The sequence below is a fragment of the Atractosteus spatula genome, chromosome 14, assembly GCF_055471065.1.
Source record: "Atractosteus spatula isolate fAtrSpa1 chromosome 14, fAtrSpa1.hap1, whole genome shotgun sequence".
Lineage (NCBI taxonomy): Eukaryota > Metazoa > Chordata > Actinopteri > Semionotiformes > Lepisosteidae > Atractosteus > Atractosteus spatula.
In genome coordinates, this window is record NC_142719.1 from 18,208,039 (window position 1) to 18,496,396 (window position 288,358).

The 288,358-nt window shown below is 44.6% G+C and overlaps 8 protein-coding genes across 15 annotated transcripts; 5 read left to right on the plus strand and 3 right to left on the minus strand.

The window, feature by feature from the left end:
- Positions 1-1,078: 1,078 nt before the first annotated feature.
- On the minus strand, positions 1,079-51,080 carry plppr2a (phospholipid phosphatase related 2a). Of its 2 annotated transcripts, XM_088932490.1 has the most exons (8): positions 50,993-51,080; positions 44,197-44,359; positions 28,344-28,532; positions 8,720-8,840; positions 6,451-6,701; positions 4,355-4,531; positions 3,168-3,295; positions 1,079-1,230 (listed from the first exon to the last, which is right to left on the minus strand). In XM_088932490.1, exons 2-8 carry the CDS (start codon positions 44,263-44,265, stop codon positions 1,125-1,127), a joined length of 1,041 nt encoding a protein of 346 aa, XP_088788616.1. In that variant the 5' UTR covers positions 44,266-44,359; positions 50,993-51,080; the 3' UTR covers positions 1,079-1,124. The 2 variants fall into 2 exon arrangements, with proteins under 2 accessions (XP_088788616.1, XP_088788617.1); XM_088932491.1 differs by lacking the exons at positions 44,197-44,359; positions 50,993-51,080 and having other exon boundaries at positions 1,079-1,220; positions 3,152-3,295; positions 28,344-28,547.
- Positions 51,081-58,240: 7,160 nt separating this feature from the next.
- Positions 58,241-102,513, plus strand: palm3 (paralemmin 3). 3 transcript variants are annotated; one of them, XM_088932678.1, is made up of 8 exons: positions 58,241-58,814; positions 88,879-88,930; positions 91,810-91,890; positions 93,974-94,092; positions 94,417-94,513; positions 96,309-96,333; positions 98,192-98,311; positions 100,037-102,513. In XM_088932678.1, the coding sequence occupies exons 2-8, from the start codon at positions 88,886-88,888 to the stop codon at positions 101,521-101,523; spliced, it is 1,974 nt and encodes a 657-aa protein (XP_088788804.1). In that variant the 5' UTR covers positions 58,241-58,814; positions 88,879-88,885; the 3' UTR covers positions 101,524-102,513. The 3 variants fall into 3 exon arrangements, with proteins under 3 accessions (XP_088788804.1, XP_088788805.1, XP_088788803.1); XM_088932679.1 differs by lacking the exon at positions 58,241-58,814 and adding an exon at positions 61,779-61,899; XM_088932677.1 differs by lacking the exon at positions 58,241-58,814 and adding an exon at positions 71,985-71,995.
- Positions 102,514-106,501: 3,988 nt separating this feature from the next.
- misp3 (MISP family member 3) lies at positions 106,502-126,235 on the plus strand. Its single transcript, XM_088933171.1, has 4 exons — positions 106,502-106,651; positions 114,365-116,503; positions 123,935-124,014; positions 125,245-126,235. Exons 2-4 carry the CDS (start codon positions 114,439-114,441, stop codon positions 125,335-125,337), a joined length of 2,238 nt encoding a protein of 745 aa, XP_088789297.1. The 5' UTR covers positions 106,502-106,651; positions 114,365-114,438; the 3' UTR covers positions 125,338-126,235.
- Positions 126,236-136,008: 9,773 nt separating this feature from the next.
- Positions 136,009-147,467, minus strand: LOC148820830 (alpha-1B-glycoprotein). 2 transcript variants are annotated; one of them, XM_088932406.1, is made up of 10 exons: positions 147,294-147,467; positions 146,320-146,631; positions 143,736-144,044; positions 143,183-143,470; positions 141,739-141,783; positions 140,932-141,018; positions 139,637-139,667; positions 139,321-139,370; positions 139,030-139,064; positions 136,009-137,163 (listed from the first exon to the last, which is right to left on the minus strand). In XM_088932406.1, the coding sequence occupies exons 1-10, from the start codon at positions 147,382-147,384 to the stop codon at positions 137,026-137,028; spliced, it is 1,386 nt and encodes a 461-aa protein (XP_088788532.1). In that variant the 5' UTR covers positions 147,385-147,467; the 3' UTR covers positions 136,009-137,025. The 2 variants fall into 2 exon arrangements, with proteins under 2 accessions (XP_088788532.1, XP_088788533.1); XM_088932407.1 differs by lacking the exon at positions 139,030-139,064.
- A 1,068-nt stretch (positions 147,468-148,535) lies between these two features.
- Positions 148,536-190,438, minus strand: LOC148820831 (uncharacterized). Of its 3 annotated transcripts, none has more exons than XM_088932403.1 (24): positions 190,377-190,438; positions 173,383-174,381; positions 169,794-169,883; positions 168,542-168,770; positions 166,952-167,040; positions 166,201-166,340; positions 165,850-166,043; positions 164,269-164,317; positions 163,418-163,599; positions 162,528-162,655; positions 162,052-162,236; positions 160,963-161,070; positions 160,363-160,560; positions 159,486-159,617; positions 159,114-159,248; positions 158,540-158,664; positions 157,522-157,741; positions 156,993-157,140; positions 156,305-156,471; positions 154,361-154,541; positions 150,814-150,922; positions 150,470-150,590; positions 149,599-149,674; positions 148,536-148,939 (listed from the first exon to the last, which is right to left on the minus strand). In XM_088932403.1, exons 4-24 carry the CDS (start codon positions 168,745-168,747, stop codon positions 148,557-148,559), a joined length of 3,276 nt encoding a protein of 1,091 aa, XP_088788529.1. In that variant the 5' UTR covers positions 168,748-168,770; positions 169,794-169,883; positions 173,383-174,381; positions 190,377-190,438; the 3' UTR covers positions 148,536-148,556. The 3 variants fall into 3 exon arrangements, with proteins under 3 accessions (XP_088788529.1, XP_088788530.1, XP_088788531.1); XM_088932404.1 differs by lacking the exon at positions 190,377-190,438 and adding an exon at positions 184,121-184,174; XM_088932405.1 differs by lacking the exon at positions 169,794-169,883.
- On the plus strand, positions 178,187-185,877 carry klf1 (Kruppel like factor 1 (erythroid)). Of its 2 annotated transcripts, none has more exons than XM_088932408.1 (3): positions 178,187-178,493; positions 180,994-181,972; positions 184,546-185,877. In XM_088932408.1, exons 1-3 carry the CDS (start codon positions 178,404-178,406, stop codon positions 184,719-184,721), a joined length of 1,245 nt encoding a protein of 414 aa, XP_088788534.1. In that variant the 5' UTR covers positions 178,187-178,403; the 3' UTR covers positions 184,722-185,877. The 2 variants fall into 2 exon arrangements, with proteins under 2 accessions (XP_088788534.1, XP_088788535.1); XM_088932409.1 differs by having other exon boundaries at positions 178,418-178,507.
- A 37,489-nt stretch (positions 190,439-227,927) lies between the features above and the next one.
- Positions 227,928-233,257, plus strand: LOC148820833 (uncharacterized). Its single transcript, XM_088932910.1, has 2 exons — positions 227,928-228,243; positions 230,262-233,257. The coding sequence occupies exon 2, from the start codon at positions 230,345-230,347 to the stop codon at positions 231,677-231,679; it is 1,335 nt and encodes a 444-aa protein (XP_088789036.1). The 5' UTR covers positions 227,928-228,243; positions 230,262-230,344; the 3' UTR covers positions 231,680-233,257.
- An 8,437-nt stretch (positions 233,258-241,694) lies between these two features.
- On the plus strand, positions 241,695-259,550 carry LOC148820834 (uncharacterized). Its single transcript, XM_088933194.1, has 2 exons — positions 241,695-242,006; positions 256,721-259,550. The coding sequence occupies exon 2, from the start codon at positions 257,294-257,296 to the stop codon at positions 258,926-258,928; it is 1,635 nt and encodes a 544-aa protein (XP_088789320.1). The 5' UTR covers positions 241,695-242,006; positions 256,721-257,293; the 3' UTR covers positions 258,929-259,550.
- The last annotated feature ends 28,808 nt before the right edge of the window (positions 259,551-288,358 follow it).

Consider the following 288,358-nt stretch of genomic DNA (forward strand, 5'->3'; position numbering starts at 1 on the left):
TTTCTCATCAGAGTGAGCTGGAATGGAGTGAGCGATTACATTCTGTTCCCTGATTTGCAGGATCAGCTGAAGGACAGGCAATTGGGATGGTCACGTCAAGTTTCAAGAGCTTTCAGTGTGAATCCTAGAGGACTGATACTACTGAAGAGACAGGGGAAGAGGAGGCATGAATAATTGAGCAGGAATCTGCAGGCTGCGAAAAAGTCAGTCGTTGAAGAGCAGTGGGCACTAAGCTGCCAGTAGTGAGCAGGCTTAGACTTTCCCCTGGCTTTGTGAAACAGCACTGACTGTGGTACTGGACTTCATTGCCTCTGGACCGTCCTGAAAATGGTTTGTGTTTAGCATCTGGGGGAAGTGTTTTGCAGAAAGGAGAAAACCTAGGTTTGTAATCCAGAGCAGGGAGTGTGTGACAGTCTTTGCAGGGTGACCCCAGTCGTTTTAGTTTGTCATCACTCTTTATGTCAAGGAGAACAAGCCATCCTGGGCTCAGTTCGGGTCATCCTGGGTCAAAAAAGCAAGGTTGACGTGACTTCTGGGATGAAAGATGGGAAGTAGCCACACTCAGTGAGTCTTGGTCAGGAGGCAGGAACAAGTCTTGATGTTGCATCCCAGCAGGATTTTAGACCTTGGCAGTTGCAGGAGGGTGCGATTTTTAGACTGGGATGTGTCGGAAGAGGAGGAACTTTCACTGACAGAGCGTCAAGTGTTCAGTGACGTTGAGTCTGCGTTTTTTTAAAAGACTTGCACACAAAGAGCCACAGCGGGCTCAGAACTACAGCTGTCAAAGCCTGCAGGTGCCACATGAGCCTCGACTGGAGACCCAGCATTCAGAGTGCTTGACAGTGAGATTAAACAAATTGTTTTTGCATCACAGTTACCACACTGGACAGGTGAACTGGGTGCTTGGTTGGGGACACACGGCGAGTCTTTGTTGTTTCAGGTGCACAGCAGCCCCTTGAAGCTAATGGTTAGGCTGTGGTCTGTGTTTGCAGGACAGGGGCTCACCTTCAAGGGCAGGGGTGCAGGGGCACTGCAGGGCGTGGTCTAGACCTGCGTGGAGTAGGACCGGTACAGGGGCGGGCGGCCAGAGGGGTGGGCGGCGCAGCGGGGAAGGGTCGGGTGGTCTAGACTTCGCTGGAAATGGAGCGTGATGGGATGAGGACATCGGGCGTGGCGGGGAACAGGTATGGCTGATGGTCATGTGATCTCTGAGAATGGAGCTCGCTGAGTCTACAAGGAGAGAGACAAACAGAGAGAGAGGAGGGAGCAACGTTAATGATGCTTCTTGATTCTAACACAAAATGCACTCTAATCTCCAAAGCCCCACCACATCAGCACAAGCAGCAAGACACAGAGATGAGATCACGCTGAGCAGACAGAAGCACAGCAGTAGCTGCTAGCTGGGCCTTGTGCATCATGCAGAGCTGGGTACTTATTACTGGGTACAGACTCAGGGACAGACTTTATTACAAGGCAACAGAAGTGCTGTGAGAAGAGGGGACAATTATCCTTCAGTTTCTGGGCACTCGTTTTAATATTGGGCACTATGAGCACTCCAGCCTACAGCATCCTTGACAACCAGACGATGCGATTTTCAAGGAAGGCTGAGAGCTATCCTGCAGCCTTTACAGATGCAAGAATCCCATTTCTTCTTTTATGTGCCAATGATAAGGACTAATCCAATCCCTGCTCAGTCCCAGGAACTTTTTCTGCACTCAAATGCATAAAACAAAACAATGGAATCCTGAATCAACACCCCCAGGTAAGATAATGGGGTTTCAAGGACAGAGAGCTCAGAAACACCGCATTAACACATACTGTACATGGGCTTGCTTGTCTATATAGTCTATGACAGTCTATGGACACAGATATTGTACAGAGAAAGATCACGTTAAGCCTGAAACAAAGGACCCCGGCTACACCAGCAGTAACACTCAAACATTTATTTCTCCAAACACACATTAGTGCCCTCCAGCTTTCAACAGGGCTAAATGGATAAATGATGGAGCTCTTTGTTCTAACATTCATGTTGGACCATGCAAGTCCGAATATTAAAAACAAACATTTTGGAATTCTAGTTATGTTCTAATTTATGCCCAGCAAGTTAGGGATTTCAACCAGGATCTCCACTCGATGTACCACTTGATCTCTGTGCCAGTCAATTGGGACAGTCGGGACCTGTGAGAGCACATCTGTGCCACGCCTGTCTCGTGAGAGCCATTTGTCATTTGGCAATGCTGTGAGGACAGAAGAGCTAGCGCTGACTGGACAAGTGCAGTGTTACTTGCTGACATCAGCATTGGTGACACCCTGGCTGACTCAAGAGAATCCTAGTGAGATCTGGCTAATAACACAGCCGAGGCTCTCAAACCAGATGGATCTGCACATTGAATGAGCTAGCTGAGCCCTCTGACAACTTGACCCGAGTGCCTGATTGAATGATCTGCGGCACCTCATTCGGTAACCTGTAAAGACGTTAGCTCAAAGTACAAGCTGTCTGGCCCATGGGTTGCTGTTTCAAGACTTGCTCATGTCATTCACCAGCTGTGACTGGGAATTCCCAGGAGGCAGTGCAAGACTGGCCAAGCACTGCCAGGTTATGGCAGACCAAGGACCTCAGCTGCTGTGCACTGTGGCCTGTGAGACACACTGGATATCTGCAGGCTTGCGCTGAGGCACGCGAGAGACATGTTGCAGTATGTCAAGATGAAGAGGGACTCTGACAGGAGGGTGGCAGAGGAGCACATCTCCTTGTCCTCACTTTCTCTGTTTGGGTACAGAGATAGGCTGCCAGAAAGCCAGGTGGCAAAATAATGGGGATTCCAAATTCCAAATTCGGCAGGGATACTACTTAAACAAATGGCCATTATGTATTTTTATTAAAATAAGTAACGAGCTGATCATCTTAGGGAACAGCGGGCTAACCAGAATCCCAGCCTGGTTGCGTCAGGTTAGCCCTGCTCTTGTGCGTCTGGGGCTTGTGCTGCTCGGGGTCAGTGGGGTCGAGAATCAGGTAGCAGGAGGAGGTGAGGGTTGGCTGAGAAGACAGCAGGCGTGCTGGGGGGGTGTGGGGGTTTCCGGGGAGGGGGGGACAGTAGGGAGGGGTTGGTAATTGTGGAGATCCCTGCCTCACTCCCCCCCAGCCCCTTACCTGAGGGCCACTTAACTTTTCGAGTGGACTCTCCACGCAGGGCAGCGACATCATGGGCATGCCAACCACAGGCTCCTGGCGCGGCGGGCGGGGCGGCGGCATGCCCGGCCGGGTCTGCTGGAAGTTGTTGATCACACATGTCACCTGACCCCCCAGGGAGGCAAGAGGAAGGAGGTTAATCCAGTCAATTGATCAACTGCAGTGCCACTTATCCGTCTTAACAGGCGATCACGAACAAGCACAACAAAGCCACAGCCCCCTGAATCACAGCAGATAGCCCGATCTCATTCACACTCAATCTCCTGTTTATTTATATATTTCAAGGCAACAGCTTTAGATAAAAAGCATCGCACATTCTTCTGAATAACTAAAATTCACCAGGGCCATTTTTTAAATTTGAAATCAGTGATAATATTTTATTCTCCACTCGATTTAGCATTGCCACGTTAAGACTCAGCGTTTGCTTAACGAGTCCTGCGCTTATTCGAGGAGGGCAGAGATGGGCACGTGCCTGTGGGAGCCCAGTGTACTGGGAGGGCGCTGTGTAACTATCTTCAACCTGGCCGGGCGGAGCTCTGAGTGGGGTGCACCAGTTCCATGTGACTAATGGCGTGACACAGGCCCAGACCAGCTACGTTGGACCACATGGCTCAACCTGTTTGAGCAAGCTCTGTGACTGCCTGAGCCACTCAAGAGCCTATTAACTCTGGCGACCTTGCAGTGTCTCAGCATTCACCCCAGTTTTTCAAGATTTTCACTGTGCACTTCTTTTGAATTGCCACAGTATCCTGCACTGTGATTTACCTTGATTTCTTTAGAGTTTACTACACTTCCAGCCGCTTTTACCTTGGTATATACCAGGCTAAAGGTTTCTTATGGTGACTTCACTGACACATCCTCACGCACGCACTTTCCCACCCCGTGATCAGAGTGACTGTAAAAAGCCAGAAGCACCTAGCCCTTGCAAGAAGCACTCTGCCAGAGTGTGAAGAATGAGGGAAATGTTTCCTGGGGTTGGGAAGAGCTTGTCAGAATTACAGCCGGGAAAGGATCTGAAGTGAAGTAACAATGAGCAGTCTTTGGAAGTGGGTTTGCTGCACTGACTGGAAGAAGCGATTAGGTCTTTAAAAACTAATTCTAAGAGGAGGGATGATCACCCACTTCCCACCCATATTCTATCCCCCACCACCACCCCAGGCCTACCAAGAACGCTGCGATGGCTCCCCCGGTAAGATACCCAGCCAGGACGTCCGACCAGTGGTTGCGGTACTCAGCCACCCGCACCACACCCACCAGCACGGCCAGGGACAGCAGGGTCAGGCACACCGTGGGCTTCGCCAGCCGGGTGCCCTTGGCTGTGAACACCAGTGTCACGTACATCTGGAACGGCAGGAGAGACAGATCAGGAAGCTTTCCCTGGTGTGCCCGGGGGGCTATAGCAGGCACTCCGGTCAGCTGGTGTGGTTGTGGGGCATCCGTGTACATAAATCTGTAGTCCCTCTCGTATGCAGGAAGTAGTGACAGCTTCTGCAGTGTCTATTTAATGGTTTTTATTCTTCCTACCCAGGTTTGGTCCTCAGCTTTTGTTGTTCCACTTCCCTGTTCAGATCTTTAAATATATTGTTAAAAGACTGGCCGATCCTGTTTGGCCCAAGGCCCTACAGTATGACAACAGTCTGTAAGAACAGACTTGAGCAGACTTTTAAAGTAGCCTTTGTGGGGTCTCACCTGAGACTGTACCATTCTACCTCCCTGGGCGTAGATGCTCTCCGTTCTCTTTTATAGCGAGAGAAATTAGCTCACTACAGGTGCCGCTGATCTCACTAACTGCTGCGGAAACTGAGAGTTTTCTTTGTTTCTGGAGGGTTTACATGCTGTATGAGCTGATCTCCGCGCTGCAGGTTCATCTGCTGCATCACAGGGATCCCCCTTTGCAAGACAAAAGAAAGGCTGCAGGAGTCCCGTTGGCCTGACTTTCTTGTTTGGTAGCTAATTGACTACTGATCCGAGGCTGTAGCCCAGCTGTTTCTTAAAGAATGCCAGGGAATCAGATTCAACAACATGGCCAGACAGCTTGTATCCCACAACCCTCAGTGTTGTCAGGATAAAATGTTCTTTCCATGGACTCAGTACTGAGATAGCACTAAGCAGATTTATCACAAGAGCACATGGCAGAGACATAAAGCAATTCAAAATCATATTTGTACACATTGAACAGACAGTATCTTCGCTATATTCACTTCACTATATCTCTTAAACAAATCTAAATGGAGAAGAGACAAGACATTTTCCTTGTGAATTGTATTTTTGGGGTAGTAGATCTTGAAGTCTGCTCAATTGAGAGATAAATTCCAGTATGCAGAGTACATTTCATTATAGAAAAAAAGAATAGATTTGTGGTACAGCCTACTGGTGTAAAGACACCTTTTAAATGCAGATCACTGGGTCCATCTAGTTCTTAAGTAGACAATTTCGACAGGAAGAAATCAATTTTGAAAGGTCTTAAAAGCACATGAAATATGTGGATGTCTCTCCAAACACGAAGCTCTTCAAGCTTGACTATCCACTGTTTATACACCCAAATTTAATCTTTAAATGAGCCATTTTAAAATTAGTGTCCCTTGCAGACTTGGTTCTTTCATTCCATGCATCACAGATGCTTTATGTCAGAAATATCTTCAAAAAGCCCTGAAAAAAGCAGTCAGTCATATTAACAGGATCTGATTCTGGATTCCCAAGCACTTTCAGTTCTGCTCAAAATGGACCAACTCAATTTTGCCACAAACCCTTACCTCACCTCTCAGGCAGGCTGTAAGAGCCAAATAAATACAAAATAACCAACACCACCAACATCAACAGAGTAGCTGTGTGGTCAATTGCTTTGCACTGCTGACTACAGGAAAACCAGATCACATACAGTGATTAAAAGCTAATTACAAGCCAATTACAAGGAAGAAAATATGAGAAGCAGTACAGCAGGCTGGCAGAGCAGAGGGGAGGCACTGTGGCTAAGGATCTGTACGTGTGGCTGGAAGGTTGCCGGTTCAAATCCCGTGGCCAGCAGAGGAATCCTACTCCATTGGGCCCCTGAGCAAGGCCCTTAACCCCAACTGCTCCAGGGGTGCTGTACAAATAGCTGACTCTGCGCTTTAACCCCAAGCTTCTCTCCCTGTCTGTGTGTCTCATGGAGAGCAAGTTGGGGTATGCGAAAAGACAAATTCCTAATGCAAGAAATTGTATATGGCCAATAAAGTGATCTGATCTTATCTCTTATCAGTGCAAGCGGGACAGACACCTACCACAGTGTAGACAGCCGAGTACACGCTCAGGGCAGCGTCCTTGGAGGGGAAGGATTTTCGGGCGGAGGCGATGACGAGGGGGTTGCCAGTGCACGCCCGCCGCTCGGTGATGTACTGCAGGGCGGACTGGCACCCCAGGGCCGTGTAGTTGGGGCGGCAGGCAGACAGGAAGTGGGGCGTCTGGTTGCCCGTGACCACCTGCCCGGCGTTGGCAAAAATGGTAGTCGTGAAGAGGCCGAAAGAGTAAACCCCTGCCAGAAAAGAGAGGAGGGAGGAGGAAGGAAGAGTCGCGGAGAGGTTAGGATACATGATTTGGGTTGAACCCCATCAGGAAAGATCACGTAAACCCGCGCGGTATATTTGCTGTTTCTCCACTTGTACCGCTTGCCTTGCCTGCCCTCGTCTCCCTGAATGACCTCTGCTTTATCACTGTTTCACTGAACTTGACTGCAATTGACCTCTTATCACAGCGTACCGCAGTACACATTGAGAAAAATCATCCCAGCAGCTGTCAGGCAGCTGAATCCAGACTGGCATGAGAAGAAATCAAGGCCCTTAGTGCAAGGGACAAGAGGGAGGAGAGAATACAACCCCGTGTAGCACCAGGCTCTGACGCCCACTGGAGGAAGGGCGAACCTGGAAACACACACTGTGCATTCATCTGGGGGCAAATAACAGGTGGATGAGAAGAAAACACCTTTAAAAGAGTCAACAAAACCAAACCAAACTTCACAGCATTCTGCTTTCTCATCAGAGCTGCCGTCCAAGTCAGTTCCTTCTGTTTTCTAGAAGCAGATCCTACGAGAAAGGGCAGGCTTTGCGCTGCACATGTGCTATTTATGTGACAAATGTCCTGACACTTCGGTTCTCTGTGTTCTGGGAGCGCTGACACAGAAACCTTCCCCAGCCTCGCTCCACTTGCTGACGCACAGAAGCAGAGTGAGAGAAGTTCTCAGTACATGTCAGGCCGCATTATGATCAGTGGCTGCTAATCTGCAAGGAAGGGGCGTTTTTCTTTTTTCCGTTTCTTAAAGATGCCCTGAGATCAGTTGTCCCCACTGGAGCAGTGTGGCCAGATTCCTTCCTTCGATTCCCATTTCCCCTCCTGGAATGACCTTTAACCTTTTAACCTTTACCCTCGCAGGTTTAAAGTCCCTCAAGTTTCCTCCAATCCCAAACCAATTTACAACCCCCGCCCCCCCAAAAAACAACAACCTGACAGCACTGTAGCGCTCCAGTTCCAGGGTTCAAGATCTCAGCCGTTAATTAACACCAGACAGATCCTGATTCAGAAAGACTCTATTTTCTTGGCATTGGGATTTCATCCCAGGGGTTCCGATATGCACGCACAAAGAACCGAGTGTTCTGGAAAGCTGTCGTCATTTCCCACTTTTGAGCCAATGTTACAGTGCTCCCCCCTAACATCTTCTGTGTGTGTGTGGCGAAACCTCTCCCTGCCAGTCTGCGTTAGGTGAGGGCTGAGGTGGCTCTCCAGGATGAGGTCAACCTTGTGGTCAGTCCTCATGCACTGCCTTTGGGCGATGCACCAGAGTGCTCAGCGGCAGGAGAATTCACAGGCACATTTTTTTGTTCAGACTCTTCCTATGGGTAACCAAGGACCTAAGCTAAAAGTGGCAGATTTTTCATATCAGAACATAAGAACGGTTTCAAGAATACCAAGAGGAGCTCAATCGACACATCTGGCCCATTTGGTTAACTGATCAGAGGATAGAGGATCTCATCCAGCTGTTTCTTGAAGGAAGCCACAGTACAGGCATCAGCTGCGTGGCTAGGTACTGTACATCCCTTGTGTCGTCAAAGATGAACTTTTCTTTCATCGAAATGAGCACTTGGATAGCAGAGTCATCACATGTAGAAATGGAAAAGTCATGCAGTGATTCAACATTCTTCAGACAGGATTCATTTTGTTTTACACAATGGGCAAATAAAGTAAAGACGTAAAGAAGAGCCCCCTGTTCTCAGTCACTGCCCAGAAGAACTGGAACAGGACGCTCTTCCTGGAGGAACTGGACTTCCCCGTTGCCTTTAGTATTAAACACTGATGTTTTTTCAAGAAGCAAAGGTAACATCTGCTCTATGCAATGCCCTCAAACTCAAGAAATGCTGAAGGGGAAAAATGATTTCACTTTTCCAGGCAGGCTGTCACAGGATTGGAGACTATATGTGAGCAGTACGGGAAACCGTCAGGCTCCCGGCAAGCTGATGGCCTGCTCTTGCGCCCTGGCTGTGAGAAAACTGTCCAGCGTACCAAGAAAGCGCACAATTCTGCGCAGAAGGGGGTTGAAGTAGCAGCAGTCTCCCGTCACAATGGTCTTCTCTCGAGCACTCTCCGACTTCATGAAGAACAAAGACAGCTCTCCTGCCAAAATCTGAAAGAAAAGAATGCACAGGCATGAGACTCACTCCTGGAGAGTTCGCCCAGTCATTACCCTGTGGAGCCTGGATCACAAGGACGTCAGCCAAAACCATCCTCGCAGGTTAACTGGCTTATGAGCTGCCTGTGGTGGGGGGTCTGGGTCTCTTAAAGACCTGGGAGAAGTGGTAAATTAAGCTACAGTATTTAAGGTTTAACATAACATCACGTTATTAGCCCTATACAATTTCTTGCATTAGGAATTATCTTTTCGCATACCCCAACTTGCTCTCCATGAGACACACAGACAGGGAGAGAAGCTTGGGGTCAGAGCGCAGGGTCAGCCATTGTACAGTGCCCCTGGAGCAATTAGGGTTAAGGGCCTTGCTCAGGGGCCCAATGGAGTAGGATTCCTCTGCCCCTGCAGGATTTGAACTGGCAACCTTCCAGCCACAGGCACAGGTCCTTAGCCACAGCGCCACCGCTCCGCCCTTAACTGGATCAGTTTATCCCTTTTCCATGCTGCAGATAATTTGAAGAGAAAAAACCAGCTGGATGGCAGTGCCCAAGGAGCAGAGCTGGCAACCCCAGCTCTAGTGCTCAGCCGAATTATTTTATTTGGATTCCTGGACCCCGGCCATACTGGCACTCTGAACACTCCTGAGGTGTTGGCCAAAACACTGAAGTGTAACATCATCTCCAGGTGAAGTGAAAAAAAATCTATTTTGCGCTTTGTGATTATTATTCAGATGCAATACTGACCGACCCAAAAAAACGTTAAATGCCCCTGGGATGCAGTGAGAGGTGGCGCTGAGAGAAAAGCAATTATTCATGAGAAAAAACCCTCGATAATGAATCACACTTGGCCTGACTGAGTAATTAGCACTCAGAGGGAAAGGAGCAGTCTGGAGAGGCTCTGCGTGGAGTTAGCCACTCCTCTGGGCTCATTAAGAGGCTTGCAATTACAGCCAGGAAGACACGGGTTTCAGGCTGAGAAAGGAGAGACCAAGAGAATTTCTATTAGAAAAAGGTGTGCTATGTCCAAAGATATGTTTTCCTTTCTTAAAATATCTAGAAAGATACGATTCCACCTTTTATAAAAGAAAACCTTGATGTAGCTCCCGAGAGTGACGATGTGATTGAGAAAAGTACGTTGCAGGTACATATGGAGGAGTACTCCCAAGAGCAGCAGGATAGTGGCTCTCAGGGGCCAGAGCAGCCCTGCTATAGCCTTTGACACAGTATTTGTCAAGACCTCCCACTGGTCTGTCAGAACAGGCTAAATAAAAGGATCTGTCCTTAATTAAAATGGGTACATGTGCAAAAACAAAGGAAAATGAGCTATTCTCCACTCTACCTCTGCTGTAAATATGTGTATGCATCATGTTGGCACCTATATACAGTCATACTTCACATGGTCTTTCTCCGGCGAAGTCTGCGTGCCTGTGTGTAAACATTCGGAGAGCAGCTTGGATGACCGCAACCATCTACAGCAGGAGAAAGGGAATGAAGTGCAATACGTGTTCATGAAATATACATTCAGAGTTTGCAGGCCTTAATGGAAGTGCAGTTGAGCAACAGAACACGACTGCTTTTAAGAGCCCTAAATGCGTTTTAAGAGCACCTAAAGGCTTCCACAGCAGCTGGAGATGCACAATGGCGTGGAAGACCGTTAGTAATAAAATGCAAAGATTAGAGAATCCAGGGCAGCTGTTTAAAAGCTAAACACTAAAGGCTGTAAACACAGGCACTGCAGCATTAACAGAATGACATCAGTACAGAAAAAACAGCTTTTATGTGACTGATAAGATGTCCATGCCATTAAAAAAACTCTATACAGCAGTGGTTCCGAGTGCTTTCTTTTGATATACCGCAATCGTGCTGAGTATCTAGGACTCTTGGTTTTGTATATCTGAAAAATCATGTCAATATTTTCTCTTGGGGTTATTAATAATCCTCCTGCTCCTGTCTTTCAGCCGTCCCCTGACACAAAGCTTTAATGGAACAAGTAATAGGTTTATTCCATGCTGAAAAAAAGAAGAAAGAAAACACAACGTTTCGGCCGTGGAGCCTTCTTCAGGTGTGAGGGCGCCCTGGCTCACACCTGAAGAAGGCTCCATGGCGGAAACGTGTTCTCTTTCTTCTTTTTTTCAGCATGGAATAAACCTGTGACTTGTACCTTTGCAGCCTACGCATGCTGACGCAGCTCCCCACCTGAACTACAAAGCTTTAATGCTTTGGACAAATGTAAAGATATCAAGCCAGGTGTGCTTGCCAGAGCAACATGGTAAGAATGGGAACACAAGGTATGTAAAAACAATAAGACAGAATGGAAAGGAGGGTTAACAGATACTGTAATTCACAGCTGGTTGTAAGCTATTGATCCGTCTCACTTCAAGCAGATCCACTCTCCTGCTTCCCAGGACGAGCGCACAGCGGTAGCAATCAAAACAGAAACAACCGGCTCCGTCCTGGAAGCCAGCACACGCCGAGTGTCACCCACCACTTCCGAAAGCAAATCCATGCGGGAAAAGGCACTCCCGAATCCCGAGAAGAAGAACAACAGCAAAAATCCATGATCCACCCATTGTACCCAAACACAGCAGACAATACGTGGTCACATTTCAACACAGGTCTCCCATCTTATCCCTGGGTGCAGCACTGAGGAAAGAGGGAACCCAGGAACACGCACTGGATAAAGGCAGACTTCCTAATAAGTGACTTGAACTCTTTAGAAAAGTTCAGATTCATCCTAAAAGGTGCCTTTGAGAGCATTAGGTTTAAAAGAGGAGCTCAGTATATACTCCTAAGCCATTAAATTACACTATAAACTGTGACTGTACCTGTTTTTGTTTTTGTTTGTGTTTTTGTACTTGTTTTTTTGTTTTGTTTCTTTCTCTTTTTTTTTCCTTAGTTTCATTTTTCATTTCTTTTTCTTATGTTCATTGTTATTCTCTTCGAAAGTGTAAAAAATAATGTCTCTGCTGTGACTACTCTGTAATAATCTGTATCGGAGCCATCACCACAGCTAGCAGCTGTGTGCTAGGAAGCAATTCAGTGAACCCTTCCCCCCAAATCAGGGATTGGAATAAGAGCTATTCCATTGATTTCCAAGTGCTAAGTAAAGTGTTGCACGCTTAACGTATTTTGAGACATCTGCATTGAGAAGCATGAGCACATTGAGGGCATATGCTAAAAACATTCTTTATCTGCCTTGTTGGTATAATGTGTAATTAAACCCGCAGCTTGGAAAACCTGAAATGGATTTAACTGTTGCAGTGCATTCCCATCCTAATCCTCTCGCCTGAATCCAGGTTTTGATTTTTGGTTGGATTTGTTGGTGTTTTTTTTTTCAACCCATTCCAGAACACCTTTTTTTTTAATAACGTGGCTCCCAAAGATCTGGAGAACCTACTCATGTCTTTGAGTCACTGTTCACACGTCTGCTCTGCGGAGAGTGGAAGTTAGGATAGGCATATAAGGATCCAAAGAGTGGTGTCAGAGCTTTTTATACACATTTTTTTCGAAATACGCATTGAATATTTCTGGCTATAAGGCAAACTTTTCTAGAGCCACTTTTAAGTCGAAACATAAGACTCTCCTTCTAATAGAGCTTCTCCCAATATTCGGTGTTTTACTCACTGCCTTGTATTTGCTACTAACCAGCAAATTCTTCAAAACCAATTTTTTCTGCACTTTCAGCGATGAAAAATAAGAACCGCTGCAGACTTGATGCTGGAAGTGACTTGTGCTGTGCTAGTGAGAATTTCAAAACTTGTAGAAATCAAGCAGCGTCAGAGCTTACACTGATAATGTTTGAGGTAAACTCTTCAATAAAAATAAACTTCAAATGTGAATGTGAATCATACTACCTTCAATCTCATAAAAGTATTAGCCCATATACTGGGCAGAGGGGGGGGGGGAGCTGTGGTTTTGTTTAAAATGAAAGGGTTGCATTGTGTTTCAAAAGTTGAGAGCCACTGGCTTAAAGCACATTAAACTTACCACCAGTGTTCCACCTTTTTATGAAGAAGATCCTGCCAGAACCAAAACAGCAAAGTTAGTTAAGCTAAAGAACTCCACCTCTTTCCAAGTCCCACATTAACCCCGATAAATGATGCATTCAGGTTTGCCTGAATAATTAATGGCAATGTTCATTCAATAAAAAAATGTTCTGATGATGACATTTTCTTTTTAACCGCACAAAGAAAAAAATGCCATAATGAATAATTTTAGCTGTGTGGCAGAAGCTGAAGAGACAGACTTGTCAGAAAACACAATGAAGCTGAAATATTTGCTTGGATTAGGCTGTGCATAGTCTTTGAGTTATCTGTATGTCTCAGAACAAGTGTTGTTCCTGTCACAGGCTCTTATTCCAATCAGTGCTGGATTTCCCACTGTTCCTACAGTGCCTAGGACCTAGGAAATTTTAGGGCCTACGAAGGAGGGAAACACTAGTGACTAATGAAAAGCAAGCTGAAACAACATGCTTGCCATCAACTCTAGGTGCTCCAAATCAAGAATCACACGCTATCTAGCGGCTGTTCTAGAAACTAGAAGTATAGAAGTGATGGTCTCTTGACTCGCTCCATCAATCACGCGGTTTAGTATTAGAATAGTTTAAAGTGCATCATATCAATCGACGTGATTCAACTGGCGTTTACCCCTCTTTTTGCACATTTTGGAGTGAAAGTGCCCAGGGCCTACGAGCACCAAAATCCAGCCCTGATTCCAATGTCCGGAAAAATGTCTGTACATCTTGCTAAAGACGTTTGGATGCATCTTTCTATCATGGTTTTTATCTGTGCTTTATCATACTCTTTTATTATGCTGTAATTGACAGTGTGGTTTGGTAATCTATCAGTTCATTTAAAATCACAAATTACCTGCCTCATCCAGACAGCTTTGAAGGTCATGGGAGTGAGACAGCATCCCTCCCTGCAGACAATCTTTGAAAAATCCATAATCAAACAGGCAAGAAAATTTATATCAGATCCTTCCTACATCCTCAATTCTGAATATCGACTGTTTTAGGGTTCCCAAATGTAAGTCAAACAGATACAAACATTCCTTTGCTCCACTATCCATGAAAGCTGTCACCACAAATGTCAAGGATAAGCACAGTTTTGACTCTTACAACCCACTTGAGTGCAATATGTTTTGCGATGTGTTATAAATGTTATGTGTTGTTATGTGTTATATATGTGCAATAGAGTGATGTGCAATGTTTTTCTTTTCTTCTTTTTTGGGGTTTGCATTCTATTTAAATCTACAGGAGTGCTGTGTGTCTATAAAAAATGTCCCTCAATGGGCAATAAAAATCTTTTCTTATCTAACACCACACAAGGATATAAAAGGGGTTGGTGCAGTAAATGTTCAGACTGTGCAGCACCACACTTGTGCATCTCTAGATGATGTCATGGCTGCGCTACTTTGATCATACCAAACCAGAAAATAAGGCAAAGCAGACAAAACCCGGTATTTCCAAGGAAACTGCCGGAACAGCAGTGTCGGAGCTGAAGGCCGGACTGAGGGGGTTGCAGGTGGCCTGTGTGGAGCTGTATTTAGAGTGAGTGGGTTGTCTCAGTCCCCCCGGACCTTAAAAACAGGCCTGTTCTTCTGCAGCTCAGGACTGCTGGGCCTGTTCCCACAGACCGTTAACAGCCACGTGGGTGTGAGATCTGCTTCCTGTAAACCACACAGCTTGCCAGGCGTTGCTAGAGGTGCAGGGATCCCAGGTAGGGACTGGGAGAGGAAAGGCAGGAAGTGGGCTCTTTGTGGCTCCTGAGCGCCTCATTCAGCAGAGATACTGTCTGTGAGGAGGAGTCCACGTTGAAGCATGTGGTCCTGATGTTGCCGGTTCGAGCCCGGGTCTCGCCACTAGCCACCTGTTAGCCCAGGGGTTTTCTCAGCTGTCTGGGTAGAGGTGACCACTGGTTCCTCCCCAGCTCCTGCAGGCTTGCAGTGACGTAAGTGAGGACGTGAAGAAATCCTCTCACACCTCCTGGTCTCAGTCCCCTGACTCATGTTTCACTCTCAGTAATGTCTGAGGACCTCAAGTACCCAAATCCAGTTGCTTCTTAGTCTTCCTTGCTCAAGCCAAGAATTTTTCAATCCTTTTATCAGGGCAGTGTAGAATGTTCCTCGAAGTCTCAAAATGTACCTCGTTGTTGTTTTGTTCAACCGATCTTTTTTTGATTATAACATGGCTGCCAAAGCCTCGCTAGGTTTATCTGAAGAACATATTCATGTCTTTGAGTCACTATTCCCACGTCTGCTCTGCAGAGAGTGGAAGTTGGACCTCCCAGCATGCTGAGGAACTCCTTACCTCTACTTACTAAGCCTTTCACAGCCCATTCACATTTTTCACTCACAGCTCTTTCTCCCAGGCTGTTTCTTCTGCTCTTCCTGAGAGCTTGTTTTGCTGTATTGCCGTCTGTTGTGTCTGGATGCAAACAAGACACAAGCACGGCGCAGTCGATGATTACTGTAAGGGGCTGCGCACAGTTGTGGAGTGAACAATGATGAACCCATGATGTTCAGAAGTAGCCATTTTTCCACTGTCATTCCATTAAAATAAGGTATAAGAAAAAACTGGCAGCTGTTTCTTCAGGTGTTGCCACGATGGAGGACGCGAATGTTGAACTGAGCTGGAAAAATCAGGAGCTTGGATTAAAACCGCACGTGTGTTCAGAAACGAGCTGTGGTCACTCAGCTCTTGTGGTGCGCAAGGGATTGATTTGTCCGCAGAGAGAATTGTCTGAGGACCGTGGACGTGTTCCAGCTGAACGGTGTACCCTGGGCGAGGGCTATGCTTGAGGAAATCAAAAGCATTCACGCGAAGGATGCTGTGGAATAAAGATATTTCTTGTGAAGAAGATGTCTACAAGAGGAGTCTGAAAGTTGCCTTGAAAGGAATGTCACTTTCTGTGGTTGCCTTGGAGATGGTGAGCTCCAAGTTTCCTGCCTCTTCTCTAAAGAAGCCCAGGAGTACAGAAATGTGCAGAACTCCTATTGCTGTGTCATTCCTTCCCATGTCAGGTTTTTAACAAGATAACATATGTTATTTAATGCAAATATACCCCCTGGTTCTGGAAAACTAAAGCCTGCAACTTTCCTGAGAGGGGATGCGCACAGACAGATGATATACATTTCAAAATATCAACTATACTGCTCTCCTGTTTCACTACTGCTATAAAATGGGAAACCATCTCGGTCTTCTTCCTGTGCTCAATGAATTTGTGCTTGGAGTCACTCAGGGTTTCAGTTATTGTAATCCACCAAACAAAACATTGCATACAATTTTCCCCCTATGTTTTGTTGTCCAACAATGTGGTTGTGACACCACATGGTATCTATTACACTTCAATTAACATAGAATGAAAAGGGAGCAAGTCAATTCTGATGTTTTGTACCACATTTTGGCTCCCTGTACTGCATCTCAATGCTATTCACCAGAATATACCATCTGTCTCTCGCTAAGAGAAAGTAAAACCTAGGGGATTGAACACTAACAAATATGAAGCCTTTAGAAAATTAATTTACTCTCAACATTTATGTTGATAATAAAAAAATAACTTTGATTCAGATATAGTGTGATGAGACCCATGTTTGCAAAAGCAAATATACACATTTTCTCCCTAGAGGTATTGTGGCTTACGAGACAGAGCAATTCATTAAAAAAATAAATCATGCTATAAAAAGACTGCTGAGAATTCTAGTTGAACAGCATTAAAAATCAAGTCAAGTTCCAGGGGTGCTGGCAGACAGCACCGTCTCAATTTGTGTGTCATGCTAAGAGAAGTAGGAATTAAATCATTATCATACTGTACATCTGGCGCTGAACGACGGAGAGATCGGACAGATCAGACCGCTCTCAGGGACTGATATGTACTGAGCCGGGCTGCTGTCTGCGCCCTGAGACTGACAGGCCGAGAGCTGTTCAGCCCTCAGGGTAAAAAGGGAAGGGGTTGAAGCCAAGCACCGATTTAGCCTCTTAAAGAATAAAAAGAGGCAAAGTTTTGTTTTTTTTCCTGAACAGGATGAGAGCACCACGATGGTGATGGCCGTGGTAATGAATATTTACGGTTTTGCTGTGCTGAAAAACGGGAATCACCTCACTGGGTGGCAAATCATTTGGAAACAGGAGTAAATCCCTGCATATAAACAACAAGCGGAGTGCTGTCTTCAGCAACACGTCGAGCCTCAGAGAGAGAGACTAGGTGGGGATACTAGAAGCAGTACCCATGCAAATGAGCCCTGAGTCCGACACACTTATAGTCTTTGCCACTCTTATTCCTCCCCCCTCCTTTATAGGTCCAAATTCTAGGAATCATGCCCCCCCCATATGATGCAGGTGTGTCCTGTTCCCCCGCCCCAATTTGACAGCCCCCCTGGAGAAATCACTGGCCTCTCTTCAACCCCCTCTGCCTTTTTCCCTGTCTGCACCTTGGGCAGCTCTCCAGCTCTCCAGTCCAGACAGAAACTGGGTTAGCATCTTTCTCTACTGTGCGCTACCAAAGCCTGTTTCATGCTCTTCTCCTCACATACTGTATATATAGAATAGCACCCAAATCTTATGATCCCCTTTCGTCTCGCTCCTGCTGGATGAAAACCAGGTACAAACCGCTTAAGTTTCTTTCTCGGCATTTATAACATATACATAGAATATTGGAATCTGATCCTTCTAGGCATATTTTAGACAGATCCTTTATGAGTGACCTACACAGAGTGCCAAATTGAAGCAAAATGTGCAGAAAATACATCTTGTCTTCTGCGAGATCCTGAGACCCAAAGAGAAAGACACAGGAGCAGAGAGATAGAGCTTTGCTGTTCCATGAGTAAGACGCACAGCTTTCTTCCCTACTGCTGCATGTACAGTGCTTTCAGCATCTACTGCTGCTCAAAGTATTCTGCATTAGAAGACCGGAGCTCAGGGATCAGTTCACTGTTAAGTTCAATGACCCTGACCCTAATCACATCTTGATTTAGCAAGCAGTGACACTTGTACTTAGAGTACTAGTAGCTAATATATTCCAAAATGTTGCAATTTCAAAGAATTTTCCAAAGTGTTTTGTAGAACAAAACCATTTATTGCCCAAATGTTATTGCAGGGATGCTACTTAAAACTGGCTGTAAAAATACCCAGACGTACCACCTATTATATCACTACAGTGATCACATTTTTAGCACAATCCCAAGCACAAAATGGATCAGGACCACACACACCTTCAGCTGCAACCTTCAGTATTATGGAACACATAATATGTATTATTTAATTACATAGAGACTGTGGAATCTACAGCAGCTGGGTGATCAGGGCTGTCAGCACTCGTGCAGATCAGAGTCCTCTCTGGACATGTTTATTAATTTCCTGAATCTTGTTTACACTGTCCAGATATCATTTTAGCAATAAAACAAATCAAGCATTTTAGCACGTATGGATTTACACCAGCACTAGGAGCCGGATATGTCTGCTTCCTTATTTTGTGTAAACAGATGGGATTCAAACAAACATATCTAAGATCACTTTATTGGGCATATACAATTTCTTGTACTAGGAATTTGTCGTATAACATGCACTGTTCCCAATGTACAGTACATGAATACTGTGTTGAATTAGGACAAGACCTCACAGGTCAGGCCCTTGAAGACAAAACCCACTGGACGGTTCTTCAAACCATCAACAGCAAAGGACACCAGGAAGACAGGAAGAAGATTATACTAACTCAGTGTAGTACCCATGTTAGTGTCTGTCACTGTATTAATGTGTCTGCATCACCATTTGTACAAGAAATAGACAATTAGCACCTCATTTAATTATATCAAATCATATGCTCAGGTGTCTGAATGATCATGTCACGATCGCTACCTCTCCTCTCCTCGTTCTGCCTCATTCCCCACACCTGTTCCTTATTCCAGCCCCTCTTCAGTTCCCCCTTAAAAGCCAGATGCAGACGATATTGGGGCTCTACATTGACCCCCGGTTCATGTGAGCCCGGGTCTTGATGTGTCTGGCTCCGTTATGTTTTTAACCTTCTGTTCCGTTTCCCCCCTGCCGGTCCCGACCCGGTTCCCATTTTTAATCTCCTGGATGGATCGCCTGGTCATGGACATATGCTTGTTTTTTGGATTCCCCGTTTGGATTTCTTCCTGGATTGCTTGCCCCGGACTCACTCCCCCTGGACACCTGCGCACCAAGGACACGCCCCCTGTCTCCATTCCCGTCTGCTGCATGACTTTTCCCCCAGTGTTTCCTCACTACTCCGGATTGTGTCGTCTGCACAGGGCCCGGAAAGAACTGTTCGTGACAGATCAAATGGCTGTTTGATTGTGTGTTTTGAATTCCCCCTTCCTCTGTTGCTCTGCAGTGGACTAGCGGCCCAGTCAGGGTGAGTGTTTGCTCTCAGACCCTGTGCTTCATGGACATGGACTTTGGGCTGCTAGAAACGTCCCTGACACAAAGAGCCTTCAGAAAGAAGCTGACTTCCCTGGGATGTTTTAAAACTGACCCCGCTGCTGCGACGGCGTGTTCTCGTGAAATGAATAACTGGATTCTTTAACGTGCCATTAGGAGACGGGCATGCTGTGTTTCAGGCAGGAACCCGAAGGGCAGTACTGTTAGGGAAGAAGAGACATTTTTTATTTGTGGGTGGGCAAAATGTTATTTTACATTTTTGGATTTTGTTTTGGAAAAACAAGGAAATAAATGAAACCAATGTCAGAAACGCGTCTCTCTCTCAACCACAGTGTAAAACTATATCGCTCTCATTTCTACCTCATGGCTTCTGCAACACAAATCCCCTTCATTTCTCTTTAAAGGGGAAACATGTTCCTATTGATAGGCAGCGCATCTTTTTGCGACAGCTGGCATGGCAATAACACTAAAACTAGAACTTCAGCCAGCTTAAAATCCCAGAAGTCTTTTGAAGTCAGGAACATTATTTTTGTTTTCCACACCTACAGTATGTGCTCACCAGCTTGGTTGGCTTCTCCATACTGTATCTCTGAAACTGCTCCATAAAACTTTCTTACAGCCCTCTGCAAAGCGAGGAACCTGCCACACCCCACACCCCTTCTTTCCTGCTTAAACGTCCGCAGTCTTGCTGAAATACAGTTCAAACAGACTACAGGGAGAGAAGAACTGGGTCTCCAAGCTGTGTCTGTACAGATATAAGGGAGACTGGGGTCCTTTAAAAAGGGCTCATTTTTGTAGTTTCCATTAATATACCTCCACCCCAACAGGGACTCCAGCTGCAAAATATGTTTTAACACCTTTTTTTTTTTTACTCCTCACGTTAATTACTGAAGCATTGTGACGTCCCAATTTTCACATCCTGCTTGACACTTTTCATTTCAATTCAACCCGCGAAGCAACGGGAGGGAATAACATTCCCGGAAGCACGCGGAGGAGGGAGAAAGAGAAACGGGGCAGGACTCATCTCTCCGTGTCAACAAAGGTGACATCAACACCCGACGCCAGTGTGGTGCACAGAACCAGCCAGGGAAACTGGATGAGCAAACACCCCAAATACAGACACCTCCCGCTATTTATACCAGGTGTTATAAATTAACATGAGCGCAGTGGATTTCAGGATGAACACAGTAGAGCAGGATGAAGGTAAGATGGCAATGATCTTGATCATCTTACAGTTTGATCTAAGCAAGGCTGGGCCTGGTCACTACTGAGATGAGAGTCCTCTAAGGAAATCCAGTTTGCTTCTGCAAATGGGGTCATTAGACCAGTAGGTGGTGCTCTACCTTTTGTACCTGCATTTGTCAGCAAAGGCCCCCTGTCATCCTTGGGATGTTAAAACGAGGTTACTTGGTGCCCTGAGTGGGTTTGTACAACCCGGCCTCCCTAAATTCCTCCCATAATACAACTAGTGAAGCAGTTTCTGCCTTCGCCACCTGATCTGCTGTGCAGTGGGCCTGCTGCAGCTCACCCGGCTGCACTTCAGTGGTGGACGACTGAAGTCCCCCTCTGTCTGAAAGGTGCTATATACTGTAAATGCAGATCTTACAACAGGGTAAAAATATGGTTAATCACAGTAAGAAATATGGGAGACCAAGGCAAAGAGTAGCGAATGCATTACTCTGGCATCTTTGGAGTGAAAAAATACCATTGCCACCAACTGCGATAACAAAAGATGCTGTCATATTGTCTGCTTTACCCCCCTGTGCACAATGTTTCACTGGTGTGCAGGGACTGCTCAGTTATTGCAGCTTACATATGCAAGACTACTATTCATCGACTTCAGCTCAGCTTTTCACACTATCATTCCAGAGAAACTAGTCAAGAAACTCAGTGCACTGGGTCTCAACACCACCCTCTGCAACTGGATTCGGGACTTTCTGACAGGCAGACCTCAGGCTGTCAGGCTTGGAAACCACACCTCCGGCACACTAACTCTGAACACTGGGGTCCCCCAGGGGTGTGTGCTTAGTCCATTACTCTACTCCCTCTACAACCACGACTGTAAGGCCAAACACAACACCAACTCCATCATCAAGTTTGCCAATGACACCACAGTTGTAGGTCTGATCACAGACAATGATGAGAGGGCCTACTGGGAGGAGGTCAATCTCCTTACAACGTGGTGTGAAGACAACAACCTCACCCTCAACGTCAGCAAAACCAAGGAGCTGATCGTTGATTTCAGGAAACTGCAAAACGGACATACCCCTATCCACATCAACGGGACTGAAGTGGAAAGGGTCAGTAACTTCAAAGTCCATATCACCGAGGACCTCACATGGTCTCTCAACGCCACCTGTCTGATCAAGAAAGCGCAACAGCGCCTGTACTTCCTAAGACGGTTGAAGAAGGCTAAGATATGTCCCCAGATCCTCACTAACTTTTACAGATGCACTACAGAAAGCACACTGACAGGTTGCATCACAGTGTGGTATGGCAACTGCAGTATTGCTGACCGCAAAGCCCTACAGCGGGTGGTGAAAACTGCCCAGTCCATCACTGGGGTTGCCCTCCCATCTATACAGGACATTTATGACAGACGGTGCTTGAGGAAAGCTCTAAGCATCATCAAAGACCCCACACATCCCAGCTACAGACTGTATGACCCTCTACCATCTGGAAAACGGTACCGGAGCATTCGGGCCCGGACTACCAGACTCAGAGACAGTTTTTACCCCTGCGCTATCAAACTATTAAACTCCCAGCCTCTCTCACCTATGATCTGAACCTCACAGTGCCTTCTTTCTTACCAAAAACTCAAACACACATTGAAATCTACCTCTACCTTACATGTCAAAAAGCTCACTCCCCATAATTTTCTATCCGTTTATTTCATTCTGTTGATGCATGTTTTTGCACATCTGATGTTGTTTTGCACATTACCTGTTACCTTATGTTGTTTTGCACATTGCCTGTTGTTGTTTTTGCACACTGCCTGTTGTCTCTGTCTTTCTTTTATTATACAATTGTACAATTATACAATTGTATTGTTGTTTTTCTGTACTACTTATCACACTATCTGAGAGTCTGAGAGCTAGCTAAATAGCATTTCGTTATACCATATACCTGTATGTGAGTATAATGACAATAAACTTAAACTTGAACTTGAACTTTTCCATCTGCACAAAGGCCTCTTTTCCAGGATTATCCCATCTAGACCAGCACCCCCACCTAGAAACCCACACTGCCGGGGGGGGGACGGGGTGGGGGGCCCTGCACAAGTCCGAGCGGCTGTGCGCCGAGTCCCGCCACACGGACGTGTCCGTCGGGAACACCTGCTCTTCCTTTGAGAATTCCATTTGGATGGACATTGATATTCCACTAGAATCTCCATTTGCTTCCATCTGGACGTGTAATGAATCTCTGTGCTCCGTGGCGAAGCTGAGCATGCAGAGCTCCATTTACCACGGATTCATACTCAAGAATCCAGAGCCACCAGCAGCATCGGCACAACAGAGGACAAAAAAATAAAAACGTCAAAATGCATGTCTCTTCCTGTTCTGTGAGAGCGAGGAACCCAGGGCCTTAGGAGGTAAGAGTCTTGAGCGCTAACCCCGACTGACAGGTTCTGCTTCCTTTCCAGTTCCTCTCCTGTCTTGCCCCCTGTTCAAGCCTGCAGCAGACTGGAAAGGTAGGATGTGAAACTTGGCAGTGCATGCCAGTTCCACGAGTGCCCGGGCAACGATCAGATGTCTTATTAACAAGGTGTTTCAAACCTGCAGGTCAGAAGAGCCAAGTCTGCTGGCCCACAATGCACCTGAAACTTCCCTAAGGTTCCCTGAGCAGAGTAGTTTGTCCTCTACGGTTCTTTCACTTTCTTGAAAAACATTCAAGACCAGACGACTGCCCAACATAATTTTTACCCCAGAAATCAATGCGTCCAAACATCTGGTGATAAAACAGCATGGAGAAAGCAATATGGGTCTTTTTTGCAAAAACAGGTTTGTGTTTGAACAAGCTCAATTCCAAACTTGCTTTGACAGAATCCCAGGGCCTGCAGTGTGCCTTGCCGAGAGAACAGCACACAAACGATTCCACTTCATTGCGAGGCAGGATCTCAAAGAGTCTCGCCCATTACCCAGTCTTCAGAGTTCAGCACAGCTGCCTTGGGGTTGAAGTGCAGCAGTCGTCCTTCTGTTCAGGTTCAGAGCCTGATTAATTCAAAATGAGCAGTTACACACAGTCGAATCATCCAGGTCACGTGCCCTGTGGTAAAAAATCCGTTTTCATGAGCATCTGCATCTGCTCTTTGCCACATCCGCTTTACCTGGTAATGCTGTGTTTGAGTCTGCTCCTATTTGTGCTCAGTGCTGTGTTGCCTATGTATTACCTCTGAGTGAAGGCTGTTTTCAACATTGCTGGGCTGTCTACAATCTAGCAAGCCTTCCATCAGGAAAGGATTAACATTTTAATCCTTAAAACAGAGGGTAGCCCAGTATTTTTTGTGAAATTCTGTTGCGCCTCTAACAAATATGTAAAAACCTAATGGATTTGCACTGTTAATAGCCAGCGACTTACTGAGGACATTCCTGAGAAACAATTTTAGTGCAGAACAATGCATGTGATGTTTACATTTCAGGGAAATGACTAAAAAAACACTGATGCACATAATCTCCTGCACCAAAGCCTTAATCACAAAAGCTGCTGCCTATCTCCTGGAGTTCATTAACATTTACTGGTAATTACAATTGTTTAAAACCAGAGAGTAAACAGAAAGGACTGGAATCTCTTTAGGTGTTTCCAGCTCTAGGACTGTGGAGGTATACTAGGCAGTGTGGCAAGAGGTAGTTACAATACTACAAAAGTGAGTGCAGGAGAAACAATTGAGTGACCAGCGATAAACTCATAATTAGAATGGCTCAATTGTTCTTTATAATGAGAACTCTTATTGTATTTCTGCATGACATCAGAATAGTAGGTTTCTGTCAGGGAACTGTGCCTCCTGCTGTCACTTTTCGAGTAATTAACTGTGCCCGACAGAAGCTCCCCACACTCTGATAGACCATCATCGACCTGCTGCAAGATGCAACGGGCACACTGCTGAAAAGTAATTAACTTGCTTTCAGTCCTATACAGAAATGACCATAGAAGACTTCCTGCAGGACTGGGAAACACAGGGGTCCCAGATCCACGCCGGCACCAATAGGACAGAAACTGAAACGGCTTGTGTGCTCACTACGCCCAGCTGACATTTTACTGGCTAGGGCTATTATTACAAAGCTAAAGAGCTTTAAAGCTTTATTTTTCAGTCACGTCACACTCCGTTTTTCATGGATTCGTGGGTTCCTTTCTTTTCCTTGCTTTCCTTCTGTGTAGATGGCAACCGGTGCCCAGGGGCTGAATGGCCTGGTCTTGCCACATATGAAGGCTGCAGATCACGAACGCTCTTTAGGATGTGGATTGGCCTAGCCGGGGGGGGGGGGGGGGGAATTAAAGGGAGCGAATGGGGAAATACCGCAGTAAGTCCGCATGGTGGAGTTTGCATGTTCTCCCCAGACCCACAATGGTTTTACTCCAGGTGCTCTGGTTTCCTCCCACCTTCTTAAGGCATGCTGGCTAAGTTAACCGGTGCCTCTAAATTGCCAGGTTGTTGCCCAGCCTTGAGTACCTGTGCTCTGGGTTGTGGGTTCAATAACCTTCGGCAGGAATAAGAGACATACTGGTGATAGATCAGCAGAAATCTGCTAGTAGCTCACTGATCCAAAGGATCTCATTCAGCTCTTTCTCGAAAGCAGCCAACGGATCAGCTTCTGTGTTCCAGACCCCCACAACGTTTTCCCATTCTTTCCCCCGCGGTTTGTGTCAGGCTTTGCCAGACTTTGAATTGGCTGTCTTTGCCAAACAACAAATTTGTTTTCTTCATACAGCAGACTCTTCCAGGGGAGGTGGAGCTCCAGCAGGCTCAGCGGTTCAGAAAGTGAGTGACAGTCAATTGCAGGGGATGTAGCGCTGCCTTCAACAGTATTCCACAGCAGGTTACTGCTGATCTCTGTGCCCTACTTAGCCGTGATGAGTGGGAGAAGAAGGTGGGAGCCAGCCTGTGAATCAGACGAGAGAGAATCTAGTGTCTGCCTGCTTTGAGTGGGTTGTCCTTTCTGTAAGGGGGGTAAAAAACATCTTGAACGTGGTACTTGCCAGTAAGCTAAGGACAGAAAGAAAGCCGTTACCATTAATTAGTGCACACAAGACTGCCTCTATGAAAACCACGCAGAATCACAATGGTCCAGTTTGTCCAGTCTGAAAAATAGCCCATTTTGGGCATCTCTGAGCACATTGCTGATGTTTACGCTCAGAGACTCTGTTGCTGCAAGCGTGCACAAATAAACCAAGAACCATCCTTAGACAGCCAAACACCTTTGCTTACTGTGGCGGGAACCCCCAAGCCTTGTTGCAGGATCATCTGCATCAGGCCCTGCAGGACCACCCCCATAAGTTTGTGCCTGCCCTGGTTTGAGTTTGGGGTCCTGGTTATACAGTTTGTATAGGCAGCTGTAATGTTAATAATAATAATAATAATAATAATAATAATAATAATAATAATAATTCCTTATACTTATATAGCGCTTTTCTGGACACTCCACTCAAAGCGCTTTACAGGTAATGGGGACTCCCCTCCACCACCACCACTGCACAGCCCCACCTGGATAATGCGACAGCAGCCATAGTGCACCAGAACGCTCACCACACACCAGCTATCAGTGGGGAGGAAAGCAGGGTAATGAAGGCAATTCATAGATAGGGATTATTAGGAGGCCATGATTGGTAAGGGCCAATGGGAAATTTGGCCAGAACGCCGGGGTTACACCCCTACTCTTTTCGAGAAACGCCCTGGGATTTTTAATGACCACAGAGAGTCAGGACCTCCGTTTTACGTCTCATCCGAAGGCCGGAGTTGTTTTTGTGGGTAAATTGTAGAAAACTGCTTTATCGGTTCTTGAAGCTGACAACATCTTAGACTATTACCAATGAGGAGACCTTACTTCCAGGGATTCTGTGGCTGTAGAGTCAGGCTTAAGGTTAGGATGAAGAGGTAAGCCTAAGCATCAGTGTCAAGTCCTGGAGTCAGGCCCAAGAAACCTTTTAGCATCTCGTGTACAGAAGTAGGCAGAAAGTCCAGATGAAAACATTGTCAACTGTAATTATTCAAGTACTGAGCACAGCAGGAATGTGAAAGAGGACTTTTGAACTGTGGTTGTTTGGCGCATTTATTATTAAAACAACTGCAAAGCATAGTGGCTCCTGTTAAATAAAGTCTTACTTCGCCTTAGGAAACTGACTCGACTGTCTGGGTTACAGGCATTAAGATCTGAAAGTCCCCTGTTAGTAAACTAAGCTATAATGTGTAGAGAGTTGATATTACAGAACCTATAATAACAATGGTAAGAGGAACTACAATAAAGACATCAGTAAATTACATTACCTGTAAGTACAATTACTTCATTTCACATAACTTTACAGTTTGTATACATATGCTTTTTAAAAAATGCCTTATATTCTCTGTAAAGCACAAATAACATCTCAATTCTGTAGAATTTTTATCTCAATCAGGTAAATTGTTCCCTGCAATGGGTGAAGGATGAAGGTGATGGTTGTCTCATGTTCTCTGCTCCTATTAAGAATATAATAACCTGGATAAGCCACCTTGGCTCTGGTAAGGACCTTTTATTTTAGTTGAGGCTGTAGGGGTATGCAGACTATCAGAATGTCGAAATCTTCCTTTACAATTGCATTAGTCGCCTCATAGTGACAATGCTCCATTTTCTGTAACACATGCTGCAATACAGTAGCAAAATGACAACAACAGAAGTAACTCAGTCCCATCCCTAACCATAAACTCAGCACCCTCACCAAACCCTTTTTCTAAACCTCACAGTATCTTGCACTAATCCCGTTAACCTTAACTCTCGATCCAGATTTTAATAGTAATTCAGAAGTTGAGTTTACAGCAAATTCAACTTTTGAATGACTATTTCCTAGCAACACCTCCATCCCACACCTAATTCTAACACACACACTAGCTCGAAGTCTACATGTAGCTCCAAACCAGTGAGAAGCAAAATAAATACTGAACTATACGTCCAACCCTAACCATCACCTTGAGTACAGCCATAACCCTATACCTAACTCCAAATGTAACTCTAACCCTCATGTCAATCCTAAAACTAACCCAAACACTAAACCTAAACCCAACCCTAACACTGATTTTAACCTTAATTTCAACTCTAGGACACCAATTGCATCTTAGCTCCAGCACATATTCTAACGGCAACTCTAGACCTAACCCTGACCACAACAGTAGCCCTCTGTCTGCTTCTAAGCATAACTTTAACATTATAGTGCAGTCAGTCTGACCAGGTTTAAAAACTGCTGTTACAGTTGACACTGTCAAATGTGATCTTATATTTATGAACAATGCTGTCTGATAATCATATCATATTGTATCATATCTACTAAATATCTCATAGAACTATAGCTTGAGAAAAGATGTTACAGATGTTCATCTGAACTGCATTGCAAAGCCCATTAACATTAATGAAACATCTTGTCAAAAGGAGCTTTGAAGTCAAAGAAATTCCACAGTGGTCTCTAGTCAAACAGCCCCTTCCAGCATCTTAAACTGTCTTAAACACATTGCTCATGTCTTCTACCAAGGATTGGAGATAGCATGAAGCAGGCAAGTGTGCTAAATTCAGAACACTGAGTGACACACAAACAGGTATAAGACTAAGGGAAACCGAACACACACAGGCACAGCGATGATCTGCGCACATCACTCAAGAAGAGCAGGCTGTACCGTCCGCGCCGCCCCGACAGAGGCTGCAGACAGAGAGAGCAAGGTGGTGGAGAGATGGCAGCCCGCAGAGTTCGCCGAGCGACTGAAGCCAGCTGTCATCCTGTTGCTGGAAAAAATTCAAATCCCACGGATGCACGCACACACTCACACACACACGCGCACACACACACACAGAACAGAGCTGGCATCGCTGTCCGCCCAGGATGGGCAGGTGAAGAGCTCCGGTCGATCGGCGCACGCCGGCTTACCGTCACGGTGGGGATGGCAGTGACCAGAGAGTACACCAGGACCGGTGGAGCTTTGCTGGTGTCTTCGGGTCCGGGGTAAGGCTTGGAGAAGGCTTTGTCGAAGCAGAAGAAGCCCTGGACGTGGACGGGGAAAGTGTCGGTGTATTCGAAGTAGTACGCCAAGAGCACGGTGCCTGCCATGATCACCAGCTGGAAATAGAACATGGTCCGAGGTCAGAGCTGGAGGTGTCTGGGGGCTGGGGGCGCGCTCGCTGACCGGCTGGGCAGAAAGACGGGATGAAGGCAGGAAGGAGTTCCAGAGAGTTCAATAAAAAGAGGGGGGTGGGAGGGGGGGGGCAGGAGGAGAGAAATCCCAAAAAACAGAAGCAGCAGGACAGGGGAGGGGGGGGCAAAAAAAAAGGTGGAGGATGTGTTTTTTGTTGGGTTTTTTTTTTAAAAAAGAGGATAGATGCAGCCTTACAGAACGAAGCAAAGGAAGAAAACAAAGAAACGAGAAGGGAGAGCGACACACAGAGAGAGAGAGGGGAGAGAGAGGAGGAGAGAGCGCGAGTTGAGGGGATTCGGCGAGGGCGAATGTGATTCGCTAGACGCCAGCCAGCGCTCTGGCAGCTCGGCGCGCGTGTCTCTGTGTGTGTGTGTTTGCCCGCGCGCGTGTGTGTGTGAGCGTGAGCTTCTCTCCTTCGTGTCAGCTGTGACGGAGGGGACCGCTGGGGAAGCGGACCGCTCTTGATTCAGGACGAGGGGCTCCCCCCCCCCCCCAAAATGATTTTCGGGTTGTCCAGAGCTGAGTGGCTTCACAATGGGCTACAGATAATCCCCTCAAGTCTCATTATATGCTCAGCCATCCCACAAAGGATGAAAGACAGGCCCCCGGCAAACTCTTGGTCTTTTGTTTTTCAATTTTCTCTACCCTGCGGGGCAATTCTCTTATCAGAATCATCCCCATTCCATTCTTGGGAACTCTTTAGATCTCGTAAATGCCTTCTATAAATGTTTTAGCCACTGAATGCGTTGTGAAAGTTGTAACAGAGTGATATTAATGTGAGGATAACCAGGCTCTGCTGTTGATCAACTGCGAGTTAGGCGTTCAACACAAATCCTGCCCCCACAGCCCTGCTCCTTACCAGTTTATAACATCAATACACACACTTAGTGATAAACGTGAGGTAAAGTGTAACCCCATTCTCCATCTCTGCTACACACACAGAAACTCTCCATTCTTCACGTCCTAGAAGCTTGGATTTAACTCTTGATACGGTCATTTCCGCATGATTAAACTTCCCTATGGTGTTTATCACTTAAAATGTGTGGTAACTTACTCCAGATGTATTTTTTTTGTTGTTTTCTCATTTAACACGGTTAAATACCAGCCTAAAAAGGGGGGAAAAGCTATATTTTTCAGTGCATTATTTAGTCACTTCACAGTTTTCAAAAAAGACAAACCAGCTTAGGACTTGACGTTTTTTCTTGTTCTTCTCCAGAGCTACTGTACACTTGGCCCTTTTTTGACAAAGGCTGTGCTGGTATAACTCGGCCCACTTTACTTTTTGCTGTCCTAATTTGGAAATGTCCACTATTAATAATAACCCACCCCCTCTCCCACTCACATGTATGAATTTCTTGTGAGATCCCCCCCCCCCACCACCACACCACACCTGCATGACTTCAGGAGGTGGGAGAAAACCCAAGTGCCTGGCCAAAACCGAAGCAAACACAGAGAACATGCAGGCTCCCCACAGAAGGTCACAAGCAATTCAACCTGGAGGCAGCAGTGCTAACCACCTGGCACCCATCCGACCTTGCCTTTAGCACAACAAAGTCACCAGGGGAAAGGAGAGGAGGCACAGCCCTTATATGAGTAATGCTACATATTCACAGGTGATTGCTACACCACAGGGGGGCGCTGTTGCATGACATGTACAGGACAACGTGGCTGACTATGAGCTACCCAGAACACAGCAGCTTTCTGGTAGGTGCATGCTGCCGCAGGTAAGCAGGTAACAGCCAGGCAGTGGCACAGCTGAGACTGTCACCTGCAAGCCCTGGCGCTGAAAGGCAGAACCTATCTCCAGCAGCTAGGGGGCACAGGGCTCATCAAACTACAGATTAAAACCCAGGTAATGAGGCATGCAAACAGAAAAATTACACGTTGTCTGGTCACCAAATTAATAAAGTAGGAAGCTTCAATTTAATATTATGCATTTAAACACCAGAGACACATGAAAATGCAAGATCTCATCCACCACTGCCTGTAAAGAACCCTGCTGATACAATATAGAAACACCACGCGTGCTTTAAATGTATTAGCCAGATCCAGGGGTCAGGAAGGAAAAAAAAACATCCATTAAAAATACACCGTAATCACAATCGTCAATGAGGTACAGCCACCTATCTATCGATCCTTGCAAATGGAGAGTGTATTTGGATCCGCTGCAAAATCATCGTGAACATGACAGAAACTACAGTTAACCCTCACACTTCCACAGCGTCTGGAGCCAGCTGGGCGGTGCTTGTGAAGGCTCTCTCGAGGCGACCAAACCGTACGAGCCCTCCCACACAGCCGGACTCACTGCAGTGTTTCGTTAAGAGCTCCCACAGGCCCAGTGAACACCTGGAAGGCTTTGGAAGCCTGTGTCCACTTAACTCACAGAAGACCTTGATGTGGATCTGAACTTGATTTTCACAGCAGTCCTACTAAACCATAACGTTAGACAGGTTTACTAACTGCTTCTAGTTCAGGCTGGGGCTGAACATAGTGAAGTGGCCCTTTCACAGTGCTGCCTGCTCTGATTTGTGGTGCAAAACAGACCATGTAGCTGGATGAGATTAATTTCTGATGATTCAGAGATAGGATGAAAACACTTCCAAATGTAGCAAAAGTGGGTTTTCCCCACAATATTTTTTTTTCCCAGTCTAGGTACTATATTTATACAGTACATTGTTGCAAGGCCAAGCATCAGCCCCTGCTGTGTTTGTGTTTGCTCCTCTTTATTCTTGGTGTTTTATGCCATGGACATGACGGTTTCTAATTTTAATGTTTCATGTGGCAGGGGTCTGCACAACGCTAAGGATCACAGGGTGTCAATGCCTGGATTCTTCCTGGGGCTCCATGCCAAGACTGAGTCATGTCACTTGCCCGACTGACCAGCAGATTCACAAGCAGGAGAGCAAGGGTCAGGGGTCAAAGGTCAAGACTAAACGCTCCAGCACACATTCGGGAACGATGTGCTCCCTCTCCCACCCATCGCTGTGGAGCCCAGAGCTTGTCCACTGACTGAGGGCTCTGGAGGTGGGCATGTCTCATTCTCTCCAGGCGGAGAGAAGTCACTGCCGAGGAGCCACGTTTTGAAACAAACAGCGATTCCAAATTGGACGAGTAAACAATAAAACATAATTGCCGTTTCTGGATTAAAAATAATTCCTGATCTGGTTATTCCCTATGAATTTTGACAAGTAGCCAGGGCCAGTGTTAGATGAAATGTTTTCCAAGGTGATCAATTCTTTTGTCAGTAGAAAGGTAAGGTTAGTGGTGGAAGGACCAACTTACTTTCTACCTCAGAGTCACTGCTGAAAGGCCTCAAGTGTCAAGCTTCTCAATTAAACCAAAACCTGCCAGAGACACCAAGATCAACCTTTACTTTGTCCCCATAAAAGTCAGAGTGGGGAAAAAAAGGCGAGAGGACAGTGAGGCTGGCAGGGAGAAAACAAGATGACCCTTTCTTCTTTTCTCTCCCTCTCTTCTGCTGTCCTGAGCCTTTTGCTGTAGAGTTTCTTCTGCTGGCTCCATTTTTGGGAAAAACGGGAAAGTGCTTCTTGCAGCCTGGCCAAGCATGCTCAAACTGTGCTCCATTCGGAAGAAGATCCAGAGTGTCCCACTCTCTGTCCTTGCCTTCCGCAAGGCACAGCTTGCTGCTCTTCAGCACGTCTTCAGCCATCTCTGCTGGTTGCATGGATCAGGGGCTTACGTTTGCACAAGTATTGTCCAGCGTTACTTTTGTGATGTTAGGCTGTCCTGATATTTTATTATGGGGTGGGGGGCTCTTTATGTCAATTCAAATACATGGCCAGCTAAATAAGCTCAAGCAAGACACCCCAGTGTTTCTGGCATCAATCTGAATCGACCAGAATCAATCAATCAATGAATCAGAAACAAGGCATGATACACTCTGGACAGGATGCCAGTCCATCAAAGGGCAGACACAGATACACTCACACCAGAGCCAATTTTCCCAGACCAAATGATCATACCAGAATGTCTTTTGGCTGCGAGAAGACACCAGAGCACCCAGAGGAAACCCACAAGAACATACAAACTCCCCACAGACAGCACCCCAGGAATTAAAATCAGAAGTAACATGTGTTGCATGGATCACAGGGCCTCAGCGCTGCAAGGATGTAATGCTAACCACTGAGCCACTGTGCCACCCACTAACTTTCTATTTTCTTCAAAAACACTGTTGACGTTAGACCGCTGTGAATTAGGGGCTTTGAGGAATTAGGAAAACCACCTTGTCCTTTGAGTCTGAAAACACTGGGGCATTTTGGGGACTGAGGACGTTGATATAAAAATGTAATTTATGAGTGTTGAGGGGTAAGCTGTACTGCATATGCAGTTAATGTTACAACCACAAAGTTTGTGCAAGTTTGCACTTTTTTTGGAGTGCCTCTTGCATCACTCCTCGCTCCTGCAAAACCCTAGCTGTCTGTCCCTGAGGAGGGATCAGCACCAATCTAGAGCTGGGCAGGGCGAAGTTTCTGCAGAAGCCCCTTTGGACCCCACTGGAAGACCCCCAGTGAGACCAAACCCCTGCAGCCGCCCCTTCGGAAGTGAAGAGAGGCACTTGAGCTCCCTCTTCCCTTCATCAAAGAGAAAGGGAAATACAGCAGCCAGGGATCTGAGGAGATGCTGCAGTTTCAGTGCTTGAACAATTGGGCCACTGAGGACATCAAAAAAGCATGTTGTGTAACAGCAATGCAGCCCCCAGGGAGCAAACCTGCTCCCTTGTGCGGTTTTCCTTGCAGCTGCACAGCAGCCTGAGCTCTCTGTGTTCACAGAAACAGCAAGCTGACAGCTCCCGGTGCTGATTCTGAAGGAAAGATTACCAGAGTCATTTGCACCTTTACTCTGGTATTTTCTTCTTTTATACCTTTCTGTGGTTTTCCAATTATTTACTAACCCCAACCACAATGCCTAGCTGTCATGAGGGACGTGTCCAGTCATTACTTGAAGGATTCCAAGGGATCAGTTTCATCAAGGTTTTAAAGCCTGTTCCCAGCACCCACCACTCTTTGTGTAAAGCACTTGCATTCTTCAAGCCAAAATGCACACGTTTTTAATTTCCACAACAGAACACACTTTCCTCTGGGTCTCCACATTCCCATCTTGTTCTTTTTCTGTTTTTTCTTTTCACTGCCGTTTCCCCCTTTAATGAATATTACTGAACGCTGTGATGCAAAACAAAGCATCAGCAGTACTCGGGCCGTTAGCGATGGATTGAGCAATGGCGTGACAGGTGGGCGCAGATCCCACTGCAAACCCCTTCAGCAGCATTTCCAGGAGAGCAGGGGACCGGATTTTAAGGGAGGGGAGAGTGGGACGCTGTCAGAGCGACACGCTGATGTAAAGTGCTTTTGTGTTTCATCGCGCTGCCAACTTGTCGGCTCGGCGCGGGCCCCCTGGGCAGCACAGGCAGGCAGGCAGGGGAATGTGGGTAGAAGGAGGATCAAAGCTGAGCTCTGATAATGCACAGCCCCCATGTGCGCGCTCTCTCTCTCTCCCCAACTCTATTCAGACAAGCAGCTGCTTGTGAAACACCCCTGAGCTTTCTGGCTGCGCTTTAACGAGCTCTGTCCCCGCACGAGCTCAGCCCAGGAAGACAGGAAAGCGCTCGTCTCTGTGAGGAGCGAAACACTGTTGCGACAGCTGCTCCAAACACGGAACGAAGATTTTTTTTAAAACCCCTTCTTTGCCTTTTGAATTTTGTCGAAACCCTTTAAAAAAATCGCCAGTTATTTCTTTCTGTCTTGGCTCGTGGGGAGGGGTCGTTTACGTCACAGGGGGGGAACACCGAGGACGTGGAGACCTGCACCTCTTCCATCAGTATCGCCCCTCAGTTTGCAATTGTCTCCCAGCTTACTGTCAGCGTCAAATCCTTTTTTTCCCCATCAGTACTACCACTTTCTCCCTCTCCCCCCCCCCATACTGATGCACCATCTGATACAGGGCACGCCTCACAGTGACTGACAGGAGAGTCAGCTTTAGTCTTTCTTGCTTGGTGCACTACTTCCAAACCTACCCCAGCAGGGCTATGCCAATGCGATCCAGTCCCAGCCAGCCAGTGACGTCACCCAGGCTCGGATCCCTGACATCTGGGCCGTAGAGCCAGAGAGTTTGTCTAGAAGGTCAACTTGCCATTGGCAGAAGCAGTGGTTCCCAGCCCTGGTCCTGGTTTTCATTGCAGCCAAGCTCCACATCTCCAGAGACTTCACTGCTCCGATTGCTTCTTTAGATTGTTGTTAGATTTTTTTTTTATTCATTAAGAACACCTTCGGCATACAGAACTGTACACCGCATCTCAGCTGGCTTGCTGTTATTTCTGACGACGCAGCCCTTACTGGTTGATCCATTGACGATGAACAGACACAGGTGGGCCTGACAAAGCATCGGACACGCCCACGAGGAGCGATTAACCCTCCTTCCGCTTCCCGAGGCCGGGATGTGGGAATCGCCCGTGTGCATCACTGATGGAAGGGAGAAAGGTTACCTCACCGTAAAGGCCCAGTGAAGCAAAGCTTCTTGTTTTGTTTGATGGGAAGTGAGGGAGAAAGCGAAGGGGAAGTGAAGGTCAGGGATAAGAAAAATGGCGCTCCTCGGTCTGGACCGGGTCGGTTCTGAAGCCCTTGTCACAGCTTAAACTCTCCAATCCCAGACTGACAGTTCAACCACTACTTTCTACAGCTCCACTAAAACAGTAACCAACCACTCACTGGGAAGAGCCCCAAGGGAGTGGAAATAATAATTGCTTACACTTATATAGCGCTTTTCTGGGCACTCCACTCAAAGCGCTTTACAGGTAATGGGGATCCCCTCCACCACCACCAGTGTGCAGCCCCACCTGGATGATTCAACAGCAGCCATAGTGCGCCAGTACACTCCCACACACCAGCTATCAGTGGGGAGGAGAACAGAATTGTTCCAATTGAAGCCAATTCAGAGATGGGGATTATTAGGAGGCCATGATTGGTAAGGGCCAATGGGAAATTTGGTCAGGACACCAGGGTGAGCCTGGTGAACCTGGGATTTTTAATGACTTTTAATGATGATGGTTTATCTGAAGGAGAGCGGCTTTTTACAGTATAGTGTCCCCGTCCCTATACTGGGGCATTAGGACCCACAGGGTGAGCGCCCCCTACTGGCCTCACTAATACCTCTTCCAGCAGCAACCTTAGTTTTTCCCAGGAGTCTCCCAGCCAGGTACTAACCAGGCTCCCACCTGCTGAGCTTCAGTGGGCTGCCAGCTGTGCGTTGCAGGGTGATATGGCACAACCCCTTCATGGAAAGTTCTGGTTTCTCCCACTTTAGTCTAAACCCTGCACAAGTTAAAACTCAAGGAAATGTGAGCAGGAAAACCAAACTCGGGCTTCCTCGGCCTTGTTAGGCTTACTGCACACTGACACTTTAGAAGCTGGACGTTGGACTTGCAGGTCATTTCCTCCTTCACTCTGGTCTCTCGCTGCTCCTCTTGACTTGGGCATTTTGACAGGCGTGCTTTACCATGCGGGACATTTCCTCTTCGCATCTCCACAGGACCAAGAGATTGAGCGCCTGGTTAACTGCATCTGGCCATCTCCCACGTTAAAAAGGCTTCTCTGATCACTGAATCGGATCTGGTCATCACATGTGCTCAATCTCAGGGTTGCATGAGCCTCGCATCTACAGTTGGTTTGTCACCCCTCTCTCTCTCCACTCCTCCTCAGTAATTGACAGTAATGCACAGTTATTTTTGAACCTCAGCTGGACTTTTACATGGCTCTGTCTATGACCTTCTACAGCGGATCAGTGACAACGGGGATCGAAGAGCTTCCCAGTGGCACGATGCATGACATCCCTAGTGAAGTGAAATTTAAAAAACAAAATCAAGACCAGATTACGTTTAAATGGGTATATTCTTCTTTGTTTTGCATTTGCCTGCAGGTGTTCATGTTTTTGTTTACAGGCTCTTTATTTCCAGCTGGGTTTGAACTTTCTAATGAGCAATGCACTGTATCTCTGCAGGCCAGCAGTCTTTCCCTGAAAGAGAGCTGGAGAACAAGGACAGAGAGGTTTTCCCCTCAAGGGACGACGGGAGTAGTCAACCAGAACTCCTGTGAAATAAACTCCCATCTTCCTTTGTTTCCAGGATTCCCAGTTTTTGATATGTCGGCAAAACCTTCTTAATGGGGAGTAAATGTTCTGCCACATTTGGCATTTCCAAGCCTCACTTTTAAAAACGTTCTTACAGACAGCTTGAAAAAGCTTCATTTTAGCATCCTTGAGCAATCTGATATTGTCCACGTCTTTAATTCTGTGTGTCACAGGTCTCCAAGTGTCTGGCTGTGTGGAGTCTGCATGTTCTCTCCCGTGTTCATGTGGCTATTTCTTTCATTGTGGCCAGTTTCTATTGGCTGGCTCTTGTTTCCTTCCAGGTCAGGGCTTTTGGCTTTCAAGAGGATTTCGGACTAGGGGCAGTTTGTTCCTCGTTTGATGGGCTGGATGGCCTCTTCCCATCTGCTGCCTTTCTGATGTTCTGATGGCTCCAGTCTTTTACCCGTAGAGGTGACTAAAGGAACAGGAGGAGGTGACTGCCCATAGCAGGAAAACAAAACCCCCACCGGAGTTGGAAGAATGAGCACAGGGGGCAGGGACATGAACGGTCCTCATGCCTGTGACTTACAGACCGTGCCACATCTTGGGCATCGTGAAAGTCCACAACCGTGAACACAGCCACAAAACCCAGTTCCTCCTGGAAAGAACGAAGCCCAGGAGGTGGAGCGACTGGAACTCAAAGGTCACGATGGGGAAAATCCCCCTTCTAGAGGCACATGCCACAGATCATTAGCAGAGATTGGCATAGAGAAGCAGGAAGACAGGAGCTCCTGGTTACAATACCGCCTATCACCGCATCACCAAACATTCGCTCCACTCCAGGACCTGGCAGCTCAAGGCAGCAGTCACCACCATTATAAAAACTGAAGCTCAGCATCGTTACAACTCCTCTCTTAACGGCCTACTTTAACTCATGAATGGCTTAATTGGGCCGATTCACTAACCTCGCCAATGCACTTCAGGTCTGATCTTCAGAGCACGGTAAGCATTAATCCAAGTTATGACGCGCCTGTGATTCATGCTTCTATTAACTGATCGCAGTGTATAATCAACCCATAAATGTCTCCCACACCGGGCACATCGGCCGCGAAGCACGGAAAAGTAGAACAATGAGCTAGTCTGCATTCTCCAGGAGGTGAGCTCTCTCTTCACAGCCAGATTGGTCTGGAATCTGTGTGAGTCTGCTTCTCTGGAGCGTTACGGGGGAAGGAATGTTTTATCTATGGGATTTACAACAAAACTGATATACAAGACAAGAGATGAGTGCATGCATGGCTTTGTGACACTGTATACTTAATTAGGAATTATCCACAGTTTTTATGAACCAGCACCAGCCTTGTTCGGGCAAGCCTTTTAACCTTTGCATTAGATGCGGTCTTAAAGCTATTAATACCAATGGCCGCAGGGTGTGTGATTCTTTGTGCAAAGCTCATACAAGCATGCCAGGTGTCTATAACAATGCTAGGCACAAAACAGAGCATGCACAAACACCCCCCAAAGTCTGGAATCATCCGGCTGCATGCATCACACACAGGGCCTGATGCAGACGCTCATGGAGAAGGCTGACATTTACACCAAGTGGAATGTAAATATCACGTTTTCACATGACATTTCCACTGTGTGTGTGTGTTTTTTGTAGCGAAAAGGGGTGGGGAATCTAACGCAAGAAAAAATGGAAGTGCAGATGGCCAAGGCTCTTGATTTAATCCTCGGCTTTTCAGACGCGGAGGAGAGGGAGAAGGAAAGAAAGCAGGCAGAGCTTCTCCAGAGAGGCCGTGCCGCGGCAGACTGCACGCAAAGCTGCGGGGCGTGAGAGGAGATTTGGAGCACCTCCTGGCAGCAGATGTCTGGGGCGATCCGAGTCCCGTGTCGCTGTTGAAGATCTGCGCTTGCTGCACCTGTCCGAAAATTCCTCCCGGGCTCTCGACCGGTCCCGCAGCCCATGTCAGATGGCACCTGGGCGGGGGGGCTGGCCGCTGTGGGCTCTGGCACCCTGCCCCTCCTGCAGGTGGCCTGCTCTGTCTCCTGCCTTGCCTGTTGGCCACGCACACCTGCTGCGCTTTTCAGTGAGAACGGGCTTTTTTGTTCTTGCTTTCCGGTCCTCCATCGCTAGAAAGCCCGCACTGCTGAGAAGAGGGCCGCTGTCACAGCCAAAGGTCACAACCTGTTTCAACCGCCCTTTGACCTTTAAGTGTCCTATGGGAAGCCTAGTTGTCCCCTTCCCCTCCAGTAACAAAGATGAAATATGCAAGATGGAAAAACAGCCAGAAAATCTGCATAATGCGATGGGCACCGAGATCTGTCTTCAGGATGCACCTGGTATTTCGAATCTTGTGAAACAGAGCAAGCTGCGCTATAAAGTAGAGCTTTTTCTTTGCCTGTGAATGTCATACATTCATTTGCTGACTGGTGGATGAAGAAGAGAGGTCAGAAAAGCGAGGCAGGAGGGATAGAAAATCTAGACTGACACACGGCAGCCTAAATTTGTCCCTCCTCAAGCATTTACAGGTCTGGGAAGTTTTAAAATCCTAAACTCCCCCTGCTAACATCGTACCTCTGAAGCTGTACCTATGGCATGAGTCCTATAGGAGACGCAGCTTTCAAGAGCCGTTCAAAATTCTGCCAACAGGAGATCAACCAGTCACGTGTCTGAGACTGGTATCTTGACAGGAATTGCAAATTCAATTTCCCAATCTTGAGGGATTGGTAATTAGCGGTCGTGTGCATGATGTGTACAAATAACTTAATGAGAATGATGGTTACTGTTATTATTAGCAACAACACAAACAATAATGAATTAGTGTCAAGGTTGCTGAAAATTTTTAATTATACACTGTAAAAAGCTTACCTGTAAAACATTTCTTATAATTGCTTTTATTTTCAGTCCAATTCACGCTAATGAACATGGGAAAAGTTGCCATGGGAACACCTTTTTATAACCCGCCCCCTCCAAAAACAGACGGGAACAGCGTCATCTGTTGTCCATCTAGAATAACTGTAATTCAGAGACATCTTCTCCAACACCACCCTCTACTGGCGGTATGAAGAACCACACACTATTTCACAAGATGCAACAAAAGCTGATTAATCAATCAAGAGGTCTTTTTGATTGACTCATCAGTTCCGTGAGTCGAAAAAAACTCTTAATTTTCATGTTTCTTTCGTTGAGGAAATTTACTTTAATTTCTAATGCTACCTTAACAGTTTTCTTTCCTTCTCTGTCACAGCCACAAGTCTTTTAAGGTACATATAAAAAGAAAACAGAACTAGTGATTTACTCTGCCTGAATTGTCTACTGGAATGAAAATACCAGTCTGCTTGAGTTATACTTAGTAATACAATTGTGAATCAAACTGTGGGGGAAGTCTTGTAAAACCGTAATTTACAGTATATAGGAATGCATTCTGCAGGAGTGCGGTGTTAGACGCTGCTCTTACAGAGGACGTATGCTTGCACTGTGCTGGAAGAGAAGAAATGAAAGACAATCATCTAAATTCCACTACAATTACAGCATGCACAACATTCAGGCAAGGGACATCTGAGAAGGTGACAGTACTGACAGTACACACCTACGTTCTCTCTGCCCTGAACTGGCTTAAAAAGCCTCCAAGATACAGGAACAAGAGAACTGTACACAAGGCACTGAAAGCTGATATGATCAAGACTTATATAATATCTTTTGTCCTGTTAACAGTGTCTCTAAAGACAGAACCAATCAAGTTTATTATTCGTATATGCACTGTATGTACAGTATATTCATATTCAGTATCTCTCCCTGTTTGTAAGACTTCTGAGGTCTGCAGTGCCTATAGAATGGAAGAACCTCTGTTTTCACCACTCGCTGAAATAAGCTGGGGCCTATCACCCCCCATTCTCTCTCTCTACCCTCTAAAATCGAACCGCACACCCCCGAGACAGAGCACCCACCCTCTCACGCACCGGGAACTTGGAAAAGCATCAACATCCGCCCAGAACCAGACTTCGGGAGGCGACAGATAAAGTAGAGGATCCAGAGAAACTCCCAGTCCACTGCTGCTCTACTGAGCCACCCAACACTGTGGAAAGGCCCCCCCCCAGGATACAAATGGACAGAACAACTGCACAGTGTTAACTGTGCATCGCAGAGACGCAGTGTAGGAGATTATTATTTACTGAGATGATCCTTTTATCCAGACTTAATGTGCATTTGCACCCATTTATATATCTGGGTATATTTTACTGGATTGATTTAAGTGTCATACTTTCCTCCAGACTACAACCTCGCAACCTTCGTTTGTCTCATTTGGGTCTCCCGTTTGTCCCCCAAAACCGCATACACTCTACCTACATGTATGTATGCCCAAAGCTCTGGATATCAGAGTCGTCTACCTGAGCGCTTTCAAATCCACACTCCACACACCTTCTTCTTCAGAAAGCCTTTTATTTAATTAGTTTCTGTGTCTGCTTCTTGCATTTTTAATCCCTTGTGTCTATTGTGCTCATTTTGCTTTTACGGTTCCCATCAAGTGCTTTGACAAGCTTCTTTTCAAAATTGCTATATAAAATGAAATTAGTAGTAGTAGTATTCTTATCTCACCTAGGATTCGACCCCACAACCTTCCATTTAGAAGTCCAGGAATTAATACTGGTGTAGCTTGTACCTTAGAAATGTACTGCTCACATTCTGATGTACACTGGTCATCTCAGTGCCCGCAGGCGTGTTCCCTGCGGGTTCCCCACAGCAACGCATTCTGAAGGTGTGCCACATTCCGCTGCAGTGCTCATCATACAGGTGTGAGAATTTTACAAACACTTTTTTAACTCGTCAGTAACTCTTTCTCTTCCGAACTCTTGGTTCTTATTTTATGTTCTTCTGGAATATATTCTAACCATACCGATTCACATTTGTCTTTGCAGTATGCCTTATAGTGCAATAGTTTCTTTGAAGATAACCGCAAAAGAACACAGAACTATTGATTTACTCAACCTTAATTGCCTACTGGAATGAAAAGTCTGCTTGGGGTGCTTCGAAAGGTTATATTACACTGTCTATTGCAAGATAAAAGACAGCTGCAATGCTGAATTAGTGAAACTATCTATCAGAATATCTCTGCAAGAATCAGCAGTGCTTTCCATGATGGAGTTCAGGTTCTTTGTGACTGTGTGGCCAATGACACCGTTCTCCGTTTGCCTTCTCTGTCTGTAAGTAATTTCATTGAAACAAAGCACATTGCCACCCGAGCAGCTCCAAACCATCAGTCAGGCTGCACAGACAAATCAACTGAACCTTATTCAAAAATACTATAAGAAAAACCATACAAAAAAAAAGATGAGCTGGTGGCTGCACCTGTCCTTTATGTCTTACATACACTGGACACCCGCTGTCTCTCATCCTGGTTTCTCACTTTTCTCTCTCCTGCCCTCTGGTAAGCATTATAGGAGCACTGAAGCCCATACCTCCAGATTCAGAGACAGAGACAGCTTCCCACGAGCTGTCGGATTATTGAATTCTACCTCTACCACTGACTCCCCCTGATGTGTTTTGTTTGCACCTTGCTTGTGCTGAGTTTTATTTAGGTTTGTTGTTGTTGCTGCTGTTTTCCTGTGTTTAAGATGGGAGTTTCCTTAATGTCTTTGTATTGGAGCATAAATGCGTACAGTATACACATGTAAATAAGCATTTCATTGCACTTGTGCACACGACAAATAAACCAAATCCTGAACTCTGTTTCCATCACCTGCAATGTTGTGTAAACGTTGAGAATGGAAAAGAGAAGCAGATAACAGTCAGCAACTTTATGCCCAATGTTGTCAGATGTTAGAAGTTGTACCAGGCTGGAATGGAAGACCTCTAAAGAAAATCAGACTCTTGCTGGAAGTGGTGTTGTAGACCAGTTGGTGGTGCTCTGGGCCTGATATTCCATACCAAGTGGTGTGGGAAGTGCCATCCTTCAGACAGGACATTAAGCTGGCATCTTGGTTAGAGTAGGGGGTGTTAAATACAGTGCCCTACATCCATCTCATTGTACAATCTGAGTTTCTTCAAGTTTCCCCTTCATTTACCTGATGAAGCGGTCTCTCAGCCTTATCAGCGGTGCAGATAGAAAAAGCTCAAATTTGCATTCACCCATTATTCTTTCTTCAAGTGCGCTCCCCTCTCCCCTGCTCCAGTTTGGGCTTAATTATAATAGTGACAGCTGCACAGCAAAATACAATTTCCCCAGCTACAGTGCTCATCCAGCCATGCACCTCTGCACAGGGAAAATCTCTATATATAGGGCCCATCCTGTACTTCTGACTGCTCCTTTATCCCTAGTGCATTACACAACGTACCAGACGGCCTTAGCTGATGGACTGTAGCTCTACTATGGGCGGTGCAGAACTTTGCAGTAGCCCTGGTTATCAAACACGCTGTCGCCAACATGAACACAAAGAGGAAATGACCTTCATATCTCGCAGAGTCAAGTTACCCCATTATGGGACAAACTGGCACATTGCAAAGGATTTTCAAACTGGCCAAACTGAACTTTTATCTGACCTGACATGGATCAGATCAGGGTGGTGAAATCCTAGTATAGGCTTGTAAGGTTCTGTTCTTGATTGTAATATTACAAAGCGACTTCAACTTGAGGTTTGTGGTTTGGAGAGAGCAGCTCAGGTGCCACAATTTCTGTTGACGTTAAGCAAGCCAGGTTCTGTGCACTTTAAATTGCATAAAGCCCCTGACTTGTTGTCCACACAGTTTATTAAAACTAGGATCTGAATTTTGCAAAAAAAATAAGACCAACAGCAGAGCGCTATTTTTGCATTCCGTTAAAGCTGAACAGGGCCAACCAGAGGGCACAGCACTCACTGCGCGAGACACAGCAAAGCTTTTATCAATGGTACATTTTCCCCTGTCCTGTGTGACATACAGTAGGGTCCCAACATCTGCAGGGGTTCAGGGCAGAGATCCTTTGAGAATAGCCACATTTGCATATAACCAAGTCCGCTCCTACACCACTGCATAATATACAGTAGTACAGTAAATAGTGGTTACAAGACATAAATAACCTTCCCTTATATGATAATATGTGATAATTAATGTACTGATGCATTGGCTTTAAGTTAATTTGATTAACATTGATCAATGAAAAAAATGAATGGTAATTAAACTTACACAAACTTTCAGTAATCAGCTAAAATAACAAAATTACCTCCTCTGTGTTCCTGCGGCTGCCTGCACCCTCTCTCTGCCTTACCAGCTATTCCCTGCTCTGTGATTAACACGCCCCACTATAATGAAAGGGGCAATAAAGCCATCAGTGAGCTTGTAAAGTCGTCTCCAGCATGTTACTCCCCACACTGCTGACACAGAACCTGGAGCGTCTGTTACAATGGTGGGTACCTGGGCAGGTGGTGGGGAGAAGCTCACTCACTAGCTAGATTCGTCTCGTGCTCCTGCTCTGTTGCGCTTAATGACCTGCAGCTCCGCTCCTCTTCCATGCAAGGCCGGACTAAACCGCTTACCTCCACGAACACGAAGCAGGGCACGATGGAGCTGCTGCTCTTCACGTCCTGCCTCTCCTTGCCTGCCATCTTCCGCCCGTCCCACCTGCTGATCTCGTTACGGTCCTGGAACGAACGGCAGAGAGATTTGAACCCCCTGCAGCAGGAAGGCAGCCCCAGTCTCCTGCAAGCCGAAAGACGTTTGGATTAAGTCAGGCTTTTTAAAGTTTTGTTGTTTTTTTATGTGCTGCAGAGGAAGGTCTGTTTTATTGCCCGCAGTTTACAACCAAAAGAAGGGGTGAAAAAGAATCAAGGTCCTTCTACTGATCTGGTCACTCTTCAATAGAGGGATCCCCAGTCCCGGTCCTTACTGACTTCATTGGACCAGTTTACACAGCTCCTCCCAACTCCTCAGATGATTGTGCTCTCAGGAGACCTGGAACACCTGCTGTCACAGCTGGTCCTCTAGGAACAGGATTGGGGATCTGTACGAAGGGGTCATGCTGCCTACACAGGGGCTACCTGCAACACTGTACTAACAACTGCAATCCTTTCTGACAGTTTTATCAAAAGACCTCACCTAAAGTGCTCATAATATTGTCAAAGCACACATTGCAGAATGCCTTAGAATTAAGGACTAGAGCTATAGTTAGGGCTCAGGGGTAGGGCTTGAGTTCAGAAAACATATGCAGCCCGTTACACATTTTGGGAAAAACAAAAACAATTGGAATTCATATGTACTGTAGCCTCGGTGAAAGGATTGCACAGGCTTAATAAAGCTGTATTCCCTTGAAAAAATGATAGGTGTTTAACAGAGCATCTGAACACAAAGTCCATACACTGAAAAGCACACACACATTAGGGTTTTTGCAGATGGCGAAGTGTGTCCCCACCCACAAACATTTCCATCCCAAAACTGGTTAGTGTGCATCATTTTGTATACAGTGCTCACTATTGCTTCATAGGAGGCGGACTACTTTCAGACAGCGTTTTTACCATAATTGCATACACCCATCAATCTGCTTTTCAGTTTACAGCAAATCAGCACTGGCTCTTGAGCGTGGCTGCAGGAAAAGAGGCTGCCTGACATGGGAGATGGAGAATTCGTGACCTAGAGAAATAAAAAAGATCAGTTTATGTGTTTTAGATCAGTCGCATACTTATGTTTCAGACATGATGAAATGTGTACAATCAAGGCATATAAATGTTACCTGTATTTATCACATTGGATGCTTTTGGGGTCACCGGTTAATGAAGTCAGGGGAGTCACTGTATGCCAGAAACATGCAGTATGAAGGAGAGGGAGCCCCCTGGGCGACTAACCCATATCCACCTGAGTGAACACTACCATTTGGAGAATCTCTGCTATGGCAGTTGACATGACCCAGTCTGACATTTTAGGAAGGATCCTAGCCACTGTGAGATGTAGTCTGTCCAGTCAAATCCACAACAGGACTCTTCTATATACACGGTTCCCCCTGGGCTTTCCCAAGAACAGCAAGATTTAGGTCTTTAAAGTTATGTAACAAGGTAACTGGCCATGTTCAAGCTGACAGCCTTCTAGACATGGCTGGATGAGACCCTCACATTGATTAATGCGTTGTCCTAGCAACCAAAAAAGCAAGATGGACATTATTTGTAAATGTTCCCGGCAGCTTATGCCCTTACGCCACTGGCAGGTGGTGGAAAATCCAGTCGGCAGTAACGAGAAATGGAGCCGGCCCTGTTACGTGGCCCTGAAGCAAGATAAGGCAGGACTGAGCAAAATCTCGATATGAATTATCAAGGGGAATGAGTGTGCGTAGCTGCCACTCCTCGAGGAAAGACGTGCGTTCGGATGAGCTCGGTAAAAGCCTGTTTAGGGGCTGCGCTTTCAGAACACTCAAAGCAGTCAGAAAGCTTTCCGCTACAAGGAACTTTGATGCTTCTCCCCCCGAAAATAGAGAGCAGAGGATGAACTGAATAAGACATGAGTTTGAGCTTTTAGCAAGACGGGAAAGAGATGTATTTATAACCCTCCCTGTGAGTGTCTGAAGACGACCCGTCCTAATGCTAGCCATTAATCCCTCTAACCCAGGTTCAATATTTAAAGCTTTTTGAATTAAAAGAAATTTGAGAAATACTTTCCACTTTTTTTTGGCATTTACACATAACCAGTTCACCAACCTTCCTAACTCTGCAGAGGCCCTGGCCACTCTCGTTTCCCAGATACCCACCCGCCCCCCCACACTTCCGAAAATATCACGTTGCTCTCCTCTCTTCATCCCTGGAGCTGGAAGTCACAACCCGAGGATGTTAACACATGAGGAAATGGGAAGAAATCGAAGGGAGATATTTCCGGAGCTTGCGGATAACCCTGGAGATGTTCTTTCACCAGCCTCTTGCTCACTTGCACGCACTCAGAAGGCTAAACCCAACATGCCACAGCCACCCACCTCCGGGGCTCAGCTGTAAGGGGAAGGACTTAAATGTCAAACATTTCCCAGAATCTTCCAAGGCCACTTCTAACGGATACGTAGGTCGAGTCCAGATTCTATGTTTGGAAACTCGATGACATCTCAGAGGCTGGTTTCAGACGGATCTACATGCAATATAGGTCACTGAAGCAGCAGAGAGACTGTCTGCAAGATGCAGCTTGACTGCTTCACGGACCCCTGACATTGTTCCAAGCCAGCAAAGATGGTGGCGGGGAGGTTATAATAGATAAGGAGGGTTGCCTGTGAGAAGCAGAGGCCTGACGTGTTAGTAATGACATTTCGGCGTTTCTTGGAAATAAAGTCTGGAAGACCTATGACTCATATTCTGCAACTCCGTGTCCGTCATTTTGGCGTTCAGTGGACCGGGGGCAAATAAGTAAACAAGATCAGCGCCGCGGATCTCTGACACACTGCTGCCCCAAGTTGATCCAGGAAGTTCTGTGCTATATGTTGCCAGTCCTTGGACTTGGACCACCAACAACAAGAGTCAGTGTCCGAACACAAGAATCCCACAGCTCTCAGACCCCAACAGGCCTGACAACGGCTGGAGAAGGTGAGCCTGGCAGGAAAGGGACCCCTGTCCTTTCTTACCACAGCAGTAGCACTATTTCATGTAGGAGTGGGGGTCTGATTCCTACCGCTCTCCGCCTGATGCCCGGAAAACGCGACCACACATCCTCTCTCTCTCTCTCTCTCTGGCCTTGCGGCAAAGGAATGCTATGTGCGAATCCCACTGAACCAGCCGATCCACGTGTGTTTTCACCAGCTGCAGGCTCCTACGTGAGCCAATGTCAGGTTCTGAATTCTTCGATTCATTTAATACCCCCTTTGGAAAAAAAAACATTTTCATGGGCCTGTAAAGTGAAAAAGAAGGCTACACAATCCCTGCTTCATCAGTACAAGTGGCACAGAAAGGCAGGAGGCTCTAAAAAGATTATCTGAAGCACACAGTGGGAGCTGGGGTTTCCTTGGGGTGAAAGCCACAGCAGGTCACAGGATATCAATCCCTTAACACCTGGATTACTCAAGATCTGCACCCCTAAAATCAAATCTCTAATTCTCTTCAACATTCCAGAAAAATAGTCAAAGAAGAAAAAAAAAAGAACCTAACTTTCCAATTTTCATTGTGCACATTTCCAACAATCACGGGCCATTGCAATTGTAATAACTGAAAGTCCCGGCACAGTATGCCAGGTTTTAAGTCTGAATTTTAATTGTGTGGGCTAATGTGCAGTTCACACACTTGTTCTGGGGCTCAGACCTGTTAGACAGCCATGGTCCAGGGGGCCAGTGGGTTTGCTGAACCTCCAGAGCTAATTGATGCCTCTAAATTGAGCTGCTTGCTTGTTTAGACGTTTGGTTCACTTGTTTCTTCACTCAGTCTTGGATTTTAAATATACCCAGAATAACAGATGATCAGTGCATGAAGAACATACAAGTGGGAATGACACTCCCACACTGAGCAGAGGTCCAGCTGGTTCCATTTCAGGCAACAGACCTGAATCAGGGCAGTTCTGTAAACCCCAAAACAGGGTTGAGCGTTACAAATCGCACCCGACGATTTAAGAACCGAAAGCAAAATTTGTAAATGTCCCAGTTAGAAAACTGAAATCAATTAGCCTGAGATTAAGAAGTCAGCTGGAGAAAAGTAGCAGAGCTGGGAAGCACTGCTTTAAAAGAAGCGCAAGGGTCTGTTATAACTAATTCTTTGGGTTTGGCACCATGAATCAGATTAGGAAATTAATTAGCCCAGTTAAGTAACCTAGGGCCCAGATGGTACAAAACCATTTCCTGACTCACAAAGAGAAATCAAGAGTTCTCGGTGGATTGAGGTCGGTTAGACTGTGAAGTATCTTGAGACCTTTCTGTTGCTATATGGGTCACTGTAGAAAGGCAAGAAGAGTATCTTATTATGCTCATGTGTGCTTTAAAACGAAGAACCTCTCAACCATGGGGTTATTTCCTTATTTCATGTTCCATTTGCATTTCAAATCCTGAGCCAGCTGGGGCGCAGAAATAGCATAATAATTGGACAACTGTCACAGTGGGAAGAATGGATTTTGACCCAGCTTGCTCCATTTAGTATGGTTTAATCTTTATAGTACTGCAGTCTTACAGCTAGAGAGAGAGTATTTTCCCCAAGGGGCAACGAAGAGATGTCCCCCATTATGTGAAGATCCTGCCTCCTTCAATGGTTTCCTTCTTCTTATATCATCCAACTGTTAGCAACAGCTTAGAACCTTTAGAAAAGAGTTTAGCTGTTTCAATTAAACCTTAATTGGCCAATTAAGGTATTCGTTAACTCAAAGAGACCAAGAAAACACAATGGCCTACTACCCTTCTAGACTGAAGTTGGGGAACCCAGTATTAACATGTATATAAAAGGATGGGCAGATGAGCTACAATACAGGAGTTTTGTAGGTCACCTTTAAATCATCAGTTACTAAAGTAAAGTCTCTTAGACAAGCAATCAACTTAAGTTTTTTTTTTTAAATTCGTTTGCTAATTTGAGCAAAACCTTAAATTTCTTGCAAAGAACCTACAAGCACTGCTGGATTGTGGTTCTCTGGTATCAGGATCGGATGCTCCTGGAATATAGAACCTGCCACAGAGGAGAGGGGAGACAGTGCTGTCCATCCATTTTGGTGCAGTTGACCCAAATCCCCCATCAACCTGCTTCTTCAAGGATGTACTTCTTCAAGAAACGTGCTCGAGTTTGCTCCAAGCATCCACCACTCTTTGTGCAAGCGAGGGGCTTGTGTAAAGAAGACACACACTTTCAATTAACCTGTATTCGCGCACCACAGTCCCTGTATCCTTGTCAAGCCTGAAGCGGGAGCATCTGTAACCAGCAGTACCCATGAGGCCCAGTGATCACAACAGTTCCCAGCGCTCTCCCAACATACTGACTTCCCAGACTCTATTTCATCTGGAAAGGGAAAACGCTTTCAATCGACCTCGGACGAGCACACCCCTGCTGTCGTTTACGGGAAAAATCAAGAAACACGAAGAAGTTTTTGACACTCGATAACTGGGAGACCAGTCTGATCGACTGACCGATCGGGCTGAGAATGCGAAGGAGGTGCCTGTATGTAGTTCAGATCAGTCCACAGCACGAGACGCTTTCAGAAAGGAGCGAACTAGGGCAGGAGAATAAATATAGCTCTGCTGCACGACCCAAACCAGCTCCTGCTTGTTTCCATCGAGCTTGGCGCATCAGACCAAAATAAATGAACTCAAACCTTCACATACAGATGCACACTGTGTCAGTTCCTTACATTCTGCTCTGGGGGGGGGGGGGGGGGTTGAGCACTCAGATGACAAGGGTTGTTTTTCTTTCGTAAAAAGGAAAAATCAGATTTCATTGTGCATTGAATCTGCTCCCGAACCTCGCGCTGTATGGACCTAGGACCGGTGCAGCTCTGTGCCCCACTCACAGCGTCCGGCTGACCCCCAGTCCTGGAGACGCAGACAGAGGGGTTGGGGCCTGCGATCATCCCTGCCCCCTCAGAACTCAATTACCATCTGAAGCCATATGTGCACTTGTCACTCCACTTTACTTCGGCTACAGCCCCCCAACGGGAAAGAAACGCTAATTAGTCTCTGCAATCTGTTTCCACAAACGTTACAGTGCATAGCTATTTCCCCTACCCACACGCATCCTCTCAAGTCATTTTCCAGCCTATATCTGTCCCAGTCAGGCAAACGAGCCGGCACTTTCTTTGAGTCTCCTACCAACTGCTACTGTACATGTGGGCTACGTTGCCATGCAATCTCCAAGACAACGGAACGAAAGCTTTCAGTTTCTGGGAAAATAATTATGGTTCAACAATTAGTTGTTTTTTTCTACTGCTGGGCAGAGAAAGGATCGCAGAACGGATTCTCGTTGCCATCATTCAGGATCTCGTTGCCATCATTCGGGATCTCTCCCTGCCTTTCTTTGTGCTGCCTTACCCAAAGGAGACCACAAGCCTCTCAGTCTCAAAGAGAACAACCTGCAGCATTGCACCGTACAAAGACAGCCCCACAAACAATTGCCCCCCCGGCAACAGGACACTTCTAACTCTCATTCGGGGTAAAAACAGAGACAGCGTTTAAAATGGGATTTCCTCGCAGAGTAATTAGATTTGCAGGCCAGGGGAATTGTCCCAGCTGCACGACAGGGGCTGGAGAAGCATGGTGTCAAGCTCCTGCAGGTCTCCAGATCAATAAGGCAACCCTGCCCTCCGTACAAAAGCAAAACACACAAAATCACAGCAGCATCCCGCTTGACAACTGTCATGCAAGCATAAGAAGCCCTGCCTGCCTATTGCTGTGAGCAAAGATCCTTTGCAACCTACCTTAGCCTTCAGCCTTGCAGCTTTGTGTGCTGAATTCCTATGGAGAAGCCATGTCAGATGAGAAGAATAAAGAAAAATAGCCTTTTACACCGCTCTTCTGCACCGCCTTTCTCAAAGCAAGAAAAAAACAAACAAACCAATTAGCTTCTTTGATTTATCTCTACTGCTCTCTTGCCAGGGCTCCGGCAAACCCAGACGACACAGACAAAAGAGTACAGTTCGAGCCTTGCCTTGTGCAAGGAGTCTCGTTCTTTTCTTCTCTCTCTCTCTTTTTAAACAGCAGCTAGGCTAATTAATTAAGTGGCTGAAATTACCAGCTTCAGTGCTTTCCAATACAGCTGCTGAGAGAAAGAAGGGGAGAGAGGCAGTGAGAGAGAGGGAGCGACTGTATGTGTGTCAGGGATGAGGGAAGGGAGAGAGAGTGAGAGAGAGGGAGACTGGCTCAGCCTCATTGTTATTCTAAGCAGGTCCTGCCAGCAAAGGCTTGTAAAAAAAACGACACACAGCTAAACGGGCTGGCTGTGCTCAGGTGCGTATCAGTCACCCAGGGGTGCAAAGCCCCGCCTCAGGCACGGACCTAACGCACGCTCTGTTACATTTTATATACGTTGCATTTATTTCCTTTTTTTTAACAAAGGTTAAGCTATTCAGGTCACACCTGCTTACTGTAATGATCACTTGGTAGGATAGCACAAAGCTGGAGGCTGGCAGGCCTGATAATAATCGTGAAGTTTATTAATATGGGCCACAAGTGTGAAGATTCGGAATAAGAAAGAGCCTGAAATTTTGTGCAATAAGCACATGGAAAGATCAGCACCTCCGATTAGTCAGAAAGGACACTGACTTCTGCAAACGGAAAAACACAGTAAAAGACCGATAACAGGCGGTGGTGTTTTCTTAATCCTTCTCGTCCAATCCCATCTGCGGGCAAAAGTGTTTGTAAAAGTGCACAGAAAAGTTGCACAGAAGAACTGAATCCAGTTCAGGGGGAGGATGGCCTTACAACTGGGTTTAGGATCCATGTAGCAGAAGAGAAAAAGACTTTTGTCATACACCTCTACTTGCAAGATCTTCCTTCCCGTCTCTCCAGTCTCTCTCTTTTGATTTTGGAGAGTTTTTTCGCCTTTCACTGGAAAAAAAAAATTGTTTGGCTCAGGCCTCAAACTCCGAGACGGCAGATCATGAGGAGGACTGAAGATCTCCCCGCTGTGACGATCGGAATCCCTCCTCTTAAGGGCGCTCCGGCTCTTTCGCGTTTTGCTGATTCCGTGCACCTGCCCCTCCTTATTTTAGCCAGGCGCTCTCGCTACTCCCGGCTCTGCATTGGAAGACGGACGCCAGGAGGCCCCCCTACCATCAAGTCGCCCTACGTCTGCGGCTTGAGGGCATAGGCCTCCTATCCTGACCCTGCTGAGCCAGGGCTCAGAGCGCCTGGCCTCGTCATCCTGTTTTTATTTCCCTGTCCCTGTACCGGATCCCATTCCGGTTTTTAACTGTGTCTTGTTTTCGTCGCAGATGGATCACTCGGATTAGGACCTTGGACTTCGCCCTGGATTACCCCCCTGGACTCCCTTGGACTTGTCTGCCACGTCTACGCCCCCCGAGCACCAGTTCACTGTCGTCACGCCCCCCTGTTTGTCCACCTGCCCTGTTCCTCGTCGTCTCCTCCCTGTTGTCCTACTCCACCCACTTCCGGATTTTACCGTCTGCATAGGGTCCTGAGCTACACTTCGTTACACCTGCACAGTCAAGTAACCCCCCTCCCCCCCATGCCCCACGAGAGACCCCAGACTGGCACACATTGGTGCCGAGCCGCTGAGTCTAAGTGGATGTACCCAGCCTTGGCATATTAAGACGAGCACATCTTCCGAAGCACAGCAGAACCAGTTGCGAGACTGTGTGCCAGAGAAACCAGATGTGTCAGTTCTGCTTTGTGCTTGATGAGGTGCTACACACAAGCTATTTGTAATTCAAGTCTGCCTGTGTACAACTTTAACAGTCGGTTACATGATTGTGCAAAACTGGAGGGGTACAGCCGAGAATTCTGATTTAAGCCCGCAGAATAAGCCAGCTCTTTGGTCTCTGCTGTCCTTGATTCGAGCTAGAGGCCAGGTGAGTAAAAGCACAGGAAGTGTCCAGCTGTGGCTCTGGTCTAGGGGGCCTCGTGGTGGAGGAGAGGTGGGGATTGAAAGGTGTGGTGTGGCCTCGGTGAGATTCGGTCTCATCCAAGCAGGTGCACTGGGGACAGGCAGGACTACAGAGACGAGGTGTGGTCAGACGGTCCCCAGTCAGGTGGCGGCCTCAGGCCAGTGTGGTGCCCCAGTGTCAGCTCTGCACAGACCCCCAGCCTGTGACTGAAACTGAGCAGCCCCCCCTCACTCCCTGAGGGACCAGGCAGCCCCGCTCCCCCACCTCGAGCCGGAGCATTCAGGGACGGTATCCGGGCCCAGGTGAGATCCCCGGATTCCACGCGGAGCAGAGCCGACAGCCGGGAGCGCCGAGTTGTCTTGACAACAGACGGGTAGATGACGAGGGCGGAGAAGGAGAGCCAAAAAAAAAGAGCGAAGAACAAAATGGAGAGAAGCCAAAATGAAACCAAAGGAAGAGGGAAAAGGTTGGGGGAGGCGGAGAGGGGAGGTCACCCCTGAGGACCTGCAGGCAGTCTGCTGTGCTGTGCCTGGGAAGAGCCAGACGGGAATCTGTTCTCTTTGACGGTGGTGGCCTGGACTGTATGTGGCAGAGGAGGAGAGGGGGTGGGGGGCTGCATTTCTGGTTACCGTAGTAACCCCTAGGATGCAGCGACGGCAATTCAGAGCTGCACCCCGCGGTACCCAGCTGTGCTGAGCCCCCAGGACACCCGGCACCGCGAGGCCCACAGCAGCACGGCCACGGAGCGCCCCGGAGCAGGAGGGAAAAATAGGGAATCCGATGGGGATTCCTTACGGAAAAGAAAACAAAAGTTCAGTGGGGGTAATCTCTGGCAATGTTCCATTTGGTTGCGGCAAAAATCGGGACGTGACAGCTGTCTTCCAGGCTGGGCCCAGGGCATGGGGAGGTGGGAATCCGCACGGGGAGTGAAAACCTATGCAAACTGGCACAGGAAACTGCACAATGGCAAAGCTGCTTAAAGCAGCCATATCACCCTGCAACTCACAGGTGGCAGCCCACTGGAGCTCAGCAGGTGTGAGCCTGGTCATTACCTGGATGGGAGACCACCTCAGAAAAACTAAGGTTGCTACTGGAAGAGGTGTTAGTGGGGCCAGCAGGGGGTGCTCACCCTGTGGTCTATCTGGGTCCTAATACCCCAGTATAGTGATGGGGACACTATACTGTAAAACGGCGCTGTCCTTCAGATGAGATGTAAAACTGAGATCATGACTCTCTGTGGTCATTAAAAATCCCAGGGTGTTTCTCGAAAAGAGTAGGAGTGTTACCCTGGTGTCCTGGCCAAATTTCCCATTGGCCCTTACCAATCATGGCCTCCTAATAATCCCCATCTCTGAATTGGCTTCATTACTCTGCTCTCCTTCCCACTGATAGCTGGTGTGTGGTGAGTGTACTGGTGCACTATGGCTGCTGTCACATCATCCAGGTGGGGCTGTGCAGTGGTGGTGGTGGAGGGGAGTCCCCATTACCTGTGAAGAGCGTTGAGTGGATTGTCCAGAAAAACGCTATATATATGTAGGCAATTATTATTATTAAAGGGAGTAAGAGCGTCTCTTGGACAGAATTACAACCACCACAATTATCATCACTGCCAGGTGGTAACAGGAAGACGTTCGAATGAAAAACTGCGTCACAGTGTGAGCTGCAAAGGCGAGAACTGACTGTGAAGCAGAGACTCTAAGACAGCTGTCTACATTAAAAATGATTTTGCTAAATGTTTAATACCATTGTTAAAAGCTGTTAAGGGAAGGTATTCACAAATGCCATTTTAGGCTCCCCCTGCACTTAAAACACAGTCCCAAATGGTGTGAGGAGCACTGAGATATAAATTCCTTCTAATTTTGGGAGCTCTACAGCAACAGAGTTGAAAAAGTCACTTCAATCTAAAAATGAAAATCAGATTTATACCTCCCTTCCTCATTTCATTTCAAGAGTGTGGCACAGGGATTACACAGACCCCTGTGTCCACAGTGGCATAATCTCCAGGCACTCTCCCCAGATTCAGATGAGACTCCCTCTTATATTTCCGGCCCCTGCAAATCCAATCGAACAAAACGGTGTGTGCATATATGTAGATATCATGAACTTGATAAGTATATTTACACATGTGCTGTTAAACATCAGTTGAAGCTTCTTGGTTTTCAGTTACATTATTTAGGCTGGGGGTGCCTGGACTGCATCCGGGAGGGCTGCTGTATCAGCAGAATTCCACTCCAGCTCAGCGCTTAATGGTCCAGTTGAACTAATTATGGGATTATTTGGAGCTGCCAAACAGCTGTGACACTCAGAATCAGGTCTTCTAGCAACCTGTCTGCCTCCAGATCTCTCTGGATGGTATTGCTGACTGTACACTGATGCTTGATGCACTGTGACAGACAGATGCTGTGATGACACCCTCTGGGTTGGCTTATTCGCCATCCCAGCATCCAACAGCACCCGACAGCGCATATCAAACAGACTGGCTGCAGGCGGCCAGAAAGGGCCTCACCTGCCTTGAGTCTCTATGTGCACTGCTGCAGCTGTGCAGGGAAATACTGCCCACGCTGCCAGGAGAGCATCTCTGACCCCTCTGACCTACTCAGCTAAAGCCTGCCAACTTGATTCAGTGTGTTGTGCAGCAACATGATGAGCAGACCAGAAATCTTGCTGCCCGGAGACACAATGTTTAGAAAAGAGCTTGCAACTGTTGTAGGAAGATGACCGCAGTGGAAGTCAGCCCACAATTACAAGCTTCGCCATATTTATTGGCTTTGCCATCTCGTTGTGAAATAACACTGTAGGGTGAATAACACTTGTAGGGTGGCATCTGTCTGTAACCCTGGGATGACGTTAAAACAGCCACTGTCGGGCCTGTAGCCTGTAGTGTAAGAATAATTAACACAGGGTATGACTAATTACAACCATTAAGAAAACATCAGACTCTTCTTCTAATCTTGGCAGGTTCACACGTACTGTACAATTTCTTTCTGCTGCAGGAAAATAATTGCACGTGATCATACAGATGTTTGCGGTGGTGTAACACAGCAGATGCAGAGTAAAAGTAAAGAAATCAAGTCAAAGTAGGAAGAGAACTAATTAACCACAGGACAAACTGCAACAGCCCACACCAAAGCAAATGATCTACGACAATCTTACAGCCTCTGGCGAGTTTAAAGTACCATTTCAGCTTGGTGTAGTTTCCTTTAAAGAGCTTTCTGTATACAGGCCAGACCGGAGTGGTGGCTCTGTGGCTAAGGATCTGCAGCTGTAGCTAGAAGGTTGCCGGTTCAAATCCCACTGCCAGCAGAGGAATACTGAGCAAGGCCCTTCACCCCAGCTGCTCCAGGGGTGCTGTATAAATGGCTGACCCTGTGCTCTGACCCCAAGCTTCTCTCCCTGTCTGTGTGTCTCATAGAGAGCAAGCTGGGGTATGCAAAAAGGCAATTTCTTAATGCAAGAAATTGCCTTTTTGCATACTTTTTGCTTTTACAAGCTCTAGTACAACATATAGGATAGGTCCAAGGATCTGGCAATTCACAAGCCTAATCTTAAGTACATTTGCACAGACTAGTGAAATGAACATGATAGAGAAAAATACTGTACATTGTATGTAGATGATTCCAGGATACATAAGTAAATGTACATTACATACATTCATCTTTTCTGGTTGGTTAGTACAATTTGTACAAAGGCCCTAAAATTCGCACAAAGACCAAACCAGGAAACCAGGAGCACACCTCAAACCAGGAGGCTAAAAGTCTCCCTGGAACCAGGTGTCTAGGAGTACTAGACACTATATTATTCATGATCACAATAGGTTAGCAGCTTTATACTAGAGTACCACCACTGCAGCAGGAGAAGGGTAGGCAGAGGCTTCTCATGATGAAGCAGCTTGGCAAAAGACTGACAGAGACAACGCAACGCCAATCGACTGTCTTCAGTCACGCCCTGGGGACAGCAGGCATTAATAGAGAATGCAAAGGACAAACACGAAGATTTACATATCTTGTTCCTGTTTCCAGCGAGAAACTAGGCAATAATTTATCTTAAAGAGAATATTTGACTCAAAATGTATAGGGTTAAAGTATTTTTTTATCACAGCCAACCTTTTGAAGCTAAAATTTCTGTAAACATTGATTCTACTTAAACGCAATTTGTGTAATTAGACAATTAGATTTTGCGAACTGCGATTGTTGTACAGTGTTTACAAGATGGGCTTTGCTTTTCGAAGAGCTGAGGGTTTAAACAGCCCGGAACAATACCCTTCCCTGTCGGCTCGTCTGTGTCAAGACTGGCCGCAAACCAAATTAAACAGAGATGACAAAGACAACCCACGTCCCACCTTTCTGCTGTCACTAACCTTCACCCCGCTAATTTTCCGTAGGAGTCGCAACCGAGGGCGACTTCACAACTCGCTTACTTGCTTACTGAGCGCCTGGATTCGATAAAAGAGAAAAATTAATTCCATATCGGTAAGATGATTTAGAGAAAAGGACAGGATATGGAGGTTTCAAGTGCCGCTATTATCAGCTTGATTTTGTGCCTGTCCCGCAGATGAATAATTATTAGAGTCCGTTTGTGTGAGACAAATTGCAGCCTCGCTGAATTTTGGAAACCCCCATTTTCTTTTTTAGTAGACATGAATTTTGCATATTGTCGCGGTGTATATAACGAACCTGTACATTTATAATTAGTTTTAATGTTTTTGTATTGGACAATTTACAAAAAGAGAACATTTGTGGAACTCCTTCCTGCTTTAATATATATTACCATATACCTGCACTGTTACTGCGTGACAAGCATCCTTTAAAAAAAAGTCACTCAATCGGACTCTTGTTTTATTAAGGAAGGAGTAAAAACGGTGCCCACGTATTGTAATGTTAGGGCAGGGGAACTGAAGCGCTCTTGTCCTGAAACACAAAACTCCTGCACAGACGGTTAATATTTTATCATCTTCAACTCGGATTCAAATATCACCGGTGAGGTGAGTCCGCTTTTCTTTCTGGTGCAAAGTTGGTTTTTCTTTTTCATAACCATCCGTCGCCGTCATCAAGTTTTGAATAAAAAAAAAACGAGTCAAACGACAAACCAGCCTAACCTGTTACTAACTGAGCGGTTAGGTTTCCGTGCGACTGCGACGACAGCGTGCAGATTTCACTAGCTGTCGGAGTTAAAAGAGGAGGACTTCACCTCCTGCAGTTAAGAGACGAAAATAACAGGAAACCAAACAGCTTTTTCAGAAAGAAAAAAAAAGTTACAAGGGGGGCTGGGTCGAGGATCATAACACAGGAACTCCCTCAGGTAGCCTGGGCAGCCTTGCAGCAGCTACCAGGCGAGATCAGTCCATCTGTAGCGCCGAAGTGCTAACATAGGGCTTTTTTTAATCTGGCAGAGCGGGAGAAATTTCCCCCCTTTCTGCAAACAGACCTAACTCCGACCCGTTAAGCGCAAGAACTGTTCATTTCAGTCGGATACTCCACGCCTCGATTCAGGTGGGATTTACTTAAAGGGGATTTTATTTACTGAGGAACGTCGGCACTCTTCTTGGATATTGCATCCTGATTCCTGTCGCGAAGCTGGATAAACGCGGGATTCGTCTCTCTTGACTGAAAGTTCCTGAAGAAACAGCCCGATTGAAACACGACAGGCGCCTCTCCGACACCCACGGACTGGCAAGGTAAGTGCGCCAGCTGGGTCTGAGAACTTGCTAACTCCGCTGAGCTGGTGCTCGCCTCCTGTCGGGTTTCCTCTAAGCGGAAATAAGCTTTTTTAGTAAGTTAGTTTGTAAATATGCACACATAGGAAGGTTAACGATGAGAAGAAGCCTTGAGCTCATCCAGTTTCCGTGCTGACGACGCTGGGTCAGACACATCTGGAGTCGTCGAATTTGCAAGCGCTGAGCTAGATTGCAAATTATTTAGCTGTATTAGCGTATACACCTCAGACGCTATTAAATTCACGCGGCAGTCAGAAAAGCTGCGTTTTCCTGGCGCAGTAATGACAGAAGCAACACTCTGGGCGACTCAACAGGGGTAATTTAATTTAGATCTTCCACGTTTCGCAGCATTTACTGTACGACGCGCCTGCTAGCGGGAACACTAAGCAAACCCCTATTTTAATATCTGCCCTAGCAGAACCAGCAACAACATAATATGCTAATATTAATGACGCCGCGGTGCTTCGCTCTATATACGTCTGCAAAGCTATTCTTTAAACCTGCTATATTTACTCTTCACTACAAGCAAGAAGCTCGACAACATAGCCCGCACATCTGGTTTCCACTAGGAGGTCTTGTCAGAGGAATACGAAAGGGATTTAAAAAGTTCTCCTGGCTACTTCAGCGCTCAGCTCGCTAGGAGCGGAGCAGTGGAGGTAGGCGGCACCCTGGACAGGCTCAAGTCGGTAAGAGGTTTTCCGTTCCACCAAAATTCCAGCTTTGACTTTAAAAGTGTGGGAGGTCTTTACTCAAGGGCACTCCCTTGCTCTGAAAGAGCATGAAAATAAATCGGCAGTCAAGCTGGAGCGGGCCGCTGTAACTTGTTAAAAAACCCCTTCTTTGATACAGATCTCGGTTTGACACGTGTCCACGCCACCACCACCGCACGTCCTTAATTATGACCACAGACAGACCTTGTTTTAGAGGCAAGAAACCCAAGATTAAAAAAAAATGGAATAAAAGTGTAAATAACCTAAATAAAACAAGGTAGGGCGGCACGATGGCGCAGTGGTTAGCATTGCTGCCTCAAGGCACTGGGTCCAGTTCCTGACCTGGGGTGCTATCTGGGCGGAGTTTGTATGTTCTCCCTAAGTTTGCATGGGTTTCCTCTGGTTTGCTCCCACAGTTCAAAAGCATACTGGTAGGTTAATTAGCTACTAAGCTACAAGCGAGAAGTCTTGTTAGACATGCCACTTTTCACCTGGAAGAAGTTGAAAGGAGGTCACTAAAGTTCAGCAGGACTGGAGAATTTGAAACCTTTATCCAGGAGTATAGAGCCCTGCTGTCTGCCTGTCTGAACTCTTATCTGATCTGACTCGACAATTGAGTAAAAAAAGGTTGCTCTTCAGATAGAGGTCTGATTCTGGCCCTTTGGTAACAAAAACATCTGAAACAGGGGTACACACACACACAGGAACCCCTTGTTTAAAAGCCATTATTGTCAACAAAATAGGGAGCCCTGTTATTGAAGCTGTTAGACATTGACTGTGATGCAAGTAATATTAAAAGTTATTCCATGTGATCTTCAGGAAGTGCAAGAGAAATCGCAGTGTGGAGTGAGAGCTGGTCGGATTTGGCTGTGTTGAAGGTGTGACCTTCTCGTTAGGCGTCTTGGATTTGGAGGTCCACACTGCTAATGACACTACCTCTAGCCTCAAGCAAAACATTAAAAACAATTATGGTTAAAATATTTAAAACAACGCACTCAAAACAGAATTATCCTGCCAAGAAGCTTGTAGATAATTCTCCCCGAAACAGGATTTTTCCAGTTTAGAAATATTATCAAAAACCAAGAAAAGCTCATTCGAGCAGCTGTCCGTTTTTGGAAAAGATTTCTTGTCACTCACAAGAACGTGAAGATGTGAAAAGTGTGCAGTCTTAACACCTGGAGGGTTTCTCTGATGATCATGTGAGAAAGACACTGGTCTTGGTGCCAAGAGGGCTTTTAATGTAAACACCCAAAACCTCATGTAGAAAGGACGATTAACCCCTCCTCTCCTGCTGTGTGTGTAGTTAGGAATGAAGCTACCCCTGTATTCACAAAACATACAATCCAGGATTATACTGTGTCAAATATGGTCATGTCTTAAGGTCTGAAAGTTACAGCTCAAACAGTTTTATAAACAAGACACCAAGCCTACTTCATACAGTATCTGTCACCTGAGCTGGATTTGAGCCCAGGGCTATAGGACAGAAGTGGTTTATTAATTCTAAATTTACATGGTATCTTCCGCAACGAGCAGCATCTCCCAAGTGCTTTGCAAGAGTTGTGTGCAATACAGCCTAGGCAATTTCCAGAGGGAAATGTTGAAGTAGCTCGAGACTTTCAACAGGTGAGCCAGCTGTAGCCCTGCGGAGCTCTTTCATGTCCAGGTGCTTGCGCTGGAACACGTGCCACAGCCTGCACGATATCCCCCTGCACTTAAAGAGTGTTTACTCACCAGGGCTTGCGGTTTGGAATCCCCCCCCCCCTCGCCATTCAGACAGGTGATTGCAGCTGAAGTCTGTCCCAGCCCTCCTGCCTCTCCTTTCTCACTGTAAAAAGGTCTGTTTGTTCTAGCCTTGCTGAGAAACACTAGGTACGTCTAAAAGTGTTTCATGATTGCCCACACAATACAGTACATTTCCGACAGAACCTCCATAAATTAGCACTACGCATTGTTTAATCCACTGACAGATTACACAGTAGAACAAACATTGCTGCCTGCCTTGGATAAGACTGTAGTGTACGCTGTACTCATGATTAGCGGGGAAATGTTTTTCTTCTAATGCAGACAAAAGGCACTCTCTTTCGGTTCAGTTTTTCTTGATAGCCATTATTAAAGAAGTAGACAGCTCTTGGTGAAATCCATTTAATCCTATGTCCGATCGATGGGGTTATCTGAAAGCTGAATGAAATACGACCGTATTCTCCCTATTCTCTTTAAGGTCCTCGTTCCCTCCTGCCATTAAGCTTGAAGTATCACAGCCGATGTTTTCCACTGATTTTGAATTGATTGGTGAATGATTGCCTGGGTCTTCGGTAACACTGCCAGGAAGTAGCCGGGTAAGATAGAGTAATCTGTCTCACACCACTCAGAATGGCAATCAGAAAACCCCACAAAACACCTCTACCACCAAGATGCTCTGTATACTTCTGGCCTGGTACAGTCTGTTCAGCTGGCTGCGCAGTGAGAACTAATACAGTGTATGTGTTAGCATATCTAGCTGCTAGTAACTAATTAACTTACTGTATCTAGCCCTTTTTTTAAGTGTCCAAGGGCATTAGCTTCAGGAAAGTAGCTGGGAAGGCTGTTCCACTCTCCTACAGCCCTTTGTGTAAATAAAATAGTAATTTCATTTTAGGACAGCTTGGTATAGTTTTACCAATTCTGGTACTTTAGAAGAAAAACATCACCTCACATTTTAGGTCACATCACATTTTAGGGGGCACTATCTGTAAAGCAATAGTAAATTAAATCAGTGCACATTGCCAGTGAGATCAGAAGCACCAATTTAGTCCCAGGGATCTTTGAAGCATCATTAATACCACTCCCACTTCCCTCTAGAAGCTGAGCAAGCTTGCATTTTACAGATGAGCTGACAGTCCTTGACAGGCTTCTGTAGTTAAAGGCTCCTTTTCTACTTTGTTAAAGACGCAGAGACTGTAAGATGACATGCAGCAATTGCACAGAGTGGAATCCCCTTTGCATTCACAAATCAAATACGCTGTGCCTCATGTCTTCAGCAACGGAGCCAATAAAAACAGAAAGCCCATGCACACCGCAACTGGATTCAGACTTGCTGTGACTCAAACATTCACAGACGCTGTGCTCCAGAGATGATCTGGGAATATACAGTATATATCCTATCTCCTGTTAAAAAGGCTGCAACAAGAAAAATGGCTTTATTCTCCCCTTGCAGTACAGGAGTTGTTGCTCCTGGAATAACTACAGTGTGTATAAAGAAAGAAATGCAGAGGAAGTAAAAAATGATACTGTTAGGACGCTGCCCGGTTGTCTTTGACAGCTCGTCTTCACTATACTGTAGCATTCTAACCTTTACTACAGTACATGCAGTTGCTACCTGGAAATGGCATTCTGGGGTTGAGGCAACTGCAGACAGATTGCAGAGGTTGACTATTAACTTTAAATTCCTGGGTGGGTGAAAGACACTGTGAACTCCCCCCAGGACCTCTGAACTCTGACCACAAGATAATAACAATTTTAAAAGGAAGGATCGGGGGGGCGAGGCTGCCCTGGGGGCGCACTGCTTGTCCTGGATTCAAAGGCCTGGATGTGAGATGGGGGGGCTTCATCCAGATTGATGGGGGGTTTCTCCAGATTGATGGATTTTGGAAATCTTTTTATTAGCTGTTGGAATGTGTGTGTTCAAGTGTAGAAGGACCCTGCCAGGAAGATTTCCAGTTATACTGCAGAGATAAAAGATTAAAAAGTAAACATGGCTTGGGGACTGCAGTTTTTCTTACGCAAGACACTCATCTGACTGTAGTACTTAATAAACCAAATCTAGATCACAAATTTAAAATGTATGCAGGAACTATTATGAATTCCTCCAGCTGAATAACCTATTTTATTATAGCAGCGTATTTTGTTTTGCTTTTCGACTCATGACAAAATTGGTGCAGTTTTTTGAAAATGTTGGTAAAACAAGAGCAAGGTTAGATCTCCAAAAATCTTTTCTGTCATTTTCCTGGAGTTAAAAAAGTCAGGGGTTACAAACAGGGACAGCACGGAGGCACAGTGGTTAACAATGCTGCCTCGTAGCACTGGGGCCCTGGGTTCACATTCTGGATCTGTAGTGCTGTCTGTGTGGAGTTTGTATGTTCTCCTCAGGTTTGTGTGGGTTTCCTCCAGGTGCTCCAGTTTCCCACCACAGCCCAAAGACATAGTAGCAGGTTAACTGGCTTTTGGGAAAGCTGCGTGTCCGTTCGAAAATGGAAAATGGAAAATCATCTACAAAAGGCCTGTATCCATACAGTCTGTTTAGAAGACTAACAAACAGCTGATCAAAGCAGCAGATCTGAAGTTCATGTTTAGTAAACAGGTGCTGATTGACGTATCGGTTCTATACGCTTTATAATGTGTGTCTTCAGACTTAGCTCATTTGTATTTCCTACAAACGTTTGCTGTCTAGTTGACTACTGCTAAATCAGATACCCGGCAGAAAAGCAATCCAGGTACACCACCCCCGGAGCAAGCAGGCCGCCCCAGAAGTACGTAGTAAACCAGCGTGTGTTACACTCTACGCCGTCACCAACAGCGAGAAACAGATCACACCCTCTGCAGCACATCTCTGCGGGCAAACGTTTCTTGTTAAAACTCCTCGAGTAATTCCGAAACGCATCCAGAAACAGGGACAAGGCAGTAACAGCACGACATTGATACTAACCTATCAACGCTGGCTACTGCAGAGTCAGAATGGAATCGCGGGCTGGGGCAGGCCCGTGCCAGCAGCTTCAAGCGAGATGGTGCCAGGCCCGTTTGTTTGTCTGCCAAGTTAGAAAAAAAGAGGCATAGGCAGAGTGCAAGGCTGCTGTTTTTCATCACCTCTTTAATGAGGGAAGAGGTGTGTGCGGTCCTTCCTGGCCTGCTGCTGGCTCTTGCCAGTCCGCCCTCCCTGCCTGCACTGGCTTTCAATTCCTGTCAGGTCAGGGCTCCAGAACACATCAGAAGCGACATGCCTGGGCTTGTGGGAAGACATGATGGATGACAGGGTCTTCGCAGGGTTGCTGACGTCTCTTTCCGGCACATCCAGGTCACCTTACAGAGCCCGAGGCACCTAGCGAGCTGTCCAGACCGAGCCAGCCCGACCACTTCCAGCTCTTTCCTGTAAAGCGTCCCTGGAGGCGCCACAGCTGTGCCATCACTCCTCACAGCCTTTTACCAGTTTCCTTCACTCGCGGCACATTTGAGGGCATCCACTGTGGGGCCTCGCCAGCCGTCTGCCAGCCTGCTGCTCTGTCATCACCGATTCGGCCCTTTTTCCAGGATGTGTACTGTAGTTTCGCTCCGTGTCCACGGCTTCTCACACACACCATTTGTCCTTGTTGAGGGGGCTCCGAGTTTTCAGAGTGAGCCCTTAATTGTTTCTTAAGCTGGGAGGCCCTGAAGACTGTGGCGGTCCCTTTCTCCGTAAATTCCTGAAGGTATTTACTGTGGAAAAGACACTGGCCTGATGACCTTCCGGGTCTCCCTTTGATCCCATCGGTCCGGTTTGCCTCCAGCAGCAGGAGAGCAACACCACACCGTTTTCTTTGAGGGGATTATCCAGACTTTTCTGTCTGAATGGCATTTGGTGGGAAAGGGAACATTACATAAAGGATGTCTGTACCCTCTTTATTACCAGCACACCCGGTACTGGCTTCCTTTCCGACAGTCTGCTGGTCTTTAAGCAGCAATTCCAGATTATTCCAGTCTCGCTTTCACACCGACACAGGTTCTGTTAGGCGATAGTGGTGTGAATGAGGAAAGAATGCTGCCCTGCAAGTTTTTTTTTCAAGCAAGGACACTGATACTAAAAAATCGGCGCATGACACTGTGCACCTAAGTCTTTCAAAGAATGAGATGATGAGCCTTAAAACAAAACAGGTAACAAAAACTAGTTTGAACTGCCTTTGAAGATGCGCTTCTCTTTTGGTTGCCTAAAATATTATTACTTTGGCTTTCTTTCATGCGTATTTTCCACTCTCTGGGCTCGGATCTTCGGGATGACATCCGGAGATTGTTGCATTTAGCACAGTGCACAACGGTATGAATCACGATGTGCGAATCCTGCAATTCTGTGATCACCATCCTAAGAAATTCCCACCCGCGTTTGCCGTCTTTAAATAGTGACTCACTTTGCCCCTATAACACAAGATCAACTGAAAAGCTTCAAGGAAGAGGAAAGTGGCTTGTCCAAGACCCCATCTCTCTGGGTTTGCCGTGACAGCATGGTGCTTTGTAACTTTTTCCATGAAAAACAGGACAAAGGCATACCGCTTGCTTGCTGTCCGAAACACTGCATGCCTTTCAGACCCAGCCACCCTTATTGTCCCAAAGTGCATTTGGGAATGTATCACTCACTGCTGTGCAAAGCTATATGACAAAAGCTGAAAACGTCTGGGAAGTATGGGGGGGAAATACATTTAATTGCATAATTGCATACTTGGAGTCCACTTATTGCTGCCTGTCTGTTCCTGGGAAACTGCAGACGGGTAAACAAAAGGCTTTCATAATTAGTGGCTTCGCAGCTGGGTTGCAGTGTCAGGGAAGCAGTTGGAGCTGGAGAGGGATTCTGAGGAAGTCTCTAGGATTCCAGGTTCCTGTGGCACAGCACATGAACGGTGGTCTTTCTGAGAAACAGGACCCCTGTCTTTGAAGTCTCTTCCTGTTCCCGATGGCCAAGTCTGTGCCGTTCCATCTCTAGAGGGAGAGGGAGAAGGAATAGATACCTGAGATCTCCTCAAGGCTTCAGCTGCTTGACCTGTGCTTGTTCCCAGCGCCTCTTTAATGAGGGGGTGCCTCAGGATGGCAGATGACCTTAAACTCCGCTGGATGAAACGCCAGCATTGGATGACGAAAAACAGCTGCCCGTGTGGACCTGCTTCTCAGTGAAGATCTGCACAGAAAGTAAAAAAATTCCATCCCTGCCTTCAGCTTTTCACACGCAAGGCCTTCTCGGTTTGCTCCATGAGAGAGAGGTTTCCTGATGCTGCTTGGCAACTACCTGCTGACTGAAATGTCTTTGAACTCAAGCTTCCTCGCTCGTTTCCCTTCAGCTGAAATGAGCGCCCTACAGCTGATGAGCATCCGTTTACCACGCACCCATGGCAACCCACTGCTAATACGTGGACGTGGTTTTCAGCAGTAACCATCCACTCATTACGAAGTTCCTGTCAGATGCACGTGCTGGTATCAGAACATTAGTGGACTTATATTGAATACCCTCGGACTTGACCAGAGTTGTGTCCATCCAATTTGGAACTGCCAATTGCCTCATTACATAATAATAATAATAATAATTGCTTATACTTATATGGCGCTTTTCTGGGCATTCCACTCAAAGCGCTTTACAGGTAATGGGGATCCCCTCCACCACCAGCAGTGTGCAGCCCCACCTGGATGATGCGACGGCAGCCATAGTGCGCCAGAACGCTCACCACACACCAGCTATCAGTGGGGAGGAGGACAGAGTAATGAAGCCAGTTCATAGATGGGGATTATTAGGAGGCCATGATTGGTAAGGGCCAATGGGAAATTTGGCCAGGACGCCGGGGCTACACCCCTACTCTTCGAGAAACGCCCTGGGATTTTTAATGACCACAGAGAGTCAGGACCTCAGTTTTACATATCATCCGAAGGACAGCGCCTGTTTACAGTATAGTGTCCCCGTCACTATAGTGGGGCATTAGAACCCACGTGGACCACAGGGTGAGCACCCCCTGCTGGCCCCACTAACACCTCTTCCAGCAGCAACCTTAGTTTTTTTTCCCAGGAGGTCTCCCATCCAGGTACTGACCAGGCTCACACCTGCTGAGCCTCAGTGGGCTGCCAGCTGTGTGTTGTGGGGTGATATGGCTGCTGGTGATCTTGGACATCGTGGACCACAGCAACAGCTCCTGTACTGCACATGCACACACAGTCACTCTGGCCCGCCCGGGAAAGGTGTGGTACAGAGTCCAAGAACAACTAACAAAAACTCTAGGCAGAAGCGTTGTCAAAAAAGAGACAAGGGACAAACCCAGAGAGCACGGAGGCTGAAGCAAGCTTCGAAACGGAGTGACAGCTGAGGAGAGAAGCTGGTTTCAACAGCTGTTTTGAAGAATGATAGAAAGTGGAGGATAAACACTGAAGTGGCGCGGCACAGCGCAGGAACCTTGTGCAGCAACAGGCACACCGTAGCTTGGAGAGCAGAGCACCAGCATCAGACAATCCATGACCAGGGTTCGGGTCCTGCCACCACACAACGAGCTGAACCTGCATTGTAAAACAGTGACTTTGTACTGTGCCTCACACCCACACGACAGAGCCATTCACCCTTTTAGCTCTGCAAGCTCCATAGCGCCTGACGAGAGGGCTACACTGGCTGGAAGAGCAGATTGTCTCGCTGACATCACTGGGCACTTGCATGTACTCAGCAGGAGAGCCGAGAGAGCCCTTCTGACCACTCCCATGTCCACACTCTGCACTCGGGGTGCAATGTTCAGTCCAGCATTTCTTTAGAGACGAATGCACTGGAAAATAAAGACTCGTCACCCACTAAGCTCATCAAACTTGCTGCTCACACTAAATCTTTTGCTTTTGCATACCAGATGTGTAGGCCAAGATAAGCGAAATGTGAAGCAGCGTTACTCTTCTCTTTCAGAAAATTCTGTTTCGTGTCCAAGCCGTTTTCGCAATTACTAGCAACCGCAATCTTGCGCAACTACGGGCTGCGATCCCAGATTTTGCTGGAAAAAAAAAGACCATTTTAGTCACAAAAGTTGCCTCTCAATCCCTCCTGCCAGGCAGCGTTGATTCCAGATCCAGGGAAAGAAGAATTTAGGGCTGGCGACGTGCGCAGTGGAGACGCTGCATTGTTGGAATAGCAGCCATGACTCCTGGACGGCTTTAACCAAAACAGTTTCGGCCACAATTGCACAGGCTTGCCTTCGTTCCAGCAAAACAACCTGTCAAACAGAGAGCAAATTTCAGTCCAGCTGCTCCAGCACACCACTGTCTGCCAGATGGAAACCCGCTAATTACAGCTGTCGCGAAACAAGGTGACCTAAATCACAGGTGTAAAACGATAACCCCTCCGATAACGCACGACAACAGGAAGAGGAAATTATCGTGCACTTCTAAATAAGGGACGTACACTAGAGACACAGCGGCTCCAATAAGATGGGACTTCAGCACAGGTATTGGCTCATGTCCTTCCTCTCCCTGCCAAGTTCTCCCATCATGAAATAACCAAACAGATTCTTGTTTTACATCCAATTTCATTTCCTCGACTCCGGCCTGGAGTCGTGGGGCGCTCTACCCCACCCCTTTTGGGATTGTTCTGGGAGGAAATCAGCAGGGCCAGGGCACGCTTTCCCACTCCTGCCAGCCTTTGTTATTGGCCTGTTTGTTTTATCCAGCCCGTGTCTCTGGGGTGGGGTGGGGGGGGGGGGATTGTATTGAAAGCCCAGGCACGGTTATCAACGCTGGCTGTGAGAGTTAGGAGCTTCAGTCACTTGGTCACAGTCCCCTAGTGCTCGTGCTCCGTAATGGGAAATGAATCTGGAAACACTCGTTTTACTCCCCTCCTCTGCTGGAGTTTGGGCTTAAAAAGCAAATCGGTTCCTCAAGTAGGAAAAGTCTCTTCTTTATTAATACGTAATTTGATCTGTGAAGGCCATTGAGCTGTGCTTTAGCCACAAATGCTGCAGATTCACTTAGAGTAGGAACGTGGCTTTTATGTCTGATCAGTAGGAATGGCGAGGTTCAGTCGATAGCTCAGAGGGACGCAAAGCAAGGGTTGAAGGAGAAACTTCATGCCAACATGTAGCCATGTTTACCGTGTAGCATCCCAGTGCGGTGGCTCTGTGGCTAAGGATCTGCGCCTGTGGCTGGAAGGCTGCCGGCTCGTATCCCGAGGCTGGCAAAGGAATCCAACTCCGTTGGGCTCCCGAGCAAGGCCCTTAACCCCAACTGACCCCAAGCTTCTCCCCCTGTCTGTGTGTCTCATGGAGAGCAAGCTGGGGTATGCGAAAAGACAAATTCCTAATACAAGAAATTGTACAGTATATGGCCAATAAAGTGATCTTATCTTAATACTGTCTCCCAGCATGAAGGCTGGACTGGTCTTAGTTCTTCCAGAGCTTTAGGGTAGCTCATCCCGACTCACATACTGTGCAGAAACAAGGAATCTGGGGTGTCTGCCGCTGAAATACAGACTTGTCGTTCAGCAACACATACAGTATGCTTGCGCGTCCTCTACTAGATCAGGGTTGAAACATACTGTAGCCCTGTTAGTCACAGACAAGATGTAGCTGGATAAAAAAAGCTTTGCTTCTCAAAAAGGATGTTCATTTTTATTTAAGAATATTCTTAAATACTGTCTCTCCTCTCCTAACTATTCTTAAGCAGGGCGTACAAGGAAACTGTAAAACTACAGGTAGCATGTGAAAACAGGCTAATGAGCTTAAAGGATTAACATGCCTCATAAGCCTTTCAAATGAAGTTTTAAAGTGGTTCATTCATTCTTCAGTGATTTGAAAAACCAGGGGAAAATGCAGTCATTAGTCAGTCTCCCTGATGTCACTTCGCTTTGTCTCTGATCATCCCTGGATTTTTACAGTGCATTTGCTGAGATACTAAATGAGAAGGCAGTTCCAAAAAGCTTCTCAATACATCACTGCTTCCCTGCGCTACTCTGGAATGACTGCAGTAAACCAGCCAGCTTGACAGGAGTGCTCCTGCGCTAAACCCGATCAGTGTGCTCCAGTTTAAGACCCTTCCTGAAAACGAAGCACAATGCTGCATCCAGATACACAAAGGCAGTAAAGCTCCTGGTGAAGCATGTAGCCACAGCCTTGACGGTCTTTGCCCTGGGAAAGAAAAGAAAGGTTTAACACAACGGAAGCTTCACGTTCATACCTGTCCTGAGTCTTTTAAAGCCACGAGGAAGGCTTTTCAACCCAAGGGTTTCTGAGACGCTTCAGGCCTGTGTCTTACTGCAGAGCATGCAGTGTGCCCACAGCAACTGAACTAAACTGTCTTCCTGCCACCCACAGAGAAAACTGTGGAAGATCAGAATATCAGAAACAGGATTAGAAGAGAAAACACCAGTCTCCCTTCCACCCCAAGTGTAAATACAGGCACTAGACTCTTCCTTCCCAGTATGTGTACAGATGTGAGCCAGGAATGTCTGTAAACATTTTCACATACCTACCGCGAAACCACTGGAGTGCATTAGCAGCTTTCCATTTCTTTATATTCTGGGTATTCCAAAGCAAATTGTGAATTCCAAAGCAACTTTTTTGCTAAAAAATGCAAAGAATCTAGACTCAAAATGCCACTCCTTCGGTGTCAGGGGGTCACCGAGATAAAAGTTCAATTGCTGCAGCTTTGAGCTTTCAAAGGCATGGATGTGAGCATTCCATACTGCTGTAAAGTCCGTCTGTCATCACCCCTGTCTAGTCTGTGCAGCACGGCTCCTACAATTAACCTTCAAATCAAAGGTGTGTACAAAGTTCCCTGACGTTTGCCACAGTTACTGCTAACAGGACCCGTCCTGTGGATGTGTTGGCAGTGCTGCTGATGCATGCAGGAACGTGGGGTCAGTCCCCCAGGAATGTCTGAGCCAGATGAATCTGTGCTGTTTCTGCTCTCCAGATGTTGTGAAAGTGGTGTACACCACCTACAGCCCGACAGCACACACGCATGGGGGAGGTAACTGTCACCAACCCAGCCAATGTTAGGTTGTAAGAAGCAGACCGTGAACTTACAACAGGGAGAGGAATGTGTGCTGGGGGGCCTGGAGGCTGGGACCAGAGAAAAAGCTCATCTTTTTTTTCCGCTAATGGTAGGCGGGCATCCTTTTTTTAAAGAGCACGACTTGGGATTGGGTTTTGTTTGCTCCACCACAGAAATGTTCAATGTCCCAAGGCAGGATTCTGAGCTGCATCCCTCACCCTACCACAAGGTTTACTGGGGCGTAAAATTATAAGGCATCCCTTTCAAATATTGCTTTTGCTATCGCTACACATTTTGGGAATTTCAGTGACGTCCTGCAAGATCGGACGCACAGAGAGAGCCATAAAGGATCTCAGTATTAGCGACTCTAAGCGTGGCTTGCTATGATATTTAAATATTCAAAAGTGCTCGTTTTAATAACAGCGCTATTTTGTGGCACCTCAGAGTTGGGAATATCCTGCCGGAGCCTCAGTTGACTTGTCCTGCTCCTCCTGTGTGAGTGGGTCGAATTACAGTACTGCCGAACCCTGGTATCCTGGTACTGCACAGCTGCTCCTATAGTTGGGATTACAATGTGATACAATTTCTCTCCCACAAGTTTGAAAACCAAAAAACATTTTTGTTTATCTTTTAAAATAATGGAATATGAGGGTTGTACACCACCTGAAAGCAGCAGACTGGCCTGTTTCCAGAGTTCTTACTTGCTCACATTATCATGTAGGTACTGTATGGAATCAAACTTCCTTTTCAACTCGAATTCTGCTATTGTCTTTATGACACTAACAGTAGCTGCCTATATTTGTATGCTGCTACTGTTGAAAACATATGATGAACTGCGCTGATTAATAACTATGAAAAATTCATTTTTCCTGGAAAAAAGCTTACCTACTGTACCTGTCAAACCTTGTGCGCTGCAATACAGCGTGATTTTCTGGGTGAAGACACGGTTGTTATACTGTATTGGTTTGGCACCCTTCGTGCCATACTTGTATACCCAAACATTAAGCAACCAAACACAATCTTGTACTTTCAGTGTCAGAAAAGCATAGCAAATTTCCACTGGAAAAACGCCACGAGGAAGATGGGAGTATCAATACTTAATAGTTCCAAAGGACTCTAATTAGAAATATGGTTCTGATTCCAACTGCTCCTGCCTTAGAATGTGTTTGAAGGGCTGCAGGGTTGTTAGCCCCTTAAAATAAGCAACACAGGATCCAAATCACCTGGCACTGAAGCAGAACCCATTTCCCTCACTAATTACTACGTTATCTGTGTCTGTGCAGACACATACCCTCTGGCTTGAGTAAGTATTCATTCTTGTGTTCTCACAGTGATAAACCCAGAGTGTGTGAGTGTTACTGATTGGGAATAAAAGCACAGAAGTTCTTCGGGTTTTTATTCGGCCTTTAGAGGTCTAATCAGCTGTTGTTAAGATGTCATCATTTCATTAATGAGGCAGAAGAAACATGTTAAATGTTTGCCATGTGTTATTTGATGACGGAGTTCTGTTAACGTAATTGTACTAGTACTCGCTTGTAATCTTATCTAATGTTTCCTTTGTACTTCCACTTACAGTAAGTCCAACTTTGTAAAGGCCAAGTCGCCCCTGAATAAGATTATTTGCTAAGGAAATAACACAGAAACAAGTCAGGAGACTGGTTTTAAACCACAGAATAAATTCAGTTGGACCTGGCTGCCCAATATGAGGAGGAATAAACCAATGATCTCATAAGTGACTATCTCTTTCTTTTTCTGATCTCCCACAATTTGGCACAGCCCATTTGTAATCAACGTGGCTCCAGACAGAACAAGATCTTATGCCTCTTAACCATGAACTGGGTCCTTCTTTGTTTTAAAAAAATGGTATGAACACACGCCGCTTCAATTTGGGAGGCGAAGGAATGGCTTTCATTTGGAAGGCAATTCAGGAACAAGCAACTGAGTAGCACATGAGTAGAGGCAGCATTATGGAGGAGTAAGGGGGCTCTGGACTTGGAACTGGAAGATTGGGTGTCAAATGCTGGGAGATCGTTCCCTTAAGCAAGGTACATCTCTCCAATCGCTTCAGCTTAATGAATTTAATAATAATAATAATAACACATAAATCCACTACACTGCTGTATGTAACATCCCAAAGGTGGTTTTCGCTTGCCTGAATTATATAAATACCATACCTTGTGGATCTCTGTTCAGATGTGTGGGTGTCTGTGACTTGAGGAGTGTCTGCACTGCCTGGGGAGGTGTATGAATGTGGTTTATGTACAAGGCCACATTTAGAATACTGCATTCAGTTTTGGTCACTGTGATATAAAAGAAAGATACCTGTATTGTCACTCTGGAATCAGTTCAGAGACGAGCCCATTCCTGTGCTCAATGGTCTGTCCTACAGGGAGGAGCTAAAAGAAAGCTTTTTAGCCGTGGTATAGAGGAGACTGCTTAAGAACCTGAACTTGTTATTCGAAATCCTCACAGCATCGACAAAGCTAACCCCATAGACTTGCGTGCATGTAGAATGGACATCTGGAGGAACTACATATAGGAACAACAATAGGTAAAGGCTGGAACAAGTTACCCAGCCATGTAACAAGATGTTACCTTGGAAAAAGCTGAATAAGGTACTTGGATCAATTACTGACTAAAAACCAAATAAGCTAGATAGAATGAATGGGCTTTTATGGGTTTCGTTATAAATGAAAAAACAATCTGCATTTTTTTTGACAACGTCGAATCACATTTTATGACAGCAGCCTCACGCTCAATGACTGGAATGCTGTGGTGTTTGGATTTGGGTTTCCTGTTGTTGCCTAAGGTTTTGACATTTTGCTTTGGTGATACCACAGTGGTTGTGGGGAGCTGAAATATTTCCAATTCTACGTATCATCTCTCAGCTCCTACATAGTAATGTAGTAACAGGCACTAAGACTCACCTCCACGTTATCAGTCATTTTGAATTTTTTTTAATTTTAACATTTTTTTTAAATGCATTTTGTAAGTGAAGAAAAAGGCGCTCCAATAAATAAAAAAGTTTTGATGATTAGGGTACATTCCTGCAAGGTTGAGACTGGCAGAGAAAATACATTTGAAAAAAAAGATGCAGAATACCTACACCATGAATGGCTTTTATTATAGAAAGTGTCTTTTGCTCTAAAGGCAGATTTTGTGCCATGGAACCCCAATTCATTGAAATCTACTGTTGATTCTGCATGACTGCACCCCACCCTGAATGCAGACATCTTACAGACATTTGGACAGGCATTTACCTCACTGTTAGATTAGCTTCAAGATTTGTTTCGGCACAACAGCAACCCCAAAAACGGAGGAAAAAAAACTCAATGGCATGATATAATATTTGCACTGGTGAAATATGAGTTTCTATTTATGAACAGTTACAGCAGGGAGGCCAGGGGGCCCATCCAGCCTGTATGCTAATAGCCGATTGACCTGAGGAGTTTCTTGAAAGAAGCCAGGATAACAGCCAACGTGGCTGGGTAGTTACGGAGCCTGACTTGTCTCAACCCTTATCATAAACATTCATTTTCAGGAGAGCTGCATGAAAAAAATGACTTGATCATTAGACATACAGGGAGGAAGTAAAAATGACTGCTGGCCGTATATATAGTACATTTGAGGCTACGTTCAATATTGAACACAGCTCAGTGTCACTTCATGAGAACGCTGTCTTCAATTGGGTTGTAATGCTAAAGCTGGATTTTGCTGAGCGCAGGGAGTCTTTCAGGACTTCATGCCTGTAAGTGAGAAGCAGCAGGTAACAAAGTCGAAAAACCAGGTCGGCATTCCAGTCAGGTTCCAGTTCATTCGCATGCCCTTGAGCAAAGCAAGATCTAGCACTCCACCGGTTTAACACTTCAAAAGCTTTCCCTGTTGTGCTATCCGTGCGGCCCCAGCCTCCTTCACTGCAAAACTGCTGAGGTTACTGCGCAGGAGACGATAAGAAGAAAAAATGACGCCTTTTCTTCAGCCCTAAGGACAGTGGGACAGACACCCTGTTATTAATGCATTTGCAGCTGACTGCATTCAGCCGATTGCAGCTGATTGCAGTTTTCCGAAAGGAGCGCCTTATCTCTGCCTCTCATTCCGCTGCGCTCTGCGTGACACATTCCTGGGGCGTGTCGGTTCATGTCTCGGAGTCAACAGGGCATGTATTATTGAGAGCCACAGAGGAGAGAGAGAGGGGTGATGAATTCACAAGGTGCTGGGCTGGCGGATTTTTAAATGACTCTGTCATAGTTATTGAGCACAGCAAAGAAGCAAGCCTTAGTTTCAAGGGACCTGTGATACAATGCTGTGCACCTGTAATGTTAAAGGAATGTTTTCCAGAGCTCTGATTAGATGCATCAAGGGTCTGAATATTGTGGGCCTGTTGCTTACCTGTCTTCTTCAAGAGCATTCCTTCTCATCTACTGGAGGAGACTTTTGCCATTTTCTATAATTTCTTTCTAGCTGGGACCTTGATGGCAAGCTGTGTGGTTTTCAGTTCGTTTTTTGGCTGAGTGCTCAGGGCTTTATGTTCATGCTGCACAGGTAGAAGAGAGAAATGCTTCTCTATGCTTTTGGTGAAAGCAGCAGGTTTCATAAACACTGACTTCCTGCCACTTTACCTTTGATGAGCCACTTCGGTAACTACGGTGGGGGCTGGAAATGAGACTCCGTACAGCTACAAAGCTCTAAAGAGCTGCTCGCTATCAAACGTGTCATCACCAAGTGCTGGATATTTCAGGCTTGTTAACTCGATTCATGTACAGTAAATCTGTGTGGATACAGATATGTAAATCCCACACTGCCAGATTACACAAGTTTATCCTGCTGATAAAACTGAATCAAACTGCTGTGCAACAAGAAGATGAGTTTTGATTCTAGTAGCAAGGAAAATATTTAGCATGAAAAGCTCCTGGCCACATTTCATAAAAAAAAATAGGAGCACAAAAACGGCTACTTAAAACCCAGACCACATTGTTACCACTTATGTGAGGGGATTATATTTTCTTCTTTTATAGGCACTACAAATCTGTCTTAAAATTCAATATAAACTATCTCAGTTTGTCAAAAGGTCCTTTATCCTGTTTTTTTTTTTAAGTCGGTTACTTGACCTTGAGTTTTACTCTTGGGGATTCAGCTTGGCTTCACCTGTGCAAAACTACAAAGAAGCCATCATTCAGGAAGGCCCAAGAGCATAAACAGGACGCCCCAGGTACACTGGAAGAGTACCAAGCTCAGACAGGGAACAGAGAGGCTTGTTCATACAGGGAGAGTGGAGTGGCACTGATCTGTGTCTTGATGAAACAGTACTACAAATGCTAAATGCCTCTCTCTCGGCCTACAGGACTTTGCTGACAGCCACCCTATTTGCCATACACTCAAGCTCATATGCTAACGACCGTCACGGGAACTAGTATTTCTGTACAGGTATCAGAACCTCCGCGTCCCCCCCTCTGTGTTTAACCTTGTCTGTACCGTATCTGGAAGGCAGACAGCAGCACACTGTCTCTCAGAGGCACCAGAGAGTTATTTGTGGTGTCTGGGGAGCTGTCGTCCAACAAAGAGATTCTGTCTTTTCTTTCCCTAATTGCCTTTATTTAGGGAGGATCAGCTTAGAGATACCGTGGAGCCCCTGAAAAGCTACTTTCACACACTGCCGACGTTAAACTGTGAAGGGGAGCTCACCCGCTATATCAATGTTACAGGTGCAGACTCAGCTGCTAGAGAGAGACCAGTGCCTGGTCCGCATCACGTGAATGAAAACTGCATCCGATTCCCACTTGTTTTGGAATTTAGGATTCTGTCCTAATTCTTGTTAGAAGGACTGAGCCTTTCTGAACCTGAGTGAAGACGATCCACCCAGGTATTATCCAGAGAAGCTCTTTTTCAACAATGTTACAATCATCTCTTTGTTATTACACACCCATCAATTAGGGACATTTGGCGAAGACGAAAACCTGCACACTCGCAGGTGTGTGTCACAGCACCAATCGCAGGCTGCACTTTTCACCTATAAAGCCACCACGAACTGGGCTGCCTGCACTGTGGTGGTGCAATGGTGCGACTCCTCCCAGTGCACAGCTGGTCAAGGCTAGCTGGTGTAATTACACAGGTTCAAAACAGTGACAGTCGGTTCATAGGGCCCAGGCTGGGCACAAGGAAAGTGTTTTTACTGGTGAGACTAGACAAGCTACAGTATATCAAGGTTACAGGTGTGGACTCAGCTGCTAGAGAGAGACAAAAGAGACAGAACCCATTAAAAACTGTACATCACACATATCCTAGCTACTCGGTACTGGCTTCCAGTTAAAGTACATACAGAAACCAAAAAACTGTTACCAGAGGTGATGTCTTGGTCAGTCTACATGTGGTCAGCACTAACTTAATTTATCTGTATCCTTTGCTATATGTTAGGGCTCTGCTGAGCTGGAACTTTCTACCTTGCTGTATATGAATCTCAAGAGCTTCTCAGACCAGTTCTGTGCTTATTTAAGGCTCACACTTACCAATTAGCTTTTGATTTTTGACCGATTCAGTAGTTACGTAACTGTGGGGCTTAATGGCCTGTAGCCAAATCCATTGTCCTTCAGTTGTACCTTAAGTGCTCCACCAGCCCAGGCATGTTGCATACAGAGGTCTCGTTATTCTCGGTCCACCTGAATGTACTTGTTTCCTTTTCTCAAGGTTGGAGAAAGGTGACGACTGAAAGGCTTTGCAGGCACATGGGCCTCAAGGCCCAGCCACACTCCCGTTTGGGCTGACAGGAAGCAAGCATGTCCATAATCAACATCTCCAGTGGTGTGGCTATTTCTACACACCTAAACAGAGAAGCCCCCCGAAAGAAGCACACAATACAAGTTGCTGCCTGACTCGATCGTGGCTAAGATAACCAGTGAAACGTATTTTGACTAACACACCTTGGCGTTGAGCACCAGGTGCCTGCCAACACCAACTAAAAGTAATGCTTAAAAGTTTCCCTCACCCATGACTTAAAACACTCCCTTCTTTTTATGTTCTCTGTGAAGTGCTTTCCCTGCGCTGGCAGAGTGATTGTTTTTTCCCCTCGGGACAGTGAATTAGGCCTGTGGCATTCCCTGCCCTTTCTGCAATCACTTCCCCAGCCACATCTGGCAATGTGGCTGGGGAAATGGCTGAGGCCTGAAACAACTTCTTGTTTTTGCACCTCACACTCTTAACTGACGGAAGGCAAGCGCTTACTGTGCCCTCCCTTAAAAGAGCAAGACCACACAGGTCACACCAGACTTACCAGAGTGCACTGACGGCACTGTAAACCAAGGGTAAACTTGGTTTTAATCATCTTCTAAACATCAGATGTGCAGTGAGACCATTCCTACCAGTTATTTTAAATCCTCTGTGTTAATATGTACGTACTGTAGCTTGAGGCATGTACTATGGAGTAATTTTGCCCAGATTCTGAGATTACACAGATTGCTCCCGTATTACGCAGGGAGACTGTATACCTGCAGACAAGCACCCCCACCCTCAGAGAGAGCTCCACGGTGCTGTGGAGGAGAGTTCACATTGCTGCAGGGGAGGACCCTGGCCAATGAAAGGTGCTCAAGAAAGGCTTTTGACACGGGAAGCCACTGACCCCCTGTCCAAAAACTCTGGGAGTCAAATTCAGTTGCCAGGTACTAAAGGCATCATTTTGAGAGGGGTCAAAAACAGCATTTTTTAAAACTTTTTCCAGTGTTTAGACTCTGCTCAATTTTCATGGTTGAGCATTTGAGTGCTCACAATTTTTTTAAAGGCAAAGTACCTGTTGTTTTGCCATTCTTGAATAAAAATAACATTGTCTGTTTGGTCATACAGTACACATGGGGTCTGGAACCTCGTAAAGCGTACTGTACCCCAGATAGTGTCTGTGGAGACCAGTCAGTGACCCAGGGTCAAACACAAAACATCTCTACCCTGGAGCTCCACCTGGGCCACTCTGAAGTCTGCAAAGAAACTTATCAAGCATGAAGATCTCGAAAAGCAGAGGGAGCATTACAGGGCTTCCTAGAAGACACTAAAGCCTGAAATGTTTAGGAATGCTTACCACAGATAACCCACAGGGTATTTCATTTCAACTTTGCTTAAGCTTTCCCTGGTCTGTATCATGCTTTAGCACTCGGTTAGTGTATTTCACCAATGTTGTGCCATGATTCCTCTGCGCTGTACTTCAGTTTTAACCTTGACATACTGTACTATACAATAACCTATCGGCTTGTTGATGACCTCCCTGAGCTTCAGAACCACAGATCTGGTCTTGCTAATGCTTTCCTGTGCTAACAGCAGATGGTAGGTGGGTGTGTAGCTCCAGAGCGAAATTAAATTAAAATGTGCATCTTAGAAAAAGAGCCATTTAAAGGCTTTGCATTGTAAGTTAAAAGCAGCTTATTTTCCTATCAGTTGTGTATCCATTGCTATAGTAACAGTGGGGTAGGTAACTGAACACTAAACTGAACCAACGAGCCAGGAAGAGTGTCTGATAAGGCTCCCTTTGTACTGCTGTGCATTGTAAGTTTTTTTTTAAGTCAGCAAAGGACTTATTCTGTGACCTTAATTATACTGTAGCAAATGACTTAGCTGGAAGCTCCTAAAAGTTTCCTTTGATCCATCAAGAAATGAGACTCAAGGGAAAGTTGTTTCTACTTTAAACATACCAAGCAGGTTAGCCATATTGTTGCCGTCGTTTTGTTTTTGCTGCTATTTAAGAAAAGTATAACTCGAGGAACATTTTCCACTCTTCTGGGAAAGGCATGCAGTTACTCGTGACTGGACAAGCTCTGTCAACACCACAGGCCACAGATACTGACTAGGGCTGGCTGGGGTTCCAGTACACCTTTCTGAACTGGGATTCTACAGGAAGTCTGCTGCCTGCACCTGGAAACCGCTTCTGTCAGGGCCTTCCCAGACGCACAAAGCTTTTCAAATATACTGTGCAGGATGAAGTCTAAAGACATTGGTTTTTAGACATTTTTAAAGTAAGCAATTTTTAAAGCTCTGTTCTCTGTAGGAATAACTGCCAATAACTGTTGATTCCAAAACTGGGTGGGTATAAAAGAGGAAAGGTCTGCCATTCCAAATTTCTGAGGAAAAAGAAAGAAAAATATGCATTAATGGCGGTCGACCCTCCACAGCCAAATATTTTCGACCACCTTTGCCATCTCTTCAGGAAGGGAATTTCCCCTGACGGATTCCAGGGAATGCAGGCTGCTGACCTCTTTACTCCCCCCTGGAGCCGGGTCGCTGTGTGCGCCAAGCTCCCGGATTCCCCACAAGGAACTCTTGGCAGGTCTGGAGCAGGGAAGAGGGAGGGGAGAGGCACCGCCTACTGGAATGCAGTTCTGGCTCTGCATCCTCTTGCAACATCTCATTGCTCATCGCTGCACAACTGCAGATATCCGAGGTCCTCTAGATAAGAGCAACACACAGAGAATGCTTTAGCCTGCTGGTCCCCACTCCTGGTCCTGGAATTGGCACCGTAGAGCTGATTCAGGGTGTAAAGAGCCCATCTGGACTGAAAACCTGCAGAAAAGCCACTCACCCAGGAGCGACTGGGGACCACAGACCCTCCCGTAACTGCTTCAGTTGTGTCTCCCTGCAACATAGTCCTGATCAAAACTCAAGCCACGTCAACGTAAGATGCTTTCGCAAAACAGCAAGGCCCCTGCCGAGCCTGGGCACCTATTCACTCTTCTGCTTTTATCTTATGGTTTTTCTTGCTGGGGTCAGGATTCAGATCAAGGAGCCCAAGGAAGAAGACATCCTGCGTGCTTTTCCTTTTAAAATATCACAGCTGTACTCCTGAAGTGTCTGCAAACATCAAACGCAGAGGACCCTGTTCTCAATCCCATAGCACGAGAAATCTTTAATTTAAAGTGGCTCTTGTATATGTGGACTGTGGGTTCCTTTTCTTAAATACACAAAGCTGAAGTTCAGAATAAATATAGAAAAAAAATCAATGCAATTGGTTTAATTAACACCCGCCTGGACAATGTCACAGGTTAGTTAGCCCCCAGCCTGCCTTACACCTTTTGAACCCAGCGGTTCAGTGCAGCTGAAGGCAGCAACAGCACTGTGGGCCTCGTTAATTGCCACAGCCCAGCCAGTAGTTTGTTTCTGTCTTGTCAGTTTAAGATCAGTGCACTTGATGCTTAATCAAGCTCTGATTCTAGTGTGCTGGCAGCATTTCAAACCAGAAGAATAATATACTCCTCCAGCGTATATTTCTCACAGAAAAAAAACAACAAAAGTGTACAAAATCACTCGGTTCCTGGGCTCCTGCTGAAGTCAGTGCTTCCCCGTCCAGGGCCTGGTGATCTCTGACCCAAGCCCATACTTGTCTGTGAAAATGAAAATCATGTTCTTCAGGTTACAGAGATTCTCTGCATTTTCTGAGAAATTCCTCGGAATAAGTGAAATCAGTTTCCGTATAAATCGGCGTGCATTGTATCATTACTGTAAACAATGGAGCTATGTACTATGAAATCTGAAAGTCTGCCCTTTAAAGTGAAATCCTACTGCTAGCCAAGTGAGTAGTTTAGATTTGCACAATGTTGTAGTGTTTCATAGCCGTTCAGGGACGCCAAATATGTAATCATAGTGGCTCTCTGAAGGCACCAGTTCTGTAGGGTTTGGGCATTTACTGAGACAATTATTAATTGTAGCAGTAAATCACAAAATTGATTCTTTTGATGGCTTTAGAATCCAACCATGCGACATAACTCAAACAACGCACACACACAGGTACTAATACACGAGGATACATTTATTAATACATAGAATATGCATGTAAACCTAACAGATCTTATCGAGAGGGTTATCAGAATACAAAAGGTATATATTCAATCAGTTACGAAGTGTTACACATCAAGAGGACATACGTTCAGTATATCATTCATTAAGACCGTTTCGTAAATGAACTTGGTTATAACTTCTACATTAGATACTCAAAACAAGTACATAACTCTTAGGAATTAAATTGATATCAACTGGTTGGGATAACAATTGAATTCTCGAGCTGTAATGCATTGAAGTTGAATACTCATCCAATTTCTGGGGATTCAGATCTCCTGCAGGCACAAACAATCAGCTGCAGGCTTGTTGCTGTCCAATCCGCGCTCTCTGGCTCCGTGCCAGGCTGTGCTGTGCGGCTTGCGACGGTGCGCTGCTGATGCTCACTGACCGGCTAGTTAGTGTTGGCTTTAACTAGCAAAGTTTGTGCACAGGAGAAAAGATGACTGTGGATCCCAGCAAGTCAGGAAGAGGACCGGTTCGTTCCTGATGAAGAGCTAGTTCTGAATAGTGATTCAGCTGTCCACAGTTCTGACCTGTCCACGAGGCCTGCTGCTGGTTACTCTCTGGCAACCTCCACTCTAGACTCTTAGAACAAAGGAAAGTTCTGGCACTCGGACACACTGGCCGTTCCGTGGTTGTCCGGGCTGAGTCTCGGGATGGTCAGGAGGCGCGCTGCGAGAATGTCCTGCCCTTGGGAGCCTTCTGCTCCTGGGCCGTCCTGCCCTGGAATTCTCCTTTGAATTCCCTTTAGAACAGTCCACAGAATCCTCTCCAGAATCTTACTGAATCTCCCGAATCTGAATCTTGTTGAATCTGAATCTCCAGGCCTGTGTTGCCTGTTTTTACCTGGAGGAACTTCAGCTCGTTGATTGGCTGAAAGTTCCATGGGCATCAGAGTCCCACGTGGGTTACTCAGCCCTACCAGTCCCTGATTGGTTGATCAAGGTGAGATATGAGTCACTTAGTCCTGACACTTAGTAATGCAGTCCAGATGTCCATCCGGCACTCCCTAGACTGATAGGCGCCAGTGGATGACCATTGATCATGATAGCCAGACTTAGCTAAGTGCATCCCCCTTTGGGAGCTGTCCTAGGAAACCTTAAATCACCCTGCACTAATGGTCTCTCTGTGGCTGCACCACAGAGATGAACAGAGAAATGGGGCCTCATTTGGGAAGCTCAGAAACACTTAATTCTGCCTTATTATTAAGCCTCGCCGCTACATATCCCCCCTTTTTGAAGGTCACGAGGTCCTGAGGCGTTGTTGCCTTCAAAACAAAACAGAGTTAAGTGATGTCCCTTGCCATTAGAACATTAACCTTAAATGTCCACATTACTCCTCGAGAATTCATACCGGAACCAGCATTGGATACAAACAGGATGAATAACATCTGGAGTATGTATAAACACGGTAGGAGACATTATCTAAGTCTAGGAATTACACATCAGGAAGCTCACTGTCAATATCTGATACCTCTGTAGTAGATATTTGGGGAGAAGTCACTTCCTTTCTTTTGACATGCTACCTTTGACTCATTCATGCTACCCGGAGTACATCTTGATGTGAGAGTACATCATTCAGAGTACACTGTCAGTTAAATGTGGTGTGTTGACCAGCCATTTACGTCCCACCTGCTCTTCATGGGGTTCATTAACCTCCCTCTGCCCATTAGTAGCTTTACACCCTTCATTGGTGAATCGTTTAGACACAGCCAATGGATAGCTTTGGTAGCCATACCCATCTCAAGATTTGGAACCGAATTCAATCTTGGATTGCCTTCTGGGTGAACTATGAGCGATGGGGTTAATGTCACACACTCCTCTACTGAGAAGAGTGGAATCAAGTGGGTTGGGATTTGTGCCGTGATTAGACTGGCTACAGTGGCACTAAACTCCCTTAACAGGTCTTGTGTCAACATTCTGGCCTGTTGCACACAAGCATAAACCCACTGTATAACACCAACAATCATGTCCACTGGTTGGGGAATAAGGTTTAACCCTGTTGCATAGGAAGTTGCCTGTAGGATTTTCCCTAAGCTTTCCAACTTTTGCTGCTGTTGATACAGTCTGTCACTACCTTCTGGCCTCTCTGACACCTGCCTTCTTGGGGCAGTCAGGGTGAGAGTGCCAGTAGCACACAAACCTACCAAAAAGAGCAAATGCACAACAGTGGTGGCAGCAATCAGTCCTCCCAAAAGTCTTTTAGGGTGGCTGATCCCAGTCATCTCCTTCTGAGTGACTGTTGCCTTTCTAAGCTGGTGCAGCGTGTACATGGTGTCTTTCTCAGTATGCCATGTGGCATCTTGGGCACCAACATCCTGGAAATCTGGGGAGATCTGACGCAGCTGCTGATGCTGCTCCTCCATTTCCAGGGCATCTGCTTTTTCGATTTGTTCATGCCTGTGCTCTAGGAACCCTGCAGGGGGTGGTGCAGCGGTGGAGCATGCCTGACCCTCGGCTGAGTGGTCATCTGGAGCACCTGAGTGATCTGGGATTGTTATCCCATTCTCACTGTTCCGGTCCACCGTGCACACTTCCTGATTGAGGAATCCCTCTATCGGCATGTTTACAATCGTTCGCTGGGCGTGGGTGTAGGACACCTGCTCGCTCCCCCCTTCCCTCGCTAGGGGTTCAGGGAGCTGCCCCAGCACTGGGATAGCTAGTTCACTGTCTTCGAACTCACTATCACCCACCAGGCCCATGTCAGTACAGGCGGGGATTCTGACACCCCTCTTTGCGATGTCCTGCACTGGCAGGCGGGTGACTTGACCATCCAGCTCCAGTCTGGGTGAACCACTGTTGGTCAGACTCAGACTGACAGACTGAGCTGGTGGCTGTAAGAAAACTGGCTCGGCTTTCATTCCCTGTCCCTTCTGGGGGACTGGGTGTGTTGGAAACCCTGCCGTTGAGGCAGGAACAATCAGGTCAGTCTCACTCACTACCTGGTAGTTGTGAGAAATAATGTTACCTGACTGCAGGTTCCCTGGGTCACAGCAGAGGGAATCGGCATCTGGGATCAGGTGTGTCCACAGCGCAGTAGTCTCAGCGTCCAGCTGGACCTCCTGTCTAACCTGTGAATGTTGCACCAGGGGCACCTGGCGGTGGCCCCATGACAGCTGCTCAAGCAGATCCTCACTGATAGAGGACCTCTCAGGGCTAAGGGTGAGGGCTACATCACCAACCTGCTCTCCTGTCATCTGGATCCCTTCCACCACTGCAGGGTGGTGGTCCTGACCCCTCTTGGGTGCCAGGGTGCACAGGGAAAGCTCCTTTTCATCGCCAGGTGGGGAGATCTGCTCCTCTTTAGGGATGTAAAAGGGGTGTGCTTTACCTGGTGGATCAGGCGGCTGCTTGGAGCACCGCTCCTGTGGCATGGAGGCTGTTGTGACCTTGGCCAGGGCACGACTTCCCTGTATATCTGGGAAACAAGATAATATTTTTATTTCTTGTCCAGAGGGAACAGAAGGAATCTCCGCATAGGCTTCTGTGTTCGGTGGGCACTGTGTGAGCACAGTCTGCCTCTTGGCCCCCCTTTCCTTCTGTACAGAAGGCTTAGGAGCCTTGACCTGTTTCCACACTTTGCCTTTCTGGTGATCCACCAAAGGTTCCTCTCTGAGTCGCATGCCCTTTTCTTTTTCTACCCGTTTGAGCTTGCCGTGTGACATCAAACACCTTTCAACCTCAGTGTCAATCAGTGTCTCACTGGGTAAGACATCTCCCATGGCAGCCTTGAGGTAAAAGCTTCCTGCTTTTCCTCTGTGTTTTACTGCCTGCTCTGTGACTTCAGGGGTGGAGTCAGCACTCGCTTGGGAGTGGCCGACCTCATCCAGGCAGGAACCCTTCCGCTCAATCAGATAGACTGAGGGAGTGGGAGGGGGCGGGTCTCCGCCTCCTCCAGTGGAGAGTATCAGCTCATTCACGCTTCCGGCAGCCTTGGGGAGCGGTTGTTCCTGTCCTAATAAAGCTTGTTCAAGCCTGGCCAGGCGGGTGGCTACTGAATCCTTTTGTTCAGCCTTTTCTAGCCCTTTCCCTCCCCCGGTGTTCTCATGGCACTTAGGACGCTGGGTGCGGTCCTGTGTGCCTGCTTTGGAACGGGGCTTAGCCAGCTCAGGAGCCTGTGCTCCTTCGAGCAGGAGGGAATTAACCCTGCTGGCTCTGACGGCGAACACGGTCGCTTTAGCAGCTTTTTGCTCAGAGCGACTTTGGACATCATACTCCCAGGCTTTCTGCACTAATCTCTTAATATCAGTCACTTTCATTGTCTGTGCATCTGTATGCATTAAGATCATCTTTCTGACTGATGGGTGGAGATTCGCAATGAATAAACCCTTGAAATGTGTGTTCTCTTCGCAACCCTCATCATTTCGCCCTGCAAAATAAGTTCGTCTAAGTCTCTCGTAATATTCGCGAGGGGACTCTGCTCTCTCGTGCTTAATGTTAAGGGCGGCGGCTATCGCGGCAGTCGGGTCAATAAACGCACTGTATTCTTCGATAAGTGCTTGACATAGCTGCTCAAAGTCATTACAGACTTCTTTCATCTGCCTAGCCATCCACTCATGTACAGCTCCGCTGGTAGTTTTCCTGACCAGAAACACTTTCTCCTGTTCTGTGGCGTTTGGCAGGAACTGCAGGTTATACCTGAGGTCTTGAATATAACTCTCGATATTATTCTCTGACACTGCGGGGTCAAATCTCTCTATGTCCTTCGCTAGCTCTCTCAGAGAATGGAGATTTATTCTTCTAGCTTCTCCGCTGACGGAGATATGGAAGAGATCGTGGTCAGACTTGTCGCTGCTAGAGAGAGTGCTTAATAGCGACTCGAATTCAGACCTTTTAGCAACCATCGTTAAACTTAAAGAGTATTACTTTTAAGCACGAAATCACAGTTTTACCACAGAAAACCACAAGATCAAGTATGCAATCAACCCTGTAGATCGCAAAAGATCACAAAACACTCAAGCACTGCTTAAAGAGCAAGGGGAACTTTTTCTTTCGGCTTTCAGCACACTGTATTATCGTGTATGAAACCCGCGGCGTTTTATATGAATTATTCCGCTTGGTTGATTCATTTCAGTCTTGCCACGCCCACCCAGGGACGCCATAAATGTAGTGTTTCATAGCCGTTCAGGGACGCCAAATATGTAATCATAGTGGCTCTCTGAAGGCACCAGTTCTGTAGGGTTTGGGCATTTACTGAGACAATTATTAATTGTAGCAGTAAATCACAAAATTGATTCTTTTGATGGCTTTAGAATCCAACCATGCGACATAACTCAAACAACGCACACACACAGGTACTAATACACGAGGATACATTTATTAATACATAGAATATGCATGTAAACCTAACAGATCTTATCGAGAGGGTTATCAGAATACAAAAGGTATATATTCAATCAGTTACGAAGTGTTACACATCAAGAGGACATACGTTCAGTATATCATTCATTAAGACCGTTTCGTAAATGAACTTGGTTATAACTTCTACATTAGATACTCAAAACAAGTACATAACTCTTAGGAATTAAATTGATATCAACTGGTTGGGATAACAATTGAATTCTCGAGCTGTAATGCATTGAAGTTGAATACTCATCCAATTTCTGGGGATTCAGATCTCCTGCAGGCACAAACAATCAGCTGCAGGCTTGTTGCTGTCCAATCCGCGCTCTCTGGCTCCGTGCCAGGCTGTGCTGTGCGGCTTGCGACGGTGCGCTGCTGATGCTCACTGACCGGCTAGTTAGTGTTGGCTTTAACTAGCAAAGTTTGTGCACAGGAGAAAAGATGACTGTGGATCCCAGCAAGTCAGGAAGAGGACCGGTTCGTTCCTGATGAAGAGCTAGTTCTGAATAGTGATTCAGCTGTCCACAGTTCTGACCTGTCCACGAGGCCTGCTGCTGGTTACTCTCTGGCAACCTCCACTCTAGACTCTTAGAACAAAGGAAAGTTCTGGCACTCGGACACACTGGCCGTTCCGTGGTTGTCCGGGCTGAGTCTCGGGATGGTCAGGAGGCGCGCTGCGAGAATGTCCTGCCCTTGGGAGCCTTCTGCTCCTGGGCCGTCCTGCCCTGGAATTCTCCTTTGAATTCCCTTTAGAACAGTCCACAGAATCCTCTCCAGAATCTTACTGAATCTCCCGAATCTGAATCTTGTTGAATCTGAATCTCCAGGCCTGTGTTGCCTGTTTTTACCTGGAGGAACTTCAGCTCGTTGATTGGCTGAAAGTTCCATGGGCATCAGAGTCCCACGTGGGTTACTCAGCCCTACCAGTCCCTGATTGGTTGATCAAGGTGAGATATGAGTCACTTAGTCCTGACACTTAGTAATGCAGTCCAGATGTCCATCCGGCACTCCCTAGACTGATAGGCGCCAGTGGATGACCATTGATCATGATAGCCAGACTTAGCTAAGTGCATCCCCCTTTGGGAGCTGTCCTAGGAAACCTTAAATCACCCTGCACTAATGGTCTCTCTGTGGCTGCACCACAGAGATGAACAGAGAAATGGGGCCTCATTTGGGAAGCTCAGAAACACTTAATTCTGCCTTATTATTAAGCCTCGCCGCTACAATGTAATACAGTAGAATCCTTGCACCTAAAATATAGTACATTTTGGGCTTTTGTAAAAGCATCAGACATCACATGCAAAGCTCACAAACTAAGTGTTTAAAGACCCCACACTCCCAGGAAAGAGGGGGGGGGGGCACCTGCCTGGGTCCCCCTCCTATGACAGAGCTGGGTGTGGGATCTTTCTGGGGTCACCCCAACTGTGCTGACCGGCTCGCTCTTCTGCCTTACAGGACCACCATGGACGAGGCGGAGAAGTACCAGCAGAGGCTGCAGGCCATCGCGGTGAGTCGGGGGGACGCTGGCCGCAGCGATCCTGGCTTTGTGTTAGTCTGGGGGTCCTGAATGGAGCTGACAAGGGAGCAAAAGCTCACTTCCAAGCAAAAACAAGCTGTGTATTAATTAAATAAGCTCCCACTGAAATATGCAAGACTTTCCAGTGTAGATATTACAGTGACGCCCTTCAAAGAGGGCATAACTGGATTGCAGTTACTAGAAACATGATATAATGATAAACTACAACTGCTATTTGTTTTTTTGAAAGCATTACTCAATGGAGTAGCCCAGTGGTTAACATTGCTGCCTTGCAGTACTGGGGCCCTGGGTTCAATTCCAGACCTGGGGTGCTATCTGTGTGGAGTTTGCATGTCCCCCTCATGTTCGCTTGGATTTCCTCCAACTGTTCAAAGATAGGCTGGCAGGTTAATGGGCCCTGGTGTGAGTGTGTCTGTATTTTTTTGTCCTGTGATGGACTGGCATCGGGTCCAGGGTGTATCCTGCCTATGGCACTGAGAAATTGTAACATACATATAAAACATTTACTGGTTCCTTCAGACGAGTGTTTTTGCCAAACCTACAACAGAGGCAAGCAATTTCAAATCCTTGAAACAGCCAGGTCACCATTTCCTGTGTCCAAATAGACCTTCTGATCTGTATTCACCACCAGACTTCATTGATAATGTCACCTAAAGCAGGGTTCTCTGCCCTGTTCCTGGATGGATATTGTAGTTTCTGGTCTTCATTCCAGCTGAGCTCTTAATCACTGAGGGCAATTGATCACTTTAATTAAATGGATGCCTTTTTCTCAAACGACATTCAAATGAGCAGCGGTGATTTTTGCCAACTCTGCACTGTCTCCTGGTTTTCCAAGCCTCTGTGGAGCTATACTTCTTGTTGTGAGATTTGCTTGCAGGTGCAGGGAGGTTCACATACAATACGTGTAAAATGTTTTTAGTGAAGAAATAGTTTAAAAAGGTCTAATCAAAGAAGCCCAGTGGTTTAATTAAAGGAACTAATTAGTCTTGGTGATTATGCTCAGTGAGAATGAAAATCAGAAGCTTCAGGAGTCCTCCAGAGCCGGGGTTGAGATCAACATACTGAAGTGGGGTTAACCTAGACCAAGTCCGTTAACGTCACCATGACAGCAGATCCCAGTGTCCACTAAGGGAAACCCCATTTACTACAGCGCTTGCAGTTTGCCAGGCAGGGAAGTCTGGTTTCAAACGGAGCAGAGGCAGACGAACAGGGCAGCCCTCCCCACGGTGTGCAGTCTCTCAAGCGCAAACTGATCCCCCTCCACTCCCTCCTGCTGCCTCTGGTAACTAAATTATTCAGGACCCCCGCGTGCTTCCTGCGCATCAGCGGCCTGTTCGCCGCAGTAAACCAACACTGCTGCGGACCCCTGGCACGCTCACTCTCCCCGTCACGGCTCCCAAAAACATCCACTCCGACCGGCCTTCAAGGCGCCGAGAAACCCGAAACGTCCTCCCTGCACGTCAGCTGGCTCGTGCGACCAAACCAGCTCGAGAGCGCGGTCATCCTGACTCTTACTGTCGGGAATAGGGAAGAGGGAATAGGTCAGACTCACACGCCACACGACACACGACCAGCACATCACCGCTGGCGACCACTCGCCTGCTGACAGGTTGGCCTACGCCACACCACTCCGTCACCTAAAACTGAAGAGAGTCCCAAGAACAAAGACTCCCGCAGTGTTCAGAATCATTTTCCGACACTGAGAAGTCTAAAAGGAGAACAGGTCACTAGGTTGACGCTTAATAATAATAAACTTTATTTTATATAGCGCTTTTAAAGGTGGCTTCTCAAAGCGCTTTACAGAATGACAACAGCAACAATTAAAAATAAACAATAAAAAATACACAAGATAAACACGGTGAGAATATGCAGAAGAGACAGTAGATGGTGGTACTAAATACAGTAGGAGCAGAGGGGTGAAGAATGGAACCAGTTAAGGAAAGGCTCTTCTAAGGAAGAAGGTTTTGAGTCTGGATTTGAAGGAGTTTACAGAAGGTAAATGATATCCGATATCCTTGGGGAGAGAGTTCCAGAGCTTAAGGATATAACAGGAGAAGACCCTGTCACCCATAGAGTGTAGATGGGCTTGGGGGACACATAGGGGACCAGAATTAGAAGAGCGAAGGTTGTGAGGTGGGGAGTAGGGCCATAATAGCTCAGACAGGAACTGAGGTGCCAAGCCATGCAGAGTCTTATGGGTGAGCATGAGGGTTTTGAAGTAAACATGAAACTTGACAGGAAGCCAGTGCAAGGACTCCAGGATAGGGGTAATGTGATCACTTGCACTAGACCTGGTCAGGATTCTGGCTGCCAAATTTTGAACATACTGGAGTTTGTTCAACATGGATTTACATACGGAGCAGAGCATTACAGTAGTCAATTCGAGAGAACACAAATGTGTTGAACAGCTTTTCAGCCACAGTGAGTGGTAACATAGGGCGTAGTCTAACGATATTTCTGAGGTGAAAGAAAGATGTTTTAACAATATGCTGCACATGTGGGTCGAATGTTAAGCCTGAATCGAATATCACCCCAAGGTTTTTCAATTTAGAGTGAAGCTCAAGTACAGTATCATCCATAGACAGGGTTACAGGATTGGCTTTCCAACATTGAAGGGGGGAGCCAATCAGCATGACTTCAGTCTTGTCAGTTAAGATGAGGGAAATTTTGAGTCATCCAAGTTTTTATGTCAGAGATGCAATTCGACAGAATAGAGACAGAGTCAGGTTTAATGCCGCAGCGCCGTGGATGGGCAAATGGAGATGCGGGGTCTGTCCTGGGGATGGAAAGCAGTTGCGTGGTGGAATCTGAGCCTTTCATGATGGTTATTCCTCCCCCCCCCATTTCAGGAGAAGAGGCGCATCCAGGAAGAGCAGGAGCGAGCGCGGCGGGAGATGGAGGAGGAGAAACTGCGGCTGCAGCAGATGAAGGTACCGAGCGTGCCCTCGGCGAGGCGGTCTTCCGTGAAGGGTCCGCAGACAGCCCGCCCCTCTTCCTGCAGAGCAGCGGTCTTCGCTCCTGCTCCTGGAGGGCCACTGTTTCTCCTGCTTGTTTCTGGACTCTCACTTGATCTGTATAATAGGCTCCTTATAAAACCCGGTGCACTGACTGAGACTCTCCAGGACCGGGAATGAATAGCGTCGGCAAACACGATGCAGGGAAGAGGCTGGCACAGGAGGGCTGCCTGGCCCGGCCTTTCGGCCTAACACAGACACGCTTGTGGTAGACGTACTGTACTTTGTGAAAAGTGGTTGATTTCCACAATATGAGCAAGCGCTCATTTTAACAAGACGGGGCACTCGATAAATGCAAGCAGCATATGACAGCAGCAGCAAGATGTAAACGATGGTCTCTGCATTGGTCCTCAAGACTTCCCGGGTTTTACAAAACAATGCCTGGACCACCTCCTCTTTGTCACCAACCTCCGCTATCAGTACTTCACAAGAATTCAAGGCCAAACCTTCAATCTGATGCAAAAAACACAAATTCAGTTGATTAAAAAAGTATCTGTATTGGGAACAGCCTTAGCACACCATGGACTTCATTTATCAGGCATTTATCATCAGGGTTTTATGTTCAACTACGTCAAAGGTTTATAAGCTGTTCTGGAGGCGATCACACTCTATGGTGCATCTGTGGTGAGAAACCAAGCTGGTCTTTTTAACAGCAAGACTGTTTCTTTTGCTTTACTACTGCATCATGCCCCTGACCAGAAGAGTCCCATCCTCTGCCCGGTTCTCACAATTCTTTTTTCTACCCACAGTTCATTTTACGGACCGGTTTGTTTACCCGAACACTTCAGTCTTCTGCTCTCCCATTGTTCCAAGACTGGCGTTCCCTTTTCCTGAATGAAGTGAACCAAGCGAGCCAAGAAGTGAATTCATTTTTTCGTTGCTGTATGGGACTAGTGCCCTCCGAAATTCTCCTGTGAAAGGCACCCCCCTAACCCTCTGTTTCTCTCTTCAGCATCGCTGTTGTATCTCCCCCACGGTCACGGTGCACTGAAAACCTCTCATCCGCAGTGCACCTTCATGCGTTAGAAACAGAAAACTAGACTTGCTGTCGTGTGTGATCTGGGCGTAGTACATGGAAAAGTTTCAAAAAGCAGCACGAAGGAAGAAGCCTAGTTAGTACCTGCTAAACGCTCTGCATCAGCACCAGCGCAGAGGAGATTATCGGCCGGTGAGGGAGCTGGACTGAGGTCTGTGTTGGGAAGTCAGGCATTTTAAGCCAGGAAATTCCAGTGACTAATCGCGCTGAGGATAGAGCACCCATCAAAACCTGCACAGGCTGATGGGCGGACTTTGGCCCGTTTTGCAGTACTACTGCAAGAGAAGCCAGCTCCAGATTGTTGTGTAGATGCTGACCGTGGAAAGCAGTTGGAATCGTTCTGTGCGCATTTGCTAAAAAAACAAAAAAAAAAAAACAGGTCAGCCCCCCTACACACCATCTATAAGAAAATAAGAATTCCGCAAACAGCTTTCCTGCACCAAGTCTTCCTTCTAATTCCAAGTACCTTCTGCCACTACAGTGCTAAGGTCCAAGTATAGAAGTACAAACATTAATCAATCAAAGCAGAATAACAGAGAACCACCTGCTTTTTCTTGTGGAAACTGTGGCATCACGATTGTACCAGATGAGCACAGTCGTGGTAAATGATTGTCTTGCTACTGCAGGTTAAGGGCAAAGTATCACACAGAAGGGTGATTCTCAGCTGCAGTCCTCAAGTGTCTGATCCAGCCAGCACTTCATGTACTGTAACTGCGTTTTAAAATTTAAACGCCTCCGAAAACTGTACTTGTAAAATAGCTGGGAGGAGTCTGGCTTGATCAAAAGCCCAGCCCCTTGGAGATGTAATTCCCAGAGAATCAAAACTGAGAAAGGGATGAAACTCGATCTTAAGGAGCTTCTTGCTTGTCTGTAATTTGAGCACAAATAACGTACTGTATTTCACCCTCGTTTTTGTCAAACCTGTTAAGACGTTGCGCCCTCATCTCTGTCTCCACCCTGCAGCGGAAATCCTTGCGGGACCAGTGGCTGATGGAAGGCCCCCCGTTGAGCCCTGAGGTCCCCAGCCCCCGCTCCCCGCTCTGGGGCCTGCAGGCGCAGCAGATCGAAGAGCGCATCGACAAGTAAGACCCCTAGCCTCCTTCGCCCCAGTGGGGCCGGGGCAGAGCTGCTTCCGAAACGCGCCACACAGTGTGCGCCCCTGACCCAGCTCATCGTCTGCGAGAAGAGAAGTCTGCAGGCAGGCTGGCACTGCCCACTGTGCTCCCTTGAAGAGCATGACTGTGAGCCGGCCTGGCACCCAGGGGTGAGCCCCCAGGGTTACGTGTGCAGGGTTTCTGAGCACAGGGGTGAGATAAAGGAAGCTGTGTCCGCCCTGCAGCCCTGTTTGAGAAGATGAGCAAGGCTGATGCGAACGTGTCTGAGGCATCTCTCTGTGCTCTCCGCAGGCTGCAGACGGAGAGCAAGAGACTGGCAGAGGAGGCAGCGGATCTGGACAGAGCCAAGGGCACACCGCCGCAGAATGACGCAGGGGAGGCCGAGAGGGTAAGGGGCACAGAGCTGTGCTGCTGGACATCGGCATGACCGATGGCGCGTGCATCATATGTTAAGGGTCCTGGGTTCTGCAGCCCCAGATGGGTTTCTTTTATTGGGGTCGGCCGGCCTGAAGTGGTGGTGTGGGCACCGGACCCAGTGCTCGAGGATCAAGCCCCAGAACAGATCCCAGAACAGATCCAGCTGTGGCATACTGAGGAACGCGCTTCAGTCACAGCTGTACAGATGGGAGGCAAATTTGCTGGGTCTTTATCCCATCCAGGAAGGATGACGTCAGTCTCAGTTTTACTTACAATCATCCAGATCGTTAGATCAAAGGATATTAATAATAATAATAATTTAAAAAATATATTTTATATTTGGTGGCTTCTCAAAGCGCTTTACAGAATGACAACAACAATAAACAAAAAGAATACACAAGATAAAACACACAATATACAGAGGAGACCGTGGATGGTGGTACAAAGAAAAGCAGAGGGGTGAAGAATGAAACCAGTTAAGTAAAGGCTTTTCTGAAGAAGAGGGTTTTGAGTCTGGATTTGAAGGAGTTTAGAGAAGGTGACTCTCTGATATCCTTGGGGAGAGAGTTCCAGAGCTTGGGGGCATAACAGGAGAAGGCCCTGTCACCCATACAATGTAGACGGGCTTGGGGGACCGTAAGGAGAGCAGAATTAGAAGAGCGAGGGTTGCGAGGTGGGGAGTAGGGCGATAATAGTTCAGACAGGTACTGAGGTGCCAAGCCATGCAGAGCCTTGTAGGTGAGCATGAGGATTTTAAAGTCCACACGGAATTTGACAGGAAGCCAGTGCAAGGACTCCAGGATAGGAGTAATGTGATCATTTGCACTAGACCTGCTCAGGATTTTGGCTGCTGAATTTTGGACATACTGCGGTTTGTTCAAAGTAGATTTAGATACCCCAGCGAGTAGAGCATTACAGTAGTCAGGGAATGGCCTGCCACACATAAAAGAAAAAAAACTGCCACACACCGAAAATACCAACGGAATCAAATCTGGAACCGAATTCGGCAGGATACAGCTTGAGAACAGGGAAACAAACCTGCACCGTTTAACAATTATAGTTTTGGCAGTGGACAAGCTGGGTTACTGTCCGATTAGGTGCAGGCAATTCTGACAGAGGTTTCTGCATCTCTGCAATTCAAGTGAAACTATTACACAATAGCGCCTTTGAGTGGGTTTTGAAAAAGACCCAAATGAAAAGTCCAGCCTTTCTCATCGCTGAAATATGCCGTGACCATTCTCACCCAAAGGCACAGAAAGCCTCCGTCACGTCTCCCAGTGGGTGGCTCACTGGCGACCTCTTGTGTTCAAGTTGTGGGAATGCAGAGTCATTTTTACGTCTTCCCCCACATCTTACATAAAGCTTTCATTTCCTTTCAGCAACCATTTCACTGTATTATTTGGTGCCAAGGAACAATGCAACCCACGCCTATCTGCCAGAAGCACAGTTTTATAGAAGCACAGCGTGTGTTTGGGCTCCAGGTGATTTTAAATCTGTAAACTGTAAACTGGATCCAAAAGCAACAGTAAACAAAACATTTTGGAATGAAACTTAATAAATCCACTTCAGCTGAGCATATTGGGGGCCAGTAAAAGAGATGATATTTGGGTCTCTGTTCTCTTATCTAATCATGATAAAACATGAATTGTTATGTTAAAACTCGAGACTTTTTTTGCCCAATTCATGTGTTCAGCCTGATTAATGCATCTGCAGTAAAGGCTCACGGGATAATATCTAATGCGAATATCTTTCTTTCTTCTCCACAGACCAGCACAGAGAAGCTCAAAGAGGGTAAGCATGGGGATGAGTGCATCTCTTGAGTTGTGTGTGGGCTAATCACTTCTACAGTGATCACAACAGCCTCTTGTACTGGAAATGTACAGAAAAATGTAAGCCAGCAGATTTACCCAGACTTCACAGCAAAGCTTCGCTTTGGCACTCTGCTCTTTAAGACTATGAATAATTGCATTAGCATTTAAAGAAACATCAGCACAGGGATTTCAAAAAGATTTTGCAGCACCGCTATGCCAAGCTAAAATCACATTTGCAGCCGTTACATCATCGGACCTCTGTTTCTGTGTCTACATGGTACCACTTTTTACAAGAGAAGCCACCAGATAACACGGGTAGAGGGGGCTCTAATCTGTGCTTGGGTTCTGCTCAGGCCGATTCTTCTGTTCTTTATAATACAACAGTGATGTGGTCCGTTGCCAACTCATCTAACTGATGGATCCCTTTCAGATCTTGTGATGAAGGGCACAAGGACTGCAACATGACCGGAAATCCTACTCTCTAGTTAAGCCGATAACTACCCAGTCCAAAAAAGGACTTGCGTGTTGCTTTCCCCACATTGAAAATCTAATATAATACAGTAGGGCCCGGTCATCTGCGAATTTAACATTTGCAAATTTGCTCGTACGAGATTTTGGTCTTGGCTGACGGGGTCTTGAATGGAAGAAGGGGAGAGGGCGATGAAACCGAGCCGAAGGTTGTTAAGCGCAACTTTCAAACTAGCGGCGCAACAGAGCAGGATCACGAGACGAATCTACAGTAGCTAGTGAGTGAGCTTCTCCCCGCCACCCGCCCAGGTACCCAGCATCCACATCTCAGCGTGGTCCTGTTTTTGTATTGTAACACACGCTCCAGGTTCTGTGTCAGCGGTGTGGGGGGTGGCAGGCTGGAGACGACTTTATAGGCTCTCTGACTGTCTTGTCGCCCTGCTCATTACAGCAGGGTGTGCTGGACACAGAGCAGGGAATAGCTGGTAAGGCAGAGGGAGAAAGTGCGGGCAGCCGCAGGAACACCGAGGATACATTCACAGATAGATTGTAGTTTATTTTAGTTTGTGATTGCACTAATTTGTTTCAGTTGATCATATATTTCATTAACCAATACATTAGCCAATACATTAGTATTTTAATGATCATATAAGGGATGGTTATTATATGTGATGGTATAAGGGGTAGACTTGGTTATATTGTGAATTTGGCTATTTGTGATGCTTCTCTGCACCGAACCCTCATATATTGAGACCTTACTCTACTGTAAATAAACATCAAAGTCACTCTTTTTGGAGCACTCTAAGATCAACTTTTTATTCCCTCCCATGACGGAGTTGCTCACAAGGTGAATTCTACCACGCAGGCCGCCGGTCGTTGTCTTGGCAACGCTGCTTTCTGCTGCTGAACGGCCGAGCCCGCTTGGCTGCAAACGCAGGCATGCCTGAGCTCCTTCTCCCCCAGCCTGTACTTTCAGGCTGACGAGGCGGGGGTGAAGGTCTTTTTGCTGGACTTTACAGTCGAGCCGGGGGGATGGTAGGACAAAATATCCCAAAATATAAACCTAATGAGAATATGATCCTCAAGTTTCTAGTAACCTAACAAGTCAGATAGCCTCTGCATCAAAGGACGCGTGTTAGTCTCTCAACAGCTCGGTTGACTGGCACATCTGATGCCATAGTAGGCAGGCAAGACCCACTTCTTGAAAGAGGTATTCTTTCCGCTCTGAAGTCCTGAAACTCAAGTGTGGAAAACCTTTGTGAGTCCTGCGACTTGTGGATCTTCGGCTCCGTGACGGAAGACGCAGAGGTCCTGACGTTCTTGCTTGAGAGACGTGACCGCCGTTCTCCTCTTGTGTCTCGGGTGTCCAGGCAGCAGCACGACCCCCCATGGAAGCGTGAGCCCGGGACCCCCAAAGCCGGCCCCCCGTGTTCGGAAGCCGAATCCTGACAAGGAAGCCCTCGTGGAGAACGGCCAGGCAACGCGGACAGGTAACAGCCCAAGCCACGACGACCCCAGGCACTGACCTTTCACGGTCCGATACCAAGAAGAAGCAGCACTGCTCTGACATTGAAAAATACTCAAATGTAATAAATCTATTTTTTTTTTAATCTGCAAAAAAATGAAGAATTGCATTACAAGAGGAGATTATTGGGAGCCCCACTCCAGGCACAAACTCCCTGGAACACAGGCCTCCTCCATCACCACACAGTCCCTCACTATTGAAGATAATTAAACACTATTACAAGCACTTCTTTATACAACGGGGATTAAAGTTCAGATTCAGTTTCCAGCATTTATTAGACAGGTGTATGCAGCCTGTCTTATAATTACATACAAGTGTATATGTACGAACTCGGAGATGATCACAGCAACAGGCTTCGCTGGTGCCCGGCATAGGATTATGCACAGGGAGCTTTTCTGATCTCTAGCTGTTGCACCTTGGGGGCATGACTTAATGAGGCGCAGGAGCGTGGCGAGGCAGAGAATTTGTTTGCAGCGATTCATTCATTAACTTTTAATTCCTCATGGGAAGGGGGGGGGGGCAAGCTTCATGCCCTCACACGATTCCACCATTTAACTACGACGCGGGATCAGGCAACTCTACTGGGCTGGGCAGGTAGCAGCATAAAGACAATCACTTCTGATTGTAATGACTAGGAATCATTCTTCCCCCGGGGTGTCATGTCACAGACTGGCAGGGAGGGATACGACGGCCCCTTTCCTTGGGGTGCAGAGGATGAGATGTTAGTGGGTCTCTTCAGTAACAAGTGCGATCAAGTTCTTTTTGCCATGCTTTTGGTTACCAGGAGGGGAGGAAAGGTATTTTGGGGCCCCCTCTTACATTAAGGTCAAGGAAGAGGTGAGCTGATTCACAGGGAGCTGAAACAGTATGAAACATTGCCAGCTGTATTCTTTACCCCGGGCCAGAAGGAAATCTGCACTGGTCACAGGAGCTGAGTGCAAACATGGCAACCGTCTTGTGATTTAAAGTTCCTTTATGTGCTGCCGATGACATGTACCAACAATTCCATAACATGGAACGTGCCCATCACACTTTCTCCTCTTGAAAGGACCAAAAGGGCTACAGGATGCTATGGGCACTGGTGCGGACAAAACCATTTTAATGGTTAGCACACAGATCTCGGTAAAGACAACATAGACCTGATCCATTCACAGAGCTAGATGGACAATAATAAGGATTTTTCTCTGATGTTTGGCCAACTTCTGAACAGTCTCATCCTGTAGCACTTTTGGTCCAGGAAAAGCGAGTGTCTGTGTGCTCAGAAATGAAAGGTGCATGTTCAGATTTAAAAATCCTTTACAATTGTCCTACAGACTTTACTTTTTTGGATCATATAAATCATTTGGGGCTCCTGACAAGTATTGAATATTATAGTAAAAGCCTTTAAAAGTGCTTGGCAGTGCACAGGCAGAAAAAGTGACAGCATTACAAAGACATCTGGAAACTGCAGTACTGATGAAGCCCTCTGCTCTCCTTTACTTGCTCAGCTCATGTGGAACCTTTCATGAATTGATTTTTGCACTGTAGGTCTAACCAGACCAAAGTCCACAATGTGCATCAAGTAATGGCTGAAACAGTAGGCTTTCACAGAGTACTTCAATACACTGTACTTTCTTTAACTACTTTCTAGCAAAACCGTCATGAAAACCTACTCCTCAGGGCCTAGCTCATCCCTTCATTCTCGTTTCAGTTCTGAGCACCGTTAAGGTCACAGTGGAGAAAGACGTGAGGACGGGGGTCTCGACGGTGCAGTCGGTGGTCCCGCTGGCCGCTGGGGACATTCAGGTCAGAGGGCAGACGCTGTTTGATGACGGCAGGAAGACTGTTCACGCGGTGGGGGAGGCGATCAGTGCGCAGCCCGACCCCGAAGAGGTGGGCCTGGTCTTAAGCGCAGTAGCGGGGAAAGCAGGGTTGCCAGATGAACTGGAGGCTTCCCGAACAGAATCAACTGTGATCCACAACGGAGGGAAGGACATCCAAGGAAAGCAAGAGGTTCCGTTTCTGGAAGAAGGTTCGAAAGAGGGGTCCCAGTCACTCCACTCATCGCAGAGTCCCCAAAAGGTAGACGTGGAGGGGGAGCCCAAGACAAATGGTTCTGTTAGCGCAACAGAAATAACAGGAGATGAAAATCCCGAGCCAAGCCCGGCAACCAGAGCCCAGGAAAATGCACAAGCTGAGAGGCCAGGAGGAGAAGTTCGTCAAGGAGCAGCAGAGAGCACGGACCAGACTGGGCAAGGAGCTGTCACCCTGACATTCCTGGGCTTCACGGAGGCGAGCCCAGAGGAGGACTTTGAAGAGGCTGCAGGTACGGTCATACGAGCAGAACGTGTGATCATCAATGATGAAGGGGATGAACTTTCCATGGCTTCTGAAGAAGAACACTTGAAAGTCTCCAAGTCTGATGAACTTCCCAAGGATGCTAAACAAGAATCCCTGGAGGGTCCTAGTTCCTTGGTAGAACTTTGCAAAGACAAGCTACTGGAGGATACCAAAGATGATCTAGAACCTTCCACCAGTTCTAAGGAGCAACCCCAGGAAAGACCTCCCACTGAGGAAAAGCTTCAGACAGATTCCCAAGTAGAGAAAATGCAGGTACCAAGTTCTGAGGTTGACCTTCCTGTGGAATCTAAAGAGCTTCCTGTAGAGATCCAGACCGCTGCGTCACAACACCTGCCCATCACAACACCATCTTCTGAAGCAGAACCCCCACACCCACCCAAGTCGGACATGGAGCCAGAAAAAGAGGGTCTTGACGAGGGAAAGACAACAGATGAAAAGCCGGCACCGGAAAATCACACCGACACAGTAGCACAAGCAGCAGAGCCGGCAGAAGCCCAGCAAGCCGAGCAGTTTCAGGACATCCCCTTGGGCGGGGAAGGGGAAACGGCTCTGTCACCTGAAGCAGTCAAAGTGGAGTTCCCAGAGTCCTCGACTGCTGAGAAACCCGAACTCCGGCCCTTGATAAAGAAAGGAGGAGACGCTCCCGCCGGAACCAGTGCCAAAAGACAGGCACCTGCCACGCCTGCCGAGATCGAGCCCTTGGTGGCGGCCTCCACCGCTGCCCACAATTCGGCCGCTCCCTCCGCCGCCGTGGCCAGGGCCGAAGATGGCAAAGCCGAGGGGCCAGAGGCTCCCCGGCCCAAACACAAGTCCTGCCAGTGCTGCACAGTCATGTGAGCGCCGTCCCCCTGGGAGCTGACACACCTGAGTAACAGACACATTTCACAAGGGTGCGAGGTGACTTGGTCTCTGCCATTAGAGCCAGACAGGTCTACCCAGGAGGCCTTACCAGTTCTAGAGGAGGACTTTCCAATGAGGCTCTCTGCTCCTTGAAAATGGACTTTAAATATGTTTTTCCTCTTTCATGTGCTCATGGATCGCAACTACTGCCAGCTGAATCCTAGAAGGCAACCTTTTATCTGCAATTGCTGTTTTCCCTAGAGCCTTGTTTTTATGCAATACGTGATCTTCGGACCAACCTGTCCTACATAGTGTTTTTAGACCTCTGGACAACTCAAAACTTTCTGCAGCAATTCTATTATCACTACTTTTCCTCCTCCTGCTGGCCAGATGTTAGTATTGTAGCTAGTGACTTTTGGAGCTTCAAAAACTACAGGTTGCCCTCTCAAGCTTTATGGGTTTTTAACAAGAATATACAAGTAAATAGAATGAACTCTTAGGTCATCACAAACTTTGCACAAAGCATAATTATTTACATAATGCAAAATTTATAGCGCTCAAAACTGTCACAATCAGACTGGATCAATACTGTGTAAGGTTCAAGTAACAGATCTTTTGGAGATTACTTGGGAACTGTTTTTTCCTTGCAAACACAAGCAGGGAAAGTCCGAACAAGTCATCAGTAAGGAGAGAGATGCTCAAAGTTTTCTCCGAGCTAGAACTCCAATGAGAGGAATACTCTAAAGACACTGCCTCTGGCAGTTTCTCATTACCTACACTGCTCAAATACAGTATTTGGAATTTACAGCTTTATTTAGATTTTTAAACTGGAAGAAAATGAGCAGTTGGTATTTCTGTGATAAATTCTGTATGTGAATGTATATACTGGGAGAGGGCTGGGGTGACTATAGAATGTACCGTATTTTGAAAGGGGAGTTAGAAATGAGCAACAGACTTTGATTTTATCATTAAAATGAACTATCTGAATTCATGTTTGTTTTTACTGTATGTTCTGATGGGGATTTTTCCCATTTAAATTTAGTGCGCAAGCCTTACAGGTTGGACAGGTTATACTTGAATAGCATTTTCATTATTGTCTGTGTTTGAGTCCTAAAGTGACTCCATGTTCTACCATCACAGAAATGTTTTACAATACCATACTCAATCTTAACCATAGTGCATTAATGGATCAATTCTTAAAGAGAAGAGTTTAATACAATTTCCACAGCACTCCACTAGACCCCTGACAAATGAAGGGAGGTGTGGTCTTTTAAAAAAAAAGGCCTTTTCTTATGCAAAGTTAACTATCAAATTATTCAAAAGGCATTTCATCATAAAGTTTTTCATATGCTTCAGCAAATATTATACTGTATATTTACAACACAAGTAAAGACCTTATATATTTATGATGGAAGGCACAGGAACAAAGTTAATTGACTGTGTTAATTGCATTTGTTCAATATGCACATACAGTATATGTTAATTTTCTCATAATAACATGTTTTGTATGTCTCATACAATAGCCCAAAAATATCATTTGTGATTTAACGGACGTTCAGCAATAATGGACACCCCTTCCCCCCATTAAACCGTTAAACCGAGGGTTTACTGTATGAGCAAAACAGGTCAAATTAAATTTTTAGGATTGAATAATGATTGAAAATATTAAAAGAGATTTGTCATGGGTCTTGTCCTCACAGCAAAAAGCCCCGTTGTGGCATCTGTTGGGACTACTGGTAAAAACATTTCCTCACACCACCTGTGACAGACTTCACAGCTCCGGCCCTCTGAGCATCCAAGACCCAAAGGGCACTTGGGTGCAAGCTGTTTGGAAAGGGAACCGTCTCTGGATGCAGGTGAGAGAGAGTGGTTTCTGTCTATACTCAGACAGACAAGGAGCATGTTTCCTCCCTCGCTCCCACCCCTTTACAGCAGAGATCGCCGCATCGATACACAAGCTCAGTCACAAACAAATCACTCCTCCACTTTCCTCAAAGGCGTCTTCTTGGAAACTCTTAAAAAAAAAGGCCTTCTGCTCGTCTGCGTCCTTGAGATCTGGTCTGATCAAGTGAGGGCTGCTGGACCGCCAGTTTACTGCTCTGTTTATTACAGCGCCAGAGCTGCTGTGTGGAGACCCGCCCCTCTGTACAGCAAAACCAGCTTCACAAAAGCTACTTGCACAGCACTGCTGCAGGAGGATGAAGCGAAGGAACTTAAAACAGGCAATTCTAAACCAATCCCCAGCAGGCCATGCAGCCGTGCAATCTAAACCGCTCCGTCTCCAGTATGAAAACCCATGAATAACCCTCAACAGCTGCCACTTTTCCATTTCTGTCAGAACTTTTTTGGGGGGGGCCTTTGCTACGTTTCTCGAGGTGTCCCTCCGGAGAGAAGATGTTTATAGTGATCACTTCTCTTTCTGTGCCAGACAGGCGTGTTTCAGACGTGGGCCACCCTTTGCTCACTGAGCTCTGGGGAGTAATTAGCAAGTGCAAAGAGACCAAAACCAAGGCGGCCCCACCTGGGCAGGGCCTGGCCCTGAAGCAGGCACTGGCACACCGGCTCGTCCAGCTCACTGAGGGGTCTTCCACAATCCTGCTTTCACTTTCCACAGCATTCCCAAACAGGCAGCCGTTTTCCCTGATTGATACTGCGAAACAAGCACGCAGATTTCCTTTAACACACACTGTAAAACAGCCCTGTGGTCAACAAGACCGAACGCTGCCCTACGTTCACCTACCCCCACCTACTTTTGAGCGGCAGTGTGAATCTCAGATGAAGATTGTTTTTGCACACCAACCAAACACTCCCCCCTCCTCATTTACTTTTTTAATTTTGCACTTCAAGGTTTTTCACATATGCACACAGCCTTTTACCTCCTTTGGATTTGGGTTAGAGAACACACATACCGTCTCTCCTCAGGTTTGTGAGCTAAAGGCCTCTAAGGGGTCACTGTTGGCGAGAGACACGCCTCCACGCCTCTCATTCGCTCCCCGGCAGGACGGGATCTGCTGCCAGGAAGCTGCGTTTTAAAGCTACTGACGATTTCAAATCTTAAAAAGAAACGAAGCGTTCCATCTCCGGTCTATTTTAGGAGATCGCCCTGGAAAAAAGCAGCACTCCAATGAGCCTGCCAATGATTTGTGGATAAATAGATCAGCAGGGGTTGGTGCAGCGGTGCAGCAGTTACAGTAGCACTGGATTTAATTCCAGACTTGAGGTGCTGGCTGTGTGGAGTTTGTATGTTCTACCTGTGTTCATGTGGGTTTTGCTCCAGGTACTGCGGTTTCCTCCCACAGTCCAAAGACATACTGATAAGTTATTTGGCTTCTAGGAAAAATTAGCGCTGATGTGTGCTAGTGTGTGTATCTGCCGTGCAATGAAGTGGCTTCCCCTCCGGTGTGTACCTCACCTCGCGCCTGTTGCTTGCTGGGATAGGCTCCGGCTCCCCCACAACCATGAATGGGAAGAAGTGATTAGAAAATGGACAGATGACCAGCAGGGAGGAGAGTAAAGTAAAGTTCACTAACCTTCCCAGCCTTGCGCCTCTGGGGGCCTGGGTTCGAGTCATCCCAGGCCACATGCGCATGGGCTGTGGCGGATCACAGCTTTTCTCTGGGAATCCTGGGCAATGTTGTAGCTGCCCCGCAGCACACAAACGGCTGGAAATCCTGCAAAAAGAGGAAAGAGAATGCTGAGATGTTAATTCAGTCTGTCTTTACTCAGACCAGAGGGCAACTCGAACATCTCATAGTCAAAACATCCGATAGCTACAAAAATGGAGGAATGTGCGGTGGGAGACTATAACACAGGAGGGACCGCTTGTCACACAGGAAGAGGATCTCCTCTTCCCCCCAAAGGAGAAACAGATTTCAGAAAACAATCCCAGAAGGCCCCACTGACTGACAATGTTCCTCAGAGCGGATAATCACATTTTAATTAATAGACCACATGATTACAAGTACCAGGAAAAACAATCATTGTCTCAAACTTCAGACTTGCTCCACAATATCTAAGGCAACAAGTTGTTAATGGATCACACTGTGCTCGCAGTATACATGCTGAGCACGGCTATGGAATATAATTCACATTTACCGACTGCATGGCAAACATACAATAGTTTGTGCTCGGGAAATGCAGTTTTGATCAGAACTAGGAAGATTAGAATTTCTGTGCTTATTAAGTTTATACTTAATATGTTCCTTCAAGTAAAAACCACTTATCACAACATTAATCTTCCTACAGGTCGGATTACCAGATTTCAAGACTGCTGTATACAGAACATTTGGTACGCTACGTTAGGGTTGCTAACCTAACACACCAGGCTAGGAGGGCCTCCCTCAAGAACGAATGAAAATAATATAAAAGGACAATAATTACATACAACTACCAATAAATAAGGACAGTTAACGGGTTTATTCCATGCTGAAAAGAAAAGAAAGGAAACAACGTTTCGGCTGTGGAGCCTTCTTCATAAACACGTTACTGTACCTGTTCCTGTGCAGCCTGCGCATGCTGGCGCAGCTACTGTACCTACTTGAACTACTGTACCAATAAATAACTTCCTTTCCACAATTTCAAATTGATTCCACATCACAAAACCGGGTCAATTTCAAACGTATCTTTTTCTGCGTGTGAAAAACAGCCTCCGTGAATCTGGGAACTCTGCTGAGCCCTACTGTAGCTACAGGGACATTATCAACTTGGTCAACCAGTTTGGGAAAAGCTGAAGAATTAAATCAGTTGATTCCAGTTGCATTGGAGAGTTCTGTTCGAGGTGGGAGGGTTAGGTTTGCTATAACCACAGGAGCTTTTAGTAAAAGGCACCGGAGGTGAAAGCAGCACGATTTGCTTGTCAAGAGCCTGTGATGTGACAGAAGGGGCGGCGTTGGAGCGCTGCTGTGCTCGATTCTGCTGGTACGGGGTGGCGATTGGCCGTGGGTTGTCCGTGGGGATACTGTCTCAGGCAGATATTACAGGACTCAGCAGAGGATTAGGCTGCACATGGGCTGGGCGCTCGCAGAGGTCAAATCTTAAGAGTGCCTGGTCTGAAGAAATGTGAATTCAAATTGCGCAAACACCTGGTATCTAACTCAGAATACAGCAGACTGTACAACCAAAACAGGTAGGATTTGTATTCACATTTTTAATATCGTAATCTTTTGGGATGCTTTTTCACGATATACAGTATGCATTTCCTTTCACTATTATTAACATCTTCACACATTATAAGGTTGGTAATTTCTTAATGTTTTTAGGATATTTCATCCATTTTTTGCCTGTCGTTAAACCTCGAGGTGCACTTGAAACCGCGCTATTTCTCGTGCACACAAACGAATTAGTTTATAAAAGTACGTTTTTGCAAACGATGCTACATTCTAATTATTTGCAAGCCCAATCCTGCTAAAACCTTTATTAACAGGTTTAAATACCGATTGTACTTTGTACTTCTTTTTGACGTTTTCCGATCACTGTCAAAATTAACGGTTAACTTGTATCACCTTGAAACTCATTAATATATTGTATCGCGCAGAAAGTCACGGTTTTATTTAAAGTTTAGATAAAATGCTGTAAAAAAACTATTAGTAGTGTTAAGATCAAATACTTCATATTCTAATAACAGAAACGTAACTTTTTAAAAAGTTTTAAGCTTAAGGTATTTTGTTTTCGTACTTCATCGAAAAGCATTCGTTATGAAAGCTTATAATACAGCTGAACAAATAGGTGTTGTAAGACGAGACGGGCTTGTATTTAAGTAAAACAAGACGCGTTTATTGCCCTGATGAAATTAACTATTTTAACATACACCATGTATAATCTCCTTAGTTTAAAAAAATACCCGTCAGTCAAGTCAAGCAAACTGCGTTACTCAGACTGGTTTCGTTCTGTATAAAAAACAAAGCATTGTTTAGTATAATGTTCAGTACTTTCTCCGTTTATCGCAAACGTTTTATTCTTACTTTTTTATAATTACCTTAAGACCTTTTGTGACTCCTCACACAAAAGCCTAAGAAGACATCGCAGACTCGGACAACGCCAGAAATTCACTAGCTACAGGACGCAGGGCGCTTGTTATCTAAATATTATACAGTTGTAATTAATCACTCCCAATAACGTATACCCTCGTACATTATCTACAGCAGTGCAACTCAACCCTGGTCCTGAAGAAATGCTGTCTGCTGATTTTAATTCCAGCCGGACTCTAAATATCCAGTGCTAACATTAACACAATTGGTCTGCTTGCTAGCTTGTTTCGACCTTTTTTTAAACTTATTTCTTCTGTCAGTCCCGAGTTTCAAATGTACCAGAATTCAAAGGTACTGTTTCCAGTACATTCAGCATTCAGAAATATACGCAGCCTGCCACCTTGTGTTATTTCGTACGAAACAGCTTAGTGCTTGATTAATTCACAATGAGCTGACACGGGTGGGAAAAGACACGGTGTCAGACACGCCCACGAGAAGCGGTTTTTTTATTCCTGTAGAGGTCGAGTTCGTACAGTGCTGAAACTCAGAAATCGGTACAAGGCTTATACCAATTACAAGCCCCGTCTGACCTCTGGAGCTGAAAACCAACATGCAAACCTGCCCCAAACAGACAGATGAAATAAATTAGCCTGTGATGAAGAACTTGGCTAGAGTAAAACACTGTTCTACTGTATTCCAAGCATACAGTACAACTCTAGTTACTGACATAACTTAATCTTTTTCAAATGAATTACTGAAACATACTGTAGTAGAACAGCTCGGTTACTGGTCCAGATGTACAGCCAGATGTACTAACTAACTTGTTAATTGAGTTTCAAGATGTCATCTGGACATCTTAAAGTTAGTTTAGCTGGCCAGCCATGCAGTTGAAGCTGATACCCTGGCTTCTTTCAGAAACAGCTGGATGAGAGTCTTCTGTCGGGCCAGGAAGGCACCTCTTTACACTCAGGGTTGTGGGAGTCTGGAACATGCCACCCCACCATGTGTTTGATGCCGATACCAAGGCTTCTTTCACATATCATCAGCTGGAAGAGATCCTTGGATCAGTTAACTGTTGTGTCATACAAAAGACAAAGTTCAGGTGTCTGTGAAGCTGAAGTCTCTTTATTTCATATGGAAGTCCAGCTTGCAACCACCGGACTTAAAAATAAGTAGCTGAAGTTGGTCCTTTATACCTTAAAACAAACCAGTTACTATGACACATTCTAAACAAATGATAAGACAGCAACACATGCCAATGAATTATATCTAAGTTGCAGACTAGACAACAGTTAGTTCTTTTCACATTCTGGGCGTACAGCCAGCTTACCAAATACATGCCCTTTATCTGACTGACCAAGGACAGGCAGCATCTTTATACAGTATATTTGGGGGCAAAGCTAACTTCAAGACACTAGACTGCACAGTTTGCAAAAATACAAAAACAAGAAATTATATTATTATCTCACTTCCCAGGTGTCTCTCTTATCTCCTCATAACTAATAGCTACCAAAGGGGCTAGAATGGCCCCTCCTTTCATTCGTAACCCTTCTAAAGTTCTTAACTCCACAGCAGAGTTTGAAATCACAGAGTTGTGTCTGCGGCAGATACAAGGCCCTGTAGGCCACTGCTCATGCTCAGCTGTAGCCAGTAGCTATCTGCACCGTCTGGCCACACTACCCTGATGAATAGTTGGCTGGCAGTTTTTCCATCATCATTTAGAATCCAAGGACAAAATGGCACCTTGGGCAGAAAAGTGAAGGTGACCATATTATCTCCCCGAGATGAACAATTAGCAAGGATAATCTGTGCTTGAGTATTAATCTGCCTCTCCTAAATCTGTCATTGCTGTACAGCAGTATAGTTTGCACAGACACCCCTTGTGAACTCTCAGCATTTCAAAATGCACTCTCGCTGTGAATACTGTATAAGAATGAATACTAGGAGAAATAAAAATATCCCCCACCCGCCTTTCTTAAATTAATATTAAATTGTCTGAACCTCTCACTTTTAGGAAGAATGAGTTTTCAGTCAATTTTAACTGTTTCACTGACAGCAAAGATAGTTATTAAACAAGTCAGTAAAGACACTTAATGGTGCAGTAGTCATTACTACTCCAGGCTCCTAGCCAATAAGTTGTGGGTTTGAGGGATTTCAACCAGCTGGTACTGATGGAGTAATCGCATCATTAACTGGCGTCCCATCCTGGTATAAATGGTGAGCTCTGAGCTTGCCTCATGTTACAGATACTGTACCATAATAAACTCTAACCTGATCTTGAACATGGTCTTTGTATACATTTCATTCCAATGAACAGACGTGCATTTATTTATATAGGCCAAATATGTTTTAATTCTGCCTAGTGCTTCACGCAAGGCAGTAGCTAGGTTATACGGTACATTACTGGATCGCAAATAATAATGATAGTTAATGGAGAATAAATTCTCATTTTCAGCCTGGGCAGTACCCATTTATACAGTACAGTGCAGTGAGGTTGCCCAAATGCAATACGTTCTCGTACATAAAGGGACAACAGTGGTGTCTCACCCAAGATTTGAACTACAACCCTCCAGTGAAGAGTCAAGAGCTCATTATTGTTGCTCCAGACTGTTGCGTCAGGTCCTAGGCACAGAATCGTGTTGCAAGAGACTCCAATGAACTGAGTAATCGGGAATTCTTTTGGAGAGTCGGGATCGGTTAGAGAAAGCCCACTCATGCTTAGATCGGACAGGAGATGCTGAAGCTTTTCTTTAAGATAGAGAACTGACTCTGTGAAGATGCTAAGGGGCCTTAGGACAGTCATCCAGCTGTGTGTCAGTGCTGATCTGTCTGAACACTCTCTGAAATTTGTCACAGTGGACTCAGACTGCGTGCTAAATTTAATGACATTTCTTTAAAGAGTGGCCAGTAAACTAGAACTGTATAAATGCCAGCTTACAATTCTATATAGCGAATACAGCAACACCCTGCCATTTGCCTCCTGGCAGGCTTAGTGGTTCCAGTTTATTCCCAGTCTCACCCCTCAGGAACCACAGGGCATCTAAAGGCTGTACTCTGTCTTGTTCTGTAGTCAAAAGAAAACTTCTTAAAGAAAAGCAACTGGCTGCTTTCTTAGTAAGAGTCCATGTCTTCTTAACTTAACCTTTGACCTCAATTGTGAAATGGCACTGAATACTCAAACTCAAGCTAACAGGACAGACGAGGTCATTTTACAGGTATGGCACTGCTGGTGGTATAGAGTTGGGGACAAGTGTCTGGTCTCGTGACTGGCAGTCTGTGGCTTTGAGTCCCTGCTGTTGGACCTTGAATGAGGTACAGTACCCCAGTTGCTCCACTGCACCCTGTTGTATTATTGCTGGGGGAGGATACTCCCTGTGATGGACCGGTGTCCTGTCCAGGGGGGAGCCATGTGCTGTACTGTAGAGCTCACCTACAGCTACTGCAGCCTGACTGGGCTGACCGAATAACCTCCATCATGAATCACTACCATCAGTGCTTACAGGTATACAGATAACGTTGAGGGACGGAGCACTTGCGCTCAGGATCCTGGTGACAATATTTACTAAGGTGAGGTGGCCTGTAACTCTAAATAGTGGAACAGGCATTTTGCCACCAGCAGCGATGTTCTTCACAGCGGGCAAGGGAAAGGAGAGCATTCTCATTGCCGTGATGTCAGGGCAGGGTTTCTCAAGGCGAGCATCCCGTCTGCCTGACGGGAGGAGAAGCTCAGCTGGCCCAGATTCCAAGATTGGAAAAAAAGACAACTTTAGCTTGCTTGTCTATCATTTTGTGATGGGAGGGAAATGGCAGGAATGAAGTGTTCTAATGGTCTGTGCTGAAGGACCCAGACTTAGGATGGATTAGGAGAGAGTCCAGACACACTGGACAACACGTACAGATGTTGCTGAAAAAGGCAGTGGTTTGGTTATGTTAGATTAAATGTTTTCACCAACACAAATCACTAACCGTAAATTTGTGGATTTTCTCTTTGTGAATTGACACAATGGACAGTGAGCACCATAAGCACATTCAAACTGGATTGGAAATCTACTCTTATACATTTTACCGTTTGTTAAGGTAATTCTTTCACCTGTTTTTATTCTTTTGCAAGAGGTTTGGTTAAACTGAAATATGCTAAATAAAAATTATAATTCATTATTTTACTAGTAAACTGACAGTTAGGAATTCCAGAAACCGAGAAAAAAGAAGGTTCCCAAAAATATTTTTAAAGCTTAAACGGGCCACCAAAGGGCAGAATTCGGATGTTCCCAGTCATCAGTAATAGTGTGAAATGAAGACACGTAGAAATCAATTGAATTTGAAACAGAAATTATTAGTCCTGAACAGAGTTGTGTTAATTAAGCACATCAGTCAGTACCTCACCAATGTTGCTGATGTGGAGACTGGTCACACTGGTGGTTCAGGGTGAGCTATAAGGGGGCTCAGAGTGACACACGAGGCTCTGAACGGAGGCAGTGTGGCTCAGAGTGACACACGAGGCTCTGAACAGAGGCAGTGTGGCTCAGAGTGACACACGAGGCTCTGAACGGAGGCAGTGTGGTCTCAGAGTGACACACGAGGCTCTGAACGGAGGCAGTGTGGTCTCAGAGTGAGACACGAGGCTCTGAACGGAGGCAGTGTGGTCTCAGAGTGACACACGAGGCTCTGAATGGAGGCAGTGTGGTCTCAGAGTGAGACACGAGGCTCTGAACAGAGGCAGTGTGGCCTCAGAGTGACACACGAGGTTCTGAACGGAGGCAGTGTGGTCTCAGAGTGAGACACGAGGCTCTGAACGGAGGCAGTGTGGTCTCAGAGTGACACACGAGGCTCTGAACGGAGGCAGTGTGGTCTCAGAGTGAGACACGAGGCTCTGAACGGAGGCAGTGTGGTCTCAGAGTGACACACGAGGCTCTGAACGGAGGCAGGGTGGGCTCTGAGTAAGATGCGAGGAGCTGAGAGGAAAGGAGGTGGTGCGGATTAGTGGACAGAGGTGAGGAAAGTGAGGGGGGGCAGATGCAGTGTGAGCCCAGCACCTCCAGCTCCAGCCATTGGCCTTCACCAGGGCAGATACAGATCGTGTGAGTTCGGCTGAGCTGCTGAGAGCAGATAATCAGATTAAGGTCTGTTTTGAATCAGCAGAAAACTTTGCAAGTTATGTGATTCTGCAGGAGGCTGCAGCCCCCCTCATGATCAGATGACAGGCTTGGATCTAAGTGCAGCACAAGGTGCTTGGCCTGCTGCAGTTGTAGCGCTAATTGTGCAGAAGTGATTTCCCTGGAGCTGTGCAGCCACGTTTCTGGGAAAGGTGACTAATTAGTGAACTCTGATTCTTTTGTAACCTACCCTTCTTAATGTGGCATGTGCAATTAAAAGCTTGCAAAGATTTCTTTCAGTAACTACTGGTAAACAAGTCCCATCAGACAGCAGTTTGATCTGTTCCGAGTTTTTGAGTTGCAAGCTTTTGCATGTACAGTAAAGAGGCCTGTATCATGTGCTTACAACTCAGAGTAAATTCATGCAGAAAGAAGAATGAAGTTAAAATGCCTCATCAGTACAAATCATGCCATAAATGACCTTAAGTACGTATAACTGCTATTGCATGTTTCTCTGAACTGATTTTATAATGCAGCAAATACTAGAACTGTGCGCAAGAATACCGAAAAACTTTAGAGTTCAGTCACCCAAAGTTATTCAGGTGCCCGAATGTCTCCCCAGCACTGCTGTGCAAAGGCTGAACCTGCAACATGATACACACTCTCTCTGCGTTCTGCTGAAGGGACAGCAGGTTGATCTGGGGGTAACAGTGCCTAGAACTCCAACCCACTGGCAGAGTCCACTGCTGAGCAAAAAGTAGTTAAAGCTCTTGTTCATTGCAGTGGGGTCTTAGAGTCATGAACTGTAACCTAATGAGAGCTTTCTTGCTTAATAGCTGGGAATTGTAGCCCAACTGATTTTTAAAGAATATAATGAGTATTTTCAGAAAATCTCTACAGCATGAAAACTCAACACTGTATTGTTATAAGATTAAATATGTTGAAATGGCACACTGAGCCTCTCAGAGTGAATTTCCAGTTTCGAAAGTTTCAATTTACATTTTTAAAAAGTTTTTTCGAACATCTAGAAATGAACTTTTATTTTCTACTCTGGGCAATGCACTGGCACTTTTCATAAGCCACAGGGGGAAATCTCAGACATGCTCAGAAACAAGCTCGGTCTAATAAGCATGAGTTGTCCTGCCAGGCAGGTTGCGTCAAGTCTTCATTGGCCTGTGGGAGAAGTCAGCACACACTCAGTTCTGAGTGGGCTGGGGTTTTTATTTTGGATCAGCCACACAATTGAGTGATTAAAGCAAACTGGCTTAAAGATATTAAAGCGTCCTCATGCGTTTCTTGTTAAAGAAGAGAAATCTTGGCACTTGTACTTGTGTGCTGCCTCTTGACAACATTGTGGGAAACGTGCTTCTTTGCAAATGGCCCGGGATGTGCTAGTCTCTTGCAGAATGTGTTCATTTTGTTTGCTTTGGAATAAAAGTTCTAGGATGGTTTCAATATTACAATAATAATGAAATCAGGGCATGGTATATGTATAGTAGGAGTGCTATTTTGTCAGAAATTATGAACGGTGAACTCATTGCAGGATGTAGAGGGTCACTGAAAGGTTGATATTTAAACCAGGTTAAGTCAACTGAGAATAAATGACTCTTTGGTCTGGAGTGCTAATCACTCCTCTGTGCTGTTGCCTAAAAACATAAAAATTGGACTTGAGGAGTCGGTGAACTAGTGAACATTTCTAACGCAGAAGGCAGCTGTGTGCATGTCTGTGGGCGGAGGGTAATTCTTGCCTGCTATGACCTTGCTGCCTCTGCCTTCCAGATTCCTTGAGGAAGGGGGCGGGGAACGACGAGCTCGCCAGGTAACTACGACAACAGCCGAGGGTCGGGGAGTGCATGCGAGTCGAGACGGGCGCCATGGCAACAGACCCCAGAAGCCCCCTGAGTTCTCCCTCAGAGGACTGGGAGAACTGCAGCCTCCTGACAGAGGGGGATACAGACTCCACCGAAGACAGGGAGGCAACGGGAGAACACATTCCGCCCACGAATTGGGAAGCGCCCAAGGCCCAGCAAGAGGAATCTTGGCCTGATTTACCAGAGCCACAGTGGCCAGTGGAAGAAAATGCATTGGAGTGGCCACCTACCCCGCTGGAGTTGGGCATGGAGACAGGGGAAGGGTTGCTCATGGAAACAGTGGATGGACTTAATCTGCGTAAGGCTACAAACCCCCAGGGGCCATCTGAAGAAACGACTTCTCATTCTGGCTCATCTGATGATGGCCTTGACCGTGGGGAGCCCTTGGGAGCAGCCAGCAAGTTGTGCTGCGAGATGCCAGAAGACCCCACTACAAAGGGAGACACTAAAAGTGTGGTGGACCACCAGTCTTTAGATTTCAGCACAGCCAGGGAGCAGTGGATGAAGCTGGAGAACAGCGGCAGCAGCAGACCCCCCCAGCCTTCCTTCTCCAGGAGCTCCTCCAGAAACCAGCTCATGGAAACAGCATCATCGTCTCCAGCAAATTCCTCCCATAAAGTCCAGCCAGAGGGTGCAGTTCTGCCTCTGAGCCACCAGGAGGAGCTCCTACACTGCCTGAAGACTCTGCAACAGGCACAGGAGCAGCAGGTGCAGAAGTCGCTGCCCCTAGCAACAGTTGCCCAGGAATCAGCCAATGAGGGAGCCCGCTCTGGGAGTTTTGTTGTAGTTAGGGAGCTTAAAGGGACAGAGAGAGGGGAGGGGCCACCAGTAGGTAGACTAACAGGTGCAGCCAAGCAGGGAACAGCTTGGACAGGCAAGGCAGGGAGAGAGAGCACAGAAGAAGGCAGCATTCCGGCTCACGGAGAGGAGAAAGCAGTTACCCGGCGAGTGAGAATGGAGCTGGAGAACGGGGATGACAACCTCAGCGACAGCGGGGTGTCTGCCGACTTTTCCCCTGGCAGCACCCTAGAGATGAACTCTTCCTTCAGTGGGGCGCTCCCAGCCAACGAGACCCCCATTGAGAGGGAGATCCGGCTGGCTCTGGAGAGAGAGGAGAACCTGCGGAGGTCCAGAGGCATCTCCAAGCCCAGCGTGTCCGAGGAGTACGTGGAAATCCCCCTGAGGAAGCCTATCCTCTCCCAGTCGCTTCCTTCCAAGGCGGGCAAAGGCAAGGACAGGCACTTTGCTGGCAAGAAGATGCAAATGGAGATAAGCATGGAGACCCAGAGGGAGGAGGACCTGGTTCAGCTGGGCAAGGTGCCTGGGGTTTACGACAAGGGCACCGTCCGGCAGCTGCGGGAAAGGAAGATGCTGTTCGAGGTGTTCCAGGAGAGCAAGGACCCTGCCACAACTCCCAGGGCAACCGCGGATGACGCCTCTCTCGGGGGATCTCCCCGTTCTTCGATCCTGGAGAGGAGAAGGAGCTTAGACCTGGTGTCGCAAAGTCCGGGTCCGAGCCCGGCCCAGGGTCCTCTCAGCGGGACCGGATCCAGTGTGAACCTGGAGCCGAAGGGCCCATCTCTTACGGAAGGAGCCGTGGGCAAAGTCATCATCCTGGAGAACACCATCAGGATCCCCGCCACGCTGCTCCGCGCGGCACCCGTCACCAACGACCCCGCGAGGAGCCACGAGGGGGAGAGGGCGCCGGTCCTGGATTCGAGGGGCGTGCCGTCCGCCCCGCAGGGGGAGGAGGAGCCGGACGGGGAGGTGCTGCTGGAGGACGAGCCCCCCCGGGAGAACCCCTTCTTCAAGCTGCGCTCCTCCATGTCGCTGAAGCCCGAGGTGGAGCAGGACATCCGCGAGGCGCAGCAGAGGGAGAGGGAGCTGCGCCGCCAGAGATACAGCCTTTACGGGACAGCAGGAGGCCCCCGGGACAGCGAGGAGCCCCGGCCCGCCACCCCCAATGGGCTGGCCATCCCATCAACTCCCCCCCCCAACCGGCCGGTCTCCCCATCGCCCTCGCCCTCGCCCTCACCAGCTCCCTCAGGTTAGTGTCTATCACACAGGAGATGTGCGTGTTGTATTCATTCAGCCTCGTCGTGTTCTTCACTGATTTCCTCTCCATGTAGCCATCCCTCTGAGACTGACTGTATTTCCAGCTACACACCTCTGTGCAAAAATCCAGATATCCATTTTCTAGCCTCTTTATCCAATACAGGGTTGCTGGGGGGGGGGGGCAGTGTCTATTCCAGTAAGCAAGGGGCTCAAGGCAGGGTACAGCCTGTACAGGATTCCAGCCCATCACAAGGCACGCACAGACTCAGACTCGCACACACTCACACCAGAGCCAGTTTGCCCAGAAGCCAGTTAACATACCTGTTTGACTTTGGACTGCATTAGGAAACCCATGTGAACATGGGGAGAATATTCAAACTCCACACAGATAGCACCCCAGGAATTGAACCCAGGACTAAAGAGCTGTGAGGCAGTAATGGTATTAATGCATATGTAATCTACTGTATATTTAATTAGTGATGAATTTATAAAGGTTTAATTCTGTCCCTCCTCATGTATACAGTTGGATAGAGATACACATCTAAGGGTCATTTCATCCTAGGTCACCTTCACCAGACTAATATTTCAATCGAACATTGATATTTCTCTTTCACAATATTAATGTCTATCTTTGAAATGCGAGACTGCCTCCCTTTCACCTCCAACTCCTTCATTGCTCAGATTTTTTGTTTCAGCCAAGGCTGACTTGCGTGTTTTAAACACTGTCCCCTATGAAATCTGCAAAGACCTTGTCCTTCCTCGCCCTTGCTGAGCTCTCTCACTCACGCACAGGTGTTTTCTAACAGGGGTGTGCAGGTATGCACGCAGAAGCAGGTCACAGTCTAATTTTAGTCCAACTGAATTGTTTTGCATATTAAGTAAACCAACACAGGTTTTGAGGTCACTTTTTCGGGGGTACCAACAATATATTCCAGAGACAGTTCTGCGGTGGGTTTTTCTGTGAATAGCTGCGGTCTAGGTCCTGTCAGCTGTACTGTTGTAAGCAGCCTCTTGGCAACAGTTGCTATCAAGGGTCCTGCTGGGTGAAAGTCCTAGATGAACAAGAACGAAAGAAATTCTTGGAACTGTTAAAGAGTAATTTCCTTCTTAGCTCTTTAACAGTATCAGCTTAGCAGTGAATCCTTCTCAGTTTGCCATTATGATATCCTAGAGTATGAGTTAGCTGTATTTTAATTTGATCTTCCCACATTTTAGCTTGTTTTGTTTTGTGCGGGCTCTTATTATAAAATGATTCCTACTGTCAGTGTCTTCATGAGCATTTCACAAGGTGGGGCTCGTATTTCGTCAGGGAAATGTCTTTAGGAAGGGGAAACTGTTTACTGGCAGCTGTATAGGTCATGAATGATGCTAATCCAAAACAAACACAGGTGAGATTTTCCAGTAACTCACCTGGTCACAGACCTGAGACACACATCTGTGTTCAGCAGCAGTAGCAGTTAAGGGCACAGAGGCGACAGCTTAAATCGCTGCACAGGGGGACCAAGGTGAAGGAATATTTAAATAGGAGGGGGCCTCCTGAATGGCTCCATCACAGAATGAGCTCTGTGATCGTGAGTTTGCGCCTGGGTCAGGTCACTACCTGACTGGGACTGGGATTCTCCAGGCTGCAGCAGGTGATTGGCTGAGTGCAGGGTCCAAAGGCATACTGAAAGTCAGCGACACCAAGACCCCTGTAACATCCCAGGTGCCTGCAGGTACGCAGTGCTGTCATTGAGGGACACGCCTCTCCTCTAATCAGTGCTGATCCTCCAGTCTGGGGGGGAGGCATTGTCTGTGATGTGTTAAGATCCAATTGGCTAGAAGGTGGGCAAGGCAGCAGAGTCTTCCTCATCCCCCCCTCCACAATGTGCAGTTGTGGGGTTCGCAGCTGCCAAGACATGAAAAAACACACGACTGGCAATTCCAGATCGGTGGGAGGGATACCAAAAGATAATTGACGATTCTTATTAGAAGCAAAGAAAACGTCTATAGCCTGTTAAAAGGAGGAATGATCAAATGTTGGGGGTGGGGTAGTTTGACACATCTGCATCCTATCCCGTGTATGTGATGTTTATATTCAGTGGGCGAATAACACCCACAGGATCATACCCCAGCAAAGAGAGGGGGCGTCTCACCCAGAAGCACGCCAGCTGTGCGAGATTGCACTGTGACGCTGTCTAGTTCTCCATACAGTTCCCCACATCTCCACTGGGCTCTCAAGGTCCAGTAACCTAAACAGAGTTTTGTTTGTAGGAACACCTATAACAATCCGTTTCAGGATTATCATTCCTCAGCCCTGTGTGGAGTCTAAACATTTAACACAAGGCGATCTGACTGCGTGTGTTTGGAGTTCACACGCAGAGAGCAGTCTATCGAGTCTGCACTGTAAGAAGAAGATGCTTTGTACCCAAGTAGAAATACACGTTTCTACATTCCCTTTTACAATAATAATTCTACATAGCCTCTTTCTCAGCATCTTCTCAAGGCACTTTATGTGAAAGATCAAAAAAGAAACAAACAGTTAAAACAATGAAAACAGCAACAAAGACAGGAGATGACAAAATTAGCACAAACAACATTATGAGAAATGCAGCAGAAGGACACAAGGAGCAGACGCAAAGACTCCAAATAAATAAAAGCCTGTCTGAAGAGGAAGGTTTGCAGTCTGGATTTCAAAGAGCTCAGGGAAGGTGACTCTGATCGTAGGGATAGAATTCCAGAGCACTGGGGTGCAGAGAAGGCCCTGTAACCCATAAAGGGTAAGCAAGCTTTTGTAGGCACCCATAAAGTTTGCCTCCCTTGGACAGGGAACCTGTCAGGAGACCAGAATCAGGCCAATGAAGGGTGCGGAGATGGGGAGTAAGATGAAAGTAAGTCAGACAGGTACTGAGGTGTCAAGCCATGCGGAAGCTTCTAGGTGAGTGTGAGGATTTTGAACCCTCAATGTTTTTAATCAATATTTCCTTTTTTTTTGCCATTTCTATTCACCACAAGTACGTTGCTCGAAAGCAGAGTCCAGAGCCCAAAATCCTATCTGCCTGTTTCTTGAACTTCAGGAAACCCAAGAAAAAAACAACAACAAAGAAATCAAATCGACAGAGCTAATGTTGGAAGACCTCTGGCAAGACAGGGGAGGAAGAGATGCAACATTTTCAGAGTCCCTTGCTTAGCAGTTGGATCCAGTCCGGGTTTTACTAAGCTGCAAGATCTTTAAAAGGTGGCGCTGGATACTTCATGCTCATGACCTTGTTTTTTGAGACACGTGGCGTTCAAGGTTATGGTCATGCAGATCTCCCTTTTCTGGTCCATCAGTACAGCTTGTACAAAAGTCCTGTACTGTCAGCAGTAAAACCCGGCATGGAGCCTGTCTGCACAGCAGGACTCTTTTCTCCATGCCTGTTCTAGGCAATGGGGATGGATGGTGTTCTCGGTGTGGGTGGGGATGGTGGTGTGTTTTCATGCCGATTTCGAAGAGAGCTCTCACCAGGCAGCTGGCAGTGCAGATGAGACTGACCTGCGCGCAGTGTTAAAGGGCACAATCGCTGTAGCGTTGCTGGCCTTTTGTCTGCGCTCGACTGAAAAGCATGTTCAGAAAGATGATCCCCAATAGCCGGGCTGTTTTCCGCCTGGTTTCACCTTGTGATTGCCTGTAACGTCCCTATTGAGCGACCCGACTCCTCTCTCTCTCTCTCTTTCTCTGCTCCAGGTAGCTGAGTCAGAAAAGCTGTGAGAGAGACAAACAGGAGTGGCTTTTTTTAGTAATAAGGGCTCAAATAACACCACGATCAAAGCCTCTCTGGGATCCGCACTCGGATCTCTACAGCTTGGATCAAGGGGGCTTATGCTGAAACATCTCAGGAAAGGAGCAAGAAGGGCAGCAGTTTTGTGGAAGGGTGTGGGTTTTTCCACAGGGTGTGCTGGTACAGAGATGAACTGCATTTCCTTCTGATTGTTGTAGATCTTATGATCAAGTTTATTTTGACATGACTGAATGTCAGATCTGCTAGCCCCACAAGGATAACAGGGCGTGACTGGCAGTGAACACAAAGAGAAAATGCCACAAACTCAGAGAACACATGCAAACCCCACACATAAAGTGCCCTATCCAAAGACAGTACCCAGAACCCTGGAGCTGTGAGGCAGCAGCACAGACCACCATGCCCCCATTTTCACAAACTACAAACCGTGCTGGTTTCACAGGTGTTTTATTTTTCCCCTGGGAAGAACTCTGCGGAAGTAAGGCTACAATGTCTTATTCTCAACAAGACCTTCGGGAGTTCATTGGTTTTTAACTTCACTCTCTGACTACCTACTTCCCAGGAGCTCAATATAATAATAATTAAAAAAGCAGTGATTGAAATTAATCATCCAATGAATCATAATTTCAGAACAATGCAAAATGTCTGTGAGTGAGCAAATATTGCAGCAAATCACTTAAGAAACCGAGGCCTTAGATTGGAACAAAAAGTAGGCTATGCTCTGGACTTCCAAGGACCAGGTTAAAGAGCTGTGAGCTTGTCAGGAAATGAAGGCAACAGTAGGCAGTGAAGGCTTTATGCTTTCCAGACACTGGGGCTGGCATTATTGAACAGAATTTTAAGCTTGTGATTCAGACTCAGGAGAGTAATTCCTCCTTTCTTGTGTGCACGTGCTGTTAAAAATGTTGTGGTCTTCAGAAGGAAAAAGCTATTTCTCATGCAGGCAGATTAATTCATTTTTGTGGAAGGCTGATGCCTAATTCATTAATCCCTTTACAGGCTTTGCCTAAAATCACACTGAACTACAAATCCTAGCTGTCTCAAAGATTCCTACCTAGTCTGGTCAGTATACTGTATGAACATCACAGCCCCAGAACTGGAGAAAAGGGAATTCTTCATATGAATATGATTTATTTATGATGTGATTATGATTTTTCATAAGTTTTACATCTCCATGCATGATACAGTAATATAAAAGGGTGACTATCTTATATCTGTTTCTGTTGCTTTGATCTACAAAAACAGTACTGTAAGTGAAATGCATGACCTGTCATATTGTTTGTGTTACTGTACAAACGCAGATCCCAGACTTATTAAAACCATTATTCTCAAAACTGAAAAAGTCGGTATTCAACACCAAGCACAGAATGGAGCGCACACCAACACGTGCAGAAGGTCCTGAAACAGAGAAGTGCTGCGTGCAATTGAATGTGTTGCACAGAAGTGTTTTGGGGAACTCTTTGGCTATTACAGGGAAATGTGCTTTATATTGGTGGAACAGATTTTACAAGATATTACAAAATTTAAAAAACATGCCCTGCTTACACAGCAAAGTAAAACCAGATCAAGACCCTAAGCAAGGAAGAGACAGTGGAATCCCAGCCAGGGTGTCTGTCACTGATTCTTGGAAACAGTCAATTGTTTTGTGTGAAGCAGTTGGTCGCAGCTGAAGCATTTCCTCTTGTGAGTTTCTAGAGTGATCAGGTCAAAAGCTATCCTGGTGAACAAGCTGCCGCAATAAGAGATTGTTGACTGAAAGCAGTACTGACGGCTGTCCTGGGGCAAAGGACACAGGCAGCAGTAAGCAGTGTCCTCACAATTTGTCACAGGAATGGCCAGACATGACATCAGTGTCTCAGGTGGCTGACTGGACAAAACTGGTGATTTCAGTATCTCAAACAGTGGAAGGTGCTAATGGAAGCTTTGTGGCCAACCTGAGGCCAGACCTGCTTTTACCACAGTCCATGACTGCGAGCTGAGCCGCGAGTACAGGCAGCCAGGCTGAAACCAAACCCAACACAGCTCTGAGCCCTTTTGTACAGGTCTGCCTCCTCCAGATGAGGAACCTTTTTAAATGTGGATGCGTGTAGTAAGGATCATCGTCTTTTGAAATTACCTCTAATATTTAGAACTTTTTAAACACCCACGGTTAATGGCAGATGTCATGCCTTCCGGAGAAATTCTAGCATTGTGTTGTTATTTTACGGTGCTGGCACCGACTGCAGTTGTGATGTGATGTTGGAGTGGATGAGCCTTGGACCGTGGTTTGCGTCATAAAATGTGGTGTTGGTTCTGATAAACATTTCTAAGTGAAACCATCAGAGATCACTTGAGATCAAAATTAAAGTGCTCACCAAAGACCAGAGATCTCTTAAATGACAGATCTCTTGATTAATTCATCAGTCTCCAGTCTTTAGATCCAGACTGTCTGGAGTCAGTCTTCCCCTGAAAACTCCTCCACATTCTGACGTATGCACAAGTCTTTAGAGCTCACAGGCCTGCTCCTTATGCTGGAGCTGTTCAGCTGGTACTCCTGTCCTGTTCCCAGCAGGAGTTGTTCAAAGCCGAGCTGCACTACAGTTGACCTTTATGCAAATCACTCTTAAGAGTGCAGCATCCAAATCATGTGCTGCTGCTGGGGTAGAGATCTGTCACACTGTACATTGCTTGAAACACTGCATGCTGTTTTGCTAAGAGCGACTGAAGCTTAGGATCTCTTCTGAATCAGTCATATGAGCCTTTCTCCACAACTGAGTCAAATGCCATCGCTAAACTACACTACAAGTGCCTAATTGCAGTAAATCTGCTAATTTTGCCAGTCAGTTTTGCACTACTTCTGTTTGACAGTGGGCTCTTTGCAGTGTGTAATTGGCACTGATCAGCTAATCTGGTCCAGGATAAGAAAAGAGGATTAATGGAGTGACTACAGTATACAGTAGCTCTGATGCTGGAGTGGGATCAGGTTCAGATTTAATCATCTAATGCAGTCCTGCAAAGCTCCAACCCTGGGACTTCATTAGCATTCCTGAGCGTATCGTTGGACCAGTGTCTCATCATTCAACACTTTCAGTCGCCAGCATCTTAGACTCCACTTTAAAAGTAACCCCGAAGCAATGTGCCAATTCAATAATTTACCATATTGTCTGATCGCTGTCAATAGTCGAAACATTAAGTGCTGTGCCTACATGTCTTTTCAGCACTCAGAGTTTTAGATGCCTGCAGGATGTCTTATAATACCTGCTAGATTGTGAATCTCCAAGATCAGGCTTGATTACCCTGCTGTTGAGCGAGTTGTGAACATCTACAGTATCTTTCCATCGACCCCCCCCCCCCCATCGACGGGGAATTCTCACTCCTTCCAGATGTCAGGCTGTGTGAGAGTGGGCATTCTGGGGTTAACAAGCTAGGGCAACGTGGCTGTGTGTCGCAGTTAAAGGACAGTGCTGCACAAAGGCTCAGACAAACACAGTAATTGTGAAGTCTAGCATGCAATTAGAGATGAGCGCTTTGGTCGCAACAGCGTGGCCTAATTGCACAGCTTGGAGCCTTAACTATAGGAGTATGCAGCGTTCCAGGACACTGCTGAGTAAGAGCTGAACAGGCTCTATACTTGCTGCTGTTTGTGGGCAGGGTGAGTAACTGCCTGCTGTCCTCTCCTCTCGTAGCACGGCAGTCCCTGGGGAAACTGGACGTGACCTGGCCCCCACCCTGCCAGCCTGCTGCAGAACTCTCCGGCCAGACAGAGGTACAGTACAGTAAGGACAGGCAGCGGGCACAAGAGATCAGGCTCTGATCCACAATGGAGAAATAGGATGTTGATTTTACCAATTCTTGTACGGATGAATAGGAACCCTTCCTAAAAAGGGTCAGAGATTCCAGCACTGGATGTAGTTGGTGTGACCATACTAATGCATTATTGCTTATTATTAATTCAGTTAAATTCAAAATACTTGATTCATTCCCGGGGGGGGGCAGTGTAATGCAAACTGCCCTGATGCAACAGAAATGAGTGTGAATATTTTATACATTTTCACTGGATGCTTGTCAAAGCAGACATATACAAAATGAAGTGACAAGTGAGAAATGTAGTGCCTGGGCCCTGTGGCTGAGAGAACATGAAACTCCTAATAAATACATTACAGTATATAGCAAGAATCTTGAATCCCACTCACTCCTGTTCATTCATCTCAACGCAGATGTACACATCTACAGTGAGATTAAAGCCACAGTAGGCTGATCCTCTGTGTTAACAGTAGTGCAGTGATAATTATACACTTAGCACATGCTTTTATCACTTTATCACTTACAGAGTGAGCTGAACTTGGACTAGAATCTCTGCCAAGTGTGGACCTTTCACTTAGTTCTTCCTCTGCAGGTGAAATAACTGATCCGATCTGGGAAGAGAGGTCAGGAAAGCTTTATAAAAACTGACCAATTTCCAGTGGGGAGCGCTTCTTTTAAACAAGTGAAAGGGTATATCGCTCCTCCCTCTACCCCCCTCAGTTTGAGCACTGGGGTAACCCACAGGAAGCTGGGGCAGATGAACTTCCTTGTCCCTTCACCAGAACCAAACAGGATCAGTTACTTCCAGCTCCGCGGAGCTCAGCCTGGTTCAGCTCCGCTCGGCATTTGCCTGAGTTATTGCAGTAACTTCCCTGCTGTGGTTAACTCACTGCTGGGGGGATCAAAGTCCAGTCTGACCCTCTGTAGGAATTTCCTGATGAGAATTGTCTTTCAGCAGGATGCCCAGCCCTGGGCAAACACCACATTTATACTCCCTTTAGAAATAAACCATCACAACGTTTAAAACCCCACGCAAACACAAAACCATCGGAAGATAAGAAGGAACAGAGAGAAAAGAAAAGGGGACAGGGGACAGAAACATTTTGCTTTCCTGTTCCAACATTACCGTGTGAGTATTTGTATAATTCACAATTTTGTGGGATGTTATCACTAATCTTTTTTTTTTCTCTAGGTGAAAGGGAGCCCCAAGACCCCCCGCCAGAAGATCCCGCTATTGCAACGCTGGGAGACGGGGCTGGTCAACGGCCATCAGGAGGAGGACTGACAGCGCCACCCGGTGGTCACCAGTGGTATCCGCACCCATTTCCACCCAAAACCACCCTATCTGGGGGGACTTTAGAGTCGCTTGACATTCTGGTGTGAAACAGCGAATGAAGACTCTTGACTGAAGTCTCTGCGTCATCCGAACACCCTTACCCAGCCTGCTCTAGCTGCGCGCCAGAGAGGCCGCCCTGCTTCCTCTCCGACTCTGGCTCACACGACTGACCTGCATCCGTGTACTGTAGGTCTTTATTCTCGGCAGGAGTCTGCCTCCAGGATGGCACAGCTCTGACGGCCGTCCCCCCTCCCCATACATCGATCTGCCGATTGGACCGTCCGCCGAACATTTTCTTCTGACACGACTTTTTCTCCGCTCCGATGTTTGAGGCTCGCGGGATCTGGTCGACAGGCTTTCATCTCTGCACGTCTCCGAACCACACCGCTCTAAAATGGACGCTCCTCCGCTTTGTTTCTGTAGTAAAATAACTATTAAAAGTGCATCATGTAAGTGTTCTGCCAGACTGCTGGTTAAAATGTTAAAAATCATTCCTAGACATTTTGAATCTGGTGTTACTGTACTTTTAGTTTTGTAAAAAGTGAACTTAGCAGATACTACACTAACCCTTTTCATCTTCTGCTCCTTATTATTTATGTACTGTTTTTGTTTTTTAAAAACTGCTATGTCTTGCTTTAGCTCTCTTCTATGTAACCTGCTATTTATTTACTGAAAGATGAATGCAAGTTCTTCTGAGCACTTTTTGAGATTTAATTTTCTAAACAACCGTTTCTTTATAAATGAAGTCGATTTTTATGAAGAGAGCAATACTAACCCCTGGGAAAATCTCCTGTTTTGATATGCATACTTTTTGACAAAACAAATAAAAATTCACTTGATTGTTACAGCCATGTTTCACTGTGATTTACTCCTTCTGAAGCAGCATGTAGAAGTTAGTGCAAACAGTACTGTGCACCCCTGTAGAAGCTAGTGCAAACACTACTGTGCACCACTGTGGATAATGGGACTCTGAATGATGAACTCTGAGCCAGGCCCCAACCAGAAGCATCTGGGTCTTATCCACTTTGCCTCATCAAGCCCTGCCAACAATGTCTGGGACACAATCAAAAACACCTGTGGGGTGTTTTCCACATACTTCTTAAAGCTCTGAAAATGATAACATTGGGCAGTGCTATCCTGGTGTTCTGTCCTAACTTCCCCCCTGGCCTTTACCAATCATGGCCTCCTAATAATCCCCATCTCTGAACTGGCTTCATCACTCTGCTCTCCTCCCCACTCAGAGCTGGTGTGTGGTGAGCGTACTGGTGCTCTATGGCTGCTGTCACATCATCAAGGTGGGGCTGCACACTGGTGGTGGTGGAGGAGTGGAGGAGTAATGTGCTTTGAGTGGAGTGTCCAGAAAAGCACTATAGAAGTGTAAGATATTAATTTAATCCATTAACTTTCTAAAGTTAATGAGCATGAAGAATAAACCAAGCCACAATTAGCCATTGAATCCAACAGCTTCTCCTTCCTTCTTTGAAAGAGTTTGCCTGACCTGTATTCCAGGAGGCCAGGCTGGATGGGCCAACACAGGAGAACCTATTTTGGGCCACTTATCTCCTTCCAACTCAAATACCTTCTAAATTGGAGGGTGACTTCAAGAAGGGCAATTCTGGATCTAGCACACCCAGGTGTGGCATCCGGACAGGAAATGCCAACCTTCTTGTTCTGCGGAGGTGTAGCTAAAAAAGCCTGCACAAACCAAAACATCATTTTTTTAGATAAATGTTAGGAATGCTCACAATGAGCAGCAACAAATGCAGTAACTGGCAGGTTCACCTTTTACTCCAAAACTGACAGATGTTGCTCAGGACCTACTGTAACTCAGCTGTCAACCACAAGTAAACGTCTCATTGGCACTCCTGAAAAGCGCAACATACTGTAGAAAGAAATATGACAGTTCATAAAATCTCACAAAAGCGCAGCCCTTTCATGTAGATGCCTTCATTAAGAGTTAAACAGACACTTCATACAGAAAACAGACAGAGATCGTACAAAAGGCAGGTCTAAGGAGCTCCATGGACACTGAAATATGGGTTTTAGGCACATTGTCTTCAGGCAACCCTGGTCCTGGGGAGCCCAGTCCTGATGCTTTTCAAGAATACCCACTTTTATGGGTAAATTACCTTAAATCATCAATTTAAACAGGTGTGGAACAATTGTGTTCAAGTGATTTCGAGATGATTATGAAGAAAAACCCATCAGCCATGCGGGACCACTGTTTCCTTCCTGGAAAGGTCACTTGCTCAAACAAGGGGACTGGGGCTCCAGCCGTTCCCCAGACTGACTGCTGGGATGGGGCTGACGCTGTACCACTTTAGCAAAGCGCTGTGTTAGTGGCAGGTCAAAGATGCAGTAGACTTCCATCGCCTTCCCTGGCCTGGACAATCCCCAGCTCTCAATCCTGTTGAACCCAGTAGAGCCGGTGGCGCATGCAGCTCAATCCCAGCTCATCATCCTGCTGGAAGAAAGCGGGTCGCTTTGGGCTGCACAGAACCTTTCAGAACCTTGTGAAAAGAAAGCCGTGTTCTGTTCAAGACATTATTGCTGCTGACAGAGGATGACATTCTAGGCCGCTGAGGCAATGTCAGCCATTACAGTGTTACTGCCAGTTCCCAGGAGATCTTTAACACAAAACTGCACAACATGTCCTGGCAGACGTTCTGGAAGCAAACCGGGCTCTTTTTTCGCCAAGACGAAAACAAAGCTTTCCCTCTGGTGCACTGTGGGTCAGATTCAGTGTTAACCCACACTCACAGCCTGAGGTCTGCTGGAGGGAACAGTGCTCATTGTTGAGAGGGGCCGCACACTGAGCAAACCCAGTGAATCAAGCAGCAGGAGCAGGACTGGGTCTCACTGGCCACTGGCCCTGGCGCTCAAACTGCAGGAATTCTAACTGCAGGTGCACCGATTAGTGCTTAGCTCTGCACATCATGGCAGGACTTTTGTCCAAAATCCTGGAACCTGTAAAACTCTGCATTTCTGCCACATAGAGATCTGCTTTGCAGGATCTGAAGGCTTGATCTGAAAAAAAATGAACTTCATAAACAATGAGAAACAATGCTAATTGGCAGGGATCGGCTGACATCAGACAGCAGCAACATCATGCTGGTTTCTGATTCTAGGCTAGGCACTCAAACGTTTACTTGTTCATGTGCCTAACGTGGCCTTCAGATGATTTCGAAGTATGAAAATAAAACTGCTTACTTCTGCCCCCATGTAGGAGGTGCTCTGTACAATTCAATTTATTTCCCAAAAGAAAATACACTTAATCTCTTGGTGATATTTCAGGAAAATGAATGTCTAAACATGCTGAAGTATTCCACGAGGGAAACACTCCTTAAACAAGACTAATCACACTACAGTATCTACTCTAGGGCATTTGAAGACACCCTTGTTAAAGTAACCAAAAACAGATTAATTACAGAGCAAATGAATTAATTAGTTACTAGGAGGATTCAATAACACGCTAGGTTTTAGGGTGTTCTTTAAAATTGGGGATGCAATGATCTTTGACACATCTTTTAAAACTGGGATGGACAAGTCAGAGACTGGATTCCAGGCAGTTTTAAGGGCAATTTTCAATTAGCAACTGATGAGACAGATAACACATACTGTACAGATGATTTGACTTGACTATATAAGTTAACGAAGTTCACAGAAGCAATAACCCCCACACTCACAGACAGGAGGTGCCCACCTCTGATCTAGATGAATTCATCATTACATTTCCTGTGCAGCAGAAGGATCAGGATTCTGGGGTTTCATTCCAGGTTGTCCGTTTTCCCCATGCCTTGATTTGGCAGAATGAAAGGTACTAATTGTCATTGCTTGAACAACTGCAAAGTCTGGGGGGGGTGAAGTTAGCCTTTTCAGGCAGAGCTTTTCCACCTGCTTTGTATGCCCAACAGGATTGAGGCCTCCATTGTTAGACTCTAGCTAGGATTACGTAAGGCATGTTTGAGGCCTTGTTTAACTATGTATAAAGAGGCTGCAATGTGATCTGATACTATTAAAAAAAGAAAGATTTCTATCAGGCCTCTTGCAATAACCGTTTCCAGAGAGAGAGAAAGGCACCATGAGTCTGCTTCAATTACAGGGCGCAGTGGGGTAAAAAACAAAAGATTTGGGTGCTTTTCTGGGTTTTGGCGGTTTGGCTAGAATAGGTACAATTAAACATGCCCAGGTGCTTGTATGACAGATCAGTCACGCCTTTTGAAACAGGCGCCTGTATCATTGTCGACATCAGTGCAAGGAACTGCCTTTGAGGGATTTCTTAGGCGTGTACGCAAAGGAGTGTCTATGAATATCTCAAAGGAGTGTGGGCGAGTCCTCCATGGAGCACATGTGCAGAGAGCCCACACGAGGCAATCGGCAAGCCTCTAACCTTGCTCTGTTGCGGTGCTCACAGGCCATCCCTAAACCTGTTTCTAAAGACGTGGAACAATTTGACATTAGGGCACTTGTTTAGGGGATGTGATTTAGAGATCCTCTGGAATTGTAACCTCAGCACTCTTTCAGGACTGCAGCTGGTTTAGGAGAATAGGTGTCTTACAGAAAGTAAGATAAAGTGTTGACAACGAGGGGTGATCGACAGTATAACACTGCTAGATTATAGCTCCCCAGGACAAACACTGGCCACCACTGCTTGAGAGCTGAGGAAGAGGGGGGGGGGTTGTGCTGTGGGTCTCAGTGTACAACACAGGGGGAGACTGAAGAGGAACCACATCAGTGTGGAGGGGAAAAGTGACTCAGAAACAGCTGAGAGGTACTGTATAAAGTGCTTTCAAAGGGTTCAACATGAAACTGGGTACAGGGCAGGAAGACCACACTGTGAGAATATCCACCATTTACTGTAAATCTCCCAGTAATACCCAGCAGGAGAGGTGTGGATCCAGGCCAGAGCTTGTAACCATCATGCGTTTCCACATGCCATTGAACATAGGTGATTCAGAAATAGGCCCTGAAGCAAGCAGTTCAGGACAGAGAAGCCCAGCAATGGGTTCAAAAAAGCTGTGCAGGTCTCACAGTCCTTCAACCTTTCACTGGCAAGTCATCAGTTCGTACCACAAAGTTGACTGTAACCCTCTACCTCCGTGACCATCCCACCAAGGCCAACACACAGAAGAGGCACTTCGTGGCTCATGTTTAAAATAAAACATAAAAAATTACAACACAAGGCAGATGCTTTGTCTATGTAGAGTGAGATGATCAAAAAACTCTGAAAGTTTATTTCAGAGCCAGATCTTAATCTCTCTGGACAAGGTGTCGAGAGTTGCTATAAACTACTACAGAATTCCAATCTGGAGCAGCTCCAATCAACGTTGGCAGCTTCAAAGCTCCAATCACCTTGTGCTAAGAGTTGAACCCTCTCCATGCACCTACAGTATGCTCATGTAAACAGAGTTTAAACTCTCCACCAGCACCTAGGGCCTGCTGTACCAATACGCCAGGCAGTGGGCTGTTTCTGGAAAGACTCGTCACGCCCGTGTCCGTGTTTAACAAACAAATCCAACTTGCTTCCTCGACTGCGCCCTTTCTGGCACAGCGTTCCCACAGGACAGGGGCACGCCCACGGCTATGCAGGATCGCGGCCGGCTCGAGGATAAACTACACGGAAGTCCTGTGAAAAGCAGACGAGCTCTGCCGCTTGCTTCCTTTCAAGGAAAAAAAGAGCAGCGCGCTATTCGGACGCCTGAGGAATACCAGGGCGGCTGCGCCCCGTGATCTTTGGCCTGTTCCCAAGCCTCCACAGAGGGCTTTGTGCGCCATGCCTGTGGAACGCCTGTTTGAGTTGGTGCTGCAGCAATGCGGGCATCCTCCCAGAAGTTCAACACCCCTGCCGTGAGCACAATGCTCCCAGCTGAGGTGTTGCCCGTAGCACTCCTAGCATAACGATGCTTAAAGATAACGAATCATTAAGGACCCTGAATTTTCAAGCATCGGAATAGCCTTGCAGCGAAGAGACCTGAATGCTGCGCAGGCCCCTGTCTCTGGTGTTCAGCTCTAAGGAGGCAGATTTAACGTACAAGAAGGGAGCATTAGAGGAAGCAAGGGTATGGGCTGTGTGTCTGATACCCTCACATCACAGTTGAAAGCCTCATAAAAATCTCCTTTAATTCAACGGAACGCTGCCGAAATGGGGCAATGAGAGAGTAGAGGAGTAAAACAAAACATTTACATTTTTCGATGGCCCTTTCACATCCACAAAACAAGCTCTTTTTGGTAGCAATTTTTTTTTTTTGTTCTTCATTAAGATACCGATCAAAGGAAAGAGCTTCAATACTTTCATACGCACATACCTAGAAAACAATATTGGCTCTGCAAAGTTCTTTTCCCCTATAAATGAATATCTAGTGGAAGGCTCAGAATGTACAGCTGTACCCTCATAAAAACAGTTTTTTTCCCCCCTTATCTCTGTCTCCAGACAGTTTCTGTTTTAGGAGAAACAACTGATAGGATATCAAGTATCACAAGGATGTGAACTTCTGTTTCTCAGTAAGAACTTTTTGTTTTACCGTGGTGAGAGGTCCCCCAGTCATAGCAACAGCACAACAAACAGAAAAAATTCAAAACAGGCAACTTTTCAACCGGAGGGCGGCAGATGAATGACACACACCTCTGCAAACAAACTCCTGGGTATTGAGTTACTGGTTTCAGGGCAGAGGCTATTGTGTGGAGGCCTGGCACACATCACCCTGTCATAAATTCAGATAGAAATATATAAGGAGAGAGAGTGAGAGCTATGTTTGGAGAGGTATATATAGATTTACAGACAGAACAGACAGAACAGACACTGTCACTGGGGATTTAGAGACGAGACAGCCTGACTCAGTGAAACTGTAGGCAAAACAACACAACTTGGGTGAAGTGGACACCCCGAGATTTTGATACCCACAAATACATCAAGAGTTACCTGTGTGTTTTACGCAGGAGATTGAGATATGCCTTCATCTGCGGGCTTTGGTACAGGGGTACAGGCATCCCTTATCCTGGAGAACCCCAGTCTAGTGTCTCTTACAGGTCACCTGGTTTTAAAGACTGCCAACACCAGTGACAGAACTCTGGAGCTTGAGGGTTAATTAGCTCTAAATTGCTTCATTTAACAAACACCTGTTCAATCACGATGGAATGGAATAGTTCTGTATCATTAGAAATTGGTGTTTAAATTGTGAAGTATAACCTGCTGGACCGGGACTGAATTCAGGGCTTGTTACCAGGAACTTCCTGGTTCAAACCCTTGTTGTGCTAACGAGCCTCTCTGTGCTTCTCACACGAGAGTCAAAACCGCCGTCAAGCTGTCAGGCTCTCATCAGGAGAGGTCAGTGCCACTGCTCACCTGCCGAGTCCCTGCACGCAGCACAGGGTTAAAGCATGCGCTCGACAGCTCACTTCACCATTAAACAGCTTCCCCCACCACTCAAACGCTCCGGAGCTAGCACAGGGAGTCAAAGACAAGAACACCGAGAACCAGCAGGGGATCAGAGGGTGTCAACACAAAGCGCAATGAAAATAAAACCTCACGGCTTTCACAAACAGCTCTGTGCTGCCATAAAAAAGCACATACCGTAACAAGTGGTGAAGAGTTTCATAATGCCAGCCCAATGCAGTAAGACTTGATCAGGACTGATAGGGTTTTGCTAACAATGTCCAACTTTCACTTTCAGTAACTGTTGTCATAGGATATAAAGCAATAAAAGTTCATGAGATGGAGGGTGCCAAGCTACACCACTATGTCTTTCCATAATTTCTCATCTATTATTTTCACAATAGCCTGAAACAGTCTTTTAAAAATCTCGCCATTTCCTTCCATCCAAAACCTTTTTGATTTCTGCTCACCCGACATGACACCTGCAGTGCAGGGGCAGAATGAAGATGGACACACTGGCCCCTCCGGCTCGCCCGCCCATCACAGCCTCATGCTGCCACATCGCTGGTGCCCTGTGAGCTCCACAGCGCCTGGCAGGAGAGGTAGTGGGCACCGGAGGAGCGGCGCCTCACCTACCGTTCTTGCTGGGGGCAAGGAGATACCAGGAGCTGCTGGACACCCAAGAGACTAATCTCAACTGTGGCTCGGGCAGCAGGCAGCCCACTGGTCCCCGTCGCTCGGAGAATCCCAGTCACAATCGGCTAATAACTCACCACTTCTAAGTGCCTTGCAAAGAACAGGTTGAGTTAATTGGAAGCCCCAAGATTTTACAAGTAGCTGGAAATCTGCAATCTTTTAGAATCTACAAGCTATCAAAATGGTTAAAAAGTCTCAAGGAACTGGCACAAGAAGACCTGATCTATGATGGGCTTAGTGTGGGGATACAGCTAGGCAGCAGGACACTTACTGTCAGCTTCAGGGTTTCCACTGCAGCCACCAGAGGGAATTCTGAGCCGCACGTAGAGTGTATCAGAGTCCAAAACTCAAAAATTCAAGCAGGCCGATGGTAAAGAAGGGGTGCATTTTGTTTTGTTGGTGGGGGAAATGAAAACCTGAAAATCATGAAAGAGCTTAAACTCGTAATCGTTTTTTTAATCGTCATTTACACCTTCAAAAAACAAAGATTCATTTGCATTGAAATATTTAAGATAGACGTTTTTGGTATTAGAACTGTCTCTTTCTGTAAAATCAAAGCTGTTACAGTACATGCTACACTGCAGATGTCAGACACCTATCTGGCCTTCCCGTTTTCTCATGCACTCCAGATGCAGTGCACATGTTCCTCAGAGTATCAAAGATGTGGTTTTGCCCTGCTTCCCGATTTAAAAAAAAAACAAAACCTATGATTCTCTGCACTTTCTTTTGAATAACCTTTAGTTCCCAATTCTGTCCCTGAGCTGGGGTGGTTTCCAGACAGGCCTGTTAACTTGGAAAGTCCAGAGAGGTCACAGGACTTTCTCTCTGTACTCAGGGTAGCTTTGCTCTTTGTCTGCTGAGCAATGGCAGCTTGGATAACTTTGCCATTTCTGCATCTACAGGAAACCCAGAAGATCCTTCCATAAGAGAATTCTCTTTCTGAAAATCCAGCACTGAATTTATTCAAGACCCTCAGGATTTCCTGTAAAGTTGTAAGAGTTGAGCAGCCTTCACAATCACAATCAGGTATCCGATAATGACAAAACAAGTCAATTTTTCCCCAATAAAAACAGCTCTATTCACACTGCAAACTAGACTAATCCAGTAATCACTCTTTATTTAATAAAATAAGGCTATTCTGTCTGCAGACAAAACTATCTTTAAACCTGGTAAAAGTTTATACTATTATGTATAATTATGTACTGTATAACAACAGGGCGGAAAGGTGGCGCAGTGGTTAGCTTGCTGCCTTGAAGCACTGGATCTCTGGGTTGAATTTGCAGTCTGTGTGGAGTTTGTATGTTCTCCTCATGTTCACGTGGGTTTCCTCCAGGTTCTCCGGTTTCCTGCCACAGTCAAAAAACCTACTGGCAGCTTAACAGACTTCTGGGAAATTGGCCCTGGTGCAAGTGTGTCTGTGTCAGCCTGTCCATTACAGGACCACTTCCTTCCCAGGACAGACTCTAACTCCCACTGTGACTTGAACTGGACAAAGTGGGTAGAAACCAGATACACAGATGTGCAAATCAAAGAAATAACTGAGACAGCTTTGCCTCATAGAGGATAGCACTTAAACTGCAATCAGGTAAGACAGAAATTCATGTGCAATTAATTTGTCAATGAGAGCTATAGAAGAGCCACAGAAAGGTTGAAAGGCTGAATTATCGTTGGCTAAATAGAAAGTACCAGAATATCAATGAAGACACGACAAAAATGACAAAAAAGACAAAGCAGCACAGTGAGGCTGGTGTAAGAAACTGTCAAGGGCTTTAAGAAAGGCTGGCATTGGAGTGGTACAGGGCTCTCTCTAGTGGTACACAAGGAAACTTTTCACAAACTGAAAACTACTACAGCTATCTTAATAAGAATTTCTTACACTTATACGGTGCTTTTTCTGGAGAAAGCACTTCACTCAACTCCACTCAAAGCACTTTACAGGTAATGGGGACTCCCCTCCACCACCACCAGTGTGCAGCCCCACCTGGATGATGCGACAGCAGCCATAGTGCACCAGTACACTCACCACCCACCAGCTCTGTGTGGGGAGGAGAACAGCATGATGAATCCAATTCATAGATGGGGATTATTATGAGGTCATGATTGGTAAAGGCCAGGGGAAAATTTGCCCAGGACGCCGCAGTTACACCCCTACTCTTTTCAAGAAACGCCCTGGGATTTTTAATGACCACTGTGAGTCAGGACCTTGGTTTTACGTCTCATCCGAAGGACAGCACCGGTTTTACAGAATAGTGTCCCCATCACTATACTGGGGCATTAGGACCCACACAGACCACAGGGTGGGTGACCTTACTGGCCCCACTAACACTTCTTCCAGCAGCAACCTTAGTTTTCCCAGGTCTCCCATCCAGGTACTGACCAGGCTCACACCTGCTGAGCGTCAGTGGGCTGCCAGCTGTGAGTTGCAGGTGATATAGCTGCTGGCTGCAACAATATGTGAGGTGACCCTGTTTTAAAGATGTGAAACAGGAACAGATACTAATGGATTTTTTTTTAACTAGAAGCTAAGCTTCTTAAACACATTTTACTCTATATTTAGAAATGAAACAGTTTAATTACTTTAATTACAACTTTTCTATTACAGATATACAGAACAGACAACAAAATGATAAAAAGAAGAAAAACATTAAGTATAATATTTATCACAGTGCATCTGGTACGGGTTAAACCTAACCTCATTTTTGTTTTTTGTTTTTTCTGATTCTGAGATTAACAATGCTTGACTACAAAAGCATTACAGCAGATATTTCACAAGTTCTGTTACAAACAAGCAAAAAACACACTTTGAGGAAGACCTTCCAAGTTTCACAGATGATATGAACTAAAAACAGCTCCTCTGTGGCTCAGTTCATTTCTTTCACATGATTTTTTTTAGTGCACAAAGAAGTGCACAGTTTAGGACAATTCTAAGACAAAGCCTTCAGATTTTAATCTATTTCACGTGACGCACACACACTGTCCTGCTGTCTCAATCCAAGCACGAAGACAGCCAGGTTTGCTCTTAACAGAACAGTACTGGTTCATCCCGAACTGAAACGAGTCGCTGAGAGCAGTCTTTGACAGAGGTGGTGCTGTATTTTCCTGTCAGGGAAACTGGGCACAAAGTTAAGAAGTCAAGATATCTGTGTCCAAAGCTATTCAAAGCTAATCTTAGGGCCCTCCCTCTGGTCAGGCAGGAGCTCCATGAATGAAATCCTAAACTTCAGTAACTAAAGACATTTCCTTTAATCTAGTACCAACCAGGACAGGAGAAAGTCTCTTTTGCATTTGTGCAACCCATAGATTAGCCAGGCCATCTGGTTCATGTACAGAGGAGAAAGATCTCTATTTAGATCATGTTTTCACGGGAGCAGTGAGTATGACAACTCTCATGGAACATCACGTTTTAACCACCGTTGAAATCGTGCTCACATAAGATCCGGGCAGGTGTTGCCCATTGGAGAAAATACAAGTCAGAGTGGCGACGGCTGTGCTGCTGCAGACAGCCACAAGAGGGCAGTCTCTAGTCCATTCAGTCCACATGCTTGCTTGTGTCCTGGCCAGGACCTTTGTCAGGGGATTGGGCTCTTGAAGGTGGAGAAGGCCTGGGGCCCCGAAAAAGAAAGTGAGGAGGTTCTATGCCTGGTGGTGCCATGTGGGGGGTTCCCCAGTGTTTGGTCCCCATGGGCTATGGCTTCTGCTCCCCCGTCCTGTAAAACCCATCACAGTGAGAGAACAGCTCATGAGAACAGAAGATGCTCCCTACAAACCTGAAAGGACCACAAGATCTGAAAATCACATGCTTCCCTACGTTTCAAAAGCTGCACACTGCCTATTCAATTACTTCCCATAGTCTTTCGACAATCTTTTTACCGCCTTTGTTTGCAACACATCTTCTCTTGCGCACTACGCTTTGCGTGCTGTACGCCAGCCACTCCCTGCCTCCTCTCCCAAAGAGCAACAGCACAGCGATTTCAACAGCTCGCCGGCCCTTTCTGTCAGGACAGAAGCCAACTCGAACAGCAGAGGGATGAGCTTCAGTGCAGCAAACTCCAACAGTCTCATCTATCAGGACCCTGCTGAGCACTGCCCTACGCTGTCCTGTATGTGTGGCGATAGCTGTCGCCCATATTGCTTCACTTCCAGTACCATGTTGAAATAAAGGTATCAGATGAATAAACAAGCAATAGTTACAACAGTAATAATAAAGGATGTGTTACCCAAGCACATATTGTAAGTAAATTAAAAAAACTGGAAAGAACTCTCTGACTGTGAAAGCCAGGATAGCAGGAAGAGAAGCTGAATGCTGGGAATAAGTATAACTTCCCATGTTACCTCCTGCTGGTTATTTTTCTGCCTAGACTATTTTCTGCTTCATCCAGGCAAACAAAAGCAGGGACAGATTTCTCATCCGATCAGACAAAACCAGGGCCTTTCCTTCTTGAGGTTTCTCCTTTGTGGTTTTTCCGAAAGGCAGACGGTACTGTACATGATCACGTGTGCATCTCTGCGTCAAGAACCAGTTCAGAATGAAAGCAGGGCTTTGAAAATAAGGAAGCGAGGTTGGGAACGTTGTATTAGGCAACAAATCTGTGGTTAAAGTGTCGGGTGCAATCAAGCAAGAGTGTCAAGAGAGTATGGTAAAGCATGGTATAACATAGTTTAGCATGGTAAAACATGGAACGTGGCAATGCCCGCACAATAAATAGGACCAAAAGGTAATGTAAATTAAAAATGATCCACTAAATAACATGATATTCTCATGCATGCCTGAAGGGTCCCTGTTAAAAAAATGCAAAAATGATGCGAGAGTGGCGTTAATAGTTAATTTGCCCCTTTTTAACATTTTATACTTCAGAGGCACAGAAACCAGACAAAAAACACTATACAGCCTTTTAAATCTTAAGGCGTTCGCCTATTTGTGTTAGTTTACAGATTAATTACTCAACACATCTCAGCTCTTGATATTTTACAATTTGTTCAAATTGTAAAAAACAAGCTAAAAGCTGCAATTGACCCAGACACTTGAGTATCAGGTCCATTCAGTAAACACTAGATACAAGCCGAGGTCAACTCTGAGGTCAAAATACAGCAGATTTTCTGTGTCTCTTTCATTTTCAAGACTATACAGGAGGAATGAATTGGGCCAGTAAAACCTTAACTGGATCAATTCGACATTTCCCTCAGGCAACATAAGGACACATAGAAAACCTGTTGGATCCTGAACCCCAGGGACCAGAGTGGGGAATGCCTGTCTTAGACTGAATAATCCTCCCTCTGCTGACCTGATTTCATTAATAAACTTTGGCAGTACTTAAAGAGTACCATTTAAGGTAGAGGAAAACTGTGAACAGGAGTAATTGAAAGTTATCATTTCAAAAACGATCACCTCTCCTCCCCTTAGCCAAAGTGAGAATGCAAATACCAGGCGTCAGTCGGCTTACAAAAAATTCTGAAATTTAAGAGGATTTTGCAACGGAGGATTTTCTCTCGAGCTCTCTGAAGAATAAAAGTGGAAAAGACGCGGGTTTGCTGACTGCAGAAAGAATGAGGTAGTTGTGTTATGAGTTCATCACCTGTGCCGGAGTGCAGCGATCTCTTAAAGAGAAGTCTGAAAAACAAATAGACATGCCTCCGTCACTGATACGACCCACAGAAAGAGTGACACTTTCAGAATCTGCCACCCGGCCGAAGCGTCGAGCTCTGATGTAACCTACAGCCTCCTTTTCTCTTTTTGTGCTGGTGAAGCTCTGAAACGTGAAAGTTCAAAAGGAAACTGAAGTGGAGAAGAGCAGGCAAACAGATAGAAGGAACTCACCTCAACACACCTATCAGTAAACGGTACCACAAATAACAGGTAAACCTACCGATGATGTTATCCATGTTGTGTAAAGAATTCCATAGCAGTGCTTCCTCCCTTAAAAGAAAAAAAATCTGCTTAATTTTGTCCATTCTCCTTTTTCCCTACAGGTAGACAGCTCAAATACTGTCAATGTAAAAAGATACATCCATTTTTGATTTTCCTTACAACATCCACTCTTTATTTTTGGTACCTTTTGGTGTGGTGAAGACATGTCACCATGCAAAAGAATCAGGCTTTTCCGTCATTCACACATCTTTACTGTGGCAAACCTGGGAAGGCTGCGGAGGGAATACTGCACTGTCTTGCAATGCCACACCTACCTCTTTCTCTTCTTCTCGGTGTGCAATTTCACTGCAAAAGAAGGGAAAGCAGGCAAGGTCACGAGAGCCACCTTCCCAGCAAAGCAGAGCTCAGACGAACAGGTGCACGGCTTTCCAGCCTAAACTTAATTTAAAGCTCAACATTTAAAAGTGCAGCGACAAATGCAGAATTGAGGGAATTTTCACAAGGAAGGAATGCATGGCTGCTCTATGGCGCTATCTGTTTCTGTAGGATAGCTTAGGGGACCACAAGCCAAAGCACTGCAAATGGTAGGATTCAGAGATAAGCTCACTCTTATTTCAATCTCTGTACCGCCATCCATCCATTTTCTAGCAGATTCCTGCAATTGAGGGTTGCAAGATACATGGAGCCCATCCCAGCAAGCAACGTGGGCAATGTCAGTCCTTTGTAGGAAGCATACTCACACCAGGGCCAGTTTTTCCAGAATCCAATTAAACAACTAGAATGTATTTGCACTGTGGGAAGAAACTGGAGATCCCAGAAGAAGCCTATGCGAACACAGGGAGAACATACAAGCTCCACGCAGATAGCACTCCAGGTCCAGAACTGAACCCAGTGGTAACCACTGCACCACTGTGCCGCTCCATATCTGTACTTTTAAGATTTAAAAAAAAGAGCTTCCAATATGGGGCTGTTAAATACTGAAGGCTATCTTGATGATGAAATCTCTCTTCTGTAACTACGTTACACACAGTACAGGTGTTTAAGACTGGTTTAAGACTGATTCCCTTGGATCTATGAAGACACAGCTGGAAAACTCTGGCATAGATGAAAACATATAAGAGGACACAAATGAAAACTATATAGAAGTGCATTAAAACCTAAGAACGTAGGTTCTAACACTTCTAAGATCATAGTACTGTGGGAGTCAGGAACAAGCCATGTTGTTGAAGCCAACACAACAAGCTGGATGAGAGCCTTGGATCAACAGCTACTAGCGTATAAGCAGGCTACACAGGCCGAATAGCCCCCTCTCATTTATGAGGGACTGATGACACCACAGCTAAGAACATGAAGGGGCTTTCATTTGTCTATACTGTATCTCCTTGCTGTGTTAAAAGAAGCAACCCTAAAACACAATGGAACAATCTCGTCTCCAAAACCGAGATGTGCATCAGACTCCACGTTACACACAAGGTCCAACTGTAGACACCTGTGTGTTTTGGTGTCCTCTGCCGTGTGCTTGGTATTGTGTCACATATCAAATTAAGCTTTTCACATAAAGTACTGGACTCTACATAGTCCTTCAGCTTCCTGAAACACAAGAGCTTACCTTTCCGGTGCAGCAGGAAGCCCAGTATGGCCAGGATGGCAACAAAGAGGACTCCAGCAGATACTGAGCCGGCAACCAGCGCCCAGTCTGTAGAGAGCAGGAGGGGACTGATAGTCAGACCATTCCTGACCAATGACGTTAGAGCATCCAAAGCCTTACAACACACTTACTAGGTAGTATGTACTGCACACGAAGTGGTCTGCAATGATATATATGCTGTCCCACCAAAATATTAGACAATTAATATCGTGGCTATTCATTAAATTCAATAATTATTATGGTTGGTAATCATATCTGTTGCTGTTCACAGATGTCCATGAGGAAATGGCCCACTCAAACAGCATCTGAGGTTTCTCTACATCTGAATCTGACCCAGCTACAGCATACTGCATGTGCTCAATCCATAGGCTGACATCCAGGGACTGCAAACCTTTGAGGCTGTCTGAATTGGCAGCATTTTAGCCAGGTCTGCTTTTTGTTTCAGTGAGGCACAGTTGTCAGCAATCAACAATGCCTCTTATCACCTACTTTCCATAGAAGCACACTGACCAGATTACACTCCCCAGAAATTATGGGATACACTATCTGCACCTCACAAACCATGCTATTCAGGGCTAACTCTAAATCTGAAGCCATTCTTTTTTTGCTACTGCCATTAAACTTACTGTGGAAGTCCACCCCGAGAATGCACTGAGGCTTCTCTAAAGGTCTCTTTCAAGATTGCTTCATCTTGAAGTTGAGACCATTACCATTGAGTGGAAGCTTCCTGAAATGATAAAAAAAAAATTATTTTCTACAACAGCTTACCTATGCGGGAAGCAGGGGCGCTTGGTTCAGTGGGAACACTGTGTCCTAGAAAAAAAGCATTGGAATAATTCAAGTCATAAGGAACATGAAGGGTGAAGGACATGTTGCACAGCTTACAGAACTATCAAAATCCAGACCTGAAAAGACCAGAACTCTAAGAAAGTCCAGTGCCTGCAGCGCATTTCTAAGCTGGTAACAGCTGGTAAGAGTGGCATGCATTCTGGCTTTGAGCTTTACAACAAGGGCAAACTAAACTCTGGGACTGTCCAGCTTGTCCACCTGCACAACAGAGGCAGGGCTGCCCAGACCATAGGCCAGTGAGCCTAAGGGATGTCAAGTAGGGCAGCATCAGCTGTGTAGGCACGTTAGAGGCTTGCCACGCAGATAACTCCAACAAAGTGTGCACAGCTCATACCTCTCCTGCAGGGCTGCGAGACAAGCAGCATGCTTAGTGGAGCTATAGCAGCTCTCCTGATTTTGTCGTATCAGCAATGATTCATAAAGTGCTAGGGAAAGTATTTCTGAATGAATATAGCTGGACTCGGTGTGGAAGTTTTTGAAAGAAAGTGTCCTTTCCTAAACAGACTTGTAGAGCAGCCATACTGTATGTGTTTGATTCCTGCACAGCTCTTGACCCAGACATGCAGATCCTGGGTAAAAAAAAAAACTCTTTATCTAAAGAACATATACTGTATCAAAACGTAGGTTCTGGCAAACCAGGGCTTATCCCAGAAGCACACTGTGCAACTCCTGACAGCTGTCTCCTGGCTGAGGACGAAGTCTTTCACAGTCTGCAATTGAATTGTTAGTATCGTCTCTTAGTTTAGCGCCTGTTTGAATGATTTACCTTAAGTAACACTCTTAGGTACAGTAAATACTGACTTGAGAATCACTGGCCTTTCAATGATAGATTAACTTGATAGATTAGATTGAATATTTCAGCTTTAAACACGTTAGGCTTTTAATATCTTTTTAAAAAGGCCTGAAACAGACTGTGGAGTTATGTTAGAATGTGTTTTGAGTTTTTTCTTGTTTCCATGTATAACATTGTGTATTCCCATAAAGTGACACTGTGCCTCCAGAATACAAGAATGGTTTGAGAAACATAAACCAAGACGTGTTAAGTATCAGTGGTTATCTAGTAAAAAGAGAACTCTGTTAGGTTTCTGGATTTGTACATTATAGATACCATCACATTTCTGTTAGCTGTAATAACAAAACCGGCGTTAGCTATAACAATAAGTACAAAAATAAATAACTAACTGAAGCAAAAAGGCTTCATTTTTTTTTCTAAATGACAAATTGCATGTTGCACGAAGTGACAGTTCTCAACCAAACAAACAGTCCACGAATGACCTCTGCTGGCCATGGCTGCGGCGGGATGAGACTCTTGCCTGCTGTGCCCATGTACAGAGCGGGGTTTACCGGGCACACCAGCGCACACCTGGAGGGTCGATGAGGATGGGCAGACTGCGGGCGGACTCCCTCCACTCCTGGCCCAGGTTCACGGCGTACTGACACTGGTACTCCCCGGTCGGGTCGGGCAGGGTGAAGCGGACGCCATGCTGGGCGGCGGTGGCGCGGAGGGAGCTCAGGGGGTGGGTGGCTCCCAGGCGGTACAGGTTGAACAGGGCGCCGGGGTAGGAGGGCGACCCCGCACACTCGACGGTCACGCTGCTGGGGCTCTGCAATGCTGAGGGCACACGGACAAGGGAGGGCGCCGCCAGGGAGTCTGGGAACAATGCAGGGCAGTTCAAAGGTCAAATGTCGCACAGGACAGTGTCAAATAGGGCAGCTGGAGTAGAAGCAAAAGTAAACCAAAAGTATAGTAAATCATGGTAAAGCATAAAGAACAGAGAGCTATAGTAAAGTCCTTATCCTGGAGGAGCCTTGTGACCTCTGGTTTCGCTTCTAACAGAGTTCATAATCGATCTATAGAGGATTATTACGATTCTTAAGAAGCTGTGCATCTTTGCTCTAAACTGCATCTCCCTCACCTGACACAGTGATGTAGACCGGGTCGCTGGCGGTGGAGTTAACAATGTCCTGGGATGGCAGGCGGGCCTGGTACACACAGCTGTAAAAGCCCCCCTCCTTGCCCTGCACCGGCTTCAGGGTGAATGACTCCTCCAAGCCAGCGGGGGCAGCGTGGCGGGAGAAAACCCTCCCGTCCTTCAGCAGCAGGAAGGCTTCAGGCTGCCGCGGGGCTTGGGACGCGGAGCAGCGGAGCGACAGGGTCTGCCCAACCAACACAGAGCCTCCAAGAGGGTCCACAGACATCAAGGGCTTCGGGAGGACAGAGGGAGCTGCAAAATCAAGAAGACAGGAGACTCAGAATTCACAAAGTGTACAGAACACAGGACGCCATTCTGGAACCTGACAATTTTTATGATTGTACCCCACCTAATACACAGCTGGGATCCTGCACCATCAATTATTCACCTGTTTGGCCTAATGGCTGATGCTCTTGAAGGTGAGGGCTACCGTGATGACAATGAGGTCCAAGTGTCAGTGAAGGGTTGGCTCAGGAGCCAGCCAACATCACTTTATTACAAGGCCACCCACAACCATGTGAGGTGCTGGTAGACGTCTGTGGATATGCAAGAGGGCTATGTTGAAGAAGCCTTACTCACATGGCAGATAATTAACAAATTCACCATGCTTACTGGCTTACCTCCATATCACCAAATTACATGAATAAAAACATAAAAAAAATCTTATACCCAGGAAAAGAACAATTATTAAACTAGGATGAGAAGCATAGAGTATATAAAACAAGTTGACAGAATTTCTGCTGAAACTATGTGATGCTCTGCTTTTAACACATCTGGAATACTGAATTTGGTCCAATCTGAGCAATGCCCTGCTTAAACACGTGGAATAAAGCACTGGATCCTTCTGAAGCTTTACAATGACCCTCGTGGACACATCTGGAATAGTGAATTATGTTCAAACTCTGCAATTATTTAGACTACATCTGAATCACTACCATCAGCTCTGATCTCAATAGCATCAAACAGATGTAAACAATATAAGAAAATCCAATGTAAATACTTTAACACTTAGAAAGGAACAAAATCATTTCAAATTAACTTCCAACCAGCAGAAAGCAAAGACATGAATGGAAATTAGCTCAAATGAGTCACAGCACTGACACTATGGGTGCATGGAATAATATTTCACAGTGTTTATCTTTAAAAATTGTGTCATGACATAATCAAGAATTCTGAAGCCTGTTCAGATTTTAAGGACTTTTAATTTCCTAATTGTTTAAAGTTACCTTTAACATTAAAGTAAAACAGGCCGTGTGGAGTTTAGAAAGCAAAAAGAAAAGATATATGATGTCGTAAAATACATTTCATTTTGTTTGGGAGGCTCAAAGACTTCAAAGCGAAACAAAGCAACACTCTCCTTTTGTGAGTGAGCATCCTCTGCTTAACTGTCACAGACATTTGAAAGTACAGACCTGACAAACTTCAGAAACAAAGAAATAGGTAAGGTTTTCCAGATTTGAGTATCTTATCCTGCCAGGTAAACTAGGCCATGTCTGAGCTAGTCAGTGTAAAAAGTCTTGAGATGCTGTGAATTTGCCAGCAATATCTCCAGATACACGTATACTATAGGTTATATAATAGAGGTTATAATATATCCACATACCATATAGGTTAAAAATAATGAATTCTTAGCAGATTCTCGATTCTCAGTTACCTTTAGTGTTTCAGCTACTGCAGACAACAGCTATGAGTCACTTTGTAAAAAGAGAAGGGGGCGGGAGGACAACTGTGCAGTGCGGTTCACTCAAGAGGTTTTTCCCCACTCTTGTTTTCAGAGAGACAGTTATGGCACACCCTAACACACCTTTCAAGAAGATATCAATCTAGGCCTTCACCTGGGCGAGGTACCGGGTGAGGTTTCTGTGGTAAAACCACACGAGTCTAGGTAAAGTAATGAGATGGGTGTATGATCACTTACAACATCCTTCAAAACAAAATCACTGAAGTGATGATGTGTGCTGTTCTGTCTCTCCAGAAACTTCAGGATCTCTTCAGGATATTTTTAAATCTGGTAAATACACATATGACTGCTGACGGCCTGCAACTGTATCAGATGTTTCATTATATATAACATGCAATTTTCAATTTTGTGTTTTTTCCTGCTTGTCTGCACAGACTTACTTGAGATTAAACAAGTAGAGATTTATTCCATGCTGAAAAGAGAAGAAAAGAAACACAATGTTTCGGCTGTGGAGCCTTCTTTGCGTGTGACCCGATTTCACATTACTGCTCTGACCTCAACAGTAGGTCCTATGACATGCTCCTGTATCACATTTGACAGGTATACAACTTTGCATTTATGCTATCTTGTTCTCCAGCACAATTAACGAATTGCTGTCTGTACAATGTATGAACAGCTGACTTAAACTAAAAGGTACTAAACTGTGTGAATTCTAAACTGTATTTGCAACACAACACACTTTTTTTGTATTTGTAGAGGGGAAAGAAAAGGAGGAGGAGAAAGAGGATAAGCAGTTAATAAGAGTAACAATTAGGAATCCAAAGCCTTTCTTTGGACAGAACTTACCTTCCTCCATGAGGGAGAGGTACTGGCTCATGATGCTGTAAATCGGCACCCCAGACTGCTGGGACTGGTACTGGCAGCAGTAGATTGTCAGGTTCTGTGTGGTGACGCCCCTCAGAGTGAACTGGGCCAGGTTTTGCTCAGGACTGAAGGTCCTGGAGTCAATGAGCTGGCGCTCTTTGTACAGCAGGAACATGCTTCCGGTATGGCCTGGCGGAGACTGGCACAGAATATCCACAGTGCGCTCCAGCACCTGGGATCGCATCTTCGGAGCCAGGCTGATAGCAGGGGCCGGGGGTGAATTTGAGCAAGCAGCTGGAACATTTCACAGTGTGGGAGGGAGGAACATGTTACCTTTTCCTTGTTTTCCTATCTTTTGTGACTCAATTCTGAACTGCAAATGACTGATCATGTTGAAAAATGATCATTCCAGGTAAATATGTCTGGCAGCCAGGATGGCTTTCCCAAAACTGTTCATCTAGAGTAAAGGGAAGGCAAGTCTGTGCTTGAGCAAATTAAAATCAAATTAAAATATACAGTAACAGAAGTAGAAAAGCTCCCTCTGCACCCATCTACTATCTACAGTATGTGTCTACAAACACTAGCACCATGACTACTGTATGTCCAACTACCAATCTCAGAGACACAAGACCTTAAAGAAAACATGACTGTTAGGGTGAGAGAATTTCACTGCTGAATTTCAGTCCAATTTGCAAGACTTTTTAATAGATCAAAATGCCCTTTCCGTTTCTTATTTCATACATATTCTGTTACTAATTAGAATCTTAATCTGGAAAAGTATTACAAGATCTCAGTAATGCAATGAGCTGTTGCCACAGGAGTTCACATTAAAACAAATATTTCTGGACCCAGACCTCATATGATTTTATTAAACATTTTTAATATAAAACCAAAGATACTTAAGCATTAGCAAAGTTTCCCTAAATTAATAAATTATTCTAGAGTAGATAACTTACCATTTGCTAATAGTTCAAAAATCAACACAAGCTTCACACTGCTAAGGGTTGTGCCTTTGGCTTGCAAAAAATCCTTTTGGGAAAGAAACATTCTTCTCTTTAAGAAATTTTGTCAGAGATCACACCGATATTGCCTGTGGCACTGTGGAATGGTTTGTGTTAGTCTGAAAACATAATTCTTAGAACGGAAAAACATCACAGCAGAAGGAAGGAAATGACTAAATCCTCTTTAGAAACATCTGTGTCTCAAGAAATAAAGATATACAAACTCAAAGCAGGTTTTTTAAGAATGAAATGAAACTTTTACATTCATACTGGAAAGCTACCTTGCATACGACCTTTTGGAAAACACCAAAAATATTTTTCTTTGCGTCCACGTGTCCATGAAAAACAAGCAAATGCACCATAAGTGAGTTTTTTTCCTCAAACAGCAATTTTTCTGACAAAAGTGGTTCCACGTGCCTTACGAAACAATTACTCAAGGCATTATGCAAACAAAATGCACAAACAAAGGTGAAATGCAGCCTTGTGTCACAACAAAGCTGCATCAAACCAGAGGCGACAGTAAAGAACAGGGAATTGCATCTCATCCTGTTTTAACCTTTATCTGGAGCTTGTGACACAACAACACTGCAAGGCCTCTGCTTATTGATGTATCAAAATTATACTCAACCAGGAAGTCCCACTGAGATCAACTCTTTTTTTAGGGGAGATGCAGGGGGTGGAAGTAGGACAGGAAACTGTATTACAGCAAAAGAGTCTCCAGGCGAGCAGGTTTTTTTTAGCCTCTTACCTTTTCTTTTTCAAACAGTGCTGTGATGACTACAGTGTGGACAGGACCTTTAAGATTTAAGGTTTAAGATAGCACATCCCATCCCATGTCACAAAACTGGGCATTGGTTTGCATTCTCTAGTACAGAGGGAAAAACACCACCTACTGGTCCTCCAAAACTAGCTCAAGAAACACTTGCTAATCCACAGACTGAAAATTAGCCACATCTTCTTAGACTAGACTAGTGTGTACTTGCAATGAAGACTGACTGGAGCGAGAGAAGACTTGTGTCAGGAAACACATTGTATTGAATGTTATAGGAGGATATCGTTCTCGTGTCTCATCCACCCTGGAGGGCACAGGTGGATATCAATAAGATGCAAATTTTGGACTAAGAACAGGAAGCAGTTCCTTACAGATGGCCGTGCATGTGTGGATCAAATTACTCAGGTATGTACTGTACCTTTAGACATGTTCAGGCTGCAATGGAGCTACCAGGAGTCTAGCATTTGTGCAGCTGTGAGGTAGGCTCTCTGCTTTGTGTCCTGCTCAGGCTGCGAGAGGTTGGGGTAAATCTTAGGGATTGGTTGGGTTGGTTTAGGAGAGTGGACCTGAGCCCTTACTGCCCCCTGCCTCTCAGTGTCCAGTTTCTCCAGCAGATTGTGGACCTCGGGACACAGGGAGTGAAGGGCCTGAGACAGGCTGTTCAAAAGAGTCCCACACACAGCCAGGATGGCCTGCAGCCAAGCTGTCTTCTCTCCATTTGTACCCCCTTTTCCTGGTCTGACAGCTTTCCAGAGCTCTGGGGGCGCCAGGCAGCCAGGGTGCTTGAGGGTTTGCCGTACGGTCCACACGTAGCCCCTCAGCATGGTCTCTGAGGGGAGCGTAGCAGGGTGGGAAAAGACAGGAAAAAGCAAAACATGACAGTGAAGTTGATACCAGCCTGAACGACAGGGCCAGCTGCAGAATCTATTAATTCCTACGGCCCATGCCTTTTGGGAAGACACTGGATTTTACTTGGAATTTTCCAACAAAAAAAACAAAGGACAGTATAGAGATTTACCTGAGTTCACTACACATACAGTATACAGAACAGGCCAAACCGTAGGAACTATGAGTTAATAACAGGGAGCAGACCGATTCATTTTTCTTTAATTCAATGTATGTAGGACAACAGCTTTGAGTTAAGAATTTTCAAATAAATTGACTATTTTTCTACTAAGCTGCCATTCGAAATGTTCACTGATACAGTATGTTTTGCACTCTTGGTTTTATCCCAGGTCTTCATTTGTTTGCTTTGTTTTTACCCAGTTCTGTAATAATTTTCACTACACTGCTCTCTGCTATTACTACGTTACACCACAATAATTCAGGGCGAGTTAACAGAAAACACATCTTCTCTCTGATTGTTTGCTGCAGTCTTAAATATCCATTTTTATCAGTCCTAAGACTCGCACTTTTTGTGCATTTTTTGTCACACAACTGCAAAGGCACTGCTGACTGTTAGAAAGAGACAACACCTCACATCCTCACCTGCAGCCTCCTGGTGCATTGACAGAGTCTGTCTCTGGTTTGACTTCTTGCTTCCTGTGGATGGCGCAAAGACATCCTGTAGGAAGAAGAGGTCTGCTCCACTGTTCAGGTCATTGTGTAGCAGGAGGATTTAAAAATGAACTAAATTAAACCAAATTATCAACATAGCTTAACTGAGGCAGGAGTTTGCCAATTGATTTTTGACCTGTACCTACTTCTGTCAAAAATTCAGTTTGAATTAAAGAACATCACTGTTAATTTAGGATCAGCAAGTTAGATCTTAAAACATAACTGGTTTAAACAATTCCTCTCCTCTCTTGCTTGCAGACACTTTCTTTGATTCTTTGCCAGAGCTTTGCTCATGTTAATATAATCATATTAATTAATGGCAAAGTTCTGCATTACTCCTTCAATGTGAGGTGCTAATTGCTGCAGTCAGTGTGATTTTAAATTCCCAATGTAAACACAGCCTGGGTAACTGTATACATGCTAAATGCAGCTTTAGCCAGCAAATTGCAAAAGTAACAAGCTTGATTGTTCTTCATTAGCAACACAGTACTACTAAATGTATTTTCTTTGTGCCTTAACCCATAACAGACACTGATTCAAACTGCTGTGCTCTACATCCTTCAGTACATGCATGTTAGAAGAATAGAAATAAGGGTAAAGCTATAAGTGTATTCATGAACAAGAGTGCTGGTACCAGTACTGTTTATCTGGTTGTGCTGGAGTACACCGAAATATTCCCAAGTTATACTCCACTCCTGACCCCAATCCTGCCTCCTGAAACTCACCACACCAGACTGGGAGATTAGAGGGACCTTGCGGGCCCACAGGGTGTGACACCACCAGTCTATCCTGTTGCACTGACCTGCAGACTCTGCCCGATGCTACAAAGGTACTCCAGCTGACCGCACACAGAGTGGGCCATTCTCCAGCAGGATGGGAGACAGCCCTCTTCGCTAGTGACCAGGGCACGCAGTGCAATCAGTCTGCAGAGAAGGACGACGCAATTAAGATATGCTGCAGTGAAAGACAGAGGGTGAGTCAGGTTCTGTGCTGGAAGAAAGGTGAGAGCTCATTGAACATACCAGGGCAGCCAAGTTTACTACAGCTATATGGTGTAATGCATAGTTCAAACGGACCAGCAAAAACAGGAATTAATGTGACAGCACTAGGGCGTCCATGTCCACTGGCAGGCTTCAGTTCGCTCACCTGTATCCTAATAGCAGCTTTCCCTTCATGAAGCTGTCAGCAATCTGGGAGTCTAGCACCGATTTCACTTCCTGCAGGTTGGCACAGCTAAAAGGGTCTCCAACTGGTCCTGGGCACGATAATGCAGAAAAGAACTTGTGAGTCCTGAACAATCCTCAGCACAGTTTCAATTCAAAGTATTAGAATGGTTTGAAATCTTATCACTTGAAATTAAAAAACAAAAAGAACACAGAAAAGCATTATGTAGCGGCATCTTGTGGTCATTCTGTATGTCTGCAGATGTATTTCTAGGCTCTTTTCTCTGATAGTATAAGACATAAGGATATGTGTAAGAAATGTCAATTAATCCAGCAATGTAATACAACATAAAGAGATCAGCTTTGCATAAGTCTGACGTATGTGTAATGCTTTTCAGCACAAGTTTCAATAATGTCTTATGGGCTTGTTGTGATGCATTAAAGCAAATATGACTTTTTTTAAAAACAAAATATTGTTCTATAAAAACATTAATCTTACTTGTTGCATTTTACACTAAAATCCTTAGGGCTACAACTGTTGTTGTTACTATATTATTTTTTTGTACCAAGCATTTTTTTTACATTAACTATTCATTTTCTAAAAAGGATTCCAGTTAACCCTTCAGTTAACCAAATAAAAGGAAGATTCAATCTGGCTCAAGCATGCTGACAAATCTGAGATTATCTTTGGTTAATGGAGGTGTAAATGTTTTCAAAATGTTTTAAATCACTAAAAATAATGAAATGCAGACTTTTGAATTAATCAAGTCAAAACTTTATTTCACGAAGACACTTGTGGTATTAATATGCTGAGGTTTATTCTGCATGTTATGTTTTTGGTCATTTCTCATGCAGGTCCTTGAGAGGCTGTGTTAAGCTTCAGTAAGTCTGTTCACTGATGAAGTCACTGTTGCTGCTGAGACTAGAGAGAGTGAGACCTCATCCTCCTGATCCTGGCCCTAACCTCCTGAGAGATGAAAAGAATCAACGAAACTGCCGTGCTCCTCAAGGCCAACATCACGTGCTCAAGAGCCACCAGGGCCATCAGAAGGTGCGTGGTAGAGTACTCCTTGAAGAACTGGTGAAACTCTGGAGAAACCCAGACCAAGGCAAAATTGGTCACCAATGCGATGGCTTCAAAGCGCTCAAATGCCTGATGCCAGATCTTGTTGGTGGTGGCCGGGCCAGGAAAGGGCCGGCGCAAAACACTGCAGAACCTCCAGGAGTCTCGCAGGATTTTGGTCAGGTTGTAGAGCAGGCACAAAATGGTTGCATGGGGGCAGACACTAGAGAAGAATATCATGTAGCAAAATGACAGAAAAAGGTCAAGGTAGTCATCCTGCTCACTCTCGTAGACTGACTTGCAGCTCTGCAACTGTATCTGGCACAGAACCAAAGGCTGTAGCTGGTCCTGACCACTTCTGACAAGCTCCCTGCCATGGCGCTTCCTGGTCATCAAAAACGACAGAATGGATTGGCTGACTTCACTGAGGATCTGGAAGGTCACAAACTGAGCCACCATGTGTTTGCGGAGCTTGTCCAAGTCTTGCAGGTAGAATGCAGTATAGAAATGGACACCAAAGTTGTTAAAGAAGTAAAAGATCACAAGTTTGGCTACTAGAGACTTCTGGTGGAGCACATCAGATTCATGGTTCTCCCATTCGGTGAGTTGCTTGGCCAGCTTAAGGTAAACCCTGTTCAGCAGCAGCATGGCAATTGTCAGGGACACCTCTGGAAGGCTGTAGAGGGGCACACCACAACAGCTTTTCTCCCTGAAATGATATTTGCTTGCTATTGATTCCAGGTGGATGTAGAATACAATTAGGCCTACAGAGACAAACAAGCTGGTGACCACAAATGGAATGGAGAGGAGAAGAGTCTTGAAGTAAAGTTCCCTGGAGAAGGAAATGATCTTCTGGTGCCCAAAAGTGAGATTTATTCCCATGATTCTGTTATTGCCACCTACAGCTACTTGCCTTTCCTCCCTTCTCTCTGAAGTCCCCCATTCCAAAGTTAACATGTTTCGGCAGTGCTTCCACCCCTCCAGGAAGAGGCTGAACCACAGGATGTTGGAAAAAAGAGAGAAGATAAGTCTTGCATTTGATTGTATGGGAAAAAAATACAGGAATAGAAAAAGGATGGACTTGAGGAGCAAAGCCCGGATGAAATAACCAAAAAAACCAAAATAGAGGCCAACATTTTCCCCAAAGTAGGCCTGGATTTCTCTCAAAGGTTGCCCCAAAGCCAAGAACATGCCATCATGCCACTTTTTCCGCAGTTCTACCAGAAGCAAGTAATCATGCATAGGGTACAGCTTGGCGATTACATTGCAGGCAACCAGCTTGCTGAGAATGGGCTCACCAGTGTCAAGTCTGACAGTGGGTTGACCAGGGACATACCCTTCCTCATCCCTGGCTGTTAAGTTAATCAGGATCTTTGTGATGATGCTGATGCTCTCAGCTGAGGTGAGCACACCTCTCTGTCCGTCATGTAACCAGGACTGCTCCCTGCACGCTAAGCCTCTGGGCAGAGCATAGATGCCTTTTTCCAGTAGGTTAGTCATCTTGATCTCCAAGAGCAGTCTCTCAGGATAAGACCCGACGACAATGACCGGTCCTTGCTTTTCAGTCCCATCGAGCACACTAGCATGAAGTTCTGCCCCTCCGTGTTGCCTGTCTCTGCAGATTATTCCTAGAAGCCATTCCAGACTCTGCACTCTAGTCCCAAGGTGGAACTCCAGGACTACCAGCGGTGCAATCTGACTGAGCAGATTCAGATGAAGTCCTGTCATGTTCTCCAAGAGCCTGTGTTTGGATAGATTTCTGAGCCACAGGCTACATACTGTACATGACACTGCAGTTTGGAGGGGTTTGCTCAAACCAACCTGGGAACAGGTCCTCATATAATCTCACAAAAGAGACCTCAGGTTTTAAAACATAAGACTGAGTGTTCCCATCTTCTTCTGTGTATGTGCAGTGTACGGCTGCAAAATTAAAACTGTCATGCAAGCTGTGCCGATTGTGACATCATCAGCCTATGTTGTTACAATTGTACACACTTCATCACAATAGCTTGATGACAGTTCCTGCTACTGGAATGGACCCACTATATTTTAGACACTGAGGAAAGGGAAATGAAGTGCCTATAAAATAAAAAGGAACTCACGTAAATGAATTGGCATGGACTTTACCTGCCAGTGGTATATACTTTAACAGGAGAACAGTTACTCCAAAATAGTATACAGATGCCAAAATAGTATAGGATTTCAATATGCTGCAGTGGAAAACTGTAATCTCATAACATATCACAGTGCAATCATATTTCAAAATTACTAGGTATACTCGTCTTAAAACATATTCACCATGCTCTAAATAACCATTAGCAGGAGCATTCATTCATGTTGTCCTCCTGCTAATGAAGTTATTGAGAGCATCTTCAATGTCCAGTGAAAAAGAATCCTGGTGAATGTTAGGCACCGGAACACATTACGTGATGTCTGAGCGGGCCAATGTTTTTGGCACGGTACAAACCCACAGAGCGGAGATGAAAAGCAGCCTGCTCCTCTGTTTGGAAGACAGCCTGGTAGATGGTGAGGGGGTCGTGTTTAGGAAAACAGAGCCAGGCAGAGCTCCCCTCCTGGAGGTAATACAGGACAAAGTGCTTCACCAGAGGCACAAAATGCCACTCTGACTGCCCTGGCATCCGAAAGGTCTGTGGAGAGAGTGTGCAGTCAAAACAGGCTTTAAATAAAACCATAAAACATGCAGCGTCTCATGCTCTGGCCCCTTGCTCTAATTTGAAAGCTGTCAGTCCTTGAATGTTTCAAGAATTCTAAATCTTTGGGGTTAATATTAATTTGATGAATGAGACTTATGAACTTTAGCATAGTTAAAAGTCTGTTTTTCTACATGCACTTTGAGAGATGGTTGCATGAGTAAAAATTAGGCAGGATGCAAGTGTTATTACCAAAAGCACATCAACAGGTATCCATTAATTAAGCATTTATATATAAAAATCTGTGTTTTTTCATAAATCCATGAAAACAGCTGCACTAGTCCATGGAATTATTCTTTAAAATAATAATAGGAACAATAAGAATAATTTAGGGGTTCGAGGTGCGCCAGCAGCTGCTTGTGTGTGAAGAGACAGTGGTGGATGGGCAGGGGTTCGAGGTGCGCCAGCAGCTGCTTGTGTGTCTGAAGAGACAGTGGTGGATGGGCAGGGGTTCGAGATGTGCTAGCAGCTGCTTGGGTGTGTGAAGAGACAGTGGTGAATGGGCAGGGGTTCGAGGTACACCAGCAGCTGTGAGTACACAACCTGGGGTGTGAGAGTGAGGCACCAGAGAGGTTGTGTGTGTGTTTGATGAGGGACAGTGTGTGAGTCTCAGCACGGAGAGAGGTACAGAACAGACTCGGAAGGTGGTTCGTGTGTGAGACCCAGTCTGGTGGTGTCAGATGAGGGCGCTAGCGGCTGGAGGCCGACCTGGAAGTCCCAGGGCTGACTGGTGGCGAGTGGAGTGGGAGAAGGAGGCTCTGTGTTGGTGGGTGGGAGCTGGGAGCTTGTCATGAAGATGAAGCTCGTCAAGCCCGGATACTCGCGAGCGAAGGGCTTGGCGACGTGAGGGACTCCAAGCAGTGGTAGAAACTCTGGGTCTGGGAATCAGCACCGCTGTTGGAGGACAGGGCGTGTACACAGGGCCGGCGCTAGCTTGATGGAGGCCCTAGGCAAGACCTTGGAAAGGGGCCCCTCCAGATCACGATTGGCACATACAATACTCTTATCAGCTCTCAACACAACCTTATTTTACTACTTAGAACAATTACATTAATTATATAACTAGAAAACTTGTATTAACCAGCTCTGAAGAACACATTAGAAATAACTTACTAACCAGAACACGAGGCACACATTTTACAAAGATGATGTATTTTAACACTGAAAGTAATAAAAAGCATAAATAACAATAAACAATTCTGTTTTGAGATCTCTTATCCCGCCCCTTGTTTCTGCACTTCAAAATCATTACATACTCGATTGTGGTTTGTCATTTTATTGGCCGGTCTTCCAATAGGATCATCCACAGCAGCAACAGAAAGAGACGCACGCAGTAGGGAATTTGTCGCTCACATTTGAACGTGTCGATTAACAATAGGTTCTGTTGCCCATTGAGGAGCAGCCACCCAGTTTGTCTATGCCAGGGGCTGTGTGTACAGGTGCAGAAAAGGTTCCCCAGCTGGCAAAAAGGGGCACGTCTGGAGAATTGGGCACGCCTGTCTGTGCCCAAGTGGCGACCCCTACCCTCGGGGCATCACAGTCTCTTACGCAAGAGACTGTCTACAGTTCACAGTTCACAGTTCGGTGACAACACGCTTTTTACTTATGTCAGCAGGAAGAAAAATATCTGCAAATAATAAAGTCAGTGTAAATGCTCCCTAACTTTAGCACACTGTGCAGTACTGCACTGTGGGAGTCACCTTGAGGCGGACAGCGTGCCCATCCTGCAGGTCCTCAATGAAGCGCTCACAGAAGGCGGAGGGGAAGCTGGCGACGCTCCGCGGGCTCCACACTTCTCCTCGGCTCAGGCGGACCTCGTACGGACTCAGGGCCTCCCTCTCCCCCAGCTCCATCAGCTGGGAAAGAACTGCAGAGATACACCGGCTGCATCATTCGAGTATTCAGGGGGAAATACTTCTAACATAGGGTGTTTTGCTCCCAGCATGACCACAGCCTAACTGCAATGTTTAACCTTGTTTTTGGAAAAGAGGAATCATTTGCGTTCATAAAACCCTGAACAGAAATTCTCATAAGACTTAATGATATTTGCATTCCCTTTTACAATTTACATTATTTTATCAGGAAATAATATTAGTGCAGTAGTAAATGTTTAATATTAGTATTTCCCTTACCAGATAACAACTCCCAGCCATAACCAGAACAATAATAGTAAACTTTATTTAATATAGCGCCTTTAATGGTGGCTTCTCAAAGCGCTTAATAGAATAAAACATGCTTTTTGTTAACAAAGTCATTGAAGCATGCTGATTGAATTCTGTTTTTTAAATTACCAGGTGCTGTAAAAAAGTACAAGTAAAAATGAGCCTTGAAGAATTCTTTTAGGAATTTGGACAGACGGCTGTGTCTCACAGGCTGGCTGCTGCTTACCGAGTCTGGAGTATGCCTGCAGTACCTCAGTGAGGCCACCAGGGGGCGCAGTGACGTAGCAGAACTCAGTCACCTCCAGGCTGCTGAGGAAGGGACAGAGCGTGCCCAGCCAGGTCACAGGGGACAGAACAGCCAGACTTGTCCTCACCTGACCAGACCACAGGGAAGTCAGAAACTGGGGCAGGCAGGGACTAGGTGTTCTGGCTAAGGGCTATACCAGCCAGCTCAAGAGATGCTGGCTTTCACTTAAACAGTGATCTTAATTATCACTTAATTGAGTTCTTTTTTTTTATTTCCTGGTCTGATTCAGCTGAAAAGGAACCCTTATAAATATGCAGATATCTAAACTTTGAGGGGTGCCACACTGCAGCAGTAAGATTGCACAAAAGTGTTATTATGGATAGAGCACATTTTTAACTTTCAACTTACCACAGCATACTTTTTTATTATTTTTTATTCATTAAAATAATTAGAAACAATAATATTGCTTCTGTCTGCAAAAACAGTGATAACAGTGGGCCTCCTCTACCTCGAAACTCCCAGAAGCTCTTGCTTGGCAGACCAGTGTGAGGGCCTGACCCAGGACAGTTTGCAGCTGGGAGAGGTGGGCGGCTCTCAGGGCACTCTCCAAGCCATGTCCCTCTCCACCGGGGCCGCAGTACAGGTGCTGCCCCCTGTCTGTGAGTCTAGAGGAGCCTGGCTGCACCTGCCTGAGGATCTGGGCATCAGACCTGTCCCACAGCGCCACCCTGTGGAAAACGTGCATATACAAAAAAACTCAAATAAAAAATCATAAAGGGGAGATTTGCTAGTTTTTATGCTTGCCAGAAAAAAATGAGTCATAATTATCTACTTTAGCTTTGTTCAAATCAATAATTCAAGATTAACAAATGCCAGAAGATAATAAGTTTGTGTCCCCTGTCCTTTGCTTTAAGTCACTGACTTCTGAAGATGTGAAAAATGTGTAAACAAATTGAATTATTAAGCAAGTAATTGTTTAAGTTAAGGGAATCTGAAGATTTCTGATTCCAGATGTTCTCTAAATAACATACTTTGACAAATCGGCTTAACAGCTCACAATCAAATCATTCCAAGTCTTTAGAAATTGGTGGTTACCTATAATACCACACTGGACTAAAGACATCTCATAGCACATGGCCAGGAGTGAAGACTCCTGCTCTGAAGTCCAATGTGTATAAAAGCATAGGACTACATTCACTGGAGGAATAAGTACAGGATGAGTTACCAAATATTCTGCAACAAATGGAGAACAGGATCTGTTCTGCTATCACTTAGCAGTGTCCATGCTACAGAACATGCTTCAGAATCCCTCTAAGGTAGATGAAACATTGTGGAAAGTATTAATTGCTTCATACAAGCATAACAGCCCCATTCCAGATCTGATCATGCAGCATTCTTAGTGGAAGGACTCTGGAACACAAGTATTGAAGCACTGACATGGACCTGCTTGTACAGAGCAGTGCAGCTTCAGACGAAGACTGCGCAGAATGAAGTTCAGAAGCAGAACTCACTCTGCCATCCCTCACCTCAGAGCCATCCTGCTGAACTCATCCACTAAAACGGGGTAGGGGTTGGGCTGCAGGGGGGAGGCCGACAGCACCGTCCACAGGCACCTCTGCCAGCACCGATCCACTCCACAGTCGACCAGGTACTGCAGCAAACACAGTTCAGCATGTTGGGCTGGGGCAAGGACCTCCAGCAGCCCTTCACCACAAACACTTCAGGAGTCCATCAGGACCACATAAAGCAGAGCAATTAAGCATAAACCATTACATAAACTCTTCTGACCACTAAATCATTTCCCCATTTTTGCATTTGATTATACTGTACTGTCAGTACACTTTTAAGATTTATATCTTGGCCTACTACTGTATGTGCATCATAGCCCAGAAAAGTAAAAACATATGTCAATACACAAATAAAGTAACATGAATTCAACTATTTGCTATTTGAATACATCCATAATGGGATCTAAGTTTATATCCTGCTTACTGCCTAAACCCTGACACCTGGTTTAAATTGTGTATTTAGATGGTGCTCACCTGAAAGGTCTATATCAGATGGAAAAGCTTCAACCACCAGCTGCAGTACAGAACGCACCTGTGACAGACTGGCCTGCAGCTCTAAACCTCCGAGAGGTCCTCTTGCACCCTGGGAGAGGTCAACACAGCTTTCCACGTTGTACAGCAGATCCCTGGAGAATGCCGATGACATCTCAAGAGTCTCTTTGGGGTCCTGCCATGGGACAAAGCTGTGATAAGTGTGTGCAATACAGAATACTGTTCTGCACACCTGGTGCCTCATCGTACTATTGCACTGCTCTTGTATGTCTGCACTTGCTACTGCCCCATGTTGCTGGTTCTGTGACCTGTTTATATAAAAGTTTATACTGCAGAGATAGAAGCAGTCAGGCAAATAACCAACAGGAATCATAAGAAGTCGCAGTCACAGGTGGGTGTCCCTCAATGTTACCTCCGGCTCCCTGTCTCCTGGCTGCTGTCCCGCGGCTCGGTCTGCCTTCTGTTTCATGTCAGTGAGGACAGGCAGGCAGGACAGAGAGTCTGATAGCAGCTGGCACTCCAGCACCGAGCTGCACGAGCACCACTGTGGGGAGAGAGAGTCGTGGTACGCATCAGGGATCACCAAGAGCCTCATCCTTCTTTGGCATCTCACATTGCAGAGAACATTGCAGAGACAGTAGAACCTGTCTGTCACAGGATTTTGTTTCATATTATTATTGAGAATAGTGTACAGTACAATATGCTTTATTTACATATTCAGTGTCATAGTCGGCTGTATCCAGCAGTGAGTGAGTTAGTTCACAGCACTCACTAATGTACACTGTAAATTCAGGTGAGTTCACAATATTTTATTTTATACAGTATACCGGTTATCAAACGAAAATTGCCTTGGATTGTGATGTCAGCCAAATAAACTAAGAAATACGTTCTAAAGGTATAACAGACACTATAACAGAGCCACAGCCAGCAATTTTTACAAATTTGACTTGAACCTGTACAAATGTTACATAAGGAACAAGTAAAGGTTTACTCCACGCTGAAAAAAGAAGAAAAGAAACATGGGTGAAGAAGGCTACACACCCGAAGATGGCTCCACAGCCGAAATGTTGTGTTTCTTTTCTTCTCTTTTCAGCATTAAATAAATCTCTACTTGTTCCTTTGCAGTCTACGCATGCTGACACAGCTCCCTACTTAAACTACAAATGTTACATAGTCTTTCTGTCTGTGTTTTTGGAAAAACCAATCTCTGAAAGGTTTTGGGACAGTCAGTCACATCTTTTGAAATGAAATGTGATGGGAGACAATGAGAGTGACTATATCATCCTCACCTCTCTCAGTTCATCAAGCCCTGCCTGACTGGGGCCCAGCTCCAGTCGGAGACACACAGATTCCAGCCGGCTGCTCAGGATCCTGGCATGAAGGAGGGAATCGCTGGAGAAACCCTCCTGGACGGCCCGGCTCAGAAATTCCAACATCAGCCCCCTCACCCTCCGTGCAAGAGCACCGCACAGCTCTGCATCGGCCGCCTGCCACAAGAGCAGTACATTACCACCTCCAGTCACGAAGACATCCTGTCCACAGCCAATCTCATTCACTAGCGAAGCGGGAAAGAATGTAGTGCTACAAAGCTTTTCTTGCTACTGGCAGCAAGCCTCTTCTAAGGACTAGTTAAAAGCTTGATCAAGAGCTCAGGTGTTATCTTTGATTCTAGCAACCTGATATTTCTCAATGCTGTTCTGCTCTGCTCACTTGAGGGGCACAACACATTTCTTTCTAAATATTACATTAAACCTCTTATACGAACAAGAGCTTGCTTATTACGTCCTCAGATAAATCACTAAGAAGAGGATAACCGCTTGAAATGAAAGATTGGACTGTGCTTTATCTTTGGATTCTCAGTGGTCACCTCAGTCGGTGTGCTGCCTCACCTCCCAGGGCTGTGACTCCAGGACTCCACAGAGGGTGCGAGCTTGACGCCGCACAGCCCAAAGATGAGCAGCACAGCCATGCAGGAACTGATACATCTGTCCCAAGGCCTGATGGGAATACCATGCTGTGACATCACACTGCCATGCACCACAAAGCAGCTTCTGCAGATTTCCCATTAACAGCAGTGTACAACAACAGAAAGCACTTTAATGCCTATTTTATACTTAAAACAGTGACTGGTAGCAAAAAAAAACACCTTCATTATTCAACACAAATATTTACCTCTTAATTTGGCAACTGACATCAATACAATGCAATGTTCTGTGCAAAACCAGACATCCTGAGGAAAAGAGGGAAGCCTTTCTTTTTTTTTAATAGAATTTTAGAAATCTGATTTAAAATAGTTCTGTACCCGAATGAAGAAAATGAGGGGAGCAGACAGGCTCCTTCAAGATGCAATCAAGCTATTTTTCTTTAGAAAAGCTACAAGCACCGCATTGACATAGTGTGACGTGAAGTTCAGTGCTGACCAGAGGTGATATGGACATGAGGTCACCGTGAGTTGCAGTGGTCTGTGTTCTACAGCCACTAAGCTGAGAGAGCCCTGGCCACCTATTCCTAACCCTACCCCCCCAGTGACACTGACCCAGCTGAGCACTGCCAGCAGAGGAATTCCCATGACGGCAAGACCCAGGATTGAACTTGTGACATCCAGATCACAGAGCTCAACCTCTGCTTGGCAGTAGTGCCTTCATCACCCGAGCCCCTGGGGGAGTAGAGGAGTTAGTGCTTAAGGAGTTTCACGCCACCTATTCACAGCTGATCACAAACAGATGTTAAATCATCTGAAAGCACAGACCCCAATCCATGCAACACAAGACTGAATGCTGAACAGACTTGCCAGCTACAAAACTACAGCTTCAAGAAGGAGTATTTACAGACATTAAACAAGTTTTTTGAAAGTTTTTTTTAAGAGCTAACACTTCAATGCAAATAAAAATTAAAAAGAAAACCCTTAAATCCACATGCTTTTGAAATGGGGAAAAATCATGCATTCTGTAATTGAGAGAGCAGTCTCCCTCTCTCACCTCCAAAGGGGTGGCCTGTGCCTGGCTTCTCGCTGGCCCAGGCTCAGCCGTCTCCGGCAGCAGGAGAAGCAGCACGCAGAGGTGAGCTGCAGGCAGGGCATCCTGCGGCAGACGCAGGGCAGCAAGCCTCTTGATCAGACAGTCCCGCACTGGAGCAAACACACCCTGGTTACCCGCACTGCCCCCTGGAGAAGCAGATCAGACATGATTTAAGAAGAGTTGCTTCCTCTTTTAAAGTCTTTGGCAACAATGCTGCATGAACAGTATCCTAGTTCCAGTTTCACTATGATTGTGCATTACCACAGGAATATTTTTTATGGAAGTGGCATATCATAGTCATAAACCTAATGGTAAATCATGGTACTATCATAACTCTTGAGTAGGAAAGTACAGTAGAAAAGAAAGCACTGTACAAGGAAGACAGTGGAAAATGTAATGGAGAACTGCAGTTAAATTGTAAAAGGCTGGCGTCTCACCTGTGAGTGGGCCTGGGAGGTGTGGTCCTCTGGGCAGGAACACGCGAGTGTAGGCCTCAGCGTGGGCTTGATGTGGAAACACGCTGGAGGAGAGGTGCACCAGGGGACAGTCAGAGAAGTCCAGCACCCTGCTCCATGCGGCCAGCAAAAATAAAAACGCATCACAGCACAGCAAACACAACTTTGCCTTTGTTTTCTTTCTGAAGGGTCTGCGAGTCCCACAGCCGTAGTTCAAACTGATACAGATGGCTCAGAGAGACAGCTGCTCTGTTATGGATGACCACAGCATTTGTAATAACCAGACATTGCGTGATAAGAAAGGTTGATCATAACCGTGGGCAGGATTTTGCCAAGGTAAGAACACATGAATATTGAATTAACAAGCACTTTTTTAACTAAAATAAGTGTATTTCATGAGTAGGACCCAACAGAACAAAACTCACAGAGACAGGAGTACCAGTGCCCTCAGTGCACAGAGGAGATGGTTGTCTCACAGTGACATGATCTACATGATCTGCATCTCAGTTAGAACTTGAAGAAATAGTTAATATTGGGATACTGATGGAATCGAGTGTGTTGCCTTTCACTCATGCACTGCATCTTGTCTGTAAATGACTATGGTCTGGTACTCAATGTGGATAGCCAGACAGCACAGAGATTTAAAACACCTGTACTCCTTATTTGCAGAATTAATAGTAAATACCAAGATTCAATGTTTCGGTGTCGGCAGTCAAGGCAGTGGCATAACTGTATCCCTAAAATCGATCAGCTAGCGATGTGTAAGCATTGTATGAAAATTAATTTGACTGACTGAATAGCACAAGTGAGGCTTCAATTTTCTGTCTCAGTGCCTCTGCACCCACCTTGGCAAAGCGCCCTTGCCCTCTCACCTCTCCTCCCCGAAGCTGTCAGCAGTCTGGATGGCAATCAGGGTGTAGGCCTTAGTGCCCCCCTGGCGAGAACTGCCCACCGGGTCCTCTCTCCACACACACTCCACCTTCACTGGGAGGTGTGTGTCCAGTGACCTCTCCACGACAGCCTCAAACTCTGATCCTTGGGAAGCAACCTCCTCCTGAGGAACACAAGGGGGCGCTGTGAGAGAGGAGCGCTTGCTTACTAGCTATGATAAAACAGGGTGTTGGAGATTTACTTATTCAAGCAGAGCACAACCTTCTTCGGCCCATATGAGTGCATAACATACAGCTATAAGAAAAACAGGTGTGTATGGGAATATAAATGACATTTTAACTAAATGTGCAGAAGCCAAAAAACAGGAATGTCAAATTTTCTACCAAATAACCTAATATCTTTTTCTGTAATGCAGAAGTCATGGTATTCTAATACAGAGTGCAGCTTCACCCTGGTCCTAGAAACTCTCAGTTCAGCAGGTTATAACAGGCCATTCTGATATCAACAGGTTTCTGGCACACACATGCCAAACCATGCAACTTTACAATGTAACATGATTACTTCCCCTACCTTAGCTTTGACTTCATAATTATATTGCCCTGACATTGAAAAGCACTTTGAGATTACCTTTTTCCTGGTGAGGTTCGTAGGAATATGGAAAAATGTGAATTACTAACTTCCAATCAGGTTAGATGAGCCAAATGGCCTCCTCTTGTAACTGTTATATATTGTAACTGTTATATTAAGCAAAAACTGATAAATCAATTGATTTAGATCCAAAGATTCTAATTGTTTCAATGGATGAGAAAGATTTTGTAAATGAGAAAAATACCTTGGAGAACACTTTATATCCTCCTTTGATATCCGTTGGAACAATTATTCTGAAAGGAGAGTAAAAAAAACTTATCAAAGTGAAATGAGAAAATGTTAATTTCTGTATAAACAAGGGCTTTCTGTGATCACACTCATTGCTGATTCACAGTGATTATGGTACATAAAATGCTTTAATATGATACCGTAAAGTTCTGAAATAAACTGAAATGTCAAACATTTGTTAGACACTGTTGAAAATGTCAGCAAACTAGTTGGTAACATGGGTTCATTCTTTATCTCTTATCAGAGCTTTGCATTTTTCCAGCATTGACTTGATAGTAACTAGTACCAAAACACGTTAAAGGCTGCAAAGGAACAAGTAATAGGCTTATTACATGCTGAAAAGAGAAGAAAGAAAACAACGTTTCAGCCGTGAGCAAGATCTCCCTTAATGCTCACACCTGAAGAAGGCTCCACGGCCGAAACGTGTTTTCTTTCTTCTCTTTTCAGCATGGAATAAACCTTTACTTGTTCCTTTGCAGCCTACGCATGCTGACACAGCTCCCCACCTGAACTACTACACAGTAAAGGCTGTAAACTGTTCAGCAGGTTGTCACATTCATAAACAGCTTTAGATCACAATGCACAAAAAAAGAGCAAAATAAGGTTTCAGCGCTGTGGTGGACAAAACTGCAGCAGACAAGAAGCAGAAAAAAAGACTGCAAATGCAGAGAAAGCATACAAAATACTTAAGGTATATAATGAAATTGATATATGCATCTCCTCAGCCTTATTAGAAAATCTTTTTCCTATTCTAAGTCAACTAAAATAATAAATATGTTTAAAGGAAAACCTCAGCCTTAACTTCATCCACCACTGAAGTGCACCTGCCCAGATGATGCAAAGCAGCTGTAATGCACAAGTGGCCCCCCTACACAGCAAATCAGATGGTGAAAAAAGTGAGAAAATGCTTCACCAGTTGAATTAAGGGAGATCTTTAAGAATACCAGACTGTACAAGCCAGTGGTTAACCAAGACACCAGGGTTTACCTGCCTATTTTACAAACGGTACCATGGTATTTTTAATGACCGGAAGGAACTCCCTACCACTGATCCAACAGCATCACTTACAGCAGAAAACTAAATTTCTTTATACTGTAGGTATTCCTTACCAGTACTGACCAGATCCAGCCTTGCTCAGCTTCTTGGACAAAGTATTGACAAGCACGTTTTTGATTGTGACAAGGATAAATTAATCTATCCCAGAAAAAAAAACCCAGAATCATCTCCGGAACTGAAAACAGCACTGAACTAGGGGTCATCTAACAGGACCTATACAATGGGACAGAGCGAGGCTGGACAAGTCAATATACAGTACATAAGGGACCTGTTCTTTAGGATCTGAATGTTTTTTTTTTCTTAGCATCAATGCCAACAAGGAGAGGACAGAGGCTGCGGATACTTCCTTAAAATATTTTCTAGCTGGCCCCTCCCCATCACCACCTCCTGAAAAGCGAATGGGAAGCAGGCAGAAGTGGAAAAGTTAAAGGGTGATACAGTCACTTTGCCCACCACTTTTCTCAGCAGGATGACCTCTGACCTGAGCAGACGATGACGGCCATTCTGGCTTGTCCTGATGACATCTCGGCGGACGCAGCTCGCGTAGAGGACACGGGCGCGCTGGGCGTCTGGGCCAGCAATTACATAAATCTGGAGGATGTCCAATGAGATGGGACGGGGGAAGAACGTACCAGTAAAGACACAGAGGCCTGTGAGGGCAGCCAGCACCTGGATCTGAAATGGAGAATGTGGCGCTGTTAGACTGAAGGTCATAGCTTGCTTTGTGCCCTCATGGGAAAGTGAACATTAGGTTTGCTCTTGTGAAAACACAGTGAAAAAACAAGAATAGCCTTAATCTTAATTAGAAAGAGCAAAACAACAACAGACTCACTGTGTATGGGCTGCTGTGACTCAGGGTTGAAAGCGGAGGGGTCACATCATCAATCAGCCAATTAAAGTGCTTGCTTTTCTCTGGGTCAACACAGCAGAGGATGCTGGGAAATCCCCAGACATGGGAGCAGCCTTTAGCCCCTGAGGAATGACCATTCAGAGAATAAAAGAGAGATGCAACTACTGTACTGTACTCTTTAGAAGGCTTGACAAGTCATGAACTGCGTTTAAAACATCAGGTTACTTTGTGGTGTTGTGTCCTCCCAGGGCACAGATAAAACCACAGCTAAAGATCTGCACTTCCTGTGTCTGAGTCACCCAAACTATAAGGGCAACCAGAAAGCATCAACAGCCTGCCAGTCTTTCACGTCATGAGATGAGTGTGGCTGCAAAGGATAAAAAGAAGGCAGGAACAGGATTTTGTTGCGAAATGTCACATTATGTTTAATGTTAGGATGCTGTTGTGCAACGTTGCATTTTAGCAACAAAACATTGGCTGGGAATTATTATATTTTATCTGTCATCCTAAAGCACCCTGGAATACAAATGTTTGACAGAAAAATCTAGTCTAGAGATATACATTCATTTCAGGAGCGATTTGTGAAGGATGAATATTATGAACAGTGAGCAGTGATTCTGCTGAAAAAAATGCACAGCAAAACCCTCTGCTCTCCAAAACGAGTATCTTGTTGAGGTTGCTTTAAAACCTCCATGAGTAAGAGAAGTAAACCGATGTGGCCCACACAACTGACCTGCAATACATCGAACAGCAGTGAGGGTCGTGGGAAAGGTGACATCTTCCCTGAATTTCTTCTCCATGTCTGACTGAGACAGCCTGATCCTGGAAATAATACAAGACACCTGCCACAGCTCTAGACATAAACTTGTTGTATTTTGCATTTTAAAACCACTTCATTTTGAATATCCAGCTGTTAATTTCAAAAGAAAGAGATAGGAGACATGTACACTTAAAAGCGTTGAGGAGTTGTCCAGTAAAAATCAATAAAAGTAATAGTGAGCTGGACAGATACAGGGGATCAGATAGATCTGACAATCCTGGGACAGTATGGTGAACCTTTCCAATACTACATTTTATTCCCATTTAAAATGTGGAATGTGGAATGCAGAGTTTCAGTTTCCAAGATGTTAAAAGCTCCAAGCAAGTTGTGTGTTTTAAGTCTTGAATTAATTTTAAATGAGTTTAGATAAAGTTTTAAAAACTAAAAAAGTGTAGAATTTTGTGCTCGCCCACAGAGCTGCCACAAATATCTAGGGCTCTGGTTCCCAACCCTGGTCCTGGTGACCCACACACCTGCTGGCTTTTGTTTCAGGAGAGCCCTCAGTTACCCAATCAAACCCTTTTTCGACTTAACAAGATTAATGTGAACTGTTTGTTCCCAGGTTTTAAACACATTAGAGCTTTAACTATTGTATTTTACTGTATATGTGAAATAAAGTTCCAAACTTGTGACAAGAAACAAAGTGGAAATACTCAATTTAAGAAGCAACGTCTTCAATCTAGTGAGGCTTCAGTTATCTAATGAAGGTGAGATGGTGTGTGTGTGAGGGGGGGTCACCAGTACCAGGACTGGGAAACACTGCTCTAGGAGCTACAATGCAGATTGCTTGTAAAGTTTGCTGGCCTATTCAGATATATGTATGGTGAAAACAGGGTACTGCAGAGCTGTGACATCCAGACAGTAAACACCAAATAGCTTCATGTGTCCTTCCTTGGATCTTTGTCATCATACCATCATGAGCACCGTGCACATGAACATGGTGGTCACACTAAGCCAATGTAGCACCGTAAGAATATAAAGCTGACGAGCAAGAGGAGGTCATTTGGCCCGTGTAGCTTGTTACTTTTCAAATTTTCACCTGAAAAGCATCAACAACAGGACTGGGTAAATTGTTCTTGACTCCCACAGCCCTTTATGTTAAGATGTTCTCAACCTTAAACGTATTTCAAATGTAGTTGCCACTCTAGTTCACTTCTTTGAAAGAAGCTCAGTGGGTTGTTTCTGCCAATAGCTTAGAAGATCTTGAATACTTGAATCAGGTGCCCCTTTCCATGCCCATAGTAGTCTCTGCTCAAGACTAAAGAGATTACGTTGCTTCAACCTGTCATGGCAGAAGAGTTCTTTAAAAAGGGTTGGGAATGCCTAGGAATGTACCTGCCAGGTACTCTTGATCTATGGTTTGTTCCCCACTGGTTATATTTCTTTTTACTTAATTTCACTGCCCCACTATGCACAGTTTTCACAAAGCTGCCTGCATAACAGAGCTCCTGTCTTAAAAGCAGCCCGCCTACAGACAAGCAGAGACTCCAAGACCTAACTCACCTCTCTGCCTGCCGCCGAGCCCACTGCATGAACACAGGGTAGGGGTTGACGGGAGGCTGGGGCCGGCGCAGCACCTCCGCACACAGGGCCTCCATGCCACTCTGCAGTCCAGTCTCCTGCAGGTACCCCCACAGCCGGTTCACACCCCGAGCCGACTCTACGTCGCTCGGCCAGGGGCGCTGGGGTCTGGCCACTGCTTGCTGCATAGCGTCTGCTTCTTAGTGGTTCCCTAATAAAAAAAAAGGTCAAAAGGTGAATTCAAAATACTGTACAGTTAGACCCTGGTGCATTAAACACCACAGCCAAAGTCAAGGATGACTACTGTTTTCATCATTAGGTCTAAGACTTGTCCTGAGTATTTAGTCAAATGAACACATTCATTAGCTGTCTATTCTAATGTAGCATATATGAATGAGTGATAAAGATTTAATCATTACAGACAGGACCTACTGACTGAAAGTTGAGCACCTTTATGGTCTTAGCAGTGAAAAACAAAGGATTCAAATGCACCTACTGTACCAACTATAAAATGAAATGCTTTTATCAGAATCCCCATATATTTTAATATGATTTAGGCATTTCTAAAGCATTTGCATCTGGGAAACAGAAACAGGCTCAAAGGTCATGGCCTCCCATTAAAAGGTCAAACAAATCTTAGAGAAATTTAGCTAAAAAGTCTTTATTATAGCTCATGAAATAGTTATGTGCACAGATCCGTATTCTGCTGTTGTCTTTATTGAGCTTGTATTTTTATAAACGGTTGTGTACAGTGAGATTGTGTCTGTGCTAGAGGTCAAAAGGTCGCATTCTCCGAATTATATTAAATAAGTTGTGTACCTTATATTATTTAATGTTAAACGGATATATTTTATAGTTATATGTTGATGTGAACGCATTAATCTTGTTATAATGTTTCACTCGTCACTATCTGTAACCTGATCTTTAAGCTAATGTGATTTACCAAACTAATAATACTCTTATTTCAGATATACAGTAAATATGACTTTTTTTTCAGAATCGTATCTCCCCACAAAACCATTACATTTAAAAATAACTCGGCATTCGCAAAACCAAATGTGAAACCGAAGGAAACGCAGTTTATTTACCGGTGCAACCTGTGTCTGTGCAGTTACAGTTTAGGTTTCGAGAATGCTGGGCGAAATTAATTCGCCGTTCAAAACTGCCTTCCCCAGGTAGTTAAATCGCGAAAGGTAAGTCCCCAGGTTGAAAACGCGAAAACGCGTGTTTTTACCGCTCCGCAGGTCAGTGTGTCCTGCTCGTTAAGCAGGGAGAGAAATGCTGTTTCTCAGCAACCAGTCAGGTAACAACGCCGCCGCCGCACCTGTAGATGGTGAAGAACGACGTCAACCAAGCAGTTTTACTGTAATACTTTCAACAAAACAGTTTAATAAAGTGAGAGGGATATAAATGATGGCTACGCAAACGTTAAGCTGTGGCTACCGTAAATGTATCTGTAAATTGCAGGCTAATGTGCACTTACGAGTAAATAAAAACCTTTGCATTTTCAAGCCGATACTGCCAATATACTGTATTTTCTTTCCGATCGTATCGTTTTGCAAAAGGATTTCACGATAAGTTAGGAAAAAACAATTCACCAGCACTACAGATCATCCAATTTATGTTCCCCCGTCATGTGCTGTATACTGTGTACTGTATACGGTAAAATTATATTCACTAGGTTATACAGTATGTTAAAAAATACTTTCGAAAAACTCTACAGACTGCTACACACAACCCCCACATTACTGTGTTTTATTTCAGTGAAACCTTCAATTTTTGCATTATTCTTTGTGTTACGGGATATCTTGGGGTGTCTTAAAGCAACTAAATGTCTGTAACACAAAATACGGATTATAATATGGAGTTTTCACGTGTATCGTGTTTTATTAGTTATTTTACTTGAAAATAAATGTTACCTCTTACAGTTTCCGCAGTTCAGTTTTCTATTGCACTATTTTTCTAATGCTTGAGAGCGGTAACATGAGTAATTCACTTTGCGGTTATCGTACTGCAGTTTTACATACAGTACGTCCTGCTCTTGCACTAACTGGACATCTCTGTAAGTCTGGTGTACAGTAACTGCGCCCAAAAGTCTCTTCTTAATAGAGACTAGACCTCCTAAAAATAACTCAAACAGTAGAGTTTATTGCATTTCTGTCCGCTTTTTATTTAAAGGGGCCAAGGTGATGACATGATACTGAGTGCTGGTTAACTTGCTGCAGTTTTCTCAGCCCAGAGCAGGGGCCACAGTGTTTCCTTCGGCTAGCCTGCTGAAGGCCGCATCTGATGGACTGTAGGTTGAAACCGATGGAAAATAACAGATCTCTGACACTCCTCTCAGTCTCACTGTGCTCTGATGGACTGAACCGGCTCTATTTTTCACTTTTTTCAGTCTCAGAGAACAACCTGAATCATGGTTGTATAACATAAGACGTTTGGTTTCCACTTTATTTTTTTCAACTGCAACGTTAATTAGAACATTTCGCATGCCCAGTGTTGAGGTGGGGAATGCTGTCAGCCTCCAGAGCTATGTAAGAACTGCACATCCAGTTTCCTTCTTTTTTCTGTACAAAGTAAGGCATTTAGAAGAAGGGTAGCAAGAACCCAGTGGGACACAGACCCCCTTGGTTTAGTACGGTATGTTTCTGATGGGGCCCACATTTCTGAAACTCCAGCATGGATTGGAACCACTGGAGGAATCAGGCTGGTGGCATGCCACCATTACGATTTGGCCAGAGCCAGCAAAAAGCAGCAGTTAAATATTTTCATTCACAGAGATACTGTTGGGTTGAGTAAATGGAGATGTGCCAAGTTAAAGGCCCAAAAAAAACCGAGGAATGTCATCATGACGACGACGATGATGATGACGGCGATGAATCACTTGGGGTGCACAAGTGTACTACAGGCCAGCATGAATGGTGCTGGGGTCACTCAGTCAGAGCATGATTGGTTCATGTCAGGAAGAAGGGTTAAGCCCAAATTATCAGCTCTCCCACCCAGCCCTGCCCTTCCACTTCCTCTTTTGTACAGGAAACACATTGCTGGGCTTGGACACTTTGGACACAGCCAACACTGAGAGGACATCTTCTACAGGACGGGATCTAGCAATGCCTGAGCTGCACACTCCACTCACTGTAGAGAAACAGAGTGGGCAGAGGCACACGCATGCTAGTTTGTGCTGATTTGCAGGGCCCTTGCCCATTATCTTCTTGAGTTTAGGAACAAGTATACAGACCAAGACCACCAGGTTTCATAACAGCTTCTTCCCCCAGGCAGTAAGACTGCTAAACAGCCAACCACAGCAGACACCTGCAATGACCTCCTTGAACTGACAGGTGCACCGGCGCCCTCCTGTCACATACGAAGAGCAGTAAATACCTCTTATCCTTGTGTTACTTTCGCACAATCTGTAAATTGTATGGTAAATTGCAATTGAGTAATTTATTGTATCCTTATTTTTTTGGTTTTCATGAATTGAATTCCCTATAATTATAATTTCCGGGGAAAAACAGAATAATCTCTACATGAGAAAAGAGAATAATCTCTTTTTTCAATCAGTAACAGATCATACCTCAGTGTCAGCATTTTTTCTTATTGCGTATCGTACAAGCTTCATAAGCGCTTTGTACTTCCAGTGTAATTTTCCGTTTTGCTGTTTCCACACCAACTACAATCTGCAGATTTGCTCTTCCAGCACAAACATTTCCAGAGCTCAATGAGAAGAGACGTGAGGGTACAACAAATCAGCCAGCTGCATGATGCATCACTCATTTGGCTGGTGCATTTCTTGGGAAATAGCTTCAAGAAGGCTTTATAAAAAAGGATGATAATCTTTTTTTGTTATATTCCCCCTCCTCCCTAATTTTGGTATTGCCAACTCAGCTCCACTTCCATCACCTCTACACCGGGACAGAAAAGACAAGCCCAGCGGGGCCTTTCTTCTGAAATGAGCATGGCCTAATATCCCCCATTTCTCACAGTACTCAAAACAGAGCTGCCACACGCTGCAGGAGTCCCATCGTTCTCTCCAGTAACACAAAGGTTTCACAGGTGGCTGGTGAGCCTCAGTGGACACCCTGTCCAATTCGGGCCCATCCATTGCTGGCATGCCCCATTAATTGGACACCATCGCGCAATGTCGGCTAATGACACTGCATAGACCACCGGGCTCCAGACAGGTGTCTCTACTGGTTAATTCACTCCCAGAAGTCTTTTCAGAAGGTATTGTACTGGTAGAATACCTTCTCAATGTGATATGTCCAATAAAAATTTCCCATTGGTCTGTGTGTGCATATCTGGGAATATGTCTCGTAAAAAGAGTGCATTATTGTCAATAAATCAATTCATTGAATTATTTCATGGTAAGGTGGCAGGAACAATACAACCATGGGAGCAAGATCTTCTCTGCCCAGTTGATTCAACAGGTGTAGGAAGCCGTTTCCTCTTGTCTCTTGTTCTGTACTGGCAGGGCAGGCGTTTTGCCCTTCAGGCACGTGCGGGCATCTGCTGATACCGGATGGCAGCCAAGAACGAGGCCACAGGCCACAGCGAGTCGGCAAGCTCTCCCCAGAAGGCAGAGGTCACAGGGTCGCAGCATTTTCCAACTTAGTGGGTCCAGATGCTTCCCTCACACACCCCACTTCCAAACCCAGCTGCTTGACATGTGTGGGCAAATAAAAGCGCTAATATATAGGTAAGGAATCTACAAAGAACAGCTATACACCTCCTTCCCTGTTCTGATCTGCTTATCTAAGCTTAATGTGAAACTAACTGAGGAACTGTACTAGGCTAAACACAAGAAAGCATGCGAGTAGCCTTACCAATGCTTTAAGTTTTATAGTCTGTGTGTGCACTCCCATTCTGGATGATTTCCAAGGTCAGTCCGTGCATGCGCCTGAGGGATTTCTGCAAAACGCCCTGTGGCACAAGATAAATACATCTCCCTTTACTGCAGGCAATTGGTGTCAGAAACCAATGGCCAATGAATGGCCTTTCAGAGGGGCTAGAGAACAGAGCCAGTGAGGTTCTGCATTTCCTGAGACCGAGCATCAGAATAGGAAAGAGCCTAGAACCAAATCCGCTGAGGTAGCTGACATTTCAGCAATTAAAGTCAGAGCTGCTAGGAACACAAGCCATTCCTTATCAGTGAATAGACCACAACTGCCTTTTGTACTAAAAGAGGTTCCCATCTCATCATGTACCTGCAAAAAACAGTGGGAAACTGTTCACTCTTCGATTTATCTCAAACCGAGCATGAACACTTCAGAACCTCTGAACAAGGGCACTCCATTTTTACATTTAGGACAGGAAGTGCTGTATTTATCCCAATACAATAAATTATATTTTACTCATGTCAGGCTGATTCTAAGCATTTTGAAACGGAACAAAAACAGCTCGCTTGCCTTTTGGGTGCCAAAACTGTAAAGAAGCATTAAACGACAACAGCAGAAAAGAAGCACCAATAACTATTAAACACATCCCTGTTAACACAAGGAGGAGGAAATAAAAGAAACAAGGGGAAAGGGAGATATCGAACTCTATTCTGCAGCAACCTTTGTGATGTTAGATCTAAATGGAATTAAGAAAAAAACTCTCCGAGACATTCACAAGCATGACAACATTTTTCGAGAAGCCTTTAAAAGCAGCGGAAAATTGGCGGACTTATCTGTTTTTTTTTAATAAGGTCCCATCTGGAGATGCCAATAGCGAAGCCCCTGTTATCACCTCCAGGACAGTCAGCGGCTGATCGCTCCCGAATGGCAGATAAACAGCCCCGGTTTTAATCTCCCTTGACAGCACAGGTCTTCCAGGAAACCGCTCTTCCAACAAAACGAAAGAAAAAAAGGCAGAAAGGTTTGTTGTTTTTTTTTAGCGGAGTGAGTAAAAGAGTGAACAGAACTTTTTTCCCAATTCAGTATATTCAAGAAAAAAAAAGCCTAGCTGTCCACGAGAACAACACATGAAATGGGGTTTAACTTACTGCTCCTAGATGATCTGCAGGCCACAGTTCTTCAGCTTTTAACCAGAATGGTGCTAGAGTTTAAGTCTTACACAAACCCTGCAGTTTAGTTTGCAGTGTTTCACAACCACATCAATTGCACCTACTATAAAAGTTACATTCTATGGTAAAAACATAATGAAAATTTATGTAGATCCAATTGAACACAGAAATTCAACCAGAGAAGATGCATTCCCTATAGCTTTTCACAGCAACTGGCCTCATAGTAGAAGATGTTTGATCAATTTATAATGTAGACTTAGCATGTTCAAAATAAGTATTCAGAGAAACTGCATATGCATATACAGTATGCACCTTTTGTGTGTTGACTGGATGTGATTTGTCATCGTACTGTAACTCGATTTGGATAAAAGCATCTTCCAAATGAATAAATGTAAATATAAAACAGGCAGGTTCAAAAGTAGCCCTCTGATTTTCTACTGATTGCCTTGCATAGCACTCAGAGAAGGCATCGTCCTAGGGAAGCAGTGGTGGTGTTCTTACAGCACTACCTTGGGTTTTACAATGCGTATCCAATGCATTTACAGTACACCTGCTTCACTGTGCCTCCATGATGATAACCACATCTCACTGTGCTTTTACCTTATTTACACCACAAGAAATCTGAGGAGCATTACTGATCTGACACATTCTATGGCCATTTATTGTAAATGCACTTTTTAAATGCAGTTTCATTTGTGTGTTTAACAAAAGAACATTTGCTTTGAAGAAAACCATTTAGAATGAATACTAAATTACACACACACACATTATTAAGTGCACAAAGCCTGTTTTCTTAGATACAAATGCATGAATCACTCCCACATCTGAGTCACTCCTGTTTACAAGTGGAAGATAACTCTGTGCCAAATTTATGGATGTTTTTTCTTGTGTTGTAAGTATCTCTTACTGCTGTAATGTCTTATATAAACCACCCCTTCAAAAAACATTAAAATGATTAAAGTTCAGAGTGGTTCAAACTGTAATTTAAGAAACCTCCATTGCCAACACATGTTCAGAACCAACTCTGCAAATGACTAACTCTTCCGTGCTCTGTGGTGTTTTTTTTTTGCGACCAATAATGTTCTTATTCAATGATTACAAAACAAAATTCTACTATCAGGGCAACGTCTATCTGAAGTGCAGGAATACAACCACTGCATCACCCATGATGTTCATAACAAGCATGCACTTGATCGTATGCATCAGGACCTGCTGGATGCTAAATGCCCAGGATACCAGATTCTAAGCACAAAGCACAAGCAGTGTCCTGAAGCTTGACCTTTGTAGGGCGTGACATGGATACTCACATATAAGGATCCATTCCGCATCAGACATTAAGCAAAGGAGGTCAGAGGTACAAAACCAAGTAGCCAGCTTCTGTTGTCACAGCTCTGCATAAGATTTGGGTGCCGAATCTGTGGCAAATACACAGTCTGAACTGTGCTTCTTTATGTTATGTTGTTGATCTTGTCCATATTGTCACCAAAGCCAGGTCTACTGTTGCTTCAGGGGAGCACCAAAAGGCATTTTCACTCACAATAACATCCTTTACATTACCCTTCTTTCACACAGCAACATACATTGAGGAAATGGTCAGATCTGCTACTAGTTTATAATCCCCAAGGATCATGGCAAACATGATATGCCAAAAGATTTCTGTTTTAGAGTCACTTCTATGCCATTCACTAACATTCTGGAAGAAATCAAATGAATCTTCTTAAGCAAAGATGATGCTGCTTGATTCATGCTTGATTCATTCAGTATGATCTATCCAAGTCTTCTGTATGATATTTCCTTTTTTCCAGCATTTTCCCCCAAGCTCTTGTAGTAAAATGATAGAGAAGAGTCTGACTTCAGCTGTAATGACTATGACTTTAATGATGCAGAAATGGCTTTATGAATCATAGAAATGTGAGATCTCTTGTTATTGCAAGCCAGCATTCAAGCATTAATCAGATTTCCATGTGCTGCTCTTGTGCTGAAATTTCTAACTCGGATTCCACCAAGGCAACAAAGCGAGTGGCTTGTTCACGCACTGACTCACAGTGTTCTAGGAAATCCCACTTAAAACTAAGTGATGCCTTGCTAATTAATTCCAGATATGCACCACTGAAGTCTAATTTCAAATTAATTCAATTATCTAAATGAAAGCTAATTATACTGAAACAAAGTTTCAAGCAGCCACCCAATGGGAAAAAAATGGTTAAAAAAAACTGTGCATCTCAGTTTCCATTTGTGCTTTAATAACTCACATTGGCTGCGAAAAGTACTATAATCCAAGTTGAAAAACACCTGTCTCCAGAAGTAATGTACTCACAATGTTCTTAGAACGTTTTGCATCACATCTGCTCTGGCCTACAAGGTATGTTATTGAAAGCTCAGCATGGCACTCCGAGACAATACAGGCCAGAGCAGCAGCAATGCTTCACTATCTGTTGATCCGTATTACAGTAGCTACTTACCATAGTAGCTAATAGAAGTACCTTCTACATTCAGTTCAGGACTTTAGCTTAATGTGCTCAGCTTTTCTAGGCAATTGTCTTAAATACACAGGGAACACTTTCTTCCCGCAGTCCAAAGACATACTGGTAGGTCAATTGGCTTCTGGGGAAAACTGTTGTTCCTGGTGTGAGTGAGTGTGTGTCTGCGTTTGTGTCAATGTATGCCCTGTCACAGACTGGTGTTTCGTCTGGGGTGAATCCCCCCCTGGTGCTCATTTCTTGCCAGTAAAGGCTCCGGTTCCCCCAACCCTGTATTGGATTGAGAGGTTAAAAAATGGATGGATGAAGAAAGAAACACTGCAGCTGACAAATCACCTTGAATCTGGCTCACATTGTTTGCATAAGATCATCAATCTTAAGGTTAAGCCTGATACTTCTGCCCTTGACCTTTGTTTAACGACCAATCACACCGTGACAATACAATAGTGTTTTTATGAAACGTGTATTGCCCTCATTTACACTGGCTTCCAAATACAATCAATTCCACTGAACAGCAATTAGCTTGGAAGATCTGTAACAGGAATAGTGATCTTGACTGCTATGCAATTAAGCACCATTACCAATTCAGCAATCGCGCCACCCTTAAATGTCTTTTGAGGGAAGACACTTTTAATATTCTTTCCTGTCTCAAAGAATCCCAGAGACCATGGACACTCTATGAAAGCAATAGAAGGACAAAGAAAGTCAGGAGACTGCAAACCATTCATCTGATATACAAGTCCTTGCACAAGGACTGATTCTTTTCAGTAGTCTTCTAGGCAAAATATGTCAGTTAAAGTAAAGTGGCACTGTTGTTTGATTTCAGACACTGCAAATTATTTTAAACTTTTTTTATTAGAAGAGGAGGACTGGTGAGCCACTTTACTGTTTCACTGAAGAGCGGTCAGTTGACCACTTCACTGCTCTGAGCTCAGTTAACACATGGCCTTCAGACAAGAAAACCTGACGCCCTCTTCAAGAGTTGATACTGTAACAAATAGCAGGATTCCCCCCTTTTCCTTATTCACTGGAACTTGGTGCTTTGCAGCAGTTGTGGGGAACATGCAAAAAAAGCAACTGAATATTCATGAGCCAAGCCCCCCCCCCTCCTTGCAGAAAGAGGAGTAAAACCTACAGAGCAGAGCGAGAATGTGAGAAAGAGAGAATGAGTGGCCAAATGGAACACAAGTTGTGAAACGTCTCCTCATTTTTATGTGTAACTATTATTGAATTCCACTGTTTTACTTTTCAGCCGTAAGACAAAGTTCAGACATCTAGCAGAGGAGATCAAGAGGAGAGTATTTTTTTTCTTTAATGTCAGACTTGTTATTTTTAGTTTGTTTTGCATTTAATATCGTCCATGAAAACTGACAAGATGGCTCTGACTCAGGCTGTCCTGCCGTCGTTCAGCTCTTTTTCCAACTTTTGTAACTCCCCGGAAAATGGGAAAGTAAGTTTTATTAAGTAAGTTTCTATTTCTCTGTGACTTGTTCTTTTTTTACAGACTGTGCCAGCAAATGGTAACATCCTCAGGTCAGGTAGTACCGTCACCACTATGGTGGTCTCTTAATTTCAAATCTATAGTTGATATTGTTGCTGGATTTACTGTACAATGCTGTGAAAAAGTAAGTACACCCCCATGAAAAGGTGTATGTTTTTCAACATATTTGCATGTATGGATATTTGATCTTCGTTTCAACAATATTGATAGATAAAGGTGATCTAATTTAACAAGTAATCATGAAAATTATTCTTTGCAATCATTTATTCAACAAAATAAAGTCAGAAATGCAATTGTCTGCTGTGGAAGAAATAAGTCCGCCTCCTAGCTTCAATAGCTGGTGTTGCCCCCTTTGGCAGAAATCACTTCTTGTAGACGTTTCGTGTAATTGTCTATCAGTCTCCTACATCGACTTGGAGAAATTTTTGCCCACTCCTCCTTACAGAACTCCTTCAACTGTGTGATGTTTGAGGGCTTTCTTGCATGTACTACCCGCTTCAAGTCCGCCCACAGCATTTCTGTGGGGTTAAGATCTGGGCTTTGACTTGGCCATTCCATAACCCTCCATTTCTTCTTTGTGAGCCATTCTTTTGTGGATTTGCTTGAGTGTTTTGGGTCATTGTCTTGTTGCAAGGTCCACTTACAGTTCAGCATCAGCTTTTTGACAGATGGCCTCACATTCTCCTCAAGTACTTTCTGGTACAATGTGGAATTCACGGTTGGCTCCATGATGGCAAGCTGACCAGGCCCTGTGGCAGAAAAGCAGCCCCAAACCATAATGCGTCCACCACCATGCTTTACAGTTGGTATGAAGTTCTTTTGGCAGTTTTTGGTTTTTGCCAAACATGACTTCTGGCTTTGTGGCCAAACAGCTCTACCTTGGTCTCATCAGTCCAGAGCACATTGTTTCAATACTCCTGATCTTCACTTAGATGTTGTCTGGCCAACTTCAGTTGTGCATCTATATGTGCATCTATATTCTTTTCTAAGAGAAAAGGCTTCTCCCTTCCTGACCTCGCATGTACAGTAGGACAAAGTTGTGCAGTCTCTTTCAGATGGTTAACTCATGCACTTTGACATTGACTGAGGCAAGACTTGCCGGTAAATCCCTTGGTGTTATCCTGGGGTTCTTGGAGACTTCCTGAAGCATCTTTCGGTCAGCTCTTGGGCTGAATTTGGTGGGACGACCTGGCCTGGATAGATTGCCAGTGGTTTGAAATTTTCTTCATTTGTAGATGATCTTTCGGACAGTGGAGTGATTGACTATAAATTACTTGGAAATGGTTTTAAAACTCTTCCCAGACTCATAGGCATCAACAATCTTTCTTCTGAGGGCCTCAGAGAGCTCTCTTGATCTTGGCATGATGTAGCCACACACCTCATTTGCTAAGACCAAACCAGATCACAGGTTTCTGATGTTTATAAAAGGCAGTGCCCTCCAAGTTACTCTCTAATGATGTTCTAATCAATTGCACCTGTTTTGGTGCACCTGATTCTAATTTTAGGCATTTGATGCAATGATAAAGGTAGGGGTGTACTAACTTTTTCTGCACAAGGAAATTGCATTTCTGTTGATTTTTAATAGTACAAATGAGTACAAAATGTGATTTTTAAATGTTATTTTTTAAAATTAGATCACATTTATCGAGCAGTATTGTTGAAATGACGATAAAATATCCTTTTGTCCAAAAATGTAAAAAAGACAAACCTTTTCATGGGGTGTACTTACTTTTTTGAACCACTGTATAAACTTTCTACCTCTGACTCTGAAGTGCCTGTATCAGGCAGGCCAGCATCAGACATGGCTTTTCTTTACTGAGATCATGCAATCTCTAGATTTGAAAATGCACACAGGCCTCTCTACAAAGTGTTTGGCTGTCCAGATCTCGGCTGAGGAGGCTGTGCTCTGTCTGAATTCAGCGGTGAAAAGCGAGAGTTGAGCTTGCAGAGAGACAGGTGCAAACTCGTCCCACAGCTGCCAGTTCGGCCAGCCCAGGTCTTATGTGTGCACCCTCCTCTTTACTCCTGCCTCAGTGAATCAGGGGACCTCAGCTGAATTACTTTCCCAGTCCACTGTTACTCTGTTACTTACTATAAATACTGTGACAGCTACACACCTATCTGAAGGCAGGTCAATGAGACATATTTGTAATGTCAACTCCCAACTCTTTTTAGCAGATACATTTGAAAGGGAGTGATTGCAATAACAGTAACTTTGGCACATCCCTAGAAGTCAGACTGACAGTTGTTAACAGAAACACGGCAACGAAGCAAAAACAATTGGGTTAATTAAATGCACAAATAATTGAATATTCCAAATAGGGAGTTCTTATAAATAATTATTTGTTCTATTTTGTCAGTTATTTTTTTTTATTTCAATGCAACCTAGAAACAGATGTTCTAGGCAACTTTATCTCTCTCTCATTTTTGTCAACTGTCTTTGTCTCAGACATGGAAAATGGAGGATGACACACTGACCCCAGCTTTGGACATCACAAAAATGGAAATGGGGTCCGATCCTGGGTTTAGCTATGAGCCCCAGAAGGCACTGAGAAATGAACTGGAGGATAAGGAGGACGAGAACAGTGCCAGCTGGGATGTGGAGTTCCTCTTGTCTGGCATCAACAGCCCAGGCTCTGATCTGGGTCCAGCAATGAACTGCAATTCCCAGCAGCTCTTGCAGGCAGAGCAGAGGAAGGGTCACAATGGATTGTACCAAGTCAAGGAGGAGGAAGGGGTTATATTGAAACAGCAGTCCAATATGGATCAGCAGCTCCAAGCCAACAGCAGCCTGATGTTAGAGCTCCTCTCCCCTCAGCCCCTTCTTTCCACTTTCCCAGACGTGCTCCAGAACAGCCAGATCACTTACGCAGCGGATTACCAGTCAAAGCTGTACACCCTCGAATCCTCACCTGCGGAGCACTTTGCCTTCTGTCTGGGAAGTGAACAGGAGAGAAATGAAGATATGGACTGTGTGGGCTCTGTGAAAGGGAAAGCATGCAATCTGGGACACTACCCAGGCCCTGCCTTCTCCAACAGCCACTTTCTTCCAAACAGGCCATCTATTATAGACCCTCCCATGACCCAGCAATGCCACTATGGCTTTGTGCCAGGCTACCACCACAGCCACCACACCACAGTTTTTTACCCCGAGCAGTGTCAAAGCGGTTACACGCCTTACCCAGCAGCCGTAGCTTACAAAGGTGCCATTAGCCACCCTGGGCTGTTCGTGGCCCCAGTGCAAGGCCCGGGCGTCTCACCCTCCTCTCACCCTGCTCTGCTAGCGCCACTTGCAGGCCAAGAGGGGAAGCGCACCCGCAAGACATCTTCCAGGAAAAGGGTGGCGATGCACAGCTGTGAGCACCCCGGCTGCACGAAGACGTACACCAAGAGCTCCCACCTCAAAGCCCACCTGCGCACGCACACAGGTAACGCACCGTGCCGTGCACAGCCAGCCAGGCTCCCACGTCCCCCACAGTCCCCACCGCAGAGAACAGACCACAGACCACAAACATAGAGCCAAGGCTCACACAAGGACAAGTGTGTGTCAAGTGAAAGTCACTTTATAATCTATAATTATATATATTTTTCAGAAACATTAAGTTAAAAACATTCATTTGGTGGAAAAAAGAGAGGTCATAATTCTTCAACTTGGGGGCAATACTCCTAAACAGGCCCCTTCCAGAATCTCATTCCTCCTTGCGTGAGTGGACAGCTGATGCAATACTGCACATTGACAGCTAACCTCTTTGCTTACGAACCTGCAGTTCAACTGTATAAAGAATGACTATCACACTGGGAAAAAATACAGTACATGCATTCATCTCATGTCTTTGTTCGAGGTAATGTACGAGCATTACAATTATTATGCAGCACTGTAAAAACACAAGACTAGCATGCTTGGTTGCTCTTAATAGCTATTTGATCTTATTTAATAGTTAAACCCTTTGATAGCTAAAGGATCTTATGCAGCCACATCTTGAAAGATTTCAGTTTCAACAAGCCAATAGACTAGGTAGCTTGTTCCACACTCCCACAACACTTTGAGTAAATATGTGTCCCCTGTTCTCAGTTTGAAATGCAGTCCCAGGTATTTTCCACTTTTGCCCTCTGGTTCATGTGTCACTGCTGATTCTGCAGACGTCATGTGGTTTGGTTCTGTCAAAGCCTTTGAGAATCTAGAGTGCTTGAATCAGGTCCCCTTATAGTTTTCTCTAAGACTAAAAATGTTCAGTTCCTTCAGCATGTCCTTAAGCTTAGGAAGCTTGTGGTCTCTCTTCTCTACAATGATTCCAGAGTAACAATGTCTTTTATGTAATGTGGTGACCAAATCTGTACACTAATCTAAAAGAGGTCTTACTATCACACATTTTAAATCTAGTTAAGCCTTAAATTAAATTTTACACCAAACTAAATATCCTAGCCTTGTTTGCTTATTCCTCCACAGTCTATAAATTAAAATATAAATATGCCATGTCAACGGTTAAGTCTTTTTTAAAAGTACAGTAGCTTATTCAAACTCATTTTATATCTACAGATTATGTTTCTGTTACCTATACATGCCCACATTAGATATCCGCCATGTTTTTGACCCGTCCCGAATTTCCTTTTCAGCTTCTACGTTTGCTGATTCTCCCCTATTTAGGTATCAACAATTGTTCTGATGCATTTAATGATCTAGATTCTGGTATGACTGATAGAGCCGTGGTTCTAGTACATGTTTTTGTGGTACTCTGAAAATTCTCCCCTAACACAATATAAGAAAACAGAATAATAGTTCATACAGTACAATTAAAACTGCAAGATGTTATATCAATATCTGAGGTGCTGATTGATTATTGTTTAGATAAAAGTCCAAGTTAGTGGAAGTCTAGTATTGCAGCCTCTGCACAGCTCAGTCTTTTACATTTAATCCACACTTCAGTCTGTTATACTGTACAGTATATGGACTCAGTATATGGAATAATATTAGTAATAATAGCATAATCCTCTTTTACCATTATTTGCTACAAAACAATTTTATGACAATGTTTTTTACTTGCTTGTTACAATATTCTATAAGGCTTGCTCGACTGATTTTACCAATTTATTGGCCAATGCATTTATTGATTGGGGAACTCATTCATTGATTTTCTTATGGACTGATTCATGGCTTTATAGCTTGTGCTTAACCACTCATACAGCATTCATAAGTTAAAATGCTAGCAACATATAGTACCGTTAACAACATGTTAACATGTTAAGTATGTTAACATGACTCAAGTAACTAATGTGTAGAATTTGCTAGACCTTGATCCCTAGTGCTTTTCCTTTAGTTGCCCAGCTGGTTGTATTTTGAGCTGAGATAAGTTAACTGTAAACACAGAAACATTCTTGAACACTGACACAACAAATATACCAGTTCTCGTTATTGGCTGTGGAAATGCATCTCCAGTCAGTGAGCCACACAGTTTAAACTCAAGAGCGCACTGATTGGACATAATTGTCCAAGAAAGAATTTCAAACCAACAGTTTACAGTACAACAGAAGAATAACAGTATGCTGTGTCAGTAATGATTTACGTTTCTTGGAAATACCTGCGTCTGCAAGATCTTTAGCAAAGCTGCATCTCAGTGGACTGTACTGTACAGCTGACATGGCACATGCACAGTGTAGGACCACCCAGAGAGTCCTGCAGAAGACCACAAGTTGTGCCTTTAGTGGAAAATGATATAAAAAACAGGTTACCCTACAAGTCCTGACTGTTATGAAAAAATGCACTGCATGTGATCTGGACTGAGACAGTGACTGAAAACATACACAAAGTGCTTCTGGGTTATGGTTTCTAGAGTTTCTGACACACCATGAAAAAAATAGCTTCATCAGAGAGACAGACTAAGACCAGGCCAAGCTCCCCGGACACCTGGGGTGGCCTTTGACAACACCAGTGCAGACTTGCACAGCTGCAGCAGTTTCTGAAAGTCACTCAGGCCCTTGTCTGTCTGTCTCTCTCCCTCCCCAGGTGAGAAGCCCTATCACTGTACCTGGGAGGGCTGCGGCTGGAAGTTTGCCCGCTCCGATGAGCTGACGCGCCACTACCGCAAGCACACCGGCCAGCGGCCATTCCAGTGCCTGCTGTGCGAGAGGGCCTTCTCTCGCTCCGACCACCTGGCGCTGCACATGAAGAGGCACGCCTGACAACCCCCCCTCCACCTGCTGCCGACCCCTGCCGTGTCAGCCCACCAGCCACACCGCCTGTTGGAATGCCGCAGCCGGGCCCCCCAGCTCACCCCGCTCGCTGTGAACGGGGAACACGGCAAGGTTTCCGATGGGAAGGCCAGGCGTATTCCAGCAGCACTGTGCTACCCAGCGTGGTTGCGAATGGTGAGCAGGAGGATCGCTTCAGTTTCACAAGACCTTGTGTGTCCTTGTCCCCTCCTCTCCACTGGCTGTTCTCAGGCCCAAAGCCCACAGCGCTGAGCCCCAAGGAAATGTCTCGGCACATTTTTAGCTCTTTCTTCTGCTATAGCTAGTCAACAGGATATCAAAAGCCCAAAAACAGCCATTCATGGTGAAGTTCCAAAGGTCACGTCTTTGCACTTTGGGCAAAAAACAAGAGTTGCACCCCGCATTCCAGGAATAGAGCAGGGTGCTCATTTTAAGAGCAAAAGAAAGGAGAGGAGGTCATTCAGGTCACCAAGCTCATTCACTCACTAGTATCTTATTTGTTGTCGTCCAGCCGTGTCTTGAAGGATTTCAGGTGATCAGCCTCAATAACATGGCTGGATAACCTTTTGTGTAAATGTTTCCTAACTTGAGTCTTAAATTTTGCAAAGAAATGTCATCATGCTGTTCTCTCTTTCTCTGTAAATGTAACCCCATTGCAAAGACAGTTTTCACATGCCCCAGCTGTGTTGCCTAGGCGTCAGTCTGGAGAGGTGGCTAAAGCTGTGTACCCGTTACCTGATCACTGAGGGTTGGGGTCCTCCTGTCCCAGGATCGCACTGTCTTCTTGTGCACAGGCACTTCACCCCCATTTCTCCTGACAGTGCAGCTAAATAAAGAGGTGCCAGCATTGGTGGGAGGTGGGAGGTTTAACCTCATCGTGTCAGTCCTGGAAGTGCACTGTGTTTTGCTCTCGCCATATAAAATACTGTCCAACAGTTCTCCAACATCCCCTTTGCCTTTTGAAAGCTACTCATGTTCTTTCCGTAACAATGTTTTTCAGCTACAGAGAGCAGCGCTGTTAAGAGTACACAGTCAGTACACATGCTGGACATTGCATCTTCATTCTGGTGTTTTTTTTTGTTGTTGTTATCTTTGCTGTTTTTAATAAAGTTGATGGTGCTCAAAAGCAGAGTGCATTCTTTCAGTTTCCATGTGGATCAGCACACGCCGTGCGGCCCAGGAGGCCGCATCACTGACCGAGCACCAGACATGAGGTGAAGCAAGAAAAAAAGCAAGGCGGTTTCATCTGATAAATGCAGCATCCTTCTTCTAATCTGGGGGCAGGCAGCAGGGTTTATGAGCCACCCTTAAACTGTCAGTTTGCGAGGACTTTGGCACACGTGTGTTTCCGTACGCAGCCAGCTGGGATCCTTGAGAGCTACAGGGTGTAGGTGCAGGCTGTCCCTGTTATCCTCAGAGTTACAGATCAGAAAATCATGCCATATATTGAAACAACACATGAAGCAGAAATTTTCTCCATAAGAATAATGGAAATATGGGGGGTTCGGGACTGTAAGAGCGTAAACTTTTAAAGTGGGAGACTTTCCCAAAAGAATGAATTGAATAGAGTCGGACCAGGAGCCATAAGTTAGATTTTACTTCGGTTTAGCTGTTCAAACACTGTCAGAGGGTTCCGTCATAAGACCAGGTTAGAGTCCTAAATGATGGAATGTACAGTATAGAGAAATGACTTAGAGGAATTAATATCCATAAGGAATAATGTAATTAGCTTAAGATACATTCATACAGTTCAGACAAGAGTGTATAGATTTACTTAAATCACACCTAAAATAATAAAAAGAAAAATATCTATTTCATATATATGTCACCAGCTTCTTTCGATTTGTGGTCTCTTCAAAACTAACAAGGTCAGTTACTGCTTGAGGGCAGATCTGTTTTTTGAACACACTGTTCACGCATGTAATCAGTAAACTACTGCTTACACCTGGATCCACTGATTGGGTCAGCAGTGTACTGTGTGGTGGTAAGAACTCAGCTTCAATACTGGGAAACAGCAACTCATTATCTAAGTCATGTGCAACAGCACTGTCTACTTTTAACATCAGATTTTGCTCTTTGCAATATTTCCAAAGCAAAATATTCCACAAGCCACTGATGTTGCTGGCTTTTGTGCCCTGAAAAACGACAGAAGTGCAGGGTTTTTTTACATCGACTTTCTCAATTTATCAATGATAGACAATGCAAAACAACATATGGAGGGGCGGCTTATAACGGAGCTGGCTTGTATTTTGATTTCAAATGATACCTAGACTACGTGGCGGGTGGGGTTGGGTTGCCGAGTGGGTGACTGGTGGGTCACCAGTAGACTGGTGCTACTGCTGTTGTACCTTGAGTGAGGTACTTAACCCCCCAGTTTGTTCCAATCCACACGGCTGGGGGGGAGGAGCATTGCTGGGGTGGGAGGGTTGTCCCTAAGATCGATGGGGGGGGGCTCACGTGCTCTCTTATCCATGAAATGCCACAGAAACTAGGAAAAGCTCCAGCGTGATGAGCACGTGTAGCTCAGATGTGGACACCGACCAGCTGGATAAATCAGTAGTCAAAACAGGCATGTTTTAGAAATTGACATGTTTAGGGTGACTCATCGGCTTGCTGGTCTGTGGCTCTCTACAGGACGTGTGCTAGCCACCCCTGTTCTACTCTGTTAAAAATGGTTCGGAATTATCAGTCATTTTGCTGAGGAGCTCAGACAACACAACCTACACACACTAGAGGGCGACCTAATAATAATAATAATTGCTTACACTTATATGGCGCTTTTCTGGACACTCCACTCAAAGCGCTTTACAGGTAATGGGGACTGCCCTCCACCACCACCAGTGTGCAGCCCCACCTGATGATGCAGCAGCCATAGTGCGCCAGAACACTCACCACACACCAGCTATTAGTGGGGAGGAGAACAGAGTGATGAAGCCAGTTCATAGACCTATAAGTCAACAGCTCCAGACTCCACAGCTGCAGGACTTGGGTTTGACATCTCTGGGAAACAGAGAACACGGAGGTTCGCCAGCTTCACGTGCAGTGGCAGGGCTGGAACCCGGAACTGTTTGGGAACAGTTAGCTTCCTTTAACCTGGATCAAAAAAGACTCTAGTCTATAATGCCAGCTGCTTCATGTTTACCGAAAACGTTCAGCATCCTGACCACAGTATCTCTGGTCCCTTAATACAGCATAAAGATTCCCTGAGGTAGGAGGGTCTCAAACATGCTCTTAGGAACACCCCCTTCATGGGATCTCCAAAATCTGGGGTCAGGGGGTTGGCCTGTCTCACGGCTGCTGTGCTTTTCATCTCTAAGCAGCAAGTGATGAAGACCAATCCTCAGTCACGAAGCTCTTCAATGCAAATGTTCTTTCACCTGTATGTAAAAGGATCTACCACAAAGGGCAGGGAACATGAAGAAAAAAAATCATAGAAAAAAAAGGGTCTTCTCTCAACGTCTCATCTCCTTTAAACAGTCGGAATATTTTTGTTTACATGTTGTACAGCATGTGCAAAATATTCCAGCTGTGTCTCTTCAATCAAGATGATGTTGTGCTATTAAATCCGGTGCTGCTGCCTTCAAACGAAAAGAGGAGAGAGACCCCTGCTGGTCATGTTACGCGCTTCACCCTACCTATAAGAAGAGACGACTGTTCCTCTCTTCAATACCGTCTCTTTGCACCCCGTTTCTTCCTCGGTTAAAAGCTGAAGACCTAACACAACAGATTTGATTTCCTTTCCTAATTTCCCTCTTTAAGTCTCTCGGAGATAAGCATGACCCCACAGTCTCTCTCCGGACTGAAGCACTTTTGAGACGGCCCCAATTCCTGAAGACATAATCGTGTCAAAGGCGCTCTAAGTGCTCTTGGGAAAACTGTCCATTACCATCCATTCTGCATCAGCCAATAAACAAAATGAGCCAGCACCCAGTTTCGCGAGGGCTCAAAACTGCTTTGTACTAGAAGTTTAAATTCTTTTCAGGAAGCACGGAAATTAAATGTGCTTGAAAAACCCCATTTGTTCGCCCAGTTCTTCCTGGCTGGATCTCAGAAGGATCCTGGGGTTTGGACTCTGAGCCCAGCAGGACAGGTTACTCTTTTAACTGTGGCAACAGCTGCAATTTCTCCAGCCGGACCGAGCCCGTTTTGCCAATCCATCCACGGATATGAACGTAATCAAAACAAATGTATAAACATTATATATAATTACATTAGCACTCCTAAACGCTCATGCGTGGGCAGTGTTGTCAAGTTAAGCGCTCGGCCGCTGCTGTACAGATAATACCGCTCTCAGCAAGAGCGACTTTGTTCCAGACGGACGGGAGCGGTTCGGTTTAGTTCTTGTTTGAGCTGGAAAAGAGCCTCACCTGGCAGGTGGACGGTGCAGGGCTGTAGATCGTGACGTGTTTTCACCGGCAGGGGGCAGGAAAGCAGGGGAAATGAGCAGGAGGATCCTCCGACAAATTCCCTGCTAAATTCCTCAGAATGTCGTGGTACTCACGCCCAAGTGTGATCACCGGGGTGACCGCGACATGATTTAATATACTTTTCATAGGGGGATCTCCAATGGATAAATGAAAAACACACATACTGCAAGAAGGAGGGGGGTAATTAAAATTAATTTTAAAAAGTATCTGATCACACAATTCCAGTTTTACACAGGCAAAGGTCTCGGAAATGTAGCCGTATCGATCGCAAAGTGGATTTCTATACAAGTGTTTTAAAGAACTTAAAAATGTTATCAATAACGTGTTTTTTATTTTAAATATCATAACGGGCAAATCGGCTAACACCGAGACTGTCCCGATATGAGGACCCTTGACCTCTGTCCCGATGGGCCTAGGATTTTAAGAGGAGGTTGAAAAACCAGGTGTGAAACATTGGATTTTCAGCTTTATGGGTAGAAAACACGCATTAGCGCTTTCCGCTTGACCCGATCACAAAAAACATTTGAAAAAAAGCACAACGAGGCATGCTGAACGGTAATGACGCTCCGTTTTCACTGGAAAAAAGTTTTTGTTGCGCTTTCTGTCATCTGTGCAGGATAAGGGCACTATTATCTACATTTAACAATATCTTGAAACGTGACCGTCTGTTACAGGAAATTACCTGGATATGCTCACAATAAAAATATAAATAGTAATGTTTACGCCTAAACCATTTCGTCAGAACTGAAGATTACATTTCCCATCTGTCACTGAACGTCAAAAACGGAAAATGCTGACAGCACAAATGAAAATGGAATATGAATAGTTTCAAGTGAATCCATTTTTACGGTAAACTAAAAATATACATATTATGCATAATATAATGACATCATGGAGAAAATGACATAATGACAAAATAAAGCATCATCCGTATAAAACTACACACTACTGTACCTTTACAATTTCCTCGCGTTGTCAAAATTGAAATAAGTCTTTTCAATAAAGAAGTTTAAGAAACACGTTACTACAGAGCTACAGTTACTGTACACCTCAAAACGCAAATGAAAATAATACATCTCAAACAAGAAACGAAATCACTTTTAAATACAACGTGAGAGAACCAAAACAGGATAAAATCTAAAAAGAACAAGTACTGTATGTGCGATGTACTGTAGCTGCATGCAAGCGGAGCGAGTACCTTTCACAACGCCACGCGAGGAACGTCTTCAATTTTCATATGAACATGTTGGGCTGTAAATCTTATATTGATGTTAAATAATTGTTGTTAACAAGGGGCCGACGTTACTCCTTATTATTTCATATGACATTTTTCGCTAACAGGCGTGTCTTACATCACGCACAGCCCAACGAAAGCGGGCGTCTTTCTCCTAAAATGCACTTTGCGATTCGAGGAACTACTGACAAAACGTGAAGACACAATGAGAATTTAATGCCTATATTACACATTTTCTCTATGGATAATGACACACGAGAGTCAAGATATGTTTCAATAATATCGACGATGCACGTTACAGAATTACATCCCTTCTGATTACATATACAAAGATTTTCTAAAGGTCTCTTATACACTGGCTTCTAAAAGAACCATCATACAACTTTATGTGTACAGTGCTCTCCATAATTACTGAGACAGTGATGTGTCTCCAAACACAGACAACAAGGGAAGAGCAAAGGTTAAACCCAACACTGCTCATTCACTACAGAAAACACCTGACTAATAAGAAACACCTGGCAGCCAATTGTGCCAATACTTCCAATACTTATAGCAGCAGATCATGGGATCAACACATTTAGTGAGATTTTCAGTTTTCAGTGATATTTGGGGACGTCATTCTTTTAACAGAGAGATATAGAAAAAAGATTGAGAGTTCATCTTTCTTATTAGTTATTCTCTACACAATGTACAGTCCTTCATGTGTGGGAAACTGCACCAGTGTGTGAGCGGCAAAAGAACAACCAGAGGTTAATTCTAAGAAGCAGAAAGAAAGAAAAACGATTGGACTGTGGAGCCTCTTCAGATGTGTTACAGATGTGTACAGTTACTGGGACAGGAACATTAGCAGGAATAAGCAATAGTGATTCACAGGCCATTCAGGGGGCTTGAAACCAGAGCTTCGGAAAGTAACATAGCAGAAAATCCCCTGGCGTGGCCGATACATTAGGAATGTTTTTAGGGAATGTGCCCAAAGGTACCTTACAAGATCAGAGAAAAACACTAGAAAACACTACCCCAAAACAAAAGATCTGATAAATTTTATCCTGTTCAAATTACCACTTGTCACAACAACAGCCTAGATTTACAAGCAGACACGTAGCCTAGTTAGTTCCCACGCAAAAAAAAAGCCTGTGCTTATCGGAGCACTCTCAGAATGGTTCAGGTTTCAGGTTAACGAGGCTAAACTTGGGCAGCTGGTCTGATCCGCTTCTGCAGCTCAGATGGAGGAGGTTTCAGCTCAGAGTGTGTGAAATCACGCTCATGTACAGATTCCCGCATAATTACGCAGAAGAACAAGTTTGTTTTCAGTCTGAATTACTGGTTCTGATTGTTTGGGGGCGGGGCAGGGAGATAAACATGGACCTGTTAGAGCTGGATTTAGCCAGCTACACACATCTAAAGACTAAAAGAGCCATTTAAATCATCATTCTCCTACTAAAAGCCGTGGACTGTAGATGATGTGTGTATTGTCTCTGTTTCAGGCTGCCAGCTAGCCAGTTTTAGTCCATAACATAAGATCACAGAGAAAGCCTTTCAACCCGACTGGTCATTAGGAAGCTAGGTAATCCTCAAACATTCTCTGTGCACATTCGTAAGGAGCCCACAGGATAGGCCACAGGACGCCTGTTCCAAGACACCCACATTTCTTTGAGTAAAGAAATGGTCCGTTTTCTCCAGGATAAATGTATCCCCTCTTAGTTTCCAAAAGTTGCCACATGTCCTTGCTCTGAAGTGGTCCTGGTCCCAGTCCCTTGCGCTGACCAGGTATTCATTCTTGTCTTCTTTGAGCTTTTTCTATGGTTATATTACCATTTTTGTGAGGTCTTAATAATTCATTTTGAGCATAACTTGGATTAAAATTCCATAATTTTTTGCTATATATTAAAGCACTGTTGCTTTTTAATTAGATAAAGACTTCGAAAAATATACACTACATAAAGGCCCACATACTGTACCTTTTTTGTGTGGGTTTCAGCTGCTCAGAATCAATTGTGTGTGTTGTGCATGATGTAAGTTCCTATTTCTTGCGTGGATCATTTTTGCTTAACAAATTGAATTTATTGATTGACTGATGTTTTATAAAATATACAGTAAATGTGTTCAGAATAACAGTTTGATAAAAGTAAGGTTCAGACCAAAACTGCTAAATTTCCACGGTGTTTGAATGATAGTTGATGTTAATGAAGTTCTGCATGAAAGCATGGATACTTATCATGTGCTCCCCAGTGCTCTTCACTACAGTACTTTGTTGCGACTAATGCCTTAATTGCTAAACCATCCATTCTAATTATCAACAAATTAATTAAGGAACTAGTTAGAAAGCTTTATAGAGCAGATATCAGGGTTGTAAGTTGAGCAACCTTTCACCAAAAGTGCAGCCCAGGCGATACTCATATTGTGAACCATGCTTACTGACAGTTTCAGCAAATTTCATTAAACAAAAAGGTGAGGATGTGCACATGAGAAAAGACCTTCTTTATAAAGCTTCACTTAATAGTTCTGAACTGCACTCCTGACAAAACTGGTTATAAAAAAATACAAAGCATCTTCCTGACAACCATCTCAACATAAGAAGCAATAAAAAAACAAAAACAAATTAAAAGATTGAACCTTATGCTAGATTTTAAATATCACAGACTCTTGAAAGCTGATAAATGAAGAATGTTTTCAACATCCTTAGCACACAGGCAGAGAACACCCCAGTGCTTGCAGTTCACAAGTTAGATTTTGGAACATAAAGGAGACCACCTTCATCTAATTGCAGAAGGGGACCATTTGCAATCTCATAATAAGCTCAAAATCAACTGGCAGCATGTGCAAGGAAGCCTGCTGAGGAGTCACCTGCTGAGGAAAGTTGTACCAGATTTATCCAGGAGGCTGACAGCACAATTCTGAAAGAAACACTTCCCTCCTTCTCAGCATTTGCTGACATCGATCAATCAGCCACAGGAAAGGACGTTTGTTGTAACATTTACTTTGTCCATCAGAATGAAAATACATTAAAATGTAGACAGTATAAAATAGTATCCGCAGCAGCCTCTCGCAATATTGAGAGTCTGGCAGTGTTTTTGAACAGACGTTCACACTGTGCTACGCCATGATGAAGACACAGCACTGAGCAGCAACCCACAGTCAAGTAATGGCATGGCACTGATGGGCAATCAGGCAACCCACAGCCAAGTAATGGCTTGGCATTAGAGGGCAAATCAGATTCAGCAGCAGGCCACTAACTCCAAGGTAAAACTGCAGATTCTCCTGCTATGCACTTTTGTGAGAGATGTGTAGAAAGAACAGTGAATAAAAACACCTTGTGACCTTTGGTTTACAGAAAAGATAAGAAAGCAGGACACCTAACTTGGAAATCGAACAGGGTGTTTTTTCCCAACACGTAAAACAAAGAAATCCTGCCTTAGTTATCTGTGACATTTACTGTAAATGGCATTTTATTGGCATCTTTTACGAGCCCGTGCCATTTATTATTTGAGGACTTGCAGGTCAGAACAAACTCATTTTTGAGCCCAGGCTCTCCGTTGTGCTGAGATCCATCAGTGAGGAAGGCAATTATTTGATTAATCGGACAGTGTGTGCTGGGAAAAGAGGGAGAAACAACGAAAGAGACTCATTCCACCCCAACAAGAGAGAGACAGGAAACGAATTCCTCACATTCTTTACTTAACTCCTCAGCCTGCAAAGCTCTTTCCCATTAACACAGCAATCCTCACCTGTCTAAATTGAAGTACCATAGAGCAGAGGAACTGATGCACTAACCCAAACCCCTCCACAAATAATCCAACTCTTCCCGCAAAACCCCATCCAGACAGCCAAGCTCCCGTTTCATGTGACTCCAATAACACCTCAAATGTACCGCAGACGTTTTCATGCCATGCCAATCTGTCAGTCTGCTCATCAGTGCCAGTGCCGTGGAACGGGTCTAGGAGAGTCTGTTCTGAAAGCTGACAGGGTCGCATGGCCACAGTCCAGGGGCCTAGTTGTCAATGATGTAATATTTATAGAAGCTTGTGCAACAGGGATGGTTTGCTGTGAGCGCCTCACGGAGACAGATCTCTGTGGACACAAAGATGTGATTGTTCACTCCTGAGAAAGCTGCGTCCAGCCCCAGGCCAGGATTTAATCATTTGTGCAGGAACAGAGAAGGTCCGTCAGTGAGTTACACTGATCCACACGACTGAGCACACAGGCTGATATTTCAGGCGCTCCGCGTTTATATTTAGATACCCATCAGCGTTATTCACAGCATGATAATCACAGACTTTTGTTTTTGTTTTTTTTTCAAGCTATTCCCTTCCAGTTATGATTTCTGACAACCCTGAACTATTTCACTGCATCCCTGAGGAATCAGATTAACTCTCAACGTGTGACTCATCCCGTCTTGAATGTCTGATTGTCATATTTAAACGCGTACCGGCAGATTAGTGGTATTGTAATTTATAGTATCTCTCATTCTTACATTTTTGATTCAGACATTCGTTTCTGCAAATATCCTGACATTACTAGGCCACTTCTGTTAAATGAATAAAGATAGCAGACAGGAGATGTGGCTCTTTTGACGCTGTCTTCAGAGATCCTTGGTAATGCAGAGTACATACTGTATAAAATAGAAACATGTAAAGGTTAATCCATGCAAAAAAAGAAAAAAAGAAGAAAAAAGTATTGGCTCAGTCCTTCAAGATGTGTACAGATGCCTTCTCTGTCATAGTTATTGAGAATGTGTATTTTTATGAGTAAATTGATTGCATTGTGTCTGCACTACAGACACAAGATCATGTCAGATGATGCAGTTCATTATTTTCAGGAAAAGCAAGTGTTTTTCCCCTCCAAAATGACCAGTGTGAGTTTACATTTATAAACTGTTTCAAAATGTTAACCAGAATGCATTTATTTAAAAAAACAGACAAATTAGATTAAATCATTTGAGGATTGTAACAATTAGGTACAGTAACAGCGTTAAATATGATAGTAATACATTGACGTCAATCTATTGAGAACATAAGAAAAGTTTCACACGACAGTCTTTCTGCTTCATTAGTTAGTAGTGCAATGCTCTGAAAATCTCATCCAGCCATTTCTGATTTCAAGGAACCAGTTTCAACAACTAGTTAGCTTGCCTCAGACTCCCACTGCACTAAGCAGAAAGGCTAGTCTCATTAAAATATAATTTAAAATACTAAAATTAAAACAAATAAGAAGATGATCCAAAATATCCTGTTAATCTCCTCAGAACAAGCCCCTGTCTGATGTTTAGACAGATAGTATCAAAGGGTAGCTCTAAACCTAGAACAAAGATATCTTTTGATAAACCAGAACAAAATGGCATGACTCCGCCAAAGCAGAACAACTGCATTATCAGTATTTGATTATTAAATCCAGTACAAAGCACACCCAGATGCAGCACAAAAGAAAATGAATTGCATATCTGATGTTTAAACAGCTGGAAGTTTTCCATGGAACTGTTACAAAGAAAATCCCCAAAACATTCTTTTTAAACCAGAGACCGATCTAGCTGTGCACAAATGCTGAGCCCCCCGTTTTCTGAAAATCAAAGACTAATTCAGTTAAAAACAAGCCCTTAGCTCATTAGAAACGCTACGGGCAAGCGATGTTCTAGATTTTCTTGGAAAGCAGGGGGGTGACTTTTAGGTAACAGATATTCTTACGCTGAACGCCTGCCAGAGCAGTGGTAAGAAAAGCAGCTATCCATGAGTGAGGCCGCTGCACAGGGCCATTCATCCGTATCGCCTGGGCTGCACTCAGACCTGCAGGGACAAGACTGGCTGGGAGACAGAATGGCCCCCTGAGACTCCTGACCTGGCACGACTTCAACAGTGCATTATCGACGCAGTGCTAGCATGGACTCTCCCTGTCACTTCGGATACGGGCCCAGGTAAGGGCCCTGTCTCGGGCTGGAGGGACCAATTTCAGCACGGAGAATCCAATCAAGAGGAACGCTTGAACGCCCACAGAGCGACTTGCAAATAGCTGGCACCCAAAGTAAGATGCAGAAACAAAGACAGCCTTTGTGTCGCTGTCATTGAAGTCCCCCATGGGCACGAGATGAGGTTTTAAGCCCTCGGCCTGACAGTAATGGGCAAGCTTTCTACAGAAGGCTAAGACAAGGCGCCCACAGAGCCGCAAGCAAAACTCCAAAATAGATTAACCAACACATACAATAATCCAAAGACTGACATGGATAAAGCAGGGGTGGCTACATAGATAAGACAGATTTATAGATGGGAAGGTAGACAGGTAACATTCAGTACCACAGAATAGACACAAATTCATAAAGTGTATCTAGACTGATTCGTGGACGGACAGTATACAGTACAGACAGACCAGGCAGATACATAGACACTGTGGCCAAGCTGGTTAGAGGCTGGAGATGGGCAGCCCTTGGGAAGGTGGAATACAAAATTAGAAGACAGAAAAGCTGCTCTTCTCTGCGACTGTCAGCACCGATCCAGCCCCGGGGGCTGCATGAGGAGATGCGAGATGGTCCAGTAAACAGCTGAAGGGGGGCCATACAGAGAGACGGGGGAGGACGCGGAGAGTCCCTGAATGGCCCTCGTTACCGAGCGATCGTCCTCAGACCAACCCTTTCTCACTGCTTCTTGCTCTCTCCCTCTGCCTCTGCTTTTCTACGCATTCATCTTTTCCCTCCTCTCCCACCTCTGACTCTTTGTCAGTATCTGTTCAGTCCTCTCAAACCCTGTTTCTTCGTTCGTCTTTCATTCCCTTCTGCTCACTCCTTGCCACACAAGCCAACACACTGACAGAATTCTAGTTTTGAGGGCTGGTTTACACAAAGAGTGGTAAGGGTATGGAACGGATGACCCAGCCATGTGGTGGAAGCTGACACCCTGGCTGCTTTCACAGAGGGGCTGGATGAGATCTTCAGATCACTTGTCTGCTAGCAGCCCAATGAGTTAAACAGGCCTAGGGGCTTCCTTTCTTTTGTCTCCTGTCTTATTTTCTTAATGTTTTCAAACATCATTTTGTGTGTGAAACACCACAGACTCACAACTGCTGGCAGCTCCAGGCTGCACACAGCAAATGTTGCACCTTGACCTACTATAACAACAAAACCTAAGGTTTTATTACCACAGGTTACTGCTTGTACAAACCCAGACTGATTTCCTCTTAATTTTGTTATTAAAGTTGATGGTAATGATTCATAATCTAAATGAGCATTTATTTACCCTGAGGTATTATTTGATAAAAGGAAGGACACTGTGGTATGCAAAGCAATGTTGTGATAAAATTGAACAAGAATAAAAAGCTTTCAGTTCCTCCTGTTTTTCCCTGGAAAACAAGAACTGAGAAGTCCTTTTATCTTTCTCCACCTCCCAGTTAAACATTACAAGTCTTGTTTCACAAGAAACAAATGCTTCCTGAGCAGAAAATAAAAATCCACAGGTGCAAAGCTCACGGTGTTAACAAGAATGTCATAGAAACTTTATTATTTAGAGTGATATTCAAGCAAGGAAACATCAGGAATTTTTCCTTGGGCTTGGTACCTTTCGACCCAGGCAATACAAGCAGAGAAACGGGTAACCACATGGGAACTTGCAGCAAGCCAGCTCTAAACATCTCAAAAGCCGAATGTCTCCATAAACACCTGTCTCACGGGGCTGGGTAGGAATTGGAGTACCCCTCCATCTCACATGTGTTCATCCAATTATATAAAATTCTGACAGAAAGAGGTGCTGCCTTAGTATATTGTGCTAGTACACATTTAAATCACTATTTTCTGCCAGCTTTTATTTTGCTGAAGCTGCTTTCTTTGTAACTACCATTAGCTCAGGCGGGTTTGTTTAAAATAAATCACATAATGTTGCCGATTCAAAGGTACTGATTCAAGCCATTATAACTGATTTTTCAGCATGCTGGTCGTGCTGCCGGACATATAGCGCTTTGTATATGCTACATACTGTACAGGGTCAGTGGTACTACTAAAGGGTTTGGGGTTCAAGTACCCAGTACGGGCAGTGCTGTTGCACTCCTGAGCAGGGTACTTTTCCCAGAATGGTCTGGTCAGCCCAATCAGGTATATGGTTACTCTCACTGCTGAGAGGTTAGCACTGGTGCTCAGTGTGGGGGGAGTAAGGCTTTGACTGTCTCCTTAAAGTTAAAGCACCAGAAACAGAATCTGGGCCCTTGGAACGGACTAGATGAGCAAAGGACAGTCGAGTTCAGGCTCCCTGGCTCACGCCAAGACTCGGTGTGGTTCACACCATTCCAGACCCACAAACTAATCCTCAGTGACGCTGTTCGATACAGCGGTTTATCCTTGAAGGTTTCTTGGAACTGGTGAAGAGCTTTACATGTGAAGCGAACAGAATGGCCTTTGAATTTGTGCTTGTAACCCAAGCAGGCTGTGTACGTCACAGTCTTTGACCACTTTTTAAATGATGGGCGGGTGGGGGTGGAATGGGTAAAGTTTTTTGGTATGTAGGGAGACGCCTGCTGATTATTGGCTCTTTGGGTGAACGATACTGCTAATTGCTTTCATCACGGGGCTTAGCTTGATCTTCAGCGTGCTCCTGCCGTCCCATAAGCCAAAGACATTTGGATGAGATAAACATAACATTGTTAATTTTTCACCCTTAGCCTTGTTTCTATCCCTCCGGGGACTGAAACAAACTGGCTCTTATCTGTAAAGGGCAAGGGATTGTTTCTTTCTCCACTGTTAAATACTTATTCTCAGAGATTAAAAGACAAAAGCTGTCAGCAACGTACTCTAGGTTTATAATTCGGCCCAATGGCTAATAGAATTAGCTGGAGTATTTGTCACAGTCAGAAACAGTAGCCCAAAGTTAGCAAGAAAGCACAAAGCTGAGAAAGTCAGCTTGTGTGGGAACTGCGCTCCCTGTTCCCCCCCTGCAGAAAATTGGGGCGGAGCGGTGGCTCTGTGGCTAAGGATCTGTGCCTGTGACTGGAAGGTTGCCGGTTCAAATCCTGCAGCCGGCAGAGGAATCCTACTCCGTTGGGCCCCTGAGCAAGACCCTTAACCCAAACTGCTCCACGGGCACTGTACAATGGCTGACTCTGCGCTCTGACCCTGTCCTGACCCTTCTCTCCCTGTCTGTGTGTCTCATGGAGAGCAAGCTGGGGTATGCAAAAAGATGAATTCCTAATGCAAGAAATTGTATAGGGCTAATAAAGCAACATTATTATTATTATTACTACTACTACTACTACTACATTATTAGGATGTGGAAACAATCAACCAGGAAAATACCTTTAAGACATTTTCATGACTATTGCTAAGTTTCATTAAGAAAGTTTAAAGAGTTCAAATATTATACCTGACAAATAATTTACTCTCATTAGATAATTTTCCAAAAGTTTGCATTCTGATGAGAAATTGTAAATGCTTTCTTCATATGAACTCATCTGTCGTTTCAGTGGTCAAACACTGGCTCATCCTGAAAGGACTGAATGTGTCACAGGATACGATGCTGTGAGCACTGGTCCAGACAAAACCATTTTAATGATGCAGGTGTTAAGCACACACATCTCAAGAAAAACTGCACAGCCTGACTCCACACAGAGCTAAAAGGACGGTAATAAGGAGGTTTCTGCCATTTTTCTCTCATCATCACAGTCATGTCCTAAGACACATTTGGTCCCTTTAGAAAGAGCGTCTAGCCTGTGTCTACAGGCTCTGAGTTGACTGGCACACATTCACGTTTCTAATCTACAGTAAGTAATTTAAAATCACCCTCCAGAACTCAAAAGCTTGGAAAATGACAAAATCAGATTCAACTGGGACTCCAAACAAGTTAAGGTGTTTAATTGATAGGCAATTAACTAATATGTGAATAACACATCTTTAAATACAAATACCAGTATGATTCAAATTCTGCTAAGTCATGCATCCCATGGATATTGCTGATTTAAAGTCCTTTGAGCAGTTTGGGCTGCTAAGTCACATCCTTCTGTAGCAATTTCTCAGAGAACTTGTTTCATTTTCAGGAATCATATTGCACATGCAATTGCACATATGCATTGACTGTAGTAGCTGATACATAAATATGCGGTGTTTTAAAAGGACATTCGGGATCTAAAGACTGACCTCTGGCAATTTTCAGGGAAATAATTAATCTCTTTGTCCTCCACACCTTTGTCTCTAAAGACCCTCCCAGGCTTTTCACACCTGAATGGAGGAGAAGGTTGGGGGGTACTAACAGCTTCACCTACAGGGCTGGACTGCTGGTACCTCACTCTACCAGGTTAAAGCAAAGTTGGCGTCTCAGATTGCTCACCCCATAAAACCACTCAATAGCAGGGTTTGTCTGATGATATCAAATGGCATAGAGTTAAACTCTATAACTCTGCAAGAACCAGGCAGAGATCATCTTTCTAAACTGGATCAAATAAACCAGGAATGCCATTGTGTTGTTTCATATATACAACAGGGACTACCAGGTCTAAGTTAAACATCTAGTGATAAAGACAAGGAAGACATTAAGACATTTGAGCAGACTGTGAAAGGTCACTGTCACAGGCAGAAAAGGGGAAACTGAAGAGAGTAAGACACGGGCAGAGAGAGGGAAATGAGACGGTAAGACAGGCAGAGAGAGGGAAATTGGAGAGGATAAAACAGACAGAGAGAGATGGAATGAAAGAAAAAAGGGAGAAAGTGTCAAGAGAGAGGTGAGAGACAGAGAGCAAATACAGGGATAATGAGAGACATTAAAGGAGAGAAAAAAGATAGCATGAGGGAGAAATGGTAGAAAAGAAAGCAGAGACTGAGGGAGCGAGGAGGAGAATGGGGCCCTGTTTGTGAGCCACCAGCAGGGTGATTTCAGGTCAGTCATTCTGCAGTACAAGGGCATTCTGGGACAGAAACCCTGAGTACCAATCAGGGCTTGTTTACCAAGCCTCCTGATTGGCTGTTGAAGCAGGGGCACAAGTCACTTCGGGTGAGCTCAAACACAAACTTCTTTCCACTGCTTCTCCTCCGGGAGAGAGACAGCCTTCTATAGGAAAAACCCCTCATGGCGTATCATTCTGGCCTTTAGTTTCTGGTGCTTAGCCAATGTTAAATGGTCTACCATCCTTTAAACAGTAATAAGCCATCTCAGTGTCTTCACCAGATCCCGATTAAGTGAAAAGTGTTCTCTACCCTCTGAGCTTAGGGTGATTTTTTATTACTATTAACTGTAATGATTTTTTTACTTAACATATCACCCCATTCCATTGAAAAGAATATTTGACCCCACCTCCTGAAACCACTGAAATGGGAATTGGCAATGGGCTCTGGGTTTAGCAGTTGGCATTACCTGTAGGCTCCGCTTCACAGACAGATGAGGCAGAATCGATGTCAATGAAGAAACATGCGTTTCATACTTAGCACTTTTGGTAGTTTTTAACTGAGAAAAAGCATCACCTTAAAGTGATTTCAAAAAGGTTCACTAAACAAAAAACAAGACTGCTGCATCTTAGGAGTGTAGCAGCTTCAGTGAGGTACTATACTGCTTTATATGTCTATATGTAGCAATATGTGATGGTACTGCAGAACCTTTACAGTCCTGCTAAAAATGAGTATTTGTATGCTGTAAATACGACAGAAAAATTAACATTGCATGTCTTATTTCTGACTTTTATCATGTTAAATAACAAGTTTGTGTAAATGCATTTTTTTGAAAACTTCTAATTTAAATGAACTTGGAAAGTATGCAATGTGACAGTTACATTTGTTTTTCTTAAAATCTTCAACTGCCTAAGCTGCAATAGTCAGAATATTTAACTTAAAAAATTAGCTTGAAAAAAAAATGTGTATGTAAGAACAGGCAATAGTTGGCCCACTTTTTTGGCCTGAGAATTTGGTTTTAAACTGAGCCAGTCACTGAAGCCAGTTAGAGGTGCACTAGAGTAGAAAGTTCTTGTACTGTGTTACTCTAATAAAGACTTGGAATGGAGAGTACAAAACAAAAATCTGCCAGGAAATTTCATACAATGACAACCCTGCCAACACTAACTGCACTTAGTTTACTTAACACGCTGCATAACTATAAGGTAAACAGTTGTAACTATTTACAACCTTCCAATTTCATCTGAGTCACTTTCTGAGGGAGGGGTTGCTGTTAGCTGGAAGATGCTTCACAGTTCCCTGGAAGCACATGTGCACAGAATGAGTGCCTCTTGCATTCAGGAGTATATTGCTTCACTATCACTGCTTGTCAAGCTTATCAATAGCAACCTGCTGGGCTTTCACAGGGCAGCCCGGCACTGGTGCAAAACAATGCCCTTTCTTTAATCGAGACTTTTTTCATGTATTGACAAAAGTGACAACACGTCATCTCTGAGAGCTTACTCCTCTCCCCCTCCATCCTACCCTGGTTCCAGTACACTCACATAGTTAGGGCTTTCTCAGAAAACAGGCTCTGTGACATTTCCACTCCTTCCTTTCAGGTACTTACAAAATGTGCAACAGGTCGCCGAGTAGCGTGAACCCAAAGCCCTCTCTTCTCATACCTCCTTTATCAGAGTGCGAGACCAGTACACACTGGCAATGCTAGGCACTCAGGAATGTGGACAGAAAAGAAAGACATCGCATAGCAGGTGATGAAGGAAATGCTGGTGAAACAGCACTTCCTTGAGAACTTTGTTTTGTTTTCTTCTCAGGCTCTCAGCTAAAAAAAAATGATTGATGAGGCGCATACTTTCCTGTTCGTTCTCGATGGAGAGCAGATAAAGCAGGGCACCCTCTTTAATTGAGATCTGATTTTGTGTATGTTTCAGAACTGTACGTAATGACATTTCTGTACAACAATGGGACGTTAGGTCAACTCATGTTGACTCGAAGTGGTTCCAGCTTGTCAGAGACCACAAGAGCCGCACTTACATTTGCTGTCTGAAGGGAAAGTTTGCAAACGAAAGGAGGTCATTTGGTCCATCCAGCTCATTTGGTAGTTAGCAGCTATCTGATCTGTGGATCTGAGCCACTTCTTAACAGAAGTCAGGGTATCAGCTTAAACAACATGAGTCGGTAGCTTGTTCCAGACCCCCACTACCCTTTGTGTAAAGATGTGCATCCTGTTCTCCATTTTAATTGCATTTCCCCCCTTAGATTGCACTTCTGCATATTATTTCAGAGTTGATCCTAGAGAAGTCCACTGGGTCGTCGATGCTTTTGCAAACTCTAAGTACTTCAACCAGGTTACCTCAGAGTCTTTTCTGTTAAATGTCCCAGTGAATAAGACATTTGGTACCATTGCACTTAAAAATGTCACTGTGGTATACCTCAGGAAAGGCAGAATTAATGCAGTATTATAGTGAAATAAAGGCAATTGCAAGAGGCACAAAACAGCAAAGCAATGCCATGGTCTATGCTTGGTAAACCCATCAGAAAACTGAAAAAAGGCCAGAATAATTTACCAAGGCTACCGTTCATTAAGGAACGATATGTGCAACTGTATATGCCGTTCATATACAGCTCAGGCAGCCATGCGGTTCTTGGAAATACAGGCTCGTTACACACTGGAAAAAAAGGAACCGCCGGGTATTCTAGGAAAACCAAGAGATCCAAGATTAAATTTTCCTTCTTGGAATTCTCTCCGTTCTCCACAAAAAAAAGAAACCTGTAGGAGGAGCATTTCTCTATAACTTTTTTTTAAAATTACACCACAAATGCATGGTCTTCATACAAGGAACACGAGCCGGAGTCAGGCTGATGGGCCCGGAGCTGAGCAGAGCAGGACGCGTGATTCGATCCCAGCTCGAACAGTTGAGGGACCAAGAACAACACAGAGTTGGGGTGGGCGCAGGGGGTCTCATATTAAGGGCAAGTCAAGAAAGTAGGAAAAACCCACCTACTTTGTACCGTGGGGTCTCTTTCCTACAGTGGAACAAAGTGACTCTTTTTTGATTCTCATCTGCCGTTCAGTTAGGAGAGCCAGTATAGGCAGCAACATCAAGCAGGGATCAGGTACCAGAATGTGAAGTGTTTCAGCAGCAAAGCTTTATCAGTAGTTAGTTCTGGTCTCATGTTTGCTTTCCGACTGCCAGGTTTGCCCAGCTGTGGCGCCGTAATCAGAGAAGAGAAGAACAAGAGTTAGTCAACAATGGCACAGTCGCAGAGCTATTGAGGTCAAAGGCTGTGTTTTGTTCCAATGCCCAAAACACGTGGTTTTACAAGACCATTGTCAATCCTCCACACAAAACAACAGTGTCAGCCACCAGTAACTTTATCCCAACACTTTACACTTGAACAACGGCAAAGACAGGCCAGCTGGCTTCATACCAAAATTGCAAGGTCAATTCATTCCTCCACATCAAGTTACAAATCTTGTTGCCAGCCTCCGAATTAAAGCTTTAGAGAAGTTCAATGCAAACATTTTTTTTGGCTTTGATACTCCATCCGCCCTCCACCCTAAATAAGTGCATGTACAAATCTAAAGGACACAAAAACTGTCTTGAGCTTGGATCTGGGAGAGTTGGACACATTACCTGCACTGACTGTCCACTGGAACAGGGCCTCAAATGTCAGAGCTCTTAGAGAGTCCCCTGGCACCTTCTTTTTCAGCTGAACTCCATGTTACTTCATTAAACCTTTAATTAAACTAACAAGGCCTCCATTAATATTGGAGATTTGAGGTTTCGTACAAGATGCAACAATAAAATGTAACAAACACAAAATGAAAAACCCTGACATACTTAAGAGCCCAAAACAATCGAAGGATACAGACTAATCCAACGATTGGCTCAGGTAAGGTTCAGTCATGTACCTGGACTGGAACTGGGAAACCCTGCATTAACCTGTGAGAAACCGCCAGTACTTCCAGGACTGCTCTGGGTCCGATCTTTTAGGACAATGCATTTGCAATGCAAAGAGAAACGTCTTTTTCCCTAAGTATTTCTAGATATTTTTTCAATTGAAAATAACATGCACAACAGACCGCATCACAACCCTTCTTCCAGTCGACCATTGACCACATTTCCAAAGGCTCGTATTGTATTAATGCTTTTGCAAACATTTTTTTCTCTGAAATGACAAAACCAGTGCCACAGGAAGCAAACAGAGGAAAAAGTAACAATTGTTTCTAGCAAGAAACAAATGTAAAAGGATGAGCAACGTCAGCATCTCCACTTTCTACGACATGGGCCAATCAAAAGAGAAAAGTTCCTAAGAAACGGAGAGCAGCGGAGCCCTGGGCCTGACGATTAGCAGGGAATCGAGCGTTTTGTGCTGTGGACCGTGCCGGATGCTACTGGTTCTTTCACTAGAGCTCATACATTGAGTGCAACTGCCTTGTTATTTCCACCTGCATCTTCAGTCGCCTCCACTCCAAACTCCACTTCTTTTTATACCAGCACAGTTCAGTATATTGCAATTTTTGTTCCACATGATCTCTGGTTACCTAATTGAACAAAATGCCAGTCTGATCCTTCAAAGTTAAATTATTCCAAGGCTATAAAAATTGATGCTTTCATGGTTACCTATAACGCCGTCTACACTGGAGTCCTCCAGAATCAGGGTCAGAGACCCTTAATTTAGGATATACACCACATGTGGAAATGGAGAGACATTATTACTCCACCACCTCCACCCCCCCAGGTAATCACTTAATCTTTAATTACCAACAGTGATTAAAATGGCAGAAAAGAAACATTCACCTTCGCCAAATAAAACTTTGAATAAGCACTCGTCACCTAGGAGCTATTTATGTACAAATGGCGGTTCTGGCTGGCTCTGACAGGAAAGCAGAGACCGCTGCTGGTGCCCAGGGGTTTGTTATTACCGTCACTGCGGTTCAAACACACGCCAGGACCCGGTTGAGTTTTAATACAGGTCTACACGTGGTATTCAGGGCAGGAGGGTGAGTGGATTATTTAGCTCCAAGCACCTGAAGTTAATTAACAGGGGAATGCTGCTGAACTTCTCTAGTGAGGTGTGGCCTTGTCTAAAAAAAACATGCTCAGCTCTGGAATAAAGAAATAGGAGAAGAGAGAGAAAATACAGGCTTAATATGCAACAAGTCAGTGGGACACATGGAGACCCCCAGTCTGACCAGGGAAAAGGGTTGCAATGGAAACTTGCATGTTCTGCAGGTGATATCACACAAATTAAGGTTACACATATGACATTCTGGCTCTTCCACGGCTTGTTGATTCTGGAACCACTTCAGGATGTTTCCTGAAAGAACCCAGTGAACCACAACATGGAGCACACTTCATATGGTTTTCATAAAGGAACTGCCTCCTTTCTCCACTTCTGGATCCACAGTACATCTGGCACATCTCTGATCACCTAACTTCTCTACCTAACTTCCCTCTATGTCTCTCAGCTCTAGACACCAGTCCACACTGCCTCCCTCCATCCCTCAGCTCCAGACACCAGTCCACACTCCCTCCATCCCTCAGCTCTAGACACCAGTCCACACTGCCTCCCTCGTTCCCTCAGCTCCAGACACCAGTCCACACTGCCTCCCTCCATCCCTCAGCTCCAGACACCAGTCCACACTCCCTCCATCCTTCCCTCAGCTCCAGACACCAGTCATCACTGCCTCCCTCGTTCCCTCAGCTCCAGACACCAGTCCACACTGCCTCCCTCCATCCCTCAGCTCCAGACACCAGTCCACACTCCCTCCATCCCTCAGCTCCAGACACCAGTCATCACTGCCTCCCTCGTTCCCTCAGCTCCAGACACCAGTCCACACTGCCTCCCTCCATCCCTCAGCTCTAGACACCAGTCATCACTGCCTCCCTCCATCCCTCAGCTTTAGATACTAGTCCACACTACTGCCTACCTCCCTCAGATCGGAACACTAGTCCACATTGCCTCTCATCCTCTCTCAGCTCTAAACACCACTTAACACTGCCTCCGCCAAGTGTCTTGTCACCTCTAAATAGCCCACAATGCCTTTTACTCACTGCAAGTCAACCACTGAACACAAATTAACATCAGCTGTTTTGCTTTGCTTTTTAATAAAATAAAAACAATTAAAATGGATCACATTCTGCAATAGCATGTCATAGTCATTCCTTTCTTGTACGAGTGTCAACTCTCTACAGTTCTTCTCCTGGTCTATTCCTGTCGAGTCCTGGAAATACTTTTGACTTGAGCAGAAGTTGGTGACCTCCGTTCACTCTTTCCCTGTGTGCTAAAACAGGCCAAAGACTAAAAGCATCCCTGCCTAAAACAATCAAGTCACCCTGCTTGAATCAGTGGAAAAATACCGCCTTTATCAATTATCAAAGACTTGTTCTTTGAAGCCTGGGTGGCGTTTTAAACTTTAATGGCTGGCCAGAGCACCAGAAAGAGGCTAGTTGCTAGGTGACGGGCCTTAAGAGGCTCAGCGTGTTTAGAAAGCTGAGTGACCTAGTTTGGCTGAAGGAGAAACAGAGTGACAGGCAGGCAAATTCATGGAAACGCTTTCTTGGAAAGGAGGGGGGGGGTGAAGCAAAGAAAGACTCATTTTATGTTTCACTGGGGCGACTCACGTATGCCAGCGTGGCCTGCTTTCACGAAGCTTTCAGTATTTAGACCTTTTTATGTTATGTCCTGTTAAATGCATTTAAGCAAGATTCAGCAAAGATCAGATTTTAGTAAAATTCTGCAACCTCTCTTCGCAGTAATGGTAACCAAGCACTGTGACATGATTTTGTTTCCCAAGGAAACCTAACATTCTCAGTTTCCTATTATACAAGTCTCATCAGGAAAATCAAATTGGCTGGCAAAACTTTGTGGTGTCTTCATTACGAACAGGATCCCATCCTCCTTCTCTTTGTGCAGTGGAATTAAATACTCCCACTGAACAGCAGTATGAGCCACAGGTTTGAGGGGATCTTGACCTCTGTCCAAACTGAACTGTTAAAACAGAACAAAGGGATATTTGATGTTACTTTAACCACAGCCTGAGCAGTTTTCCTCTCAATAAGGTTAATAAGATTATCCAGCTCCCATTGTCAGGTTGTGTAAGAGCCCGAGGGTTGCAAAGCCAGAAATGGACTAAAAAAAAAGTATTCCCAGCCCCAGCAGCGCTTCCTAGTTTAGTCACTGTGCTCCACCCCACAGCCCCACCTCAAGGACTTATCATGGTCAACATGGCCTATACTATGTACCACTGTGTTAGTGTCTGCTCTACTTCGTGCTTGGTATTGTGTCACTGCTGTGGAATTGCTGCATTGAGTCTCAGCTCTTCATTTCAGTAGAGACTTAAGGTACTATTAGGCTCAAGATCAGCAGGCTGATTTTAGGACAGTGAACTGTCCCTCCTCCAGAAAAAAAACAAAGCAGCCAGAGGAAAAGAAACCGGTGGAAAAGTACATTTTGAGAAAAGAAAGTCTTGATTAATCTTATTCAGTTTTTTTCACAAAAATGACGAATAACATACTTCCTGGTGACTTGGATTACATGGATAGTTAATTTAAGGCTGACCTTACTTAGGGCATGGTGCACAGACTGCTGGACTGTGTTCCACAAAAACAACTGTAGTCCACTTACTCACACTGGGTTAAAAATCAGATGAATATGACCAGGATGAAAGCAATGAACTGACAGGAAAGGGACAATAATCTAATTTCAAGTCAGGGAATGCTCACTCGTGTATGCCCTTAACATGCAACTAATAATTTATTGTCCTAAAAACAGATACATACTGACTGCTCTAGTAAATAATCTTCAAGTCACGAGATTCCTGTTTTGAACTAGGATTTACTATACACAGCCAACAGTGTCCTTTTTTAAAACACTACTGCATGACACCCACTCCATTCTAGTCGGCTGATTCTAGTTAATGTATTTTATAACCACTGCATGTTGTCTGGTTTTCTAGAAATTCCTATTTCTGACCTGTGCTGCTAGCTAGCTGTATCTTCTTATTTAAGCACCTTCTATTACCTGTAAATTGTAGCAGCCTCTGTATGATTAACGGAATCAAATGTTGCATTTGTGACTAATGAGGCATGGTGCAAACAGTGATTTTACTACTGATGATGAAGTGCTACTTTATTCATTAGTCTGGATGTGTTGTACTGCACCTTTGTGTGTCTGTCATTCTAAGCAAGCTAATGGGCCTTTTACAACTTTACAACTGTTCCAATGAGATGAAGAGTCACTGCCCTGTTGTGAGTCACTTCAGCAGCTGCTGAAGATACACAGTTCTGCTAAAGGGCTAATTTGTATTACTTATCCATTCACCCATCATTGCAAAACCTCTTATTCTGGCTTGGGTCTTGCATCTTCTACCCTGGAAGCACATACAAGGACCACAGAAAAAGGGACAAGTTTAACAGAGCCAATGTAACATAACCAGGGTGTCTTTAGGAGGTCTGTGAGGAAAATCAACACATGGCTAAAATCCATATGTAAACAGGAGATAACATTCAAACTCCACACAGACAGGTGCCTGAGGTCAGGATCAAACACACAACCCTTTAGCAGCAATCCAGCAGCTGTACAGACTCACTGCCACTGTGCTGCTTTATCCAGCCAGCTGTCAGATCACCCTGCGGCAGTCCGCTGAAGCTCAGCAGGTGTGAGCCTGGCCACTACCTGGATGGGAGACCTCCTGGGAAAAACTAAGGTTGTTGATGGAAGTGGTGTTATTGGGACCAGTAGGGGGTGCTCACCCTGTGGGTCCTAATACCCCAGTATAGTGATGGAGACACTATACTGTAAAAAGGCGCCGTCCTTCGAATGAGACATAAAACCGAGGTCCTGAATCTCTGTGGTCATTAGGACGTTTCTCAAAAGGAGCAGGAATGTTACCCCAGTATCCTGTCCAAATTCCCCCTGGCCTTTACCAACCATGGCTTCCTAATAATGCCCATCTATGAATTGGCATCATCACTCTGTTCTTCCCACCGATGGCTGGTGTGTAGTGAGTGTACTGGTGCACTATGGCCAAACTCTTGTCATCCAGGTGGGGCTGCACATGGGTGGTGGTGGAGGGGAGCCCCCATTACTCGTAAAGCACTTTGAGTGGAGTGTCCAGAAAACCGCTATATAAGTGTAAGGAATTATTATCATCGTTAAATATCAAAAACAAAAAGTTTAAGCTACAGTAGGGTTTTTTTCCCCTCTCAGCACAAATGCAAACATTGGCTTGTTTAACTAAAAAGAAAATGGCACTGTTACATCATTCGAGTCACCTGTCCTGGATCAAACAATGACTTAAGGGTCCTGGAACACAATGTACTGAGAACTAAGAAAAGGAGACTGTTCTTTACACAAAAGGACAATCTGCCCAACCATAAGCAGGTTCTACGGGATCCATTAAAAAAAGATTTGGATGACCCACAGATTATCTGCTAGCAGCACATCAAGCACGATGGTTCAAATAGCCTCTTCACTTTGAAGCCTTTCTTAAGATCTGCACAGTATATTGGCTGCTTACCCAAATCTAGACAGAACTCCTTTAGAGTATTTCTCTGCTCATCATCCAAACACAAAGAAAAATGCTGGGTGAAGTCCCAGTAACACATGGGACAAATATTGGGTAAGTACTAACTTGCAGAACAAGTTAGAAACCATTCACTAGACACGTTGGCAAACATCATTACTCATTTGAAAGAATCTGTCATTACTGGGTTAAACTGGCTTCTAAGTCTAAGTGTTTATCACTTTATATCCACACACATTCCAAAAATGTTTCTGTATGAGGAGGGCTGTATATAGTCATTAGAAAACAATATGACGTGGTGTTTATTTTGAGATACATCCCCTAGTTTCAGAGCTATGTTAGCCACAAAAAAGTAGCTTCAGGACACTGTGTGCCACCAATCTGGCAGGCACAGACCTGGCTGCTCCCCGCCAGCATGCCTTTGGCAGACTGAAGCCCAGTGAGATCCAGTTTTTTCCCCACTTTCAGGAGGGGGACTGGGAACAACTTTCGCTTGGCAAAATCAACAAGTGTGCAAAACTGAGTATTGTATATTGAGTGAGGGGGAGCAGGATCAAGCTTTTTTTGGTTTCATCCAAATAATTAAAAATTAACACAACAAAAAAAATAATTTAAATGAAAAACAACACTGCCCCCGGACCCCCCTCTGGGCCACATAAAAGTTTTGTGCTCAAAATCCAAGATATATCCGTGTGGTGGAACTACATGTATGCTCTTTATAAAGTGCCTTCGAGCAAAGAAAGCAAAGCACAAACGCAACTAAATGAAAAGGGCGAGAATGAGTGCAAACCAACACAATCCAAAGTTGTTCTTTGGAATCCAACAGAAGAGACATCCCCCACCCCCTCCAGTGTTTCATGCTGCAGCTGCGTGACCCACCCACACCCCCCTCCAGGACCTGCCACTTGAATCCACACGGAAACCTGCGCTGCGCAGGGAATGAAATCCCGCTGCCTGCACACTCGACGAATCCTCAGGGAAGTTTGCCAAAACGGACCGCAGAGATCTTAGGGCTGAGCACCGCAGTTTACAGCAGGACATCAGGCTGACACCCGAGCCACAGGACAGGGCGCACATGGAGGTCAAGTCTGAATCGGGAGCTGCCTAGCTACACTTCCTTCATTACAATTAATCCTTCTGTGGGCTAGAAGGCTTGACAGAGACGAAATCCAATTCCTCACCATAAGGAGCAAGAACAGTAGTTTTAGATCCTACAATGAATGCGTCTTGCACACGTACCTATCCATTACTTGGCAGAAACCTGTTTAACATGTGGAAATCCCCCTAAAATGTCCTTTCTCACCTTGACAAGCTGTCACCACTAATCTAGGAGACATATGTCTAATAAATGGATAAAACATCCATGTTAAATAAATAGCAATAAACACATCTTTTCCAGTGCATTAAATTGACAAGAGAAACTGATATTAGCCTTCAGCATTTTACTTTCAACTCATTAAGAAAGATTCCAGAGAATGTGATTAGACTTCCACTACACAGCCATTTCCTCTTAGTTACTATTACAGAGGTCTTGCTCAACATGGTGATTATTCATAATGAAAATAAAACATTTAAAAAATATATTTCTGCCATTCTAGCCCCACTCCACCAAGCTCTTGCAAGGTCACTGATCTCCAGTATACAGTAGCACATCAGTATCAGGATGAATCAACCTGGGTGAACCAGGAAGACATAAAAGCTTCCATTGGGTCTTCCTCGGCTTTTCATCCAAGGTCCACCCTCACCCCACTCAAGCTTAGCCAGATCAATCTCACTCCTCTCCCCACTCCTGTGCTGATTTTACTCCAGAGAGCGAGGAGACCGGGCTGTCAAGAGCCGGGAAGCGTTTCCATTGTGCTGGGGAAGGACAGTGGTTAGGTGGCATTAAAGTGAATACATACAGTTCGACGCGCACCAGCTGCCCAGAGAGACTGGAAAAGTAAATGGGCTGTGCGCAACCGGGCCCTTACAAGGAAAACCTTTGCTACAACTTATAAAAAAATGATTTTATGGGAATAAATTCCCATAAAATTCAAATAAACTTTATATAAAGGGTGTGAAAACTCCTCACCACAACAGATTTTTCTGCTCACCAAAATCACCACAGCATGATTTAGCTTCTGTTTCTCAATGTGGTCAAAAAAGCACACCGTAGTTTCAGAGAAAGGTCGTGATCACACCCACTTTTATTTTAAGGACTGCAGGCCTAGTGGCAGACGAAAACAGGGCAGAAGCCAGAGCTCTTGAACTGCCTTGAACTAAAACGACCTGCTGGCCCGCTAATGTAAGCGCTGTGTTTAATCCCAGCTGCTGTTCGGCTTCTGCAGTGGAGCACTGCCGCCTTATAAATTTATTATGTAACCCCGAGAAATGGTTACATAACCACAGACAAACCCTGGTTTCTCTCTCTTTTTATCCCTTTCCAAGTTCTCTGTCCCGGACGGTGCTTTTTCCTTTTTTTTACATTTTTATATAACTTGCCCCTCTTGGTTATCTAAACACTGTACCATTTTATTAAGCAGAAGCATTCTAGGGCCCAAGTGACGACAGCGCTGTCGCTAGGGGAATATGGAAAGCTGTTGCCGGGCTCAGACTGATGAATCGCTCATTGCTTTGACGTATTTGGATCCACATACTGTACCTTTTATTCAGAGTACCACGTGATATGTGTGGTGAAAAGAATCTAAATCAGGAGAGAAGGCAGGGAGGAATGAGTGGGGGGAGATGCTATTTTAATATAAGCTTTACGCCCTACCTACTAATTTTAAACAAAATCAAAATGTAATAGCATCAAGAGCATGATTAAAGCCTTTGTGCGCGCTACAGATTTTGACAGAGGTTTGATTTTAAGATGACTTTTTGTGGAAGCACAGATACACTGCTGGTTTCTATCTGTAATGAAAAGAACATCCTATTTGTGATATCTGACAGATAAAAAGTAGTAGGCGCATTGCCTGTATTTCAAACCCCCTGTAGTGTATTAAATTTAATGCAACAAACAGAGCTGTATTTTTATGACTTAGGGTGTTAAGAGAAGGAGATCTATTAGTCGGTGGATGATTTTACATATTGAAAAACACAGTGAAAGAAAAACCTGAGGTCTATTTGTGGGTCACAAGCTATTTTTAGGTATTGGGCAGATTCCACAGACAAAATAGAATCCTCTTCTCAGCTCAGTGAAAGACAACAGAAGATCAAAGGGTAAGTATGGGTCTCCCCAACAGCACTGCAAGCACCCCAGCGCCCCCAGCAGGGTCGGGACAGACCGGAGGAACAGTGTGGGTCTCCCCAACAGCACTGCAAGTACCCCCCCAGCAGGGTCAGGATGGTCACAGGAGCCGTATGGGTCTCCCCAACAGCACTGCAAACACCCCAGCTCTCCCAGCAGGGTCAGGACAGACCGGAGGAGCGGTTTGGGTCTCCCCAACAGCACTACAAGCACCCCAGCGCCCCCAACAGGGTCTGGAGATCGAGGAGACCCTGGCCAGCTCGGCCACACACAGCAGCTGGTTTAGGACTGGGGCTCCCAGTTCCAGGCCTCTGCACCCCTACAGCTGCAGGCTTCCATTCGAACCCTTATTTGAACAAATCTGATGAACCAACCTGATCTCAAAATGTAAAACCTCCAACCTTGAAAAGGTCCAATTAAACAACTTATCAGGTCCAATTAAGTTTGGTGGCAAAAAAAAAAACACGAGTCTGTGCTGACTGGACTACAGTGACGAGCCTGAGCTCTGAAAGATGCGTTATTCAATTCAACTTTATTGTCATTATACTTACACAGGTGCATAGTATAATGAAAAGTGTTTCTCATTAATCAGGTGCAGTATATAAATAGGACAGAAGATAAGACAATAGACAGTAACACAATAGCAATAACAGTAACATGTAATAACATAACATAAATAACATGTAATCAAGTAATCAAAACTGTGCAAAATTCCGCAAACAGAGAAAATATAACAGGACAAAAACAGTGCAAGGTAATTCTTGGAACAGTGCAAAAATAGTATGGTTAAAAATAGTATGGTTAATTAATAAATATTACGACCGGTACAGTTTTACTGGGCTATCGAGGGGACAGTACAGTTTCGGCTTACATGTGTGTGTAGTGGTGTAGGAGTACAGTCATTGTGGGTACAGGAAGACGTTAGGAGAGATCATAATATGATGGGAGGGAGTGGGGGCGTCACCAACAGCTCTGGGGAAGAAGCTATTTTGGAGTCTAGTTGTGTGCGACTGGAGTGACCGGAACCTTCTGCCAGATGGCAGGGGAACAAACAAGTTATGACTGGGGTGAGTGGGGTCAGACATAATTTTGGTGGCTTTTTTCAGACTCCTGGTGTTGTATATTTCCTGGATGGATGGCAAGGCACTGCCGATGATGTGTTGGGCAGTTTTGACCACCCGCTGTAGTGCCTTACGGTCGGATGCGGTGCAGTTGCCGTACCAGACTATGATGCAACTGGTCAGTATGCTCTCCACCGTACATCTGTAGAAATTGGTGAGGATCAGTGGGTGTAGGTGTATTTTCTTCAGCCTTCTCAGGAAGTACAGCCGCTGTTGTGCCTTCTTGATGAGACTGGAGGTGTTCAGTGTCCATGTAAGGTTATATCTACAGTACAGTGTTACGATACAGCCATTTTTTTATTGAAAGCCTGTACTGCCAGGCTCCCATAGCATTGACCTCAAGGGGAACAGGCCAGCTCTTCTTAAGGCAGGGTCTCCCAACACAGGTTTCAGAGAGCCTCACAATCCAGGAGCGTTGATAACTTATCCTAAATCAACTATTTCTGATTAGGTGTATGTTATCCGAGACTTGGAACAATTTATAGTAAGCAATTAAAAAGGTGGAAATAAAATATCCCTTAGCTCTCAAGGATCAGAGTTCTTACATTGAATTACCTGCTTAGCTTGCAAATGCTCTGAATCTTGAGAATCAAGTGATTACCATCTGAACTAAAACATTTAGAGGACTGGACACTTCTGTATCCAAACTGGAGACTTCCTGGTTTGGAATGGTACTAAAAGAAAAATTTCAGGAGTTTGTACTGATTGATCAGTGCCCTATGAAAGTGACTCAACAGACCCCAAAAGGAAAAAAGGGTTATTCATCCAATAACCCTTCTTATTTGTTTTAACAAATCATATAAAAAAATCCCTTTTAATCAAGAGAGTTTCACAATATTGCAATGGATTTTATTCAACACAAGAGACTGCAAACACCTCCACAGCAGCATATAGTGTTTTTTAAGTCAGTATGACCTGATACAGACTTTCATGCATTAGGATGGTGCTACTACCAGGAACCTCTGAGAGGTAAATGGGGCAAAACTGGAAAACCTGAAGTTTGAAGGGCAACATCTTTAATTAAGGCAGTAATGAGTACCGTTACAAAAACCACAACAGGCAAACGCATACATTACACACTACAATTTAACGAACCGCAAAGCAAAGCGCATATCAAGGTTTTGGCCATCTTGTAAGAAGCTTTTATTAAAATCTACTGTCCAGCCTCTGGTGCCACTGGACATGCAGAAGCAGCTCAGAGAAGGGACGTAGTTCTCTGTCATCTGACTTTACGATAGTCTTCACCGGGGCTGATGGAGCATTCGGGTTTAAAAGAGAATGAAAGCAAGGGGAGATAAGCCTTTAGGTATGCAGCACACTAGAACTGCCTCACAGAACACAATTCCAATTTCAGTTTCAAACCCCACATTAAGGAAAGGTACTTCTTAAGACACTGAGATGTAGGTGAAGGGTCAGACCATCGTGTGCCCTAGCTGACATTATTATCTTAACTCATAATCATCTCTGTTTAAACCTGTTGGCTCCCGGTGACATATCGTTCCGCCTCATTAACTTCTTTGTCTCTGACAGTTTTGTAAGTTTTCCTGCAATTCTAGGCTGACAGCATGCTCTGATTTGTGCTCGTTAACTCCGCCCTCCTCCACTACTTTGAAAAACAACCTGATTTTGCGGTCACACAATCACAATTTACATAATTACAATTATTTTTGGACAGGAATGTTTTTTGCCTAGCATTTACAGTTTCCATATGAGTCACTCTTTATATCTGGCAATGATATTTCCTATTTCTAGGATGATTTAGATTGCACCACCTGAAACTGTGATAGATCCCACTTGCTACATTTCATATAATTAAAATGTCAAGCAAAGAATCAAATTAAATGGCTCAGTGTACTGTATCCATTCAAGTCATCACTTACACAATGCAATTAGGGATATCTCTGGTCTGAGTTTTTCTTTGGTTATTATTGTATTCAAATTTTCATTTTCTTCCAACTTTTAAGTGATTTTCTCTAAATCAGGAGCAACAAAAAAAAAACAATTTTGAAGTGTGCACTCAGCTATTAGAATATTTTATAAATTAAAATAGGTTGATCTCTTACTGCAGATAGGACAAAGATAGGATAATACCAAGCACAATAGGGAGAAGACAAAACACAGCTGGTCCTGTGCATTATACAGAGCTACACATTGGAGAAGTGCTAGAGAACCAGGCATCTCCATTAGTGATTGTATTTAATAAGTCTGCATAAAATGCTCATTATACAAGTGACAAACTGACTCAGAAAATGTCCCAAATCTTTTCATGCCCTAGTTCTCCAAGAAAACACAAGAACATAAGAAAGAGTTGTTGTATGCTAGCTCTACTTTAAGAGTATCTTCACGGCTTTTCTCAGATCAACCATGAACGCTGCCTGCCATTCACGTTTCTATATCATCCCAGCGCCTATCACCTCCCCGACAGCAACCTCCTAGCAACCACTGGTTGCCGGAGCAACACAGTGATGTCAGCATGGAGCCCAGAATAGTAGCCATGGGATCCGTGAGGTAAGTACTGCCACCTTCTTCACACAATTGAGCGTTTCTTTTATGAATGAAGTCACCGGTCAGTCTGACATTATGCCAGCTTTCTTTTTTTCCCTCTCATTATAATGATTCCGCAGAGGTTGGCAGGGAAAGGGGGGCCTTGTTTTGCAACAGATTTCCAAATTACATTTACTGAGTCAGATCTATAAATACAACAGTTTTCATATATATTCTTTATTTCTCAGGCCATATACGGATGGGCCTTCCTCTCTGCTTGCTGGAGACGGGAATTGACTTTCTACTGATGTGACTGAGTTACACTTTACCAGCAAACTCTGTAACAAGCTATAAACTCCCATTCAAGGTTTAAACCAAGAGGCAAACAGGGATTGAATATATACTCTAATTTAACTTAAAGGACGGAGAGAGTACTCTGCCATAGTGTGACTAGCCAGAGTTGCACTGGACCTGCTGTGCGGACAGAGGACAATTGTTTTATGCCCAGCGTGTTGAGGCCTAGAAGTTTAAGGCCTTCACTGGAAGCAAGGGCTTCGTACCTCATTACGAAAACACCATAAAGTGCTACTAAACCTACATCGGCTGTCCCAAAACCATCATTAACTGCCTGATAAAAACACAGTGCACAGTGGAGCAATTCAATGTAAAGCACATACAAGTGGGGCTTCAGGGCACTCAGGAGGGCGCTGCATTGGCAGGTGTGCTCCCTGGGGAACACAGATGACGCTCACTCCCCATGGTCCCATTCCGTGGATGTAGCCCCTCCTGAATGTTAGAAGTATCCGGCTACAGGCACAGGTATGCCTACTGCATGAGACACGCGGGAGCCCTGTGCACTAGATCCTGCAGTCTGTTCTCTGAGGTCGGTGCCCTGAAGTTATACTGGAACTGCAGAACACACTGTAACACTGGGAAGAGTCATGCAATTTTATTATCCATTTGCATTATAGCAGAATGCACCCATTGATCCGCGAAAGACAGAGAGAGACTGAAAAGGAGATGAGTTGCAGACGGAGCAGCTGACTCCTGGAGATTTATTAGCCTATCAAACGTTACCATCTTGTGCAGAGATACCAAAAAACATCATTAATGGTACTGATTTATGCAGCGTCTATCTTTTATTTGGCAATATCATGGAGGTTAAAAATAACAGTACAAATATTAAACCAGCTACTCTGTTATTGCATATTAATTTTCTGAGGTCACGTTAGGGTCGTTAAGAAACAAAAGAATGAAAAAGTACTGTAGCGCACTACTGTAGGGCAGCTCTGCGATTTCTAAGTCGGCATGCCAAGTGCTTATTGACTTGCTGCTCTGAGAATGTTTCAGGCTGTTACACAAACTGTCATAATGTGAAGGCTGGCAGGGAGTCAGCGAGTGGGTTTAGAGAGTGGTTTCTGCTCAGGGGAGAGAGAGGGGGAGCACTGAGCTGTCTCCTTACGTGAACTGGCGAACGTGCAGTGCTCAGGAGCTATCCCAGGACATCTCGCCCACAGCCACCGCCATCGCTTAGACCTGGCAGCTGTAAAGACACAGGGCTTTCGTGGCGCTGCAGAGACAGGGATGAGCATGCTTGTCCAACTAAGGAAAGATCGTATGGACTGTCTAACAAGCAGTGTTTTCGACTATTTCACAGCAGAATCAAAGTACACTGTATACCCACCCATCGGCTCTAACAAACACTGCTGCAATTTTTCGATTAATGCACTCATTCAAAGCCTGCAGAATGCCAAGTTGTTTTCAGGCTGTATTCTTAGCCATTCCTTCCATTGCTCTCAGAGCTGCTCCCATACATGGTTCCCAACTCACGTGACTGAGAGTGGCCTTTTTGCTGTTTTGTGACCAGCTCTCCAGACGCTGTAGCAGTGATCACTTGCATGTTTGTGTCTTGCTCAACTTACACTGCGGCCTCCATGGCTGCCCCCATGACACCGCAGGAAAACGATTTTTTCCGTATTCTTGGAGGACTCTGTAGTTATTCACTTAGATTCCCTGCTCATTCAGCTGCTGCAGCGAAATTCTGACCTTCACTGATAAATTTAAAGTTTATAACAGTGATATTGTAGTTAATAATAGCAATAACTAATATTAGAATGTCATTTTCTTTAATGCAGACTCACGAATGATTTTTTTTGTATTTTATACCCACTCGACTTCAGCAATGACTTCGGTCCCTGCTTGGGACAGGATGAGACACAGCCGTGATCTTGGAGATACCAATTACTTTACAGCAGTGTCGTACCTGGGATTTGAACCCACAACATTCCAGTTACGAGTCAAGAACGCCAACCACCTCTCCACTCTGCCACCCTCTTTTAAAGTTGCATAACTGGAGAAAAATAAAGTGATTAGACCTAAAAAACACTGCTTATTAATCTGGTCAATATGAACGTGCGACTGGAAGAGGAAAGGTTTTGAAATTTCCTCAAAAGAGGAGAAAACAGGTAAAGACAAAAAAAAAGAATGATTGGCAAAGAGAAGAGATTCAAACCATGTTTCATGTCATAACCTGCCTATGACCAGGAGTGTTTCAGGCACAAGCACTTGGCAGAGCACCTCCGAACTGGATGGCCAGGCTACTGTGCGCACCTGTGAGTATGGAGTGTTACCAGGCACAGCTGCTTCAGTTTCTGGTGTATTCAATTCGCTCACTGGACTTGCTGTGTCAGAAAGGCGAACAGGGTCTCAGCCTCTTAATGCATGCTCTCCAGAGCACAGGGTGAGCCCTGTGGCCTAGATTAGTTTGAACCTGGACACCATCTCACCAGGCCACTTGGACCAGGGGTGCCCAAGCAGCAGTGTCTGAGTGGCAGAGCAGCACTGGGTCTCTGAGGGAGTGTAGATGTTACGTCGTTCGCAGGAGCAGTCTGTGTGTGGCAGATGAGCAGGTCTACAGGTCCTGTTTCTCAGCAGCAGCCATGAATCAGAGTCTTGAACAACTGGCAATTCTGAGTGAGGTGATTACACGATAAAACATAATATTCTCTCCAAAACAAAAGACAGCACAAAGATGCTTGGGGTCTAACAGCGAGCACTGGAAATGGCTACTGAGCCCGTGCTGTGGCCCTCTGCTTCTGGAGTGGTGCAATGCAATGACAGTGGCCTTATCCGAGCTGAACTTGGGACAGCTGCAGCGGTTGTGTTCGTTGTCAGATTTATCAATAGTGCACAATCGCAGACCCTGTTCCAGAAACCTGAAACGACCTTTGCTTGGCATTTCGGCATCGTGTCCTCACACATTCCCTTCATCTTGCATAACTGACCCCCCCCACCACCACCCTCACACCCGCCTCCTTCACTCCCAAACCTAGAGATTCAAAAACATAACTGAGCTCCCTTCCTCGGCAGAGCCCAGCGAGCTGGCGCCCTGGTTCTAATACGAAGCGATCACTTGGCAATCAGATGACTCCCGATTTAAAATGACAAGTTTAGCAGGAGATCAAAAGCGCTTCTGTTTTCGATTTGTGTATGCCCCATTGTGTCCATTACACTAATGGAAAAAAAAATCTCTATAAAGCTGTCATGCCTTAAGACTGTGCGTGTGCTAATGCTGAAAAGGGCCTTCAGATTTACAAACATCAGAAACACAAGAGGAGAAATAAAGGAAAGGTCTCCTTTATTTGCCGACTTTTCCATTTTCCAGTTATTTCTCTACCAACATACAAACCTACATAAAACACAGGAGATGTGGATACAACAGCTGTTTTTTAAACACCTTTCTTTTTTGCACATTTCCCTTAGTCCCCATCTAATTCTTTACATGTCTGTAAGGGCAGAATGAGGATGGGCAGATACTGTATACTGTCCTGACATCCTCAGTCATCACAGTCATTCACGTTTCTGACAGGCGGGAAGCTCCAAGCTCCACAGCACAGGTTGAAGGAGCAGAATATCTCTCAGAGACGTCACTGGAAGCCTGCAAGCACCTCTGTTGCGCCGAAAACCAAAGTGGATCCTGGCTGATTAAATCCCAAGGCATTCTGCAAAACTGCACGCTGCCTCTCTTTTACAGGTTCAGCCATTTGGGAACTTGATCAGTTCCTTTTCATGCTGGAACATCCACGGCACAAATGGCAGGAATAAAGCAACAGAAGGAAGCCACAGCTCTTAATGCACACTTCCAGCAGATTTCCAGGCAAACCCTGAAAGGGTCAGTATTATGCTGAAAGCTAACAGTGACACCCTACCCAGCTACACCCAGTCCCTGGAGGGACTGACCAGCATGCCATCGGTCGGGGAATACCTGTTGGGACCAGTTCATTGCAATGAACTGGCACATGTACCTGTCCAGTCAAGTTTTAAACTTCCATGAACTTCCTGTGCGTATTTCTGTGGAAATCTCCTTCAGTAACTAATCAATATTTGTAGGTTTTTGCATTTCCTGTGCAAAGCCGAGTTTGTGATGTGGCATGGTGGGGAAAAAAAAGGTAAAACGGCAACGTCTGAGCCCGAATACAGGACCACCACAAGCACCACCAGGACCAGTTCTGGTTCATATTTTAGTTATAACAGTAGGCTGGGAGACACCATCCCAGGTTGTAGGGTGGCCACGCAAACTGACACTTAACTGACAACTCACTGCATGGTTTTCTTCTTCCACTGTCACTAAAAGAATCTTTCCACTGCATTTACAAGACAGGAGAAGAAGAGAAAAAAGAATCTCACTTTGCAGGCTTCCACTCCTGACCCCCAGATCTTTTCAAATATCATTACTTATGTGACCACTTATTCATTTGTGATTTCTCAATTCTGGTTAAAATGCATAATTCTCTCGATCCAATGACTTCCACCACAAAGTAAGGGTCCTGCCTGCCCCCAGCAGTGCTCCACTTAGCCTGTTTGTGTTTGTCCAGTTCAGTTCCTGCTCCCAGCTGCATCGACCCTTGACCCCCTGTGTTTGGACACTGGGGCTTGCGATACTCTTTGTAAACATGCAGAGGCCAGTGAACTCAGCCAGCAGGACTGCAATCCAGCCCGGGAGAACATGGGTCAATTGCTCACATTCCCGCAGGCTGGAAGAGCAGGATTCCTGCAGCAGACAGAGCTCAGCCTGTGCTGCCAACGTTTTCAGCCAGCATCTGTCCGTTTCAAAATGAAAACCCACCCTCTCCGCTACCAAACATGATGGAACACAGCATAAATATCGGCCTTCTGCCTTGCAGTCTGCTTCAGGCCCTGCGTGACTCTCAAAGGCAATTTATATCAGATACTTCTGCGTGTTTGTGTAGCTTTTTATTTTCCCGCAGGCAAAACCGTGGGCGTTTTGCCCATCTAATTCATTTACTGTGGAGTGGGCACTTTGCCCATAGTTTGCCCACAAGTAAAACAGCTATTATCTCCATGTCAAGGCTGCTTGTTTTAATATGACAGGGCTTTGAGTCCTTCCAATACTCAGTTACACACACAATAGTAGGCAACTGTCCATGGAGCCTGGAGTGGTCTGGAACTGCAGTAAAGAAGGGACCCAGCACTTCAGAGACTCACAGACTCTTACTCTCTCAATAGAAGCCATCAATCTGCTGCGTAAGAGATTGCCAAATTTCACATCTTCCAGTCTATTCCAGTGCTGCTTTCTTCTCCTCAACAGTAAAGATTAGAATATTGTTTTTTTTATTCAAACTCACAAATTATATTAGATTAGTAGTATATACTCATTCAACCTGTAATGTCTGATTGCTCTTCAGCAGTGACTTCGGTACCTGCTCGGGACGGGATGAGACACAGCCGTGCTCTTGGAGGTGCCCACGTGTTACAAGTGTCGCAGATGCCCAGCCCCACAGGAGAGGTGGCACCGAGCGGAGGAGCGCAGCCGGCACACCTCGGGAGCTGCAGGAGATTGGCAGCACCCTGGCTGACTAAACCTACCCCGACCCTGGTAGCGCTCAGGCAATTGTGTGTGACCGCTTGGGAAATTAGGGGCGCAGCTGCGTAGGGCCGTGACCCAGGCTCAAAACAGCCATCTCTGGGTCATAGTGCAGTTATTGGTGCAGTTATATGAATGCCATATCTGTAAGTGTGCAGCGTGTCAGAAATGTGAATATCACTGATGGGTGGGCCTGTCAGAGAGCATGTCTGCCCATCCTCAATCTCTCCTTTATATTCCTGTTACCTTCCTCTCTCTCCTTCATGCCTGAAAAAGGTAAATGTTGCATTTTTTCTTTCTACTTTTCAGCATGGAATTAACCCCTACTGTTCCTTTTCAACTGATTTTAAGGAGGCTGGTCTGAACCCCTAAGGTTTACTCTTACCAGAGCTGGACCATCTGAAATAAAACACGAGACACTGTTGTTTGTTTCTTAACTGGAGCAAAATGTGTAAAATCGCAGCATTCACATGCGCTTTTAAGGCAAATTCAACAAAAGAAGCATTCTTCCCATTTCGATTTCCATATTGGGGATCCAAAAGATAGCATTACAAAATTAAAATTGAAGACAGACAGTATGTTAAAGGCAACACACGAAAACTTGATACACCCTTAAGCCTGAAAATCGGATAAAGTCACATCCGCTTGGAAAAGAAAGAATCACCACATCACCCGATATGAAGAGAAAAATGTCATCCTTCTAAATGTTCAAATCGAGGAACAGCAATCATCTGAAAGGAGTAAAAGGATGGTCTTGAGTTTCTCAGCAAAAACTAGTGAGGTCTTTTTTTGGATGGACACCGCAGAAATGTTTGAGATGAGGGGGCAGCACTGGGTAACTGTAGAGATTAAAGATCAAAACGCAGTTACAGAAAACACTGTGGGCTCGGTTTGCTTTCAGTGGGGTGCTCTGCTAAAGCCAGCCCAGATGGTTTTGCTCTTAGCACCACCATGCATACATTTTAGAAGACGCAACTGCGCCGTGTGTGGCAGTGCCATCTCAAAACATTTTACAGTCTGCTCTTTAAATGAGCCTTAGCTAACACATTGTCACGTGTACTGAGACAAATGGTTAAATTATTTTTAATAAGGGCAAAATGTTTTTGCTAGACAGTAGACCGCACTTGATGAGACAAAAAGCAGTACTGTTGTACTATAAAAAGTGTGTCATCTCTTTATGTGGGATGACCAAAATCACATGAAATGTAGCTTTTCGAGGAAAATGGAACAAGTTAAAATAAAAGCACAGACCTGCTTTTAATTCTGCTGAGTTTAAATCACCTCTTAAAAGCACCTTCTGCAAACCCAGGAAATCTCCATTCTCAATTCAGGTAGTCAGTCCCTTTTCTCTCTGCTTTTATCCTCTGACACTGAATATACTGCACTTTGTCTCAAATGTAAAAAGAAAAAAAACGTTTCTAAGCTCCCTACTTGACCTATTAGTGAATTGCATACTAGGCACGTTGAAACTTTTTCAAAATACCATATTGAATTTTCTAAAAAGGTCATCCAACTTCAACAGAAGCAACACAGGCAAAAGGCTGAGGTGATAAATCACAAGTGGATATGATTAATTGGCAAAGCCACACTGTATTATAAAACCATTCATTTGGGGTTCATTTTTTTCTTCTCTTTAGCCACCAGTTCTATTTACTCCTCAGATCAGAACAGATATTCTCCCAGTCTCCCCAACAGAATCCATTGCTTAAATCAGAGGTGGGGAATGAAAAGGAGCTACAAGCCCAGTGTGTGATCATCTCCAGTCACAGCCTGGGAAACAGACTGTCTCAAATAGTTTTATGTCGTTGAAAATCTATGAAAGCGTCCAATAATAGCAATTATGTTTTTGTTGCAAATGTAAATATTTTACTAATTGTTGTAGCTTTGGCAAGATTGCAACTCACCATTCCAGGCAATTAAGATTTACTTCTTAAGATTTAAGGGTTCTGGAAAACTGGCCCAGGTGCAAGTGTGTGTCTGTGTCTGCCTGGCCTGTGATGAACTGGAGTCCTGTTCAGGGTGTGCCAGTTGCTTGCCAGGAAAGACTCCGGCTCCCTCGTAAAGGATTGTTTTTTATCTAGATTTTATATAACACCATGATAATCTCAAAATTACTGCAATCTTTACACTTGCAACCTTATGCCTGGACCAGTGGTTACTCAAAGCAATGATGACCTCGCATCTGTAAAACGTTGTTTGTGTTTAAAATGCTTCTTTTGTTAGCAAAATGTCCTTGTAATTCTGATGTGTAATGTGTAGACCACAGGTAGCTACAAATTATTTCTTTTGATTACAGAAAGGCAAGAAAGGAAAGTCATCCAGCTGCTGGAAGAGGGGGGTGCGTGGGAATGAGGATTGTATCTACTGATATCTGGCTATAAAGAGAGCTCTGCCAGGGGAAATGGGCAGAGAAAAAGAGACAAACTTTTTTCTTTTTCTCACGCTGCTGTATGATGCCTTAACCTCAGCTGAAATCAAGACCTGATGATCACTTCGCCTCTGTAGCCTGGACTCTGATCCCTTTCCTGGTCTCCTGATGAGGGGTTACCTTCATCCATCCTGAACTGGACGAAGCGGTTGGAAAAAGGGGAAGATGTTTCTTCATTACAGAGAAATGGACAGGTCTTCTGTGCAGCAGGAAGTGCTTAAAGTGGTCTTCTAGTGAACAGGCTCTACAGTATATCAGGGCCTCCCGTGGCTTGTTCCCTCCTTAAAGATGTCATTTTGTTGACATCCAGGTGGGGCTACACACTGGTGGTGGTGGTGGTGGTGGTGGAGGGGATCCCCATTACCTGTAAAGCGCTTTGAGTGGAGTGTCCAGAAAAGCGCTATATAAGTGTAAACAACTATTATTATTATTATTATTATTATTATTAAAGCATCAGCAGCTTCTGACCTGTGCAGAAGAGTTAAAACGGTCTCTTAACTGTACTAAATGATCTGTTTCATGAGGTCCTACAAAAATAAGAAGGACTTCCAAAACATGTTTCCCCTCAAACACCAAGACTTAGGGAGCCCTGTTCCACATGGAGGGAAAGATACTGGCCTTCTAAGGAGAGGCACGTGAACTGAAAATATTCTACAGGTCTATCATAACTTGGTCTACCTCGAGATCCTTTGACAAGATGCTTGTTATGTCAGAAATGCCAATCTGCTCTGCTCTACTTAAAAGAGCAAGAAACACAGAGAGTAACAGGTGAAAAGCTGAGAAAGAGAGCACAGAGACATGGATGAAGACAGGGAGTGTAGGGGAAGTGTTTCTTGTAAGGAAGTCTTGACAGAAAATGTTTTGTGTATATGCACCAAGAGATTCTCTTTTAATTCAGTTAAGAACGTAAGAAGGGTTACAAATGAGAAGGGGCTGTTTGACCCATCTGACCCACTACTAAGACTTAGTAGCTTATTTATCTGAGGATCTCATCCAGCTATTTAGTTATTAAGTCATTAAGCCATTTAGCTTATCTGGCCCGTTTGGGAATTAGTAGTTTATTGATCCGAGGATCTCATCCAGCCATTTCTTGAAGGAAAACGTTATTAACATCAGAGCCAAGCTGCTTTTTCTACACTCCCACAACCTTTTGGGTAAAATGCAATTCCTCTACATTTTGAAAGTTATTTCATGTTCATTAAGTGGTTACAAGATTAAATCTATCTTAGCTGAAGTTGCAAAAAATAAATTTGAGTTAAGACAGCCCCCCAAACTAAGGATTTGTCTGACACAACTCCCCCCCATCCACTCCAAACCTTAAACGATCGGTGCCAGTCCTATTTTTGTAGTGTTCAGAAACTATAAGACTATGTTCTGATTTGACACTTAAAAAACAAACGAGAATTTGTGGTTCATCTCTAAAATTCAGAAGTGTTTTGGGGGTACAAAGGGTAGAGTCAGGGCTGCGCGATCACATCTTCCTCCCGGTTTTCTGCTGAAATGCAGCAGCCAAGACCCAGTAATCCTGACGGCCGTCGGGAATCTGGAAAGGTTTGAAATGCGTCCCTTGGCCAAAACTTCACTTCTCTAGTCGTTGAATTCAACAGCGATAAAACAGCGTATCTCTTATTCTCATCCGACTATTGAGGAAATCGTTTAATAACAACTGCGGAAAAGCAAGGACGGACGGAGTAGTCCAGAAGAATCCGCGGAATAGCTCGCCGATGCGTCATGAAATCATTATGTTAACGCGTGGCGATAAACAAAAACAGGAACTCGGAACCACGAACGCCGACTGTTCCAATAAATGCAGGTCATCGGGAAAGACATTACCTAATCGTTACGAAAAGATTAACTCGCTTTTGGAGCCTGCCAGGCAGCTATCGATGCAAGATCTAAGAGGAGGGGATACAGGAGGCTGTGGCCGCGGGGCTGGGCTTCACTCGTTCAGCGGAGAGGCGGGCTTGCAGGGCGGTCTTAACCGGGCCCACTTTACCAGAGCCCCGCGGTTCATCTGAGGTGAGGCCGCGTCCTTATCTGAACTTCACGGGGAAAAGAAACAAATACAGGCTGCGCCATTCAGTAGTGAGCAGAGACAAACGAGCCGAGCTGGGAGAAGGAGCTTAACGGAGCCGAACATCGAGAACTGGAGGTTGTCGTTCTCGCTCCCTTTCCCTTTATACGCTAGTATAAACGCAGCACCAACGTTTATAAAACCCGTAAAACTCAACAAACAAAAAAAACTGCCACAGTTTGGGGGATATCGGCTAACCTGAGAGGAGCTAAAATAACCGACGTCCTGCTTGCGCGCAGGTAAGGAAATATAAAAAAGCACTATTGTATTATCATTATTATTCATATCAGTATAACTGATATAAACGGTTGATGTTAACAGCTGAATTGTCGCCCCGCATTCAAATCTTTAAAACTTTGTACAGTACGATCCGTACTTACTAAATATAGGTTAAATACAATACACTTAAAAAGGGATTAGCTATCGACCAACCGTTTCGCTGTTAGAGGAGCGACATAATATTTATGTAAATACTTTTGACGTGGCTACCAGAAAAAAAAAACATTTACATTTGGAAATTGCAAGGGAATCGTGCAACTTTCGAGTCCTTTACTCCGGTTTCTTCCAGCGACTCGTATAAAATAACCTTTTTCTGGGACTGACGTTAGTGCTTCAGGGCGATACGGGATTTGCGGGCTATTTACGGCAGCAATAAAAATGTTACTCAAGTAACCTTTGTACTGGAAATAAACACCGCAACCTACTAAGTGATCTGGGCAGAAACTGGGATAGAAAAGTTCAGCCGTAAATTTAGTCTTCGCCCGAATCCAACTAAAACAAGTCCGCTGCTTTATCAGTACAGGTATGACAAAAAAAGACGTTATATTCCTTGTTTGGAAGAAATGTTTATCAGATCAATATTAAAAACATGCAAAGGTATGCCTGTAAAGTATGACAAAAAAACAGGGATACTAATAAAAATATTATGTATATCTAAGAAATTCTGTAGTTAAATGTAGGATTGATATGATTCAGTGCGTTTTTATTTTAGAAAAAAGTAGAAAAGATTTCATTTTCACGCTGGTGAAAATATATAAACATCGTATATTTCCTGCCATTCGTCCTTAACAGATAATATTGTTTCACCATTATGTTTGACCACTGTTGATGACTCTTAAATAGTAAATGACGAGAATAAATCTGCAATTAATCGGAAACTAAAGGAAAAAATAATAATCCAATGAAGTGCTTGCGATCAATGTGTGGTTTGGGGACCACTGCGCGGATGTCTTTAACACCCGATTCATGGTTTTTCTTTGATGATCGATCAAACTGGATTCAGCTTATTTGTGATACTTTGAAGATAACCAAAAAGTCTCGGTAGGTTAGTGGGCTTAGGCGACTAAGTGATTTTTTTATTTACACTTCGGTCGTGTCGCTTGGTTAATGTATGAAAAGTAAAGTTGGGCAACTTTCTCAAGCCCCGGTAGAGAACCCGGGTCAAACCCAAACTGTGCTCGCATTAAGGGCTTGATCTAGAGCGACAGGAGCCTTTGAGGAGCCGCTCCGTGGGACTGACACGATTGTGAAGTGACGTGAAGGGGGATACAGCAGTCCGACCCAGTTAAGCGTGAGCTCCGTCAAGGACACTGTAGGTCTGGACGTTTCCTTTCGACTGACGCCAAGGCGCAGTCGGGTTTCGCGATGGAGGCATATGGGTTCGAGGATTTACTCGGGCGGACCTTTGTGTATTTATTCAGTTATTTAAATCCACCGCGGAGAATTAAAACAAAAAAGGAGTAGCTGTCACGCTGCAGTGCAATGGTTAAAAAAACGGCGTATTTTAACACTTAATAGCTTAATCATTCGGCTTAATTCTGTCGGAGAAAGTAGTACAGTAGGCAAGCCAATATGTGCTTAAATAATTGTAAGCTTTAGTGGAAGTTTGAAAAACTTGGCGAGTTAAACCTTTTAAAGATCATTATGTAAAAAGTACAGTTATGACATCAAGTCCTTTTATATCATCCATTCTTCCACATATCCCCAGGAGGAGTTCTGTTCTAGTCGAGTCCAGGAAAAGGTTAAACTTATTTTTTCAAACATAGAAGCCAAAGTGAAATCTTTTATTCTTCTTAGCGTGGATGTTTTGTTTTGTTTTTATATATGATTAAAAGTAGATCAACGGGAATTGTACAGGAGAGACAGTTCAGTGGTTACAAGTGAGTTACGTAACGGGAGTGTTGTAACAGTTCTTACATAACGCTTACACAAATACGGTCCCTCACCGCCCCCTGCGCTTTGCTCTTCTCGCCGCTAGGTGGGGGTGTTGCTGCACGGAGATCACCACCGAGCTCAGACAACGTGGAAGAAGAGAACTCGACTGCAGTACCCTCGATTCTGATGAGCAGTATAGGGGGCACTGCTAACAGCTCTCACGATATGAGGGACCAGAGTATCCCAGGAGGGAGCCATAGCACTCCGGACGCAGAATTCCTGCAGGAGCTGGTTCCGTCTCCTACAGCAGCTGCTCCGGAGACTCAGACGGGGGGGCTGTCGTTTACAGACGAGGCCGTGTCCATCCTCACGACCAACAGCATCCTGGCTCGGTCCCTGTTGGGTCGCACCCAGCTGAAGCACAAGGACAGCGCCTCCCTGAGGAGGAAGCGAGAGTTCATCCCGGACGAGAAGAAGGACGAGGGCTACTGGGACAAGCGCAAGAAGAACAACGAGGCGGCCAAGCGCTCGCGCGAGAAGCGGCGGGTCAACGACATGGTGCTGGAGAACCGGGTCATCGCCCTGCTGGAGGAGAACGCCAGGCTCAAGGCCGAGCTGCTGGCCCTCAAGTTCCGCTTCGGCCTCGTCAAGGACCCTTGCGAGACAACCATCTTGCCCATCGCCACCACTATTGCCCCCGCCCCCCCTCCTCCTGCCCCTGCAGCAGCCCGATTCCACCCAGGCGCGCCCATGCACTCGGGCTACCTGCCCAGGACAGAAAGCACCTACGCAGGGCAAGCCCCTTCTGCGAGCCAGCCATATCTCCATGGATATGGAGGCCGCGGCCTGAACAGCAGCCGGGAGACTCCCAGTTTTTCGGAGGATTCCGGGTTTTCCACCCCAGGCAGCTCCAGCGTCGGCAGTCCGGTGTTCTTCGACGATCGCCTGAGCGAGCACGGCAAGTTCTCCCCCCGGGGCGCAGAGGAACCGGGGTACGAGGCCCACTCCTGCCCCGCGGGCGGAGAAGCAGAGGCCCTGGCGGGCTCGGGACACTACCCTGGGGAGGCCAGCCGCGTGGGGAGGCTGGACTGCGGAGAAGGGATGAAGAGCCTGCCCCACAAACTGCGCTTCAAGACCCCCAGCAGCCCCGAGGGCGCGGAGGCCGTCGGCGCCGACAGCCGGCGCAGCCCCGTCCAGCCGATCGGGGGCCGAGACCTGGCGCGGGAGCCGATGAGAGGCTCCTTTCTCCTGGGTGGCAACAGCCCGCTGGAAAACGGGGGCGGCGGGGGCCTGGTCCAGCCCTCGTGGCGGTACCAGCCTGGCGAGGATCCGAAGAGCGGGCGTATGAGGGAAGACCCGCAGTACTGTGCCCCGCCGGGCGGGTACCCCTCCGCCACCCCACAGGACAGCACCTTCCACCTGGAGAACACGGCCCTCAAGTCCCAGCTCACTTCCCTCAGAGAGGAAGTGGCCCAGCTCAAGAAGCTCTTCTCTCAGCAGCTGCTTTCCAAAGTGGCCTAGAGACACAGGCATGCTGGGTAACAGGTCACAGCCCATCTCCTGCACACCTCCAGCGCGGGAAGAACACCTCGATCTCCACGCAACAGAGGGGCAGGACTCAGCCCGCTTAATGAAGAGACACTTAAAAACCTTACTTATCTAGGGTATCGAGAACATGTGAAAATTCATTTGTAATGGTTCAATGGCCTAGTAGCAAGTATGTTTTTTTTAAAGTATGCAAGAGAGAGAAGCACTGAGTGTTTTACTCCTTGAAATCATTAGCACCGTAAAATTAATCTTGTTGCATAACTGGAACAAAAGGTCAGAAAGTGCTTTAATCTGGAAAGCAAGTTCTTCATCTCTTCTTAATTAGCTATCAATTTAACATGTTAATGTTTTGGAGGAGGGTCTCTTGTGCTTTTTCATTTAGCAGAGAAAAATGGTGCAGTAACTGGCCTTAGTGAAATATCACCTGTTGAAATCAGGTCAAGACTAGAAATCACTTTCAGACCACCCAAATGTGTCATGTTAAAAAAATAGGTTGTACATTTGACACCAACATATTGCCATTCTTTAAAGCACAAGAAAAGTAATCTGTATGTTTTTCATTGTACCTGATCCATTTGTCAATGTTGAACTGCAACACCAAAAGAGATTTATAGTTCAGCATAACATACAGTATGTATGTCTAAAATTAGTTTAGGTAATAAAACATGGTTCTCACGGGCCTGTAACTAATACTGAACCTTATTTATTTGATGACCTCAGGCATAAGTCCACAAACTTTTACATGGTCAGGTTTTACAGCTGTACTGAAGTTTCAAAGACTTTCTCATCTCGATGGCTCTCACTACTCACTAGAGGGGCTGGAGAGACCAGAACACATTATTTTACATTTGTAGAGCACTTTCTTTATACTAAGGACCTCAAAGCATCACATCTAATGCAGAAGAGCAGTAGCAAGTATGGTACTATACTCTTGTGGGGAAGGGGGTGTCAGCTGTGTATAACATTATTCTGTCTTTTCCTTCTGCTGTCCAGGTGTAATTAATATATTGTATGTGTTTAAGACAGGGCGGGCATGCCCTCTCTCCACCACGCCCAACGAAATGTTGCCATTTCCTCTCCCGTCACACTTGGCACACGTCCACCACCTTTTACACAAGATAAAGGTTTCACCGTTGCCAACATCCAGAGGATGAGCTCAGGATTCAGGCTACAGATTCGTTTTCCTAAGCTGTTTGGACCCCAGGTACCTGGAGTCACCAGGGCAGGCAGGCTGCAGACCAGGGCCGCACTAGGACTAATCAGCACCCAAACACACACACATAGCCAACACAAAAAAATCCCCCACGGCAGAAGTGCTGCTCAGGTTTTACACTGTGTTCTTGTACAAAGCAAAGAAAGATGCATTGTGATGCCCATTCACACAGTATTTCATATCCATGGTACACTTTATGTATAAAAGAGAAATGCAGTATATTTATTGGAAGTATATCTAGGGGTGCTGTAAATATTTGTAGGTACAGTGCTGTGTATGTATTGTATATAATATATATTATCTTTTTTTACGTTTAAATAAAAGATTTTTTTGGACAGTACACCCTGTTCCCCGTTTGTGTGTAAAGCAATTGAAACCCAGTTGGGATGAACTAAAGTGAGCCTGGCAGCTGCAAAGCTCTTCTTTCTGCAGCGACACGCAGCTCTTGCAACAGTTCCTGTACAAGGCTGAGAAGGTGGCAGCTGGTCACAGCGCAGTTCGGTCACGTCACACGGACTCATCGCTCATGGAAATGTTTTGTGATTAAGTGCTTAAGTTAATCAAACTGGAGCTTCATAGAAATCTTTTATTGAAAAAGAAATCGGTCTTTCTGGTTAAACTGCATACCTAACAGCATGCCCCAAAGTCTAACATCAACAGCTTATTATATTAAGATGATCACTGTCATCAGAATCCCAATCACACCTAAGAAGATATACTTTGAGGCTTGCAAGCCTGGCCTCTTACCTAAAGGAAATATAAAATAAAAGAGCACTCCTTAAGCTATTCTTCTAAGTTCTTTTAAAAGGTTAATAATTGTTCCATTTTAAGAAAACGAGTGGCCCCTATGCTGTGAGCAGCTTGCACATTGCAGGCTGTGGAGTCATAACCTGCTTCCATTTGAAGTCACTGGAGTTAGTGAGTGCACTGAGCAGTTAGCATTTAAGGCTCTGCTTCTCCTAAAAGTGACTGTCTTAAGTTACCCGCTGATTCAGATAAAGTGTCCGTGTTGGAATGACAAGCAGATGACACGAGGAGTAAGAGTGGTGTGTGCTACAGGCCCGATAGGGGAGCTACTGGGTGAATTCCGGTATGGGGTTTTCACTTGAAACCATGGATGTTCAACTGGTAGGATACCCAGGGTTGAAGGTAAAAGAACAGGAATCCAAACCTGTTTCTGGATAGGAGTACAGTACTGCATGTCAAACTGGCTTCAGACCACATACAATTGGGTCCTCCAGTTCCATTTCCCTCATATATTCATTCCCTTTCCACACCTAGGGTGACAAAGAGCTGTCAGGAGAGCAGCCAAATAACTCTGGAGAGCTCTCTTCATTGACATGACTGACCAGAGAGCAGAGACCAGACTCCCGACTGACACATCATTGAGGCTCAAGGGGGCTTTCTGATGTTCAGCTGGTGTGGGCTCTTTATTTCTTAATTGGAACAATGAATTGGTTAACCGACTTTTCTTTATCTGTAAAGCATGCGGTGGAACTGTAGATCCACAGGATTGGACATGGCCTCTAACTGTATGTGTACATAGCACACTATCAGTAACTCATTTTACTTGAAATGAACCCCACAGTACATCTGCATCACTACAAACATATGCTAGTCTCCCCCTTGATCTTGTTACCTAGACTGCAAGATCCTAAAGGGAGTGTTGTCACCAGGCCAAACCAAAATTAGAGACAAATCTAAAAACAGACGGGCTGTCTAAACAGGGGTGCTGCATTCCTGCAGAAGTGCAGTGCCTACTGCAACATTGGTTATTAAGTGAGTTACTTTATTAATACTAATTTTTAATTAGGCTTATTCTTATATTTACAATTGGTAGTTGAAAGGATGAGCGGTTCAGCCAAGTTACAGCTTCTACAGGACTGTTTTAAGTCTGAAGGGAAGTATTTAAGTCTTCCATTTAAACAGTTACGTAATTAGGAATCTGGCAGCTGGGCTACAACAGAAGCCAGAGGAGGCCATAGGTGGGAAGGAACAGAGCCTGACCTCGCCTCCCACCCTGATCAAGAGTGACCGTTGACAGGAAAGGGTACAGCAACCTGTGGTGAGATTCCCAGATTCCCAGCAGTGGATTCCCAGAACATTGGATTGGGACTTACGGATGTAAGGCTGCACAAAGCCATCACCCAAGCCCAACATTAGCCAAATATCTCCTCTAGCCAGGTACCTCTTACACCGACACATCATTTACATCTTCTAGACAGTGTGTGGAAGCTATCAAAAAAGGTAAAATCTTAGGATATGTGGTTAAAAGAGCAGAACTTAAATTTACTTTTCCCAAAATTTGCACAACACATTAGTAAGACCTCAGTTAGAATCCTGCAAACAATCTGGTCACTACATTTCAAAATGATACAGCTGCTCCTGAATCAGTATAGAGAAAAGCAAAGTGATACGTTTAGTTAAAGGAATGTCCAACAATGACGGGTTAACAGGACTCAGTCCTTTTATTCTTCCCCAAAGAACACTACAAGAGGATTGGATTCAAGTACTCAAAATTCTCACAGGCACTGATAAGGTCCACGCAGCAGTCCTTTTTCAGGATTAGCTGAGAAACACAAACCAGAGGACAAAAGTGCAAACACACAGGTCAACCAGCCAACAGCTACCAAACCGGTCAGATGGGGTGAATGTCCTCCCCTCGTTTGTGACCTTTATATTCTTACAGGCATCTTCAGTGGCTTAGAAGCCGACTCGCCCTATATTCTCTCTCTGCTCACACACACAAAGCCTGTGAGGCAGCTCCTCCTGCTTTTGTCTAACATTAGGGGGCGCTCTTGGCTTATAGGGTGCTTCACAGATAACATGGACAGAAAAAGCTTCAATGTTGCATCCCAATGTGCTTCTGGGTACTTCCACAGTGACAGGCCTTACATCATCAAGAGCTCCAGGTGCTGCTGAGACTAATCCACTCATCTTCATGCTAGAAAACAGTACAAACAGGAATATGTCTCTCACGCCACATCTACCGTTGTTGACAGTGCAGTCAGTTACAGCGGAAATGCCTATTTCACCAAACAGAAATAATGCTTGTTTTCAAGGAATTCTCATGGCCTTCTCAGTTATTCTTTTTTATTCCTTTTAATTAGGGTAAAGTTTGGAGTAAAGTTTAGTCATCTAATATTACATCTGCTGCTAATGTTTTGTTTTTATCCTATAATGGTCACAGAGATCTTTTTGAAGGGCAGCTGTGCATATTACACAACAAACATGCAACAATATACCACAAAACTACATAAATAGACCAAGGACACTAACTCACAATCCTCCATTGTTAGATAAACTGTGCAATCGACGCCTACAGTCCAATATACCACCACCACCAGGCGACTGACAATTTCCAGATTAATTCCAAACTAAGGCCACTGGAGGGCAACACAGCCGATGTTTTCTGGTTCCCCCCCGCATCGTTCCAGAGCCTAAAAAAGATTTAGCAAAACTTCAGCGCTACAAGGAAAAGCCACTTGGAAGCCTGAGCCATACAATGATTTGCAGGTTTATTTTAGTAGACTTGAGAGATCTGTAATCTACGTATGGATACTTAGCGAAATTTGCAGTACTCACCACAGAAAACAAATCATATTTTGGAAGCAAAAGGTTTACACCTCAGGACAAAAACACTACAGCATTTTTACCAGGAAAAAAAACATATGTCACAATTCCTGGAGTCTCATCTTGAACGCTCCTTTTTATTGACGAAGACCTAACAATAGCTGTAATTTTCAAGTTTTTGCAAAGAATGCAAAGAGTTTAATCCACACCGTGAACACAGCAAGAACAAGACACAGCTCCACTGAGGTCAGGCAGGATAGCTGGCTCGAGGGCACTCTGTACCTGCCCTTATGACTACAGTTCGTTTACACTGTTTTGCAAATTCCCTTGCATGGTGTCCACAGGGAATCACAACAGCACTGCCAGGCACCAGGCATGGAAAACAGCTTTATTCCCAGAGGGCTGCTGTGTGATAAGAACATAAGACTGGTTACAATGAGAGGAGGCCCATCATTCAGCCCATCTGGCCCACTGGGCAGTTAGTAACTAATTCATCCAAGGGTTTCTTCTAGTTCCCAGATTCTTTTTCATTAAAGAAACCAGGGTATCGGCTATTAGAATGATTACAAACAAGAAGACGCAATCCAGCCCAATGGAGTTCATCCCAGCAGGCACAGTGCACAGCTGCACTCCAGACACAATGCCAGTCCATTGCAGGGCACACACCTGCATGGAACCGTTTAGAGAGTCTCATTAACCTGGACAGCATTCTGACTTATGAGGACCACTGAAACACCCAAAGAAACCTGCACGGACAAGGAGAGAACACGCAAACTCCACACAGAATGAGCCCCAGTGCAGAATCAAACCTAGGAGAGGCACCACCGCCACAATGTGTACCGCCCAGTCTGGCAGACTAGTTTTAACCAATGTCATCCCTAAATAAAAACCTCCACAGACTGGCTATTAAAAATCAGCATGTGCTATGCATGCATATACTGTACTACAACAAGTGTATTAATAGACAGATGCTCCAGGCTGTGCAGTCTTATTTTTATCCTCTAGTATCTAAAAGTATTCATGAAAGAGCCAGCATGATCTGCGCTAGTGTTGATCTGGGATGTAAATAAGGCCTGGCTTTGTCTCTCTCTTCTTCTATAGGAGAAAGCCTGTTGCTAGGCAGGCACCTCATCAGTTGCCATGGGAACCCCTGCAGACGCAGCTCTGAGGGAAAAGGGGGGGAGGAGGGAGACAGAGGGGAGGGGGGGTGGGCTCAAGTTCAAGGGCAAGGTTTCTACTGTGGCTTGAACAAAGAAAAAAGGGGGGAGGGGAAAAGGATCCTTTCTCCTCATGCACACCTTCCTTTCCTCTGCAAAGACTTCCAATTGACACCCACGGGGACATTCCTGCAGGTGGATGGGCTTGTACTTGATTAAAACCCCCTTTTATATTTATATATTCTAGATCACAAGCATAATGCAAAATTGCATGCAAGTGTTTTGTTTTTTTTTACATTGTTCATGCCTTAGTTGTGTCTTTTTCATTTTTGTATTGAATAAATGTCTTACGTTTAATTATTTTTGCCAGAACATGCAAAATTGTAAAAAAATGGACTTGAACAACAACACAAAATACTCAGACAAGAAGAAAACAAAAGAAATGGCGAGGAACATCAGAATAAAATTCTTATTCTAATCCCACAATTTGAATCCAGTAATAAGATTTACCCCCTGTCCTCCCCCCATCCACAGGAACGGGGCATTCAGGAAATTAATTTCATCCCAGATTAAAGAGCGTGACTAAGCCCTGGGCACAAGCTATCAAGCACAGATCCCCTTCAAAAGGGATCCATTTCGCAGTCATCTGCGCCTTTCCTAAAAGATGAAACCGTATCCGCTCTGATAATTTCCTTCCAGGAATTTACGGATCCAAATTCCTTCTTCCAAGAAGGAGGAAATGTTTTGTGAAAAAAAAGAGCGGGACAGGATGTATTGTGAAGCAGCACTACACTTCACCTCGAAGCGCAGGTCCCAGTTAGGCCTCTCCTGGAAGCTTTTTACCGGCATGCTGAGAACGTGCCTTGACAGACTGATCAAACAGGAAGAAGATCCATTTCAAAGAGCAACACATCTGGAAAGCAAAGCTAATGCAATAACAGAAACTATTCCTGTTTCACAGATATTTCACAACATATCTGGCACGTTCATCCCAGGCAACTTACAGAAAATACAATTGCTCAACTGTTTTTTTTAAACAAAACTTCTTAGTACCAGTTTAAGCAGCTGGAACAGCCTGGATAAAGTACCTTGCTCAAAAGTCCTGCTACAGTGCGCCCAGCTGGGCTGTACTCCAAATCCCTATAACAGCACTCAGTGCTTGCACCCAATCTGCAGCTCCTGAGGGAAATGACCTATGGAGTCATAAACATACTGTAGGCAGAGGTAGCCTAGTGTGAACTGAAGAACTGGGAGTTTTACTGCTGTTTGCAACAAGATGTAGGTGATCTGCAACAACAGAAATCGACTGGTAAATTGTATATTGTATATCGACTGTAATTGGTATAGAAGCAACATGAACGAGCAGAGCAGCAGTAGTGTAATACTGTAGGGGGGAGACGGCACTCTGCGAGGAAGAATCTTTCTACTGGCTTTGCTGGCAAGTTTGGGACACCTACAAAATTCCCCCTTGACCATCTGCGTGAAATAACATTTTCACTTTGTCTTGATTGCTAGAAATGAACAATATCAACACCCAATGAATCTCATCACCTCTCGTGTTAATGAGAGCTTCTGTGGGAAAGCCTGTGGCTCCAAGAGAACATTTCTTCAGGGAGTGATGATTACAAGTCAGAGGACCTGGTCCTCAACTGAAGAGCTAAATTGCCTCCCAGATCAGTCTCATTCAGCCCTGTGGAAGCCTCAGTGTCAAAACCGCAGTGATTGACTTGCATTTGGAGACAATGAATCGGACGGTTATGTAAAATAAGAAAATAAAAGGCTTGAATTGTAGACCAGCTAGTTGGTCTTCACAATGCCCAGCTTAAAATGTGCTTCAATTATACATTGCTCCAAGGAACAACATGCAAAAAAGGGGATTTTTAAAATCCTGTATCACTCCCAGTCCTGGTCCTTAGAGCTAAATGCCATCAGATTTCCTGGACTCGTTAAACCATTAGGTTTAGGCACTGTGTGCTAGACTTGTATTGATCCAATTAATGCATTATTTTTCAGTCTAAATCAATCCATTTTGGAACTGCAGATGAAGACGTGGGTGAGGGATATAACACCTTTGCTAACAGGGAGAATGATAACCTGCAGACATGCTCCTCTGATGTGCTGACCTGCAAAACAACAATGGGCTGCAACCTACTTAACAGCCAGCAGCCACATCACCCTGCAACTCACAGCTGGCAGCCCACTGAAGCTCAGCAGGTGTGAGCCTGGTCAGTACCTGGATGGGAGACCTCCTGGGAAAGCTAAGGCTGCCGTTGCACCACCCAAGTTTTGTGCTGCACATTGGTGGTGGTGGAGGGGAGTCCCCATTACCTGTAAAGTGCTTTGAGTGGAGTTTCCAGAAAAGAGCCATGTAAATGTAAGGGATTATTATTTACAGGGAATTTGACACTGAATGGAGTATCTGGCACATCTCTCCCTGACCTCACTCAAAGCTTCCAGGCATGCAAGCAAGGTGCAAGAGATACCGTTGCTGTGAACTAAGATAGTAGGACTCTGGTAGATAAATGTATGCCTTACATTTGTTGTCTTACATGTGTTGCTTATTTGTTCTAGTTTTTGGACATGCAACATGAACATACAGGAGCTGAACAATATTAGGGTTTAGACCAGTGCTTGGGTAATTTATGAGATGTGTCAAATTATATAGTCTTCACGCGAAAGACGGCTCCAGTGCAAAGCTTCAGGTGTTTTCCACTTCCTACTTTCCAGCATGGAACTTAACTCTTCTTAAAGTCATTGAAGTTTTTTACACTCTGACTCAGGGTATATTTTTTGCACCAATCAAAATGAAGAGATTGGAGCAGGGGACACACATTCAGTTCCTAATTTTGGTTGAAACAAATACCTCCAGACCCTAAGCCCTCCAGGAATTCTGTGTCTGAGATACAGAAACAAGCTCATATAACCAATAGCACTACAGCTGTAACTTTTGCAACCAATTTGAGTTTGCTTAACAGTGGCTCAAGCTATACCACAAGGGCTGGTCAAAAAAGTCACTTAGTTGCACAAGACTTTCCTCAGAATGCCATTTTCTTGGTATATCAGATGTGCTTCGTAATGTTCCTCCGAAACGATCTGTTCTAAGAGGACTTCTGTGTGCAGGCTACAAAGAAGAAAACACTACTCAGAATCAACATGAGCACAGCATCCTTCAGCTGATGCAGTGACACCACAGTGCCGAGCAAAAGCACTGGTAAACTGGTAAAAAGGAAACCAGACCTGTCTTGTACAGTCCAGAGAAACTGGTGATTTAAAAATCTTTTACTAAATGAACCTTTATTTGGGAGAGTGCATTATTAAACAGTGCCTTAGGAAAAGACTGGGTTAATATCACCTGAAAGCCACATAAGAAGAAATTTACAACAGTATTGTCTGCAGCGCTGCCACACTGTGGTACAGCTGTTAGCACCACCACCACCTCACAGCTCCAGGATCATGTGTTTGACTGCAGCCTTGAGCAGTCTGTGTGGAGTCTGCATGTTTATTCCTGCATTGCTGTGGGTTTTCCAGTGGGGGGGGAGTGAGTATTCTCACTCACCCCCCCTCCGTGGCTCTGCAAGCCTTTCTGATGCTGTGGCCAGAGTAACTTTGGACACAACTGTATGCATACAAGTTAACAAACCTGTAGTAAACAATTACATAGATGCAGTATTTTGTTCCTTAAGTTTATTTTTTGTCCCGTAGGTGCAAATCCCATAAACTGGCACGATACATTGAAATACAAGCAGAGGAGGACGCGAGTTTCTTTTTATATCGACTACTGCAGGCTTGTTTCTAAAAATGTCTCCCTCGCTATTCTATTTTCCAAGCCCCGGCTCTCTCTCTCTCTCCCTGCCTTCCCTGTTTAGTAACTGTATTATGTGTATCTGTGCCCTACATCTGAGCCATGCCTGGCGCGCCGCCGAGTCCTTCCTCTTTCTCTGCGATGCTCCACACATCTCGCTGCGACTGGGAGAGCTGCTAAGAACGGGGGGGGGAGGGAGAGGAGGAGGAGGAGGGAGGGGAGGGGGCTACTGAAGAGAAAAACGAAACGTGACTAGGCACCCAAAGAGGGCTGTTATGCAACGAGTGACCTACTAACATACATTTGGAGACGGAAAGAGAGAGAGAAATTGGAGCAAGTCAACCAACATAACATCCAGGGATCCAAAGCAAAATAATAGTCGCGGAAGCTACCCGGGCAGCGAGAGACGAGAATACCCCGCACTGCAGCCGCGAGTGGCAGACCCACGACACGACAGTTCACAGCACAGAGAAAGAGCACCGCGGCAGCTACAATTTGAACTGGGAGCCGAGCGTGCTGGACTCGGGCGCTGTGGATTTGACTTCTACACGACAGGTACGCTGCATGTTTCACGCTTCCGTCTGAGAGGGAATTCCTTCTGGCGGATTTTTATTTTACGAGGTGCAGGCGAGCCCCGGTCAAGTACATTTTGAGGTCCATTTTCCATAAGATCCTGGATTTCCCTCGGTTTCCCCCCTTTTGTGGTTGAAATAGGCAGTCTTTTGTTTGCCGTCGGACCTGTTTTCAGTGTAGAAATGTATGTTGCATTTATTTAAACATCAGCTCTGGGTCTCCAGCCGACTTCGTGGCTCCGCAGTCCCCGGGCGAGGAGCTGTGGGGGGTTTCTGCGCCCCTGCGCCGGTCGGCGAGCGGTGCCGGGACGGGGCGGGTGTTTCGTGCTCATTTTCTCGGTCAACGTCAAGGCGAGGCTCCAGCCTCTAGTTTCAATGGAAACATTTCCAAGGGGGAGGGGGTGGTGTGGAAAATGCAGAGCCGGGGCACGAGTGGAATTCCTGTGGACAAATACACGCTGTTCCGGGACGATCCGACAGCATCAGCTACAGCCGAGCTGTATTTGAAATATGTCCATTCGGCAAATAACTTAGGTGGCTATTGTTCATACGCGTTCAAATAAAATGGACATTGTTTTTCTATTTGTCGTTTTCTTTCCCTCACGACAGGCGTGAGTGTTATATTGTAACGCATACGACTGGACAGAATTGCTCTATGTTAAGGGGTTGTTCCTAAAACGGACATCTACAGTATGCATTCTAGATATAGGTTGACTAAAACCATGAGATACATTATTTAAATTTCTACACGCTGCGGGGCGTGTAAAACAACGCTTCTTAAGAGCAGGGGGATACTTTTCGCTTGGCTTAGCTTACTTCAAGGACGCTGAACGGGTCACTCCCAAGTGTTTTTACTAAGGTCGGAAGTTTAAATTATGGTGCTTGCTCCCTTGGCTCCGGGTGGCGTAAGGAGTGTCACCCCCCCCCAACAGAAGAATTAACAACAACAAAAAAACGGTTACAACTCCTTATCACCTGGAGCCTGGAAAAATACAACCCCTTGTCTTGCCGTCACGTGTGGCACCGTACAGTAATAGCTGAGGCTAAACACAGCCTGCCGTGTCCATTAACCCTTCTCTTCCGAGCTGCCCCGTCAGAAACACTTGTCCTGTAATTGAACACTCGCGACCCTCCTCCTGTCCCGTCAAGATCTTCCCTTCACAAACAGAAGCCGGACGTCCTGCGGGTGCACTTGGCCGTGTCGGGAGTCTGGCTCCGCGGCACTCTCAGAAGAAATAGGAAATGTTCTCCCGCAATCGCAGAAGTAATCGCGCGGAGGGGGGAGCTGACCCCGTTCTCCGCGAGCCACTCCGCGAGCATGGGGAACGGACAGAGCTAGACAGGCTGTTCAAGTGGTTTCGTGTACTTTTCTGTACTCGGAATAGGAACAGTGGCAGTTCAGGATGGGCAAACCCTGCTAATGTCCAGAAAATGTTACTAAAGAGGCTACCAGGGTGTCCAGTGCTAGTTCTGGAGGGTTTGCTAATTTTCCTAGGTCTCCTAACAGCAGCAGTACCAATTAGGATGGTTCAGTTTTACACCAGTAATCAGCTGGTTTAGTTGTAAAACCACAGACACTGCCATGTAGTCAAATATCAATAGGATATACTTAAAAATGTAGTATTCAAATCAAGACTGGTTAGGTTTAAAAATTATATAATGCAATATTAAGTCCTCATTTAGAATATATTGTACAATTATGATCAAGATACAATAAAAAAAAATATTGCTGCTCTGGATAATTTCAGAAAAGAGCAGCCAGATACATCCCTGGGTTTAAAGGAATGTCTTAATCTTGCATAGAGAAGACCTGATTCAAAATCCTCTATGGCAATCTGACGGATTTCTTCAGAATCAAAAGTGAAACCTGAGTGAGGGGATACAAGTGAAAGCTTAATGAAAGTGCATTTAAAACTGGAGCAGGGGGCACATTGTTACACAAAAATGTGGCAACATGGAACAAGCCACTATCCTGGCTTTTTTCCAAGAAGTCTCTGGATCTAATCTTCTGATCAGTTAGCTCCTGAACAAAAACCAAGCTACAGTACATGGGCCGAACGGCATCTCGCCTGTTACTGCTGTAAGATCTGTATAATGTGCAGTAATTCTTGCTGGCACACATCACAAGTTCAAGGATGAGAGATGATGGGATTTACATTTATTAAAGGAAACATCCAGTATAGTGTCGTTTCCCTTCACTGACCTTAATTTAAAAACTTTTACTGTGGGATTGTGTGCTGTTATTACCTGTACCTTTAAAATCCAGCCCTTTATTCCGAGAAACGCAAAGACATTACATTTTTAAAGCCTTTTGAGCAACGCCTACCCAGGCATACAGAAATTGCTAAAGCTCAAACAAGGGTGATGTAATCTCATGAAAGGTTTGGAAAAAGAAAATCTCTTTCATGTTTGCCAGCACCCTTACATGGGGATACTTCAGTACTGTAGGCACGGTGTCTGCATCCTGCATACGTGTACGGTCTGCCTAGCCATACGAGCTTTCCCCCCTATATTTCATATATTTTAGAAGCAAATAAATGCACATTGAAGTACCCCGAGAGAACTCCTATCAGTCCATCCATTGCCAAACAAACATGCATGAGCCCTGTCTGCACGGTCTGACAGTGCTGGGAGGAGAAGGGTGCGATTCATGTGGATTTAGCCGATGGGATTAACGGAGAAACAGGCTTCCTCATTAAGTAATTAAAAGTGACGACTGTATTGTGCAAGGACTTTGTAATGTAATGCTCTACAAGATTGCCAGCGTTCTGTTTTTTTTAGTTCTCGGGTAAATCAGACTGCCTTCAGGTAGGCAGCAGAAGGCGGCAAAAAGGCTGGCAATTTTGCGAACAAAGTTTTGCTAGCTAACTTGAGGCCCGTTATAGGGCGAACAGAGACAGAAATCGCCTTTCCCAGCAGAACACTGGCTGGTTCAGGCAAACGCCACACTGTAGGCACATCTGGTCTGTGGCAACCTCTGAGATTTCTATCGGCAGTGCAAAATCACACATTACATAACCCTTTATTTTTGATGTCTGGAAAAAAATGGTGAACTCCAGAGTAATGCACAACATTCTATCAGAAGCGCAGCTTTTTCGGTCAGAATCCAAAACAAAGCTGACGTCTTCAAAAGCTGGTACTACGAAAACAGCTGCGTGCTGTTGCCTGCAGAGATGCAGAATGTCTCACTGTTCGTTCCGAGAAACACAAACGGCTTCCTTGAGATCTGTTTATAAAATGCTGTTGAATTTGTTACCTAACCACGAACACAATAAAATGAGCAGAACTGCAAAACAATGCACTCTAACTTAGAGTCAAGTGTACAATGCACCCTAACCTGGAGTAATGGATACAGTTTCTTTAAGACGGGCATTATTAACAAAGCAGAACAAGTTGATTCGTTCTAACATTAGTGCTTATTACCGAATTCTATGTCGAAGCCTCTGACAAGGTGGTATCTGTGTTTATCCGACACACTGAGCACGTGATTTGTAGCTGCAGGGACCTCGCTGATCTGCCCGCAGATGGGAATGTTACTGTGTGCATTTCCACACACACGCTGAACATGGGATGACGCAGGTTTCGCATCTTGAGGCACACAGCTAGCAGAGAGCAGCTTTTGTGGGTCGGGATCACTTGTGGGAAGGGGGTTCAGACCTATAAATAGGCGTCATCCGATTTAATTCTGAAATCCACAGGATGGTGTCCCTGTCAGATTTATACAGCCGTTACACAACCAAGTATTAAGAGGATCCAGCGCGTCATTGGGCATGTGGAATGGTGATGGAAAATTATAACGCAGTAGAGCCATCTGATGAAAACTGGAGAAGGATCCCTAATTTGGGCTCAGATTGTCAAGGAAAAGGACTGCAATTATTTGATAAGCTGTTCCCCCAAACAGGACATGAATACTCCGGTATGGTCTGTGCACATTGGCCATGCACACCTTTCTATTCAGAAGTAGAACTGCACCTATAAAAATAAGGTCAATTTCAAATGTCAGGAAGCAGCTGTACAATACTGGCACATACTGTAGGTGCAGGTTGTTTACTAAGAGGTTACTATAAAGTCACACTGGGTTCGAGCTGATTATGAGAGGTATACAGGATTGGAGAGATCAAACAAAATCGCACACATTTTGACGTGTTATAAAATTTTAAGAACACGTCTTTTCAATCAAATCTGATAAGAAGCTTTGTTAGTCTGCTACACTGCTGTCTAGTGAAGTCTATTAAAAGTCAAGGAATAAACGCAGAACAGCTATCGGGTTTACAAAAGGTCGTTAGGACATTTTATTTTCATGACAACACTTTTCCCTGCCCTCATTAAAAAGTGTTGTCAATTTCTAGGACCAAAAAAATCAGTCCTGTCCCAATAAAAAGTTTCAGCCCGTGTCAGATTCAAACAGTAAAGAAAATTACAATGACACAGTTCCAGATGTGCTTGGCTGGAGTGTCCTGAGGATGTACCAGTCAGTGAAATGCAATTTAAAAAGCACTCTAACTTGCACTGCAAAGCCACAGATGGACGAGACCGCCCCCATATGCTCTTATTTTTTTGTCGTGTTACGAAAATAATTAAACAGGGTTAGAGAAACGAGGTGACGCAAGCTAGCGAAATTGTCTGTCTGTGTCGCGCTTGGCGGTGCATTCCAGCCAGTTGGTGCTGCTCACAGTTCACATGCCAGGGCTGCAAATGTAGGTCAGGTTAGTCATGCTGGCAGCCAGCAGGAGCGAGAGGGTAGGGAGACCAGCCCTCTGCTGCTCAATTAAAACAAGAACAGCCACCTCGACAGAGCTCTCTGCTGCCATAACAAACAGACCGCAAAGAACGAATACTATCCATCTGCTCCTTAACAATGTGCTCGCTTTGTTTCGTTTGGTTTTTTTTTCCCCTCTGGCAGACGGATAATGTTTCCAAAGGCTCAGTTGCATAAGAAAAAATAAAATCAAGAGAGGAGGGATAGGAAAAGGAGGTGATGTGCCTTCCGTTCTTTGTCTTTCTTTCCCTCTTTTACACCCCCCCCGCCATTCTTACTACTCTCTTGCTCTTTAGTTTTCACTCCACTTTAAGAGAAAGGTCGCTCACCCCCAGCCCACAGTGGAGTGTGAGAATTTGACTATTCCGTATGGATTAAGGGGAATTCCACAGTTCCCTTGAACTACCCCCCACCCCACCTCCTTCCTCTCCAACGAAACTTGGCTCCTGAATTTGAGCCACTCCGCGTTCACCATGATGTGTTCAGAGCAGGCCTCCTTCCCCATAGGCCAGTCTGCATATCTCTGAATATTACTGCAACTCTCTGCAGTTATTCTCATTTACGTTTAGCTACTCAAGTCACCTGAAAGGCCTGTCATATAAGATTTTGTGCCCATATATTTTAACAGGTTATTTTATAACAGTAGCAATAATAAACATCATCAGACTGATTTGTTTAAAAAATTTTTCACTCTTTGAACCAACTCAGATCTTTAATGGAGGAGCAGATGAAAGAGGTTTTTAAACGAGAACTCATAAAAAGAACATGCGGAATAAATGTATTACTTAAAATTTTTCCTTTGATCTTTAAGGGGCATTGGTATTCTACTTGTATTCACTTTCTGTGTCAGTTTATTTATTCAGGCACATCTTTGCTAAAAAAAACATTTTAGAATATCCTGTAAGCTTCAAGGTATGCAGATCACTACTCGGGATACTATCACCATGTTTCGAAAAAGACCCTCCTGAATTATTGCTGACGAGACGAGAACATTACTCAGAGTTGGCCAGGGAAAGAACAAACTTGGGAAGACGTCTTGGTACAGTATAGCACACGCTGCACAATCAGTGAAGAAATACAGGCTTGGGAGGGAAGGAAACTGTCAGTATACATCAGTACGTGACATAGTGAGTTACTGCACTGATCATCCTCTGGTAAATTCTTCTGAAACATACCCAGATGGAAAAATAATCTCCATGTTGCGTAGACACAGAAAGTACCAGGTGTCCACTGTCACTTGATCCTGATCAAATCACGCTGTACATGTTTTTGCTTGTTTTCTCCAGTTTTGTACAAGGGCATAACTACTTAGCCTGCGCAGGAGGCTTTGAGAGATTCAAATAAATCTAGCCAACTTAAAATCATTTAAATAAAGTTAAATTTTGTATTAGAGGGTAAAAAATGTTAGCCAAAATATACCATCTTCCTAATGTTTTACACTAGATGTCAGTCGTCAGAGCTCAGCTACATACCCGGAGACCAGAGTCAGGAAATAGAAAAGTTGGTGTAGATTCTGGACTGAGGAGAGAAGGCTCTTGTTGTGCATCAGACAGTTATATTCCCTGTGGACCAGGCATGACAATCTCTGCACCAGAACAGCCACAGCACTGACTCGTTTGTTTGTTTGTTTGTTTTTTTTCTGCATTCAATCCTTTTTTCCCAAAACCCTGTGGAAGAACTGCAAAGCATCTGAGAACACTAAAGTTACAGCACCACTGTATAATATACATTTGATATAACTTTTACCTTTTTTCAAAGGGGCAGGCATAAACACTCAAGCATGATTTCATTCATAGACCTCTACATGTTTTTGCAGTGCGTCAGCACCACAGTATTTAGATTAATATTCCAAAGCCGGAGAGGAGACAGTTCATTTGAGGTTTTTCAAACTACAGCTATTTAAAGTTTTCCCTGTACCAGTCAGTCCATTATCCATCGTCCTGCTTGCACCACTGGGCTGTGAGTTGCAGGGGGAGTGAGAAGGAGTATGCAGTTGTGCTGAAAATGTTGTGACATCAGATCTTTTTCATTTTCGGCATGTGACTGTGGAAGCACATGGAGTGATCTGTTCCGGCCCAGGTTAGCCACTAAATCTTACTGGGACGGATTGTTCCCTGGTTTTTTTTTTCTGCATTACATTCAGGGGCTGGAAAACTAGAAGGACTTTAAGATGCCCCTGTCTAACACGCAGCTCTAAATGTTTACACCTAAACCCATGTTTTACTGTCTAGCTTCTCAAGAGTGTTCAGGAATGCTCCAAAAAGGTCAAGTGTGAGATGGAAGAGGGAGGTATGGAAATCAACTTCCCAGGTGTTGACATATTCTGCTGTTTAATATGTCATCTATTACATCTTCCTGTTGCCCACTTTCTAGGTTTCTGCCCACTGTCGTTGAACCATACTTTGTGGCCTGTTCCCTTCTGTAACAGCAGCTAAGAAGGCACTTTGTGCAACTAGGAGGATAACTTAGGAATTTAATCAGATACACAGTTTGTACTTTGTAGCTAAGTGTCACAAATGTCCTTCTCACATTACACTTAATAATCTTTGGCTTCTTTAACTTTTACTTCTGTTCTTAGTGTTTCCTATTACATAACAACATGTAGAAACTACTACTACACAAACTACTCAAGCAGTGTAGAAAAAGAATACTGTTTGAAATCCAAAACTAAAAAGCAGACAAACTCCAAGTGGAGGGGAAAGGGGGGGGCTGCAGAGGGGCTCCAACCAATAAGGGCGCTTTTCTGCGAGTTCAGGTGCTCTATGATCCAGATGCCAAGGGTTCGAGCCTGGGTCATGCCACTAACTGAAAGCCATTTTGTACCAGAACCAAAATGTTGTGCCCTCTCAGCGGGCGACTGAGTTGAGCATTGCTAGGGTGATCTGGGGGCTGCTCCTGGCTCCCAGCTCCACGGTGACCCCTGTGGGCTCGTGGTGATTTCACCAAGGGACTCGTCTCCCCTACCACGCCAAAGACAAATGCACTTTCACGACAGATCAGAGCTGCCCCTCGTAACTACATTCTTTTCATGTTGGGGTACCAAGGTCATTGCTGGGAGCCAGGACACAAAGACAAATCAGGACATTCACTTTTTTTTAATAGAAAAATCAGTGTTCAAATTAAGACAGAATTTAACAAAATGCAACAACAGATGTGTCCTACTGTCTTGTGCAAGTTGCCATCCTAAATAATTAGGGCAAAAAAAAGTTAGTGTAATGTTCCTAAACATCAGCATCAATAGGGCTAAACGTAATATTAACAAGCCTTTTACTTTTTACTGTAATGTATGTGGGTGGTGTTTCATTCAAGACGCCAGTGGTGGAAATGCACTACTAAATTTTAGACAGTTTCGTTCAGTCGTAAAAGTCAGCTCGTCACTTGTGCACTTTGGTTTTCTTCCTGGAATTCTTCAATTTTGCAATTGAACCTCTTGGCTGGCAGCAAGAGTTTTCGCTTTTTAACAACTGAAGGTTTTTTTAAATCAGATCCTGTTTCTTGCTGTGATTTTTCCAGGTGGGGTTTCTATGGTTACAGTTTATCGCCCTCCTCAGGAATCCTGAACGTGACTGATGACTAGAAGAGATAAAGAGAAATGAAAGATCGATCACTCTCTTCTGCACGGGAATGCAGCTCATGTGGCAGTGATAATTACTAGGACAGGAAGCACCTTTTCAGACCATTTTAGATCATGGTCTAACAAGTACACTGGCAAAACAATGCTGGATTTACTAGGCATCTAACTAGGATGCACAGGTTAGAGAAACATTTTAACAAAGGAGTTGCTTTCAAGTGATGAATTACACAGGAAAATGTAGTACTTATTGTGTCTTCTTAGAAAACATAAACATGGCTGCAATTTTTGTTTTTACTGTTTCTTTATGTCAATGATTCATTTTGTTTACAGGGAAAACAAAGATGGGTTGCAGTCGGTAAACAAAAACTCCCACTTATATCACAAACATTCCTTTAGTTTGCACAAATAAGGCCGGCAATGTCACGGATAGGAAAGCAGATTGATGTCTTTCATCTGGATCCAGTTGGTAGGAGTCAGACTCCGGTCATGTTTAGGGGTCTGATGTGCACTCACTACTCTCCAGACACATGACTCAGTCTGCTTTTGCAGTTTAAAGAATGGTGTTCTGGGTAACACTTCAGTTTGCCTCGTGTGCTGCTCCTGCCAGGACAGGCTGGCTATGACTTACTTCGGCTGTTTTAAGAATAAATTAGTTACTGACAATGAACTTTAGTTTAGGGGATACAGCCAAAACTGTATGAATGCATAATACACAATTATTAACCCTGAAGTATCTATTAACAAAAAACTTATGAGAACAATCTGAATATTGTTAATAAATAAATCCTTAGTATGGGACAATTTGTCCAAGCTTATCAACCCATTACATATAAAGGATGTGTAAATGGAACTTACTACCCTTGCAGTGTAGTTTTATGACTGAATATGGAATGAAATTAGAACAGGGATCAACAAATCAGAACAGAAAGCTATAACAATGCACCTCACTGAACTGTCATATTTGTAAAAGAAACTACTTCAATACTGCACGAAAATGCTAACATTCGAGCCAACAACTAATTTCAGCAATGAGAACTGTTCTGTGTAACAGCACCCAGCTTGGTCAATCTGCCCCCTTTTCAGCACTTCAAGCTGTAGACTCCCCAGGCTCCACCAGGCAGTCTGCCCTCCTGAAGAGCTCTTGTTTTTAAGAATGGAGATCCGAGTCTAAGAGCCGTGTGGTGTGCTGTGGAAGCGTGCCTGGTGAACAGACACGAGTCTTGCAAACACAGCTTTCAAACGACAGCATACTTGGAATATGAGGAAAAAGGCTTTTTTATTCTAATAATGCAGCTTATGGTTACAATAGATACACAGCAGTGGACAGTGAACTGTATTGGATTTTCAAGGCTTGACATGTCCAGGCTGGTTATTGGGGAAGTTGTTAATTGCTGCTGATGGAGGATGTACAATGAGTTCACAATAACTTGAAGTGACTTATTTATTTTAGGTGTTTCTTGCACTTACATTCACTAACAGTTGCTATGCTGTTAAAGCAAACTGTTTATCTCTTTCATTCTGCCTTGATTTCATGGGAAAAGTAGCAAACTTTAAAAACACAGTTCTCGATTTCCTTCCAATTTAAGAGGAAAACAGAACTTTTAGAGCTTTGGGGTAAAGTTACTGTGGCATTTTGATGACTAAAGGATGTTGCTTTTTTTTTTTCTCTGCAAATACTGAACATCATTGCACTTCTGGTTCTCGTCACTGCAGCAATAAGCCTTTCTGCAACATTAACAAATGCAAATGAGCTCCCAGCTGCTTAAATCCTAAGTGAACTGCAAAACTCGTCATCGTTTTCAGCTGCTAAAAAGTTGCATTTTAAAAACAGTTAATTTGGATCATCTCCTAGTTTAAGAAATGATAGCAATTAACAGGATTAAACTGCTCATTTGATTAGCTCAATTAAGCACAGAGTTAAATTGAGATCTCAGCAGGAACAAAGTCCAGCAGATAGGATCACCAGGGCCAGGACTGGTCAACACAAGGTGTGGCTGTGCAGAAGAGAAAGCATATCCTATCATCTGACAGCAGATACTTCTCGAAAAACACGTTATATCACCTTTCAGTGGTGGATTAGAAGCGAGTGTCACCGACAAGAGCCCATCAGCGCCCCTGGGAGTGTGATATAACATGAGGCAGCGATGTAATCTGTGATGTCAGGGGGTGTTTTTTTTTGCACTGTGTACTTAACCTGTCTTTTGCTGGGGTGGTCACTGAGAAACAGAGCACAGGGGAGGCTAATGGTAAAGTGTGTTCCCCATCGGCACAGGTTTCGGAGTCTCAGGTTTTAGAACTCGTTTTAGAGTGCAGTCTGCTGTCTGGGTGAAATTCCCCACTCGTCTGCAAATTAAGGTCCTTAACGGGCTCCTCCCTCCTTCTCTCTCTATTTATAGGGCATGCTCTAATTCTCTCTCTGCCTTACTTGCAGGCCTACTGACCTAGTTTTTTCAGCCATGGCAACACACAGGCAGTATTTACAGTAGAGGCCTGTTTTGTAGGTCAGTAAGACGCGGCAAAAGTTTTCCTATTAAAAGCAGCAATGAAATGGGGTTGGATTTGGATTTGTCGTTTTGCAAAGCTCATCTCGGAGCAGTCATCACAAAAGTACCTTCTGCTCTCTGCTTTGCCCTCTGTGTGCCTTTGCTCCACCATAGTTCCTTAACAATGACACAAATGTGTGGGTGCTGTATTAAGCATTGATTTGAAATGTGCCTGTTTTTTTTTATTCTTTGTTCATTTTCGAATACCTTAAATTCTTTATTGTTTTTTAGGGGGAAATGAACTGAAAGATATGTTATGTCCATATACACATCCATGTTATAAGTACTTCATGGGTGTTTTTCACCATCTTTGCCTATCAATGTATTTTTAACAGATTGTATACTGGAATAACAAATGGAAGTGTTTAGGAAGAAACAGGAGTATAACGGTATCTTGGTTAGTACTGCTGCATCACAGCTGTTGGATCCTAGATTCTGGATTGGTGCATCTTCTGTGTGGAGTCTGCATGCTCTCCCAGGGTTCCCTCAGGGTTTTTTCATGCTTATACATTGACTGGCTATTCTAAATTGCAGATTTCCACAAAGTGATGGAAAAGTTTCGGAAAAGCCCTGCCATAAGATCAACCCAGATTAAACATATGAAAAGAGGGGCTCTGGTGAAGAAGAACCAGACAGACCTCACTGCACAACACATAGGTGGAACAGCAGAGGGATGACAATGGTTCATCTTTCCTGTATTATCAAGACAGACCTTCCATCATTGTACAATTCTTTGTTTAGGGAAGTAATTAGCTAGAGAGGAGATCACATATCCTGATCTGTCTCAATTCCATGCAGTAAGCTAGTTTGTGATGTTTTAAAGGTAGATGTGAAGAGCGATAGCTTGGACAATTTTAAAGTTTTCTTTCTACATCAGGTTTTGCAAAATCTGCAAATTCCCCAGGATTAACAAAGGTAAAAATAGGCTGGGACAGACTAATTGTGTAGAAAGTTTTTGACTCGTGGGGTACCGAATTAAAAACCACAGTCTTTCGACTTCAAAATAGGTCTTTAATATCTATTATCAAAGTTACAATGAGCAATATGAGAATGCAGGATAGAAACTCTTATTACTTTGATCCAGATGTTTAAGGGTGAAGAGGAAAGCTTCAATTCCATGAATCACAGTTTTTGTCAACAAGCCCCCAGAGAATTCTGAGTGTCATCTGTTTAGGAAAAACCGAGACTTCACACTCGCTCCTCATAAGCCAAAATAAATTTGTCATGGTTCTGGCTCATCGCCTTGTTCTGAGTCACTATTTTCAAAGACAGAGAAAGAAAAAAAGACAAACAGAGCAACAGAGAGGGAAAGGACAGAAAGCAGAGAGATATGGAGAGATGGAGAAACCAGGGGGGAGGAGGAAAGAGTCAACAAAATATTGATACAGGGGGACAGAGTAACACAGAGAGAAGGAATTACAAATAGTTAATAGTAAGGAATACAAAGAGGGAAAGGGTGAGGAAGGGAGCAAGTGGAAAAACAGTAGAGATTGTGCTTTAAATTCAAGAGGTTTTCCTGGAAAATCAGGTTTAATGTTTTAACATTGTCACTTGATTGTAACAGAGCCCACAACAGGTCTGATCTAATAAGCGCTGACTGATTCAATCACAGTAACTAACCAAACAGCTTGACTTTTGTTTTGCAATCTGAGATGTGTTCATGGTTTTAATGGAGTTACAGAGCACATGCACATAAAGACCTTTCTGCAAAATTAAGAATTTCTTGGGGAATTTTCTTGGAAACTAATATGAATCACTACTAACAGCTGAATAAGTAAATATTTTGATGATCGTGTTTTTTCTTGTGGAAGATTTCACAAAGAGCATTATGCTAGGGAATTAATGCAACTGAGAAAATTCCTGGTTCTTGCACACTCAAAAACAGAGCCATCTGTTCTTCATAAAGACAATTTATCCTTACAGAAGTACAACTCACTAGGACCTTTCTTCCTTGTATTTGAATTGAAACTCAACGAAACCAAATGTTTCATAGAATTCCAAACTTTCAGAACAATAATAACATTTAAATAAACACATTCAAGACAGTAATGGGCCCCTTAAACTGCTTCTTCATCGGTGAAATAATCATTTCAGCAAACACCTGTATGAATCAGTCTCAGTTCTTACACTGGAAACTTTTGGGATGAAAAGCACGAACAAACGCAACTGTCCCCAACAATCCCAAAAGCAAAACCAAGTAGTTATACCAACTCAGTCACCTTTCTTGCCAAAGGATGCCATCGGGCTCTCTTCTCTGTGTTGTCAAACAGAAAGAAGCATCATGACACCCAGACAAGTCCCCCCCAGGTGTCTCCCAAGTTCAGGCTCATGAGAAGGGAGACCGCAGCCCTTCTCACGGGCTGTGAAGACTACAGCTGCTAGTTCAGGAGAAGAAGGTGCCTCTCCTCCTAAAACAAGTGGCTGCGCTTGCTCTTTGATTTTTCACATCTGGGAAGCCAATCTACTTGGCAAAGGCCTTAATGCAGTGTGGCAGGCTTTGACTGAGCTCAAGGCCTCTGCAGAGCCCTCTCCTGCGCACTGACCTAATATCTGAAGCCTGGCAAAGCCCAGGCTACCAAATCACTTGGAACTGCACTGCCCGCCCCCCCTCACACACGCACTCTCAAAGCAACAGCAGCAGCACTCAGCCAGATAGTACAGCCGTTTTAGTACGTTTATTGTTGTTTTTTTTCCATCCAAAGCTCTGAAGACTAGGACTTTCCTAATCTCTCATGGCTTGGTTCTGTTTCTCGGTTTTAGAAAGACAGGCATTATCAGGTCACGGAAAAAAAAGGCGGGGGGTGCGTTTGGAATGTCAGCTCAGGCCTCGCTCTGGCTGGCTGACCCAGATTCCTTCCCCAGGCGGAAAAGCTCAAAGCTGACTGCACCTGCGGAACACATCCGAAGACAAGGGGACGGCTCTGCTTTCACACAGCACAGTCAAACGCTTTCACTGATGCCGATTTCAATCGTAAAAGCACGCATCTGACAGTTTTCAGGAGTTCAAATTCTTGCTCACTCTTCATTTCCTGTGTCTGTGGCTACATCTCCTGCTTCCTTCTGCAGAGAGACCTTGTCCCTCCAGAATGACAAACAATCAGATCGTGTTGTCCGTTATAAAAGGTTCTGCAGCAGTGTTGTGTGCCACTGCCTTTAATGGTTTTACTTAGGGGTAGGGGTACATTTTATAAACTAAATGACAAAACGCATTCATCACATTTCCCATTGTGAGCAATGTGCTCCACATTTGGTGAAACCCTCTCAATGTGCCAGGGCATAGGAGACAGCTGTTTGATTATCATTAAAAAACAGTTCTTTAAAAAAACAGTAATATGACAGTTCTACCCTATCATCCTGGGTAGTTACTTTGCAAAGCAACATGGCACGAACAGAAAATCAGTGTTTTCCAGCATCTTTTTTTGTCCGTACATTTCATAAATTCAAAGTCTTCATTCTTAAAGCCTTTGAGATGTTGGCCATGGCCATTCTTTTCAGCATCTGCTGTCCTGCAAAGGTATTTCCTACTTCATTCAATTGTTAAAGATTGCATGAACTTTAAAAGTCATTCTCTTAGTATCAGCTGATGATGGCCTGAAGGCCAAAATAGTGTCTTTCTCTTTAAATAATATACTCACTTAAGAGCATCCTTTTCTCCTGTGGACCACACATTAAACTGGTACTTTTAAGAAAAATGCTTAAGCACAGTGATTTTGGGCATTTGAACTACTAACACTGAAGTGATTGTTTTCAGATTCTCCAAGATTATCATGCGATTCCCTACAGAAGTGAATAACATGTTTGTTCTCCATTTCTTCCTGCAGGTCACTGACTAAATACTGCCTCCAAACATCTGCTCTCACAGATACCTGAGCTGCACGGGCTGAGAGTAAACCTCCATTGAGCAAGCCATCGACAGTCTCTACGCAGGCACACTCAGTCCTACAGGCAAGAGACTTTCAAACAGAAACAGAGTCCTTCCTCCAGACACCAGCATTACTGTGCTCATTTAGCAAAAGGCTCAAAGGTCATCCACAGGAAACAGCTAAATATCCTCTCATATTGGGCTTTCAAAATCGTGTTAAATGTGGAAGATTTTTGTGGAGTCCCACCTCTTCTTAATATTCCTAGCCAATTTAGACACTTGAATGACAAGAGGACCAAAATCAAAGAAGCAAAACAACTGAGAAACCAATGAGGCTCCTCCCCAGGAGAGCACAAACATCTCATCTTAAATTCTTGTCTGAGTTAGCCACTTAAATGTCAATTTGAAATAACAAACCGCCTCAGCCAAGCTCCAGTGTCCATCATCCTTTTTCTCCCCTTCGCCCTCTTTGGAAATTGTCCCTTTCAATGCCAGCCAGGCGTCACCAATCCAAACTGGCCGCCTCAGAACAATGGAAAATCTGAACTCGCAGGACTCCCTCGGTATTTCAGAAAGCTTCTCGCCCTTCAGCAGCAGCCTTCCGTCCGCCCGCCCCGCCCGCATCCTCAAGCCCAAGCCCAACATGACGTGCCGCCGCAAGCGGGAGTTCATCTCGGAAGAGAAGAAGGATGCCTCCTACTGGGAGAAGAGGCGCAAGAACAACGAGGCCGCCAAGCGCTCACGGGAAAAGCGCCGGCTCAACGACATGGTCTTGGAGAACCGGGTGCTGGCGCTGAATGAGGAGAACGTGCGGCTCAAGACGGAGCTGCTGCAGCTCAAGCTTCGCTTTGGTTTGATCAGCACGGCCTCCTACATGGAGAAGAGCCAGCAGATCGGTGGCAACTCTGTCAACCACTACTTCTCCAGCGGCTACTCTAGTGGCTCCCAGGTCATGGTCAACTCAGACTCTTCTGAGGCCGAGCAGTCCAGTCGGGGGGATGGCAACACTCCACTGGCCAAGTACTCCCCCCGGGGTTCCCTCTCGGACATGTCGGATGGGTCCTCTCGAGACAGTCCCGAGCCCATGACTTACGAGGTGAAGCACGAAAGCTCCAGCATGGACATCAACACCTTGGAGCAAGAGAACACCCAGATGATGTTCCACAGTCTCGGCTCACACCACCAGGAAATAGATTCAGTCATGGATTACCACCAAGAGCCTGCCAGCCTGCCCTCTGCTAACCTGGCCCCACAGAGGAGCGTGATCCTGTACAGGTCTAGCAGCACCTCATACCCTGTGGAAAGCCAGAGGACCCAAGAAGTTGAACAGCAGCACACACTGGCCTCCCACGTGCCCCAAGTGGGAGGGAACCCCACAAAGCCAGAAAGTTCAGAACCCATCACGGAGGGGACACACCAACTCAAAACCTTGGACTCAACCTACGAATTCTCCACTGTGGAAGAACAGGCCACATATAACATTCAGCAGGAGCACCAGCAGCACCGGAACCACCAGCTAGAGGATCTTGGGCCAGACTCTTATGCCCCTGACCTTCTGAACAGTAATGAGGAAAGCGATCTCTCTTCATACCATCCTTCCTACCTCAACTCCCAAGATGAGGAGCCCCCGGTGCTCACCTACGAAGGTGGCCCTTCCTCTGAAACATACTATCAAGAGAGGTCAGCCAAGGACTCCTCCTCCAGTGATGGAGACCCCCGGAGCTCGGATAAAGATGCTTCCACGGACGATGAGTCCCCGTTTTCCTCTTCCTGTTCCGAAGCGGGTGGCTACCACAGGCTGTCGTCCCATCCTGTGTCCCCAGCTCACCCTTACTCCACCTCGCAGAATCCTGGCGAAGGGCAGACTGAGGTCAAAACTACAGCCCTTCCTCATAAGCTGCGCCTCAAGTACAGGGCTCTGAGCAATGGGGGCAACTCCCAGTATGACACTTCTGCCACAATGGTATGCAGCCCAGTGCTACCCCAGCACCCTTACCTAGCACTCACCCATGTTAACCAACAAACAAGCAACAGCAGCATCTCAGCAAGGGAAAGCCAGACCCCAATGGGGTTCTGCAAACCCGCATCCCAAGATCGAGAACAAAAGGAAGCTGGGAAGAAGGAAACAGAGCGGAGAGTAAACAGCCGGAACAAGAGGCGTGACTGAAAATGACAGAGCCTTCTCTGTTGGGGGGGAGGGGTGGCTCACTAATTCTCAAACACGCCAACCCCTAACTACAAAGGCCAGCCCTGGAACACAAAACAATCACAATGTAATATAATCCACCAGGCTGGATATCTGGATGCACTGTCTTACAGACTTGTCAGTAGATATCAATGTTCAGATTTTTTCTCCTTCATTAGATGACAAAAGCACTTAATTAAGGCGTTAGCAGGTGGAAGGGAAATGGAAAAATGGAACCCTACCAGTTCTAAAACTTTTTCCAAGCTTTGAAAAGAAACTCAATGTTCAGTCTAACCCCTTTATCAACCCCTTTATTGATCCACACTTCTTTGCAACCAAGCTTGACCTCTATGTCCAGTTAGCATGTGGCCAACACACACCTAAAGCAATAGGTGACTCCACAAGCTGCACGACATGATGGGAACACTCCCTTGACCAAAGAAGCTTCTGTTTCCAAGTTCCATTCCCCTTCACAACTGCCCAACACTCCCTCCAGGACTTTCCTTTATTTTGGGTTACCTTTTTTTCAAGCACTTGGATTGTACATTACTGTGATATATGAATATACATATTATATAAATATATATTTTAAGAAAAAAAAACAGAAGAGAACGGCTTGGACAGTTCTTGTCAATGTCAGGATGTGTTTCACAGTCGAACCTGTCTTGTTCGAAACAATGCTTAGCCTGAAAATCTTTTCACCGAACCACAAATACCAGCCTCCGCTCACGAGAAACCCAGAGGCAATGAGATTTTGCTTGCCTCAGGGTGGGCTTTAAGAGTGCAGAGATTTATCAAAGCACGCCCTGCTGGAAAGCCGCTATCAACAAGAGGGAATGAAGGTTATTACATTAATCAGGAAAGACGTTTACCTTTACTCCTTTATCACGAACTGAGAGCAAGCACAAGTTTATAGCATGTGATGAGTTTGACTTGCAGTACATTGTACAAATTTAATAAAAGCCACTCAGGTATATTCAGTATATGTGGTAAAAGTGAACACCTTTTTGGTGTACTGCAAGATTGACAGTGACAGCAATTAATATGAGAATGTTTACATCAGGTCCATTTTGTAATCTGGTCAATTTTGTAATTCCCAATTCTTAAGAAGTATCCTATTCAATTAAAGAAAGCATGTTTCTTTAGTTTCTTTGCTTTTAAGTACAATGCCATGTAACTTTTTCCAATGACGTTTCACCACCTTTTATTTAAAAAAACCTGCTTAGTTTATAATCTTAGAACAAGTCAAACAGTCTTTCCACCAGCAGGCATTTCCAGCTCTGCACTCAATTCATTTCAAAGCCCTTCCACTGTACCATTACCATAACAGGTGTATCTGTATCTGTATAAACAGTCTAGCATTGTTGTTTGTCTGTGACTGTTACATTTTCATAACCTCCTCAATTAGAAAATACAGCTTTAAGAACCCATAGGAACTCTAACAGTATAGATGCCGTCTCAGAATGAGAATTGTGGTGCTTGAGTTGAGCTTAGACAACATAAGGTGTTATTGTAAATACTGGACTTTTATTAGTGTGTGAATGACATTGTGAGGCTGGGTACCACAAGATTTAGGAAATTAATTAAATGCTATGCACTGTTCTCAGCAACTGAAAATGAGTACAATGTTACTGATGTGTACTTTACAGTACTATACCAAAACCTATTCCCTACATAAAATTAGGGTATGGTAACCCTGCAGGCTGGGGTACACTTAAAGTTCTCTTTCATCAAATTACCCACTTTGTAAATCTTTAAATGTAGGTTATAAAAAGTGCTACATGCTCCCTCCTCCCAGGCAAACAGATCAGATCTGTCTTTACCTGTCACTACCTTCTAATGAGAGTCTTAACATTTTCTAACAAAAGAGGATGGCACTGAGTTCTCACTCTCAAATTGATGTCTGAGGTATATGAAACTGTTGGGACATTTGAACAACTGAAAATCTAGAGGAAAATGTTCTTTTATGCACACAAACACTTTGGCACAATACCCTGCATAGTGTAATAGCAAAACCCTCTTACTTGAATGCCTTAAGCTTAATTCAAAAACTGCAGATATCAGCCCATGCAAATTCTGTTCTGTATTAACCAACGCCATAGAGGTCACGGGCATGCCGTTTCTAGAAGGCAGTACAAGTCTGCTGCATGGTCACGACAAAAATACGCACAGATCTCTGTCAACATATCTGCGGCTATTTTTGGGCCTCCAGCTGCCGGCTCCAGCTCCAGCTCCTGCAATGTTAGGATTTGTGTAACAGCTTGCATTTGCTATTGGGAATTGTCTTGTATGCCAACGTACAGCCCTGAGCCCCGATCTCCAGAAGATAAAAGGTCAAGGAGCCTTCGAGTCAGGCTATAATTCCAATCTGTGAAAAAAAACAATGTTTTTTAAATCCAATTTTTAATTGAAGATCAGAATATCCATTATCTAAATAATCCAATCTGATGTTTAATTGCTATACATATATTATCGGCTGTTTTGCCACAAGAGCTGTTGCTTTTTATCATAAAGTACATGAAGACTATACCCAATGACTAGAGACACAGTGAGTGCTCACAATATTTGTTGGCAAGTGATGTGAATGTGTGGCAGATTTGAAGAGCCTGAGACAGGCTTCCATCACCATTCCCCAATCAGATCTCAGTCCTGCTGGAATGTGGAAAAAGTAGCGGAACATGCAGTTTGACCTGATTTCCATTACCTCTCATCCCAGCCTCAGCTGAAGTGGATAAGAATGTGAATGTGCTGCAACTGTTTAGCAAAACCCTTGTGGAATACATGAATCACCCTGTTGGAGCTATGCTTGCTGCTCTTAGAGGCCCAAGCATACTTATCCAATTAAAGAGGGTATGGTCCTTATATTTTTGGCCAGTGACCATATACGCATGCAGATGTATATGCTGGTTTTAGGACAATTTTTTTAACCTCTATGAAATCTCCCCAGTGCTTATAGGCTATCCACATTTCCATCGTAGTGTAGCATCAAAGCAATTTCAAGAATTCTTTTGCTTTGAAAGCATTTATTTGAACACCACAGTATGCACTGCTGCTGTCTGAAAAAAAACCCAGGAATAATAAAGACTACAACAGTACAACCCAGTAAATCAGATTCTGAGAAGTAGATGACCACAAGGACAATCAAGTTTAAAGGAGTATTAATTGCATTGTTAAGTGTGCCTCCCCTTTGTAATATACACCTTTAATCCCCTTGCCATATGAGGTAACAATGCTATACTTGCACTGTAGTGCAATCTCTGTAATTTCTGAAGTGCTCTGAAACTGGCACTGGTGTATAAATGTACAGCTCTTCTCAATGACAATGTTGTAAGGTTTTCTGCGTTCTCTTTCTATTTTTATTTGTTTGATTTCTTTTCCCATTTTTTGACTGTGATTCTGTAATCCCACCCTTTTCATTGTGTATACAGTGCTGTGTTTTTTTTTTGATGAATGGTTTTTCAGGACAAGGCTCGTCGTCCCTCTGTTGTGTTGATGTTGGGGGTGGGGGGTGGGGGGTGGAGGATGGAGGATGGAAGACTTTTCCACCAGAAAAAATAGCCTTTGGAAAAAACGGCAGGACACTAACGTTGATATTTGATGGCAATGAAAAAAAACAAAAAATAAAAGGATGCTGAATTTCTGAAAACTGCACAGGATCTCTACTTTGTACTTCCTTGCTAAATCTCATTACATGTTAAAGCCGTTGACTTCAAATACAAACACTGGACCAAACTCCATGCAAAAATATTTTTCCTGCCCAGATTACTGAGCTAATTCCATAAGAACGTATCATACAGCTTGAGTAGATGTCGTACCCAATCAATAACCTGAACCCAACATTTTGGACAGAATAAGAACTAGACAGAAACATGCCCCAGGGCAGAGACACTTGGTTAATTTATATTTCTTATCCTCTCTCCACAGAGGAGACAATTTATAAGAGTACTGGTGATGATCAGATGTCAGTCTCTAAGAATAGCAGGTGCCTGACAATGCTGCAGAAGGCAGCTTCCCAAATAAATCCAGGCACAACTTGACCAAGTATAAAAAAATGTCCACTAAGTCACAGTAAAATGCCATTTTTGGGATTCCTGACAATACTTTTTCAAAATTAAAACAGCAATCTTTATCCAATTGCATTGGGTTTATACAGTGAGACTTAACTCAAATAGATAGCAGTCAAATCCTATATTTAACCAGGTATAACCTGGGTAACCAAGTAAGGCAACTAAGAACACGCGCTCATTTACACTGACATGTACTGTATACAGAAGGACATTTACTGAAGCACTCTGTGTGAACCACCTTGTTCAAGAGTACACCAGCAACGCACCAGAGTCCTCACCACTACTCTATGATGCTATACTTTAAGAAGACTGCAGAGCTGATGAAAAGATTAATTCTCCTAGCATTCATTACCAGGTGCATTAACTACTGCAGTAAGCATATGACAGTTTGACCCAGGGCCTAATATGTTATTTAAAAGGTCTCTTTTATAACTAAAAGCTTGGTAAAGTGAGAAAATATCTAATCTTACAAACAAAAGAAGACTGTCATAAATATCTGGTCACTATCTTCTTACTAATTGAAGTGTCCCAACAAGATTGTTCCAACTCCAGACAAATGTCAAAATTCAATGGTCTCTAGACTCCTGTCCTAAAACATTATACAGATGTCCTGATCAGAGGATAAAGGTCAAATTCATCTCAAGTAATTAAGCCAACAATTAGCTCAATTAAGTGACCTGGGATTTTGTAGTTTTGCTGAAGACCCTGAAGTTAGGTACCACTGGTTTCCTTTTGTCTTACGGTGGGATGGCGCAGGGACCAGCCAGGGAACCTAACCTTTCCTAGTCGGCACCATTGGAGAAATGTTAGGCAGTCAGATCTTTAATTAGCTGATTTAATTGACTCAAAACAGATCTCAAGATCAGCTGCATAATTTGCAACATAATCAAATGGAATATGGCTTTGGATCAGCTAGTAATGAAAACTTGGATGACGGCACCAACACAGACAGGGATGTCTGATCACGTGATTGTTTTTTAGACCAATGACAAGCACAAGGAAATCGAGATCTAAAATAGTGTATGCTTAATGCACTCCATAAAGTCAACAAGCAATAAATGGCTCTACAAAAAGCTAAGGACCACCCTGGTGTAATATTAATGCTTTTCACTACTTCTGCCAATTTATTTGCCTCCCAGGAACAGTTCATACCTGTGAAATGTCACTTCAGCAGCTATTACTCAGAGAACAGCAGAGGAAGAAACATGCAGACACTAAGAAAGCTGAGCCTACACCACATGAGGTGACAAGATGTGAGAAATTAAATAATGCCAACAGTTTTGTTAAAGAAACCACAGGTATCGGCTATCTGTCAATACTCCAATTAAAACTGTGGTTGGGTCTTACTGTATACTAGATGTCACAGATGTGTTTCACAAAACGAAAGACATATGGGTCTGTAAACCGAACACAAACCAGTAATGAACAAGCCCATATATTAACAAAGTAGAAAGCAAAATCAATTAAAGTCAAAGGGAAATTCTTGACATGATTTTAACTTGACATGCTTATAAAGACCCTGCTGTATGTAATACAAATATTTTATAATCTGATCTACTGAATCCCACTAAAATACTGATTCAAAACAAGTTTAAGGAGTCAGTCATCATAACACAGTGTGATCAGTCCAGCTGTTCTCAATAATTCTTCTCAAGGAGGAGGTAGAAATATCACGTCCTGTGAATAACATCAGCTGGTGGCTAAAACCTGATAACACCATGAGCACATCTCATGGTCAAAACACACAGGATTGCCAAATAAACTGTTCAAACTGCAGAAAGCGGATGAACATGGCCGAAAGTAGTTGATTGGCTTTGAAAGCCAAAATTATGTCATTTCTGCGTCAGCCTTGTTTTGATTTCAAGATGCTGTGTTTCATGCAGACGTACATTACAAGGCAGTACAATACTGTCATGTGTTAGAATTTGTAATGCAAGTTACAACTGCATTTCATTTACTAAAACTGCATGTTGCAGGTGGCTTTCTTTCACATTTATTTATTGTCCTGATGTTATCAGGATATCTTCTCTTCCTATAAAGATGGAGGGAGTGGGGAGAGGGTGAGATGTGAACTGTTACAGGTTAATTTTGTCTGTGCATCACAACCTCCAAAAACATGCTTCCAAGGGAGCCATCACAAACAGGACTAACACAGAACTGAACAACTGGACCAGCCTTCCCTGCCACGCCCAAACTGAACTTGACAGAGACACTAGATCTGTGTAGGAAAGTTTAAAGGCAAACAGCTTGATAACAAAATTAATGAAAAAAGGGACAATGACGCACTAAATCCTTTAATGATGACTTGTAGTCGAACACACCTGGGAAGCTAGCTCTATGCATGTGGAAGCTGATCCCCTGCTGCAGGCAGATAAAACGATACAGAGCCGGGAAAGAGCATTTCTTTTCTTGGCACCTGAATGAAAATCAGAGCCAGCCCAATGACACACAATTATCTCAGGAGGGGACTGGGGCTTCTAATTTCAGCACGCAATGGTGCCCTACATTCCGGCAACTCGCTGAACTTGGCTGCAGATTCTGTGCCAAACGTACTTCCCTGACCTACTGAAGACGAGCTCTGAAACGTGTATGAGCCGACAAGTCTCACACTGGAAAGAGTGGAAGGTGTAGGTGGTTTTGGGAAGGCTAATGGCTGGGCTCTGCTCCTATCTGAGCTTTTTCTAACTCCCTAATCAAGCTTTCTTCTTAAGAAGAACATGGACGCTCATTAAATCCGATCCCTGTGGCCTATTTGTTCCGGCAACTCCCCTTTAGTTTTACATGTATTTTTTCTTAAATGTAGCCCATTCATTCTTTCCATTTTCCATAATGAAGAGGACAGAAGTAACAAACATGACTTTTTGATGTTGTTTGGCTCGGTCGTACAAATGCATCATGCTGACCCACGGAAATCCAGCAGCCCACATGTTTCTCAGCACATGTGTGACACCGAACCACGCAGGTGTGTATTAATAGGCTTGCGCTGGCATGGCAACAGCGGCACTCCGGCTGCAACTCCATGCTGTCGGCACGATTCCTCTCAACAACAGTATAAAGATACCCTTTACTGTGCTTGTTAACAGCCCCATAACAAAAATGAAATTTAAGATAAAAACCTACACCCCCCACCCCATCCCCCCAAAAATCCTGTTCACCTCTGACATGCACTGTAATTAACGCTGTGAACTGTTGCCTGCATAGTCGTGATGCGAAGATCGAGATGATAACTTCAGTACGCCCACTGATGACTTTTCCAAATCGCCAAACTTGGTTTGTTTTCTGAAACAGCTTTTTAAAGAAGTAGGTGCTGTTTTTTTCCTTCAGCTGCAGGCCTAAAGCATTCGATTTTTGCTCACTTCAGCTTCTGCCCATGCTAAACATACCTGCAAAAGAGGTACCTGCCTTGACGCAGGAAAAGCACCCTGAGGCTGGTTTATACAATCGCTGGCCAAAACATTATGAACACCCCCCATGGCGTTTGGGCCTCTGTGGGGCAGAAAGAACAGCTCCCATGAGTCAACACTGGCATTCCACTAGAGGTCTGATAAACAACTGCTGCCCCATTCCCATTCTTCTCCCTTTGAGAGGTAATGGCTATCAGGATAAAACTGCATGCTCCACCTCTTTTTCCACCTTGCAATAGGACCCAGAAATCTGTTCTTACAAGGGAAGGTGATGGAAGCTTGTGTCAGGCTTCTCAAGCCAGCCGCATTGTGCCTATCACCGACAGCTTCCTTTTATTAAACCGGGCAGAGAGAAAATACTGCAGCACCGTCCAGTCTTATCTCATGCTTCTGGCACGGTGACCTCCAGCTGAAGCTGCTGAAGCCACAGGGTGGGCTGTGCATGTTCTTACTCAGATCTGGGGATCCTTCTGGCTGAGGAAAGTGATAGAGCCCACCTCTTGCCCCACAAACCTAACTATACTTCATTTAGCACCCAGCATATACTCATTCTGAGTGGGCAGTGAGTGTAAATACATGAATGTACAACTTACAGTTCCTAAGGCTGGCCTAACCTATGCAAGGGTGAGTCTTGTCTATTTGCCAGATATTAAGGGCAGTATTTCAGCCCTGTCATCACTGGCTAAAGGCCACACAAAACATTACATCAGCCAACATCAAAGCCTTGATACCTGTTTAGTATATCATTTGAACTGTGTCTGTAGCACGGGTATTTCCTGGGAGCTGTATTCCCTTTGGGAAGTGCTGCAGCTCTCCCAGTGGTCCACAGAGAGCTCGCATCCCCTGTCCACTGCGGGCCTGTCACACTCGCTCTGGCTCGTGTTGTGTTGATCCTGTTGGCAGTGCAGGCAGACGCAGTGGCTGAAGGTTGTTGTTGGGTTTTTTTGATGATTTGATTATAACACGTGGGAGCTTGTGAAAACAGGTCAGGAAAGTAGGTCAGTGAAGGGGAAGGGAGGGGAAGAAAGGAACGGGGAAGCGTGATGGAGGAGGGGTATGCAGTTACTTCTGAGCCTGACATGTAAACACGCTGACACACTGTGCTAGAAAACAACAGGCTTGAGTTTCCTCTTTTTTTTGTTTGCGTCGTGCAGATAAGGTGACAAAGGCAGGGGTTTAATTAAGAAAGTAGGGGTGGCTGGGCTTAACAAAACAATCCCTTGCAGCTGGACAATTCAGCTCACCTTGAGCTGGGACGGCAGCTTTCTCTCTCTATTCCTCTCTCCTGCTGCCATCGCTGCCTGGTGGAATCTGCTGGCTTCTTTAACATCTTACCGTTAAAGAAAGACGCAGTTATGGGCGATTAACTTTGACTATTTTGTCTACATGGGTTTTAACTTTGAAGAGCTCTTGTTATCTCTCATAAAACTCATTCTTTACCTTCTTTACTCAGTAAGGGGAAGACATTATGAAACAACACACGGTCTAAAGCAAGCAAGCACAGCTTTTGGAAACCACAGCAGAAAATATCTATTTGAACTGAGCTCTGCATTTGGCAAGAGACAGTGTGAAACCTGAATATGCGATGATGTGTGAATAGTTTCTTTCATCTTTTTCTGCAGCTCATTCCTTTCATTAAGTCCCAAATACTACTGATCAACTGAACCAGCTGTTCTTCAGCTTTGTGTTCATCATGTCAAACAACCACTATAAACTCCTATCGCAGAAGGCTACACGATTAACCGACTGAACTTTTCAGGCTGCTATTGTCACACATGCAGTTGAGTAACGTCAAAAAGGTCAGCTGTAGCAAGTCACCAGTAAAGACTTCTCCTTTTGTAAATGATTATAGAGGCTGAACAAGCATCTTAATAAAATGCAGACCTTTAAACGTGCAGTGGTTTATGGAATTTTATTTCTCCTCGTGGGGAAGCACAATGGCACAATGGTTAGCATTGCTGCCTTGCAGTGCTGGGGTCCAAGGTTCAATTCCAGACCCGGGGTGCTATCTGCATGGAGTCTGTATGTTCTCCGTGTGTTTGCATGGGTTTCTTCCCATAGTGTGTGCATTTGAGTCTGTGTGTGTGTCCTGTGATGTAGTGGCGTCCTGTCCAAGGTGTATCCTGCCTTGCAGATATTGCATGCCAGGACAGGCTCCAGTTCCCCCTGCCCCTGAATTGAAAAAAGCGGTTAGAAAAGAGATGAATTGATTTCCTTGGGATATTCAGCCTTTTAACAACTATTGTTTAATTTTTTTAAACCCTGACTATTGTTCGCCAAGCCTTTCAATTACTATTTGTTTTGCATTGTCTAATCAACATTAACTACTACAAGTACTTTGAAACACGTCGAACTGCTATCTTTCTCCACCTGAATAAAGGGGGGGAGTACATGGCAAAATTAAGACTGAAACCAAAGAAATTAACAAAAAGAGAGGACCACTGATATGCTACTTTATAATCAGGTGTCTGAGCTGGGCTTGAAATAAAAGGTGACTGAATTTGACATGTAAGTTGCCTTGGATCATCCACTGGAACCAAGAATGATGAATGGCCGACATGGGGTGACTAATTCCTGTACTTCTCATAAACGCATTAACAGACAAGGGAAATGCGTTATCAAGTTTGGTGCAACTATTAGGTGAAGCAGGGCACCAGATAAAGCAATGAATGAAGCCAAGAAATTTTCCTAGCACTGTAAAAACCCATGTCTGTTTCACTGTGGAAGCCCAAGAGTCACAAGTCAAGCGCAACGGAACCGTTGTTTTGTTTTTTTGTTGACCTGACCCGCATTTCGGTGAGGCGCAAAAAAAGTACAACAAACAAAACAAACGAACGTGCCCAGTTATGGTTGACTACCGAGACGCTTCTCACCAAACACAACCTCCACCCTGGGGGCTCAGAATAAAAGCTTCATCTTGTCTGCGTATTGTTATTGTCTGGGCGTTGTGACAGCTGGAAAACTCTCAAAACAAAACCTGTCCTCTTATCGGCAAACTAGGAGAGTTTCAATTTTGAACGCACTATAAACTGCATTCTGAAAAACAAATGTGGAAGCAAACACATTAAGGTTACAATTATGATATTAATGAGCCCTGCTTTCAAACCCCCTTGTAATCCACACTGACACCTTAGAAATGTGCAACTATGATAGGCAGGCAAACTGATTTGGTCTCTGTGGCAACCAAGTGCGCTTATGTTGCTGGCAATCATTCAACTCTCCTTGTCTGTTTCGGATCTACCTTTATAAAACTACGTTCAAAGCCTGCCACTTGGTCCAATGGTTAAAGAAAAATAGGAGCTTTTCTTTGCCAGGGGGTTCCTAGTTCAACTCAATTAAACCTTGTTGACTCCACTGGTTTGCTATGTGTCACCCTGGGTGAGCTACAGAGCCTCTTTATGCTTAATCCTTACATATGTCCTGTTGTGGGAAAGTCTGCAGCAGTATAGCTCACTCCCTTTGCCAGTTAGTCCTTTAGTGCATTTGCGTACCGTGGACTCCAATCTCAAGGTCCAAGACTGTAATTTAAGACAACTGCCACTCTGCCAACCGCCAGCATCAGTGATGTAGTTCACTTATCAAATTTATGTAACTTCCTAAAGCAAATTAAAATGAACACTGAAAATTACATCTGCCGAGATAGCTGATGCCTTAGTAATGGTATGTCTTTTTCATTTCAAACTGAGAACTAGCAGCTACTGTGTAGTTGTCCAACCTTTAATCGTACATATTTTAAGAGGTGGCCCTCCAGTGGGTACTCCCACACCCAATCAGCGGAGAATAAAACGTGCACATTCATTCCTACCTGCAGAGCCAGCCAGTTGGCCTAAGAGAGTGCCACAGTCCCTTATGGGAGAGTTAGTCAAGACGCGCTATCTTTAGGGAACCACAGCACATGCCTGTTTCAGGAGGCACATGGTATCTCTCAGGTTGGTGCAGTAGGTGGTAACTGATTTTTTGCTGAATTGCGATACACTATGCAGAATGGGTGTGTTTCAAACAAAAGTATATGCATTGGTGGTTGTCTGGAGGTGATGGTGAGGGGGGTTATTACTGTTTATAGAATGCTATGAAATCTACAATGAAAAAAATAGTCAGCAAGAAAAGCATTTCTCCAATCCTACAGCGATTAATCACATGCATCACTTTTCTTATTTATTTTCAAAGGCAAGGCAGGCAATGAATTAATCTCCCATCTCTAACTCATTGCTGCAGAAGTCAGTTCGGTTTGATGTAGTCATGTAGGAGGTGAGGAAAAACAATACTGCTTAGGGGTGAATAACACATGACAAAACCATAGATATGAATCTACTGCCAACTTCCTACTCTTTGCAATGTAAATATAGATATCAACAGCTGACAGAAATACAGTATGAGTACAGAGGCTGCACTCTAACAAGGGTGTATTACTGTACTTTTCTGTTTGACATGCCAGTGCAAAATCTTAAGACTGGAAAAGTCCTTTAAAATATTGGTCAAGCCCCACACCTCCTCTGTAAAAACTGCTGAGTGCAGGCAGTGCAGATAGCAATTTATTTTCTGGGAGTGCCTAACCTTGCAAGTGCTAATGCAAGATCTACAATGGTCTACAAATACAGTAGAATGGAATCACCTCGAACAGCTACGATATAAATAGGATGTTAGTATAGTTAGCAGGTCAGCCAATATTCTGACTACAATATCACAAAAACTGGGCTCTGTATAGCAATGGAAGTTGGTCCAGATATGAATTGGACAATATGGAACGTGTTCCAATGGACATCAAAAGCACAGAGCGGCAGGCAGTACACTGAAGACCGCTTGTGTAGATTAAGGCTTACATGCATCCACTGATGGACACCAGTGAGGGTCAGTGCTCAGAGGTTTGTCCTCCTGAAGTCCTAGGAAACATCCTGCCCATTTGTAACATGTCCCAGATTCCACAGGACCACGGTCTTCATGAGACAAATGAGCAAGTTGACTGTTTAGCACAGAGTTCAATGAGATGTATTTTAATTGTGTGGCATTCGTTTGCGCTTCATCAAACTGATTTGACTACTTTAATCAAGCCTGGGTCAGAGACTTTGACACAGGTCACAGGATATAATGGAAAAAGTAGCCTTATACTGTATATCTGGTGTAGTAAAAACACTTCCACATGTCATACAACTCTGTAGGTCACGGTGTTAAAAGGAGTTAAGGGCAGTGATTTCTATTCTCCATTTAACTTGAAAGTGTTTCAGTTTTCTGTTAAGAGTTATTCACCCACTAGACCAGCAGCTGTAATAACGTCCTTCATCTCAAATAATAGATGGCATTCATCATTTGGTTAAAAAGATTAACCGAAAGTGAAAGCTGAAAGAAACAGTGTCTCCTCTAAAAACAAACTGTTGATACTTGCATTGATAATGAACTGATGATCTCCTTGCATACTTGCAGGAGAATTTGACCCAGTAGCCCTATAAAACTTACGGACATTGTGCCAGTCTGGTCTGTCCTATTTCCTGTTCACTGGAACTGTATTGGGGTCAGCTCTGATTCTGGGCCCAGAGCTACTAAGGCAGAAAGCTGTCGGGTTATGTAACAACAGTCCTTATTAGAAAGTAGGTCAAAGAGAAACAAAGAGAGCAAGCTGGAGAGGGGGGGGGTATATCAAAGCTACACAAAGAGCTCACTGTAGCACTCAGATTTTCTGCCTTTCCCAGAACTGTAATATAAGAGCAACATCATACTACAGTACCTTTATTTCCTCCATGCTATTTGGAGAATAATAAAAAAAAAACTCCACACAGTAATATCAAATATCTCTCCTGGCAAGTTATTTCCCCCTTTGTTGCTTTGACAAATATGGTTATGCTCAAAAGTGGAAATCCCAACAAACAAAATCTTTCAGTAAAAGTTTACAGCCGATTGAAACGCGCATCAGAGAATCTCTCCCCTCTTATTATCCTTTTCCTTTACTTTACAATACTGTAATAACATCTGTGGAGACCCATGTCCTACTATGTCAGAAACGAACAGAACATTACACTGCAGCTGTCCCATGATTTTAGTTTTGTAAAAGTCATAAGAAAGATTAATGCAGACTGATTTTTCCAGCCAGGAGGGTGATTTGTTTGTCGTAAGTGGAAAAACAACCTCCTGTCCTGAACAAATGACTTTTCAGACACAGATCTTTGAAGACAGGGCATGCATTCAATGGGACTGATCTGCAGCACTATTTATTAGTGCCATACATGGCTGCACAAAAACCTGCCACATTGGGATACATTCAGCAAGTAGTTGAACAAAAAAAAAAGCCCTCTTTTGGGCCTTTTGGTTTTATGGTTTAGAAGTGGAATGTGTTTTAGGAAAACAACATTGCCTGGCTCCATGCCAACTGGAGCCTTTAGTTTCAAAGCAAACTGCTACTCCCTTTGTGGTGAAAAATAGGTCAGCAATCCAAGCACAGTGAAGAGGGGCGCAGGAGAGGGAACAGGTCTGTTGACAGGCAGGGTGCATGTAGAGAGAATGAATAAAGATTGGGGGAAGCAAAGGATGGAATGAAAGTTCCCTCAACACTATGTGGAACTTGGGCTATGGTGGCTGCATTTCCAGAAACTTTAAAAGTGTGCATTTACGTACTACAGCATTTCATAGCAGACAGCTCCCTTTGCTTCATAAAAGGGCAGGCTGATTAGGACACAGCAAGAGCACCCCTGCCAAGGACATGTTAACAGCCAACAGCAGGGGGCGTTACGGTCTCCAATGTCTACACTGGGCAAAGCAGAGCTTTTGTATAGTGTCTAATCCGATGGGGACTGATGATGTGAGCAATTCTCCATAATTTGCACTTGGAAGTGTGGGCCAAATTTCACACCCCTGTGGTGCATGGTTTTCGGGACAGAGCAGTTATAATACATCAGGTGGGTAGCTGCGTCAGCGTGTGTAGGCTGCAAAGGAACAAGTAATAGGTTTATTCCATGCTGAAAAAAAGAAGAAAGAAAACAACGTTTCGGCCGTGGAGCCTTCTTCAGGTAAGAGCTCACACCTGAAGAAGGCTCCACAGCCGAAATGTTGTGTTTTCTTTCTTCTTTTTTTCAGCATGGAATAAACCTATTACTTGTTCCTTTGCAGTTATAATACATTATCTGTACAACACACAGGACGATGAGGGTTTCTGTGCTTTTAAGGAATGTGGAGGATGACGTACCAGACAGCAGCAGCAACTGGACAGAGAGAGACAGAGGATGGAGTCATGGTGTGGGCAGTAAGTTGAGAGGTGATGTCAAGGAGACAAATCCTCTTTGGTCCAAGAGTGTCCATTCCTCTTCTGACATAAAACTGAAAATGTGGCTAGCAAAAATCCCTTGAAGCCTTATTCCATTAACTGTAATGACTAGAAACACGACTTCCATTTATTAGAGGGGAACCTCTAGCAGTGGCTGTTTCAGATATGGTTTTTAAAAGGAATCAACATTTTTTGCATGTTATATGGAGACTTCCACACTATCTCAAGTTTATTACTGCTGCCACATGCTGCTGCACTACACAAGAACATACAAAAGGTTACCAACAAAAGGTGGCCTTCGGCCCATCCAGCCTATTTGGTAGTCAGCTGTTAATTGATCTCTCAGTTAATTGATCTCTAACTGTTTATTGGATGAACCCGGGTACTGGATTCAACAACGTGCCTGGGTAGCCAATTCTAGACTCCCTCTACCCTTTGCATAAAGAAGGGTCTCCTATTCTCAGTTTGAAAGGCACTACCAGATCCCACTTGTGCCCTCTGTTAGCCTTCTGAAGAAGCCCATTGGGTTGACTTTATCTGCAATGAACCGTGAGGAATTTGAATACTTGAATCAGACTCTGCAAGGACTTTTCTTTGTTTAAGACTGAAAAGGTTCAGCTCATCTCAGCCCATCAGTGTAGGACATTCTTTTAAGACCCAGAAAGTTGCTCTTCTCTGGATCAGTTTCAAAACAGCAATATCTGTTTTTGTAATGTAATGACCAAACTGCTGGACGACCTGCCACAAATTAAGCCTCATCAAACAGGGATTTTTTTACTAATTATGCTCTGTAAGGGAGCTAATTATAATCAGCCTCACACAAAAAAACACTTTAAGCGTCACACATCCTCTCTACTCAAACTTCCTGAAAATATAGTAAGATTAGAAACATGCCAATGATAATTTACATAATTCCGGGTTCATTCTGAGCCTGTTACAAAGTGACGTAATTGCCAAGGAAACATAATGGAATCAATTCTTCGGCAACGGGAGGCCGGCCTGTTTTGGAGTAGAGGCATTGTGCAGCCTGAGGAGGCGCTGAGTGGCTCAGGAATGGAAGGGTGTGTCTGAAAGCCTGTGCTTGAATCCCAGTAGGGAACAAGACACACAGGTCACTCGTTCCGCATGAGCCCACAGCTTGAGCAAACCGAACCGCCCTCCGTGGACAATGGAGCAGACTCCTGTCCGTGCTCTTCGCTTCGCACAGCGTGGATCACACGTGACACTGTGAGCAAGGGCTGCCGGCACTGCTGAGAGAGCGGCTTTGTTCCAGGCGGGTACAATTTTAAGTGGCTGTTGATACAGACAAGATTAGATTTAAGAAAAAAACACACATATTGTTCTTCCCAACAGAACTGGAACGGAGACTGCTTTCAAGAAAACCCATTCAAGTGAGACCCTTTTTGAAGTTACTACTCTTTTTAAAATGTTGATGCTTTAGTGGGGGAACTATCACAGTAATCCAAATTCACTGCATCAAAGCAGTTCTTCCTTTTAACCTGGGAGTGACACATTCCCTGTGACTCCTCAATGATGACATAACGATCACCAGCTTTGCATTAAGATTCAGCTTCTGCAAAATGTTTTTTTTAATAGATCCATTACTGTTGCATGTATTTATTTAACATGAGTTGAATTCTGATTTACCAGAAGGCTACAACATTAGTCAGCAGTCACAAGGCTACACTCTAGGAACAAGGGGAAATCTGTTTAAATAAAGCTGAGAATTACTACAGCAAGAGTAGGCAGACTCACAATTTCATAGCTAGCTAATGTAATTTAATATAATGGCTTTCTTGGAAGTCAGAGGTGGCAATCCTCTCTTCTGTTCAGCATTCAGAAGGCCAGTGGGAATAACTGGCTTGCTATGGAATGTCCTGTTCATTACTGTGGCTCTAATAATACACACTGCCTGCATGTAAGAAGCAGAACTTGAGTACTAACGAATACCTGTTCTGAAAAGAAATAACAAGTGCAGCTGTCACTGTACATAAACTTGATTAAGAACAAAAGCTGAACTGAATGACACATAGGCTGTATGAGTTAGGCTTTAGAAAAGGGTGAACTCTACGGTAACCTGACTGTGCAATGCAGACATACAGAAAGGACACAATAATCCGTGGATCAAATCCAAGACCAAATAACCCATAAAGAAGAGCATTGTTACTTTCAGGATGTGTGCAGAGAGAAGGCATGAGACACACAACTGAAATGGAGATTGTTCATGTTCCTGGAAGAATAACCATTGCCAGCCTTTTGTGATGACATCTCCCCCCTCAGACAGACTTTATCCTCTCCTATTCCAAGTAAAGAGTGGAGTTAGGTTTATGGTGGACCAAGGAATGCAAGCAGCTTCCTCATATTCTAAAATAATCTATTGCAGGCCCACCTGCCAAACTCATCACAGCGTTTCCAATGCTCCCTAAGAATGTTTGAAATTGAAAAAAGGACTGGAATACGCCCTATGCTCTCAGATTCAGCATCTTTGTATCACACAGTGGTTTGCCGAAGCTTTCTGCGATCAGCATAAGGCTTTACCATTCTTCTCAACGAACCACTCTGCTGTACTACACTTCACCCCGCTTCTAAAGCACTTATTTATGAAGGCTGGTATTTATATCTCCTCATTAACACAATATACTAAAACATTATTCTAAGTATCTTTACCACAACGCACATAAAAAAACAACAACTAATTGCTAACATTTTAAAGAACTTTGCATCCTCAAGAAACCCAAAGCATTTTACATACAGGATTGGACACTTTGCCTAAAAGGAGAATCCATAAGGGTGATGCACGGCAGTCATTTCGCACCTTCAGAATTGCTTCTCCAATTAAATGAAAGGGAAATCTTAATGACCAAGCCAAAGCTGAAATTAAGACAGCACACTTGGGCCTTGGGTCTGACATGCTGGGCAAAGGAACCTTCAATGATCACGTAGATAGGGCCTGGGTTTGACATCTCATCAGGAGAACAGCAACTCCAACAGTACTAATTAATATCACAAGCAATAATGCAAGGATGTAGTTAATAAAAAAAAAGATTAAGCGTAGTTTAGAAAAGCTTCCAGTCTCCATGACAGCATTGTTAGTGTTGTACCTTAGCAACAAGCCACGCAGTCAAGTGCTATAAAAACTGGAGCTTCTCCAGGCCCTGGTGAACTCTAATTAGCTAGGCAATCTGCTTTAGAATTACATAATGAAGAGGAGCAGAACCTGTCACAGAAAGGACGGTCTGTTTGAATTCAACTAGGCAGCCATGCACAGTAAGAAATAGCCATTACTACATGTGCTGGCCATGTGACATCTGAAACCAAAGTAAAGCACCATATCAGTATCATAGCAAGCCAGAACCTGGGCACAACAAGACAAGCAATGGAAGGCTGTGCTTAAAGACTTTCTCTATAGTGTTTTAACAGAAGTCAGTCTGACCAGGTGTACAGTTACTGCCACATTCTGGTAAGGCAGGGGCTGCAACTTACTTCTTGGTGTCCCTAGTGTTTTCTGGTTTTTGGCCCAACCTGGAAAGGCGAACTGTTTAACTGACTAATTATTTAATTCATTAAGACATCATAAAGGATACTTAAAAGCTGATTACTGAAAAATGTAGTTCAGTAAAAATAATCTATAAAACACCTTCAAGTCCTAACACTTACCCGGTTAATTAATTAGATCAGCTGTGTAACTGAGTCCAGAGCCAACAAAACCCAGAAGACACCAGGCTTAGGTTTGTCACAATAGGTTTGACAGCCCCACTGCCGCAATGTCAGTAAACTGTCAAGCAGCCACGGATGTGTGAAAGATACAGTTGTGCTTGTGGAGCTACGGATAAGGCCTGTGTTTATTTCTTTTTCCCCACACCATGCCACCTAACCAATCCATTGTAAAGTGGAATACAGGTACAGTGAGCTTCCACGTAAAATTGTATTTAAGTCTCTCCTCTCTTTCTCTGTTTTAATTTTTCACAATCCTACTCGTATTACAGTTCTATAAACGCTAAGAAACAATAGGTACTGCTGGCCTTGGAAGAATAATCTCTGATAACAGAGCAGTGCCAGAGAGAGATCACAGAAAATGTAGGTCAGTCTTACACCCCCCCCCCCCACTCCCCATCCCCCTGCAAACATGTTTATTTCTAAGGCCTAGAATGAACTCTCTCACCATGGCAACCAAACAGAGGCCTGCTCCGGAGTGCGCAGACAACACTGGGAGCTCCTGGCTGCGGCCCAGCACTCGTTGTGCTGGCCTGCCCGCCCTCTCTCTGTATTGTTGCCCTCGACTCAGTAGAAGTGGCTATTTATAGCAACTGTTAAAGAAGGACTTTTATCTGTGGTTCCACAGAGGAGAAAAACAACGAGAACAAAAAAACAAACAAACACAGGCTCTAAGATGTTGTTGCTATTTTCGTCAGAGTCTCCCAAGTTCACTGCAGCTGTCTTTTGTGCAATGGGAAAGGTAGTGCACCATTTCAGAGATGAAGCAACCAGCGCTGTGAATAACATTCGGTGCTCACTAGGAGTGGCAGGCTGCAGGGGGGATAGGGATTTGCATTCCTGCAAGTTTCATCATATAGCCCAGCACAAAAAAGACCAATCTTTTCCTGGTGATAATGAGGTAAAAGCCATTCCTCCTGCCTGCCTGATTCTTTCTGTAGATCTGAACATATGAGCGCCGTGTGTGCGCCGGTTCAGTACAGCAACAGGCAAAACACACAGGTAGAGTAAAAGTCCACTTCCGAGTACATCCTCATATCACTCCAGCTCCACTTGAATATCAACGTGGACCCAATACGTCTTAATGAAAAGACAATTAAAAAGTACCTACAATGAAAGATTCTTCTTCAAAACTCATTAAGGAACTATTTCATCAGAACCGAAATGACAACATACACCTGTTAATATGATATGAAGATATCCTGTTAATATGGTATGAAGAAACACACAGCTCAACAGCACAATTGGGTCCACACAGCCATTCTAGTTCTTTTTAAAATTATTTTAAACTTATTTTAAAATAATAAATAAACTTATTTATTTCAACTTTAAAGACTTAAAATGCTCTCACTTAAAAGTGTTTATATATTAGCGTTCATGTGAGAATACAAGTTCTAGCACAGCTGAAAAGAGTTAATTCACTAAAATGTAGATACTTCCACTTCTTGGGGAAAAAAATTGGCATTTGATAAACCTTCAAGAGTTTACACTGACAAGTGTAATTGAAGGATCAACATTTATTTAACCCAAGTGAAAACCTTGTTTTATTTACAGGGGACCAATGCTTATATGTCCAACATGTAGTCCCAGAAATGCAGGAGGACAGTATTTTCTACAGGAATACCAAGATGCAAAATGTCCAATGTATCCCAGTAGTTACAGGATTTAAAAAGTCGGCAATATCCGGAACCAGCGTGCCTCAATGATAAAGGATGCGGCTGATAGCAGAGGCTGAGCCTTGCAGAGTCCACACATTGCCCTCCTGAGTGTTGGTTATGCCACAGGCTGCCTGTGCCCATCATCTGGCAGCTCACAACAGACCACATGTGAGTTGGAATACCCTAGTGTACTGGGGTGGGCCCGAGTACACTAGGGTATTCCAACATCTACCCTCCTGGCAGCACGTTGCAGCTGCTGTCAGCCCCACCCTGTCGCGTTACACTGGTTTCCTCACGAGTCTGGCGCAGCAGGTCAACAGGGCAGAAGCCTCCTTTCAGTGGAACAGCAAGAAATGTTCCCTTCACTGTTCACTCAAGAATATAGGGCTCCAACTTCTAACATTATACAAATCCTACCATCTAGCCCTGTTACAAACTGCATTTCAAAACAAGGCTGCTTCACACAACGTTTCTCTCGGCACTTTAATGTGCTTGGAGAGCGCCACTACCTGAATGTTTCAAAAGTGTTTTCACCTTGAGTCCTGGCGGCTCTCCCAGTCTGCCCTGTGGCGTGCCAGCCCTTGTGCGGGTTTAGTAATACTGGCACACTGAGGACGGCAAACTGCTTTGCAAAACAGAGAAACCCCTCAGGCACCAAAGTGATGTTTATGTTCCAGGATGTTACAATCCATCCCCCCCCCATTACTGAACTGGCTTCAATTCTGTTATGGTTTTTTACTGCGACTCGCAAATTCAACTGAGAACAGAGAGCTGAAGTCACATTTTGCTATAGTGCAGTAACCAGCATGCTGATTTACACTCAACAGTGTAGATGGAGGAAATCTCTACAGCGGTAAAGTGGATGAAAACTCATGGAGGTGTAATGATCAGCTGCAGATTTATGCTGAACTGAAGTTTCACACAGGAGAATGAGTGGGGAAAGCCCTCAGTCAAGGCCAGTGCAACTGCTCTTCCACCTCATTTGAGATCTGTGTGTCTCTGAAGAAGGAACTGCTTTAGTTACAGCTTTAGTTTAGAGCTAGGGATTGTTACCATTGCCCTTCCTTACCTTCCTTAAAGATCTTATATTCATCATTCCAAGAAATCCTTAATTGTCCTCACAGCTTCTTAAGTGAATTTAGGATTGCGTGCACTTGACATTCTAAAGCTTGCATATGGGTGATACATAAATATCAAAATAACTGCAGAAGCTTCCTTGGAAACACAGACTGGCTTGCTGTGCGTGCCAAAATAAGACCATGGACTGTGGTGTAAAGCATACCAAATTGTACAACAGACAACAGACGTTTTTTAATCCTATCCTCTCATATTTAAAAAATCCTCTGTAAGTGAGCTTCATTAGCTGAAACAGCTCACAGCTGTTTACTTGGGGGGTATATGTGGTTTGCGTGATCAATTATGATTTTGCCTAGGACCTTCTCAATGGCCAGGAGAATAGAGAAAGTCTCCAGGGGCCACAACGGATGACTACACTTGGGACTGCCAGAAGTAAGGAAAAGTACAAACAGTGAGGTGTCCGCTCCCAGAAACCAACTGAGACATGCAGGAACAGTACTGATACTTTATGCTGGGTTAATCAATACATTCAGAACACACTTTTTCATGACTAGTCTCAAAGTGCTTTACTACAATGTTCAGACTAATTGAATGAAAGAGGGCATAAAAACATAATTCCTGATTTCATTATTTTTAATAGGAAAAAGCTTGATTAAACATGCTGTGTGACACAAGTGTGAAGCAGTGTCCAGGACTCTGGTCTGCAGACCAGTGGGTGAGGCTCAATTTCCAAGTTTTGGAACCCGCCAGAGCCTTGAGCCATGTGCTTTTCCCAGAGTGCGCCTGCAAGTTCCGCTGTTTAAAGGGAAACCAAAATTTGTTTGGAAATAAAAGAGGTAATTGGTAATTCTAGAAGTCACTTTGGATAAAAGCATCATCATAACTGATAAATAATAATCATGCCGATGATGGTAACAGCCACGTGGCACACTCCATGGCCTCAAAAAAAAATGAACTAGCAAAAGTCAAAACTTAAAATGTATGGGTGCCCCAATTATCAATTCAATGTAAGAGGAAAACGCACAGAAATGCAGGGAATTCCTTTGGAGCTGCGATCTGTGTGCTTACTACAAACCCACACAATAGCTTCTTTGAATCTCAAGTGCATTCCTGTTGACCTGCTTTGAGAGCGATGGCGTTCAGCCCATCAGCCACCCATGCGCCACTAAATTACCACAGCATAACTGAAACATGGTTTCAGTTCAAACATGAAATGTGGAAGCACTTCAGAGTTCACAAGGAGAGCTTTGTCATTATTACAATAATTACGCTGATGAGGGTGATGACTACCAAGCATTATTAATATAAGCAGTAGGGATATACTGTTAGGGACAATATACAATGACATATTAACATGACACACAATGCATGGCACACTCCATTAAACCTTCTGGGTAACTGGCATCTACTATATCAGCAGACATGATATTTGCACAATCCAAATCGCATGCCTTTGTTCAGTTTTTCTATTTTTAACTAAAACACAGTTAGCCTTCGAAAACATGGTCTTGGTATGACATTCCCCCTCAGACCAGAAATTGTTCTGGTTGCTCTTCTTTATCCTGCCTCTAGAGTGGCAGTATCTTTCTTGCAACCAGTTAAAACTTGGTGCAATATCCCAAGAGAGGACAACTGCATATATTAGAAAAGTGCATGCAATATTAGAAAAGTGCGTGCAAACAGTCCATGTCTCTCAAGTTCAGGTAGCAATGAGTGCAACAGCTGTGTTAAAACTATCAACATGGAGGGTATTGGGAAAAAAAATGTCCCCTACCCCAAAATGAATATGCACTTTTACAAGTTGTAGCATGAAGAAAGATGAAAAGCATTCTTGTAATGACGGTGCAATTCTGTGCATGCCTGTTAATGTCCGCACCTCGCGCTGTCTCATCCTTACTCATCCCATCATACTGCACTTCCTCCTTTGAGTTCCTGTCTCCTCCCCTGCTCTTGTTTACAGTAAACGCTGATACAAGTCACGTACTCTTAACGAGTGAGAATGCTTACGCTGAATGCGCAGGTTGACGAAGAAGAAATCCGATCACTTTTCCCTCTGGCTCCATTCTCCATTAAAACAAAACTCACCGAGGAAACCTTGGCTGCACTTTCAATTACCCAACACAATACCTTCACTTTGTTCGTCTAACCGTATTTTGTTATCTTAAAAATACAAAACAGGTTTAAAAATCAAAACATAAGGCTGTGTAATCAGTGTTCAGAGTAAGCCAGTGCAGACAGAAACCTAACTTAAAATTTCTAAGATCCTATATTTTTTTTTACCTTGTACAAAAGCTGTTGACTCACTGTAAGTGGATGAGAAAATCCAACCACAAAGTATTCTTTGATCTAATTTAAGCGCATGTCAGAGACTAGGTATTCTAGTCTGGAAACCAACACCAGGCTAAAAGAACCTGGAACAGCCTCACTAAGCTGCCACCCAGTTAGTGCAGTTAATTTGCCTTTGCAATTAAACATGGTTAATTCGGAAACCAGTTTTGTCTTTTTTCTGTTTTCACTTAAGGGGAGGGATATTTAAGACTTCTCATTCAACGGTTGAGGGTTTTTTCTCTCAGCAATTGAAATGAGAAACAGCAGAAAAACGCTTTTTACTGTTCTCTTTAATTGAATCCGCTTCAGGCAAACCGAGAAAAAATTTTTAAGAGTAGGAAATGAATTTAAAAAAAAAGAATGATTTCCCTGAAAACCTGCTCCTGGAGAAATGAGAGTAATTCCAAGAAAATACTGTCCAGATTTCACGGTTGGGTCACAAACCACAATCCCTGCCTCCCCCGCCAAATAATCTCCACTTCTAGTTTCTCCACTTCAAGGCCCAGTGCACGTTACCATGACCAGCGTGTACAGTTCCAGGACCGTAGCCCAAACAAGAAACGAGACATCTCCTCCACAAAAATCACTTCAATGTAGCACTTGAAAACTAACATGCACTTGTGTGTCTTTTATATTTTTCAGTCATAACTGATAAAAAGCCATCACCCCTTGTGGAAGCGGGTGCACTGATCTTCTTGATAAAGCACATTCCAAGTTTTTTTCTTTGTAAGGGGAAAAAAATACTGAAGGCTCAGCCTGCCTAGGTTTTGTCAGCAGACGAACAACCTTCTTTTCTTCCAGCTCTCCACAGGAGGCAATAACTAAAAAAAAAGGAACAAATTAAGTCACCACAGAATGCAGTGGACCCCACCGAAGTGGAGTGAATGTGCATTAGGAAAGACTTTGCTCAAACCAAGGCAGGGAACCAGCAAATAACAGTAACCCTGAGAAAAGAAAGACGGTATGTCAATGTCAATCTCCAAGAAAGCACTTGGGGTATGCCGCCATGTGACAGCAACCTCACACGCCTGACAGCGGCAATGAGTTACTGTAACACCTTCACTTGGGCCCAGCTGAGTTACATAAACAAAATGGAACTACGCCATATGCACCAGGCTATTACGAAACCTGAAGAGGATTAGGCAGATTACAGTGTCTGAACTACAGTACGTGAGAGCCATTTCAGCAAGCATTAAAATTAATTAAGGAGAACGTGAGCAGGCAAGGAGCCCAGTGCAAAGCACGTTCACACCGGCAAATTTAACTCGAGTCTCCAGACTTCCAAGGGTTTTTGTCACAAAAGGTTGTTTCGCTTTTTTCTGTTAATACAGAAAATTATAATCTGAGAACAGCCTATTGGGAGTCACTTTCTTTTTAGTGAAGTTACTGAAACCTGAAACACCCAAGTGATCATCAGCACTTCAAACTGTGGTGACCTCGGTAAAAAAAGGAATGAATGTGAATTGACAGCATATGAAAACCCTTCAGCTGCAGCTATATTTACCCTTCAATGTAAAAAATAAAAATAAAATGCATGGACTGTGCATAATTCTATTCTCTGTGTAACCATCTGAGCTGTAAGCAGAGTCGATGGTCCCACCACAGGTTTTTCTTTTTCTACCTCGATTGACTTAAAATGTACTTTCACATACAATTCGGGCCAGCGAAGGCATACCGTTGAAATGCACAGGCAACAAGTCTGGGCGTCCACACAACAGAGGGGGCAGATGACACGCTGGACTCCAAGGAGGCGTGCGTCTCCAGAGGCTTGGAGGAGGGAGAGCCGGGTGGGAAGCTGGGAGGAGAAAGGAGCTATTGTCTGGGCAGAGAGGAGCCGCCACGTGAAGGAGCAGCCTCCTGCGTCTGCAAGACATGTGCTCCGGTGCTCCGTGACTCCTGGGGCTTCTCCGTCGGGGAGAGGGAGTGAGTCACTCGCGCCACACGGCGCGGGGCCAGAGCCAAACGATGAATGAGTCTCCCCCTGGAGAGCAGCGCAGGCAAAGGCGGCCAAAAATCACTGCTTTTCTGCAGGCACCTGCTGTGAAAAAGCATTTTGTTTGCTTTGTTTGGATCCTATATTTACACCTGCGGTGGCAGCAGCAGCAGAAAGGCTGGGTCTGAAAAAGAATCATCTTTAAGCATCGCTGTGCCTCTTCCTGGAATTGTGCTGTCAGAAAGCCCCATGGCTCTTTATTGCCGGGAGGGTTAAGCAAGAAACAGAGAAGACAGACCTAAAACACTGTTGAGGATTTGGCATATAATCACATAATAAATCACAAGCCTCATGGACTCCAACTGTGCATGGAAAAAATAACTAAGACCCTACTTCTTATGATCTATTGAAACTGTTTTAAAAATCCCTTTGTTACCATGGTGCGCTTAGAAGCTGCGCAAACAAAGCAGGTAACAATTTTTCAATAGTTTTCATTTAAAGCAAAATTGTGAGTCCATGATTTTAGTAACAACAGTCACCGATAACCCCTCAGGCAGTGCGACTGTATCAAAAGAAGAAATATGTTGAATACAACAGGAGCCAGTATCCCCTAGGACCACCATAAAACTCGACCTTACCCTTTATTAGTTCTTTCCTGGTGAATCGTTTTCAGGAAAGACTTTACAATGTTGCCCACATTTATTTTCTACAGATGATACCCTTTTAACTATGGAATGAAACAACTAACCCATGCTTTTATCTAAACTTGCCCATTTATTTTAAGTATACTTTTGATACAGTATATTTTTATACATTTCGAGAGGCAGAACTTACCATCACCAAACAGCTTTTGAAATTCAATACATTAAGACAGCCCCCAGAAAAAAAGGCAATTTTAAAGATCATCTTTTAATCAGTTTTGCTTCCTATGTTTAGGTGTACAATTATAAAATTACCACAGCTTTTGAACCAGCTTTATGCCAGCTGGGAGAGACCCCACCCCAAAAGTCAAGGGATGAGGACCCAAGACTGACACACCCACATCTCTTTAACTAAACATTCCCAGTTCTGTATCAGAGAATAACTGAATCCAAGTGACTTACATTAGCTTACATTCAGTCTTTTTTTAAAAGAATAAAGAATGTCAAACTAAAAGACCTTAACCGCAGATGTACAAAAAGTGGGCAGGGTAAAGTCACTATCACAGATACATAAATAGAAAAATACTCCCACCGCAGTGTGCTTTGCAATTCTCATTCATTTAAGAAAAATGCTAAAAAGGTCTCTAGACTATAATATTAGCATATTGATCCAAATGGGGGGTTACAAAAATGGTGAACTGACCAATAAGTCAATAAGTAAAATAATTATTCATAACCCCAACTTGTAAGTGATTTTTCTAGAATATACTCGAGCAGCTGGTATAATTAAAGGCACGTGAATTCTTTATTCCCTGGCACAGCTTTGATAAAAAGAGTAATAATCCAGGCACACTTGGATTAAACAAATGTTTATTAACAAGGACAAGACAAACACTATGCTACAGACAAGGAAACATACAACACACAAGTTACTCTATTTACAAACAAGGCGTGTTAGAGGCCTAACATCTTAATCACCCAGAAAACCACAGACTGCTACTTAGTATTAAACTCTTAATGCCTACAGAGGCCACATAAGAGATAAGCTGCCTTTCTAAATAAATGCAATTCAACCTGCAGTTAAAGCTCTCTCTGCACCCTGGATGCCACAAAATAAATGGGAGTCTATCTCTCTATCCTAAAAATGCACCCTAAGCAGGAAAGACATCTCTAACTGAGGTATCTTTTCCCCTACATTCACAGTATAGTAAGAGCTCTCTAGCAAGCTTCCGATACTTAGCTCCAGCCAGGTTTTGTTTGAACGATCATGAAGTAGGGGCTCTCACCTGGTGCAAGCTTCAAGTCCCAACTCCTCTCTTCTCTCTATTCTTTTCCACATCTTCTTCTTGCTCTCCTCTTTTCTTAAATGTGATCTTATATGGTGTGTTTCTGTACTACTCATTCACAATCATTAACACACAACTTTTGGTGTTACCTAGGTATATCAAGGTAAACTTTACAATTGGTTTGGGTTCAGGAGACCCTTCACATCCCAGCAAACATCCCCTCTTCTTACTCTGCCATGGTGTCACAAACTTTATCTAAAATCTAAGACGCACTTCCCAGTCACCTAAAGTTGTAACAATATTATTCATATAAAGTGCTGTTTGCAAAATGTTTATTTTTAGAATTTGTATTTCTATTTATATAAATGGAGAATGGAAATCTGAGCGAGCTTGATCTAAAAGTGCGACACACCTATAAGCTAATTTTTCTTTGACGTGGGAACATTCAATATTCTTTGATGTGGGAACGATCCTAGAGGTATCATTTATTAATGAAAAGAATACACACCACATTTAAAGCACAAGATAAATCATTCTGCACCTGGGGTGTCAAACTCAAGCAGCAGTGTGCCCCTTCTCCCCTATGCCTCTCACACACTTGACCACTGTAATCACCACATTAAGGGGGACGTTTTAACACTGCGCTCAGGCCTGAAAAAAGATCAACAGGTGCTATCCCTTGAATTGTCTCAATCCTTGTAAATCATCAACTTTAAACTTCCTTGGAAGAATGACAAATGTGACAAGCCGAAGGAATTAAGGACTGACCCACATGAAACACTCAGACTCTATATGGGTAACCTTCCACCAGTGGAATCTGGAAACAGATCACTTACCTGGGGTCATCTTTTCAATGTCCTAGCAGTGTAATAATATTACCCCCTTAAAACTGAGAAGCTGCTGCAGGGTTGTGTACTACTTAAACCGATACTGCTGAGGTAGAAGGATCCCTGAACATGTGACTTCACTGGTCTGACTATACAAGAAAACCTCATTAAGACTAACTAAGGCTATATACTGGTATCAACTACCTAGCTGGTCCCTTTTTTCAAAGGAGACATACAATCAATGAACTGGAAAATATTAATGATGCAAAAACAACCTGCTAATACAACAAGAGAGCGTTACAATGAACACATCAATTTCATACAAGACTCTAACAAAAGGCCCGCAGGAATGGAAAACAAAAGCAAAAAATAAAAAGTCACAGAAATTCCTTTGTTAAGTTGACAAATTTCCTGTTTTCCATGGTTGAGGGAAGACACTAATTGTATGGGCTTTGATAGGTTTCCATGAAGCCACAGAAGCCCCTGTGGAGCAATGTCACACAGCAACAGTGAACCGTCTGGAGCTCAACAAGATCCTCCAGTGTGTCACAGGGACGAGGAGCAACAAGCCACATTCAGACCCTATCTTCACCATGCTTCACAGAATAGGGGCTGTGCTTAGGATCATTTTGCAGCTCCTCTCTCCTGTCATGGTTTGAGCATGCATTGCTGCCTCTGGAACTGGCTCACGTCTTTACTGAAAGCAGACCAGGAGGCGAGACAGTAGCCTGCGAGTTGTGTCTTGTCAATCTCGCTCAGCCTTGCATCAGCATAGAGCGCCTCCACCTGATTGCCCTTGCCGTTTTCCCAGGATCAGGCATGGGTTCAAAGCATTTTGATCTTCAAAGGCTTGAAAAGATCATGAGCAGGCAAGTCTGACCAAGTTGAGCAGACAGGAGTTGGTTTGGGAGCAACCGGCAGATCTCTCCCAAATGAGCAGGGATGAAGACAATCTTAAAAGCACCTTGAAGAGTGTTGGCAAATGCATTTGGACCTACAGCCTGAAAATGACCTTGATACTCATGTTTTCGCATTAAGAATGATAACAAGTATTCAATGTAAGACAATCAGATCATTTGTACTATCACACAAGACTTGGCTAAGTAAAGCAGGCATGCTAGCCATCCTAGAAAGTTAACAGCAACTTAGAAGTTGGGAAGACACTGCCATAAAAATCCTGAGGTCACCATATAAAACAAAAAAAAATCTTGTACACCACATTCACCAA

Excerpts from the sequence above, each read along its gene's own strand:
- plppr2a (XM_088932490.1), bottom strand. The coding sequence starts at position 44,265 with ATGGCAGGCAAGGAGAGGCAGGACGTGAAGAGCAGCAGCTCCATCGTG. Across the intron at positions 8,841-28,343 it reads CTGCCATCCCCACCGTGACG|ATTTTGGCAGGAGAGCTGTC; the intron begins GTAAGCCGGCGT and ends CTTTTCTTTCAG. Across the intron at positions 4,532-6,450 it reads ACTCGGCTGTCTACACTGTG|ATGTACGTGACACTGGTGTT; the intron begins GTAGGTGTCTGT and ends CTGCCGTTCCAG.
- palm3 (XM_088932677.1), top strand. Across the intron at positions 94,093-94,416 it reads ATCGAAGAGCGCATCGACAA|GCTGCAGACGGAGAGCAAGA; the intron begins GTAAGACCCCTA and ends TGCTCTCCGCAG. Across the intron at positions 96,334-98,191 it reads CACAGAGAAGCTCAAAGAGG|GCAGCAGCACGACCCCCCAT; the intron begins GTAAGCATGGGG and ends TCGGGTGTCCAG.
- misp3 (XM_088933171.1), top strand. The coding sequence starts at position 114,439 with ATGCGAGTCGAGACGGGCGCCATGGCAACAGACCCCAGAAGCCCCCTG. Across the intron at positions 116,504-123,934 it reads GCCCTCACCAGCTCCCTCAG|CACGGCAGTCCCTGGGGAAA; the intron begins GTTAGTGTCTAT and ends CTCCTCTCGTAG. Across the intron at positions 124,015-125,244 it reads AACTCTCCGGCCAGACAGAG|GTGAAAGGGAGCCCCAAGAC; the intron begins GTACAGTACAGT and ends TTTTTTCTCTAG.
- LOC148820830 (XM_088932406.1), bottom strand. The coding sequence starts at position 147,384 with ATGTTTCTTTCCCAAAAGGATTTTTTGCAAGCCAAAGGCACAACCCTT. Across the intron at positions 141,784-143,182 it reads CATCCTCATCGACCCTCCAG|GACACAGTGTTCCCACTGAA; the intron begins GTGTGCGCTGGT and ends CTTTTTTTCTAG. Across the intron at positions 139,668-140,931 it reads CTTCCTGCTGCACCGGAAAG|TGAAATTGCACACCGAGAAG; the intron begins GTAAGCTCTTGT and ends CTTCTTTTGCAG.
- LOC148820831 (XM_088932405.1), bottom strand. The coding sequence starts at position 168,747 with ATGCAGCAAGCAGTGGCCAGACCCCAGCGCCCCTGGCCGAGCGACGTA. Across the intron at positions 167,041-168,541 it reads GCTCGGCGGCAGGCAGAGAG|GATCAGGCTGTCTCAGTCAG; the intron begins GTGAGTTAGGTC and ends TATTATTTCCAG. Across the intron at positions 162,656-163,417 it reads GACAGCTTCGGGGAGGAGAG|GGTGCTGGACTTCTCTGACT; the intron begins GTGAGAGGGCAA and ends CGCATGGAGCAG.
- klf1 (XM_088932408.1), top strand. The coding sequence starts at position 178,404 with ATGAAAACTGACAAGATGGCTCTGACTCAGGCTGTCCTGCCGTCGTTC. Across the intron at positions 178,494-180,993 it reads ACTCCCCGGAAAATGGGAAA|ACATGGAAAATGGAGGATGA; the intron begins GTAAGTTTTATT and ends TCTTTGTCTCAG. Across the intron at positions 181,973-184,545 it reads CCACCTGCGCACGCACACAG|GTGAGAAGCCCTATCACTGT; the intron begins GTAACGCACCGT and ends CTCCCTCCCCAG.
- LOC148820833 (XM_088932910.1), top strand. The coding sequence starts at position 230,345 with ATGAGCAGTATAGGGGGCACTGCTAACAGCTCTCACGATATGAGGGAC.
- LOC148820834 (XM_088933194.1), top strand. The coding sequence starts at position 257,294 with ATGGAAAATCTGAACTCGCAGGACTCCCTCGGTATTTCAGAAAGCTTC.